Source organism: Centroberyx gerrardi, chromosome 1 (genome assembly GCF_048128805.1).
Source record: "Centroberyx gerrardi isolate f3 chromosome 1, fCenGer3.hap1.cur.20231027, whole genome shotgun sequence".
Classification (NCBI taxonomy): domain Eukaryota; kingdom Metazoa; phylum Chordata; class Actinopteri; order Beryciformes; family Berycidae; genus Centroberyx; species Centroberyx gerrardi.
In genome coordinates, this window is record NC_135997.1 from 16,448,978 (window position 1) to 16,683,529 (window position 234,552).

Here is a 234,552-nt window from a genome sequence, read left to right on the forward strand (position 1 = left end):
TTTGGATGAGACGGCAGAGAATGATTTTCTTTGGAAAAGGATCCACTTTTAAGATGGAAAAAAAGACCAAGCATACAAGCCTAAGTCATGATGAACTACTCTTTTAGCCAATTACTTTCTGTAAAGTGTTAATACTGATAGATTCCAACACTGGTTGGAATGAAATGACTCTTTAGCAAGAACCAAACAATTATGAAACGGGAAAATGACAAAAAAGGAAATAAATATCAAGCAAAGAACTTGTTCAATTTTATTCATTGTTGTGCTTTAGCCTGGGTAATTTCTTTCAAACACCAATTCAAATGCAAGTATATTTCAGAAGGGAGAGAGCATGGGGACATCCAACAAATGATCAATGACAAAAAAAAAAACTAACATCTTTTAATAACTCAAACAAAAATCATCACAATCAATGAATGATGCAAAATCAATGTCTTGAACAAAAGCAAACACGATTTCCTTTTGTGCGCATATCGGGGGCCTTGTTTAGAGCTTAGCACAGGTGTCGTCCCACTTCCCCTCAACAGTCAGTTTCCCTCGTCTGGGAGGAACTTCTGAGCCACAAAAGAGTAAATACAGAGGTCAGGTACATTCCCCTAACACTTTACAGACATTAGACTTACAGTTGCCGCCCGATTAGGGTTAGACTCGTACACTGAGTGGAGAAACATCACATATTGAACCTAAGGCAGCCCCCGCTTTCTGCTGAGTTGGGGGTAAAGGGGTGATGTGGCTCAAAACTACATTGATAAGCCACCTATACACAGGTGGAACCTTTAGACCAGTACAGAAAAAAAAAGGACAAATGAAGAATGGGGTGAGAAGGAAATGTACAAAGTAAACAAGGGCAGGTTTTTGCAATGGAATCTGTCTTGATTGGTTGCCATCTCTCCAGTGCAAGAACTCAAAGCTTGAAAACCAGCACAGCCCTCCGGGACCCAAACAAGTTGTCAGTCACCTAGATTTATTTTTTTCCTTTTTTTTTTTTTTCATTTTAGTCTAAATATTTGCAAAAATATGCATTTGCATGTCCATGTCTTTTAATCATCAATCAGTTATACTTTGTGCACAGAAGCTTATTTTTGTTATCACTTAAATTCTAAAGCGCATTAATATTTTTAGATAGTCGTTCTAATTCTAAACCCAGATACCATACAAGGTTCTCTCAAACAAGGAGGCTGTTAAGTTCCAATACAATGTAGCACCTCCTGTCTTTTTTCCTCTTTTTTGATGGCTCAAGTATTACCTAGATTTAAAAGCATCACAAAAGTGAGGAAATGGAGGAGGAGGAGGAGGAGGTGGCGGCAGAGAAGAGAATCTCGCCTTGGGAGTAGAGACTCATGATAATGCTGTGTAGTTTGCTGGTGCTGGGCCTTTTCAATGCACGAGGGCAAATTCAAAACAGGCTTTTTCACTGCTGCAAATTCATTAGGCCAACAGTTCTCCTTACTAAAAGGCAAAACACTGATATTTCTATGCCATTTCCTTAAAAAAAGGTAATCAAAACAAGAGAGAAATTACCCCAGCAGTCCAACTGCAGCCTGATATGGTAGATAGTTCTTCCTGCGTGTGAATCCACTGTTCCCTATCTGAGCCAAGCTGTGGGCTCAGTCAGAGGTGAGTCTCAGGTCCCGACCTGTAACCCCACCCCCACCCCTGTCTATTCAACAGTCCTTCCTTGCAGCATTAAAAACAAAAACAAAAACAAAAAAAAACAAAAACAAAAAACAGCAGTGGTGCACAGAGAAGAGAAAGCAGTCACAGGGAATTCTTTGTGAACGCAGCTTGTTTCTGTTCTTCCAAAAAAAGATACAAGGAAAAAGGTGTTGGAAAAGCTGGTTCTCTGGAAAGCGGGGACGAGGGGGAGGGAGAGGAAAATCTTGCAAGAGAAGAAGTTGGGCAGTGTTCCTGTTCATTAGTTTGGTGTGTGTGTCTGTGTCACGTGTAAATGTATATCTGCGACTGTATTGTCAATGAGTGCATTTTGAGCATGTATGTCTTCGTGTCTGTGTATGAATGTGAATATATTCGTGTATGTTTGTGTGTACGTCGGTTTGTGTGTGTGTGAGTGTGGTGTCTACAGCAGGTCGACGCGGCGGTAGTACAGCAGGTAGGCGGTGCGCTCTGCAGTCTGCTTAACCACCTGGTACTGGTTGATGACCCTCACTGTCTGGTCGTCGATGCGCAGCCAGCCGTTTAGACCGATGTGGAAGACATCCGTGGTGTAATGACCGCCTGTCGCGCTGTTCCCATGGTGATAGACAACTGGGGGAGTGACAAAATAAAGATTAGGAGGTTGTTGTTTTTTTTACCTGACTCACCCATGACTTCAAAGTTGGCCATTCCTAATACACGTGTCAGCAGCTTTTTACTCCAGGTAGTACTCACAGTCTAGTGCCCCACAATGCTGTGCAACAGCTAAAACAATGTGAGGGATCATTCAAAAGTCTAAACTAATGGAATATGAGCCAGGGAGAGAAAGGCAATTTTGATGGGAGGGGCGCGATTGCTAAAAAATCTGATGGTTTTATTGGTTGGAAATGTATATTTACGCCTACAAGTGTAACATGAGGTCACCATGAAAGATACTGTTTTCCAGGAAATAAAAGTAATGGGAGTTCATTTCTTGGGGACTTTAAGGACACTTGATCAGGGCGGATGCTTGCTGTGACGGGGGCTTGGACCTGGGCCTTCTAGTTGAATCACACTGCTACTGACTATGCCAAGCTGCTGCCCCTCAGGTTGCACAGTTTATCAGTTTTGCTGATTTATTAAGGCCGATTAGCACCTAAACACTGGTAATTGGTGGATGCGAGTGCCGATTACACTCTATTGTGTTTAATAATGTTCCATTCTGCTGCTCACAGGAGCTGCCTCTCTTGAAATACTTGCTTTGTCTTCTCCACATGGAAGTTTTAACAAGGCAATTATAGTTGAATCCCTCATTCTGTGTGTAAATCTTAGTAGGGATGAGGGATAGAAGTGATATCCATTAGTAACTCTAGCGTTTCAATTATAGTCAATCATGATTAGTACTCATTTTGGCATATTTTGCTTTAGTTAGCACACATTCTTCAACTGCTGTCCTATGCGCTCGGTGATGCTCATCTGTAAATTGTATGTATTAAAAAAAAAAAAAAAAAAAGAGGAAAAACAGAGGCTGATTAATTATAATTGGCTTTTTTCCCCTCTGGAATTAAGTATTTCTTGGAAAGCTGACAAAAATAGTGGGGTATTCCAAAAAAGCTTTTCTCATATTTATTGTGTTCTCAAAGTACTTCCTGATGTCAAATGAAGAACTGCTTCAAACCAGATGTATTCAGTTTCAATACGGATTGGACAGCCGTTCTAAACTGCTCTTGGCAGCATCATTATTTGGGTGGGTGAAATATTCAGATCATGATGAATTAATATCTGTCACAGCGACAATATGTTGAAAATAAGAAGCACAAAAATACATACAATCAGTTGCAGCACACTTATTGCTGTGACTGATGCAGAAAATATTATCACACCTGCAAAGAGCCTGTAAGTTCTTTGGCCTTTCACGACTTTGCTCCGCACTCCAGAGGACAAGAGATCTGTAAGGAAATCAAAATTAGGCAAATCCACTGATGACACTAAAGAGTTGTAGGGTATCACTCACATTATAGTTAAATGTAGAATGTGGTGAAGCACAGTGTTAGCCTGTTTTTTTAAGATGAATAGGCTGGAGAAAATTCCTCATCCTCACTCATGAAATTTATCCCATACTGAGGCTAGAGTTGTTACGATGGGAAGTGGAGCCTTGTGTACATGGTTCCTAAATGAAATAGGGCTGCAACGATTAGCTGACGTCATTGACTACATTGAATTTAGAATAATAGTTGTTTTAACATGGCTGCCGCGAGCCCTGACCCCGAGTATACACAGGAGAATTACAAAAGACTCTGACCCAGAGTGTCCAAAGTATGGGAATACTGCCAACAAAAACCCAATAATGGGATGCTTTGTTCCCTGTGCAAAGCTGCAGCAGCCCATTACAAACAGAACAAAAATCCCAGTAGCATTATTTGAAGCACATGATGGCGCAGTTGCATGGCAAGTATTATCCAAGCTAGGTTAGCCCAGTAATCAGACAGCGAACTGGCTTGCTCTATTACTTTATTACTTGCTTTATTACTATCCAAATTGCTGATACAACATTGAAAATGGATGTCATGCATTTCCCAGTCTGCCCTAGAAATCAGCTTTGTCCATCGCATGAATGCTACAGTGCCTGTACACTGAAATGTATATAGCTTCTGACAGCCATAATGCAGTACCTTATATGGGCTAAGATCAGGCAATATGCTGAAATATAGTTTGGTTATAATGACGTATTCCACTATTAAAATTCATGCTGACAAACTGAAATGTTCAATTGCAAAAGTTATTTTATTGCAAGTCATTCAGATCCATTAATTTATCAATTCATCAGTCAACAAAATAACCAATTGCATCAAAAATCTTTAGTTGCAGCCCTAAAGTGAAACTGGATGGATAGAGGTGTCCCTTTATATGTTACAGGCCTATTATCAACTTGGTGAAGGAAATTTAAAAAACTAGTGACGTTTAGGTGCAGAGGGAGGTAGACGTCAAGGATGACAAGAGTTCTCTCTCCATTTGTCTGTATGCTGCTGGTTACACACTTGTGGAGCAGGAGAGTGGAGTAGGACTTATGAAGTGTGAGGCAAGATGGAGAGCTAGCAAGTTACCATTAGAACAGAGATCGGAAATCACCTCTCTACTGTGGTGTTGTGACTGAAATACCACCTTTCTAAATGTAAACACTGTTCATAAACTTGATGTCAGAAGAGTGAGTTATAACAATGAAATGTGTGCACCAAGAGTAAGTAGGACAACTTAAAAGGACTGGTGTGTTTAGCAAGGTGGGGGTCCATACCTTTGCTGATTTCCAGGTCCACGGGGTAATCGATGTTCTTGATCAGTTTCTGGCAGCCTCCAGTCTTTTCAAAAACAAACCTCTTGAGATGGAGCACCAGCACAGGAGGCAGCTCTTCCAGAGTCACCCTCCGACTGATCTCGATCTAGAGGGGAGAAAAGGAGGACAAGAGAGACAGAAAGAGGTGCAGAGAGAGAACACACTGTAATAGAATAAAGACATAAATTTCCCGCTGTGGGACAATAAAGACCTGAATCTGAACATTGCGCTGGAAATACTTAGAAGAAATCAAAAGGACAACAAAAGTTCATTTCTAACCCTACACTAAAGCCCCATGAAAACGAAACTAAACAGCAGAGAGAACAGAACAAGAACAGAACAGGATGAGAGCACACCATTTATCAGAAATGCAAGAGCATGTTGAGAGCTTTGATCAATATCATGAATCACTTTGTGGGCTTTTAAAAGTGCCAGAGACCCAAACTTTACTCTCTCTGAAACAACAAAAAGTAACAACTGTAGACAAGAAAGATAGGTCCATTAGTAAAACGATGGCCAATGTACAGATGTAGAGCAGCTGTAACGCTTAACTAAAATGCAGCTTGAAAGTTCACTTTAGTCATACCTCCTGCTTGGTTTTAGAAGTGTAGCCCTGGACTGATTCCCGTGCCACCAAGGTTTCCAGAGCCTCCTGGACAGTGCGGATCTTCTCGGATTGGATGTCCAGCTGCAGGGTGAAGAAGGGCTGCAGGGTGGCCGACTCCTTAGAGTTTTGTTGGTACACCACCGATCTGACAAGGAAACAAAACACACAAAACACAAAGTTAGATATCCTGAAGAAATACTGGTTAGACATAAAGGACCATACCTTGTGATTCTCTATGATCTCACACTCAAGGAAGATTCATGGTGTTTACCGTTCATGTTGACCCTTAAAGGGGAACAGGATTCAGAATACACCCAGTGTGCAAAATATTAGGACTCACTTTATTATTGAGTTGTACCCCTTACTCACCCCTTCAAACCTTGGCCTAAGTGTTTCAATGTTTACAAAGTTTCTTTAATCTGTCTTTTCCTCATCAGCTGCATTTGCCTTTGCCATGTCTGAAGTAAATTTAAGGTGAGAGTTCGGACAACCTGGGTCAGATTGTGTTGGTGGGAGAAAACCTGATGATGTGATAACAACACGCAAGAAAGTACTGCAATGAAGGAAATGGCAGCAAATGGTAAAGGAAACATTGATCTTGCGACTGAGGTAACATTAACAAAAATCAAAGGAATAACTTTAGTTAATAGAGGCTCACTAGTATAGTAGCACTGTCAAGTAGTTAGTTACATCCAAAGAGAACTAATGCTTAATTTGAACAGTAATGGTGTTCACACAGCCGCACAGGGTGCCTGCAGCAGGACTGACTAACTGAGACAGCTGTGTAAGTAATCTATGTCCGGTAGCCTGCTTTGTTTTAGCATCTCTAAATCAATTTCTGATTCAGTGCATGCGCGTATTGGCCTGTTGATTGATAAAATACAACCTAATGCATTATGCAATAACAGAGCCCTATAGAGGTCAGTGTTGTCAGATAGGACAGCCATCGATCACTAACGTAAAACTTCCAATTACTAAAACATTTCTTCTTGACCATTGCCTAGCTTGCTGCCCAATTAAAGATATTCATCCTGCCATTGGCTAGTGTCTATCTGGGGGTTGTGTGAGAGTTTTTTGTTATTCATTTCTGTCAGAGCACACCAACTCTGCTTTGGTCGTTTGTGACAGACCTTTTGGTTTAAGAATTAACTTTTTGATTTGAAGATGGTATTAAACTCTTTGGCACTGACTAATGGCAAACCAAAGATGACCATTTTGCACCCTGGGGGGTTTTCTGAAGTTATGATACATTTTCTTGTACAGAACTCAAATGGTATAAAATAAAGCTCAACTGAATCTGAAAACTGAAACATTCTGTGGATCTACAATATCAAACTCTACCATTCCCCATCTATGAAGTAACTGATGGCATCCCCCTTTAAATTATACTCAGTGTGTGAATATAATTGATCCTTTAGTCCTTCAAGATTTAAGCAAAGGTTGACACTGGAATCACAAGTTGACAAGGCCTTTATTAATTATTCCAAGCATATCCTGATTGCAACATTTGATCCAGAAGGTTTGAAAGGAAAAAAATACCCAACATGCTGGCTGCTCCTGAGAGTGGAATGGTCACACTAAATGACTTCAAATTGGGGAAAATCATTTCTAAATTGTTGCAGTGATTCCCCAAGTCAAACCAATTACTCTGACTAGTGGCTGAAAACGTCCATGGACTATAGCCAAGCTCAGTGGGTGTACACTACACCACACTCTGTAAACGTACACCCCTGTACTCCATTGCCCTCTGGTTGCAACCGTTTCTAAGAAAATAATCCTCTGAGGTTCTGTGCAACCAGGACAGACCAGGAGCATGCCAGACCAGAACCTCATAGAGTACCGGTATGTTATTTAGGCAAGCTACACCCTCACAGGTTCTTAACTTTCAAACTTGTTTTGTGATTCTTTATTTGTGAATGTGTGCCCCCACGTCTTGCTGTCGAGGCTTCTGACCACAAGCGGCCCACAATGGCTGTTATTCTGAAGAGCTGCGGTGCTGGTTGGAGGCAGGCTAGAGGCGGCTGGTAGGCCCGTTTGTGATGGCACCATGAACAGAGGTTGAAAGCTTGGATGGAGAAGCTGTGCAGGCAGCCCAGGGGGCGCAGATTAAGACGACGCAACTGTCTTCCAGCTCTCGTGTATTACCGGTCAATGAAGCCACAGCCGATGAAAATAATTAAATACTCAGTGGCTGACTATCACTTTGGTTTTGGAGAAACAGGTCAGGTGTCAACAAGCCATGAGGATTTCTTCATATACTTGGGAGACATCAAACTAACTCGGCTTTTACTCTGAGAAACTCCTCACAATTACTGGTACTACGATCTGTCAGCTTACCTGATGTGCCCACCAAATATATCAGTGATAGGTGTGCGGACAAAGTCAGCTTGGCGAGTGATGGAGGTCTTGTTTCGGGGGCCAACTTGCTCCCACTCATCCTCGCTACCTTCTTCCTCCTTATCAGCAGCATCTTCCTCCACACCTGGCTGGGCCTCTGGGCCATTGGGTGTGGGAGCTTCTGTTTGATAAGCACAGGAGAAAATCACTTCAGAGGTCCAAACCAAAAGTACTACAAATTAGTAGACTAGAAAAAACTAGTTGTAAATTGACATGTGCGTTTGTATTAAAGCAACAATTCACCCCCAAATGAAAATTATGTCATTATCTACTCAGCGCCACATGCAATTTTGTAGATCAAACACACAGCGAGTTAACGACTGCTGTTCTGTCTCAGCTGTTTCCCAAACAACTGTTGAATGAACCTGGTTGTTTACAGTTCTAAAAAGGGCATAAAATGACTATAACATTTCTAAACAACTAGGCCAAAAGAGAGCTTACTGTGCTAGCACACGCTGCCCTCTACTACCTCTATTGGTTGGCCAGTTGTAAACAGAATCAGCCCATTTCCTTGTTTTGGTTGACATACCACACAAGAAGTTACCGTTTCTTCAACCTAGAATAATGCTACTTAATAGGGTAAATATAGCTTTTTTGCGCAGTGCAATCATTTGGCTACAAAACACCAGGGAATTTGCTGCACGAGTTGTTTAGATAAACGTGAAGGTTTAAACAACCAGACCCTGTTCACTTTAATTGTTTGGGAAAAGGCTGAGCTAGATCTGCTGTCACCAACTCACTTTGCACTTGATGGTCATAGGACATTAAATGAGGTTTCAACTGACATGGGAGTGAGTAGATAATGACAGAATTTTTCATTTTGGGGCGAACTGTTCCTTAAATCAAACACAAGGAAAACCAATGGTGTAGAGGAATGTGAATTCAGTTATATATTCATAATTATATTATCTGCTATGTGATATGACATATCGCACTGTTGGAAGTGGTGGAAATCAAAATGCTTACTCTCTTCCTGAGGCGAGATTATTTTTTTCAAAGCCAGCATCTCCTCATGCAATCCGTTGAGGGTGAAGCCAAGGTACTCCTCCGCATCCTCTTGTCGACCCTGAGAGCAGAGCACAGGGTCATCAGCACCAATTAAAACGTACCGCCATGCTCTCAAACACAACACTATTGACTCAGCATGTGCCTGCACACACACGCACATGCATACTCAGTCACACACCTGAGTAAGCATAGACAGGGAAGCATATTTCACAGGTGAGACAAGACGAGTTTAGACCTCATGAGAAACAGGGGGTTTAATTAATTTCAACCATAAAAATTAGAATCAGGATTGACTCAGCAGGTGCCGTGCATGGACTCCCTTCAGGTGTCTTGTCAAATTCTGTTCCAGACTATGCAAAATGTGGGATTTTGAAAAACATGTGAAGAACATTCCCTTCATTGACTGTCCGTTCCAGAACACCTATTCAAAGAGTGTGATGATAAGAAAAGCCTGTGCAACACGCCATTACTCAGCAGTTTGCAGAGATTCCTGAGGCAGCACAGCCTACCTTCTCAGAGAGACTTGACTTGATTAGAGTGAGGAGCCTATAAATGTAAGTCGGTTCAAAAGGTACACCGGGCCGAATGTCTTTCATGATCTTGTCACCAGCAGCTGTGGACACAGAAGACGAACCACATTAGTGACACTGACCAAAAATGCAACCAAAGTACTTTGGGGATGCGGTCTAACATCTTACCTTGCTGTTTGGCTTTAGATGGCACAGGCATGTTGTTGAACTCATTCACAAGCCGTACACTGTTAAGGACAGACAGAAAGGGTGATGTCACTGGGCAAAACACATTTTGAATAAATTGCATTTGGCACTGCATCTTGATATATTGTTTGATATCAACTTGCACAAACATTACTTACAAGTTGTCTATCATGGGTGTGGAGGTACATGGCCTCTGCATTTCATTATGCAGAGGAATGGACTTCATCAGGTGATACATGGGGGGGCACGCAATCAGGGCCTGCAGGGTCTGAGTGCTCAGAGTCAGGGAGGAAAATATTCATGTAGGAACAGCAGATCTACTATAATATTAAGCATAGCATAATGCCATCTTTGAATTTAACCATTTAAACTGTGGATCAACTTAAGGGAACGCTTAAGTTGCCAAGGTTGAAGGGTTAAGTAAAACAACTATCTGTATTCTAGTTCAATGCCATGCTTAATCTGATTCCAGTGCTTAAGTGACTAATATATTGAAACCCTTGTAATTTTGCTATCACAGTAGCCTTCCATCACTATTATAATGAGGATGTCTTTAGGAGATACCTTGACATTTTGAATTTTAGTTGGTTATTTTTCCTCTTAATGGACACAGGAAAAGGTTTCCATAAAATAGCGAGGCAACATGACTCATTGATACCATGCCTGCAGCTAGCCATGTCTTTTGGATTGAAAGAAGAATACCATTTTCCTGGCTTTCCAGGAATTATCCAGGCACCCGCCCCATCTCACTCCTTTGGCGAGTGTGTGGCAAAGAAAAGCAATCAACTAAAATTCGCAATGACAGTATTTCTTTAAGGCCCCTATCAGCTTACATGGGACTTGATACCATTTACCAATACACAGAATTTGATTCAACTATCCCTTGTGCTGTTTGGGGAAGCACCAATGTAAAAAACGAGTTATGCTACCTACATTATAACACCTAAACATGTAAACGTATAAACACAGTTTTGAAGGGTTAAAAATAAGCCATTGCAGACAAATAATTCAAAAACAAGAAGCTGAATAAAAGGATACAGCGTTGATATAGCACCAGTTTCCCTTGTTGATCAGTCCTCTTGGTTGCAAAGACACTGGTTTATGTATCAACTTCACATTCTCAATAAGTTCTGGGGATTCAAACAAATAGACAATCTTCTTTAACAGGTATCCCCATATAACTGCAACATACATTGGACACCTGAGGCAAGGGTATCATTTGTGAGTACATATACTTTCAGTCATCAACTCTATGTGGATGGTGAAAGTAGTACACTATTCCTGGATCACATGAAAATTGCATTTCATTTTAACAACAAAAATGTCCCTTCTTCCACTCCTGCCTCAAATGACAACGGCACAAGAGACTGGCTGAATCGAAGCAAGGATATGTTGTACCACGCCTAGGAAGGGAGGCTGTCACTTAAAACACAGCTCCCATGGTAACGTGGACATAAATTAACACAAGTGATGAAATAAAAATCAGCTTAACAAAAAGCATAACAGTGGTTTTCAAAAGATAATGTCATTGAATCTGCCGAAGTACGTAGGGCAGCTACAGCTGGGATTTTTGCAAGCCAAGACTAATCACTATGCATCTACATCAGCCAATACAAATCATCAGTAGGTATGTTTGGTGAAGCTATAGTGCAGAAATGGCTCAACTGGCTCACATAACTGCTTTGTGATTAAAGGATATTGTCACTTTGGAACTGGGTCTTTATTTTCCTAGTTTTTGCCACCATGACAATTGTGTTCAAAAGTTTGTCACTTACTTCACTGTAGAACTTTCCGTTCATCATTGTGCAGAGTAATTATTTAATTTAAGTTCCAGCAGTCCTGTTGGAGCTTACTTTGGCCCTTGAGTGTGGATTGGAGAGCAGTGGACCAACGTAAAGCTCAACAATGAAGTGAGTGATAAAAATTTTAACACAATCAAACGTCATGAAGGCAAAAAGTAAGAAAATAAGACCTAGATTGAAAATAACCGTTGTCATTTAAATAGATGAGATCTGGCACTGAGGTGGTAGAATTCCACATTCATCTCGTAGCATTTAGAATGAATTTACATATAAATGATTTCCATTTTTGCTTTGCAAAACCCCAATGAACTATCAGAATAGGCCAATCACTGGCAGACTGATCACTGAGCCATTTAGTGATCAGATATTGTGAATATCAGATATTTATCAATGGCTAATCAAGCTTTGGATCCCATGTTAGGCAGCTAACAAATGACCACATGGCTTTCTGTCTAACAAGTGTGCTAAAAAGTAAAATACGCTGTCAGGTGAAAACCTCATATCTCTAAATGTAAAGTTTCAGGAACTAAGAAAAAAAGTTGTTTTTAACTTGCTGACAATGCATATTGACTTTATCCAATGGGTTTTGAAAGGGTTTCATCAGCCCAAGAGGTCAGAATTTTCTCAGCCCACAGAGGATTATGTGATCCTTCAATTGAATTCAAAACATGAATATCACCAAAACTGGAGTTACAAGGTTTTCACATGACAAAGCGATATGTGAAGAGACTGTGTGCTGCAAGTACATATTTTAGAGTATAAGTAGCATCCTGTTAAACTTTTGTGCAAAGCACTCTGGTGAGAAAACATGCAACTGTCTAACAATTAGTATATGTGCAGAGACATGGGACTCCCTTTAAACTGTTCATAACTATGCACAATAATCAGGTTTATCTGAACAGACAAAAGTCAAATACTGCACACTGCTGTTAGGAGAGATGGAAAGTCCCAGTTGCTAGAGGCAAGACAACTTGAATGGCACAGCCACGATTTAAAGGATGTTTTATCAGAGCAAATTAAGACCACTAATTTATATGTTGTTTGTCGCTTGTGTCTGTGTGGAACACTTCAAATAAATTTAAATTAAATTCTTCTCTAATCACACCAAATTGTGCTTGCCAGTGTGTCCACTTCAACTGGTATTTCACAACATGAGGCCTAACTACAACATCTAAAGACTGGTAGTGTGGAAAGTGCAAGCTCAACAGGATAAGAGTAATTGTTAAGTTGTTTTAATACTCAACACTGTGTGGTGCTATAAAGAAGAGGGTGTGGGTGAGAGTGTGTGCGTGTGTACAACAAGGCAGAACACTAACTTTTTCATCCACGGGCCACAGTGGCTGATGGATTGAAAAATCCAGTGACTTTGGCCATTTTCCAAATTACCAACATTTACCAGCATTTGGCTGGTGGCTACAGTTATTTTCCCACCCTGGTGTGCATTCCTGTCCGACCTGGTCAAAGGGATGTTTCAAGAAATCCTTTTGGAAAATTCTGAGTTGGCTGAATTCATCTGGCTTCACTTAACTGACTGTTCAAGCTATGACTCTGTTGTTCTGGGTGGCAGCTTTTTTTCCAGGCTGGCTCTTTTTGTAAATATAGCAAATGCACCAGTTTCCCAAAGATATGTGTCACGCTACCATGTCCCCAGAAAATCATCCAGGCTATTCTGTTATTTCTCCTCCTTTTTCACAGAGTTATACATCTGCATGACAAATTTCTCTTCAAATTCTGGCTATGAAGGTAAAGTCCTGATTATTCATTTATGCAGAGTGAACTGTCATATGTCATGATACTGAACCCTGAAATAATTTATTAATCTAATGGTGAAACAACCTGTTGTGCCCACCTCTTCCATCAATGTCCTGATTACAACTTTAGAGAGCCTAAACCTTATAATATTTGAGCAATATTCAACAGCCATGATCTAACTTTGCTATAGGAACATCCCTTGGCTCATAAGGTGTGAGCCTAGCAAGGCTTTCCCCAGCCAACTGACACTGGTGTGAACGGTACAAATACGTTAGTGAGCTATGGTGGGTTATACAGATGTGACAAATGACTCAATATTGAACAGCAATTCTGTATGTGCTACCACCACCTAGTGTTCATTTGACATCTTGTAAATAAATGCAACATGCATAAAACGTTCCCTGGGGCAAGCCATTATTGAGCATTATTGAGCAAAATTAGCAGTTTATTGAAACTGCAACGATCATCATCAACCTCAAAATGCGATTTGGTCACATACCTCCTCTCTTTTACTCTTTTCAAACCTTGCACATTTTAAGTTTACTCTGGCATAGGTTGTATAGGGAGTAAGGAAAGTACAATTGTCTCAAGATTGCCACCAAGTGGATGGTGAATGAATTTAACAGCAATTCATTGATGGCTGCTTGCCTGGAAAACACTTCTTGAAATGTGCAAGGTGAGACAATAAAAAACAAGTAGGATGAACTATTTTTAAAATGATATTGTGAGCATCTTTACATACTACCTGCGAGTTTAGGGGCCATAGGATCCTCTGATACGTGGACAGGGCTGTCTTTGACCTCCCCAACTTTCTCAGGCTGCTCTGGCATAGCAGGGGAGGGAGCAACAACTTCCACAACATTCTTCACCTCCACAAAGGCCTGAGGGCCCCCAGGCAGAGGCTTGGAGTTGTGGAAGAGGCTAGCCCACGATTTGGGGAGGTTGGCAGTAGGTGCGGCTGGAAGGGCAGGCGAGTTCGCCTGCTCTGCCACCACCGGCTGGGCAGCAGAGTCTGGGGAGACCTGCTGAGCCTGTTCCCCAGTCTCACAGTCTTCTTTGTGTCCGTCTGCACTGACAGCAGCGTCAGGCTCTGCTAGCCCATTGGCCACCCCACTGTCCCCATCCTCCCTCCCCTCCAGTTCAGTAGTAGCAGTAGCAGTGGTGGCAGGGGGGCTGGCCACAGCAGCCGAAGGAGGAAGAGGGGATTTGGAGCAGGGGCTGTGTGCTCCGCTATCCAAAAGTTCAGGGCTCTGTGGAGCCAAATGATCTGGCTGCTGATCTGCAGTCCTGGGTCCCTCTGTCATCCCACTGCTTTGAGAGGAGGATGAAGAGGAGGAAGTTGCATTGTTACCATCTGATAAAGAGGCAGCTCCACTTGTTAAGTCCAAAGAAGAGTCATCAGGGCTAACACAAGTCCTCTGATTGACAGTGGATGTGGAGGCAAATTTGGCTGCTGCCACTGCAGCCGTTGATGTTGCCATGGAGACAGGGCCAGGGGTGGAAAGTTCAGCCCCTGACAATGCCTTGCCAACCACATCCTCAGCACTGTGGTGTGGGGCACTGAGTGCATGTCCATTCACCAGTGCTGTCACAGGCGTCCCATCTGCAACTGCTCCACCACTACTGCTGTTGTTGCCAGCTGACCCTTCCAGGTAGTTGTAGTATCCTGGCGGTCGCTTTTTCTTTTTCTTCCTCTCCCGCTGTCCTAGGCTGCCGGGGACACCGTCCATGTCCTGGCAGGCCTGGTGATTGTCCACGGCTGAGGCCTCCGAGTCAGGGCAGTCCAGTGAGTTGAAGTGGGTTCCATCAGGGACATCAGCTGCTGGAGGGGCTGTTTGCTGGGCCTTCTGGGCTGACTGGCAGCCCAGGATGAACTCTGGAGCCTGGGGGTTAAGGGTGCTGGACACCTTGTACAGGGGATCCTTCACCCCAACATGCTCGGAATCCATCACCTCGTCCACACCAAACTCAATGCGCTGATAGTCTTCTGCTGCAGATAACATCTCAATCAGTTAGAAGCAAAAAGATTATGTCCTCAAATATAGCTTGTGAATCATGGGCCTATATAACAAAAACCACTGTTGTGTTTTACACAAGATGTGCTGCTGAGTTTAGCATAAATCAACATTTCTCAACCAGTGAGCCATCACCCAAACGGGGTCGTGGGAGCATTCTGACAAGGTCAGCCATGCCCATAAAAAAAAATCCTGCTGGATTTTTTTTGGCGCCAACAACTACTGTTGTTGTGCCTATTCTTGACTAAACCACATTCTTCCTGGCCTTACGTGAATGCCAAGAATATTGCGAATGAATTCAAAAGTGGAATAGTTCAAAGGGGGCAATGTAGTCTTATTTAGGACTAAATTATATGACGATATGATTAAGATTTTCATTTCCTTAAGCAGTAACATCCAACAATCACATGGTCAGACTTACAATGATTTGACAAGCCTACAGGGTCCTGACTTTTCTCCAAAAAGAATAATTTGGTTATTGTCCTGATTTTTAATACAATGGGTCAACAAGGTCAAATTCTGATGTAAAACCAGTTGAAAATCACTGGTAGACATTATTCATAACAAATAATTATAGAAATGTCCTGGCCATTAGCATGAGATTTTGTAAACCATCATTGCTATCTGACAAAGAAATCAATGTAATGGGCAGGCATTTTTATCTGTATGTGTGTCTATGTACAGTGATTTGCGAAAGTATTCAGAGCCCTTGACTTTTTGCACATTTTAGTTATTCCAAAATGCATTTATTCAGGATTTTGTCTGAGCTCTATGCAAAGTACTCTACTCCATCAAGGTGAGAAGAAATTTGTAGAAATGTACATGAAAGTATAATATTTAAATAAATCTTTTACGCATAAGTATTCAACCCCTTTGCTTTGTTTGGGCTAATTGCAAATACAGAAGCTGCAGTTTCAATTCGTTTTTCCAGTCCAACTTTACATTGGAAGTCAATAGAGAAATTGGACAGGAAAAGCTCAGATTTCAAATTCTGTATTTTTTTGCAAATTCTGTAAGCTTTGTTAGCAAAAAAGACCAATTTTAAAAGTTTGAAAGGAAAACATTGTGAGATCTGAGTAACAGATGATAAAAAATGTTGAGCAAATCTTTGCTAGTGCGGCAATTCATCTCAAATGAATCAAAGGGGTTGAATACTTACGCAAACTCAATTTCTCCGTTATTTTAATTTTATATTTTCATATAAATTTCTTCAGTTTTGTTTTGTCTTTGATAGAACAGAGTGCATTTTGAAGTAACAAAAGTCAAAGGGTCTGAATTCTTTTACAAGGCACTGCACATTTTTTATAAATTAGCGTTTAACAAGGGACACAAACAGCTTCAACAATGTAAAGCAACAACAGTGTGCACTGACATCAAAATGTACTCCAACATTTAGTTACAATGTGTTGCATGGCAGCTTAAACAGGAAATTATTATGCAGTGAGAGGCGTCAAGTAGAGAAGTGAACAAAAAGGAAGACATTAGTAAGTGCAAATCAGATAAATCATCCAAGTGCCCTTCAACATGATACAGCTGACTGGTCACCCAAACTGCAAACCCTGAGGTACGGCAAGGCATGGTTAAGAGGGTAAGAAGACAGCACACCACGATTACTTCCTCTATTGGGATTAGAAGGTCCTCTGTTAGTGTTATCGAAATTGAAACTCATGACTGTAAAATGCATTCAGAGTTAAAACCTTAAAAATGGAAGGCTAAATAGGTACACAGATGTTAGCAAATCACAGTAAACCATCACTATGCCCTTGTAAGTCTAGTTAAGTGGGATTGTTAAATTCATACAAAAATTCTCAATTCAACTCGGAGCCCTGCTGTGGTGCAAATGCATTATATGCAAGAGAGGATAAGATACTTAACAGTATCTGAGCATGCAAAGCTCTACAGATTGTACCAACAGGCAAGAGAAAGAATATAGGGGCAAGGTTTAGAAAGCCACCAGTTTTTGAAACCTGGGTTTGAGTTTTACAGCAAAAGTACAACAGCTAGTCAAGCCACAGAGTGTCAGACCCCCCCAACTCACCGCAAACCTGCAGTCCCATAGACTCCATAATGTAAGGTACAGCAGGAGTGCAGTAACTTCCTAAATAATCAATACAAATCAAGGTAAGGATAAAGTGTCATGAGCAAGTGGGTACGATCTCAAAGGTGGCCGATATTACATTTTTTAAATTTGGTGGCTTGGAAATTAACGTATGATAAGGCTTGATGTATCCTTACAAATGATGAAAAAAAAAATCCCCATCTATTGGGATCTGTATTTCAGATTTAACAAAAAAAATATGGAAAGCATCTCCCTGCCAGGCATGTCAGGTAAGGTAAGCCTGAACTTAACTCTAACTCTTAAAGATCTGCTTTGAGAAACAACAACTGTGATATCATGTACGAGCAGCCGAGAGAGGGCAGGGTAGTTTGATGCTGATAATTTTTCATCTGACAAAAATAAATAATTTATCAATCTCGTGTACGTGCAATGGACTTACCAGAAGACTGACTGATGCAAGAGACTTTGTCATTGAACGGAGGAAGCTGTGAGGAGATGAAAGTCAAGATTAGAAATCACCAAAAAAAGAACATTAAAAAAAAAACTAATCTTTGAAACGATCTTCTCAAGGAGATCACGCTAGCAAAATCTGTATCTTCTTTTATTTTCCAGTTTTCTCTTTATTTTGACAGTTGGAAAGCAGAGAAGGAGACGGAGTAGGGAGACACAGTAGAGAAAGTTCTGGCAGGATTCAATCCCAGGCCAGCATGGCCACATGTGACATGTGAGGTGGCAGCCTCAACCACTCAACTATCTGGCTATAGTATTTTCTTTTAAATCACTTCTTAAATAAGGAAGTTATAGACTTGTTCGTGTGTATCAGTTACTGTGTTACGTTTCCCATTGGTGTATTTCTTCCCCCACGTTTCATTTCTTTGCTATGATTGCCATCTTTTATTTGTCATCATTCACTTTTAGTAATATTATTTATGGTTATTCAATATTTAGAATGCATTTACTTCTCCTGAAGGGTGGGAAATTAAGATCAGCTACCAGCCAAATGATTGATGGCCATGGTTTGTAAGTTTGCCGACTCCATTAGCCACTTTGGCAGGTAACCAAGCATCATTTAGAGGTCCTACTCTAAAAATCCAGAGGGGTGATGAAATAGTGAAAGTGATTTTTGACATTTGACATTAGGCAAGAGAATGGACTGTGAACTGTTAAAACAGATAAGCTATACAACTAAACACAAGGTGACATGGAAAAGACCAAATCACATGGCAAGAACATTGTATTAAAGTTGCCATTATGCAATAGCGTTGTCAGCGTAGAGTACTTGATTTTGATTCTATTGAATTCTATCTTTGGGGAACAAATATCCAGTGTTGGAACTTCGGCACCCAGCAACAATGGAGGCATGGAGATTTTGGCTCGTTTGGCAAGTAGCTGTCTGGCAATTGTCTGACAGTCTGTGGGACACCTGATTAACTATGCATACTGCCGACTAATCAGAGCATTCATTGGAACCTGGGTGTAGGTGACATCATCTACACCAGGAAGTAGATTGGAATTCTAAATCTATTTGATTCTGTTGGCAACCAGAGAGAGATTTTTTCAAAGAGTGTTAGTCAAATTTCCACAATGCTGACAGTTATAATGATTTGGATAACTTTACATTAACAGGTCTTTTGTTAAATTATACCATGAAATTGAGAAATGTAAATCTCATTGCAATGGACCTTTAAAGGTGCAACATGTAGCATTTTTAAACATCAATATATCATTGTCAAATTAATAGTGATACATAAATGGTATAAATTGGTATAAATGTAAACAAATAAGACCATGATCGATTGGGTGCCTCCATCTCATGCCAGTGGTATTGTTAGTGCTAGTGTTTCTCTCGTTTGTTTATAACTATACTAACGACTCAAAATTAATGTAGTGGTGATTCATTGATGTTAAAATGATACACACAGAATATTTAACATGCTTGTTTTCTCACATTTCAAAGAATTTTATATTTAACTTTCTAACCCAGCTCCTTACCTCAACATAACATCGTGGAGTCACAAAAAACTGATTGATCTCATCAGGGCTGAATTCCCCGAAGATGTACTGTGGGAAGAAATTAATATAGCCATTAGTCCAATAGAAAGACATGATCAAAGAATATTTCACAATGTGCAGTAGCACATGCCAAGTCGTTTGTTTTTCCTGATGTTGTAGTATAACTTAAAAAGTGGGAAGCTGATCCTAAATAGCCTGTGATGCCATGAAAAAAGGCCACTGTAAACAAAGTCACAAAACTTGAGATCCTCTTCTGATATAAAGGAAAGAAAATCAAATTGTACGGGCAGCCACGGACAACGCCTTCCACCTCATATTTGGAACTGATCTGGAGGACAGTGTCATCAAAACTCGCGGTCCACAGGCTCTTATGAGAGTCAGTCATCGTCTAGCCAAAACTGCAACGTTGGTTTGCATCAAAGTAAAGGACAACATGAAGAAGTGATGAGTCATTAGGCATAATGTCTCCCTACAGTCCACTTCTGAGCAAAGTAAGGCTTTATCTAGAATATGGTACAGTTTGAGGAAGGACTGGACCATGAAATTTTACTTCAATGTTGTGATTTTTTACATTAACGGAGTCTGTTTTTGAGTGGTTAACAAAGATATGAAAAATCTATATGATATGAAAGGAGCCTCATCAAAAAAGCCAAGTCAGGGACCTATACTGATGCTGCTGAAGTTTTATAAACTTGCAGCTTCATGTGCCTTCCTGACAGAATGAAACTAAGGATGCAGTCTGAGCCTCTAAGACTGTGTGGAGCCTCTAAGACTGTGTGGAGCCTCTAAGACTGTGTGGAGACCTTTTGGATGATGAGCTTGTGACCCTAAAATCACATGGATCCAAACAGGGATTATCCCTGCTAGCTAAACAAAGTTCCTCAACCTCTTACATCTGTTGTATATTTGTAGCAGAAATTGGTCAACAACGGCACTAGCAATCAATAACAGCATTGGTGACTGCTTGCTTGCCGTGCTGAACATTACTACATTTCTCCAAAGTAAAATGGGAGACCAAAAGTGGTCATTCTCTATCGTCGTGTCACCACATCAAATATAACCATGGTTAATAATGCAAAGCATTACAGAGGGTATTAACCTAAATGATGGCATGCAATCCACAGGACTCGTAGGCAAAACTTCCATTCAGGACCCTAGCAGTGGGACACTACTCTTGTCTGGCTCAGGTGCTTGCCTGGTATTGCTTTGTGAAGATAACCTGCTTTCCTCTGCTGGCTATAATTAACCTAATCCCAGTTACACTGTAATTGAAGAGCTCCAAGACTTGCTACCCATTGACAGCAAAAAGAGAAAAGTTCCTCTGAGCTCTCTCTAATTTAGGCTAAGCGTTGGCTTTTTAAGGAATACCATAGTCAATTGTGTCCATTTAAAAAACGTAACATCTATGCGACTACACAAGATGCATCTGAACAAATTATTGCCCTGCCTTATTTTTTTGCAAAAAAAAAAAAAAAAAACAATATATATTGGTGGTTTATAGTGGTAGTTGTCCACAGCAATTGAGAAAGGTGAAATGAACTCACTAGCCACACCGTTAATCCTCCCAGCGCATTAAACAGTGGAACGTGAAAGGGGAGGCACAGAGAAAAGAAAGTGCAGCTCAAGCATATGTAACTCTTTGCAAACGAGGCCCCACACGAGGGCCCACATTGCTGAAATGGCACTACAAGCGACAAACAGCCAGCTATAATCCAACGGCCTCAGGATGGCTAATACAATCACAACAGAAAGAATGTCCCTTTGCCTCTTTCTACAGGCATGCCACACGTACCACACTAAGCTTCCCTTGCTGTTCGTTTGGACTGAGGATTACAACAAATTAGCCATCTGTATGATTTCAACGCACTTTAGTGACGACACCACACTCACACTAGGACTATAGGGAGGGCCTACAATGATAGAGTGAGCAGGGCTGGAGCAATTTCAGAATGTGATACAATATATTTAAGGAGCTCAATTACCCATTACTGACTTTTAGTGATGGTATGTCACATCTCTCACACAAATGTAACTTTTCAAGTAAAACGGTGAGGAACAAGATGTTCCAATGAATGATTTTTATTAGTTAACGTCATTGACACTTTATCTTAAAAGATTTGACATACCGTCACTGATAACATCTATAGATTTTAAGCCAATGAACATATTAGTCAAATAAAAACAATTAAACAAACACTTGCTGCTAATAGCAGTGTCCCAATATATCTGTCAGGCATTAAAATGGGCCATATAGAAAAAAGGTCACAACTGTTATCACAGACAGGAGGCAAAATGTGAAAATAAAACTAAATCCTGTGAGAATTTCTTCAATTCAGCATACCAACAAAGTGTACACTGACCAAACTGTAACTGAGGATAGTTCCTAAGTGTCTTGTAATGTTAGATGGTTCGAGTTGAGAGCAAGAACATAATGAGAGAGTATGCAAAACATTCTGTGTCTGAAAAGCTCTACCCACAGGAGCTGCTTCACTGGAATTTCTAGTTGCACTGTTGCTGCCACCTGATGCATAGAGTAACAAACTGGTCACCTGCATCCCATACACACGTCAACACACAAAATGAAACACCTGAAAACTGATCCCTGCTAAAATGTGAGCCATGTACTCTATCCATAATAGGGGACACAGCTAGCGCTACTCTGCTTGTTCTCTCAAATTGGAATGCAAAGATTATTAATGGACAACTTGGCTGAGCATGAAAATGCTGCAGCACCACTACAAATAAGGTCAGACACATTTTCAATAAACCTTGGGAGCATGCCTGTGCCTGCATATTGGTCTGATGTGGTAATACAGTGACACAAATAAAAAACTACCATGAAACAATGAAGAGTATGACACTCGTAGTAAGGAGCCCTTGCAATTTATTCTGTTGAAAGACAGGTGACATTCCTCTATCAGATAACATTTATAGCCAAGGAATTCTCTCTGTGGCTATGCTGTTGCACCACGACTCAGGGACATGATTAACAGAGGGGCACAAAACTATACTATACTAATACTTTAGCCTCCAATGTAAAAAAAAAACAAGTCTCAAATATGACAAAATGAAAAAGTAGAGCAATTTGGGGCTAATAAACACTACTGGTTGCATACTCCCACAACTACCCATACAACAGCTTAACACCAAAGGAGAATCTCTTTAACCTCTTGGGAGTGGCTTAACAGTGGCTAGGGCTGGGTGGGAGAGAAAAAAATTGACGGAACAATACATTGCCTATTTATTTGTATTGAATTCAGAGTAGGGGTGGGCGGTATCATATCGTTTGTGATAGAATGGTCATTAAGATGCGAGCAAAATGGCATGTGTGATTGTCGAGTACATCCCATGATCATGTGCATGCACTTTGTGCTCATGTGGGTAAAAAACTAGCACAGCAACTCGTTACATGTCGCCACTTCATGCATGGCTAAAAACCTGGACAACACAAGATGAGAGATGCCACCGGCCAAATAGAGGACATGACAGCAACCTGTGCTTCTGTGGAGCCCGCCGAAGAAGAGTTAATTCCTTGAAGTGGATCTACTTCACTCGCTTGGACATGGTTTGGATTTGAACGAATTGATACTAAAGAGAGAAAGGCAGTTTGCTTTGCAAACTTTGCCTTAAGTCACTGCAGTTGCAGTGACTTAAGGCAAAAAGTAAGGCAGAAAGTTAAACAAATCTGTTTCACTATTATCGCATTTATCACCCCAGGAAGCACACAGATTATGAAAAGTTTCGCAAGTCATCTACCCCACAAAAGCAACAAATTGCCTGCACAAAAACTCACAAAAGTTTTCAAAATTAAGCTCAGTTAAATAAGCTTAGCTTAATATTTTATCCAGCTGTTATCTTAATGCAGTTTCATTTTAATATTCTGATGACTAGTATGCCATACATTTCATATACTGTTTTAGAAGATACCGGACTGTTGCAAATTTATTTACTAATACTTACTTTCTTAAATAGGTAGAAAAGGACAGAATCGAACAGAATCCAAAACATAACGAATGAAAAAGAGTCTGCACTGTTCCCGTGAATGTGTACATTGCGTAAATGTATTAACACTGGTCTGATGCTCGAAGCGCCCAAATTGTAGGTGCACTGGTCCTAAAAACTGTAAAATTTGGAAAGGGGAACCGTCATCAGTCATGTCAATATGCCAAACATGTACAAACTGCATTGCTAAAGAGAAACAGTGGTTGCAAGTTGAAGCTCACGGTCAGGGATAGACGGACTCTTAACAGGATAGTTGCTAACCACCACTGAATTACAGTCTAAAATTGACACCAGATTTTAATCAACACCTACGTGACTGTATGTCATGAGTTATTCTACCTTGTAATTGACTTTACATGGCAATGCAATGTGCACACACACCAAATGCAGGCATGTTCAGATGAAAGTGTACACAGGCAAATGTGTAGTTGTTCAATTATTTACACTTGATTTACATACAGCCTACCTGTTATGTGTTCTCAGAGATTTACAGAGATTACAACACATAAATTGACATGAATAGACCTATAAAAATGTATGCACTAGGGCTGCAGCTATCGATTATTTTAGTAATCGAGTATTCTACCAATTATCCCATCGATTAATCGAGTAATCGGATAAGAAATACTTTTGCTTTATTAAAGAGCAATAGTAAATATACAAAAGAGAAAAGCTGTCCGCACGAAGCTGTCCATACGACACTGATTTACTGAAAACGAGGTGAAATAATAATTATTATTGATATTTATTACTAGGCCTAAATATCATACAAGTTCATAAGACTGGCTAATGTACATTTATTTACTATGTTGAAGGGTTGCCCTATACCTGCTGACCCTACTCACTGCAATCAAACTAAACTGAATATACCTGCTGTATTGGACTGGTGCATTTTAGGCTCCAACTGCTACTTACACCACCTGATATTTTGCTTTCTGGGGTATTTTATGCATCACTGTGAGGGGAGTAGGTGTGTGTGTGTGTGTGTGTGTGTGTGTGTGTGTGTATGTGTGTGACTATCATAATAATAACATGAATGAAGCTCAGGCTTTCACAAATTGACTGCAGCATTTTATTTTCTGTGGTTATTTTCTTGAGCAAAACTTAGCTAACTTAGGGACATCATAACTAGCCACCATATTGATTTACGTTCTTAACTAGCCATTACATATAGCCATAATTAACGTGCATTCTTTACTAGCCTTCATCTCATCCCGTTTTAATATTAAGTGCTGACTCCGCCCACCCGGGCCAGTTTCGGCGTACGCCGGTAGCAATTACAAGTGGACCCTATCCTACAGTCCCTGCTCTCAGCGGAGGGAAGGAGCTACGCTGTGTGTGGGAAGCGCTGTGACCGTCAGACCTCTCTGGATAAGACAAGCAAGTAGAGAAAACCGGCATCAGCCGAACCAATTTATTGCCAAATGCTTTGGGATTCAACACATTAACATTGCTTCCCATGGTCAGAAAAAGTCGGCAGATTTGTCGCTAGTCGCTTTTGAGAAATAAAGGCGCCAGGGGGGTCTGAAAAGTCGCTAAGTCTAGCGACAAAGTCGCCAAGTTGGCAACACTGGATCCGAAACTTTGGACACTTTCTGTCGTTTTCTCTGGCCTGTCTCTTCTCTTCGCCCCTCGCTATTTTCTCTCTCTTTCTCCAGCGCGTTGTGCAACAGTAATAATCATCCGTGCGAATCACTGAGTGTGTATATAGTTATATGGATTAAACGAAGCTTCGATGCAAAGAATTTGCATCGATGATTTTTAGTAATCGAGTTACTCGAGTTTCTCGAGGAATCGTTTCAGCCCTAGTATGCACAGTAAGAATTATTTGTCATGTAATTGAAAGGTTTGATTTTGAAGTAGTAGCCTAAGTCTAGTGCAAGTTTTCCTTAGAGAATATGTGCATCAAGTAGTGTAGCAGGTACTATATATATGTACTATATATATATATATATATGTATACATAAAAAATATGCACAGAAATGTTTAATGTATTATGCAGCAGTTCTATCGCAGGAATGCATTATTCAGTTGTTACTACTGCAGAGTGTAGTAACTTTAGGGCCAAAAATGGTAAAATTCATTATTTACTCACATCAATCTACTTTAGTAAGACTTGCGGCACAACTGAAGTTGAATACTTCTGCACTACGTCCAGTTTTCATATGCTAGCTAAAGCTAGCAGGATCCACTAACAATCTGTCGGGTAAGAGACTGCTAACCGACATGGATAATACCATATTACTATGCTTTACTGTCTATCACTGACAAACTGCCTGTTATACAATGTCAGCACCATGAGCAATATCAAATTAGTAGTCAAACTACACAAGCGAACAGAACAGACAACTGTACTTCTGTTTATATTAACTAGCAAGCATTAGCCTACTGATTAACTGCCTACTGGGAACAAAACCTCACAGCTCCGCAGGACAAGCCACACCTACAGGTATCATGGGTCCTTGCCGGTATATGCACATTTCAAAATATTCAACTTGTTAAGCTTGTTCAACTTGTTTAACATGCGACAGACCAAATTCTTGGACTGGTTGCCAGCTGCGGCTGCGCCACCTACTGGCCCAGCCAAAAAGTAATATGGTCTGATGATTGTCTTTTACCCTTTTCCCTATATCCGGATAGGTTTAGGTTTGGAAAAAGTCAATGGATGCCTTCAACCCACTGTGTTTGTTGCCAACTGTTAGACATAGTGGTGGCTCTGTAATGCTGTGGCAGTCTTGTGGGAGTCATTAGGATCCGATGATTGCTCTACATGGTCGTATAACGGACCATTTTACAGCACCAGGTGCACAGTAAGGTACAAATGCTGTTCCCTCAATGTTCCCATATTCCAAGATGATAATGTCCCCACTGCTAAACAAATTCAAGAGTGGTTTCATGAACACGAGGATGAAGCTAAATGCCTTCCATGGCCTCTTCAATCACCAAATCTAAACATCACTGAACCTTTGTGGGAAGTTCTGAAGCGAAGAGGGTGACCGTCCCTCAAAAAACTGGACGCTTCCCTTCTTGAAGAATGGTCAAATATTGTTTGTGTTTTGTTTTGTTTTTAATACTGGCATCTGATTGGTCTATGGGCCCTGAGGTGGCCATTTTAAATGTCAGGGAATGTATTCATTGTTGTATGCAATCCTGTAACCCTGAAAAAGGCAATTGTAGCCTAAACACATTGGTATTAAATATTAAAGCTTTGTCTATTGTTCTCCAAGAGTAGTTGAATTCTTGTCACCCCATGTAATCTCTCGCAGGTGTCAGGTGTTCCTGTCTTCAGGGAAGCTCAGAAATTGGAATGGGGCAATGTCATTACTGGATGAGACCATCAGTATTGGTTTAAGCTATCTGCAAACAGTCTTATTCATACGATGATATAAAATGCATGTGGGATAAAAGCCAAAACAGAATTTTATACCCGTTTTAATCTTAGCTCTACATGCCCTATCATGCTAGTGCGATTCAGAATTCATGCGACACAATGGCCTGGGAAGTTCAACAGCACATGACCAAAGGGTAAAAATGGCCCTCCCAGCATGACAACCATAGAGAGAAGTTAACTGAGCTACGTCAGTGTGATCAGTAGTGGTTAATGTTTAGCCCTCTCAGAGATAATATGTAAGGTTTCACACTTGTACAGACCATTGTACGTTCACACCACTTTGAGGAAATGTCTGGGTGACAGTATGGAATATTTTTCAAACAGAAACCTTTAGCAGCAAGCTAATGAATTAAATGGTATGCTAAATGAAAACTCAGTGATGTATTACAATTAGCCAGACTCTGTGGCATAAAAATATTTGGCAGCTCTCAAATAAATAAGCAAGTTACTGAAAGAAAAGATGATCAGTGTTACAATACAATTTCAGAAGACAATAAATATTCTGTGATAACGGACTACAGACAGGCAATGGCTGTTGTGCTGAGCCCACAAGACCATCCAAAGCCAACACTTTCAGCTAATCAAGACTGAACTTCAGCTGTTTAGAAGTTACTCAATGTGATAGAGCTGTATTATGCCTACTTTCCATTGGTGTCATATGTTTTGCACATTTTCCATATGGTGGCAACCATTTTTTTTACGATTATTATGGCATTTCTGCTTATTTGGAGAGAGTTCAACAGAGAGACAGGAAAGATGGGAGAAAGAGGGATGGGACACGACAAGGGCCCCAGGCTGGATTCGAACCCAGGATGTTACGATTACATGGTATGTGCCTCTGCCAACTTAAACACATTTTATGGACACAGGTCTAATGTGTTCTTGCTTCTGCCTCAAGTAGAGTTCAATTAAAAAAGTTGTTTGGGAAAAGCCCTATTTGTTTAAAAAAAATAAAAACTAGCACAGCTATTACCCAAGCAACCTTGGGGAGTCATTGTTTTGTAAACCATGTAGTTCTGACCTCCAGCCACATGGAAAAATCCCACAGGCCACTCTTCACTTCAGAAAGGGGTCAGGATACACCTACGGGTTTTTAATTTTCCCATGTTTTTTTTTATACTTCTTGCTAGCTTTTCCCATTTAAATGCTAGCTGCTAGTATAGTAGAAGCAACAGCAGGAGTGTGTATGGCTCATACTGAGTGATGCATGACGTTCGCTCCTTCAGCACGATCAAACATTGGTGTCTTTACATGCAAAAGTTGGCATGGCAGAATTAAATTACATGCAACATTGCTTAATCTACACATAAGCCTATTGATCAATCAAAATCAAAATTAGAATTATGAGTTACTACATGTGATGATTATGTTAATTAACACATTTTACATCTATATCATTGTTTTTTCACATCATGATACTAAATATTCCAATATGCTAATTATATACACAATTCACACAAAGTAACCAAATTCATTGACACTAAGCTACATCACTGTGCCAGTTTGAACATTTTGTTAGCAAACTGCTGTTGGCAAACTGCAAGAACACAAGGCTTCACTGTTCTGACAGGAAAAATGTAATTCAGCCAACCATCCATGAATTCACATTGGGCTATTTAACTACCATAAATGCAAATAATGGAGCTGTGCTCCATTATTTGCATTGACTAGCTTTTAGCTAACAGTGTCATATCTTAATCAAAATTTCAGGAGAGAGTAATTCCCGTGGTGAATTTCATTTTCCCTGCCAGGAGAGTTACCCAAGTAACTAGAAACTAGAGCAGCATGTGATTGGAAAATTAGAATTTCACTGACATAATGGCCTGATTAGGTATAGGATCATTCACGTGACAAGTCACATATTCTTAGCTAAAGCATCATGTAGTCTTTTTTAACATGCAAGATTTTTACATGATACGCTCACAACCGTGTTTGAAAGAACTGAGGATTGGTTTTCCCCTTATTAGTCAACGTCCGACTTTGGACCGTAAACCAATGGAAACAGTCTCCAACTTCAGAGAGAAGGGAGAAGTGTAAAAACATGCAGAAGAGGACTTCCATGAGGTTTCCCTAGCTATGGTAGCTAGAGTAATTCTGGTTTTTGATTCGTCACCTAGCGTTTGAACCCGTTGCGAGCCAGTATCCTGCAGCATGTGACGAGGCCAGCGACATTTAGCTAGAGACTTATTTCAATTTAGAGTATTTTGTCTGGGTTTAAACGTGATCCAGCAACGTTACTTTAGTGAACAACTGGGAACTTCTGACCTGGCATGTAACGTTATGCCTGCATGGACCTCAAAATGGGCCTGCCCACATGATGGCCAACTTCCTTAGAAATAATACCCAACTTGCTAGCTAGCTAAGTTGCCCCAGTGGATATAGACATTGCACGGACACTCACCCAGCAGCGTGCAAGCTCGAAAACCGATTTCTGAATCGTCTCGACATCAAATAAATATTCCCTATCAACGAAGGCCCACACTGTCGCATTTTTATTTAGCTAACCAGCTAGCCGACTGTCTGCTAACTGTAGCCACACCACCTGTCCAATGCTGCTAGCTGGCTAAGTGCTAACATAACAGGATAAGATTAATACACCCCAGTTCACAACTGCTTAGAAGCTGTAGATTATTCAATTCAAAATATTTCACAAAACGGTTACAGTTTCCCCAAACTACCAAGACTGGAGCTCATTAGCACTTCGGCATAGCATTACCAGTTATGAAAATATGCACTTGGGCAAGGCCTGTCGCAGAACTGAGCAGGTGGGCCATGCACATACACGCAGCAGTGGTCTCACCAAACATTACTCAGGGTTAACAAACAAATGACACTTGTGGGATCTCACACCTAAGTGTCGCTGTCTTTAGATAAAGCACGAGTTCTAAGTATTTAGCTCAATGAAGCTGTCATTTCCAAATGAACTGCAGCAAATAGTACCGCTGGCTAATTTGAATGGAGGAACTTCGGGCCTGTTACCATGCTGGTGGTGTTTCAATGGGGAAATAGGCTTTTCGGTGCTTAGGGGAGCATTAGCAAGCACTTTTCAGTAACATTTTCAATGACACGACTAACGTGACGTTTGAGATTAAAAAACGCACACTTAACCAAAATGCAGCTGCAGTTCAGCACTATTTTTGGTCAAATTATTCTACAAATGAGGAGCAGTTGAGAGTCATATATAGATATACAGCGTGCAGAGTTGTTTTGCAGGCTAACGTTAGCCTGCTAGCTAGCTACCTGGTTGCTGTAAGAAGCCATGCTCCCGGTGAGATTTTCTCTCCTCCACTGACAAGATGAAAACTCTCCCGGGAAGGTGTTGTAGGTTTGTAATAACAATTACAAGAGATGTCCTACTTCGACATCATTGTCATTTTCCCATCAATGTCCTGACAATCGTGGTTTTAGATCCTTATAATGCATCAGCACATCATGCTGCTTCCCTTGCCGTCACCGCCATTTCTGTCTAGCATCTTCCTCGCTTGCTAGCCAGCGCGCGGTCGGTTGTAGTCAAGTAGTGGCAGCGTGAGCCCAAAGAATAACGACACCGATTTCCGGCAAAGGTTGTCTCTCGACTTCACAATAAAAGTCTTCACCCTTGACTTCAGATAAGCCGTGCTCAAATGTAGGATTCTGTGTCTCAGCATTGTTCCAGCCAGCACATTATCTGCATGGCTGTGAAAAACGTAAAGTGTCCTTGAAATTTGATATGGATTTCATTTGAGTAGCCTAATAGAAGAGGATTCAGATCATGTTTACTTAATGTCAGATATTAAATGATTACAGGAAAAAGGGTCCTATTGCTGCTGTCACTTACCATAAATGAAACTGGTTCCTTAAAGTTTCATACAGCTTCATACAAACGTTTCCTTAAAGTTTCATACTACATTCTGGACATAGTGAAAATTATATTTGTGTCTCATGTATTTTGCAATGTGATTGAAAGATGCCTAAATTGCTAAGCGATGCATATGATCCAGGAGGACATATGATTCAACCTGCCAGGCTTGACAGGCTATATTTTTCTTTTTGCCCTCTCTCCAACACCATCTCTCTCTCATTTTAAAAAGAAATGCACAAGCACACATTGCTGTTGGTCAACATATTGATATTAGCTATATGTCTTTCTTGATGGCTGTCTTCCTCTTATGTGGTATTTGATGGGTGCTTTTAAGTGTCTTACAGTACTGTGAGTGCATAGGCGTACGTTTACAGTATGTTTGGCACCAGTGGGAACTGAACCCCTAACAGTGGCAGCATTAGTGCCATGCTCTACCCATTGAGTCCTTTTTGAAATTGACTAAAATTGAACATATACAGATAATAGAGAAAACATAGAGACTGTCCTTCAGCCAGATAACTCAAGTTCAAACTTCATTGCAGCAAACACCAGCCTTACTGAAGACACTGAATCCTTTCCAGCTGACCTTGTGCTCTGATATCTATGGCGGGGGGACGGGAGAAAAAATCCAAGTCAATAAAGCTATCACACGTGCTGTGTTTTACAGCAACAATTTAAAGTAACATTTATTTTTGAAAGGCATATCTGAACCGGAAATCGCGTCGTGGACTATTGTAGTGAACTTCACGATTGAAGCGTGATCGTGTGCGTTTACGTCCGGGTTGGGGGATGAATCGCAAATTTGCCTTCTCAAAGTTGAGCCCAACTTGAACCAAAAATTCATGCACACTTTCGTGCATTTATTTTTTATTTCTAGTGAAATTGATGCCCTGTGTTATGTTTAGTTATTTCGATCAAACTGAAACTGACCATGAAACTATTTGACATGAATGAATGAAATTGACCTGTAAATCTTCGCCTGCACTGTTTTGTTCAGTTCAACAGTGCCATAAAAGTACGATGCGACGGTTCAGATCCACTACATTGTCCTCTCAATGACAAAAGTACAATAATTAAAAAATGACAGCATGAACTTCGCGATAGATATGCCTACAGATCATAAATGGCATCGCAACTAGTGGGCGTGGCACAGGACAGGTGAACGGTGGGAGGAGTTTCCAAGGAAATCCGAATCCAAACACAGGAAACTACAAAAGCGTTTTTTTTTTTACGAGGTGTAAAAGAAAACAACCTCATTCTGTTGTGTGCGGGATCCAAAGGTAGGCAATGATAATGTGATATATCTTTATATTCTGTAGGAGCCTTCAACCAGTTATAGGCTTATTTGAAAGTAGAGAATTATCTCAACTTGGAAATCGAAAAGAACAAAACTTAACTTAAGTGTGGAGGAGCCTCAGCCTAAGTCCTTTCACCCAGCTGTTATCTTCAATAAATCATTCTCCATCCTAAGTTACTGTCCACAGCTGGTCCTTGAGATGCAAACCAACTATACACTTTGGCTGTGAGTCTGCCATGGGATTCATGTCCATGATCTTTTGTTTTTTCTAGGCACTGGAAGATGCCAGAGAGGGGCGGACACCAGAGGACTGACAGGTACGCAGAGCACAGGAGCAGAGAGAGGGACACTCCAGACGACTACAGACAGGACAGAGACCGAGACCGAGACCAAGACAGGGAGCGGGGCAGGAGAGACCGGGAGGAGAGGGGCTCTGCTGCTGACAGGAGGGCCGAGCACAAAGATTTCTCCAGCAGACAGAGGGACATGACAACTCCCTCTCACAAGGACCCGCCTGATAACAGAGACCGCCACCATCAAGGGCCCTCGAGACTGTAAGAGACCATATACTTTCTATACAGAAGCCCCCCTCCACACACACACACACACACACACACTCGCTGTCAAGCACACATACAGTAGACCCTCAGTGACAGGGTTATATAAAATGAGACGTGTATATATATATATATATATATTTGCATCTCACAGCACAAATGCTCTTGTCTTCGTAGGTCCAGAGAGTCTTCAATGTATCCCTCTGAAGGAGAGTATTATGAGCAACAGCACAGACCGGCTCTTTACAACCTCAAATACATCTTAACAAGTAGAGGCAAGTAACCTTTATGTTCTGTTATGTTCTGCCACTCTTTGGGATGGGACAAGTTTCGATTATTTAAAGTTTCCAATATTTAGGTTTATGATGTTTTATTTACCTTTTTACATAGTTAAAACAATATTTTTTTTCCTCCGGTCCTGTTCATACGCATTGTAGACTTTGGGAATGCATAATGTGTGCAAGAATTGAGTGTCAAAATTCAGAGCATTCATTTCCAAGTTTCAATGATGAAATACATATATCACCAGAGAAATCCATTTTATTGCCACTCGTCTCCCAGCCAATCAATATCAGTCAAAAACTATGCATTATATCCAGTTGGAATATTATAATGATATCATAGGAGATCAAAAAATACCATAAACTAGGATAAAGTCACTATAAACTTGCTATTTAGCAGACCTACCACAGACACACTGTAAGTCCTTCATTAAATATTATTGTTATTTTTTGATGGGTATTTAAGTGCAAGGCTATTTGGATACATTCCTGACACAACAAAGATGTGGTGATGCTGTCTGTAAAAATTGCCAGGCAAAACCAAATGCAACCAACAGTGATGGAGTCCACAGCCATCGATGCCTCAAGTGCTCATAGATCTGTCAGTAATGTCATAGATATGCTGGCATGTTAACATCAGTAGTGTTCTCTTTCTTGCTATTGTTGCCTTCAAGTGCCGTGGGAAATATCAGAAGTATGAGCTAAGTGCACATGAACAACCCAACAAAGTAGTAGATACGACTAGGAAAGTGGTAATTTTCCATGATACCTGAGTGATGTTTAGGAGACGTTGAACATGAAAGCCATGTCAACAACTGATGGTGTGAAAAGTGATGTTTTAATATTATTTGGCAATTTGGCATTCTATGTGAATAATTAGTGTTGTTGTATGTTTCCATTGTCACACTTTGTTGAATTTTTAATCGTCACATTTTTTTTTTTTTCAAAATTAATGAAAACTGCCCGATGTGCATTTTCTCCTCTTCAGTCTGCTGCTGGAACATGAAGTAGCTCTGTGTTGTTTGATTTCTAAAACAAAATAACAGCCACCAAAAAAACGACCTTTATTACAAGGTCCACTTTGTTATTATAAAAGAACTTGAAGGCGAAACAAGTTGCACTTACGACTTCCAAACTGGGAAGAAGGTGCTTACTGGGGGCACTTGAAGGCAGCATCATTTTACCTGCTTCAAATAACAGTGCTAATGTTGCTAACCAACATCAAAGCATTATCGATAGCTTAGTCTTCCGTAGCCTGACCTTTTCCCACAGTTGATCCCCAGGCGGGAGGGAAACATTTTCAGTTTCGGTTCACCCAAGCCAATGAGCTGGTTTGAGAGGAAGAAATGTGACTTAAACTTTAATCCTGGTAGGTTTGAGATCCAACTTATTATCAGCAACAAGGATAACACCTAGTTAAGCAATCTGCTGCAAATGTGATGAGTCCCTTTGTAAGCCAATGAAAATGCTTCCTGTGTATCTCGTTGTAATCAAAGCTCATGCTTGTTGCTTTAGTTGTTAAAGGATAAGGCTGGTGTTTTTTAATGCACTGCTTACCGTCAACAAATCCTATGAAAATAACAAAATCAGCAATGATTTTGTTTTGCCAACAAGTCTCGTCCATGTAGCCGGTGCCCAATGAAGCCATGTCCCAGCAGCCATAGAACTCCATTGTATTAAAAAAATGATTAAAAACACGTCAGAGAGCCATGCCTTTGCTCTGGGCAACATATTTCATCATCACGATGCACTGGGCCAGCCGACTTTTTCCTCGAACAACCAGCTATAAACAACTTAATAAGCCGGCTGTAAACACTTTGCGATCTCAGGAAAGTAGTTCCGTAGCACCGAAAATAGTCCCTGGCGTAATGAAGAATTTGTTCCCATTTGAATTTGATTTGGTAATAACTACAACAGCCTGACTTTTCGTGGTAACAGTTAGCGATTTTTAAAATGGAAACTATGTCTTTGTGAGCTGTATTTCAAGGTTTTTAGCTTACAATTGGAGCCAATGACTTCCGGGTTGACGGCTAAAAACGGTACGTGGGAAGTCAGAAAGTAACGGGAGTAGAGCAAACGCATTGTTGATTTTGTTATTTTCATAGGATTTGTTGATGGTAAGCAATGCATTAAAAAACACCGGCCTTATCCTTTAACCTTCAGAGGGCACAGCCTCAAACTAGTGAACTGCCCCCCATGTATTATGGTGCATACATGTGATTGTGAGGGGATGAGTAGGATTTTTTTTGACCATTATGTTTCATTGCTTTGCACCATGCTTCATGATTTTTACAAATTCTGTAAAAACAATCAAAAAGATCAAAGGTCAAAAACCGTGTTGATCCTCTGTCCCAGGTCTCTGCCAGGTGATGGAGGTGTTTGTGAATCTGCTCATAGTCATCTGTGCAGGAGTGCCATATAGCAACTCTGGGGGCTACCGCGACCTCGCCAGCCTCGGAGGACTCTACCATTATTACTACGGTGGAGCGAACGCCTTTACTGGGGCTGACGCAGACCGGGTGAAGGAGCTGGACCGGCTGTTTCATCAGCTCAAGCGGCCTCCGTACGTCTTCACCATGGCCTGCGGCGGGGTTTTGATGGTCTACGCCTGCGCGATGCTCGCCCTGGGGGTTTTCAGGGTGCCTTACCGCTGGCCCCCCGTGCTGCTGGGCGAGGCCCTGCTGAACCTCCTGATCGGCCTGGGCTACGTCCCCGCGCTGGCCTTCTACTTCATCAAGCTGCGGGAAACCTACGACAACGCCGTCTGCAAGGAGAGAGAGCAGCTCTACAAGAGTAAAGGGCACCAGGGCTTCGAGTGCCAGTTCCACGGGGCGGACATCGCCGGAGGGCTCTTCGGCGTTCTGGGAGTCATCGTTTTCCTCTTCGGCGCAGTGTTGGCTGTCAGAGCGTTCAGGTCGGTGCGTGAGCTGAAGACACAAAGAGCAAGAGAGGACAACAATTTTTAAAAGGCCTTTTCTTCCCACCGCATTTGAACAATGTGGGATCGAGTTGAAATCCCTGTGCTGAACAAAAACCATGGACGTTTCTTGGTGTATTTTTATCATATTAGTTGTTACTGTACATCAACTCTGGTTAAATGTGATCTGTGAATCAATTTTTTATCCATTTTTCTTTTATAATTATGCTTTATTGATGTGTTAATTGATAACATACTTTTATGATCAATTTGTATTTCTTTTTTATTCTTACCACTTCTCCAGTTAACATACTGGTGTATGGTGTCTGTTACATTTGCTATAAATGTGTAGTCATAATAGTCATTTTTATCAGTTTTGTACAGTAATAAAGAAGTACCAAACACAGAGAATAAAAATAAAGAGAAATTTGCAAACAGCAAACAATAAGTGGGATACATGTTTCTTAGGCATCTAACGTGGTTCTCCATTTTATATTTGGTAAATATGAGATGGTAGTGTCCTCTTTGTTTGTAGTACCGGCAATGCATTTGTCCCAATTTCTATTAAACAGGTCATCCTTAACTCTCAGAGTAAAAGTTTTTCCATCACACTCCCAACTCCCAGACATGTCTGTCCATTCTGCGAGTCCAGGAGTCGGTTTTGTACCAGTTTCTGGTGATTGCTTTTTTGCATGCAACAAGAAATATCTTAACCCGGTATCAGTCACTTTTAAGCACAACATCCTCTGATATGTTACTCAGGTATAGTGCGGTGCAATCCTTGGTGATATCATAGTTCAAGATCTCTTTTAGAGGTGAGTAGATTGGATCCCAAACCACAATGATCTTTTCACAAGTCAAGAGAAGAAAAAAGGGAGGTTTTAAGACTGCTTTTAAAGAGGGCACAGTTGTGGCAGATCTCAGGTCATCAGGCAGTTTGTTCCAAAGAAAAGCACCATAGTGACTAAATGTCCCATCACCTGATTTAGATTTTATTCTAGGTACAGTTAGGAGACACATGCCTGATGATCTGAGGAGTCTGATTGGTTTATCGCCAGTGAGCGGGTCAGAAATGTATTTAGGAGCTAAACTATTTAGAGCATTGTAAACAAGCAATAATACTTTGAAATCAATTCTTGATTTCAGTACAGGGAGTTATGTTTAATTTTCCTAGTCCTTGAGTCACACTGGGACAAGAAGCTTCAAAGTTTGGAAATGTCTTTTAAATGGTAAAAAGCTGTCTTAGTAATATTAGTGATGCGATGCTGAAAGTTAAGATCTACATCCATAATAACACCCAGGTTTCTGACATGTTCACAAGTCCAAAACATATGAGAATGACAAGCATCCATGTCTCCACAGTAGGTTTTTCCAACCTAATTCTCCCCACTTGCTTGAGTCAGTAGACGTGTGCTGTCTGAGTGGCACAGGAGCATTCCTTCAAATTTCATTCCTTCCTTGTAGCCTGCTTACTTAACCGAAGTGTTTTATATCTGACTCTTGGCCTTTTACCAGCCCAGAAAACCCAGGATATAAATTGCTTTTGAGGGATTATTGCGGGAATGGATTGAAATAGATGACAATGGCCTTGGCAGAACATTCATTTTGATCACTTCTATCCCTGAACCAAAACCAAAATCCAGGGTAAACTACTTCCTCAGCTTTTCAATATAGTTATTAATAAGCTTGTAGTTAGTTGTTTCCTACAATTCAGGAAGGTTTTTTGGTTTTGGTTATGTAATCAGTTTGGCATAGGCCTTCCACTTAGCGCTACATTTTTCTTTTATTTCTTGAATGGAGAGCAAAAGATAGGATCTTTGTCCGTTCAATTTGTATCCTGACTAATGGCCAAAGTTTTCTAGGAGTGCCTTTAGATTAGGAAAGGAGGTGTCTGGTTCCTGCAGTAAGGTGATTACATCATCCACAAACAGTCCCACAAAGTGCTCCTTATTTCCTATTTTTACCCCCTTCAGATCTCGACTGTCAGGGTAAAGCTGTCTGTCAAACTGACTATTAATCTTAATCCTAGCAGTCGGATCTTGATATGTAGCTCTAATACGCCGAATTGACTCTTTCCTGAATCCAAATCTCTCCCAGCACTTGATACAGAAATGTTAAATTAACACTATGAAATGCCTTTTCTACTCTGAACCTGCTCTATGATATGTAAAGTTCTCCTTATGTTGTCTTGGGCGTGGCGTTCGTTCCCTCATAAACCCTCTCTGATCTGCACTAATCAGGTCGGGCATAACAGGTTCAAATGTTTATGAAGTGATTGAGGTATACAGTTTATAATCTACATTTAAAGCTGATACAGGCCTAAAGGATCTGCAGTATTCCTTATCTTTAACTCCTTTAGGGATAAACAATATGATGACTTCTCTTCATGATGGAGGTATCAGTCCTTTTTAAAGAGTCTGACTGAAAGAAGCCAAGAGTAAAGGACAAGTTCCTCCTTAAAGGTCTTATACCATTCAGACGGGAAGCCATCGCTGCCTTGAGTTTTGTTAGATTTTCATCTGTTTATTGCTTATTCTAACTCCTCTGCTGTTTTACTTGAGGTATGGGTGTCATTCTGTTCCTCACCAGTAGATGGCAGATCTAATGTGTTCAGGAATTTTCTCATCATGTCCAGCAGCTGGGGGTTGGGTTGAACACATTTCTATAATAGTGCTCAAACACCCTCTCCGTTTTCTTCTGCTTCATATAGCAGCTGGTTAGCTTGAGGGTCTCTGATCTTACGTATTGTATTTGCAGCTTGTTGTTTCCCTAAATGTCTGGCTTGGAGTTTTGTTGCCTCAGGCCCCGATTCATAATATGCTTCAAATACCTCATCTTTTTTCAGTTTCACTCTGGAGAATATCATCTATCTTTTTTCCTATCTCTTTTATTTGTTGCAATATCCTCGTGTCTTTAGTGCTCTTATGTTGCCGTTCCAAATCCCTTAGTAACCAGAACTCATACATTTCCTGTCTAGCCTTCTTTTGACTTGCCGCCCTTGATATTAGTTTCCCATGTAGAACCATTTTAACCCTATCCCAGAGGATCAATCTGGATCAATCTGGCCATTATCAGTTCTCATCTCCCTCTTGATGCCCATCTCAACTTAGACTATCCAAAATGTCAAATGTGCATGGAGTACAGAAAGTGTCTGGTTTAATTATGGGTTAAAATATCTTCATTATATGTATCAACATGGAAATTGAAAAACATTTACACCTAGAGAGTATCCCCTGCATGTTTGTTACTAAATCTGTTCAAATCACCAGATAGGCAAATGTACTTGCAGGAAAATTAACTCAAATTCAATAAATGACATATATTTCTGGACATTTTCTTGATTAGAGTATTACTATTGTGCTGTAGGCTAAGTGAGTTGGAGAAATTTCCCATGGAGAAAATACTCCCATAAAATAAGTCTGGATTTTGTGCCTTTTGGGCCTGAGAATAATATTCTTGAAATGACAAAATAGATTGATGACAATATACAGTATCTTACAACATACTGAAGAAAAAAAGTCTTTTAAATGACATTTATTGGCATGAGGTCATCATCAAATGAAGGGTGTGCAAAATGGACACTGGACAATAAAAACAGTTTTTTTCACAGTATAAAGTTTTATTGCTACTTGGCTTAAAGTTAATTAAAAAACAGCTTTTTCTGCTCAAAACTAATCATAGCAGCATTTCAAATAAAATAATGACCATCTCTCAACTCTCAAAGTTCAAGGGAGTACAATTCTGGCTGACAAACAGCAAAAGTGCTCATTGTTAGTCCTATTCCTAAATAATAAAACTTCTCTAATTATTAAACATTAAACAAAATTTTAGCAGTATTCTGCATGCTAGAATAAAAACTTAAAAATATTAGATATGCTCCATTTTGTACAAAGAAATCACATTTTGTATGTACTCTATGTATTTTATATTGATTTATATAGGGCATGCTTTCAACATTAAATACAGTTATAATTAGTACCTTAAATTAAAGTACCATAATGAGTGACAGTTTACTGTAGAATCCCTATCACTTTAAATTCTGTAGTGGAGAGGGAAATATAAATTTGCATGAAACAATGAAGTACAAAAATAAACATCAGCTTCTTGGCATTGAGAAAAAATATTCAAGCATTTCTAGAAAATAATGTACAGAAAGGAACTGTGAGATTAAACAATGGCTACTTTGGTCACATGTTAAACAACTGGAGCATCCCCTATCAGCTTCTTTCACCATATCCTCGCAGAATTATAGTCAGTCCGTTACACACACAAGAGCATGCATACATACTGTACGTGTGCATTTTAGCTTAATTTTACACACACACAAACACACTCACACACATTTTGCAACACACTTGTACAGGCAGCATGTTAACCTGTGCAAAGGAGATCATTTACAGTTAATAAATGAATTAGCAACTTGAAAAACATTGACACTGTAGCCTACTCAAATACACATACCGTCTATTTTGGTGCACCCAGGAGATTATGAGCAATACTGGACCCCCTCCACTAAAGAATTAAAGGGAATACTGTTAGCCAATGCATTGTACTTCACTGTACCTGTGCTCCCTCTTGCTGTATCTACACATACAGTAGGCATATGTACACGCACACTGATTCCTGTACTGATGAGTGGATTATTCAAATATACGTCATGTGGAAACTGTCTATAGGTCTGGATAGTGGGTAAACATTTGGTTTCATACAACAAGGAGAGAGACACAGACAATGAATGTACACTTGAATAAAAAGAAGAACAAAAAAAACAGAAAGAGACTTGGCTAAGGATGTGTAGATGCAATGTTCTGACCTACATAATGCTTTTTTGGCTGCACATGAGCATGGGTGCATCTGAAGAGCACTGAATGTTGCACTGCAGTGTTACGCAACTCTGACTTGGCAAACTAGGACCAAACTAGTAAGACTACCTAGCTAGGGAACTGAAAATGTGCCAAAGGACTGGACAAACCCGCAAAACAATAACAGAGCAATGCACTTCATGTTTATACACGTACACACACACACACACACACGCACACATACATACCATAGTTAATATTCATTTTCATAGATCTTGAGAAATAGGACTCTTGTAGTTTTAGGTTATGGAAAATGAAGCTCTGAAATACATATGTACAGATGACACTTTGCATATTTGTATGAGGGAATTCACAAGTTCCGTTGTGAACACTACCAGTTTATAATAAACCCTATGGAAAAAGTCCATTTCTCTTTTCCTAAGTTGCTAAAGAGAAACCCCTCTCAGTTTTCCCAGGTTCGCAACTTATAAATGCCGTATGAAAATGTCAGATGTGTACCAATATTCGCCACGATTCGCCTCTGTCCAACAGCTTTTCTAGTGCCTACTGTAGAAGGTGCAGAGCATGGCATGCCCACACCTGCAGTGCCTCGTATGTATCATCATGCAGGATGTCTGACAGAGTCGGTGGCTTCTGATAGCAAAGTTATGTCCAGTCAGAGCCACAGGAGGCTTTCATCTGACCACCAGCTGTCTATCATCTCAGACTCAACACAACAGTCTGATCCTTACAGCGACTGAGAACCAATTATCAGCCTTATCCAAAAAAAAAGGTGTTTTTGTTTAGTGCTGGACACACTGTATAAGAATTAGATTTTCTTTCAGATTTTTTTTTTTTAGATTTCAGAAAAAAATAATCCTTAAATTTCCTTAAAATCATTCACTGGATTTTTGAACAAGCAGAGTTAGGATAATGCCAGTGTTTTGATGTGGATCATAGTTTTTTTTGTGCCTTGATAGAAATGATCATCTCAGACCACTGTTTTCATCAAATGTCATTGTTATGGTATGTTGATGTATTTTCAGATATACCAGAAGGTTATTGCAGGGATCAATTGGCACAAAATGGCTACCAAATAAAGTAAATTATTAATGGAAAGACATGCACAATACTTTCAGATATTACTTAATTCCAGCCAGGAGGGGGCCCCATAATATCCAAAAGAAGTATTTGAACACTAAATGTTTGAAAATATTGTATTTTCAATAACTGAAGGGACTCTGCATTAGTGATAACATATATATATAGCAATGTTGGCAGATAGCTTTTGCCCCGGTAGAGTAAGAAAGCATATTACGCTGTTTGTGGCGCTGATGTTGAAGTTTCAATGTAGTATGTGGAGGAGGGAGGGAAAAACCCCAGACAGCCCCCAAATCACACCACTAAACTTAAGATGAAGCTGAAGCAAAAAAAAAAAAAAAAAATGCGATGATAAAAAATGAGAAATGCCTGTCATATTAAAAAAAAACACACCAAAGTGCGAACATAGCAAATTAACTGTCATGATGTCACTTTACATCATCATCATTTCTATTGGCTATGTTCTCTTACATAAGAGATGATATGTTGGGCTGAGGGAGGCCACAATAATCCCAGCCCACTTTATAGGAGTCCACGTCGATAAATATCTCATACATAAAACTCAAATATATATAACTCTGAATATAATCGTTTTCTATGTACAAAGTGCTTTTAACAGTGTTTAATCCTTTCAAGAGACTAAGATTTGTGAATAATGAGAAAATAGTTAGACTCATAAATCAATTAAGGCTTCACAACTGACATATTTACCACTCATTCCTGTGGAGCAAAGTAAGGGTAGAAGGGTTGCTTTAATAATCCACTGCACCCCCCCCCTGCTCTGCCCTCCTTCTCTTCACCTCTCACGCCAACAGAGTCACAAACAGAAAATGAGTGGGATGAAACAAGGGGCTCCTCCTCACAAAAATACTGAGTAGTGTTGCTTTAAGGCTAAAAGGGAACATCGAAAGGTCCAGCTATGCAACAACTGTGGAATGCTAAAATCACACCACCGCCGATTAGCAGTGGCAACCAAAAATATACATCTAATGTAGTAATCACTGACAAGAGTAATTACCCAACTTTGGCCTTGTTACAACCATGGTAGCCCTAGCAGACCTGCTTTCTCTTTTGGCACAAGGTGGGGTGTTAAGGAATGGGCGAACTGAGGTTTCTAGAGCTGCACAATATCCATGTGATAATTCAATTAATAACGTAGTTGCTTAAAATCGTAGCTATTCAACCTGCATTCAACTGTGTCAAATACGACCGGTAAACCACATGTCAAGAGGACACAAACTGAGAATGAATGATATCAACTCTTGTCTTCTTCTTTGTGCTGTAAGTAAAGCACTGTATGTTACTGTATGGAGAAAAAATGCACTACATACTCCCACAGCAAGGGACATAGTCTGAAATGTTCTTATTACAGAATCTCATAGTACTGCATTGATCATAACTTATTTATATATTAATTCAAAGGGTTGGGTGCCACAGAAGCATTGCCCTCTAACAGTACAAAACTGTCATGATGTGTGTGTGTGTGTGTGTGTGAGAAAGAGAAAACTATGTCAAACAATAGCAAGACATAGCTTGGCCCTGTGTCCCAAATATTCTGCCAGCTATTGTCCATTAACAATATCACATCCACCTGTGGAACTGATTGGTTCTGCCCCACAAGTTTCATAACGCCACACCTACAAAGACCAGATCTCATTGCATGCAAGACAATGGGTTTCTATCCGGTTTACAAAGGGCCAGAAATTACACAATCTGAACTTGCTCTGGATCTGTAGGTAGTGCATTAGGGAGTCAAACTGGGGAAAAAAAGACTCACTGAGATGTATAAATGTCTTCTACTGTAGTTCACCACAGTATGTCCCACAAACCATAACTGAATCTGCCTGCAGAAGTATCCATGGATGGGCACAGATACAAATTTCAATGTGTAGCAGCCTCAAAAGTAAAAAAAACCCATTTGCGCTTACTAGAATGTGCCATCTTGGTACCAGTGGAGATATTTCGTAACATACACACACATACTGTATCTATCTTACATCTCAACAGTATACCCACCAATACCCTAATTTTGGACTCTGATAGATTGTTTTGTTCAAATGACTCCATAGAATTAAATGATTTCCAAACATCCTGGGATCTTCAGGCTATTCTCCACTGACCATAAAACCTCCTGAATTAAAATGAAACTTTTTATCTATGCAATTTGCAAGGAGATCATTCCACCATGCATTGTCACAGATTACAGTGTTATAAGGATTTTTAAATTCTACAACACGTCAGCTCTGTACAGTTGAGTGAATGTCTTTTTGATATTATTTTTGACAACTACTCAAAATGCATTGCCCCCTCTAGCAGTACTTTTCAATCTTGATGTCAGCAACTCAAGCACACTGTGTCAGTTGCCTGCTAGTTGCGAATCTGTTCTATATTTTATAGAATAAATTTATCCTATACAGAGGATTCTAGACATATTGTGTGGGAATGTTCAGAAAATCCAACCATAACTTTTCTGGTGATGTAAATGCAGTTATTTTTGTCTTCGGCTCTTCTAATCTTATGTGCCTTATTAGCAAGCGTACTGTTTGATTTCCTTTTTTTTAACCACAGGAAGAGCAAGAGAGAAGTAGCTGTGCCAGTGGTCGTCTCTTGGAGACACTGTCCCTCCTCCAAATTTAACTAACAAGCTCACATCCGCAAACACAGCGAGGGAGCTCTAGGCCGAGTCATCTGCAGTAGGCACTTTTTCAAGTTTCAGTCATATAGGGCTTCTTTCCAGGACCTGAGAGACCGTGGAGCCCCTGGAGAGGAGACTTTACACAATATGAATGACCTTACTGAACAGGATCTCATGGTACACACCCTCTAGATTGCTTGACTTTCCAAGTAAAGGGAAATGTTGCTGACATGTTCTGCAATGTTTAAACACACAAGGTATTCCATTTCAGATCAGGGGCTTGTTTTGGCCTGTGATAGCCAGCCTCTCTTTTCACAACCTCATCTCATGAGTCGTGATGTTGGTGGCTCTCTCATCTCAGACACTCAGACAGATGCAGACAAACACTTGGTTTAGTACCTCACACAGTGGCCATCGCTTAGTAGCCATCAAGGTCCCACATGTCTGTCTTGTCTTCATGAAAGATCTGAATGGCAACTGGAACTGGAATATCCCACATGTATGAGAAGAGTCTCCTCTACTTCCCTGGTATGGCGTTGGTCACAGGATTGCCGCCGCGTGGCGCTGTGCTGTGCCCCCTCCCCCTTCTAGAGGGCGGTATCATAGACCTCCTGCTGTAGCATGGGTGCAGGGTTTGAAGCCTGGACCAGGGTGGGGGTAAGGTCCCGCTGATGCAGCATGGCGGCAGGGGGGTGTGGATGATCCCACACTGGGTCTCTGATGGAAGGGGGTGTGGATGGTACTGGGGGGCCTGGGACCAGGGGGCTCTGGCCTCTCAGCTGCTCCCGGACATCCTGCTCCAGACTGGGGGGCACAATCAGCTGGTCCTCGGGGTCCTGCTGGGCCGGGGCAGTGAAGTAGCCCGACTTCTTTTTAGGAGCCTCCAGGGCCACCTCGATGAGATTATGGCTGTCCTCGGGGGCGACCACAGAGCCATTGGAGAGCTTCTTCCCAAACAGGCTGGAGGTGGAAGGCGACTTCTTCAGGTCAGAAATCTCTCTCCCACAAACAGCCAGCAGGCAGCCGTTTGTTGCCGACACCACCACGCTGTTCTGCCTGCGCATTTTTCCATTTGGATAATCAGAGCCTCGCTTGTCATGGTCCAGGTCTTTGGGGCTCTCAGGCGCCCCCGACCGTAGCTGGAACGCACAGCAGTGAATGTCCACCTCCACTTCTAGCTTACTGCCGTTGGAGATCACACCCTCGAGGGGAGCTTCGTCGTCACTGTCCAGCCCATTGTCAGATTGGTTACTGGAGAATGTGGCGCAGGAGGGCTGCCGCTGGAACAACATCGGATGGGGCCCTACCCCAGCTGAGCCTGGCACCATGATCCCACACAGTGTAGTAGCGGGGTGCAGGCTGCAGCGTCTCTCTGGGCGGGAGGCGGGGCCCGAGGACGGGTGCTCATCGGAGGCGGTGGACCCGGCCTCGCTGCCCACCTCTGAGGCCGACGTCTCACTGTTGAACTCGGAGACAATACCGCTGCTGGAGGAAAGGGTGGCTGGGTCACTGGGGCCTGGGGTCACCGTCACAGGCAAAGGGGCCGGAGGGGGACCCCGGGGTTCGGTAGTGGAGACCGGTGGCTCACAGGTACAGCTGTCCTCAGTGATATGCAGGGACACCACCACAGCCCCGATGTTGTCCTTGCAGCCGTAGCTCTGGGCCAGAGAGCACAGCCTCTTAGCAGCGGCGCGTGGATCCCGCACAGCCTGAACAGTGCGCACGGCCTCCTGGTAGGAGACCCTTTCAAACAGCGCTCGGTTCCCCAGGATCAAGAACTCATCCTGGGAGCAGAGGGGTTCGGTGTGCACCCAGGGCTTGGGCAGCACCCAGGGAGACAGATAAGAGCAGCCCAGCAGGCGAGAGCAGCATGTCACTCCACTCACCTTGTTATCCTGTAAAACAGAAAACACGGCTCACATGGGGTTCAGCCTGGCTCTTAGAATAGTAGATGAGTTTATCATCTCACAATAAATATACCTCTGAATATAAAGCTGTGCATTAATACTAGATCAAAACTTGCTTTAGATAATGACTTGGGTGTAAACACATGAACACGACATGCATGAGTTGTACATTACCTCAGTAATAATGGCTTTACTGACTTTAACTCTCTCCATCTCCTCAGTGCAGTTCTCTAAGCTGAAAACCTTAGAGAGAGCTATAGGCTGGCCGTCCCGGCACAGCACCGCCTGGCAGCTGCCCACGTTGGCCACAGTCAGGCTGAAGTTGCCTCCTGGCTCTGAAGGCTCATGGTGGATATAACACAGCAGGGCAGAGGCACCCAGCTTCTGGCCAGCCATACCCAGTTTCCTGTACCATTAAAAACAAAGAATGAATCTGCCGACAAAGTCTTCAATTCACTGGTTGTAGCTTACATATCAAAACAGCAGCAATTATCAGTTTGTTATTTGCATGCACAAATTTTTTTTTTAGAAAGACTGACTTTGAGAACCAAAAAAAGGGAAATCCGCACTCTCAAAAAAATATCTTGATTGATTTATTTTACATGTTTGCATGTACTGAAAAGACAACAATTTGCCTGTAGATTTCATCAGGTCATTGACAGGTCAATGACCTGATGAAGCCTACAGGCAAAACATTGTCTTTTTAGTTTGCCAAGCTACATCGAGATATCGGATTTCCCTTTTTTTGGTTCTTGAATTAAGCCTGTTTGAAATCGACGCACCACAGAAGCCTTATTTTCTGTCCATTTTCTTACCCTGCATATGGACTTTCTTAGTCATTTAAAGACCGACTTTGCAAACAAAAAAAGACTACCAGTCCTACCTGTGTGAGGTGAGGAAGGTGTTGCACATGTACACACTGTCCACCGTGGAGTGCTGTAGTTCCTCTGACAGCACATCTCCCATGGTGCACTGCAGCAGCCGAGGCACTTCCTCGTTGCGGTCTCCATCGAAGATGCCGTAACATGCCCCCGCACCGTCTCCAAAGCGGTCTACTGCCAGCACAGACACACACAACCTGCCCCCGAAAATAGATACGCATTAACATACAGATGACCCAACCCCTCACATACAGAGGTAAAGCTCATACATACTGCAACACGTGAAGCTGGAGCCCCAAGCTTACTGAAGCAGCATGGGGTCAGAGCTGATACAAGACACCGCTGTGTGGGCCGCTGTGGTGGCCATGACCCCGGAGGGGCAGCCAGGCTTACCGGCCTCTCAACAATGATGCACTAAACACTATTTTACAGCCATTAGATCCACCAGAAGTATTAGGTTCCACTGCCTCGGCTACTCTTAAAAAAAAAAGTTCGACAGACTGCCCTGATGCCGGTCCTAGGTGTCCGCCGATGATTCAGACATTGACTCAGTGGCAGACACCTGCTTTGAGCTTGTGCAGCAATGGCACATCAAACAAGTTACTACTGTTATATTGCAAAAGTTCAGGAAAATTAGGTTCTTTGTGCTCACACAGAAAGAAACATGCAGACACACAAAGCGTTGCTCACTTGTTCCTTTGGCCACTCATTTCAGAGTAACCATGGTTCCATGGAGTCGAGGCGCTCAGCGAGTCTCCTGCTGTCATGGCTGATTTCTGGTCTAACTTCAGGGTGGTGATGTGGCTAAAAATAAAAAGAACCACGGTAGAAGGGACTGCATGATTAAATACTGCTGAACATATTCCAAAATCATTGTGTTCAATGTTTTACCTGCATATGGCACTTTCAGATGTTGTCAGATGTTCTTTCTTAACTAGTTCACTTGTGAATTTCTGCGTTTACCACTAAGAAGTTGTACAAATGACTGACCAAGTTGATAATGGTAAACTTGCGCTAATTTGACAATACCCAGCATGAGTTGTGACATCTGGCTGACCTGAACTTACAGCCTAAAAAGATAGAATAGAATACTATGCTATTTGCTGGTGTTACTTTGGTATTTACCTGTAGGTCTCTGAAATTTTGTTTGTGACTCACCTGAAGAGGTTGAGGGTTTTGTGCTCCAGCATCAGGCTGCTGTTGCCTGTCAGGTCCAGCTCATGCAGGGTGGCAGGCAGGGAGTCAGGCAGCAGGATCTCAGTCAGCTCGTTACAGCTCAGGTCTACGAGCTACAAACACACACAGGTTGAATAGACTCATACACACACTGGTTAGGTGACACAAAGAAAAGTAAGAAAAGAAAAGCAGAGTGAGTCTGACCTTGATCTCAGGCAGGTTGAGGATCTCTGGGAAGACACTGATGTGGTTGGAGTGTGCTATGAGGGTGTGCAGCCTCTTACAGCTGGACACAGTGGAGGGGATCGTCTTTAGCTTGTTGCCGCTTAGATTTAGCTCCTCCAGCAGCTCCAGCTTACTCAGCTTACTAAAGACACACAAACACAGAACAGAACTCAAAGAGGGAAAAAAAAGACAACTCCAGCGAGCTTTAATTACAATTGTCATTGAATTGTGGGGAGTAGACGCAAGGAACTACAAGTAGCAACACAGAGGATGGTTCTTGTCCTTATTACCACTGCCATGTTACTCTAAAAATATGATATGGGTTGATTACAGTACACGTCTATGGCAACTAAATGATTACAGATTACCAACAAATATTCTTAGCATGCATGAGTAAAACAAAGGAGCAGCAGCCTTCTTCTATATATAATCTATATGTAATTCATCATGTAATTCTCAGTCTGTTTTTGTTATTTTATCTTTTGATAACCATAATCAATAACCAAAGAAAGAATTAGCAAGAAATGGCAAGATGAAAACTAGCTGTTCCTTGGCAATCATTTGCTAACACCAGATAGACGCAAGTAAATGCCCATAAAACAAAGCTGCCTGCGAGAAACCACAACTGTCACCAACTGCTAATTCTCATCAAAATTAAAATGTCAAGTTCAAGCTGCTAGATCAATATCCAGGCAAAGCAAGTCTGACATTAGGAAAATGTAAGCAAGTCAATTACGCCTCATGTGGATAGGTGAGTTTTAAAGCGATATTTTGAAAGGATTCATCAAATGACAAATGACAAACATGATAGATTACAAAGATGACAGATGAGGAAAAAACAACTACTTGCTCTGCAAAACTGGCTGCTATCCATCGAAACGCATTGCGTTGGCTCACTGATGTCAGAATGAATCCCTTACTCTGCCTCTGTCCTCTAAAATAAGACTGTGGAAAGAAAACTCACTGACTGACGTGGAAGCTACTGTACCGCACCTGGCAGGGAAGGAGAGGAGCTGGTTGTAGGCAATGTGCAGGACCCGCAGGTTCTGGTGTCCGACCAACAGAGCGCCGCAGTTCTCATTCAGGTTGTTCCTCGTTAGGTAGAGCTCCTGGAGTGTGCTGAGGCTCTCCTCTGATTGGCTGCTGGGAGGAATACTCTCCAGGGCGTTGGCTGACACGTTTAGGTATTTTAAGCTATGAGGGAGGACAAACAAAAGAGATGCATTATTTTAAAAATGTGTATAATTTGATTTAAGGTAAACTTTATCTGGATTTAGACAGTGATATAGATTTTTTGGCTCTGTATGTACCTTTATTTGTTTGGAGTGTTTCAATGACACAAGGACTATGACTAAGTGCAGACTGTGGGGATTAATTTGAGGGTATTTTCAGCCATATCGAATGAGCAGCCTGAAAAGTACGACCCTTCATGCACATGACAGAATGCCAAAAGTATTTAAGGTTATATTCAAGGGACTGAGCGTTGGTCAGGAGGCGGAGAGAGCCAGGAGCGGTCCAGCTGGTCAGCATGGTGCAACTGCACATAATTAACCTGTGTGTTTATATCTGTGTGTCTGAGCTGGTGCGGGGAGGGAAGCCTGAGGACTGAATCAGAGAAAACTTCAAAACATAGACTGTTCATTTATCCCTGCAAGGGCAGCATTGATTTATATAGACTGTTGAACTTAACCCTAAGAGGAGGGACAGTAACTCCAGCACCAGCGGTACGTAATTTGTGCTATTAAAGAGTAACTAAACCTCAAACCCAAATCTGTGTAAAGCCTGACATCTAATAGTAAAAAGCATGCTACTGAAATTCTGATTCTGATCTTTGGTGCCAGGTGATGTCACGTTCGAGTACAACAGGTGGTGACATCACCTGGCACCAAAGACCAGTCACCCCTGTCATTCTTGGGTGTAAATTCTTTCCCTTGTAAAACTATACATTTCCCAAATAAAGGAATATTGTTCAGCTCTTGGAAAACACAATAGGAAACCCATCAGACACTAAGCAGTCAATGCCATTACATCTCAGAATTAGACCGCAAAGTACATTAGAGTGCTTGAACTGCTAATGGGTGTTAAGTGATTTAGCACACAGGAAACAGGAGAGCAAATGAGGCTCAGGTTACAGTCTGGAAAGGTCCAATGATCCACACCTCGGCCCTTACATACACTACAGACGTTATCCCAGAACAATAAGCCTCGGTGAGCCCAACTCCGCCTGGGTACCGCTGATCACACTCTGAACTGCAATTGTGTCGGGAAAGGACTGTGGGTTCAAGTTTCAAAGAGGTACAGTATGTCAGATTTTACTGCTAACGGACTGAAGTAATAGCATAAGCAGTCCTAAGGATTGGGTGGAAAAGGAAAGAGAGGCAGAGAGAGGAAAGGGGAGTGAGAGAGAAACTCACTTTAAGGCCTTGTAGAAGAGGCTCTCAGGGAGCTCGCCTAGCTTGTTGTGCTGGAGGTCGAGGGCTTCCAGAGGGACGTGGTCAAGTAGGTCAGGCACTCTCTGCAAACGATTGTTCCCCGCCAGCAGCTTTCTCAAACTCAAGCTGTTGAGTAGTCTGTCAGAGGCCGAAAGAGAAGTTAGAGAGCCAGATGAGCAGAAGAAAACAACAGAAAGAGGCCAACAAAAAGATCGAAGAAACAAAGAGCATCATCTCCCCCTGTGGACTTGACTACGTGTGAAACTGGGGGAAATCTTGAGGCGTGGCAGCCCATGCTAACTAATCCATCCATGTCCTTTTCAACTTGGCTGCCTAAACACACCAACACACAGCGGCTTTTTTATTTGTCTCCTGAAATCATCACAGAAGTCATGAGTGGGTACAATGGAGAGAGGAATATTATCTCATTTGCAGAAGCTTTGTGAGGTCTCATTCAAATGCAAATGCTTGTGTTGAGGGATGGCAGTGAATGATGGTTACTTTGAGCCAAGCGCTGTAGGATGGCCACGCTTTTTAGTTTCAACCCGATGACTAACACAGAGACACTGTTTTCCACAAAAAGACAGATAGCAACTGTAAAACCCATCATCATCAGGCTATTAACATACCATTAGACATCTTTGTGACATCTGTATCTGACCATACTTCCCATGGTTCCGCTGCCATAATTAAATCTGCAGACGGATATTATGAAAAACATGTTTGGCAATAGAGTGGCCAGTTAAACGGCATCTATTATTATACCTCATCTGCTAATTCTGGACAGGACAGCCAGCTGTTAATTAAATGTGGCCGATCAAATTATCAAATTATGTGAGATAAAAGAGTTTGAACGGAGGCGGTCCAGTTTTGGCCACATGACAGGGAACAGGGCCACTAACCTGGAAGGTAGCTCAGACAGGAGGTTGTGTGTGACATCCAGCACCTCAATCTTTCTGCTATCACACACCCAGTCTGGAAGGTACTCCAAAAGGTTCCTGTCTCAACACACACAAACACACACACATACACACACAAGGTGAGCAGAGTCAGCATTATGCTTCTAATTGTATAGGTGAATAAATAGTTTTGATAGAGGGACACAGAACTACCTAAATAGTAATCAGTAAACTCAAGGGTTGTTCAAGTTTGTTCACAAATGATCTATGATCTTTTCTACACTGCCTATCAATTAGTATGGCTTAGAAAACATATTGTTTAACCCCTAATATAGCATTTCATTTCTCGTGTGTAATTAGGCCTACAGCCATAGCATGTATAACAAACATGAAGTAGCGTAAAATGTTAAGTATAGGCCGAAAGTTTGTAGGGTTCACTTAATTAAAAGGAGACTCCTTTCAAATCCTCAAATCTCTTACTACTGCAGCCTGCAAGGCAGATAAGTAAAATTAGCATATAGGCCTCTGCAATCTAATATTCATAGAAAGGAGGCTTGAGGGGCGCTGTATGTAATAAGCATTTGTTTGACATCTTTGCCTGGCACACATTGTATTGTGCAAAACCAGGTTAATGAAGAGTAAGACAAAGCTGGTATTTTTAGACCACAGTGCCTCCGTTCAAAACTCTGTAAACACAGAGACTGTGGCTGCTTCTTCCACCCAGCCAGAACTCACTGTGATAGGTCCATGTGTGTCAGCTGGTTGGGGACTGGGTAGATGTTGACCGTGGTCAGGCCTGTGGACAGATAAAAGCAGCAATCAGCTGCCAAACATCTGGGCCACTCATGTGTGCGTTTATGAAGCGAACGTAACACTAGAGAGAAGGGCCCGAACATATAGACGTCCAGGCAGGCAGAGAGGCAGTAACAGCTGTGTTTCACTCACGGTTGCTGCCGGCATGGAGCATGCGCAGTGTGAAGCCACTGAGTGTGAGGGTCCCCAGCTGGTTGCGCTGGCAGTGCAGGGTCTCCAGGTTGCAGACGGAGCTCAGGTCTAGAGAGGCCAGGCAGTTGTCCCTCAGATCCAGCTGGGTCACCTGGCTAACTGCCTCCAGACTCTCACTTTTCACCCAGCGCAGCCCATTCAGCCTGCATGGGTGAACGGGCAGGACAGGGAGAGGAAATGCAACATTACATGTCATGTCAGTGTAGAGAAGACGAGAAAGCCATGAATTAAGCATTAAGAGAGAACTATAGCAGAAATTTATTTGAGAACCGTGATACCAGACAAAACACTGAGACACTGTAAAATAGACAAAATAGACTCTGTACATGCGACCTCTGTGATGTCACGGTCGCCAATATTGGACAAAATAAAGTAATGTGGTATTTGTGGTTGCAAAACTAGCTGCCTTACTTTCCAAAATATTTCATCCATCTTTGGATATTTTTATACATTCATTCAAACCTTTAATCCTCAGGGACACACTGAGAGAAAGACTATTATTTGCAATGGTGCAGAGGTAACAATAGATAGAACACAAAAATCAAAGAAAAAAAATGACAATAAATAAATAAATGAAAATGAAGTGAAACTATTAGTCAAAACATTATGAACAATTTCAGTTCACAATGAGAGATCATCAGCAAACACTACTGGGAGATCACCACAACTATTAGGACTAATGTTCAGCTTTTTGAATACAGAAATAAACTGCAGTTAACTTCTACAGAAACACTCTTGAGTTCTTGCCTGTTGGGTAAGGTGCAGCACTGTACGAGCCTTTCACTGGCAGATGAGATCCAGGCTCTCCCCGTCCCTCCTACCCCTCTAAAAAAAAAAAAACGCCTCTTCTTTTATGAGGCCAGCCAGCCCGCTAATCCACCACAGGTGCACCCAGCCCCTATAAATACAGTCCACCACTGCCAGCCAATAACTCGTCTCTCAAGGTGAGGCTGAGTGGGGGGAGGAGAGGGATGGAGGGAGAGACCGCATTAATAACGGCTGAGCTTCACAGTGACGGGGCATAGAGTAGGAATAGTTTTTGTTTCATGGGATCCATCTTTCTGTCAATGCCTGAATCAGAGCTGGACGGAGAAATGAAAACAGCGTTTAATGGGAAGATGACTCGGCAAGGCAGCGCCGGCGGGGAGTAGGGATGTTTTCGATCCCCGCTCTCTGTCTCCACCTGCCCTCCTATTCACCGGGTGATTTACTGTCACGGGGGTGGGGGGGGGCTCTCTCATTACATAACTATTGTGTATTGATCCTGCATTATGCACATAGTGACTGATGGGTGTATTAACTGAGAGCAGAGGAAGGGAAAGGGGAGAGAGAGATAGAAAAGGAGGAGACAGACAGAGTGTAAGTGAAAGAGAGCGTCGAGTCTGGCTGAGAGCTGTTTGCTCTCCGACTGGCCTCTTACCGGAGGTCGATGTTTTTCAGGTGGCTCATTCTGGCCAGAGCACACAACTCCAGACTCTCCACCCTGTTGCCAGCCATGGCCAGCTTGTCCACCGCGCTCAGTCTCTCCAGCACAGCAGGGATGAGAGGGAAGTTGTTGAAGGAGAGCCCCAGGCTGTTGAGCTGGGACAGGCCACCCAGTTCTTCAGGCAGGGAGCTGAAGTGGTTTCCGTCCAAAGAGAGGGTCTGCAGGCTGGAGGACAGAGACAGAGAACAATGCTTTTGCCGTCTTTTACTTTGCAGTAAGACCAAGACCGCTCAGATTTCAATCGCAGGTTAAAATATCTGCTTGTGTCCATCTGAAGTCACATTCATTCATCGTATATTGAGCTCCATCCTGCATTAAGTACGCACACAGCATGAAAACTGGCCTGGTTTAGCTGCCTGATTTAATCTGGTTGCATAACAAAACATTTGAACTTTATGCATTTCACCGACTCAATCCAGATTTTCCGAGAACATTAATTATGGATGCATTACATTACGTTATGATATACAGACAGATTTTTGAAGGGTAGGACATGACAAAGAAAAAGAATCTCTTTGCATCCTTCACATCACTGTAACTCAATACAGGTCCAGGTTGCTGCCATATTTAGAACCAGTAGAAATGTAAGCAAATCATTTTCAGTTTAAAATACATACATTTTCAATTCAATAAATCAAAACATAAACAAAGCCAGTTGAAAAATAACTTTCTTCCTCCCACCCTGCCCCCTCTTCCCTCACTTGAGGCTAATGTGCTCAGTACACACAACTGACTGAGCAGTACAATCAGGGTGCAATTACAGTTTGTGACGTTCAAGTTCAGTAGGAGACTTTTTCATACTCTGCAGTGATTGTGTGTACTTCTATGCACTCAGTTCACTCTCCTTTTGCATCCCATCCCACCACCTGTACAGTCCAGTGGGGGCGTTTCCACTCCAAGACTAAATCATTGTACCTAATCACTCCCCACCAGATGGTTGCCCATACCATTACAGAGCCACCACCATGTTTAATAGTTGGCAACAGACATTGTGGGCTTAAGGTTCGATCCTTTGACTTTTTCTAAATGTCTGGATGTAGGAAAAAGGGGTGAAAGACGACTCATCGGATCATATTACTGTTTTCCACTCAAGGGTCCAGGTTTTGTGGTCCTCACAGCAGGTTATGCATCTTTGTGCAATAGCCTTGGATACAAGTTGTTTCTGACATAAATAGCAGCTTTGTGAAGCTCATGACGTACAGGGTGCTGATTCAGTTCTGTGGTAAATTTTGAAGCTGTAGTTTTGTGGTGTTTAGCACCTATCCTGTGAAGTGTCCATCTTCCTGTTGGTGAGCTTTGACTTCCTCTTTGGCGATTCAGTTTGTCTATGTTTGGCATATGCTGTCAGATTTTCAACACTGTTCCCTTTGCCATATTAAATAAGTTTGCAGTTTTTGTGCCCGATGCACCTGAAATTCGGGGAACAAGTATATGGCCTCTTTGTAACTCTGTTAGTTGCCTTATGTTGCTTTGAAAACTCACAATTGTCAGATGTCTTTTAAAGCTGACACATACTGCTACTGGGCAATCAGCTTCATAGGATTCACCTGTGTGGCTTCCTTTGTAATTGTGATTTCATGTGCTGTTGTTGTTATTTTGTCTTCCCCCTGTAGTTCATACTCAAAAGATAGAATTTTGTGTGTACTGTATGTGCATGCATTTATATCTTTGTGTGTGTGTGTGTGTGTGTGTGTGTGTGTGTGTGTGTGTGTGTATCTGTCACACCTCTGAAGGTTGCCTATCTGTACAGGGACAGTGTGGAGACCATTACAGGAGAGGTTGAGCTCCGTCAGGGTGAGGATCTCACACACAGACTCAGGGAAAACACCCAGGCGGTTGTGAGACAGGTTCAGGCTCTTCAGCTGGGAAAATCTGAGGAGAGAGAGAAGAGTGAGTCAGACCTACGGTAGAACAAGGATGGAGATTTAAAAAAAAATCTAAAGTTGTCTTGTTCTGTTTTGTTTAGCATGTTTATTCGGTTTAATGGCTGACATTTCTTCTGGATTAAAGACAAGTCATGAGAATCGCTTTGTCGCAGCAGCAAGTGAGCACCAACAAAGTCTGATGGACCCGGACGTGTCTCCATACTATGTTTGACTATAATCTAGCATTGTGCTAGTGCCGGAGAAAAAGTTAAATTTAGTCACACAAAAAAATCCAGAGAGGGTCTGTATTTCTTCAACCAAATAAAAATCAAAAGGTGGTGGTATAAACTACGGGGGCACTTGAGCTAGTGTTTGTTTGCTGTTGGCTAACAGAGGATGGCAAGCAGGTTGAGATGTGGAGAAAGAACAGTGGAATAAAAACAGCAAAACCAACTAGAGGTGACTGTCCGCCAGCTTCAGAGCAGAAGTAGAATTCCTCTGTGGAACATCCAGCGAGACAGACGAGCACCAGCATAATAGCTGACCTGGTACTGTGGTCCAAATTCTCAGTGGACCGTCGACTTTACTTTGCAGAGCTGTTCCACGGGAGAATGCAGTGGACCAGGGATATAAATAAAGAAGAGATACGCCACACTAGCAGCTGAGGCTGAACAGCAAGGCTTGAAAGCCAGGGTGAACGCTGTGGAAATTAGGTACCGTAGATTCACACAGCAGCATCATTCACCGCAAGTTTACTCTGGGAGTTTTTGTGCTCAGGTCTTGCACCATGTTATAAAGACAGTTTCCAAAGCAGCTGAAAAAAGCAGCCTGTGGTTCTGGCAGAAGAGAAAGGGCAGCGTTACTATTAAAATGTAGCCTATAAGTGACATAGGTGCCTTAATATTATCAGTTGATGGTATTGCTAGATAGCAAGAATTAGTAGGGATGGGACGATATATCGAATTTCAACATATCGCAATAGAAACGTGACAACATGTATTGTGGGGCATAAAAATGAATCGTGATATTAGTTACATTTTATCCTGCTGTAGTAATCAAAAATGAGACGGCTTGCCCATAACAATTTAACATGGTCTCCATCGATATTATATTATTTGCACTTTGTAACAACATTTTTAAACTGTTGTTTACATTCTAGCAAGCCAATCCTATTTCTAGAAAGATTTGTGGCTCACAAACTAACATAATTCTACACAGTCAGACTTTGTTGTCATTGAACTTTTATTTATTCCATCATATTGTGGTTGTTTCGAATTTTGAACCCCATATCACCTATCGAATCATATCGTGAGATAAGCATATCGTCCCATCATACACTGTCTACTTGACGAAGTTAATTTTAAACACTGCAGTTAAGTCTGTTTATTCGCTCATAAAATGTGTCTAAAGGTCTCAGCTGGCTGTTTCAAATGGAAATACATCCTCAGCATTTATTCTACTGTGTGTGTGTGTGTGTGTGTGTGTGTGTGTGTGTGTGTGTGCGCACATCTGTGAAACATTTCCAGGAGACCGAGTTGTGATGAATGAAGTGATGCAGGGCGAAGCGAAGGGGAAGAGAGCATGGCATCACAGAGGGGGAGGGGGAGGGGGGAGGGTGCTGTGCTGCTCCACAGTTAGATCATTCACATCATCCACTCCACCTTCCTCTTGTTCCCCCAGGTGCTGCCAGGAGTGGAGGTGGCTGCCATGAGTCACAAGTTACCCATGTAAGAGCACAGACCACATCCCTCTATCCTCGCATCCTGATTCTGATTATACAAACGAGATGAAGGGAGTGACAACACTGGAGGGAGAGAAAGATATAGGAGGAGAGAAAGATATAGGAGGAGAGACTGAGGTGGAGGACAATGAGAAAGCAAGAGAGAGCATGTGCAGGATAGATGCAAGTGTAAATCTTCTCAGCTAGAAGCAGAGTAGGTGCTTATATAATGTATTTTGCCAAAACCAGTGTTTCTCATCTCTCTCTCTCTCTCACACACTCACACACACACACACACACAAACCAACCTGTAATGCTGGACGCAAACAAAAAGAAGTAACATAGAGGCTTGTAGATGATTAACATTTAATAGCGTTTTATCTCCTGAGAAATCCAGCTTGTTCAAATAAGCTGTATTTGCAGTGCAGGGGTGGACATGGAGCTAAATGCTGCTTCACAGAAGACGACGCGCTGGTGGAGCCACTCTGTTTCTATGCATCTGGCAGAGATGAGACGGGCTCGCTGAGCGATAAGCAGGAGATGCAGCACATCACATGCCGCTCTTATGTAATAAACATCACAATAATCATATCACAGTGGAGCATGGGGCGAGCTGTGTGGCTGGGAAGTTGGCGATTAGGATTGGGGAAGGCTGGTGTGAAGAAATCTTTCCTTCAGCATCTAGGTTCAGGACTGCAGTTTCTTTGGGCGGCAGCACAGCAGAAAATCAGTGTTTCCTGACCTGCTGAAACGTTGGAACAGCAATAATAAGTGCTCAAGCACTTTTCAGGCGCTTGGGGGATATGCATTATTGGAGTGGCATAGAACAACAGTAAATATTAACATGTTTGCACGTCCAATCTCAAAGTCATCAAGTGTCTCATTGGGGCTAATCCTGTGCGTACATCCTCACAGACACACAGACAATCAATTCCAATTCAATTCCAATTCAACTGAAGAATTGGAATTTGAAAAAACCTACAGGAAACAGATTTGGAATTGAACTGGAATTTCAGGAAGTTTAATTTAATGTGTTTTTTTTTGTTGTTGTTTTTTTTACCACATATCTGCGATTACATGTAGTATTATATATTATCAATACTGAATATCAACAACTACAATGAAAATTAGCTGAGAATTTATCCTGCATAACATGTCATTGTAATACATATATTATGATTAAATGTATTTGATTCGTTGAACTGTCTTTTCATGTTTGATTTATAATGTTAAGCAAGTCAAGACAACCTCTCTTAGAAGTGGAATTTCATGGAATTTAATGGAATTCAATTCTGTTCTCTGTCATTCCAATTCAATTCCAATTCTGTTTCCTTAGAGCTGGGTGCCATTCCAATTCCAATCCCAACTACAGGAATTTAATTGGAATTTACCATGCATTCTCAATTCAATTAATGTGATACTGTATTGATCTCCACAGGGAGGTCAGAGAGCAGGTCAGCTACAGAACATCACCTCCAGAGTTGGTAGGAATTCACTGTCTTGCTGAAATATCTTTCAGCAGGTCTGATGCTTGCCAACACAGAGGAATGAACCGGGTCGAGTGGCCTCCCTACTCACTATATCACCCTACTAGCAAGTGCTGGGGTGAAACACTGCAGGATGAGGATGTGTGTTTACCTGGGCAGGTTGAGCAGGCCTCCAGGCCCCTGTAAGCTCATGAAGTTGTGTCGCAGGTTGAGGTGTGTGATGTCCTGGCTGTAAAACAGATATTCAGGAACCGCTTCCAGACTGTAGCAGGACAGGTCCACCAGGCTGACCGTCTGGGACACCACCTTTACACACACACACACACACACACACACACACATGCACATGCAGCCATGTATGCACACACACACATTAAGAAAAATAACATGACAAGTTACTTAAGAGTGAACAATCATCAACTTGTTTTTTCCAGTTTCCCACATTTCTCACTCAACTGATATACATCAACTTAACGTAGTTGATAGTAAACATCTCATACATTTTCAGTTTGTATTCATTCATGATTTTAACCTCAAATAATTCTATGTCAGTCTTTTTGTAGTGTTTCTGTAGCAATAAAAACACCTAAGTGTTTACCCTACCTATAGACTCAGGAAAACACACAGGCCCACAATGGGACTAATATGAATCTGTATGTGTGTGTGTGTGTGTGTGTGTGTGTGTGTGATTACATGTGTGTAGGTGATTGTGTGTCTGTGTGTGTAGTAACACATGGTAGTTTTCCAGGCGAGGTTTCATCATAGTTCAGATCTCTCTGTCCTGTCACGACTCTCAAATCTGATATACTGTTCCACAGCCGTGTCTCACGTGTCTCCATGTTTCCTCGTGTACAAAATGCAGCTCAACAGCCTTTCCTTCACCTCAGATAAGATATTTTCTAGGCCAGCCATCAGTGCAGGCTACCTAGTATTGCTCATCCAGACTGAGGACAGTCTCTTCTATTAACCACAGGACCACACACTGTGCAGAAATCCAGAAAATGGGACGGCTGCTCAGCAGAGCATGACATCACGTCACTGCTTTTAGAGATGACAAAGACAAAACCGCTCATCTCCCACAGAACTACTCATCTGCCACCCACTTTAAAAAAAATGCCACTCCTCTTTAAATATGGTAATCAAGTGATGCGAGGGTGGGTTAGACAGACACAGAACGACAGAGGAGAATTAAAGAGAGGCAGAAAGAGAATCAAACAGAAATAGGACATAGGCAGTCTTGCTGTTTCAGTTTATTTGCACAGTGATTAAACATAGAAGCACAGTGATAAAACACAGCGGATACACAAAGACTACAAGGATAGAAAACGCTGAAAGAGGAGAAAAAATTATGTATTTGTGTAGGAGAGAAATATAGCAACCAAGGGGCTTATAAAAACATATAGCCTCTCATTTAAAAAAACAAAATCAAGATGACAAGCAAAGAAACAATTTAATAGGATACTAGAGGCTAAATGACAACAGATCACAATATGGTAGAAAATGGTAGAATAACAAGAAGCTGCATACTGACAAGGGAAATAAAATTAATTAAAACAGCCATGATGCAGAAATGAAACATGTGGTAATGACGTGGGAACATGTGTGTGTGTGTGTGTGTGTCTTTGTGTGTGTGTGTGTGTGTGTGTGTGTCTTTGTGTGTGTGTGTATAGTGGTGAGTGAGTGAGTGTGTTCCTGCATGGATGTATGCATGCTCAAGGAGAGAAAAGGGGGAAGAGAGAATTCCAGTTTCAACTCCAGGTCACTGGCTTTCAATGTCTGTGTGTGTGTGTGTGTGTGTGTGTGTGTGTGTGTGTGTGTGTGCCCACGCATGCGTATATGTCTAAGTATTTCTGTGCAGGAGAGAGGTAGCATGTGGGGCACACAGTATTAACATGGGCTCCCGCTGTTTTGTGTGTAAGGGCAATCCAATAAGCATACTTTCCATGCCATGGCATGCAGCCATGTTGGAGAGGAGTAACACCTGATAAAGTCAGTGGGAGTTCAGTGTTTCTGACCAGTTGGAGCCTGATCCTCAAAGACTGACCTTGTGTTGTGTGAGCAACACGATCAACAAGGCAGCGGAGGCACATCGCTGCCGCTGTGCGGACGGTCAACAAGCTTGTCGGACGAGAAATGTTGGCCACAGCTGAACGTATCAGATTTCCGTGCTTCCTTGTTTGCCTACTGATGCGATTTCATTTCATGAACAATAGTTCTGCTGGGCAAGTGAAAACTGGAGAATAGAGAATTGCAGCCATTCAAAGCTTCCCAGTGCTCTACATTTTTATTTTGAAAGACAGCGATGCTTGGAGAACGGTTTCTTTCGTTGTTGGGGTTGATGGTAAGCTCTGAAGTCATTTTAGTTTAGTTTTTTTAGTTTTATTTATTTTTGATTAATGCAACCTAATTAGCACTTGCTAGCTAGCTATGTCAATGCATCAAAACAATGTAGCCTTGTGAAAAACAATAGGAGTGAAAAACTTTGTAGCTGCAGCCCACAACATAGATGCAATCAGAGCCTCTTGCACCGCCCACAGCCAGTCAGGATGGAGCGTCCCATCAAACAAGCTGCTGCCAAGTGAACACAGGGCAAGTTGTCATGAGGCGGCTAAAGCCACTCTTCATTCAGTAGCAATATTAAAGCCTCCGGAAAGTTGCCTTCATATAGTCATATTACGTATCTATCAAAATATGAAAACAAATAACATGAACTATTATAAAACACAGCTCAAACACAGCTCGTCTGGCTGATCAAACTATTTTCTCAGGAATTTCTGGGTGCAGTCAGGTCAGCCTTGATTGGCATCTCCAGTCCTCCCTGACCTGCCGCTATGTCACAAAAACAATCTCCCGTTGCCACTAACAACAAGACCACAGAGATGGCACCATGCTTCAGCCTTATCTTTATGAACCTGCAGATTCACTGAGGGAGAGCTCCCCGTTCTGGTCAGGTGGTTAGCGAATGGTGAGTTTATTTATTGATAGAATTACATTTGCAAAAACACCTGATTTGTAGTCAAAGCTATGTTTATAATACTGTTCCAACACTGTAACTATTAATAAATAACAGTAAATTATTACTGGTAGGAGATTGATGACGTCATTATACTGTATCTCTGCCTAATTTATAGCCGGTGTCAGGAAAAGAGAGAAACGTGTAGACTGATAGATTTCAAAATTCACTTGAAAATTCACTTGAAAGACTTGAAATTGAATTCTCCTAATAGATGCTTTTTATATGTATATATATATATATATTTACAAGTCAGTCATGGAGCTACCTTTCCATTTTTAAGAGAAAAACTTTTCTGCTGCAGCGGCTGTTGCCCAGCAAACACTACAGAACTAGCCAAGGGTTTTTCTTCAATAATCTATTAAAATGTACTTATTATTTGTAATACATATTAACCATTGCTTATTATATAAAACATTTAACATAAACATAAACTAGTCAACATTAGGTGTGTACAGTTGGCATACTAATGCAACTGCACTGCACAGGTGCTTGAAAATAGAAAACACCATCAATCACCAACAGTTTGACTGAGGTCGGCTTCTTAAGAATAATACTTTTAGGTGTATATGCAATAACTTTTTGCTTGTTTTTCAGTTTTTTCCAGAGTGGTTAAAGAAGTTGCAGAAAAATGTATATTTAAAACACATGTATTTATTCTGGGGACCTAATGAATGTATTCCACACATTCTGATTTGTTATAAATACACATTCTGATATGCTACTCTAGCAGTATAATGTATCTCTATACTACAAAATTCATTTGCACCTTGCAAGCTCATTTGCAAGCACAAATGCACTTGCTGGCTCGCTCACTCTCACACATAGAAACACACACACACACACACACACACACACACACACCCACATACACAGACACACTCACACGATTTGTGCAGTGTAGCATAAACACTGGCCCAAATCCACCAAAAACCTTCATCAGTCATCATCTCCAGTCTCCATAGAAACCTCTCGTCTAAGTCTCTGCCTAAATACAGTGTGCTAACAGGCTACTCTAACCCAGTAATCCATGCCACCATGGTAGAGAGAGATCCTGGACTTAGCATGAATCTGCAACTAATTGGATTTTCATTTTTTTCCTGTTGGCTTTTTCTTCTGTGGCTAATTGTGCGCTGGCTCTGCCTCAGCGGAGGCTCTCATAGAGGCTGTTAGGGCCCAGGAAGGAGCTGGGACACAATGGCCATTAATTAGGATATTAGAGACAAAGCAAGCTGAGCAGAGCAGAAACAATGAGTTTTGGAAGAATGGCTGTGAGGACCTGGCAGGATTCTCTGAAAGACACACAGTATACAACACACATCTAAAATGAGTTTGGGTCATTTAGCATCCTCTCATCCACAGTGACTTATATAACTAAGCCTCTCTGGATGAGAGCTTCTGTAAAAAAGACTCAATAGAAGTCTAATGGATGCAAAAAAAACACAAGGTAAACTATGTGAATCATACCCAAGTACACTGTTCAATCAATGCCAGACACCGCTGAGAGTCTCTGTCTCTGTGGAGCCAATCAGAGGCACTCAGAGAGGTGGCCTCTGATTGGAGGACTCAACAGGCAGACAATGCAGCAGGCAACTGTCCTCTAAGCATCCAATCTCTGATTTCAGTACAAGCCCAGAGGGACTAACTAGGAACAAGCAAAATACTGCTGAGAGAAAAGACGGGAGCAAACATGCCTACAGCTTCCATTATATCCAGTATATCCAATATATACAGTATATACAGTATATATGCGCATGCAAAGCATACTGTGTACTGCACACACACCAACACACAGACTCTCTCTCTCTCTTGCTTACTTTTGATGCCTGCCGATGCCATCGCTGGTAGTCTGCCAATGTGTCAAAGTTGACAAAGTATGTCTGGGCCTGTGATCCGGCTGAGCTGAACATCAGACAGTGCTGCCTTCTCTTCACCTCCTCCACCTCAACACAAAGACAACACACAGACGGGGTGAGGAGTGACAACAGGAGAGAAAATGCAATTGGAACATAGACGTTTATCACATTATCACATTACTGTGACGACAATGCATAAAGGAATATTCCACCCTCATACTCTTACACTGTTATATATATATCAATCTGTGTTGTAATTTACTTTTTTGTTATTTCCCAGAATGCTTTTCGACAACCCCCAGAGGACATGCCTGAACTTGTTCCATTCAGCTGTGGGTTAAAAGAGTAGGTGGGGAGAGCAACAGCGATATTGATAGCATAGTAACAGAAAGAGAGCAAGTTTTCCTGGTGGAGAAAAAACAAGACTCACGCCCCTTACTCAAAATGCAAAATGTCTTGTGGCGGCATTGCATTATGGTCTATTGAGGCTGCTGTCAGTGGATAAATTGGTATCTCTTCCTCTTCTACGATGGATTTCTCCCTGTATGCAAAATGATGAGTCTAGAAACAAGCCCTTGCACCAAAGCCTGATGTTTAACGCTGATGTTTTAGATCATTTTTTTTTTTTCTGGTATTAAACTTCATTGTAGCTGCGCAGGAAATATCTGGACATGACGCCACGTTGTCTACGTTTGACCAGTTATCCGCAGGAATAAGAAAAACACCACAAAAAACAACAAAATGGACCGAGAAATACAAGATACTGTACATCGCCAAAAGCTGTTTTTTACAGTGTTAAAGTGTTTTAGGGTGGATTTTTCCTTTGAGTGCACATATAGTAGTGTGTACATGGTTGAGAACCGCTGATCTAACGGCTTAAAGGCTATTTAGGATGCATATTCTTTGTACACAGTCACAGTCTGCATGTGCATTATGTATGTGTCGTAGTGCTTCGTCTTCGCAACCGATAGTGCTGCACTCAACTCTCTCCAGCAGCCCCATCCCAGCTGTGTTGTTGTATCTACACTCAGCCGGGAGTCTGGGCTCTTCCCCGGGGAGAGCGTAGGTTTGGAAAGTTAACGTCCCTCCAGCTTCCCTGACCCCAAACTCTGAGCTCTCACCTTCCCCCCCACCAGGGGCAGGATGTGCATCTTCCCCGTCAGGCTGTCTTTGACGGAAGCCACGATCAGACAGGTGCCACAGAGGATGACCTGCCGCTCGGCCCACTTGTGCAGCTGCGTCTTGCCCTTCCTGACGCTGAACACGCCTTTCAGCAGGGTCCGCTCCTGCTGGTCTGCATTCACTGGACGCTCTGGAGGATAAAGGCCCACACAGAGGTTAGGGTGGATCTACGGACACAGATCTCGTGCACAAGTGACCCCCCACCCGCCTGATAAACACAACTAATTAAAAGCAAATGTTCTTTAGCCAGACACAGGAAGGGCAGGAGAAGCTTACAGAAAATGAAGTCACACAGATACTCGCAGGTCAGTATGATATCACCTACGCATTAGTCAGTTCCGAAGCATAGTCTTTCCTGGAACTGTCCTTACATCAGCACTCAGGATGGAGACTGCCCTATTATCTCATATGCATCTGGCTAGATCTCACTGCACAATAATATCTTTGATTTGACATTGAGGGGGGGAAAAAAGTTTCTAACCCCATTAAAATCCATTAAGTTAAAGCAACCACGTCTCAATGGATTCTAAAAAATTAAGGGTTTAAGTTCTCTTCCTTCATAGCCTTAGGGTCTGATCCCAGATCTGTGAAATCAACATGTCAGTCAACATGTCAAAGCTAAGTTGATAAGAAACTAAAAAACAGGTGAGCTCAATTGTCAAGGTGTCCTGTGACTGTCTGTCTTTCTCTGCCTCTCTCTCTCTCTCCCTCTGCTGCTGTCCTAACCTAGAAGCATCAGTCATATTGATGAATGAGTCAGGCTTTTGTCACATTAAACTCTACTCTTTCAATCTAATTATGTAGCTGCAGGCTAGCGTTGCAGGCAGCCTTAGTTGGACAGTGCTGAAGGACACAGCAGACAGCAGGCCTGCAGTCTCTGCCAGGCTTCAAGTACACTCAGGTTAATGGCAGGTCAAACAAGCACAGAGGACACACGACCTCAGCCTCTTGTCCTTTGTTGTTACATTTTCTTCAAACCAACTTATGCTGCCTCCCACTCTGAGGCTCTCATTGGCCTGGCAGACAACAATCTGTTCTCTCTCTCTTTCTCCCTCCCTCTCTCTCTCTCTCCCTCTCTCTCTTTCTCTCTCTCTCTATCCACCTTCCCTTTCACTTCACAAGGGCATCAAAATGAAATGAAAGCCTGCTCGACTTTTCTCTGCCAGGAAAACTAATAATGAACAAGCCCAATGCTTCTGACAGCAAATTGGCTGGCTGGCAGATCAATAGCAGTGCCTGATCCTTGGGCTTCCCCTCACTCAGAGGGAAAAAATAGAGACACAAAACCCCACAGGGTCACTGACAGTCAGCATGAGCCAATCTGCAGAGGGGAAAACAACTGGACGGAAGGGGAGACAGATAATATGTGTGAGTGCCCAAAGTCTGTTATTGTCCCATCCTGCGTATCATTGTGAGCAGAAGGGGACTGAACTATAACAGAAACTTAAAGCCCTGCAAGGAATCACACAAACCCCCATTGAGTGATGTGGAACGATTCAGTAGATAATGTGGTTAATACATTAATAGATAAACATAGGTCAATTTACTGATAGGGATGCACCGATATGTTTTTTTGAGGCCGATATTTTCTTACCAATATCGCCCAATACCAATACCATGCATGTTTGTAAGAATCTTAGTACAAATGCAGGTGCAAAACAGGTTAAGCTTTTCAGACATGTCTATTTTAAGATAATTAAGTGGTTTTTAAACAAAACACCATGTTAGTTTTATTCTGTTGCTAATTTGACAGTTATATTGAGTGACACACTCTTAGAAAAAAAGGTCACAAAAATGCCAATTCCATAATCGTCCAAATAACTGGCAGTAAAAATAATATCAGACTGATACAGATATTGCTTTTTAAACCTGATATTGGCCGATACTTATATATCGGCGCATGCATCCCTACTAATAACTGATATTGAAACCTTTTGTTAGATCTTTAAGTAAACTGTGGAAGAGGATTAGGGCCACATGTGAAAAATGTATTCTGAGATTAATCTCAGAATTCTGAGAATAAATTCACAATTCAGAATTTCTGACATTATTGTCAGAATTCTGAGATTAATCTCAGAACTTATATAATTTTTTCACATGTGGCCCTAATCCTCTTCTGTAGTAAGCAGTAGTAGTGGTAGTAGTAGTTTATTGTCAGCAACATCACAGGTTTACAAAAGACAGCTGTCAGTTGAAACACTATTACTGTGCTGTAACACCAAAAGAATAAAATCGAATAAAAGAAACATTCATCAAAACAAGTAATTAAGCAAAACACTCACCCACTACAATGCACAATGCATCAATAAACCCTTCACCACTCACCCACTCACTATGAATTGACACAGGTTGACAGGATGCTCTCGCCGGCTCCATAGCACAGCAGCAGAAATAAGCACATTCCCCACCGATCTAATATACATATATACAGTATATATTCTGAACATCAGTTTCAGAAAGTAACAAAGAATCCTTAAACACTTCTGAAACCAACCAGAGGCAGTTTGGCTGAAAAATGCTGACACCTTACATGTTGTCAGGAGTACTATCTTCTTTCCACTGGCTCTAATCTGCCCTTCCCTTCTGAAAATCACACTTCTCATTTCAACTATTTTCCTCCAGCTTTAAACATGACACTGGTCATCTAACAGAGACTGATATGAGACTGAACATCAAGCCTTTGTTTTCGTTGACATTGTGCACTCAACGTACATTATGAAGCCCAAAGCTTGAACACACAGCAGCCCTCCACTTTGGGCCAAAGTGTACACTAATGACTGTACAGCTACAACACTAAAGGCTCACACTGAGCATAGCACTTCAAAACCTGACAGTCCGTAAAATCACTTTTTATCATTTTCAGGTTTGACAGGCAATAAAACAAAGCTCAAGGACACATTAGTTCATCATTGTCTACGGGGTCTACTGAGTTTGACCCTAAAAAGCAATTAAAATCAAATATACATTGAAGTCTTTGTATATCAACGTGCATGTCAACAATCGTTTGTAAATTGGACATCGCCCTAAATGGCTACCTCCAGCTCTGAGGATGGATGGCTGTCCTGGCAAACTGAAATAATGGCACTAAGAGAGGGGAAGCGCTGTGCACTCACTACCCAGCACAGCATGGGCTCTTGCCTTTGGCACTTGCAAAGGCATTCACTGACTCCAACGAGACGATGCTAATTTGCTGGTTTTCATTCATTTTTTTAAAGCAGTGATAGTGTACACATGCAATACCATAGAAAACATATTCTGTGGCCGCATCATTGGTTCTTAGTATAAGCAAGTCAATAACAACCAGCTCATCTCTCAGCAACAATCAGTATGATGAGTAAACTGATACTTCAATGGAATTAATTGTCTGCTGCAACTGTGGGTGAGAACAACTGAATAGGCATACAAGAAATGCACATTCTGGGTGCGTGCGTACATGCACCCACCCACACACACACACACACACACACACACACACTCACACACAAAACAATGAGAGCAGTCACACAGACACAACCACTTCCTCCTCCTCTCTATCAATACAAACACCCCACTGAAAATTACTGGCCCATTCACACACTATGAAACAAGTCCCAGCCCATAAAGCGCCAACTTCTCTAAAACAAACACACGTGCTCTCCCTCAAGGTCAGCGGGGCTATTAGTTGCCAGGGAAACAGGACTTTCTCAAAATCAAAGTCCAATCCAAGCTGGTAAACCTCCATACTGTCTCCAACAAGCATTAGCTGCTCAGCGGAAAGCCGACCAAACGGATCCCATCCCCACACCGCGGATGACGAATAATGTTGACCATTCCCATCGGCCACAGACTGAGTTTAGTGACATGGCAGTGGATGTTGCGTAACACTGTTCTCTGTTGCAGGATGTTTTCATCCTAGCTATGGGAGTCCTAGGGAGCAGAGCCATGCATGCCTGCAGTAAAGTAATCATCAACCTGGGTCAAGCTTCCTCCTTGGAGAGGCTTGCCAAACCACAGGGACAGTGTGTGACAAGTGACAGATCACAGAGTCTCCTGTGCAGCCTCTTATCTCTCCTCATCCCTTCATCTCAAGTGTGGCTGCGGCCTTCTCTCGACAGCAGCCTCGGTGACAGCACTGACATCTCACTTCACATGACATGCCAGCTGAGCAAGGAGGCCGTGGCGGGTCAAGTTCTGTTCCCTTATCCAAAAAAAAAAAAAGAGTAGGAAAAGGAAAAGATTTGGACTGAGAGACAGAAGGAGGGATGGAAAGGACAGAGGAGAGAGGGGTAACAGAGAGGAAAGAGGAATTGAGCAGGGTAGAGAAGGTGTGAGAGCTGGGTCAGATTACCCATATATGGCATCGGGCGAGTGCCAATTTGTCTTGTTGGGGGGCATCACAGCATTCAAACCACAATTATACCTTTAAAAGTTTTGTCATATTTTCTTTATATATTACTCTCTGGCGGGAATGCATACACGGCCAAAATTAACCTTTGATACTAAAAAAGAATATAAAGAGAAAGAATTGTGGTTGGTGTGTAGGTGCCCCCCCCCCCCCGCCCCCCCCCGCAGTCAGGCTTTTCTTAACCCTGCCTGTTACTAACTGTAAGGGTGAGAGATGTTTTTCACAACTTAAAAGAGTGAAGAACAAACTGGTCGAGTTGATGCTTGTGGAAAGGTTTTCTCTTTGAACTGGATGCGCGGTTTGTGATGCTTATAACAACCATAATTTCTAATAGCCTACGCATTGCAAATACATTCAGGGATGGACTGGCCATCGGGACTACCAGGAGAATTCCCAGTGGGGCGGGCCGCTCTATCTACTCTATAAACAGAGTGAGAGGGTGTCATGGGGCCAGAACGCACTGGAACGGCAATCCGGGAGTGAATCTGACGACGGAATGTGCGTTCCGGTTCTGAAAAAATAAATACGGAGCAGTATCGGTTGTTATACACGTTTTGGTGGCTTAAACAACCGGTTTGGTTAGTTTTTACACCAAGTGAGGTCACCCTAGGGCACCACACTGTGTTAATCCGGGCCTGTGTGAGAGAGGAGGTGATTGGGCAATGTAAAGTAAGAAAGGAAGTGAAAAGAGGAAATACAGATGGGTGGAGGGCAAGAAAGATTGGTAAGACTGAAGCAATCAAAATTGCTCCTCAAAGAGAAATTGTCACTGCTTGCAAGAGACCATTACAAAGACACCCAGAAAAAAGGTTGCATCATGTCTATCACTACAACTACAAAAACTGACAATAATGAAAAAATTATAAACGTGGCTGGTCACGCGTAATCCTGAACAGCTGCTGATTCTCTAGATGATAGCCTACACAAACATGAAAAGTATGTTGAAAAATCACCTCGGCCATGTGCCATCACTTTTCAAAGCTGTGTGACAAAGTGGAAAAACAAGTATCCAGAAACTGCTCTTACTTCCACTAAAATATCTGCTCTCTAGCACACCTTTCAAGCATCAACAAGCTGTCAATAGAAAATACTCTGGAATAATATTATATTATACTTTGGATCCCTTTTAATAATTCATCGTTGTAGGAAGGACAAGAAAAATCAAAACACAGGAACGGTTATTATTCTGGCTGAGTTTCTACTTATTCTTATGATGAGGAGACAGTCATTGTATTTACTTGAGCTAACTGTCATCTCTTTTGAGTTATGGTTTACCGTATAGTTCCTGCTCTTGGTCTGGAGGGTGCTTACACCGTTTTGAGGCTGTTTTTCATCAGAGACTGGTTGATCTCAAGGCGTTTGTCGAGCGTTTAGTTGGACACAATGCTCCTAGTATCCCAGGGCTTGTTTGGCTTGCTCAAGATTGCATGGATTGCGTTAGCATGCAGTAGGGGGTCAGTGGAGGCGGAAACACAGTCTGATTTGACTCAGAACAGCAGGCCCTTTTTGGCAGCAACTTCAAAATCCAACCCACCACCCAGATGCCTCCTCTCGGTGGTCTCTGTTTACTTCTATTAAAAAAAAATCCTCTTTAAACTTTTGTTTCGTGCGTGGAATTCAATTCAGACACCCGATGAGGCAGGATCTGCACTGCTGGAGAACACAGAGGGAAGATGAGTAAATACGTACGGCACAGCTGAGAACTGTCATTGAATAAAGATGCCGTTAAAACATTAAAATGGTGACTATCTCCGTGCCTTTCTAAGACAGTGAGCCATCTGACTTGATCACTGGGCAAGAGTCAAGAATGAAAGGACAATCATCAGATTTCAAAAGAGACAGAGGAAATCCTGAGGAGAGATAACCGAGTCACATCATAAGACCAGCATTAAGAGGAGCAGGTAGAAAACCACTGAGAGTCCTTCTTTGGGGGTTTCTGTTGCTCCGGGCAATTCTATGGCTACTTGGATCTAAACATCTCTTCCCCTTTCTCTGAAATCTCAGTCTGACTCCTTCTCCTCTTTTATCACTGTCAACCAGTTCTTTCTCCCCGTGATCCAGAAAATGAACGAGAGCAGCCATTTACTTGATTATTTACTCTGATCTTACCCTCTCTCGGCCACGATTATTATGAATAACTCGGTGATAAACCAGTGGGCCTCAGCCATTCAGACTCCTATTTGGTCTGGCTTCAGGGTGCATGTCACCACAGCTTATGGCACCCGCGCTGTTTATTTAGTTTTCATTTTCCCCCGGTAAGTCGGCTCCTGCCGGATCAATAACTTATTAGGTGACTAAACCCGGCTCCCACATGATTTATTTCCCTCTGCTCTGAGAATGAGAGTGGGCCTGAGGTGAACCGTGTGCAGCGGCTTCAGGTCCTGAAGCTCAGAGGCAGAGATCACCCAGGCGGAGGTGGACCGGGGCCAGAGCTTCCAGCGGGTCTCGTCTGTGCTGCAGCTGCATGGGCCAACCCAGAGAACCACTGGCCCTCCGCTCCCTGGAGTTGTTTTCACTAGGAGCGCTCTTTATTAAGTCAGCGTTTATGCATGTTTACTCCCTTCTCCCTGTTTGTTTTCATCTCATCTGTGCACCCCGGCAGGTGGGAGTGTGTGTGGGCAGTAGGGCTATGTGGTTACAGGGTGGAGGAGGTGGGAGATTAGTTTCCTGAACAAATAAAGAGTATGGTGTAGTTTAATAAATCACCTCATGCTTTGCCTTCTGACCCGAATCGAAAATAAGGTAATGAAGCTATGTGGTTAGGGATGAAATTCCCAGGTACTGTACACACACCAACACACAGGCTCTTATGCACACATGTAGGAATGCGTGCCCACACACACACAAATGCACACGCACACAAATGCGCATGGCAAAACACGCGGCTCAAAGTAAAGTGCACACCCGTCTATTCATATGTAGACTCACAAAGCCTACTAAATGCAGAATTCACACAGCGCACCGCAACAGGGTTTCTGTAATGGCTGTATTCTTTACTGATGGGCCACAGATCCCCTCATCTGCTGAGTCAGGTCGTTACCCCTGACAACGGCTGTTAGACATGCAGGCACCTGGGAGAAGGATCTCAGAACAAGGCTGTTGTTGTGCATTTCAACAATACATCACAGCCCACCTACATCACCACTGTGGGTGGGAATAAAAAAACCAGGGTTACCTCGCGTCAGCCAGAAGATGTACTAGTGGAGTTGTATGACTGGAGAGTTCCTGAATACCAAAGCTGGGAAGGCAGGTGAAAACCCTGAGGAAATTCAGCAAAGCCGACAAGACGACAACCTGCAAAATGTAGTCCCAGACAGTTATTTGTTACTTCCTCCTCGGCTCAACGGGCCGTCCAACTGGCCAAATCCAGTCGTCCTCTTGGCCTTACTGGGGTGTCCAGAGTGCCAGGGTACCAGTGTTGCCTGGTCCCTGGGCCTGTTTTCCCACGAGTTGATAAAAGGAGAGGGGAAGTCTCCCGGGGGCCTGGCTAGCCTGTGGCCAATGTGGCCTGACTACTGACAGTAGCCGAGCCACCGCCAGCTCCCAACTGGCACTTCTGCTTCCACTGGACACACTAGGACTGGGAATAAGACGCAGTGAGCTTGAGATCTGGCAGCTAAACAAACAGACACCAGCGCCATTAGCGAGCAGACATAAAGAAAGAGAAACGAGTTATGTTCTGCCCGAGCAGGCTAGCTAATAGACAATTTTAAAACAGAGCTGCTGAGACTTATGTTCAGCTTGCATTAGAATACTGTGTGGCAGGCAGCACTATAGAATGACACATCCTCTGAGTAACATCAGCTTCTATCGAACAGACCTCAGTTAGTTTGCAAGTACACTGCATGTAGGGAGGGGTTGTTTTGCTTTATATGGGAGGGATGACATTTAGATAAGACGCTGTGGTTTGCTCAGTCTTCCTCTTTCTCTAACCTGGCAGCATGGGTGCCACCCTCACCCTGCGAGTTACACCGACGCAGCAGGAGCACCAGTCACTTTATTACCGAACATCATTTTCCATGTACTCCTCACAGCAAATCCTGTAATTGCTGCTACTGTAAGAGTATCCTACAAACACACAGACTCACAAGGGGAAAGCTAGAGATGTCTGTGTGTTTATATAATCTGCATTCAGACCAGTCACACCACAGAGACACACACACACACACACACAGGGAGACAAATTTGCCCAGAGAGTCAGGGTGTGAAACGAACCACATGGTCACATCCATTCTGCTTGTGCTTCCATATATCACACTGACGCGGGACAGTTAGTCACTCCACGCCTGCGGTCATGAGAGCACGCTGACAGCAGCAGGTGAACGGCAGACAGCCCGCAGGAAGAGGCAGGAGGGCCGCAGGATGAGGGATGGTGGGTCCCTCGTCATGTGGCCATGATGTGTGTGTGTTTGTGTTGAGTCCCGGGCTACAGGTAACGAAGGTTACACCGTGCTGGAGACGGCTTCAGAGGGAAATCGCTCTCAGGCAGCCGCAAACTGCAGCTGCCCTCAGTCGTCCCTCAGGAAAATGATTCTTATCACTCATCTGACACAGGCTCACCTCTCAGTGCAGAACATTGTAATGAAGAGAATCACCGGCCAGTTCACAGCTCCATCACGTCTGGCTCAGTGAGGTCGCACCTTACTGTGCTGACAACGGCACACAGACATCATGAAAGGAGGCCCAAAGCCCCAGAATAACATTCACTTTATTTTGCAAAATATATTTACTTGTATCAAGAATTTGTTGTGGTGAGATGGTGTCAAATAGTGCTGAAATGATTAGTCGGTCGACAGAAAATTAATTGATAATAATTTTGATAATTGATTAATTTAAAAAATACCAAACATTTGCTGGTTACAGCTTCACAAATGGTAAGATTTGCATACTAAGAATTTGCATGCTAAGAATTTAATATCATTATAAAATGAATACTTTGGGGGTTTTGTGGCTGCTGGTCAGACTAAGTAAGCAATTTTAAGACAGTTACCAGGCTCTGGTAACTTGTGATGGGCATTTGACCTTTTATAGACTAGATGATTAATCGGAAGAAAAAAAAATCAATAGATTAATCAGCAATGAGAATAATTGTTAGTTGCAGCCCTAGTGTCAGATGCAACACTTATAAGCACCTAACGTGAAATGAAAGAAAAAGAATCGTACAATTCAGAAAAAAATACAATCTATCAAACATTTACAGTTCAGATTTTGTGGGCGTCCTGGCTCCAGTATTGGGTGGTAGTGTGTTAGTAACTAGTTACAGTGTTATCATTACTTCTTCCAGTAAAGAGTAGTGTAACAAATTACTGTTTCAATTTCAGTTATCCCTTTAATTACATGAATATACAGTATTACAGTTACCAATGAAAAAAATGTCAGTTTTGTTATCACCCTCTTAAATATAATATCATTACTGATGTTGAATTATCCAAAAACTATCACCCACTCCCCATTCCCCAATTTGTTTTTCATCATAACTAGTTGTTGTTCTCTCAGCTGATGCAACTACGTATGTTAGATGAGCAACGGCAGAAAATGTTACTTTCTCTGGGGGAAAGTTTTTCCACTATTTTAATTTTATCAAGCAAATGAATGACAAGAACAGCCCAGCCACAGTGAGGCTTGACAGAGCCGGACGCTGGCACAACTTTTTGCCGGGTGTTTTGAGACCAGACCAGATCTATTTCTCCATACAATGTCGACATTTTGTGATAGATGTAATGCACTTGTCAGAGTTTCTGTCCCCATAAAATTGCAGCACTTTACTGTTAATTCTTTTATGTTGAAATATATAAAATATGAAACCTATTGAAATGTTTTTAGAGAGCAGGAGACATTATCTTTATTGAATTAATTAATTCAGTTCATTTAAACTGCCAGTGCCATCCATTTACTTGTCAGATAAAAAATTATAATTCTTAGTCATGGCAGGAAAGACTCATGGTGTTCCCAGTCTTATCATCCTGCATTTCATGAATGGTATTTTCATGGTGGGATGTGGGAGTTAAATCCATCATTAAGAAAGTTCATTACAAGGCAAATTCATAACAACTTTTGGACTAATTGTACTTTATTCCAGATGACCATCAAGCACAATGGTTCAATGATCAGATTTACCAAATATTTTGCATATCAAAATGTCTACCTATAGCTTCAGTAATCAGTTCAATGTTTTGAGTGCCGCTATGGGAGGATTAAATGCACACTCATCTTCCAATCATTCCTGAACAGCCCCCACTTTTCCTCTATATTTGGCTACAGCAATAACAATCCCATATTTTTCTCAGTAGGAACAGTGAGCCAGATTGTGCCACTGCCTTAATGTGTATTTTATTGGGATGCGTGTTGGTAAGTGGTAGACATGACTGCTTCTCACATTCCACCAAATCATAGAGATTAATAATTGTCAGTGTTGTAAGTATTTCAGTAAAATAGGATAATGGTTTTGATTGGACATGCAGGTGATGTGCAAAAAGCTCACTGCCTTCACATAATATTCTCACACTGACTTCACATGTCTGGCACAGTCAGAAAGCGCATGGACAGCTGCTTAATCTGCAGCAGCTGATTTGTGTGCAGAAATTGGCCTGTTGGTTGAAGGAATAACATGGAGGAGAGAATGAGTCTGTACTTAAAAGCACATTTTAATAACTCTTCTCCTACATGCCATATGCAGGGGGGACTTGATTGTAGTCGTTGGGATTAGGCTATAACTTCTTAAACAAATAAAAGCTTGGAAAATTGAATTTGAGATTAGGCTATAACTTTTTCAACAATTAATAAATTTAGCTTGGAAAAAGCAAATAGGCATGAGTAAACAGGCGGTGGCAGTTGAAAAGCAGTTGTCCCAAATGCTTGTCTGTAAGACAGCAGTCTGCTGGCAAGTTGGAAAAATTGCCTTGGAGACCAACTGAGGTGAACAGGTGGGCAGCAACACTATGTGGATGCCCTGATCATTCACACAGAATCACACAGGAGAGGCAGTTGGGATATGCAGATTTTTTAAGAGAGGATGCAATGACCAGTTTTGGGGGCTAACAAAAGTAATGTGATGAGTAGTGTAACAAGTTACTGTCCCAAAGAGTAATAAGTAATAACAATAATAAGTATCGAGGCTCGATAGCTGTATGCAGATGTACTGGCTCCATTGTATGTAAAGAGGTTAAGAGGAAAACAGTATTTGTAAAAGAAAAAAAACCCACAAAGTTCGGCAAAGTGCAAAAAGCTGCTCTGCAATTTTTGCCAGACACATCCACAGAGACTGTCAGAGGAGGTGTGTATCACCGATCGAACAAAGGCAAAAGAGCAAGAAGTCTAGGATGCCTGGCTCCTGTACAAACACATAAAAATGTACCGAGTAGCAGGCAAAGCCTAACAAAATTAACAGCAGTGTAGCAGAACCGACTGCTGGCAGCAAAACCAGAAAGAAAGAGCAAAGACTTTTCCTACAGCAGGAGTCAAGCTTGTTTCATTAAAACAAGAGTTTAAACAACACAACAAGCAGGAAAGCAGAGAGCTGAACACACTCTCACACACACACACACACACACACACACACACACACACCAGATCAAACGAGGCTGTGACAAAACCGTTTTGGACCGTTCCACCTGCAGCAGCGAGAGCCACAGCTTATTCTTGTGGCTTCAGGTCCATTTCCAAAGCCCATTGAGCAGGAGCAGATGGTGCAGATAGGTGATGATGGCCGCCGCGGGTCGGTACTCACCACTGTAGAAGCGGATCATACAGCTGAGGTCTGAGTTGGCCGCCTCTCGCTGCACCCGCACAGGGTCTTTGTAGCCCATAGCCGTCAGGTAGTCGTACACCATTTGGAGAGGACGCTCAGAGGGGTCCAGCCTCCTGCAAGACAAAGGGACAGGGAGGGGAGGAGGTGTGAAAACGCTCTCAACTAAATATTAACAAGATCAATTTCTGCCACTCTCGCTTGACCACATATAAGGGGAAACACACGCAGAGGCACTCACACAAACCCTTTCCAAAACAAGTATCCAGGGTACATAGTTCAACAACCACAGTGGCCATTTGCAAACCTGCATACCATCACACACATTTCCACAACTACAGAATTCTTTACACCTATCACTTCCGGTGTCCTAATGAGGCCAGACTGCCAGCAAGCTGTTTTTCCCTAATCAGCAGGGTGGGAAAAGTAAAGGTTTTACTCTCAGGCTTAATATGGAAAGGTTAATCTTTCACAGCGCTACAAAGCCAGTCTGTCAGTCAAGCAGAGGAAGTTCCTATCTCTCCGCCTGTGCAAAGTCCAGAGTTCAAAGTTAGAGGATGATGAGAAGCACATCATTAACCTCTAGGGCAAATTTCAACAGCTGACTTTATACATCAACACCTCTATGAAGGTAAGTGGGTGAAAAGTGTGAAACTGGGTATCTACAATTTCTTGCCTTTTTGACCTGTGGGCTGGTTTCGCGGACTAAAGACAAAATTCAATGGAGATATCCATTGAAAAAGTCCTTAGTCTAGGACTAGGCTTAATCCCTGTCCACGAAACCAGCCCTAAAAGTGACAAAATATATGTATAGAAGAGGCATCAAACATCATACAAATTCAGGTCTTGCTGCAAAAATCAAAATGTAATGTATGATATTTCTGGACAACTTTTGCTTAAGAAAACTTTCTAAGGGGTATTAAGCAAGTTTTGATCATTTTTTCCAGCCTAACAATTAAGTCAACTACAGTTGTTGTCTTTACTATATATATAGTATAGTTGAGCAAGTACAAGCTTTTTCAGCACTAAGAAACAATGTAATATCCATTTTCAGACTCTCAGTATTCAATATATGAATGGATAAGGCTTCTAAAATGCATATAAGCCCCTAAAAACCCTAAATCTGTAATAGCCACAATACTGCCTTTGTACCCTCCAGGATCTCCCAGATCCCTGGCCAAGTCTTTCCATGCAGTTCCTATGGTTTCAAGTTAATTCTATCTCTATTACAAGCATAATAAACTAGGTACATTTCTTAATCACCCTCCATGAGTACCATGCTTACTTTGGCAATAAAATCCATATAAATGTGTTTAAATTTATAATCTAATCCATTCTTTCTCAACCTGTGGCATTTGACTTAATCTGAGGGAATCATCTCACTCCACTGGTAATCAGTTTAAGGGTTCTTCCTGCTGACATCAAACAGGAGGTATGCCGATCCTGAAGCCTGGTACCCCCGTCTGACATACGCAGCCTTTGATCTAAATGCTCACCCTCATGCTACAGTAGGGCAGTAAGCATGAGAGCAAACACAACTCACAAGATGAAGACATCCACTTCCAAACGTATCTACCAGAAATAGTCAAAGTAAAGGAACAGTATTATATGACATGTATTAAGACTCTACTCTGTGATGTTGGCACTGTAATGGTGTGGGAAGCTTTTTGTTGGTAGGGTGCCGGCCCATTCTAATCACTACTAATAATGATTTTGAGTGATCATCTGGTGCCCTCCATTTTTATGATTGAAAATGCATTCTCAGATGATAGTTCTGAATCTCATATAAATGCATAACTGGAATCATGGCTGGTTTTTCAGGAGACCCTGGCATGTAACTAACAACCATTAGGTGACCACTCAGAGCGTGTTGATAAAGGTATTGTTATCCTGGAAAACACCACTCTCATTCTGTAAAAAAAAAAACACATTTTGCAATAAAGGTGATTGCTCTGAGTTGATGCTATTAACGATTAGAATAGTTTTTGATAATCCTACTGCAATCCCAAAAATGGGATCCAGACTGGGCAAATGGGCTCTGACAATAGGTAAGGAGTGCAAGGATATTTTCTGAGTGACACACTATACAAGGCCTCAGTTTTCCAGTTATTTCCTTTATGTCAATAGGGCTCCAACGTCATTTTTGTTTCGCATCTCAGTGTTATGTTTATTTTATTATCTAATTGCATTAACTTAATAAAGTCAACACTGACCCTCCTTAGGCTGAGCCAATCCGTCAGTGACAGGTTCTTAATCAGATCTCTGGTCACATTTAGCTGATAATTAGCAACATAGCAGCTACCGTGCCATCCCCATGTCCATCCCCATGCCCAAGCCAAAGGCCACCTTCCCTCTGTCAGCATGAAATCGGCAGGATCGTATCAGTTGACCTCAGACAGCCAGAGCCTCAGCACCTCACCGCAAGACTCAGATTCCAGCAGGCGGGCTAGAGTATGAAGGTATGAAGGCCTGTCGACCATTCACACTGACGCTTACACTTTAAGAGCATATATAGGCCTCATTTATTCACAAATCCCCTCCCCTCCTGGCAATGCAGCAAGAAGCTGTTAAATCTCTGTCAAATGACACCCAGAAGCTCCATCCTTCCTCAGGGTGGAAGGTACATTATGCAGCAAACTATGGAAATGTGTCTCTCGGTGGTGTGGACTTACCCAACAGCCAATGTAAAAGAGATGTGTATTATAAAACTGACTCATGCTCCAATGCACAAGTACACAAACGACAGGATAAGTGAGTTTTAAATTTCATCAGCCGGGGCTTTATTTTGCCTTTCATTAGTTGGCAGAGATGTCATGCGTCAGAGATTATAGATCATGTAGCAAGGTTTCAGTTTCCTATCACAGAGACCAAATGCAGAGAGGATTTCAGGTTCAGATAAAAGAGTGGGGAGAGGCAGAAGAAGAAAATGAGGGGAAAAAAAAAAGCAGCCAAAACACAAGCAAAAGAAGCAGAAGGGGAAGGGGAAGGAGAAGAAGAGAAGGAGGAGGAGAGAAAAAACCCACTGAAAATAAACAAAATAAACTTAATTTGCACAGCAGCAGAACATTCCCAACTGTATAAACTGATTAATTAGTTGTTATCCTTGTGCCGTGGTAGAAGGTAGCTCCTGGGTAAATCAATACATCAGCTAATGTATTGAGCTAATGTAAAGAACATCCTGGAGCAAAGCATATAATTTACAATCTAAATCATGGTAGTTGTGGAGAGATCTAGTTTTCTACTCGCTATAACAACAGCATCCATTTAGTGCTTGATGCCGTGCAAAAGTAGAAGAACTACTAACTCACTAACTAGCCTGATGACAAGGCTGGGCCAAAAGGAGAATGAGTCTGCATAGTCAGACTACAGCTGTGACTGGTAACATCTGTTACTGTGTTACTTCACAGCCACATATTCAAACGTGAAAAGGCAATGAGAGGGAGTTGTGGTCCATAATACATTCAAACTAAATCTGAAAGCTTGCCTTGTATTTACTGTACATGTTCTCATGGACTCAAGGAAGCACAGTGTTACACAGTGTAGCACAATGTGTGAGAGACGCCTCACAGATCAGTGACGCCTGAGAGAGGAAGCTAGCTATTACTAATCATTAAAATAAAGATTCTGTCACTGTTTCCTCTGTTGAAACTCAAATTGCTTTAACAAATCATGGTTGAGAGGGAGAGACGTCTTCCCCACTGTGAGCAGCTAAACACGGCCGATGGAAACACCACAGCGGGATTTCAAAATCTCAGCAATTAAAGATAAAAATGTCAGTCTGAAAGCTGTAGCGGCAGGTTAAAGCTTTGAACTCAAAGTAAATGCGAGATAATATTGTCTAAAATGTCCTCCACCGCCTCCATTCCCTCCATTCTCCCTTTTCTTAAAAAGGGAGTTTATTCGTCTGACTGAAATTGCAATGTTCACAAAGCAGGAACGGCAGAACAGAGACTTCTAGTTTCTTCCTGTTAGCGACAAAATATTACAAGCTATACAAAGGAATTCATAAAAAAAACAGCTTGCATCTCCTCCATCATGTCCCTTTGCACTAGTCCTTTTTCAGTGCTTGTTTCACTGCCGTCAACACCTTTGAGTGTTCAGATGCTCTTTCCTACCTGCAGCCATTAGCAATCATAATCAGAACACATTTTATTCAAACAGCACTTACCTAAAAAGAGTTTACAATGTGATTTACAGAAAGGAAAGGAAGGTTTCACACATTAAAAAAGGATTCTAGCTCATGTAGTTTCCATGAATGTGCTGCACTTATTTAATGCATTTATGTTAACCATGACCTGGGTTTACTGTATATGCTGCTTGTAGAATTCCCCTTTGAGGTTCCTAGTATAAACAGGACTAATAGTTTGCGTTATTTGGTAAGACCCTGTTTTTAGATGTTAAAAATGTTTATTAAATTTAAATCCACCTGGTCATACTGGCCAGCAGGCAGCAATACGAATGCTGTAATTTTAGGACTATAGACTAAAGCAAGTCTTGCCTGAAGTCCAAAACAACCTATCCATAGGCTTACTAACAAACCTGTCATTTATTACCTCTCTGAATGCCTACAGCTCACAATGAAGTCAGTTCACATGCTGTTAGAAGCCCACAGTCTACAGCCCACTTCCAGTCATGTTTCTAACAAAATAACTGCAATAAGTCCATGACATGGTTTTATAGCAATTAATCTATTACCTTAGACCTACACAATCCAATCTAAAAGCACCTAATGGTATTTTTTGCTGGTGCCCCACACGTCTTATGAGATTTCATGCATTTTGCTCTGTCTCAATATGCCTTGCATCCATGAAAGAAACTGGCGAGACAATAATGCCCACATTTAAGATACAGATCAGATTGTTGCAGCATTGTTCCTCCTAAATATGAGATTCAATAATTGGTCAGAGTCTCCTTTCCAGCACCTTGGCATAGTTTTTCCCACGGAAAATGAGCAGTGTGATTCCTCAATAATGGGAACACACCCTCCAGTCACCTTTTTTTTAAAAATGGGGACCACAACCGCTGTCTGCCAATCCAAAGGCGCTGTTCCCGAAATCAATGCAACATTGAAAAGACATGTCAACAGTGTCCACTGTGTTGAACAGCCCAACAATGTCCAGAGCCTTCTGCTTCTGTCTTGTCCATCTCGGCGCTTTCCACTGAAGAGCTTTTCAACTACCCACAACTACAGAGGAACAATGCAGATTCCTTCCTGGTTGTGGAACAGCGATCCAGCTTTTTAGCCTCTTGCAGATAATCAAAGGGTCATGGCAATTCCCGGCTATTCCTGTCTACATGTGTTTTGTGGATCTGGAAAAGGCTTACGACCGTGTTCCTATGTGAGGTGCTGTGGGAGTATGTGGTGCCAGGGTCGCTACTGCAAGCCATTTGGTCCCTAGAGCTGTGTTTGCATTCTTGGCATCAAGTCAAGCTCGTTCAAGGTGGGCATCAGACTCCGACGAGGGTGCGTCTTGTCCCTCCTCCTGTTTGTGATATTCATGGACAGGATATCAGAGCACAGCCAAGGTCTGGAAGTGTCCAGTTTGGTGGCATCTCTGCTGTTTGAGGATGTTGTCATTCTGGCTTCATTGGACTGATCTCCAATGTGTAATGGAGCTTTTTGCAGCTGAGTGTGACGTGTTCAGGATGAGGATCAGCACATCCAAGTCTGATGCCATGGTTCTCTCCCAGAAATTGTCCCATCAAGGTGAGGGGTGAGCAACTGCCCCAGTTGGAGGAGTTCAGGTATCTTGTGGTCCGATTCACAAGTGAGGGTAAGAAGGATTGTGAGATAGACCGCCAGTTAGGTGCGTCAGCTACAGTAATGCAGGCATTGTATCAGACCATGGTGGTGAAGAGAGCTGAGCCACAAAGCAAAGCTCGCGATTTACTGGTCGATCTTTGTTCTGCCCCTCACCTATGGCCACAAGCTCTGGGGAGGGACCAAAAGAATGAGATCACGGACACAAGCGGCCGATGTGAGGTTCCTCCGCAGGCTGGCCGGCCTCACTGTTTGTGATGGTGTGCGGACTTCAGCAATCCGTGAGGACCTCGATGTCAAGCCGCTGCTCCTCCACATTGAGAGGAGCCATTTGAGCTCCCCCCCCCCCCCCCCCCCCCGGGAGCCTCCCTCTGGATATGTACCGGGTATGACTGACTGGGAGGAGGCCCTGGGCAGACACGGTGGAAGGATTATATCTCCCAGCTGGCCTGGGAGTGCTTGGGATCCCCCAGGAAGAGCTGGAGGAAGCTGTTCAAATTGCAGACTCATTTCAAGTCCCAAAGGTGTTCTACCATTCTTATACCATTGTACACACCTACAGTATGCCTACTGTAGAACCTACACACATTGCTAATAGATTTTGACAGAAATTCAATTAAATTCAATTTATCTGGCAAACTAAAATCTAGACAGCTGGACAAAGAATTCCTAGCACAAAAACTGGTTGGGCATACAGTTTGTGATAGTGGTGGGTATGAGCCAGTACTTTAGATGAGTGTTACCTGAGTAGGTCTCCATGCAGCTGAACATAGAGTCCCTGTCCGTCCCTCTGGGCACACAGCTCCTCCACTGTGGTACTGGTGGAGCAGAGCACCAGCTGCAGGTCTGCCTGAGGGGTGGAGGAGGCCTGGGGGCCAGAGGCAGGCGGCTGGGGGTCTACTGTCCCCCCATACAGACACACACAGCCCCGCTGGGTATCCCCCTTGAGCCAGTCCCGCTCCCGTGATCCAAACCGGGTCTTTCGTGTCACACAGCCCCGACTCCCATTTCGCTTCATGTTACGCTGCAAACACAAAAACACAGACATTCTAACAAAGAGGCTAACATCAGATATACAGATCAGGTGTTGTGGGCTTAATTGAACAAAACCTCTGTGATGGGAGGTTCCCATTTGATAATCCCAATAACATACTTGCCCTCACCAAATGTGGTGATTTCGTGAGTTTTGGAGCTGTCTGATGTATGTTTTCCAATACCCCGGAGGCCTATGGCAGTATTCAATCAACTCAAAATATAGGTATTGGAATATAAAATATTTCAATGCTATCAAAGCAACAATGACATAAGGCCAAACATGTCAAAAACACTATAACTGTCCCCAGGTCCCATCCATAATGAGTATAACTCCAACTGTTTATGTTAATGTGGGAAGAAGACATAATTTCCTTGTCAAATTGATTGACTGAGCTCTTGATACAGGACTAAGTGGGTATGACAGCTACTGTAAACATGTCTTTTAAATGTATTTTGTTTTCTTTACGTTTGTGTTGTTTGTAAACCATGAGGCAAAACTGATTTGTATTTTGAGATATGGTGGGATTTGAAAGGTTATTATTCTCCATCTTCGAGTTCTGCCTTTAATGACTCTATGTACTCATAATTGATACGTGAAAGGTGTCCCAGATTCGGCCTTTAAAATAGGGGGCCTCGCCCAAAATCCCAGGTTTGTCTTCAGACTCTGGAGAGGTTAGGGACAAATATCTACATAGGACAAGAATGCCCAGCAATGTGGAACAGGAGGCCATTACAGAGACAGGCGGACAGGCATAAGGTCATTATCCTCCCATGATGCCATCTTTTGGCCCAAGGTGATCTCGTACCAAGTACAGTTATGAGCCTCTTTGAGTTTGATGTTTTTCAAGTTACGGCTAGCAGGGAAGTCCAATAACAATGTACTGAGGTAAATAGAAAGCTCCACATTGGCCAAGCACCAGGGGTGGACCAGATCAAGTCCTGAAATGCTTAAGCATCTGAATGTCTTTAGGGTGTCATCATTGACACGTCTCTTTTATATCATGTGAATTTTGGGAACAGTGCCTTTGGAGTGGCAGACAGGATTGGTGGTCCACATCTTTAAAGGGGACCAGAGGACGTGTTCCAACTATTGAGGGCTCAAGATTCAAGAGGAACAATGCGAATTTCGTCCTGGTTGTGGAACAGTGGACCAGCTTTTTACCCTCTCACAGATAATCAAGGGGTCATAGGAGTTTGCTAATCCTGTCTACGTGTGTTTTGTGGATTTGGAAAAAGTCTATGACCATGTTTCCTGGTATCCTGTGGGAGGTGCTGCTGAGTATGCTTTGCCAAAGTAGCTTTCAGTCCTTTTACACTTGGAGTGAGAGCTCTGTTAGCATTCTAGGAATTAAGTCAAGCTCATTCAAGGTGGCGCTGGACTCCAACAAGTGTGTGCCTTGTCCCCACATCTATTCATGATATTCATGGACAGAATATCAAGACACAGGATAATCAAGGCAGTCTGGAGTGTCTAGTTAGGTGACATCATCTATGTTGTTTGCAAATGATGTCTTTTTGGCCTAATTGGACTGTGATTGCCGATATGCCTTTGAGTAGCTTACTGCTGAGTGTGACGCGATCAGGATCAGGGTCCGCACCTCCAAACGAGCCCAAGGTTCTGACTTGGAAAAAAGTGGCCTGTCACTTTTAGGTGGGGAGTGAGCTGCAGTAATGTCGGTCTTATATTGAACTGTGGTGGTAGAGAGAGCTGAGCCACAAAGCAAAGCTCTTGATTTACTGATCAATCTTACACACACACACACACACACACACACACACACACACACACAAAGATGTAAAATGCAATCAAACACAATTGCACAGCACTTTCACCCAAACGCGTTTTCCAGAATGCACCCACAACCCTGATTTACTTTGACAGCCACTATAAGAATGACACAAGCTCAGGCAAATCAACTGACTGGCTGAACACTTCTATTTGGAGGTGATCCAATGTCATACACACTCAGCCAATTATCAATATGAAAGACTTGATGTGAAAGCAAAACATCCCTCAAAGTCCCTCAGTCCAGTCTAATTTCTGAGTGTTAAACAGTTTTTTCCCCAATACTTCTAGCAAAATGTTGCTATTTTTTGTTACATCTATTAAACATAGGCCATAACCAGTATTGTTTTATTGTCTTGTATTTTTACAACACAAAATCTAATACATTTTCTGCCGTTACCCATGAATTTGAATCTGAAATGAGTTCTCCATGACCCATATTTCCCATATTTCAAAATGTTGATGGTCTCAGGTGAATTTCATATCCATCAGCTTCTCACACACAATATTTAGCTCTATCTTAACTCCTAACCCTTTCCCTTGTACAGACTCATGTCTGCTCAGGTCTGCCAAGGTTAAGACTGTGTTGTATGCAGTGTCTGTCTGCTCTGCATTAACATATTTTGGGTCAAGCAACAAGGCAGCAGTATGGACAGGCTGCCTGCTAGGTCATAATTAGTTCAAAGCAGCCTTTTCTTCCGCTGTCAGAAAGGATGGCATCGTGGCCATGCTGAAGTATTCCTCTGAAAAGCCTCATCACAGTAAATTCCCAGCTGGCTCAATTGCAGCTCATTACCTACCATTAAAAAGAAATCAAGACACAATACTTGATTTCACACATGAAATCCATTTTGTTTGAAATCTCTTGAGTCCATTCAAATCTAAAAAACAAATGCATTAAATACGTTCATTGCCTCTTTCAAATATTATGTTTATACTTCATCAATTACCAATGTAATATTACAACTTTTTCAAAATTGCATTCAGTGATTGAGTAGCCCAGTAGTTGTACTGGGCAGCTCTCGGGTGTGACTGGGTCTCTCTGTGTGAATGTGAAGCAGGGCAGAGCTGCATGTGTGTTCAGCCAACCCTAATCCTGCATGAATAAAAGGTAAACAAAGAATCTCAAATTTTTCTCTACCTCATAACTAAATAAAGTCGAACTAGCAGAAGTGCGTTAGAGAGATTTGTCATATAGTTTGGGGGATTGTTTGTCAATGAATGTTGGCTCACTCTTTCAGTGAGCCAACATGCAGCTTCCTTACAGTATACACTGTCAGATGATATTTAATAATGGTGAGAAACCGTTTGTTCTTGTTTCTTGTTTCTTGTTTTTCAGCAAATCAGCAAAGTCAATCTTATTTTTGCATAGATAAATAGAGAGGGGAAGTGTTTGGCTGTAATTGACCCCCTCCACCCCCCAAGGTGCATTTTCTGATAGACTCTCAACCCAACCATTCATTTTCAGTCAGTGGTGCACCTTAACATCTATTCTGTGTTGATGTCAACAGGTACACAAAACTGGTACAAGCAGTAACCTTTGCCACTTAGCTGTTCACATTGATTGAGCTAGAGGTAATTTGTTTCACTGCCAACATCAGTTACAGATAGTCAGCACAAATATATTATGGGTTAATCTAATCTCAAAACATAATCATTACCCTATAGCACCTGGTGATGCCATGTACTCATGAGTAATCAGGAATGATGACCTATTTTATTCTGAGATGGTGATATGTATTCATAGGGAATATAATCCTGTAATGCCTATACATTCATGAAATGACACATTCTAGACTGTGTGTGTGTGTGTGTGTGCGTGCGTGAGTGTGTGTGTGTGTTGGTGCCCTATGGCCCTGTGAGCAGCTATCTCAGGGAGTGTATGTCATTACACATCATGTGTCTAGCCCTAAAATGTCATCTAGACAAACAGCAGCAGGCCTACATTTGAAACGCTGGAGCAGCCCAGTGTTTTGGCCTGGCTGTACTTGGCTCTGGTACATTTTTCACTGAATGACAATCACCCAGAGATCAATCATCAACCAGAGAACATCACTCTCCAGGCATCACGCGTCACACAATATTACAAGACTGCGGTTTAATTCTCATGCACTTTGCCCTGTTTGAATCACCGACTGCGATATAAGAAAAAAAAGAAAACCTTGAAATGTTGACCTGCCTTTAGCACGCGTATCCCCGTTGCAGCCCGGGCTCCTGGACCATTGCGGTTGCCGCGATCTGCAGTCTGGTTCAACCCCGCTTGGTGGACCACCGTGTCCGGCTGCGTGTCTATGCAAGCCCCGTTATCTTCGACATCACCTCCTTTTTTGAAGCCCGCTTGGGTTTTGGTCACCACGACCGCTGCATTATCCTCGTCCTCCATCGCCATGTATGTTGCCTATTTGTAGCGACAGAAACCAAGAAGCGGCGTCCTGATACACGACTGGCAAATTCCCGCGGAGAGGGAGAAAATCATCCTGTTTCGGTGCAGCGACGCCATAACGAGACTGAATCTGACTGCTGTCAGATAGGCCTACTGGAGAGCTGATCAATAAACATTAAAGGGGCGGACTCAGGATACTTATTATTCACCGGCCACTGCCCACTTCAGAGGGGACGGGCGTATTAAATAAATCACGAGGCAATTCTTTTACTTTTTACATACAATTCTTGACGAAGAATCACGATAATGTTCTTACAGAGACCTTTGTAATTTATGGTATTTTTTTTGTTTTATCTCCCATGGTATCACTATAAAATTTCTGTAATAGTCCTATAGGGACTTAAGAGTTTTACTGTGATATTTGATATATATATACTGTATATATATATATATATATATATAGAATCCTTCTAAAATGTGTTATAGGATGACTATAGTTAGTTTCTTTAGTGAATCTACAATAAACTAGTCAGTGACGTATTTTTCAGTTTTGGCTTATGGCATAATGACTAAGGCTAAAATGCAAACTGTCACCTTTTCATGAGCAGCCCCGCCCTCCCCCCTCCTCCACACATACACACAGACACGCGCACACGAACACATTTGGTTAGTTTAGAGTCATCTTCTGTAAATATGAGTGCCATGTAATAACAAAGTCTTAATGTGCGATGACTTGTATGAGTCTCCGTACCGCTCAAGTTTAATCAGCCTCTTCGCATGTTGATGTGTTTCTATGAGAATTCAGCTTTAGACTACTTTTGGATCTAATGGACTCAGACAGCGGGGAATAAATGTCTGACTAAATGGGTACACAGGTAGCCTCAACAGGAGTCCAAGGTAGAATACCAGCCCAAATCATGTTTGACAACTCATGGTTGTTTCTCCATGTTAATTTTCCTATTGATCCCTATGGGAGAAACGAATACTGAGGAAGCTCTGTACCAGGACCGTGATGGATTTTCTTACTTAGGCTATTCGAGCTCCTGTACATCCTAATAAGCACAGTATGCCCACTAATACTGAATTAGGCTACTATAGAGGGTTGATTGGCACTGGGGCCTTTAATGCTCAAAATGTATGCACTCATGACACTGGAAGTATTGGATAAAAGCACTCATACGGCATAGGCTATATTATGTCATTTATTTTTCAAATCACTCAACTCTTCATTAAGAAGCTGTAATATGATACTAAAATGAACCACCAAATGATACTGATCATTTGGTGGTTGCATAATTAAAAAGTAAATGATTGATAATTGTGTTTTTATGTGCATGCATGATCCAAGAGACACACAAGATAATAACAAATGGTTAATAAATGATGAAAGTGGATCCCTACAGCACAAATTAGCTGCTCACACTGAGCAGATTTTAACACCCCACCCCACCCAAAGCAAGCAAACAAATTACCATAGTTCTACTAGATTTTTATTTGACTTTTTTTATTATTCTCTTGATCATTTTCTCCAACCCAAAGACAAGAATACACAGCATAAATTGAAAATATCCCATTTAATAGTTTACAGCCTCTCATCTTTAATCATCATTTCATATTTTCAGTCCAACATTCACACTCACCTTGAAGACATGGGACTCTGATTCAGTTCAACATGTCAAGCTTGACTGGAAAAAGTCAACCTCATACCTCCACCCTCCCCCAACAAATCAGATATCAGGCTATCATATTGTTTTACAGTCAGGATAGACCTGGGGGTTACATACAGATTTTATTTCCAAGGTACAATGGATGCATTTTTTTGATTCAACAGGGAAAGTGAAGATGGCGGCAATTCAGATGCTCTTCCAAGCCCTTTACACACTGAATTCACCTGACCAAATACAGAATTAAAAACAAAACAAAAACAAAACAAAAAAACTCAATTATCCAATTAATTCAAATGACTGATGTGCATCTTTATCACCTCCTTAAAAAAAACAAAAACAGTATTTTGTGCACCGAACAACTTCCAATTGTACATGTTAGTACTGACCCATCAAGGTGGTGTGACGGATTTGTAATTTGAACTTTTCTTGCATTTCAAAAAGAGGATTAGGTCAAGAGTAGAAATGACATTATTTACATTGGTTCTCACATGCAGCTCAGAAGCTGAAAGTTGAAATTGCAGCCAAAAATCATGTCCTACCGAGTAAAAGTAAGACATATCACACGCTTACCATCCCACTCTCACAAGCATCTATACACACGCTCTCACACACACACACGCTCACACAAATATCACTTCAAAAGCTGATCACACCGCTGATGGGTAACTGTTTCCATTTCTTTTCTTCTTTTTAAGTTACAGTGTCCAAACCACTTATGTTGGGTTCATTTTCATTTGTACATTTAAAACTGTATGGGTTACTGTATTATTAAAAGAACTGATCAAATGTGATTAACAAGGATACATACTGGTGGAATAAGACAGTACAAACAACACCAACAAAAACATTCAAGACAAGGTGTGTGAAACTTCCTTTCCCATCCTGTCAGCCTTCCATTTTGAACAGCTCCCCCTTGTGGATATTAGCTTGTAGCACAGGAAACATGCAGGTTCATCCCAGGTTTTATTTCAAGGACAGGTAAAGCAGCACTGCAACAACTAAAAACCAAAAAACGGTCCTCTCAAAAACAAATTTAGACCTATCCACGTCTTCCTCACACATATCCTGTGTGACTGCCATGTGAGATTTAAGGAGAATATGTTAGCGAGGCTTCTGATCAGTTTGACAGCGTGATGATGATGATGTCTGTCAATTAAAGCCCATTGAGTCCCACCTTTCACATGAGAGCAGCGTACAAAGAGAAGACCACCGGAACCAAACGATGAGAAAGCTGAAAGGTGTGTCACACATAGACAACATGCATTATGGCAATGGATAGCATGAGCAATAAGGGGGAGCAGGTAATGAAAAGAAGCCAGAAGAGTGCCTTGTATTGGTCAAACCCAAGAAAGGACACGACTGCTCCGTTAATCGTATCGTATCGTATATCGTATAACTCTTATCCTGATACCATCCTATTCCAACTTAAACCTACTGAGCATTGTTGAAAAAAAGAAGAATCACAAGGTTAAAAACTCCCTCAGTGCACTCAGGCACTGGCAGTGGCCTTGTCTTGATGAGATCCAATACATTTTGAAAAGGTGTGACGCCTTTAGGAAGGTGCTGCATGACAGACAAAAAGGTGATCAGGCAACCATGAGCGCAGACACACATGTACACACGAATGACCTGCAGATACAGGATTGAAAGAGGCCAATGAGAAGGATTCACTCCTAAAACGCAGTATGTACTGCAGGTAGGGGCATCTATCCACGAATCAATTTGTAGGTTGGATAGCATTAATTAGATCTAATTAGTTGAGAGTGCAGAGCGATAAACTGCACATAATGTAAGGCCAGAGGGAAGAGTTACATCTTGGCAAGAAGCCTGCTCCTCTTTAAGGAGAACATGGACACATGATGAGGCCTTTCTGAAGGGCAGGGGAGCGGACGAGGTGCCACTTCTGCCACTGCGCAGCACTGTGCTCAGGTTTCTCAGTAGTACAGTACATCATTCAGACAACATCGGTTCAGACAAACTCAAACCTTAATTCAACATCCAGAAGAACCCAATAAGTAGCCTACCAACTCACCAACTATCGGTAAAAGAAGTAAAAGATGACACATCCAATCATGAAGAGCATGAAGAGAATAGTAAATCAAATGCAGCTCATTTGCATCCTTTCAAGATTCTTTTTTTTGTTTTTTACATATATGTATACAATTATAATCCCTAGCTAATCTTTGTAAGTCTTCACGTGGGTTTTTATTTAATTTGATCAGCTTTTGTTTGTTTTACAATTATATACAATGTACAGGCAGCAGATCATATATCTTTTACAATGAATGAGTGATGATACAGGGAAGTCTTTTTGCAGACTATGATGTTGACTAGACCTATTCAGACAATATACATTGTGAATAATTGGAATTTTTAGAAAATGGTATCTAAAAAAAGGATGAAAGATAGTACAAGAGACAAAATTGTAAAAGCCCTCAATATGTACAGAAAAAAGCCAATATAGCATTTGTCAACAACAGAAAAAGTTAAACTTAACGAAATAATTTTCTCCATATACACATACCATAGCTCAAAAATATTTCCAAAGCTAATAGTCTCTCTGATTTGGTCACAAAAGTTAGATAGTGAAGCATAGTGAATATAAGTATACAGCCTGATTGAACATCTGAAGATCTGAACACACAGCATCGTAGAGCTGCTAAGCTTGTTAAGTAATGAGATGTAGAAACTACGGTTTGTGTCTTTCATACAGATGCTCCCCTTGATTGCAATTCATGACTAAACAAAGCTGTTAATTTACTGTGCCGTTGAAAGTTAACAGAAAGAGAAAACATTGTGAGGTATTAAGGTTACTGTCCCCGACAGCTTGGTCGGAATTCTGATTTGGAGAAGACGAGAGCCAAGAAATCGTTACCAACAGTCACAGAGCGACCCATCCCAGTACCTCACCCAGCCATCCCAACTCAACAGTTAGATGTTTCTTTCACAAAAACAAACATTCTTAAAATGACATTTCACTTCAGTAGAACATTTATACTTTTTTTTAAAACACAATTTAGACTTTGATACCAGTTTATGAACAGGTTACATCTGACATTAGCTGCCCTGATAATCTTTAGTCAGCACTTTTTGAGCGTTGTTTCTGACTCACTGATAACTCCAAACAGGCATTTTTTCATGAAAGGTTTGCCACAGAATATAGAAAAACAAAAAAACAAAACCAGGATACATTTCTGTAGTTTGTGTTTTTGTCAAAAAGAAGAACAGGTGAGTGACATTGCTATGGACATCCAGGGAAGTCAATATTGGCGGTCGACTAGTTATTAAATGATAACATGATTTATATACTAAAAAGTAAAAATTTTCAAATGAAGTGATATATCGTTTCAAATCCATCTGGACCATCTCCCTTAGATTTTATTTTCCCCAGGATATCAACCCTAAAACGCGATCAACACACAATCAGACTCTTACAAACACAGCTCATACAGAACTGAATAGTTTAGGGGCTTTTATCTAGCTAAGTCAGAAAGGCACATCACTTTGATATCAGGCATAAATAATTAAGTCAAATAACTGCAGAAAAAACATACTATCACAAAAATAGTGCCAACAAGATGACCGTCTCCATTAAAGAAGAGAGCCACAAAGGAGAAGACTCGAGAGAAAAAAAAAAAAAAAGCATTCAGTGCATGTAACTACATTCATAACAAACTTCATTTACATGTATGTGCATGGTGACTAAGTTCAACCAGGTTAAATAAAACTGAATTTCGTCTAAATTGCAAGCTAGGCTGTGTGGACACAGATGCAGGAAAACTTCAACACAGATCTCCAAGCATGAATGCAATCAATTAGTCTATCGATAGATTTCCCTATGAAACTACAAATATATTTCAGGCCTGGATTATATCCCTCAAGTTGAATCAATATCCTCACACTATGCCAAGCAATTAACCACTGAATTTGTTGAACAGATATAAAACAGATGCTACAAATAGGATAATTTTAGGAGAGCTGTGTGGGAAAATTTGAGCACATCCTCTGAAAGTTAGCCACGGGTGATGGAACTAGGCAACATGAATCTGTTTATTTTCCTATCGTGATGACAAAACAAAATGGAGACTGCTTCCTATAGAAGCATAGGATACCGCGACCTACTGCTAGAACCAGGAAAGCTCCTCCAAGCTTCAGTCAAGTATGAATGTGATCCTAACGATGCTCAAACATGCTTCAGAGCAAACTGATGCAATTCAAAACGAATACAACTGTCTGACAAGTTAAATCACTCACAAGATGGAGGGTCGAAAACGGTTTATCCCCGAAGTGACTGCACTAGATCTTTCAAAGCTTTTTTTTCTGCTGCCATCATAGGATTAAAGGCTCAGGCCTTTGGATGATAAATCTGAATACAAAGCCAATCATATACGTTATTAGAGCCAAATACTGAAATATGCATAAATAATTGGCGCTTGGATTGAATTGTTGGCTACACAAGCTGATTTTAAAAGTATCCACCTTAAATTATTGATAGATTAAAATATGAATCAAAAGAAAACTATAAATTACCCAAGTGCTCATACAGTGGCCAACAGTTCTTCTCTACAGTGACTTAAGAGAGGTGGGGTGTACCACAGTGGATGCGTGGTGTGCACATGTGCTTTTGTGGGTGGTGGTAGTGCTGGAGGGGGAGGAAGGAGGGGGTGAAAATAGTACTACAAAGCAAAGAAATCACAGACCAGAAATCAAAAAAAGAAAAATGAAAAAAAAAAGAGAAGGTTAGTTGATGGATATGTTATCAAATTTTTTCTGGTGATGTCAATAGGGTCTTCATATCATCTGGTTTTTTTTTCTCCTGTGTTAGATGCTCTGCTGCTTCCCATGCAACTCAAGGGCAGCGGTCTGCAGTGATGTCACAGGGGGATCCGTTGGAAGAAAGGAGGGAGGTGAAAGGAGAATCTTTTTCATAGTTCCCTTGGCAGGGCTTTTAAGAGCGACGGCGGCAGCCCGTCACTGCCAGGACTGAGGGGGGAAGTTATTAACCTCAGCCAGGTCTTGCACAGGTGAGCCTTTGTGGGTGTACGTCAGCTTGATCCTCATTCGTAGCTGTTGCTGAAATATCGTGAGGATGATCAGGTTTATAACAAAGGAAATTCCCCACAAATCACTCCTGTCAGCTCAAGACAAGCTGTGTGCGCTACAAGGTAAATTGCTTTGAAAAATAAATTGACGAGCAGAGTCAATTTGTCAAGCAAAAGCTTACCTTCTGTGGGTTGAGGACTCTGATGACCTGCGTGACAGTTCCCTGGTTGAGTGCTGGGACAACATTACTGCTAGGGGAGAGGAGCTGCAGCTGGAATGTCTGACAGATAGAGAGAGAGAGAGAGGACATTACATTCGATGAAAATTTAATGGTACCCATGGGGAAATTGGGTCATTGCAGCAGCAAAGAATAGGATGTAAATAATAGAACTACTATTGAAGATAATACAATTCATATTTACAAAGAACAAACACGTTTAATAAAAAGATAAAGCATCTTCCTCATGCTAATACAGAACTCCTATTGGCTTCAAAGAGTCATCGCCAAGTTCACTATGAGAATAAACTTTATTTGTATAGCCTTTAACACAGCTTTCCAAAAACAGTGTTTATATGCTCTACAGGGCATAACAACAGAACAATCAAGTAAAAAGAAAACGACAAAAAAAAGACATTACTCTTCTATCACTACTGCATCAGTAATAGTAGATTTACATCAAGGTTAGCAGATGTTTGCAGTTACAGATCAACAATTTAAAGCATGTATGCAGGGTGCGCAAAATATGCATCACTGGCATTCTACATTATTAGATTTAGCCTACAGAGCAGGTGTGCAAGTGTGCACTGGTAGCCGTTCACATAATCAGACATACAGATGGTAGAGATTCAAACTCTTGGCAACTCAATATTCATTTAATTTATAAAACCTGCCAACTAGCACTGAACACCATTCTGCTCTTGAATGTTTTATAGTTGCACACTTAAAAAATGAATGCCAGATTGTGCCTCCTTACCTTTGGTACTGCAGCCTGAAAAACAAAGTCTGTCATATCTGCCTCAGTGGTGTTGGAGGCATGGATGGTGATGACTGCTATGTTTGGATTGGGGTTGGCTCTCTCAAATGTGAACTCTATTTTCAGACCATTCTTGTTGTATGCCGTCATAGGAGGGATACCTATGCACAGATTTCAGAGGGGGAGAACAACACAATATTTAGAGATATAATAAAACACTTCCTAAGCCTCCACCACATTTCATTTAGTAATCCAACAAAACACAACATAACGACCACTAAAGCGCTTTGATGCAGAAGGACAATCCCAAAAACTACATTTGGGAGTGGATGGTCAAGGGAATTGCAGAGCAACTGAAAGAGGCTGTGGAGCGCCACAAAGACCGGGGCTCGACTCTCACCTGCAGCTGCAATGTCATTAAACAGGGGCTGTGAGGAGAGGCCATCCAGGAGGAAAGAGGGCTGGGAAGTGGGCACAGAGGGAGCAGGAGCAGGGGCTGGACCACCTGGGGCGGGGAGAACAACACAGCGGGGTTCAACAGGACAAGGAAACACCCATATAAAACAATTGCCAACTGCCATTATGACTTCTGCTAAGACAGACAAGTTGGTTTGTGATTTGTGACCAACCTATAAGAGTAGGTGTAATTAAAAGCAAAAAAATATTATATAATATATATTTTTCTTTTTTCTTAAAAACACCCTGTCTTCAGACAATTTACATTAGTTTGATGCTACTTATTATCATCAAGTATAATATGAATTTATGTCATTAAGATGAATGCAAGCCCAAAAAACAATTCTGCAAATAAAAAGGTGGTTAAAATGAGTTACCCTTCACTACATCCCTGATCGTCAGCAATAGAGAAAATGAGTTCAGAAAGATGTTACCTGTGAAGAGGGGAAAGATTCAGGGAGAGAGAGAGAGAGGTAAAAACCGAGCCTCCTACCAGTTAGTGACAGGTCGCCCAGCAGATCGAGCAGCTCTCCTCCAGCTGAGGCAGGCTTGGTGGGCAGCGTGGTCTGGATCACTGGCACCACGTCATTACCACCCAGCAGGTCTAACAAATCATTAGCCTGGAGGACAAAGACAAAACATGTCAAAACACACGCAATATCTATATGTACCACTTTAAAATAATAAAGCCACAAAAATCCAAGAATTCTTCATCATCAATAAAATTTTATTTAGCTGCTTTCAAGTCAAATTTTATGGTTATACGTGGGAACACTCTGAAACCTGAGCTTCAGCACACATGTAATTTCTTGCCAGCAGGGGTCCTAATTTGGCAAGTATATGGAATGCATTTTCACCATAAAAATATGAATTGGATCTTATGAAAAAAAAATAATTCTATTGTTAACTGCTCATCTGGTTACTCATCTGGCTCACGGATTGTATGATTGTATGTGCATTTATTTCCTCAAAAGGAAGTGTGTAGAATTGCCCTCACCTGGTTGGCTGGCTGGGTGACAGGGGGTGGATGTTTTGTGTCCAGAACAGAGGGCTCCGTCTCCCCATTTGTCTGTACAATCTCTGTGGGGCCATTAGTGGCGGTTTTCTCCATAATGGGCATTCGCTCTAGGAGAGCGGGCCTACACAGGGGAAAATGCAAGGGGTAAAGAGAGAGACAGACAAAGAAGGATCAAACTGATGCATTAGAGTAGCGCCCCTTTCCTTTACAATCTACTTATTGATACAATGTGGCTGTGATGGCTGTGATAGGAATCTCTTTCACCTCATGTGGTCATATTTCTTGAAAAGCGCGTTGTACTCCACAGCTCTCTGCTGCAGCTCCACATCGATGCTACTGCCATATATCGAAACCACCTTCTTGATTCGGCTGCAAAAGAGTTAAATGTTACAGGTTAGCTGAGGGAAAATGTTTAATGGGTTATGCCAACTGAAATGTATCACTTTGGCTCTCAAAAGTCCATTTGTGCACACTGATAAAATTCTAAAGAATAAGATAGGTGTAAAAGCCCATTACTTACTTAACACTGCTGAAGCGAGTAGACAGCTTCATGATGGCAGTAAGGGAATAGCCCCGGGTAACAGGCGTGGACAGATTGGACACCAGGAGGCCTTCCAGCACATCCAGGACTTCATCCTCAGTCACCTTTAGCAACAGAGGAAAACAAAAATACATCAACCTCCGATGACCTGGTGTTTCTTACAGGTTTCTTGATGTGCTGTTAGTCCTGGGCAGGCGAGGGATGCAAAGTCTGAACTAGAGTCCTTAATGTTATTATTGTTGGAGGCTGGAAAATCTGTTGGTAGTGGGCCTGTCTGATATTTTGGTAGGCTACAACAATAAGTAAATGTATGTGAACCACTGGTGTGTGTGTGTGTGTGTGTGTTTTTGTGGTGCTTGGCTGGGATTCCTCCAGCTGTACCTGGATGGGCTCCTCCTCCTCACACTGTCCAGATACCAGCAAGTCTCCATACTCTCCTATACACCAGGACGACACCTGTACTAGAGGTTGCTACAGAACACAGAGAAACACAAGTCCACCTCTGATGTATTCTTCAGCTAGATAGAAACACAAACAATGCATGGCATAATCAAATCTATGACTGCATATGCTTCCAAGGTGGAGATATCTGAACCAAATCAGAACTGCTCTGACCTGTGAGATGTCATCCAGCAGGGCTTTGTAAAGTCTCTGTACTGTGTAGGCATGCATCTCCACACTGTTGGTAATGAGCTGGATGAGGTTGGGAACAGAATCGTCTCGCACGTAGCTCCCTGCCTGTAAGGATGAGTAGAAATTTCAGTGAGACAGCGCAGAGGAAGATTTATCCTTAAATATTTATGAGCAGGTTTGCAGTAAAACTAACGCAGAGTCGGCTGAGGAAGGTTGTTGCCAGAGTTGATGAGATCATCACTCGTGGCACTCAAGCTAATACCTCTGCTATTATTATGAGCACTGGGAACCAAAGCCAACCAACAATCAAAGAAATTAAAGACACTGGAGTGCAGCCGTAGCAGGATACATACTGTCGTCAGGACTCTCATAATGGTGTCTATATGCCATCTTTTCGAAGGGGCGTACCTGTAATACGGAGGACACATTGATTAGTCACTGTATAAAACTGAAGAAGAAACTTGAAAAAGTAATCTAAACTCTATATTGTCAGGGGACAAGTGTAAGGTAAATGCCGTCAGAAAATAAATGATATCAACACAGTCTGTCAGACGATGGATCACTCATTTTATCATCATACAGCATTTCAATATGTTAGCTATCAAGAAGTAACAGAAACAAACCTTTACCTTAATGTAATGTCAGAGTAAGTTGTACACTGTATTCTACAAAATAGGTAGACTCTAATCTGTCTTCACAGACATAACGGACATTCAGTCTGTGTACATGTTAACTAATTCATGAATGTTTAAACAGCGACTGTTGCTTCTAACAAGTTCAATCAATCTTCACATTTCCCCTCAGAATACTAAGAAGAGAAAACGGAAAGTTGAAAACCTCTTTCACAACGACCTTGCATACAACAAAGTCGCACTGAATGCGTTATCAGACCAGTACAATGCAGCTCAGCACAGCTTTAATGTGTAGTGCACGCAGTGTAAAAGTGTCGCACTTCTCTGCAGCTAGGAAGACTCCTGATGCACAGTCTGCTTTGAATTCCGGGTCACAGGAGTCCAGGAAGTAGAGCAGTTCCTTCATCATGCCTCTAATGTTGTTGCCATTCACCAGGGCGAAGCTCAGCTCCATTGCACGCCTACACAGCAATGAAAAGGAGACAAGGGTCAGAAACAAAAAGGCTGACTAGAGAGAAGGGAAAAATACAGTATTAATGTAGCGTAGTCTCTGTGCAAGGGAACTCTAGGTCATCGTCTGTGGCTCACCTCTTGATGGACACATCCAGGTCTTTTAAACAATCCACAATGGTGCTCCGATGCCTCTGCACTGCGTTGTGGTCTGTCTGTACCGTCTTTAGTAGAGATGTCAATGCCACGTATCTGCAATGGCGAGTTTACAAAATGAAAGTCATGAAATAAGAATTAAGGTTTTATCTTCTAGGCTCTGAGGCGATTCAGAAGTGTGCAAGGTCAAATAAGTGAATAACTTACCTTATATTTTTGTCATTGTTAAGAAGGAAGCGACCTAGTATGTTAATGGCCAACACCTATAAGAGAAAGGCATTTACAAAAAGCAGGAAAAATAAAAAACATAACAAAACATGTCAAAACATGTTTCATGTTTCAACAAAGTTTTCCTAAAAATGAAATGAACTCACCCTCAGTCCGCTCTCTGATTTGATGTCCATTATGGTCAGTACGGTCTCGTACAGGATTGCATTGCCTACATTTTTACTCGTCTCTGTGTTGGTTGCAACCTACAAGTATAAATACAACACATCTGTCAGAATAACAGTCAATCTGAGAGGCTTTGGGCGAAAGAAACTTCAACGTTTAATTCTAACCTGTGCAAGAATGTCATTCATTGCTTCACTCGAGTCGTCATCACTCCTGCCTAAAATTCGCAGTAGTCTCAATATCCGCACCTGGAAAAAAATGTCAAGAAGTGTCAGTCTACATGACAAATGTAATGTAATGTGATACTTTATTGATCCCCATAGGGGATTTCTCATTTCTTTTGCCCTCCTCCCTGCTTGCTGACTCAGGGGTTTAATCCTGGGTCCTCTAGTTGAATTGTGATCTCTCTAACAACTTGGCCACCTTGTTGCAGAAATCATTTACAGTAGAGGGCACTTACACTCAAGTGACAGGAAGATTTACCTGCAGGAAGGGGTCGCTTATGCCTGACACGTCATGCTCAGGAGAGTATCCAGACATGATTAGGTTCTTCAGGATTCTCACCAACTGTGGAACCAGCTACAAAAAGACCAACAACAGGAGAGAAAAGGAGAGGCGTCAAAACACTTTATCTGGATCTCACAAATTTCCTAGTTTTCTTTTTCAACATTTACTTTACATTATCCTTTATTTTACCTTTCAGGCAAGTCATTAGTTACATTGACAGCCAGGCAAATTTATCTCAAGGGTAAGGGGATGGAGATTAACAATTTGTTATTGTGGTCTACAGTTGGTAAAATTTGTAGAACAGATGGTTAAATTGTAAAATAAATGTTTGAGATTATGTAATGAAAACCTTGATTGTATGACAACATTGGGTTAGAACATTTGGCTTTGACAAAAAAAGAATTTGTTTATAATAATAGTACATCTGTAATTATTTAGAGAACCAGGACTGTACAAGAGTTGGGTGAACTTGGTTACGTACCATGGATGTAATATTTAGACCAGAGCTTCATTTATTGGCAACAAAAAATGAATACAACTGCCATGCTTTTTTAATCAAGATGTGAGATTACTTCTGACTACACTACAAGGATCTCTAAATGCCTTCCTAAAACAGGTTATCAAAATGTAACCTTAAAAAAAGAAAAAGAAAAATGCAAACCGTTCCACCCCTAAGTCTTAACATGACATCCTAGTGCTAGGTTTGCCAAACTCTTGTGAATCTTTCAACTCTTGCTCGGGACATAAATCCACAAATATGTATAAACATATGACAGTAATTGACATAGCACATGGGCTATCCTCTGACAGTGACAGATACAGTATAAATTATCTGTGCCTGGTGACAACACCTGGGGTGATCAATTGAAAACACACCCACCCACAGTGCTTTCAATAAACGGTGATCAAATGAGTTGCACATTAGGCTAATAATGACACTTTGACAATAGTGAGAAATGTATCTGACAAATGAACCAAAATTTTTTTTTAAATCATATTAAAAGAACACTGACATAGTAATGATCACTGTACAAGTCAAAGAAATTAAAAGTAAAAAAAAAAGAAACACAAGAAATGACATTACTCAACACAAAATTTGATTACGTCTAAGGTGACTGTGTGGAGTGATTACTATTTACAGCATGCACCAGCTATGGAATCAGAATGTACTCTTACCTTCTCATTCTAACACAATGCAGGAATTGTAACAAAGACAAATGACAGAAAAAATATGAGGTAGATGTTAGGGAGGGGAAACTGGAAATCATTCACTTTCAGAGAGCTCAAAATAATGTTTCGATCGTGAGCATGAGGGGTGGGGCTTCTGGCACAGTTTTGTTACAGCTAGGGAAGGAGAGGTACAGTAGAAGTTGAAATACAGGGAAAAAAGACAGCGGAAGCAGATAAAGACTGAGACATAGTTTGAATGTAGAGCAAACCTGTAGAGCAATCCAAGCCTCAAAAAGTAAAACATGTTTATCTAGCCTAGGAAATGTGTACGCAAAGGGAGAATGAAATGTGACGTGAGCTTAAGACAAATGCATAAGTAATTCCTTAGGTCCTTTCAGTAAGTAGTATCATCTATATCCGTACCTTTCTGAAGTGGGACAGCATGTCAGGACTTCTTTCACACATCTCAGTGAGGAGGACAACCGATGTGTGGAGAACACCTGGGGGCAGAGACAGGGTAAAGGGTAAGTGATATGAATTAATACATTTACAAAACTTGCTCTAGTTTCCTTTCCATGTCACCACATCTAAAATGACAAAAATGCTTATAAGGAAAGCTCTGTACACACAGACTGACAGACAAGTCTGTCAATCTTGCTATTCAAATGTGACTTACTTTAAAAGACATTTAACAATACACAGGATTTTATTTTACAATCCTTTGTGCTATAATCCAGGGTGAGCATTTATGCTGAAGCCCAAATCAGATGTCAAAAGAATGATGTACTAGCATACAAATGGTTACCGCAGAGGACATCAGGCAATGCCATCATAAATCATAAGTGTGGGTATGTCACTGGGGTCATCATGTGGGAACCTCCCATCACAGTGTTTTCACTGAATTTGGCCCACAACACCTCAACAGTGCATTCCAGTGTCCTGGAACAGCCTCCCTCCACATCCGCTCTAAGCAGACTCAACACTGCTGTACCACTGCTACCTGTCCTCTACATGTCCAATACATCTGCTTTACCAGAAATAGAGAAGTGCCAGTGTGTGTATGACAGAGGGGTGAAGGGTCGGGGTGAGGGCTGGGTTGGGTTGAATGATACGGACTCTGGTTAGGGTAAGGTGTAAAAGGTAGGGTAGGGATGTAGACCATGGTTAGGGCATGGGGATGTAATCAGATTATGCTGACAAACCACTAAAGCAACATACAAATAAAATCTACCAGCAAACATACTAACAACAAACAAGGGAACACAACAACATACCAACAATCTAGCAAAACCGATATACTACCTCGCCAATGTATCAGAACACTAGCAAGCCACTATACCAGCAAAAATACTACTAACAAATTATATCCAAATACATATAGGCTTGGAATAACCTTAAGAAGACTAGTGGGACTGCCATCCATGTGCTCCAAAGGCCTGTGTTTGAATGCCGCTCATGCCATAGTCACAGTTGTATCTTCCCACTTCTCCTTAATAAAATACCGAAAGAGGGAGTAACCTGGTGGCTCAGTGGTCTAAGGCGCGTACCATAAAAATGCAACTTCCTGGGTTTGAATCCGGCCCAGGACCTTTGTCGCATGCAATCCCCCTCTCTCCCCCACTGTATCCTGTCTCTATCTACTCTGAACTGTATAACAAACGCAAACATAACAAAAACATAATCTTTAAAATACTGAAAGAGGTTGAAATTCCCATTCGTTCTTAATTTTTAGACTCAAGTTAAGGTGGCCAGAAGCCTGACGAGCAAAACACAACCTTGCGAATGAGGCAAGACCGCATTGGTTCAAACGATGCTTTTCCAGTAATTTCTATGTGGAAACTTTGTTACAGAGGTCCAGAAAGAGACACTGTTACAGCCGGAATGGAGCAAATTAACAGATGCACAGAAAGCCAAGATCGATGGCACCATACTACAGATACCAAACCAGAGATAGGTGCATATGCACAACAGCAACCTCAAGTGGCTAGCAGGGGCTATTGCTTAGCCCGTCCCCAAGGCAGATCACTAGTATTTGCAGAATGTCCCCAGAAATTTTGCATAGGCCTGCTTCATGTACTAGTTTACGAGCTCTTTGCTACAGTCTTTGAAACTATTTCTATTGTTGCTAATGGATTCTCCAGAGAGCCTTCCCAGACAGACATTTTTGAGTGATGTGGGCAAATAGCTTTTGAGAAATACTTTTAAAAAACTATACCCAATTCCCTGTATTTGGAGTGCTGTCTTACTCCATGGGGTTATGAAAAGCCATTCATTGTGGAGCAGTCCTGGGGAACATATCATCAAATTCTACATTTTAATGTTTATTTTACTTCATAAATCTAAACTTTGGAAGTAATAAGACATCAACAGTGCTTTGTGATTTACAAATTGGTAGTGCTTCTACTACTCCCACTCAATAGCAAGCTTCCCAACCCTCCATGGTTTGAAAACCTCAACAGGGATCATTTACCTTGTTAAACTGTACTGAGGCAGATAGTATAGACATCTGTTCATATGTTTTATGAAAAGGAAGAAACTGAACTTGACATATATAAAAATTACAAAGGCACTGAAGGTAATTATTCTACTTGCCATGTAAGAGAACTTGTTTGCAACTTTGTGAGTAGGCTGGGTGTTCCCGCAACAGTGAGTCTATATTATACAGGATTAAGGGTACACATGCAAATTTGTAAACACATGCATGAATCCAAGACACCCTAATTTCTGGTTGGACATTTTGCATGTGAAATTCCTGGTGGCGGTGGGTCCATGTTTGTATACCTTGTGGCCATGTCACGCCTCTGTCACCTTGACAACTGTCATAGTTTTATTTCTAGATTTCTAAATGACCAATGCTGCAAAGACAGGACACTGATGATCTATGAAAACAGCCAACAATTACATGCATGTTCAAGGAGCAACTGTTGCACCCAGACTAGTTTTAAAACTGATGCAAGTTAGGGCTGAACAATTAATCGAAATTTTATCGAAATCGCAATATGGCTTACTGCAATTTTCAAATCGCAGGAGGTGCAATATTTGTTAAAGGCGAAATGTGTCAAAATACCATTTTAAATTAAATATTATCGTGCTGCAGAGATGTCCTGGCCTACACATCATATTCTACAGACTTAAGAAAACATCTTTGTTTGGTACAGATCCCCGCAAAAATCACACCATAATCATTTAATACATTTTTCAATGAAAATGAGAATAATGATGTAAAAATTATCATTCCCTCTAATATCGCAAATCATATCGCAATTGCAATATCAGTCAAAATAATCGCAATTAGATATTTTTTCAAAATCGTTCAGCCCTAATGCAAGTCCAAGTGTCCTATCTGAAGCAATGTCACTATTCATTTTGACAGAAGCACAGGTTATTTCCGCACTGTCAAAAAAAAGCTTTGCCTGTGACATATCTACCCTTTTTGGGGGACACAGAAGCCCCAGAGCTTATGACAGACTCATTAATTCCACTATCCTCCGTAAAGGACACTACAAAAAGGACATGAGCCGCCCAGCTGTTCTGTGCAAAGCGCAGTGAGAGGCAGGAGCTAGAGTGAAGTCTGCATTTGTGTAGGACAAGGACACAGTCGCCACAAGCCAACAACTCCATCCTGACAGACCCTTTAGACTCACCATGGTTCTTCTCGCTCAGCAGGTTTTTTGTGGCTGGAAGGAACATTTCCATGAGCTCTGGAACCTTCCTGATGACATGAACTGCACACAACGCCGCCTGTCAACAAACATTTAGATATAATACAAACAACCAAGTCTGCCCTTACAGGATAATTCCGGTTATTTTCAACCTGGGCTTTATTTTCCTAGTTTTTGCCACCATGACGAGTGAAACAAACTTGTCAAAGAATGCTTTCAAGCTGAAGCAACGAACGCCTGTTGTTCCACTTCTTCTGATGTGAAATTTTAATTTTAACTCTTGTTGTGAAGCACTTTGTAACCTTGTTTTGAAAAGTGCTAATACAAATAAAGTTGATTTTTATTATATTTATTATTATGACCTGAACACAGCAGAACACCGGCAGCCAGCAAAGTAAACAAGGAAGAGTGCAAGCAACGCTAAAAAAAAGTATCAAATAGACTATTATGACTGAAACATCATGATAATTGTTCAGTCGCAGCTATTTAAACACATATTTAACTGCAGTGTGAGCATTATTGTGTTTAAATTATGCGTTTTAATTGCTTTTTGGGTTCAACTGTTGGAGAGTGTGTTTGTCTTGTGTGTGTGTGTGTGTGTGTACTGGAGAGCAGTGCTCCTGGCGATCTAGGGTATGCAACCTCTACAGTGAAGTAAGTGATGAAATTCTGAACACAATCAATCGTCATGATGGCAAAAACTACAACGATAAGGCCCTGGGTGAAAATAACCAGAATTATCCTTTAAAGCAATATTTCATTTTGGAAGAGCAAGTGTAGTTTTTCAGCACACATAACTACATATTAGTTTATGAGTAGAGATGTCAATCACTTGCTCCCATTTTCTATACCGTCTAAAAATCACTTTTCTAACACACATGAATTAGAGCAATGTGAACCCATATTATTTTTTGTGTGCGTGGTTGCAGGATTCCTGTGCAGTCTTGTGTAGCTCAATGAGTATAGCATGGCACTAACACTGCCAAGATTAGGAGACTGAATCCCACTAGACCTTGAAAGGAAAAATGTGATAAATAAGTAGATGTGTGAAGCCAACTTGGTGATATTCATGTGCTCTTGCACGTCAACTTAAAAAAAAGGTAAAAATGTCCATCACATATTGATATATGAGTGATCAAAGAGTATGTAGACATGGTAAGAGTGAGGCTTACTTTTTTCCTCAGGTAGGAGTTGGATGTTTTGAGCAGCTTCTCTACCTCTCCGGCCAGGTCACGACACATTTCTGAGGAACCCATGCAGCCCAAAGTGCACAAGGCAAGGCCCTGGACGTATTGTGTGCTGTGATTCAGATCGCTAGGGTAGGAAAGGAGAGATGAATGAGCCAGGGAGATAGACTAGTAGACATAAAGAAAGGTTTTGAACAGAGTAATACAACGGGACAGAAAGAGGAAGTGGGGAAAAAGGATAACGGAGGAGGAAGCATATGGTAGGGAGCAGGCAGGAAAGAAATCTACTGTGAAAGAGAGCAAGAGGTTGTGATAAAGATCCAATAGTAGGTATGGGAGGTTTTGGGGTTGTGTCCAAATCGCCATCACTTCATACTGGGAAGCATAGGTCATGAATGTCATCTTTCATCAGGAACAAAATACTGTGTCTATGCAGTCCGTTCCTACTATACGACAACTCTGATTTTCACTCACAGCAGAATGTGAAATATATTCACTGAGGCTCTTGCCTCCACTTACTTCTTGATGCAATTTGTCATTAGTAGGTGGACGTCCTGCCTCTCGTCCAACAGCAGCATAGCTCCCAAGTAACCTATCCGCTTGTCAGTGAACTTCTGGGACGCAATCAACTTCAGGCACTCCAGCTGGAAAACAAGCCATCAGTTCACAAAACTGCCTTCTTGGGCATGAGATTTGTAAGAACCAATGCCAGCAAAACTAGCCAGGACACACACAGACGTTAGCGGAAAACTAAAAAATCTCTTCTATGTATTTACCCCTCCCGATTCCCCAACCACCACCACCAAACGTACCTGCCCAAAGTGTGCTGGGTAGCCCAACATGTGCATATAAAGCAGCTTCGCCACATTTCTACAGCGGTATGTATTGTCTTCCTCTCTGAAGGACGAGCGTATGGCAGCACACTCTTTCTGGATCATCTCACGCTCCTCTGCCTGGGTCCGGGCTGTCCGGATGGTCCGGATCAGCTCCCGCAGTCTGATCGGAGCTGGCATTCTCTGGAAAGCATAAAGAAAGGAAACAGGTTGGCACCTATGACCTGCATTTTTCTAACAAAACTCTTAGACAAAGTCACATTGGAATCTGTATGTGAAATTATGTTATATGAGAGCAAAAAGTAAGACAAAAAATTAGTGTGTATACAACAACATAGGTCAACCTGGAGGAACTGTAGCTAAATTACAAAAGAAAATGTTCACAAAAAAAACAGAGGACATTAGCATGAATACAGGAACAATGCCTGAGGAAGTCCTGAGCCTGCCTGCTTTGGCTAAATTCATCAAAACACTGAAAGCACAAACATTTGGTAGGAGATCTTAAAACACCATTACCCAACGATATGATGAATATTAGGCTTAAGGAGGTGGTTAGGTTTGCTGCTGCAAATATGTGAATCTGTTCCATTTAGAGTTGCAGTTTTTAAGAGTATTAAACGTGCAGCGGGAGAGGAGAATGGCAGGTGAAATTCCATTCCCTTACAGAGAAGCTTCTAAGGAGAGCACTAAGGCTTCAAACCGGTGGAGGACGATTAAATATTAATGAGAAGCGCATGCATGGTTGTGAGATTATATTCTCTCGTATTTACATTTACCCAGACAAAAGAAATAATCATGTAAGTTCACCATTTCCAAAACACAGATAAACCCCAACAGTTCACACACACCACTCTTGCTTCTTTGGAACAGGCGAGATAGGCAAGACAGTAGCATGAATCAAAGTACGTGCGTCACAAATGGCTAATCTGCGCGCTCTCACTTTTGCTTCAATTGTTGTGCAGCATTTGATGCAAAAGTGGTTTGCAGACCTGTGACTTCAAGACACTGCAAGGAGAGAGGTTGTTCTTCCACCAACATACACCACAGTGCATTTTTGAATGGAGATTAGCGTAGCATACAAGAGAGAACTGCATGCATCAGGGCAAGAAAGCTGAGATGTTACTAAAATACGACTACTTGCTGAATCACCCGTACACCAAATTTGTCAGTGGCTCCTAGTGATATGTAAATGGTCTTAAATAATGTTCTACAAAGTATATATCGTTTGCTGATAAATAAGGCAGCACTGAATTGCCAAACATTTTAGTGGAGTGTGGCAAGACGTTCTCTCCAAGCGAACGGAACAGTAGCCTGCCAACTTTTAACAACTGAATCCAATGTGAATATCTATGATAACTACTTAAAGATGATACAACATACCTCACTGGGAGGAGGATAAGGAGGATAACTCGACAAAATTGAGATTTGTATGATGAAAACTCTAAGTTTTTAGATTGCCAGGAACAAACAAGAAAAAGTTGCTCTCAACGGCTCTTCTGATTGGTGACGCAATCACCACCATCACCACCCCTGCCCCTCCGCTATCTCCTTGCAGTATCTTCAAGTCACAGGCCTACAAATAATAATTTATGTTAATTTAATCAAATGTATTACAAGTTTGCAACTTCTATTCCTTTTATTCAAATATTTACATGCACATTTGTACATTTTCTGTGAATGAAAATGTAGGAAATCGGTGTGTGAACATTTTTGTGAATGTAAATTCCAACATGCAAGTTCTCACGTGTTTTGCTATAATAATTTCACACATTTTTACCCAATCCAACATCACACTTTCAATTCTAAGAACAAACGGGGTAAGATATTACTGGTTGCTTCCCTACTCAGAAAGAGGTGCTTTATGGCTCCCATCTCATGGAAGCCTTTTATCTGGTAGCATGCAGCACATAATTAAGCTGCTACAGCAAGAGGGACTATGGTAATTACTCGCTGAGCAAAACCATTTTCTACATCTAACTACCCCAGAGCTGAAGGCTGTTGGTACAGAGAAAAGAGAATGCACTTGGACAGAGCAGAGACCCTACATTTACTGTCATGTCCGAGAAATGCAACGCATAACAAATCCTAGGATGTGACCAACTGGTGATTAGCATTTCTCTGGACCAAAACATTCTCTAAAGAAATAATATAAAATTGAATAATAGAAGACTACATTGTCATGTGCGTCTACAAAAACTTAGCCACATACATAGCCTGTCTCTTGGATTGCCCAACCATCAACTTTTCTTTTACACCTTATTAGCTTGGCTACTGCAAGCTTTATTGAACATCAAAAAGAAAAAATATAACTCTCATTAAAGATATGAAGACTTTGAAAAATTGACAGCCTAATTAGATCAATGGAAAGCTTTCTAACAGAAACAAACCAGGAAATATCACAAATTTTGCCAACACTGGATATACTGGATATACCTAGTGCCCCAGAGTCCACGAAAAACTCTTCTTTCTAGGCTGTATACTGTGAAAGTTGCTTTACTTTATCTTCTGCTGAATGGGGAAAGAGGAAAGCACCTTGTCTTATCATTAACTAGAGCTGACTATAGCAATTGAAATTCTTTGAGAAATGCCAGTTAGAGTTAGTCTAACCCTGGTCTACAGAGGGGAACAAGGATCCAGGAGTGAAGGGAATGAGGACAGCCCTTGTTGCATAAGCCGCTGATTTGTAGATAATCTAAGAATTCACAGTGATCAAAGTGGAATGGGGGGTCAGGCAGGGCCACATTCTAAAAAAGCCAGGGAGCTCCTGCCTTTCTAACCACATTCAAATTACCTGAGCTGAATGGAGCTGGTGTTAGGCCTATAAATCGTGACTCCCTGTCTCTTGCTGTGCTCATAATCAAATGTGTACACATCAAATATGGTAAATCCAGCCTCTGCTGAGAGCTGAGTAAAAACTGATTAAATTACAGTTCCACATTCTTACTGTGGTAATACACAGGTGCATTACAGTTCCACATTCTTACAGTTGTAATACACAGGTGCATTCTTCTACAACCAAACTTTTTTTTATCATTATCACCCATAACTACTTCTTATTACTATATCATCACCGCCAAAGTCTACAGCAAGCAGGACTGTGTTTTTGGTTCAGGGAACAAAACTAAAATGGAGGGGTTGAGTACATGGTACGTGGATTAGAAAGACCATAGGTGGGGGGGAGGCTTGAGCTTGTTCAATGGTTGGGCAGCAACAGCCTAGGGATCATTCACCAAGGTCAGCTTTACTCGGCCTTACTCTGCAAAGACAAAAAGAGAACTGTTCTGCTGTATAGCCATGTTACAGATTTCAAGTCCTCCATATTTCTCAGAACCTTCAACAGCTGGACGAACACCGTGGGTCAGTTGGTCGAACCAGATGAATGCATCTGTCATCAGACATAATTAGGCTGGCACCATAACACTCACTGATGATTACTCTAGTCGGGGGCCATGCAAAACCATTTCCTGCCCACATAAGCTATTTTCTCACTTACAAAATTACCATGAGATAAATTACAAAACACTATTGGAGACACTTTATGCTAGATCCTGCAATATCATTAGTGCATTTCCTGTAAGGGAGAGTATTTTGTTCATAACAACCTTGTTCTCTCATGAGGTTTGGGGAGCCAGCCTAGATTGGCTTGCAGATCCTGACAACCAGGAACGAGCACAAAAACATGCCACACCTCCCTTTTACCACAGGGAGCAGTCTAGTTGTAGAGTCACAGCCATTATATTGGAAGCATCAAGAGATAAAACACAGTCTAAAAATGGTTTTACATAAGATTAATGAATACCATTGTCTAATGGGAATTCCAAGCGTAGATGTTAATACATCAACTGCTACCTTCTTTGTTGGGAAAGTGCTGCACGGCCATATAGATAAAAACATCATCAGGCTGCAAGAGGAAAAAATATACACAGCCATCACTGGGGAGAGGCATTTCCCCCACTCAATTTGCCAGGCTACTGTACACTTGCTACTTGTTTTGCAGTCAATGCTCAGCTACGCACTCAGTGAGAGACATTTTAATTGAAAAATTATTACAGCAGGCCACTCTATGCCTTCTATGTCACCAACTCCTCCAAGTGCTCAGCTCTGAAAAGCTACAAACAACAGACACATGAAATACACAACAAGAAAGAGTACACATACAATCACGTCATATAATCAGTCACCTGTTACAGCTCACACTTGCACATGTATTTACATTTATTTACACTGACTCTCCTACATGCGCAGTCAAATGCTTAGTCCAGCACATAAGTACAGGACAGATAGAAAAAAAATATTTGATAGGTAAAACATTATGAATTAAATTTAAGTGAAAATACAGTTGTAGTATGCATAAAGCTTGTTAGGAAAATAAGACAGTAGAGACAGGGATAACAGCAGTGAGAAATTTCTGAGCCAACTCACAATAATTAGACAAACACCTAATTAATAGCTGAGCCTATAGAGGCTTAGCAGTTGCATTAGAAGTCTCCTAGCAACCATGGATGATGTCATCATGGAGGTCCAGTGGACAACTGGCTACCTGAGAATAATGCCTAAATATATAACAACCAGGCAAAAAAAAACAACAACTCTAGACCCTTTTGTCCTATAGTCTACTCCAAAGCACTACAAACTCTAGCTTGAGGAGAGTTAGTGCAGTTAACCTAAACAAACAGTTGGCTTTTGGCTTTCTTAGTTAGGTAACTAGCCAGCAGGCGAATTTAGGAAAGCAACTAAGGTTACTGTTAACATGCAACTCCTTGCCACTTCTAATGCTAGCTTCTACTAGATACTTTAGCTAGTGTGCAAATCAAGATGTGTTACCAACAAGAAAGACAGTGATGGTTAGCTACCCCGATACTATGATTAGCTAGCAAACAAGCTGACATTATCTAAACACAAAACTGATCAGATGCATTAGTGGGAACATGATAAGATCCCAGTCAAAAAGCAATCAGGAGTTCACAGCTATTGCTGCCCAAGAGCAGAGGACCTGCACTGTAGCTGACAGAGGATGTGTTAGGCCTACATCATCTGAAAGCGCTCTACATGACTCTGGTCTGTTCACTGTGATGGTCTTTTAGCTATAATATGCCAATGTGCATTAAAGGTCACTCCCATTTCACTGTTCTTTTTGTAAAAGATTTAGGCTGGTCTTAATGAACACTGAATGCTACAAGGAAAATAGACCATCAAACAAGATTCTACCTGTAATATGTTACTCTTATAATGTTAAGATAGTTCAGTCTAGATTTGAGAACATTGAAAATAAAATAATACTGGAGTTTATTTATGTCCTTGAGACAAATCCTGGAGCTGCTCAATTTACAGTGAATGGGAGAGTGACTTTGTGGACACAATGACAGTACCTGGGGTGATTTATGGGTTATATTTTCTGATTAATAGCTGCTACCATTACTGTGAAATAAAATTCATCCTAGTGCAACACCTCAAATAAGCATTCTGAGAAGCCACAAAGTCAGTCTCCAAACCCATGGGACCAGCTAAAGGTTATTTGTTTTGGTAAGGTCACAGTTGTCTGGTTTCTAGCTTCTGAGCAGTTTTCTTTTCACGTTAACACACTGTATTACTTAAAGTCAAAAGAATAACATGTGGATTTGGTTTAAGAGTGGTTGTCCCTTCAACTTAGGCAAAGATCTATCATAAAACGGTATCATTTACAATACAAACCGCGATAATTACACAAAATTTTCCGAGTTTAAATTTTGGCATGACAGTTCTTGGAATATGTAATAATATATAATATTCCATAACAGTTACTTCAACTTATAGCAATTGAAAGAGGATCCCAAAAAAAAGCTGTATATCATTCAGTCAAGCTAGATACCTACAATAGCCGGAGCACCTAAGTCCCAACGTGACGTTCATTTTCCCACTTCCTACTAGCTAGCTGGCCTCCTCAATCCCCCAAATTAAGATAGCTATGACAATGTATCTTCCTCGGCTGGCGTTAGACCAGCAGTTAAAAGGGACGTGGCGTAATGTTACCATTTGGTCAAGACGTTAGCAAGGTAACACGGACCAACACTAGCTTAATGAACTACCGAGCAAGTGAAACGAATCCAGGTCGTTAACGTACTGAGCTAGCTATCGTTAGCTTCCTGGCAAGCCCAGAGTTATCAATTTAAGTTACAACTGACACGTAGGTAACAATTCATGACTCTGCAAATGTTATTAACCAATGAAAATGATACATAACATCTGCTAACAACGAAGTAACGTATGATAATGATAAACGTGAAAAGGCAAAATCTAAATGAGCTGACATTACAAGTAGCATAACCTTAGCTGACGTTAGTTCATTAACGTTTGCATTACTAGCAGCATTACACAACGCTGTCGAACCAAGACAAGAGAGGCCATTTCAGGCTGGGCATGACACCTGAACTTGATCGCCGATTGATCATGACATGATGCAGTTGAGGCCTCCTTGAAGCATTAGGATTATCAAGCTAGCAAGTTGACTCTAACGTTAGCTAGCTCGCCATTCGTTTGTAACTCAATAACCTAAATACTGACAGAGCTAATAGGCTAATGACAATTACGTTAGCTAGCTAAAGAGCAACAAACATGCGTTTAACACTATGTGCTGTCATGATAATTATGTCTCAGTGGACCTTAATTTCAATCCAACTCTTGTATCACACTAACCACACACTGCACAGAACACAAATGGCTATCGTTAGTTAGCTTCACATCTTTAGCCCAGCAGGTAGCTAGCTCGGCTAGCTGTAAGGCTATGCTAAGCATGTAAGCTAACTTAGCTGCTGACAGACACAACCCCGGTACACTGAGGGCTGCGACTTCCTATGCAGCGCCACAGGCAGAGTTGTCAACGTAGTTACAGACAAAGTACTGATGATTACTCACACGTTATGCTATTTTCATATATTTTCGCCGAGATAATATTCTTAGATTATACTTACTAGCCGTAATGATACCAGAAAATAACTGGAATCTTCTCTATTAGCAATGGAGGGAGGAACAGACTAGACATTCAAAATGGTGGCTACTCCAGCCTCAGCACATCTACCGCAGGCGGAGGGTTACACTGACATATCCCAGAGGTTTGTGAAAGAAGCGCGGACTCGCTGTCGCCGGAACTTCACTATACCGTTACAGTAGCTTGTACTCAGAGGACTTCTTCGCTATCTCTGCCTGAGACCTCCACTTGATATGCTATATTTCATTGGACAACATGGGTAATAGTGGAATTATGTTTTATTGATGAATAGAGGTCTAGTCGACTGTATTGTTAATCCCGGTTATGATTTACTTCACTGCCAGCTAGCTAACCAGCTAGTTCTTTTCCATCGTTGTTCAATGGCATTGCACCGACTATAAAGGGCTATGCTAGTTAACATTAGCTAGCTAACGTCATCTGATCAGTTGATTGACACTGAATTATAGCTCGCAACGTGACTTTCAGTTTGATCGTTAATAGTGCATGTCATCTGTCACTTCCTATACAAGCGCCGTCGATTTCATCGACACGACGAGATAATTGTGTTGAGATGGCATATTTTCCCTTAACGCTGCGGATGAATACAAATTTTCCTGTTAACGTCGTGCTGCGGTCCGTACACCTCACTCGTGGCAGTCAGTGATGACGACTACACGTAATGTTATGACATTAGTTCAGTGGTTTGGGGCGCCACCTAGTGGAGCTACCTTGCTCTCCGAGCGTGGTGATGGTGTGATGTGAAGACTTTGTTCGAGCCCGCTGCCAAAGTGTGCGCACAGCCTCAGTGTGTTAAAGCCTTGCTGTGCAAGCTCACTACACTGACTCAGTAATGTGGAATATGACACGGGGGTAGGGGGCGGTCACAGGCGGTAAGTAACGTGCACACCTTCAGTCATGCTCTGTACTTAAAAGTACAATTTCAAGAGCTCAATCAAAATGTAGCATTCTTTATCTGAGAATTTCAGTTTTAAGTGAACACTGAACTTAATTCGTTCTACTTGATGTCAAAGAAAGTATCCCAGATTGAATGCAATGCATTTATCTAACACCTGTAATTACTTCTTACTTTGAATAATAGATAATTAGTTTACTTAATATTATTCAAAGTAACTTATTGGTGTTACCTAAAGCAAAGCCGAGGCAAATATCTTACTTTCTGATGCAATGCATTTCCTAACACATGCAATTGCTAGTTACTTTGAGGAAAGAAAACATTTTTAAGCAAAACGAGTCAGAAAAAAAAAACTATCAGTTTACAGAAATGGTGCACTTTAGGTGGCAGTCAGCGCCAACGGCGAAATGATTTCGATTTTTGGTCAATGTGAGACTCAGTCGAGTCCCATAACCTATGAATCAACGTTTCCACTTCTATAACAGGGCTGTGGTAAAAGTAAATTCCTTTTACCCGGGTGCCATACAGTATTTTTTTGATTTCTGATTCTTCAAAATAGGTTGACTAGCCGTCCCCATTTGACACAAAAAAGTGCATCCCTAATATTAGTCAGGTTTATTATTGATTAGTATATTATATTATTATATTATATATGATTATTTGCATCTTTTAACTGCTTGACCACAAGACAAGTCAAGTTGACATAATTGGAGAGCCTACATGGCTAATACAGTGGTGCATTCAGGTTGTATGGAAAAGATGGTAGATAGGAGCTTCCAACTTGAGAATATCATTCGCCTCAGCTTTCAGGTGGTGAGTGCTACTTGAAAACTCTGGGTTTGGCTGGGCACCCCGATTTCTGTGATTTACTGAATTCTGAAGCTCACCTGCAAGGAAATATCTGCAGTCAAGTGTAAGGAATGATATTAATTCATTTTCTTTACCCGCTTACTCCTATTCAGGGTCATGGGGGGGGCTGGAGCGTTTCCCAGCATGCATTGGGCAAAGAGACACCCTGGGCTGGTCGCCAGTCCATCACAGGACTAATTCAGATAGACAGACACTCACATTCCTACCCATGGGCAAAAGAGTCTCCAATCCACCTGACTTGCATGTCTTTGGACTGTAGGAGGAAAGCGAGCATAACTTAAAAATACAGTGGCAGGACTAGCCACGTTATGTGTTGTTCTCTGATGTATGGAGAGAACGTCACGCCAAACTCCATCTGTTAATATACATGTGGCATTTCTTATCGGCAAATCTTACATATCTTGCACAGCCTCGCTCAAGACCTTTCCTGAATTGTACATCGCAAAATCATCAGTATTCATTTAAATCTGAGAATGTAAAAATGCCAGTGTTTATATAAGTCCACACCCATCAAAGTTAATATAACGCTTTTAGATCGTCTTGAGCAGCCGCCCAGAGCCATATCCGCTCTGTGAGTGAACAAACAACACTCCCATCAACACTCATCAGCTCCACATAATTTCCACTGAAAAATCAACACTTACTAACACTGGAAAATTTGCTGTGGTAAATTTAGAATACAAATGATCCACTAAGCAGCTTGTATTTAATGAAATTTCAGCTAGCCCCATTCAGATGATTCTGGATTCAGAGACGGTTTTGCGTGATGTTCTATAAGGTTTGCATGTTGCTAATAAATAAGAGCATATTACATGACCAACATCTTGCATGGAGTTTTGTGTGGCCTTCTCTCCATACAAGAAAGAACTGTGTGTATTGAGGCTATGGGGAGGACACAACTACTTGCTGTATTTTTTGTGTGCGGGTGACATTGCGGTGTTTGGTTTGCAGCAAAACACACTCAAATGTAGTACATCTGTGTTAAATAAGTGTGGAAAATGATTAGAATTATTAGCATTCATTGTGTTTACCCACTTCATTCCTATATCCAGAATAGGAATAGTGCAGAAAGCAGGGAAACACCTTGTGCATCACAGGCCTAACAGATTTAGTGTCCAATCCGCCTGACTTGCATGACTTTGGTATGTGGGAGGAAACCCATGCAAACACAGGGAGAGCATGCATCCACACAGAGAGGGCTGGGACTGGGAACTGAACTGAGGTCCTTCTTGTTGTGAGCTGACACTGCTAACTGCTGAATGATTTATCACGAGCCGGCGTCTCTAGAAAACTTCAGTCAAGGCATTTGGCTTTGAATGCACGAACACTTCATACTGCAAAATATGTGTTTCACTTCGGGATACATTTAGAGATATGTTTGACAATATACACCGATCGGCCAAGCAATGTATTTTCACACCTACATTATAATCATACAAAATATATTTTGTACACTGGAAATATATTTTCTTCCCATGCATGGTTGACGGCATATCTGCAAAAAATATATTCCGCCCACTCAAAATATATTTTGAATTTCTATCTTGGTCAATTTTGTATGTTTTCAAACATCTCTAAAGATATTCTGAAGCACAGGGTGAAATGTATTGTTTTGTAGTACGGGGTTCCTTTGCACCGTCAAATCTTTCCCACGCGACGTGAACGCAGCATAAACTCCCAGCGTTTCTGCATATCCCACAATCCGTTGCGGCGTGCTTTTACGTGAGAGATCAGCTGAGCTCGTGCAGCGCTGCAGTGCTCTGGCGACAGCGACACGGGATCGGAGCGGCTCGGGGCTGCTCGGTGCGTCTGCTCGGGCTTGGACAGCAGCCTATCATTATTATCCGTATCATTTTAAACCCGCCGACCGACTGGAAGGACTGATTTTATTTATTTTTTACGGGTGCAAGAATGTGACTCTTTCATATATGTGTACATATATCTTTTTTTTTACCTCAGTGAATGGTCCCGACTGGCACCAGTGTTTATTTATTGCTGCTTGAGTAGACGATTTGTTCATCTTTTTTTATTTTTTTTTTTTTATTTTGTTCATCATCTATTCTTATCGTTGCTTCACTCGCGGTAAGAGTGGAGTCTCTCTGCGGAATACACCTGGACCGGCCACGGGGTAATCGTCCGGGGATAGGAGGAGATTCGAGTTTTTTAACCGGGAGTGGGCAATAATATGTCCAGGCGAAAACAGACCAACCCCTTCAAAGTTAATTGTAGGTATCTCAGGTATTGTCTAATGCTATTTCACGAGTTCCTGTCTGATTGATTCATGTCATGCCCGTTATCGGTGAAGTAGTTCGGTGTGATTATTGTTCCTGTATTGGCCTGCAGAAAGAGAATTTCAGTTGCCGTCGTTGATACCCGCGGTAGCTTTTAATAGACTGTATCAAACCAGCCAATAGGGTGCCTAATGACATCACACACTCACTTGTCAAATTATTTTATATCAGCAGATGCCATTTAACAGTCATAGATGTTTTTGTTTTTTTTGCCTTGTGTTAATATTTTGTAGGAAAATGAAACATAAGTGCATTGTAAAACGTTTTCTTTCTTCTTGGCTGCTGATGGATGTGACTTTCATTCTGCTTTCTGGTTTGTGTGAGGATTCAAGATGTTAGTGGCTGAAGCTTTGTGTGCAAACTTGCAGTGGCACGCTGAGTCCTAATAATTTCACATTCTGATACGAATTGTGATTTATGTCATTATTTCGGTCTCCCATGTCGATTTACAAGAAGCCGTGTGACATTTATTTCCTCCAGTAAGCCAATACGTGCCAGATAAAGACAGCAGCCAGTGGTTAACGATGCTTCTGGTTTCTGGGGGATTTTTTTTATTAGAATCTCATGCATGTACATTAGTTTAACAGAACCTCTTCCTGGCGTTGTGAAGAAATGGGTCTCTTTGTGATAAACCATACATTGTACGACCGTGATCAAAAGAGACTAGGTGTTTCAACTTTTGCACTTTGTGGATGTGGGGGGCATCCGTTTGATTTGTCCAGGCATCTCAGATTCAGACTGCACATGTACAGCAGCATGATTGGAAAGCAATATAGGACACATGTCAGCAACAGCTAGGTATTACAAATCATAGTATTTTATTGCAATAGTCATGTGGTGTCCCAAGCAAATACACTCCAGTCTGATAATGTACCTGATCAAATCTTAGCTGAGCAATGAATAAAAAAAATATATTACAAATAACAGAAGCTCTAACGGCGCTATCAAAAAGGGCTTCGTAACAACTAGGTAAAGCCCTGGCCTTTCAAAATATGCACTATTTTCCTGTAATTGAAAATGGCCTTCATGTTTGAAGTTGATATTGATGCCTTTCTCCCCTATTTTAGAATGAGCCATCTATTTCTTGCTGCATTAGGCCTAGGCATACAGCTATTCTCATGTTGATTAACTTCTGACAAAATTAGTGTTTTGTTGTAGTTGAGCGGCACATTTACCTCCAGCATCCTTGTTGGTATGGATGGATATGTAGTTGGTATTCCCATGCATTGGCTATTGACCTTCTGCCCTTTAATCACCTCATGGTGGACAGCATGCCGACTTCTTAGGAGCTTCAGTCCACAAAAGGGGATTTCACAGTTTAATCTACTGAAGTTATGTATGCTGCAGCCCTCCGTTCTAAACATAGTTTGTTTAAACTTGCGTTGAAATACATGTAGCACCTGCGGTCGCAGTAATCCCTATGAACTAACAAGATCATTTTGCTGCTCTGTAGCAGTATCAGTGTACACGGAGTAGAAGACCCTCAGGAGGCCTACACTGTAATGTTGGCATACATTATTGTGCTTCAGGCAGTGACAAACACCACACATTTCATTCTTGGCTAGATTGACAAACTCACTGCAGTGTGAGTTCAGCCATTGTGTTTTGTACATTGGCTTTCCTCCGCTTCGTCTTGATTGTTTTACCTGTCTGTCTTTTCTTATGAGGTATGAAATGCATGCACAGAGCCGGCCCCAAGAGACAGACAGGCCAGACAGACAGACTGACAGACCAGACAGGCAGGGAGACAGTCTGACAGGCAGGCGGGCTGACACTCACACACACACACACACACACACACACACGCAGAGTTCCAGACAATAATACAACAGTGCTGGTTCTTTCTGTTCATGTCTGAGGCTTTCTTTGCTGTCTGTTTCTAACTGACTAGCTACTTGTGTTTGCATTCCTCCTTGAGTTTGCTGTACAACAACCCTCCAAGAAAAACAGAATTACACAGTCTGAGTTCATTAGAATTGGAGGTGGAGGGTGGTTTCTAGAGAAAAGTGGATGCATCCCTGGGGATGACAGTAAATAGACATGACATGTTTGTTTGACAGTGTAAGCATACTGTATGTATTGCTGTTGTTGAGTGAAAACATTCTACCTAATCTTGCGATGTTTTCCTTTTTTTTACTTGTACACTTTTTGACTTTAAAGTTTTAATCCTGAAAAAGAAAGACTTTGGAGATAAAATGGTTTATCATACAACGGTAGCATGCAGGACATTTCAAGTTTTGGGATCAGCGTTATATAAAGGCACACAGAAACTACACGTTTTCTTAATGTGACTTGCATTTCATCTAATGTGAAAAGTACAGTGCACATAATTTTACAGATTTAATCACACATCTTTTTTTTTTTCTGTCGAGCATCGGAACTCATTTTTCAGAGCGCTCGAAATAAGATTCACACTATTTGCCCAAAGTGTTGCTGCAGCAGCTCAGTCAAATTTCAGCTCAAAGACTTCCTGATGACACAATTGCCACGTGCTTTCAGGGTGATAGTGTGCTCTTGGTCAGAATGAAAAACACAGTAGAAGTAGGTAAATGTAATATCTTATTTTCTGTGGATTCGTCAATAATGGGAGTTGGGTTGATTTCAGATGCTTTACTAACCAGAGAAAGTCATTCTGAATTTTAAAAACAAAAAAAAAGGGTTGATCACTTCAGCTTCTTCCCTGGAATATGAGGCCATCAATTAGGCAAAGTGAGAAATGATCTGATGTCTGGTCCACCATCCCCATCCTCCCGAACACCATAGTGCCTGCATATGGATGGAAGACAGGGGCCCCAGCACTTCCTGGAGATTCAGACAGTGTTGTGTGTGTGTGTGTGTCTGTCGGTCTGTGTGTGTATTTTGGAGGGGATGGCGGGTGAAAAGGAGGAGGGGGGGGGGTGGGATTTGAATTCAACAGGACCCCCATTGCTTGGTGTTTGAGTAGAGTTTTGGCATTCTCTCTTTTGTCTGTTTTGTTTTGCGCACCCCCCCTCCCCTCCATCTCCTCCCCCTTCTCCTCTCTCCCTCTCCCTCTTCTGTGTCTGTTGGCTGATGAGTTTGTCTCTTTGTCTGGATTCAGTCAGACACTGCGTCACCTCCTGCCTACAGACACACAGACTCAGAGATAACATCACAGTGGCAGAGACTGGGGAGGGGGGGGGGGAGGGAGGGAGCGAGGAGAGACAGATGTACAGACAGAGCCTAGCGGTGGGGGATGGGTATCTCTCACACATCAATCATTGGCTATGTGCCGTGAAGCCAGCTTTTTGTAGTAGTTCATAGTTCAACACTCCGACCCACTCTACCAATGCTAATGAATGCCTAGATTTCTATGGGAAAAGTGCCCAAACTGAGTTCACATACCAACTTCTCGCAAAGCAGTAAATAGAAGAATGACGGCCACACTTGGTGTGTGTTTGACTGGGGGAAAAGAGCTGCTCAAGATTATAGCTCTCTTTCCGTCTGACACAGAGGGAGAGGGAGAGAGAGTGTGTATATTACCTCAGGATTGTAAGGGGGGCTGTAATTACTTCTGTCAGTCTCAGGTAACTGAAGTCAGGATCTCTCTCCCATCTCTGATCTGTGTTAATGGAGAGAGAGCACAGGAGAGAAGAAAATTGGATTTTAAGCTATCATTAATTTTAGCTATCAGAGGAGGGATGCTCTGTGTGGAGGATGCCTAAGGAGCGTTAAACTATTGCCTCTGCTGAAGCGGTGTTATTAATTATATTCAATTTTGCGGGACCAATGCTAGGAATAAGAATGAATGGGTTTTATCTGGTCTTGCAACCAACAGGGCGACTGTGAAGCGGAGAGGGACGCAACACAAGGGGTTAAATGAGCCACATATGGGCTGCCATGGTATGAGGCTTTATCCTCCCCCTCAGAGCTGATGGTATAGATATAGAAGCCGTCAGAGCTACATACAAGCAGGGAGGACAGAGGGCGAGCCAGGCTGTTCAGTGTGTGGGTGGTACTGAGAGAGAGAGAGAAACACACTGACTAGCAAGGAAGCTAGCTAGTGGAAAAGAGTGCAGGCTGCTTCCCCCTGGGACTGCAGCATGGCTGTCGAACAGTGCTAGCATGTACGTGTGAGAGTATACGTGTATGAAAAAGTGGGGGTTGGGATGCAAATGAAGATAATGTGTGTGCACATATGTCAGTAGGCTTCCCTCGCCGTTTGCTCATGTGGCATTATATCACCGTGTTGGATGGCTCACATGAAAGAAACCTTGTCTGTGAAGAAGGTCCGTGGATCTCGAGGTCCGGGCCTCGAGGGAATCCCAAAGCTCCTCAGAAAAAATTTAAATTGTTTATTTTCTCAATAATTTACTAGTTGGCACTAATTTTTTTTGTGGGGGAAATGGGTGTTCTGATAATAGGTTTCCCTCTCATCACCATTATACGTTCATCACCGATACCATTCTGTGCCCGAATTGGCATGTGGCAACATTTTCTGAGATGCGAACTCTGGACAAATGTGCATTTTCTCAATAAATTTTTAAGGGTTCTTTGCCATGGAATAAAATGAGAACCCCCGGATATAGGTGGATGCACCAGTGTTGAAAAATTCATACCTTCTTGTGGTATGCTATGACAGTCGATGCCGTTTCTATGTTGCTATGGAGATAAAGCACTCATATGCTGTATGCAATGTATGAGTGAAAAGGTGGTGGCTTCTATCTACATAAGTTTTAAAACTGGACAGGCTTAATACTTAATTGATCTGTCAAACGATACAGACATTGAGCTCCAGCTTAAATCTCATTGTTTAACTTTTTTCCGGCGCATCTTATTGTGCAATGAATTCCTGGATAGGCTTCTTTATGTCCCGCCTACATGGTGTGCGGGGCATTATGTCATCATGGTGGCGTCTGTGTGTCTGTCTGTCTGTCGGTGTGTAGACGCATTCTTGTTGTGTCCCGCCACCATGGTACATGGTATGCAGGACATTATGTTGTCATGGTGGCGTCTGTCTGTCTGTCTGTCTGTCTGTCTTTCTGTCTTTCTGTCGACACATTCTTGTAAACACAACAACTCAAGAACAATACATGATAGAAACTTCATACCTTCACCACAGGTTCCCACTACAGAGCAGATGATCTGATTAGATTTTAGAGCACCTTGCTGTTTGCATATTAATAAGGAAAAACAGATTTTCTTGAAACTACTGTAACTCCTTAATGAGTTCATATTAATACTGCTCATGTGTTATTTGAAGACAAGTATGTTGACATAGAAATATTTGCTATTAATGCATTAATTAGCTTAATTAATGACCTCTGTAGCATAACTGATTAGGTTATGTTATATCATGGTGATTATGGTCAAGTGCCTCTTGTTTAGATAACATCTGGCAATGCCTTTTGTGCGTCATGTGTCCCCAATTCTAACCCCTCCTTCTGATTTGGTACAAAGACAATTCATTTCTCCAAATTTCAAAACTTTCTGGATCGAGTGATTTGTTTACCTGTTGCTGCTGCATGATCATTTTGGAGTTATGGAAGTGATCGCTACGTCCCACAATTTGGCTCATTATTTCGTTCGCTTTCATGTTGCTCCAAATAGTGTGCATTCTCTGTTCTCTCTGTCCTCCACCTCTTTTCCTGCCTGTGGTATATGAAATGGATGTTTTTTAACATTATTTGTCCCACTGGATTAGATTAATTGAATCTTGTAATAAATCAATTATGAAATGGAATTCTCTTCACAACCCTGAAATTATGAAAGACTCAGAATCAGTTACCATGATGACTCATTTTCAGAGGCGCTCAAGTACTTGACTCTATTCGTGTCTTTACTGCATGACAGTATCCTCTTCAAACATTTGTGGGGTATTTTAACCATGGCCTCTCCAGGTTTATGGCTTAATGTCTAATAATCTTTGTTTTTATTTCATGATCACGTTCTGTGTACCATTTCCAGTTCAGTACCCTAAACTCATATATTACCATTATGTTTCATCGGTAGACCTGACTTGCGGTTATTGTCATTTTTCGTGTTACATCTACAACCACTGTTCACTTTTTTCCCTCCAATCTTAACAGCCCACAGCGCTCTCTGGGAATACCTGAGAATCTCACTGACTGTTGCTGTCTTTCTGCCTCCAGGGCCATTCCACACTTCAGGCATCGCAGGCCTTCAGCACACTATTAACATGGATGGCAGGGACGAATTCACCGAGGACAGCGAATGCCACAGCAACAACTCCCAGGAATTCCACGGGCAGGATAGCATCTCAGGTACAGGAAGGAGGGATGGGGCAGGGAAGGACTGGATTCCACAGGACATCCTTGGACTGAGGGGTGTTGGTGAGAGTAAGCCCTGCTCTGTGTTCTGTTGTCTGTCTGTATTGATAGGGCTGTGTTTGCCTCCATAGAAGACAGCGATAGTGACCTCGACAACCACGGTGAAGACTCCTCCTCCAACACCTCCGCTGACGACCACATGACCACCAAGAGAACGCAGTGCCGCCTACAAGGAGCGGGAGTCAAGGAGGTGAGAGGGATGGTCCCACATCACACAGTAAAGTGGGGTGGAGCAGTATAACTGGTGAAATTAAATGGATATTGGCTGTTTCAACTTACTGACACGTTTCACTGAAAATAAGTCCACAAGCAATGGGCTGCTTGTTAGCTCTGGTGCCTAGTAGGTTAAGCTAATTAGCAGTAGACTTCTCCATTAGCTTGCATACCCCTAAAGGCTGTATCCATATTCCAAGGCTCTGTGCCCTCTCCTTTACTTTATTCCTGGTGAGTCAGCATAATTGGAGTTATTAGATCTTGTTTTCCTACCTTCAGAACAAGCCATTTTCTGCAATTCACTTTTGTACAGTATGAAAATCAACTCCCACAGACTTGAAAATTGCCCAAGTTAGATAATCCATCACAGTAAACATGAAGCCTTAATTTGGTTTTGTCAGAGTTTGTTTTATTGTTATTTCATTGTGCCTGAGTTGAGTGTGCACATTACGCTGCACTCTGCTTACTGTCAATCACCTGACACCCACAGAAAGAAATGGAATTAATTGGGAATAATCCCAAAAAACATGCTCCTGTACAAACTTTATTGTCACATCCGTGTTTTTCTATTAGAGGCGTCTTTGTTATCCAGGACAACACTTAACCAAATAGCAGCCCTTAGCTATACTGTACATATCAAAGGTCCTGGGCATATTTGTAAGGTGATAGTCCTGAGATTGGGCAGCCAGTAAAATATTCGCAAACTTCGAAAAAATCACTTAAAGTCGCGGCAGATCTGTTTCTTCACTTTGTCTTAGGGGTCTCACTGAAGCCAAAGTGGGCAGAAGTATTCCTTCAACCAATACAGTATAAGGCAGAGTTGAAATTAAGTGTTTTACTGGACATTGTCTTGTGTGTAGTTCTCTAGCATGTGGTAGCCAGTCTGAAGCAGTTCAGACAGTTGCATCAAAAGATTGGAAAACGTTAATTCCAGTGCACACTGAGTAAAGCGGACTACTCTGGATGGGAACAGGAACAGGACACACTCAATGTCAGCTTGAAATCTTGGCAGAGACTTTCCTTCTCATCAAAATACCCACAATACACACAAACTGGATTTCAACTCATTTTTTCACGGAGGCATGCATCTAACATTTATACAATCACTTTTTTTTTTCCAGATAGTGGAATTTTAAACATGAGCTTAATAAAATTTCTAACTTGTTAAACCCATGATTGTTTTCCCGCTTTGAGATGTTATAACACATCAATCTAGTTTCATAGTGGAAATCCTAAAATTTTGGTTTTCGTTTACCAGCAAAAAACATCTTGCAGAATTGTGTAGAACCTCTCAGCAGTACTGTAGGGTGTAACAAACCGAGACTTCTGTAAACCAATCCACCCGCACTCGGTAAACAAAAGTAGGAAGGGAAAAACACAAGCAGTTCAATTTTAATGGGCTTCAGTGGAACACCTCAGTCAGATACCAGCCAATATGTTTTGTGCTCAGACCTTCTGTTTGAAAATGTTATGTTTTTCAGCTTGTGTGTGAATCACATCTGTGACATTATGTCACTGTTAATGAGTCACCAGGGCCTGTGGGGATCTTGCTACTTCACGCACTCAGCCCATCACCATACAGCACTCAGAAACGCCTCAACGGGAAGCATGAGAAGAGAGTAGGGACTCCCCCAAGCCCCAACAATTAGACAAGAAACAAAGAATTGGTTATCGAACACAACTCTTTATCCATGTACCATTTGACTTTATAATACATTCTCCTGTTTTGCTCCAATTAGGTTCATAAATAAAAGTTGTTGGGATCAGAATAATGAATAAGCATCTTCTATAAATAAATGCAGTCACTCAAAAAGTTTTCATCCACTTTGACTTGTGGCACATTTTGTTGTGCAAAAAAATAACTTCAAAATGAATTTGTGCTCTGTTCTGTCAAAGTGAAAAGGAAATTCCAGAAATGCATGTGAAGGTTTAAAATTAAAAATTAAATGTATTGTGAGGGAAATTCTTCTACTTGTAAGAGAGTTGCTAAGTCTCAGAAGAATATTTCAATGTAGATGTGATGAATCGATTCTTTATTCATGCAGCATGGGAGAAGTACATAACAACAAGGTTGGTAGTTCTCTGAAAGGGATTATCAGAGTTGCAGTTTTTATACAGTGAAACAAGTCTAAGGGCATGCGTAGGTGTTGCAAGATAACCTTTCTCATCAGCATAGGATCTTTATAATAATGTCTCTTCTTCTGACATTAGAGCTTCCTCTTTCCATTTGGGAGTTAGCACACTATGTAAATCTGAGATAGATTGTTGATTTGCATCCCAGATGGACAGACACACTGTCCATCCAGACGTCTTCTCTCATTAATTTCCCATGGCTCTAACACACAGATACATTTCACAGCATATAACAAGTTTAGCAATCACACGTCTCTAAACTATTCGTCCTTCATCATGACAATAGGTCATAAGGCACGTTTACTTCAAAATGTTACAATCATAATGAAATGCAGTATTTTTCCCACAGTATCTAATTTGGGATTTGGGAGAAAGGGAGTTCCCGAAATCCCGAAACAACCTGCAAAAACCTTTACCATTCCTCAGATTTCTTATTTCGTGATTGAATTGAGTACTTTGCATGTATTTCTAGTGTAGAGGTAAATAAATAAATGAAACCATTTTGCAAGACTAGAACGTGTGAAGGGGTCGAGAACTTTTTGAGCACCTCTTTGAGTTTTGCCGTCCACATATACGGTAGCTTCTTCTGTGGGATGTTGTGTTGCCCCTGAAATCCATTTTGATGATGCTTGGTGTTCCTCAGGAGAGCGAGGAGGGGGGAGACCAAGGCAACTTTGTTTGTCCTCTCTGCACACTGGATTTCAGCAGCCCGGAGAAGCTCATCTCTCATGTCTACCAGGTGAGAACAGCATTGCCTAGCCTGTACTTATCAAGCACAGAACCATGAAAACAAAGCCTCTTTACCTCCGGTCAGTCAGTAAGTGTCTGATAAGCTTGTGGTGGGTCATCACCTTTAAAGCCCCTAAGTAGCTGTCAGAGTTGGTACACAAATGAATTGCAGATGGGAGAGAGAAGATGATCCAACCAAGTACTTACTTTGTCATATAACAGCATCTTGAAAATGGGGTTAAATGTTTGGCAGTGTTTTGTAACTAATTAAAATGGTCACTATAAACCTATCTAAGATATGTTTTTTTAAAATATCTACTTTTTTTTTTTTACTTGTATGCCATTTTTAGGGTTCTGCACAAAATATTTTCAACCTTGATGTTTTTTATGGAGGACCAAGATTCTTAATAAAATGGAATTGCTAATGCTAAATGCTTGCTAATGCTAAATTGCTAATGCTAAACTAATGCTCCCCAATTTTGCTTTTTGCTATTTTATTGTGGCCTTATTATTTCAAGCACAGCAGTAAATAATGAAGCAATTGTCTTTTAGTGACTCCATTTTCATTTCAATTAGTCTTTTATTCCTCCATATTTTTCTCAATTTCTCATAAAATGCTAACAAACATTGCATGCTTGAGGCATAAAAGTTTGCAACATGATACAGGATGTCACACAGGATGTGATTTAAATTTTTGAATAATTAAATGTTATATTGAATCAGCAATTTTACTAATAATAAAAAACAAATTTTTCAATATTTCAGTGTATTCCAAATCAGTCTGAAGTTATAATTTATTATTGACAATACTATAGTCACAATTTAAAATACATTGTATTAGTGCATTAATAGTACACAGCTATATTTCCACTGTCATTCTGTTCTCCTTTTCATTTTCACTTCGGTGACCCATTGTAAGATTAGTAAGGTACACCAGTGGAGAAAAATTGGTAAGAAAAGCAATCCACTCTCTCCCTAAATCTCTGCTACTGGTGGCACCAGAATGGTTGCATTTTATTGTGGATCCCAATTTCTCCCAGCTCTGTGATTACTCTCAGGCTTTAAGAACCATCTATCACAAAATAGAAGATGGCGATGATCTTGTAACGTTGGTGGTGTACTCTGAACATTTTTTTTCCCTGTTTCTTCCTCTCACCCTGTGTTGCTGCCTTGAACAGCACACGTCTATGATGAGCAACACCAAGAGCTATGTGTGCCCAGTGTGTGGGCGAGCCCTGAGTTCGCCTGGCTCCCTTGGACGGCATCTTCTCATCCACTCTGAGGACCGCCTCTCCAACTGCGCTGTCTGTGGCGCACACTTCACAGACACCAACAACTTTAACAGGTTCGCGCCTCATTTCCACTGCCGCTTTAGTCTAAGGTCATTAATGCATGCTGCTTCCTTTTTTTAATACATAAAAGGGATGTATCGCTGTTTCCTCACCAGACACATGTCACATTGTGGCTCTTAAATTTCTGCACTTCACTTCACTGCACTTCAAGTTAAAAACTTAAGTCAACTACTTGCATCCAGTTTTTGGGTAGATGAAAGACAAATACAAAACATTTTCCCCATAATGTGACAACTGTGATGGGAAGAAAAACTACAGACTAAAATGTAAAATGCTGAGGTATCTCTTGAGCTCTATCTGCACTGGTGCAGATATAGGCGGTATAATGGCACTAAGATAGCCAGCTTTTGCTTGCATCTACGGTTTCCCAAATTAAGTTAGAGATTCCAAGGTTTCCTATGCTGTCAAATATGTCTTGCAAACTAACAGGACAAAAGGAAAATCTGGGTAGACTTGGAGAACTGTTGTCATGACACCAACATATACTGGCTATAATGGCCTATATCAACGCAAAAAAAACCCAGAAATTTCAGAACATATACATAGGTGTGATTATTCAGGATGTTTTCCAGGATTTCATTATTTCTGACATGTAATTCCCTTTAATTTCCAATGCAAGATCACAGTTTCCCTGTCTTCCTGCGTTTTGTGTTCCTCATCACATTCCTGATTTGTTAATAAAACTTCAATAAAAGCATAAACAGCAGGTCACCATCCTTCTGGTTTAGACAATACTTCATAAATAGACAAATCTCTAAGCAGCCAGGAGTTAAAAATAGATATGCCACCTTATCCTTTAAAAACCATTGAGGTTATATGACTCCCAGTGAATAAAAATTGATATACAATGACATGCATTCCATAAATATACTTAAAATAGTACAATAAGATAGGATGGAAGGATGGAAAGAAAGAACACCAGAATGACAGATTTAATGAAAACAAACATGGTGCTTTAAACATACTACCATTATGTTTCAAATTTAAAGATGGCTAGCAAGGTTGGAACAGATGGTGAAAGGCAAGATAAAGCAAGAAGCCAGATGGATATGTTTTTGAAAGAAAAGAAAAGCAGAGCCAGGTGCTAATATAGTTTCAGAATCAGGTGCTAGTGTAAGTTCAGCAAAACAGCCAAAGACATTGAAATTGAATGTCATTATTATTGAATGTAACTTTTAAATAATATTTTCAAATTTGGTTTTCCCAATTCAAATTCAGTTTTCTTAATTCAGATTCAGTTTACTAAGGCAAGGGACTTTTTGTCTTCCAGAGATATTATAAGGTGGAGAGGAGATCCACCATTCCATATACTTTCACTGCTGGATTATGAACGCACCCTGGCATAGCAAGGTGTATTATCAATCTTATTCTCCCCACTTGGTGAAAGAGTTGCAAAACTTGTCATTTGCTTTAGGTTAGTGAACATCATGTCAACTTTATAAATTAAGCAAAATTGACTTTTGTATAGAAATGTGTTGTATCCCTTACAGAAGTGATTATGAATGCAACATATTTCAGCAACATTCTACACTACCATGCTAATTATCCAAATATGATGATGCTGCAAACAACTATAGGCCTGCCAGGCTGCAATACACTGCTTTTAAACAATACTAGCTGTCTTCCAGATAGCAAACTGATGTATTGTAGCCTGCTATGCAGCCCAGTACTGGTAGCTGACATGAATTGTAACTCTCACCGAGTAGGGAGAATAAGACTTGATCATTGGCTGAGGAGATGAGCAAGGCACAGTGCCATATGGCTTGTGGTTGGCTAAGTGAAGAGTGTTATCCCACTGCAGGAGGTGACAGCCTGTCAGTCAACACTCAGGGAATAAAAGTCTTTTGTGTCCAGATGTGTCTCAGAAAGCTGAATCAGACAACTGAAAACTGATTTTTGAATTGGGAAAACCCGAAATTATAGCTAAAAATTAAATTCAATAATGACGTTGAATTTCAAACCACTGCATTAAATTTCAAATTGCGCCTTACATGTTACATTTTTGAATTTGCTCAACCAGAGTTCTATCAGTGAAGGAGAATGAGCAGTCCACACGATAAGCACACAGTCAGGTTTACAAAGGAGCAAAGGTTGTATCAGGGGTCTTAGCTGCGACACTAACCTCAGGCGGGCCACGTCTGCTTCTAAGAAACCCCCAAGACCTAAATGAGGGGATCTGATACTTTTAACAAGCCAGTTAATCCTGTATCTTATCTATCATATCTCTCTGTCGCTTTACACAGGGAGAAGCTTAAAGAGGCTCTCGACACAAGTATGGAGGTTGAGGATGGAAGGGACTCGTGTTCCATGTCCCTTTCCAGCAGCCCCATGTCCAATCCTGGCCCTGGCCCTCGCTCCTGCCAAGGACCAGGCCCCAGCCCGTGTCAAGGCCCTCGCCCGTGCCAAGGACCAGGCCCCATCTCTAGCCAGTGTCACGGTCCCAGACCGTGTCACGGCCAAGGCCCGGGATCCGGACCGTGCTCAGGCCCAGGACCGTGTTCAGGCTCTGACCAAGGACCCTCGTTCCCCTCGCTGCCAGACAGTCTCCTCTCTGGCGGCCCGTCACTCGCGTCTATCCCTGATGCTCTCAATTCCTCCTCCGCAGGCCTGCCTCCTATCCCAGACATCCTCAGCCCCATGCCGGTGTATCCTGCTGGGGTGCTGCTGGTATGTAACAGCTGTGTGGCCTACCAGCAACTAGTGGACGCCCAGTCGCCCATGCGAAAATGGGCTCTGCGTAGGAAGAACGAGCCCCTGGAGGCTCGCATGCAGCGTCTGGAGCGCGAGCGCACGGCAAAGAAGACCAAGCGGGCGTGCGAGACGGAAGAGGAGCGGGGAATGAGGAGGCTGCGGGACCGCGAGGCCAAGCGCATGCAAAGGATGCAAGAGACGGAGGAGCAGCGGGCGCGCAGGCTGCAGAGAGACAGGGAGGCCATGCGTCTGAAGAGGGCCAACGAGACGCCCGAGAAGAGGCAGGCCAGGCTGATCCGCGAGAGGGAGGCCAAGAGGATCAAGCGGCGGCTGGAGAAGATTGACCCTTCTCTGAGGACACAGATAGAGCACGACCCGGCCGCTATGGCCGCCCTCACCGCAGACATGAGTCTCTTTCAGTTCCCCTGCCCCATGCCTGTCCCTTCCATTGATAACGGTCTATTCATGAAGCTGCCGTAATAGGAGCAGACCATTAGGGGCAACCTACCTGACTTCTGGCAGCGTCAATAACCTCTGCACTCCGCCATCAGGTTGCCATGGTCACAGTGAACCATTCCCAGCTGGTTTAACTCCCAGCTTTTTCTGTGTCTAACAACTCCACACACAAACTGCTTTGTTAAGTACAACAACAACAAAAAAAACTACTTTAATTTATTACAGTCTAGAAGACCTTCAGAACAGGGTTCAGAATGTTTCATATTGTATGGATGATGATATAAAAGCATGTTGTAAAGAGATTTATCTGTTCGTCAGTGGGCTAGCAGATTTAACACAGCTCATTACGGTAGGAGCAGTTACACACTTCCTTCGAGGAGGATATCTTTTGCACATGGGCCTTCAGTGATGGGAGCGGGGACTTTGTAGCCACAGCCCCCTCCTCTCTGGCCCACTCCGCCAGCCCAGTGATTCGGGTTTACCGGTAGCTACACCTCTCTTCAAGCTGCCAACATGGGTCCCTGGGAAGTTCATAGTCACTCCAACAACTACCTCACTTGGGGCCGTGGTCGCGCCCTCTGTCCTGTGGCTTACTGCGTTCCAACTGCAAGCTTCCAAAGCTCTGTATGTACTGTACACCACTACAGAAGATGCGGGTTGTTTTCCATGATTTGTGTTTGCATTGATCACTCAGGCACTTCAATACGACAAAAACATTCACAGGAGCATCTGATGTACAAACACCGATATCACAGGTATCTGCCAGGTTTGATTCAAACATTTTCCTTATCAGTTACATTCTGAATTTTTTGTCCTATTGAACAAGCCCTGTGTTGAGCGACATTCCCCCTCATCTCGTTATTTGTACAACTTCATGCATATTGCCTCTTACATTCTTTTTGCCAATATTTGAACCTCTGATTTCCTTTTCTCTCATTGTTACACTCCATAAGCTTTGCCAATGTCATTTTGTTGTACGTGTTTTCTGTTGCAGAGCATTTCTTTGGCTCATGAAAACCCAGTCTGTGCTGCTGTTACTGTACTGTACAATACATTAGTTACCTCTTATATTTTTTGGGCTCATCACATTGAGGAATATTGTATTAGAAAATGTTCCATTAAGTGGTCGCAATCAAACAGTTCCGACTGTTATTTGATCTAGACGCCAGAATTTGTCATATTACTTGAATTCTGCCCACAAAGAAGCATATGTGTTCCTCTTTTTAAATAAATTGGAAGATCTTAAAACTGTATTATTATAACGCAGAGGATCGTACACAGGTAATGCATCCCCTTGTTCATGCAATCTGTGTAGCATTCAAATGCTTTTTAATCAGTTCCACTGAGACTGCAGTACCTCCAAAATTTAAACTGTACCACTTAAATTATGCATAGTCTTTAGGATTCAGTGGTGTATTATCTCACTCAGCAGAATTGGGGAAATATGTTAAATGATTTATGACAGGGAAAACTAGTTTTAGATGCACGTCCCTGCTTTACAATCTTTTTTTTTTTCCCCTGATCCCTGGTGCTGCTGAGCACGATCATGACACCATCAGCCCCTGCTGGGAGAGACATTTTCTTAATCTATATTCATTGACCTCATTCCAACACATATTTATGCAATATGATGTGAATATATTTTTCTTGTGAAAATGTTTTGATTATTTGGTTAAATGGTATAACATTGTTTAAATTAGAGGCCATGTTCAGAATTGGCTTTGTTTTTTTCCTTGTGTAATTTCCTGCCTGTAAGGTTACCTCCAATATTTCATAACTTCACTTCTCCAGATGCAAATATTTACAGTGTCAAATGACCAGTTTCTGAAATATTCCTCCACGAATATTGTAGACAGGAACTAAGACTGGTTCTGTTTGAGTCACTCCTAGACAGAAGCCAATTTACCTGGCTATTTGCTATAGCAAATTTAACAAAAGACACTATGTAGGATCTTTTTTTTGTCCTCAAAGGCTTGTCTAGGAGTGCTTCAAACCTCTATGCAACAGGGGTAGATTTATTCCAAGGGAAATTAAGACACTTTTCACTGAAACTATGCAGAATGCGATTTTAATTTAAATGGACTTCAATGTATAGAGTTTAGCTTCTCAGGCAATTTAACTCAGTGAGAGGGCTCAGACCCTAGATACAGCACCCTGGTCCATAAAAATCATTTATAGATCTCTTATCATATGATATTGTAGTAAGTAACAAGGTTTTAGGGAGTTATGTGGGTGTTCTAGAGACACTTTTGTCTTCAAAGATGCTATGTTTCGTGGATCTCTACCTAGTTCAGCACATGAAAGCAACAGGGTCTCACTGCTATCCTACTCATGACACGCCAAGGGCAGATCAGTGGTCAAGACAAAGGCGTCAGGTATTATTTATTTCTATCTTGGGTTCATCAACTACTTCTCTCAGACTATGAATACTGGGTATTCTCAGATGTTGCTTTTTGATTCGGTGCTGAAATTGCTGTGATCACCCTTGTCCTACAGTGGAATAATGCTACAGAAAGGTCTATGTTCTGACAAACTATTGCAAAGGAAGTACTATTAACTCTGAAGTTCTGTTAGTCTTTATGAGCAGTACTTTCAGTATGAATTAGATAAGCACTGCATGTCGTGAAACTGCATTTGTCCTAGAATGGTTCAATATGAGCTTGTGTTCTACTGTTAGTTTATGCCTGCCTGTTTTTACTCAGTTTAATCAAAAGAAAATAATCTTTTCATACGTTGTTTAAACTTTGGCCTTCTATTACGCCTATCAGGATTTTCTCTCAATGTCCATGTTTACAAAAGAAATCTTTCTGAAAAAAGGCCAAAATGAATGAGGTAAACTGATAATGAGAACATTTATGCTAGCTCTGTTATCGATGCATTCTGACTGGATGGCACTTTGGGGGCGGCCATCCTCTGTTACTGGATTAACAGATGTACAGATCATGATGAAACCTGGAATAGAATGTGGAAATAAACATTGACTTTACTATAGTGCGAGTATCCATTTTCTCTTCCCCTTCTCCCTCAAGCATCAGTCAACAAATAGACTACTCTGTCTTTTTTTTAATGGACACTGTAAGCTGCAAAGGGATCTCTATCCTTAGCAGACAGTGTCACACACATCTGTAATACCCAAACAGTGTCTGGTCCTATCCAAAACTAACATGATAATAACAGGAGACTAGGCAGACACATCACATGAAGTGGTAGAAGTAAAGCACAGAAGACTCGCATGTGCCAGAGACGATTAATTTGTCAGAGGCTGAATGTGAAGCACCTCACTGCAGATATACTCTATATATATCCACTGTGGATGTGTATTCATCTGTTATAGTCACGATTCCTCTTGTGTAAAAGATAATACCTCAGCCTCAAACTGGGTGGACTATGCATACTGTCTTTTACATCTATGCCTTCAGGGAGAAGGGGCTATTGTAAAACCCCCTCGAAACTAAACTTTCCTCTAAATGCACTTAAGAAACACACAGCACATGAGTAGGATAATAGTTTATATTTATATATATATATTATATTGTGTTTACTTAACAAACATGATAAATGCAATGTCTCCAAGTTAGCTGTAACAATAAAAATACAATATCTTTGTGTCCTTAAGTACATAGAATTAAAACAGCAAAACAAAAAACAAAACCGCCCTAAGTAGTTCACGGAGAGGTACAAATATACAGTACAAATCTATTTTATTCAAAAAAGGGTACAAATAAAAATGCAACAAAATAGAGATATTAATGCTTTGTTAAGTTCAGGTAGGTGTAGGGTATTCTAAGGGAGCACTTTGGGTAGACAACTCTAAGGCTTCTGATAAAGAATCAATACATAATGGTACGGCCATACAATATTAAAACTCACTATACAAAGTTCATACAACCTGGATTATACTTGAGGATTGAATGTTACATATACATCATTGCATATATTTTGCAGATTTAGGCATAAAAAAAGATGCTGTTTGTTTTTTGTGATTTTTTTTCTTAACTAGTTACACGTCACATAAAAAGCAGTGTCACCTAGTGCCAAAAAGTACAATGTCAAATCTGAAAATACACAATGACTTCTTTAAAACTTTAAACCGTTCTCATTCTCCTGATTTAATTCGGCATCAGCAATACCAAAACCGTCCTGAATTCACCTTTGCAATTCAATATTGGACCAAACAACAGGGAGTAGTTTACACAGGGAATATAAAGCCCATTTCCAGAGTCACAAAACAAATGAACAAATCATTACATTACCACCAATAAAAAGCTATCTCTGATTCGAGTAGCCTACCTCTTTCTCCCTATGCCTAAATAGAACCGCGTCTGTTGTACAAGACGCCAAACAACCCCTCACTTCTAGGGAGGAAAAAGTACTCATTCTGTCCATTGACAAATAAAAAAAAATAAAAATAAAGGGGGGGTTAGGGATTGCCCTCCATTGCAAACGCTCTTGACATCCTCTTGTTAAAAGTGCAGAAAAGAGCTTGCATTCACTTTACTTTCAGACTAGAGAAAAACGGAAATTACATGTTAAGCATAGGCCTAAAGAGTGTATTCAAAATTTTAACTGAATAGATCATGCAGAGAAAACAAAAACAAAAACAAAAAACAACCGTTTTGTGATTACATGGTTGAACTGTCTGGGGCCCAGAGACTGTAACCCTTTCAGACAGAGAAACACTACATCTACTGATGAATTTCTGCTTACAAGCTTTAACAAGTGTAAAGTGTCAAGGGAGGGCATTTCTGATTTGTTCCTGTACAGACTGAAAAAGCAACCCCAAGTCTATTAGAAGCATTATTCCATCAACACATTGTACAAAGCAGATCTTAAGGCATTATCGACAAGCATCGTAATAGCTAACTATACAAAAAATACTAAATCTATCTACAGAAACAAACACAATTTGTGATTTTTCCATGATTTTGTGTGCTTTACATTTTGAAACTCTTCAATTTACCAACAATTAATTTTAAAACACTGTAAAGGAGGGCATTTAGTGCAATTACTTACAACAAAAGACTATCAGTGATGTGAATAAAGCGAGTTCACTGGACATCTTGGTAGAAGTAGAGCTTTCCTGCTAAAGACAGCATACCTTGCTCAAAGCAGAGGGCAAAAAAGGCTCATTGTAGCACAGGATGGTCTTGCTGTGAGAATTAACAGGAGGTAAAGTCACAGGTGGCACTGCTTGCACCATTTAAATCCTATCAAAGGCGTCTCAACCTAAAATACAGTGTTGGAGTGGCTTGGCAATTGTGCCAATATCGACGCTGAACACACATGAAAATCTGAGTGACACTAATCTCATGTGATTTGGCTCCAACTATGTGGCAACATCAGATGTAGATAAGAGTGTACTGATCTGTGACTGAACAGTACGCTATATTTAGAAAGTTGGTGACAAATGAGGGACTGCTGGGCAAAAAATAGAAACAAAGTAGCAAAAACAAAACACTGGTTCATATTCCTATGAGAAGGTAATTTAAAGCAAAAGTACTAACCAGAAATCAGTGTACAATGACTGCATCAGCCAACTTGCATACGATACAAACCTGCCCTACCGTTTCGTAGGTATACTAGAATACTTCAGAGTTTACTGCATAGTACATGCCAAGACTACATGAAATGGTTTCAGGTATTTTGTGTAACTATATTGCTTACAGCATGGGAAAAAAAAAAAAAAAAAACCTCAAAATGTGGTCATTACTGATAAACAAAATGTGCTGAGCTGTTTATGGCAAGGTGTACTCATCGCTGTAGGAGTTTCTGAATGGCCTTCGACTAGGAAAACCATTTCAAAGCATTTTAAAGTTGCTCATGACGACAGTACCAGAGGATGTGAGTCTGCTCGGCCCAGCTCAGGTTTATCCTTTCAGACGTTTCTCTGACTGACAAGAGGGTCAGGTTGTACGCTCGGTGAACCGCGAGGCCTTAGGGGCTCCGCTCTGCAGAAATGTTTTACAGGCAGCCAGGGTTGGAGTTGGAGGAAGGGACGGGCGTGTGTGAACTACATTTGACGCTGTTGTTTATGTAGAGCGTCGGACGTGGGACCCCGGCCCGTCAGAAGACCGCGGACGTCACCACGTCGTTTCTTACATACACAACAACGTCTGGGCTGGCGGACAAGCTAGCTCAGAAGTCTACAAGTACAGACACATTACTCAGACACAGAATCGACAAACGTGTAAATAACAAATCCTAGGATTCGCGTCTGAGCACATCCAATGACACAAGTGATATTAAAACAAATGCATGTCACAGACGATTCAGAGGTGATCGAATACTTAGCCAGAGGTAAGGTTAAAAGGTCTATGACAGTAATATATTCTTTTAAAAAATTACAGGAGGAAAAGAAAACTGGAACTGTGTGATTTACACTTTTTGATGGGAATGTCTATGTGTGGAATGCCATCTCATTATAAACATCTGAATGATTTTGCGTCTGGTCTAATTGCACTTAAATCTTAATTTCACCCTTTTGGATTTTCTCAGTGACGATGCTAAAATCTGTCAGGAGGAAACTGCAGCATTCATCTTGGCTAATTTGTAAACAGAGTTAAATATGCAAGTCAGTTTTTCTCTCACCAAAAAACACCAAGAATACTTCAAACATATTCCCTTCATTAAAAAAAATCTACCATCTGTGATTCCCATTACAAGGTCAGTGTGAAATCGATGAGTGAAGTTTTCTATGTGCAACACAAGACAATCTTAAGATCCACTGGATAAAGTATATCCTAGTACAAAATAAAAGGACCCTACAGTATACATTAAAACAAAAGACAAAACAGAAGTTAAATTGATAATGTTCACAACTTAATTAGAGTCAAGCCTCTCTCGGAGATGCACTTGAATAAATCCATATTAGGAAAATAAAATACCATCAGTGAGATGGAGAACCAAACAAAAGAGAGGCAGTTCAATCTATAATGAAATACATGGTTTCTTGAGAAATTTGCCAAAGGCATGCTTTGACTGTGTTGAACTGTTGAAGTAACAATAAAAATGAATACCAAAATAGTGCATCACCTTTTAAAAAGCAGAAAAAGTTTCAGGTCAGGGTTAAAAGAATATTAGATATACCTATAATATACCTCAGATGTATAGAGATATAAAACAGCACACAGAGAGATTCCTGGGGGAATGCAGTCCAGCCATGTGCTCTAAAAAGAACTATTGCTTTAACTTGGTAACTGAGCAAAGATTGACTCAAGTTGAGGGCGAGGAGAACACCATGTCGCTGACACACACACGGTTTCTGACCCACAGATCTTTCCAAGGCAACCGACCAGAAGGACTTTCCGTTCTGGTGTCCAGGGGTTTAGGCTAATGTGGTCCGCAGCCAGTGAGGTGGGAGGGTTTGTCTCTCAGCTTCATTCCCACAGGTGACTTTGGTGATGACCAGCCAGTGCCTCCTCCATTAACGCTGTTAAAAATGACATTAAAAGTCACCAGTCTGGTCGGGAAAGCTTTGAGGTATAGTGAGGAGGAGGAAGGGTGCTGCTCAGGAAGTGAAATGATTCTCTAAGGAAAACGTTAAACTCTAAGTGGTGGATATTCTCACTGATGATACTGGAATGCAAGATATCTCTCTTAGAAAACAAAGTAAGTAGACATGAACCCAACCTGTGGCATTTACACACACACACACACACGTGTTAGTGCCCTCAGGGGTAAGCCAGAGGGCATGATGGTGTGCAATGAAAGCAGACATTTTTTTGGAGTGGCAATTGATTGCTGAACAAACAGACAGATTGATTGATCATTATGTTGATTGTAAGACGAGTGGGACATCCCACACTTGGCCTGAGAGAGGATCCCATTCTCTGCAGACTGGCCTCCTGGGAAGGAAGGAGGGAGGGGAGAGAGTAGCTCTGCTGACAGTAAAGGTTTTAGACTCCTGCTGGAGAAGCATAACGTAACATACATTGACAGTTAGCGTCAACAGCGTCAACATCATTACAGGAGCTGCTGATGTCAGCAACTCCACTCTTTTTGGGTGAATGCTTTAGAAGGGAACAGGATCATAGGAATGGGGAGGATAAGAGATCATTGGTTGTGATCTTGTCAATACATCAGAACCTGCAGAAGTAGGAGCTTCACTGTGCTACAAACACATTCTTCTTAGTCCATGGTCTTCCAATGAGACGGTTTGGTCAAAAAGGAAGCAAGAGTGTTCTGAATGCGATAACCTCTGAGCATGATATGAGGGCGTGGCAGCAAAGGAAGGAGGGAGGCAGGGAGGAAGAGAAATGCAGTGGACTATGGTAGGCGATTCATCAGCTACATACTTTCAATTCAGCGCTCCCTCTCCCTGTCAGATCTCAGCTGGCTGGGAGAGCACAGGCTTTATTCCCTTGGCTGACTGACATCCAAACCAAACTAGAACCACTCACCAGATAGCTTTGATAAAAACAAAGATCTTGTATTCTTATAAGGTGTGCAAAATCTCAAACATTCTGAGGCTACATTCTCACTCTTTTTTCCTTTTTCTCTCCTTCTCACACTCATTCTTACTTTTGGCAGTCTCTTCTATAGTTGCTACCAAAGTTGATGCTACTTCCCTGCGTTAGAGCGCCCCTCGATGGACAGTTTGACCTCCTGGGGGATGAACGAGGGCCTTGAGGGGCCGGAGGTGCTTATCTGAGGACGTGGCCCTTCGTCTCCCTTCATGGCATATCTTTGGAGGCCAGGTGATGACCAGCGCCTCTGAGAAGCACCCAGCACAGGCTGCACCACTCCCATCGCTGCCCCTGGACAAGCAGAGCCCTCTGTGTGCAAATGGTAACTGCTCTGGCTCCTAGTATGCTCTGCTGAGGTCCTATTTGGTCTGGTGGGCAACTCGGTGTGCCCGACAAACCCCAACTGTATGGCCTCCTCCTTGTCACCCCCCTCTTTCTCTCTTTCCCTCGGTCTTTCTCTGTGAATGCGTTCTATCCTGAAATGAGACTGAGGCCTTGGTTGCTGAGGGGCAGGTGGCCCCATAGGCTGGTGACCCAGCCCGGATGTAGAGTTGGCTTTACTGGAAGTCCTGGACAGGTTCAGCTGCTGCTGCTGTTGTTGTTGTGGATGATGGTGCTGTGGTTGTTTCTGCTGCTGTGGCTGGAGTTGCTGCTGTAAGGTGATGGACACACACACGTCTCCCACCTGCAGGTGATGGCAGCCCAAGCCGTAGAGCTGGGCTGTGCGCTCAGGGCTGCAGGATGACCAGCCCTGGCCAAATACAAAAAAGGGATGCTCTGGGGGCACATCGATGGTCACCTTGCTCTGCTGCTCACCCACAGTGAAGTGAAGTGCTACAAGGCCTGGTCTCTGCTGACTGGCACGGATGTCAACCACCATGCTGGAGTCAATCTTGAGCCCTCCGCTCACCTCAGCGCTCCGCACAAAGTCCTGAGTCTGCAGGTCCTCAACACGCTTCAGTTCCCCTGTAGCCAGCTGGATAATGGCCCCCTTCATGAAGTGCGATGGGTTGCAGGGAGAAGGGGCAGGAGCCAGGCTCGGAGCTAAGGCCTGAGCCAGATCTGCTGTAGCTGGGACAACAGGCTGCTGAGGGAGCTGATGCTGCTGCTGCTGCTGCTGCGCTGTGGTCAGCTCCACCACAGCTCTATCAGGCAGGCACACTCTGGCAGGAGGATCAGAGCCTTTAAAGTTGGAGATAGGGGAGGCCATGGTGGTAGAGGATGAGGCATCATTGGCCTGGCATGGGTAGTGTTGCGGTGGTGGCTGGGGATGATGCTGGGGGTGATACTCCAGAGGAATAAGAACCGGTTGCCCATTGGCTAGCATGACAGCATGACCTGGCTGCCCCGTTTGCTGCTGGAGAGTGGTCACTCTGGGGTCACTGTAACCCATAGGCTGGGCCGCGTACGCAGTCCGGCCAGAAATTACCCCTGTTGTCTCGCCATGGACTTCTCTGGCTCTCTGGGAACCTTGAGAGAGGTTCAAGGGAGCAAAGGACACCTCTTTACGACCACCCTGGACAGAGGAGGCCAACCGACCAACCACCTGCTGGACCTAGAGGTGGATTAAAAAAATTTAAAAAAAGTATTATTGGGAATTTTGCTGAAAAACACAGAACTGACATTGGCTTGCACCACAAAGTTCAAACAAGGCATCCCAATGTGCTTCCACAGCAGCCTGAACCACTGTATGCAAGTGTGGTATGAAATATCTGGCTGGCTCAGTGACTGCCTACATTTCCACAGTCTAAGCTATCAGTAAAGCCCCAAACTGACACATGACATCATCTTGATGTTTAACATGCATTACAATTCCTTCTGTCAAATTTTCCTACAGACTTCTGTGGGGAAATATTCCAAGATGATCAAAACGAAAAGGACACCATTTATAACATGAAGAAAAAGGTGGGATTCAAACTGTTTTGGGCTTGCCTGATAACTTGAGTTGTGGACATTTTGGAAGCCATCACATAAGCCAAATGTAAACCAGACAGATATTGTCTGTCTGGTTTACATTTGGCTTATGTGATGGCATGTTATTGCCACTTGCCTGGTTTTGTAGTTGACAAGGTAATAATGCCCTTTTCCACAGTTTCCTTAATTTAAAACATACTCTTATGATAACATGGTAGTGTGCATCTAGCAGTGCCCTTTAGTTTTCAATGAGGAATGCTAACAATATCAACAAGTCACTCTTTGGTTAATTGTAGTGCTACAACAATTTACCACTAACCCTGTCCTTACTATGAAAAATGTCTCCAAATGTCAAGGTAATTACAAATGAAAATTTTCCTAACCAGCGCAAACCACCAGTAAAAAAAAAACAAATGGTTTGAAATTACTTCAGCTAAACTGTTCAAATTGGAATCATCTACTTCCCTCCCTGCCCACCATCCCAAAAGAAAACAGTGGGTTTTACTGAGCATCTCTGTGCAACCACAAATCAAACAGTTTCGACACAAAGTATGGCTGTGACTGATTGCCCAATGATCTACATACCCACAGCACAACAATAAAGGAAGGAAGTGGACCGTAACATGAAAATTTGCCACTGAGTCATGGAAATAACTGCTGTGAAAAAGGGTAAAATTAAGACCCACACAGAGATAAATGACATATCTAGGCTACTAAAATTTCTACTAAAATTACTGAATATAAAAATACCACGGCAAAAGGTAAGGTCAAATCATCATGAATACTAGGATATAAGAACTGGAAAAAAAGAGTCATATAAGCAGGCCATCTCTAGAGCCAGCAGGGTGTCTTACCTCCAGGTCACTGTCCGGGGTGCTGCGCTGGCCAGGTGAGCTCCTCTCCTCCAGCCTGCGGCTCTGCAGGCTCCTCTCCTGGGTGTGCTCCAGTGCTACAGAACTGGATGCTGCCTGCAGCAGCCGTGCATTTCTGGCAGTGTAGACCGAATCTGGTAGCATCTCCCTGGCCCCCTGCTCCTTATCCCCTCCATTCATCTCCGGTTCGTTCTCCTGATGGACACTGTGGGGGTCCCTGGGGGCGGCCCTGGTGCCCTGAGGGTGGTAGAAGACTGGCATCCCTCGAGGGCTGAGCTCCGCTGCAGGCAGGACCCCCACTGTGCCAAGGTGCTGCTGGGCAGCCTGCTCTGAAGGCAGCATCAGTGGGACACCACTGGATGCTGCAACTTTGGCAAAGGTATGAGCAGCCACCTGGGCCTGGGGAGGAGGGGAGACAACACCCTCCTGTATGACAGATGGGTAGGGAACAAGGTGGGAGACAGTGTGGGGCTGAGGGATGGTGCCTGAGGGAGAGATTAACGAGCTGGGGACGAAGCCAGGGGGTACAGCATAAGGTACTGCAGCGTAAGGGGAACTAACAAACTGCAGAGAGGAATGAGGGATCTGGGCATACCCTAGAGGAGGATAGGGAATACCTGGATGCTGCAGGAGAGGGGAGTGTACAGTGTAGGCTGGAGAGATGTGGCTCAACACTGGGTGGAGACTGGTAGGTGAGTAGGTGACAGACGGGAGAGCCACTTTATACAGCATGCTGTATTGGTCGACGGGCACCGCTGGTATGCCATCTGAACCCTCCACTCCATAATGAAGCCCAGGCTGAGCTCGCAGCCACTCTGCAGATGGGGCCCCTCCCTGAGTGTCACTGTTGGCCCCAGAGCTCTGGGTGGAAGCCACTTCATCTCCTCCAACACCACCGCCACCCACGCCTCCACTGCTGCCACCTCCCCCTCCACCAACCACACCTCCCCCTGTCCCTCCAGCTCCACTACTGTTACTAACTGGGAGGTCCCTCTTCTTGGGAGGCAGGCACTCCTGGTTGCGCTCCTGAGCTGGCTTCATTGCAATCCTCTGAGTGACCGAGTAGCTTTACTGTACTACACAGGAACTGAAACTTGCAAGCCAGTCAGCCAGCACAGGAACCAGTTCTGAAATCACCTGGCTGACCTCGTCCACCAATTCACCTGGAAAAACAAAGAGAGGATTTATAAGCGCAATTCAAATCCTTGCCCAGGTTGTACACTGCCTCATCTCATCACTGCCATGATGACTGTGACATGGTCTAACTGGATGAAAACAAGCAAATGATACACATAAGGTTAGTTATTAGGCTAGTGGATAGATCAGGTTTAGAGCTACACATGGGACGCACTAATGCACCATTAGACTGCACAAACATTCCTTGACTTCACCTGGTTTTATAGTCTGAGACATTAGGTGATTTGCTCACCATGGATACACATTCTGCTGCTGGCCACACCGAGAGGACACAGAACCAGAGGGAGAGGAAATGACAGAAAGAGGATGGGGGAGGGAGAGAGAGACAGCAATTCAGTTGAAACTTTTAGCTTTTAGTCTAAATGCTTTCAGATGATTCAGAACTGGGGATTCATTTCTCCTTTCATTTCTCTTTATCACAGTTCCCCCCCCCCCCCCCCCACAGTTTTTTTAGTCCAACTACTCAGTTGATGTATTAGAGAGCCAGGAGTAATGTAAGTGTAAAGGTTTTTTTCTTGACACTCCTTGTGAGTTACACACCATATTATGCACACAGCACGCTTCATAAGCCCACAACTTTTTAAAATAATAAAATTCACATTCCTGCCAAATGCATGCCCTCTTTTCCACGTGCAATGAAGGTGACATGGTGTTAGTAATTTTTTTGAGCATGCCTTTAATTTTTTCCTATAAATACATTAGGTGGTAGACCTATCCCTTCTAATTTGACAGTGCAAAAACATTTTGCTACAATCTAACTCGACTTGATCTTCATACACATTCAGAGTATTCGTTTTACTATAAAAGTCTAGCTAATCACCACAGAGGGAAACGAGATCTGAACGTGAAACAAATCATGCACTATCATCGAAATAAAAAATCGAAAGAATGATGTGCAGTAACGTTAAAATAGAAAACGGTTGCGTTGGAAAGTTAGTCACAAGTTAGAAATCTTGCAAGCGTCATTCAAACTGTTAACGTTACAATTCAAATCAAATAACGATGTGGTTACCGTTAGCTAGGTAACTTGGCTAAAGTTAGCTACTTGGTGTTAACGTTACCCAAAACACAGAGAAGTGACAGCATGACACTTTGTAGACTAAGCCAACACTAAACGTAGCTAGTGTGTTCACATGTTAATGTTATGTGAGGCCAGTTAGCTCTGTAATTTATCACTGGACACCATCCCAGCGGAGTCATGCTAGCTAGCTACGTTAGCTAAAACAACCACTACTAGCTAGATGAACTGACTCTCCACTCCTCCTCGAGTAATATCAGCCATCTAAAATGGCAATGCATGGAATGCTTAGACGTCTCTAATTTTTCTCATTTTATAAACGTACCTCCAAATGTCATCTCGAATATGCTTTGCCCTATAAAAAAAGTTGATGCTGAGGAAAATTGGAGAAATCAAGGCTCAGGAGTCGAGCCCATTTCGGAGGCCAGCAGACGAATACGTAGAGGCGCTCACGAATGACGTCACTTAGTTTGTTCAATTTCCTGATTTTTTTTTTCATCCACGAACGTTTTGTACAAAAGATTAAAAGCTGCTACTCTTGACATCGCATTTTATGTACACCCAACTCTGTTACGTGCATAACACACATCCTTCCTTTTCAATAGAACCTGCCAGGTCCGTTTGAAATTAAAGGCAAAAAGAAAAGAGTCATTGCTTATTGAAGACAGTAGACTGTAAAGTATGCGTCTTGTCCAGCCTAGTATTGTAGGATAAAAATTGTAAACCAAAACAAATACACAAAATGGATTTTCGAGATTGTTTAAACGCCTCAAATGCACAATATGAAATTTTAAACAGTAGGGGGAGCTGGTGAATTTATCTCACCGCACTGACCTAAACATATTCAATAAAGTGAATTCAATATAATCGTCCTATGACAAATTCAAGAGTGGTTTCAAGAACACCAGGATGAAGTAAAATGCCTCCCATGGCCTCCTCAACCACCAGCTCTAAACATAACTGAATCCCTCAGAAAACCTCCAGACCTGGAGGTTTTCCTTCTTGAAGGTCTGATATCCCACTACACACAGTTCAGGACTTGTGTGACAGCATTCAAAGGAGGAGTGAAGCTGTTCTGAAGGGAAAGTGTGGCCTTACTCCTTATTAGCTACTTCAGATTAATATATTATGCGTTTCTTTTATTTTGTCCACCCCCTGTAGGGATAGTAACCTTCCCAAACATATCTTACCACTTGGACACTGCTGTGAATTCAGAACAATATACTTCAGCCTATCAGTTAACAAATACTTACCTCTACACCAGTGTAAAACACTAGAGATGTGTCTGGTGTTACAACTCAGCTGTGCATCTTCATGGCAATATTAGAGTGTAATAACAGACCTGTTCTGCTTAACCTGGCACATTACTATGGAGGACTTGCACACACATGCAGATGGTGATTCAGATCTCATGCTTATGCAGCAGTTGGCTTAATATTGTACATACAGTAAGTTAGCCTAAACCTTTGCAGGGTCCCCTGATATCAAAATAAGGTTCCCTAAAATCATGATCGTAATATGAGTGTTACTTTACAACTAAAAACTACTTGCAATGGATACTGGACTGCACAAAAAGCCCCTGAGAAAACCTTACAACGTATATGCACAGCTGTCATTGACAATGTCAGATGTTAATTTCCCCTTAAGGAATTACTTATGCAACCATAAAGCCAGAGTGAAAAAAAGAGTAAAGAGTAAAAACAGATGCACGGTTTTTACATTTTAAATTGAGGGGGCACCTGCCAGAAAAGGCCCGGACCCACTGGGCTTAAAGGAGAGAGTAGCAGGGAAGATGCAAACAACTTTTTAATTTTAAGCCAACAACTGCATAAATTTGAGTGCATTAATCAGTGTCAGTCTACGTATGTGTGATAGTTGCATATCAATATTCATGTAGAATCAGAATCACTTATATTGCTGAGTGTATCTGTACATAGACATTGGCATGCAGGAAAACAAGGGCACCCTCGTCTGTCCTGAGGGTGCCCAAGTGCCCCTCCTCACTCCACAGGACCGCCAGGCGAATCAGCACCAAATCATATTTTTTGAGCTGTAAACATGGTTATTTGGCACCTCAATCAGTGACGTCAAGGCAGGCGTTTCACCTTTGGCAGCTTCAATTGCTTTGCAATCAGAAAATTGTAACCGCCCCCAAGTAGAGATGGGTGATCTGTTATCAGAGACACCCCTTCTTATGCGCTCTCACTTCCAACCCACTTTTTCCTCATCTTTCAAAATTGTGTACTACTAGCAGACTGGCTGAAAACATTGTGTTTACGTCCTCTTTAATGGCATCTATTAGGCGATGAAACAGGACTATGAATACACTGAATACACTTGCCATTGTTCCACTGAACGAACTCTGAGTCTACAAGGTCATCCTCCCATACATGGTCAAAGGCTCAGGATTGTAGCCTAGAGACACTTTTTAAAGATTTTTTTTTGTTTTATTAGATTGTATACATGGAGAGTGACTGGAAATATGGGGGAGAGGACGGATGATGTGAAACAAAGTTGTGAATTGGATTCTTGTCCAAGGCATTGCAAGGACACATACCTCGAGCCCACTGAGCCTTCAGGTTTTTTGCACACAAATGTTGACTAGAAGGCCTCCTCTAGTGATATCATCGTCCCAATAATATTTCCAAACTTGTCAAACAAACAATGTGTGAATTCTGTTAAAAGTCGCAATGAAACCGCATTTTGAGAGCAAAAAAAGCAAAACAGTCATTTTTCATTTTTTAGTGTGACTTTAAGGGTGGATTTGTTTTCAACGGCTGGTTTCCCAGTAAAAGAAAACCCAAGAACGCAACTTCATTTGAAAGGAGAAATGTAATGAATGGTTATTGATATAGATCTGAGCCTTACTTCTGTTAGGACAGCTTCAGTGCTGTAACTCTGAATATAACTAGGATTACAGAATTAAAAAAAAAAAGTTAACAGATTTCACATACAGTTAACAAAGAAGACCCCAGGAAGGCAGAGAGGATGTACTTTATCGCTGTTAGAAACCATTTGAATAATTGAATAAATACATCTGCTGTTGATCAATATCAAACTGTGCCATAGTGGAAGCACAGTCATCATACAATTACAGCAGAGTGCAACATTGTGAATTAGTGGTAAACACGGCATATAAATATATCTCCATAAAATAAAAACTAAAATCAAGGATAAAAGTTATTCAGTACCGTTATTAAAAAATAAGTAAATTGAAGAAATTCAAGCATAAATTTATATTTGCCAAAACAATGTTAGAGAACCACCTTGAGACAGATTAACCAATATTTTCTGAATTATGTTGAGTAAAATGTACAAAAATAACAGGTGGAGGAGCAGGTTCTGCACTCACGTCACACACATCTCTACTTCTGTCACTGTAAAAAACACCTGAACTAGTTGTGGCCAACTAATCACCGGGTTTTCTGAATATCGGAAATTACTCAATCCAACATCCAAGGATCAATGGGTCTGTGTATTGATAAGACAGGTATCCAGCCTGTCCAGTGGTCCTATATTTGAACATGACAATAAAGGGCTTTAATAACAAATGTTAAATTACCAAAACCTTCTTCAAGAAGTTGACACATGAGACAGTGCCAGTTCCCTGCCAATTTAAAAGCGGTACTGGATGATTGATGACCATTTCCTTCTGTCTGTCCCTTTGCTTTCAATTATTCACTCATTTGGCTTCTGTTCATCTGAATAGATTCTCTGCAGTACCTTACCAGAAGGCCTCTATAAAAGTTTAATGAAACCATTTCAAAACAAAAAGAGACAAGGAAATATCTACCACAGATTGAAGTCCTCACAGCTCCATTTTTCCCTCAAAGTATCACCTGCATTACAATACTAAAAATATAGGTCCTTACCTCTACTTCAAAAATAGATTAAATCTAAGAAGAATAGAATCTAAGACCCTGAAATCAGACTATTTGCTAGCTACAGAGCGAAACCCTGGCACAACCCTGAACAGATGGGTAAATTGAGCAAATAGCATTAAGTTTGTGCAAAAAACCAAACACCACCATTACATTCAATCAAGCCAGGTTCAAAACTTTTACATGGGATGTCTTTACCACGTAGTAGAATGCTTATCAGTGCTATTTTCTATTCCTCTTTCAAACAATGAAACAAGATGACATATTCCATCTTCAATTTTCCTCATCAAAAACAAAATAAAAAAAAATGTAAGTGCATCATTGTTGTTGCAATGAAAACTTGCATTTTCAAATGTCAATCATCACGAGTCAGATGAAATTTAAAATTCCATTACAATAGGGAAGTCCTGACCAATGAACATTCAGAAAAGAAAGCAGACGGTTAGTCGGTTCTGCTTTTGACTGACCGACCGACCGACCGACCATCCATAGAGCCCCTGCTGTCGCGGGGCTAAAGAGTTACGCTAGAAATTTTTATAGATCACAAACCTCTTCACTGCAATATATGAAGAGGTGCTTGTGATATGAAGCAATTCTGAAAAGTGTTTTCAATAGTTGCATAACTTCTTCTCTTCTTTTGGTGTGCATAGCACCTGCCATGTTTGCTGTGTTAACATATCTCTGTTGCTGCTTTGTCTCATTGGATTCCCAACTGACGACCAATCTCCTGACACTGTGGTGTTTCTGCTCATGGTATAATCAAAAGGGGCTTTCTTGTAGGTCAGTGAAGATTTCACTGCATCACTACTGGTCTCTGAGCCATGCTGTCAGACAGAGACACTTCCCTAGAAGTTAGTGATCCGCTTCCACCACCTAACTTTTTGTGTGGGTAGTACAACAAGCTCAGCAAAAAGTGCAATTAATTTAGCTAAATCTTGAGAAAGACCTTATGTGAAGTAGAAAAGAAAAGAGAAACAGCTATTATGATTAGGTATGATGTAAGACGATCTTGCACAGTAAGAGGCTACTACTTCCCTAAATCCATTTTGAATCACAATCACTCATATCTCCCAACATGGATGGGAGACCAGCAGTGATGCAGTAAGAAAAACTCACTGGCCAATAAGGAGGATGTGCTTCAATAAATCAGAACTCCTCAACTGTAATGGACTATTATGATTCAACCTGACAACTGACACTGAGTTTGCCATGCAACATTAATGGTGGCAATTCTAGCTTATGAATAATTAAAATGAGAAGAGCCAAAAATCTCAATTTTCCATTCATCTTAGGGAAAAATTATTTAAAAATTGAAACATGACATTCAAATTCCAACATGCTATTTTAGAAAGAGGTAATAGAAAATAGGACTGTTAAGTGTTACACAGACCTGTAGTGGACTCAGAAAAGTGAGCCCTATAACCACACATCCTCAGAGAGTGTCATTAGCTAGAGTCTCAGTAGAGAGCCAGATCCTCGCTCCATTCAGAAATTTGCTGATGGGAGTGCCATGGACACTGCGGCGGCACAGGTTTCCCACGGGGGAGAAAGGAAAGGAGGAGCTAAGGCAGTCTGGAGTTGTGGGAGGTTCATGTGGGGAAGTAGCCTTAAAATACATCCTCGTCTGGTCTGAGGGGGGCCCCCTGGGGCTGGAGAGAGGGGTGCTGGCTGGAGTGGGCCCCTTATACTGCCGGAGCTGGCTCTGCAGCATCTCGATTTCATCGACCAGCTGGGAGAGCTTGTGGTAGGCTGTGACGGGGCCTCCTTTGGTGATGCAGGCTTCAGGGACCCAGCGTAAAAAGTAGAGCCGCCAGAGGGCCAGGTGGGAGGGCATGAGCAGGGGAATGAGGAGACCCTGCTGGTCGGCAGGTCGAGAGAACCAGTCCCTGAAGAAGCGCTCCGATGGGCTCTCCACCACCTCTCTGAGCTGGGCGAAATCAGGCTTCAGCTGTGCCACCAGAGAGCTGCGGCGGGTCAAGGTATCATTATCATCCTTCAGTCCATTCCGCAGAGCCGAGGGCATTCCCCGCAGTGTCGAACTGTAGGTTTTATGCTGGAGGGAAGACGCGGAGAGTTAGGTGATTTGCAATTGACAGCCATGACAAACTACCTCTGTGACAGGCTGAGCAGCTTTCTTTCACTGCACTTGTGACTACAACTGATCTTACTTTAGATTCAAATTATTTGATAGCCATATAAATTATGCTGGCTTTTGTCAGGTTCTCTTTACAGCTTTATTTGCATTTCAAAGGTTAGCTCCACATCAAATAAAAAAAATACACTGCAGCATCAATCTGTAATGGCAGTGTATCACCTCCTATTGAAACACTTCCACCCCATTACTGGATAAGTTTACCTTTACATTCATTAAACTAAACTTTTGGATTTCCAATTCAGCAATTGATTCAAGAACTGACTGTTTAACAGCTAAACGTCAGTTTCACATGTGTGAGATGTTGAGGCTGTACATTTATTCTTGTCCATGGGTGTCATTTTTTCAACATTGAAGTAAAACCAACCTGTATTTTGAGTTATGTTATGAAACGTTGTTGATCGCTTCCAAGTAGCTATGTAAATATACCTAAAATGTATATGGCCAAACAAAATCTAAAATTGGGGCTTTTTTTTTGCAATGACTTCCAAAAATGTAGCCCATAAACATCTCTGGACTTTTGAAATGTTGTCAGATTCTCTTCCCAATCATTTTGCATTTCAGTGCATCTCTGGGGATTTGGCTGTGACTATGCTTGGCTTGATGTTAAACTTGGTTAAACAAGTATCTGGGTCATCAAACCAGTTTTAAATCATCATGCTCCTGAAAGAGAGCTCCAAGTTTGGAAAAAACAAACTACTAACAGACTTCCTTCTACTGAATTTCAGTTCAACAGGGCAATTAGAAGGGAGAAAAAAAAAATAATGTGGCACTTTATTGATCCCCAAAGGTATAATCTCTTCACTTTTCTCCCTCCAAGGACGTCAGAGCAGAGGGTCGGCTGGAGAGCAGCACCTCTGGAGCTGGTAGGGACTCAGAGACTCACTCAAGCATACTTCAGCAGGTGGCTGCTTGCCGACAGGGGGGCTTGAACAGGATCTTCCAGTTGAAGGACAGTCTCTCTGACCACTAACACCCTTGTCATGCTAATGAAGTCCTTCATAGCAATGTTGAAGCTCTGTAGCAAGAGCATGATGACCCAAAGCTGGTTTTGATAAGCCAGAACCTTGTTTTCTTGTTCTCATTTACCCCAGCTATGTAGTCTGTAGTCCCTCAGGGAAATATAGTGCCAAATGTAACCACAGTTGAATCCTCATAGAGATACAATGAAATACAAAAGACTGGAGAGAGGAACCTGAGAGTAAGATACAGTGTCTAGTGATGGTTGAGTTGCAGACTTTTAGTAGTCTTTGCACATTATGAATTTTGGCTACATATGAAAAATTGCCCTTTTATTGAATGGACTTTAAATCTGTCCAAATGCCCAGGAGATGGGGGATCATGAACAAGGAGGGCTGTAGCTCTTGAGCCATTCATTCAGCATGGTGGAAAATACCTTGAAATTAAAGCTGATAGTCTACACTCTAATTTCAAAGTGATTGTGACATTTCCAAAGTAATAATAGTAGGGAGCACAAACATTTACATACTTGTGGAGATCAGTGCCTGGCAAATGCTGGCTACAATTAAAAAGCCTTCTTTTTCATAGCGCAATTATGTATATTATATTAGACATATATTTACCTTTGTGCGTCTGAATGTTTTTACTGCTCCGTTCTGAACGCAGGTGGCTCCCTTGCCAACATACATGGGGTTGTTAAAGAGGGTTTGGTCTTTGATGGAGAACTGTTGTGACCAGTCCCAAACAGGGGGGAAATGCAGGACCTTCTCCTCTCCTAGACGGATACTCTTACTCTTGGCAAAGTCCTGTGGAGTTAAGACAAGGTTATTGATACTCAGTGTGCCTGTACACAGTACAAATAATGAATACTTCCTGACTCAAAACTTTTCAGCTTTTCTTTATTTATTTATTTGTAAAACTCTGTAATTAAAACATCCACTTTGGCATTATGGATTATTGTGTGTAGATCAATGAGAACAAAACTTGTGTATGCATTTTTGTTTGTTTTTGCTCCATTTTATTCTCATCTAGTCGTAATTTAGTTCTCCTTTAACTGTGATTAAATGTGTTTTGGTATTATGTGTCTTTATCATTTGGTGTACAGGACTATCAAAAAACAGTGTACTGTTCTTAATGGGATTTCCTTGTATAAATATATAAATGGAATTGAACTGAATAAATATGCTGTAACATGTATGTGTGTCCCTCACCGTTAAGTGCTCGGCATGCTGTCGGGGACAATTGAAGAGGAAGGTACTAAAGACCGGGATCCACATGCTATCACTCAGTACGGTCAGATAGGTCTCTGTGAACTCAAATGCTGCTGGGTACTGATTCATCATCTGCCACACGCAATCCAGGAAAAGCATGAACAGTGGAGACTGAGAGACAAAGGACAAAAACAATCATGAGTGTATTAGCAATATCCATTAGAGCCATTCCTCAAGCACAGGGTTGTTTTCAATCATGCTGCACTGTCATCAGCAGGCATACCTCCTCTTTGTCATTCTTCTTTAAGTGGTTGCATCTGTCCAAGAAGCGATGGCCAGCCATCACCCACTCCTTCTGCACCAAGCTCTGAAAGCCAATGAGGCTGCGATAGTGAGGGTCCAACATGAGCTGCACCAGCGAGGACACCACACAGTTCAGGTCTCTGTCTTCCTCCTCTTTATTGGTGCAGAATGAGAGATACCAGAATGAGAGACACCAGACGTGCATTCAGCAAGTTGTTTGCAAGGAAAGCAGTCAGTTCAGCGGTCAGTTTGATTGCAACAGGAAGCTACACATTTTTTTTTATACAAGTTGGGTTCACCATGTGCCACATCCTCCCAGCCTCCCCAGTTTGCTAAGACATTCAGCTACAATAAAAAAAAATAAACAAACAACATTTGGCTATGCTAGCAAAAGTTGGTTTATATTCATGATGATCTCAGGACACACAAGGTCATAATGAATTCCCAACCACTAGGATGAAAACATACATATATTGTTCCATCATCATTTAACTTCCCAAATTCTGGATGTTTCCCTTTTATCCATATTTTGATATGAAATACAAACTAGAAGAAAACAATATGACTTAAGCTCACTTTCCCAATATTTACTGTACTTCTGACTGAGTGATACAATGGTGCGTTTGCATGTTATGTTGCTCTACGACATCCGGGTTTGAAACCTTGAGCCGTGACTGATACACAGACAGACAAATAAGTGAGACAGAAATAGAGAAATTTACCTTGGAGTATGACTGAAGCATTCTTTCCATCCAGTAGATACACTATCTCAGCAGAACGCTTCAGGAAGGACCTTGAGTCACAAACAGGACACAAGTACTTGTCAACCAACCTTGAATAACAACACTCATACTTTGTGAGGTGTACTGGTATAACACACCAGAGTCTTGTAACACGTGAACAGAGAATCATAGGTAGAGCATAAGTATTTATTTTACTCCTGGTGTCACTGGTGGGCATATTTGATTTATGTTATACTCGGGGTAGACAGAAAACATTGCATAGTATATTTTTTAGGGAAAATTTTAAATCAAAATTTCAGAGACATGGATGGCTGGGAAAGATTCTGTAGAACTGAGGGAAAAAACATTGCACAATTCTACCAATATGTACCATTTTACCAAAAAAGAATATAGTAGTAATATAGTAAATACATAGCATGGACTATCATCCATCATATCCCACCTCACCAAAAAGAGCAAATACAAGTGTTAATGCAGCTATGGTATATTCAAGATGGCAGAATAATAGAGTCACTTAAACTTCATGCAGGCCGGCAACACTGGCAGCTCAGACGGAGCCAACAAACTGCGCCAGAACATTTACATACCTGACATACTCCAGCCATTGCGAGTTCTCAATGGATGACAGCCACTTCTCCTCAGACTCCTCAAAAGGATCTGCACACAAAGTCAAAAGAGTCAAAAACTGAAAAATGACTTATGTAAAACTCACCAAGGCTTGTCCAGAAATCCTTTCAGTTTAAAAATAACATTTATCCATTAGCTTAGTAAGTCAGTGTTATTGATAACAAGTAAAATGAGGCTCACCTATGACACAGATCTGCCTGATTTTTACAAAGGCACTCTGGATTTCCTGGATGTTAGGCAGGTTCTTGTCCAGATCTGACCTGAGGACTTCACTGCGCTGTGGGTGGCTTTTAGTGATGGCAGTGCAGATTCTACCACAACACAAAGGGGAATAGTCATGATGGGATTAGAGATATACTCAAACAGTTAGGCCAACGTCTCATCAGTACGTCATATGTGTATTGAGAACATCACCATCAACAGTTTAAGTACTAAAAAATAGGGCTTTAACAAGAATTACCCACTCCCAGGAATATGAGGTGCAAGAATGGGTGGGGCATATTACTGGGGTCTGACATGTGTTTCTACATATAATCAGTGGTTTACTGTGATAACCACCATTTTTTCATGCTCCTTTAAAAAGCAGAGTTACAGGCTTGCCAATTTAGAGTTTTAGAGTATTCCCTGTCCAAGTAAAACTGGACAACTAAATTTCACTTGAAAGTGCACCCTATGTTTCACATATAGTCATGGGATCAATTTTGCATTCAAACATTGCTCAACACCATATCCGCAATCTAAATAAGACGTCTAATGCAAAATGTTGAATAAATGTTTGCCAGTGACTCAATTTAAGCCAATATTAAACTAAAGGTTGTATATACTTTTGCATGCTGGATTTTTATTTTATTTTCATTTTACACCAACAAATACATTTCCCAAATAATTGCACTCTATTTTATTGTAATTATTTTGTAGTATAACAATATATACTCCAAGTTAAAGTGTTCACAAACTTTGGAGCATGGCTGCATGATGTCTAGCACAGACTCCCACACTATATGCAAGGTCCAGTACGTCCTTGTATCATGTTTGTCTGTTAATATTATGGAACTGTGGGAAGATCAATTTGTCTGCACAGTTCACCAAATCCTCAAGCAGTTACTGAACCTGGTAAAATAAAGGTATTTTTTTTGACTATCCACTGATGACAGTCTCCTTTCTTCCTTACTTCCCCCCACTGCTGCAGCTGAACATCTGCTACCGCTATGGAATCTCAGTGTTGAAAGAGTAAGAATAGAAACACAGATATCTAATAAATATTTTGAACATGTATAAAGTAGGGGGGCTTACACTACCTCTGGTCAACCCTCCTCTGCTGTAATGGATCACTGATGCTGGCCATGCGGACAAGGGCACTCCCATTGGGGTGATTCCAGCACCACAACTAGAAGGAAGCACGTGCATAAATCAGACAAGGATCGGTGAACGCATTTCAGCCCTCTAAAGCAAATAAATAAACAGACTCTACTATAATCACTTAAGTCTAATCATTAATAACTGAAAGGGATAAACAAAGCAGTGAAAAGGGGTTTTCCTGAACAAAGCATGACAAATAGCACAATAACAGAGCTCATGTACTCACAGGGATGCGCTTATCAGTGAAGAAATATGAGTACTGCTTTAGATCCTGATCTGCCAGGGAAACCGGGACCACAAAGTACTCTGGAAGGCTGAAGAGGTGGGAGGTAGATTAGAACTGAAAAAATATTTCACTCGACATATCCTTTTACTCACACCTCATACATTTCTTACAGTCCCAACACACATTCTTTGTCTTATCGTCCTAGCTTTAATGTTCCAACAGGTTTTCATTCCATACTTTGGCTGCAGTTGTAATACTGTGCAACAATTACACAGGCGACACTTTCCTCGTGCATAATCATAAACACTCAAACAGGTACATCTTTTTTACAGGATTGTATGTTGCTCCATGTTGGTGAATGTGACAGTGTTGGGCTAATATTGATGAAGACTTAAAGTTAAAGTTAAAGATCAATTGCTCGTTTGCATGGCATTAGTTTGCAGCATCTGTCCCAAATAGCCAAGTTGTACTGGTGAATATCTCTGGCAGTGAGTTTATTTGTTTGGGTCAGGGAAAACTGCAGACTATACCCCCGGTGCTCCTGCAGCCCCATGTGATGTGTACTGTTTAGTGCAAGCTACTATTATGCAACTTTAAGCCTTTTCTCAAATTCCAAATAAAACAATGTGGAATCCAAACTCTGGCACTTGCTGCACTTGGATAAATGGGACATATTGTCCCATATAGACTTGCATGTTACACCAAGAAATTTACCAGCTTCTTCTTAAAAAGCAATCATGAAGTGAGCAAAAGATCTTATGATAAAATAAGCTCTCCTGCCATATACACCTAATAAGGATAAAGATTGAAATTTTTATGCACAACAACAGCAGCAACTGATTTTCTCACAAACATATGATCAATAAAGAGTTGATACCTTGGTGAGATGGCATAACCCTCATTTATGGAGCACACCCTCCACTCTGCAGCACCCGTTCTCTTGATCTCTCGATCCCACTCAGATGGGCGGTCGAAAAGGGGGGTCTGCAATCCTCCTCCAGGGACTGTACCGTTGATTTGCTCCCCTGGGGATGCAGATATACATACACACTTTCAAATATTTCATGGGTATGTTTCATGCCAAAACATGAAGCATGGACTGTGAAAGTGGAATTGACAATTCTGACGTTTCGTTTACTATAAGCATCAACGCCTTTTAGAACCAAGAAAGGATGCACGGCATGCCAAGTGTGTACCTGAGGATCCATTGTATTGCCTCCCCAGATACTCAAAGCCAAACAGCAGTTGAGGATCAGCGGGATGGCAGTAGTGGGCAATAGCAAGGCAAACCTGGAATAAAAAAGGTGAAAAGTATTTTCAGACAGGAGGAAACTGTACATACCAATGAGAAATAGGATACACAATACAGTGGAAGTATGATTGTCTGGTGGAAACCTTGAAACATCAAAAAAAATTACTCATCATCACAACTATTATATGATTGTTGCCCAGTAAACACTTTGACTGAGTTCAGGTTCACTCTCAGCAAGGCCTGAAATGCACTATGAGGCAAGTTCCTTAATCATACAAAAACAAGAACAAGTGAAACATAGAAAAGCAAATGTTCACAGACAGTCTATTGCTCTTGGGTTTCAGGACTGAATCTTTCTGTGGCAGGACTACAGAGTCACACAATACAGTCCATTCAGTGGCAAAGCTGTGAATAACACAAGGGGACACAAAAAGTGTTCATAACAGTGTGTGTGTGTAAGACACTGCTGCTCCCAACTCTGTAATTTCCTAAGGCAAAATAAGCTATTATAGGCTGGCTCCATTCCATATGTCACAAAGAAAAACAAGAACTGAGCCCTGTTTTAGGTTCAAACACCATGTAATTACATACATGGTGTCCCCATATAGACACACCAGGAGCGAGGCAGGGCAGCCAAATCTCCCGTTTAACTATTTCTATACATAATCGAAACTCCATACGTTGCTGTAAGCAGAGCGCAGAACTTAAGGTGTTGACCACTGCACTTTAGTTATAAATTACTCAAAGGAGACTGGTTACCAGCCCATGAGATGAGATCAAGGCAGTGCCACACTGTAATGTTGATGTTAGCCAAATATATATAGCAAAATACTACCGGTATGTGTTAAGGAGCTCCAAGACCTCTAAAACCTACACACAAATTGCTCCCAGATGAAATGGGAGGGGATCAGAGGTGCGACTGTATACACACTTTAGGGGCAAACCATAAAGGAGATACACAGCTGCTTAACTGTCATAGGTCATGTAGTGGGACTGCAGGGGTAAGAGCTCCTCGAGAACTTTCCGCACATAATTCACAGATATAAATTTACTTCCAGCACTTCCAAACCTCCAGCTTCTACAATGTTTGTAACAGAACCTGGAGTGCAATAGCATCTGTGCTTCCAGAGTGGAGCAGCCAGAGTGTGAGAGGGCTGAATGTTTTTTTTGTTCCTGCTAGCTGTGTTTTGTATCCAGCAGTCACGTGTTCCCAAGAGTTGGCAGGTTCTGTCCAAGGTGACAACTTGCTGGTTTGCCTTTTTTGTCTTTCTGCCAGCATACAGACCATAACACTTTCCACAATTAGCTCAACAGGCCTGCAGGGCTTGGTGAGTCTACTCAAAGCCTAATGCTAGTTACCACAACAGCTAGGCCTATTACAAAGCTGACTGATGTAACCAGGGAAGCCATTCATTCCTTACTAAAAAAGGGAAAACACAAATAGTGGTGAAAACAAATCATCAATACATCCTAATCTATGATGACTAACGGCCATTTTTCACAGGCCTACTGGAACTTTGAGCTGAGCTTTACTTTGAAGAATGAAACATCTGTGCCTCTAATCTGTCCGAGTCAGACTCCCATTGCCAGGCAGCATAAGATCAAAATTACCAATTACTGTTTTATAGAGTTGTGAAAATGTTTCCTTGTATTTCTCTTGTATTTTTTTTTTTTTTTTTAAACAAAAAATACTTAAAACTGATGCCAATATTATGCAGATGCAAAACAGGCAACTATTATATAATATTGGTGTGGTTAAATATCTGTTGGGCCCCAGTTCCTCTACTATTTATTAATAGCAAAGAGGAAGAATACCCCTTGTATCTCCACAAGCATGGGATGAAAGATGAGCGGGAGTTGTTGTAAAAAGCAACTTCTCATTTCATTCTCATTTTCTTCCCCCTTGAGCTAAACTCCCATTGGCTGTTACCAGGATCACTATCAGATCTCAATCTCGGTAAGTCTTTTGATCACTTCATACTATGCAAGCCAAGCCAGGCCGGACAAAATCAATCACTTTTGAAAAAATCTTGTTGGCCTCCAACTGGTCCTAAGTCAACGGGAGGGCCAAAGTCTCCAGTCTTGAGCCGGTTCACACTACAGTAGGGTTGTTCGATATCCAAAAATGACACATTATCACATTACCTAATGAAACATTTCCGATGGCCAATGACAGCTGATGTCATCAGCTGTTTTCTTCCCAAATATTTGTTGTTGATTTAGATAAGCAGTGCTATTTTATTTGAGTCATTGTTTTTACTATTTTTACTCCTTCATCCCATGACCCACCTGGGCCCAACGCTGGTGAGGAGTTTGAAAAGCACTAAGCTGACGTTTGTAAAAGAGGCTGTTATACATTTACTGGGTTTAAAGGAAGCATTAAGATTTCTGTTTATACTCTTTATGAAATCAAACAAATTATAGTGATTTTGGTCTGGGTTAACTTCAGGACCGCTCACCTTTTTGGCGCTCTCAGGCCCAGCTTCATCAAAGCAGAACCTTACGATGCGAAAGTCTTTGCAGTACAGGATGAGCTCAGTGGGGTTGAATTTCAGCTTCTGGTTTGACCCCAGCACTTTCTTCTTCCCCTTTGTATCATTCACTGAGAGGAACAAACACAGAACATGAGTGGAAAGCTCCAAATAATGAACAAGTATTACACGTAATGTCAGCTATGGACACAAACAAATTTTGTACACGAACAAAAAATTATTAATAAAAATAAGGTAATGTTGGGAAATCAAATATATGCTCTTCAATTCAAACTACTAAGAATGCATCAGAAGAGTATTTGTTTGAGAGTTATGCTAAAATTACTCATAGCACTTTACTTGAAGCGAATTGTGTGGCACCTCAACTTCAACAGGAGAACGAAAAAAGCACAAGTTACATTGCAACATACAGTGTTTAAGTGTGAACAGTTTCTGGTATTTAAATTACAAATTACTTTCCCCATTTAAAGTTTGCATCTTATTCAACTGTTGGTCTGGGAATGCACCACCACCTTTGACAGTTTTTTCTTGACTGTGTGAATTCAGTGTTTTTAAGTGTTAAACAACAAATTGCACCCAATTTTAACAAAAATGTCTTAAAAGTTGCATGTTAACTAAGTCACTGGAGAGCCACACGTCTCTTACCAACTCTTTTAAGCAATTTATCTTGCAATCTTTCATCTTGAATAGCCTACACAAAGTAGGCTAATTGATAATTTGCTCACATGCAAACATCACTAAAAAAAAGTATATCACTAAAAACTTCTCTATGATGCTTCTTAAAAAAAAAAAAGGAAATTCTTCAAACATGGCTAAACTTGCCATTTCTACCAGACAAAATGTGCAATGAAATAAGACAACGTTGCGATCAGGGGAGAAGAGCAGCACATCAGAGTCTAACCTCATCCCTTAGTCTCACTGTTGACGTTCCTACACATGTGCACACTGGACAAATCCCATAATGATTATGTTGTCTCTAATAGCCAAGTTCAGAGAGGTCAAACATCCATTAATAAAGGGTTTTTCCAAACCAGCGCTATTACAAAGGGCATTTGAATGGAACACAGACTGGGGAAAACAAAGCCTCATGCTCCATCAGTTTAACACAACAAACCCTCGGTCTGAGCGGTCGCCCTTGCCGTGTCAGCAAAGGACAGCAATGAGATATATAAACAAGGCTAATCCCAGCCAGGCCGCCCTGCCACCACCCACCGCCTGAGCTGTGACATCAGTTGTGGACACATTAACAGATCACTGACCAGGGAGGAGCAACCGACCAGACCAGACAGTCACTCATACTGTCCAAAGTTAATGAGGTGTTGTCTGGGCCTGTCTACTTTTGATTATCATTGCAGATCAATCAGGTAAAAAGACTTGGCTGAGATGCTAGAAATGATTACTGATTATGTTCTTTAGATTTGTCAGCCAGCTGGAAAACAAAAACAAGCTAGCGCATAGACTGCATAACAACTTAGAATTCAATAACTCTAAATAGGACGGAGCGATAATTCAATGTTATCGTTTAGCGTCTTACATGTCGTGATGATTTGGTGATTTTGGGATATCGTGACAGACAATTCTGAAGTCTAAATTGATAACAAGCCAATGTTTTGTTTTGTTTGACATCACGCCTAACATTACCATTCGGTTCAGTGAGATGGACCATCAATTTGATATTTAGCATGTGATTTTGCATATGTGAGCCATATCAAGATATACATTGATATGGAAAAGAAATCTTTATTATTACAGCCATGTATAGCCATTTAATCCTGCCCTAACTCTAACATATGTACTTACAAGCTGGGAAGCAATTCAAGCTCTTCGACTGGGTTCTTACCTCTGACACAGTTGTGGGAAATGTGAATGGTAGGTCAATTATTTCACACTGGCTAGAATGCAACTGATTTACATATCTACAACTTCTTGGACGGGGTGCAACGGTACTTGTCAATAAACAGACTCGCTAGTGATTTGAAAAGCTATAATAGCTAAATCCATTGCAGGTTGTCTTATTACTTTTGTAACTGCAAATACACATGAAGCAAAACCCCACAATTAAAAAAAGTTGTTCAGTTTCACTGTGTTGGGAAATCCCAACACACAGAGCCGTACATAATTTCCTCATGCCATGTTGTGCCGCTTCCCCTTCGCCTCATCAATAATAACTCTATTCCGTTTCCTCCTTGTTACTCGTCTCTCAAATCTTTTTGGTTTTCTCTCACTTTTTTCTCTTTCTTTCTCACTCATCTACTCAGAGTTGAGCAGCTTGTCAAAGCTGGCGCTGCACGATTCAAAACCTTTCAACAAACCTCTTCTTACAACAATACATATGTTTCAAATTCTCATAACTGTGTTCTGTCATTGCTCTGTGTCCAACTCCGCTGCAATGGATTTTGGTCATTGTAGTTCGATGTCACATTACAACACAGCCAACTAGTGTGAGGAGATGGCAATTGCATTATAAAGTACTTATTAACGCATGCTCTCCTTGAGTTTTACGAACTATTCCACACAAACTTATTAGGAACCTGTAAGATTAGTTCTGGAAAAAAGGCGAGAAAGACATGCAGTATACTTGAAGGTTACTTTCCATATTGGGCCAGACTGCTGTATGCATTTTCAGTATGTTTGCCACTAAGAAGGTAAAAATGTTGGCACCAGATCTACCTGTCACTACTTGCACCAAACAGGTCAGGGGGATGTCATGCTCTCCAAGCAGAAGGTGGGAAATCTGGAACCTCTGTGGAGACGGAAAACAAAAAAAAAATCAAAATGTTTGACTTACTGTAGGTCATTCTATTGACCCACTAAATGACCCACTAAAACATGAAATGGTGGTCTAAAATATGGGTAGTGTACTGCTTTGACTCCATCGGACTGAGGAACTATGATTATCAAGTTGCATTTAATATCATATTTGTTGTATGAGATCATATTTTCTCACGTCTTCGTTTTTGAAAATAAATAAAATTTAAAACAAGCAAAATCACTGACATGTGATGCAGTAAAGTAGTGGAGTTTTCCTTCCTCCTTGCCAGATGCACCACAGATATACACATGGCTGTTAAAATATAAGCTTTACATCCAAGCTCTTCAGCAGTACTCTAGTGGGAATTGATTACACAAGTCAAAACACAAGTCTAAAATTTGAGTCACAACGCTGTCAGGATCTGTATGAGGAAGTTCAAAAATTTGGTTTTGACACTGTGATAAGGACGTCCAACCAATGACACTGTGACAGTTATGACAGATATGCATTCACCTGAATTGGCATTACCTGAATGGCTAAAGACACAAAACACCACTGTCTGACACTCGTACAATAGCTATTAAAACTTTGCTATAGCTTGCACACATACCTGTTTAGGTAGAGTATCATGAGAGATGAAGGAGACCTTAAAGTTGGTGCATATCAGCTTCCCCCAAAGGTCATCTTGGCTGCTGTCAGCGCCGATGCATTTCCTCACAAAGTTCACCTCATTAACTACAATCTCCCCTGGTGAAAAGAAACAGGAAGGATTAACAAAAAAATATATGAGTCTAAAAACAATCCATCAGTACAGTTTCAAGAGAAGCATATAGAAAGTCAAAGATCAGAAAAATAAGGTAAAGGAAATGAAGTCCAGCTGGCCACAGATTTGATTTTCTGAATGTACTGGACTTCCTCCATTTAGTTTGAAGGCATCCTGTCACCATGATAGAAAGTGATTTGTGCATTCCTCTTTTCAACTCCACAGACTTGTTTAAGATGTGCACCAAAGCTTCAGTAGGCAGCCACGGTCACATGTTTGCAACTTTTTAAACTGATATCAGAGATGAAAGGCCCAAACACAGGTTTGAAACTCTGGTGCCACCGCAGGACACTAGATAGAAAAGACCATTCACAGTTTATCATGGTAATCTTCAATACCGCACAGAATTTTAATTTAAAAAAAAAAAAGTGTTCTGGTGATATGCTATATCTCGGTGTGTGCATGGGACTCAGAAACTTCAACCCTGAAACAAACTGCCACTGAAAAGTCAAATGATGCCTTTTCCATGCTAACAATTGTACTTTGAGTGTGCACTAAAGCCAGAGTGATTACCATAAAATTAATTCAAATAAGGAAATCCCATTAGCACCAAATGATTGACAATGTTTAGATGTAGCTTAATGATCAATTAGCTCATGTTGCCAAGGACAATTCCAGACACTAAGCAGAGTTGTAGCTAACAGATCTATGCAATGCTTTCCAATAAAACTTAAATCTAGGATTTGTCTACTAATGAAAGTTAGATGAGATGAGAATGCTGTTCTGGGTGAACTTTAACTGTAATTTTAAACTCACAAGTTTTACACTGACATCAAAACCCCTTATCATTAAAGACAGGCGCAAATAGTCCTACAGTGTTTTATCTTTCTGGTATGAACCTTGATTGAGTTTTATTGATGTTCCCATTTCCTTTCAGAGGACAGGGAAGTAGGTGACAGTAATATGTCAGAAGCTTTCTGAATAATGTTGGTAAACATTACTATGGTTCACAAGCTTGCACAAGCTGTAAAAGATAATCATCTTCATCTGTCAATACCAGGCATGCAACTAAACAGCAGGCGAAAGTGACTAAATCGAATTTGAATGCTATACTGTAATGGTAGTATGGTTGTGAGAAGTGCTGTTGGAGAGCCACAAGCTGACCAATTAAGAACAGCTGCTGCTGCTTTGCTAAAGGTTACTGTTGGGCAGGAAGGAGCCAAAAGAAATGCCAACAGGATCCTCACATGTTGAAAGTTTCTGTGATGGTTAATTGGTTAGTTTAGCTCAGCCACATTTAAGTCACACTATAGTGTTCAATATACTTCAGCTTTTAGCCGACACTATAGCTTTTCATACACTGTAGTTTTTATGGAGTAACATGACCCTTGGTCCATGGATCACAAAACGATTAATGCATGGACAAGAATGTTGCTGTTTAATATATTTCCCCAGAGCCTTTTTAAAGATGGGAACTGGGGCAGCCAGGGTGGAGTCCAACAGAAAGTCACATCAAAGCACTGCTTCAGAGCAGAGAAGTAGAGAGCATGAAGTGTAGAAGTTAGGAGACAAGGAGGCTGATCATGAAACATGTTTTCTTGTCCTGTTCAGAAATCAGGATTGGAAAGGAGCACACCCCCCAATTGTGGTGAATGCTGGCTGAAGATGGCTGGCAAGTTCATTTTACCAGGCATTTTAGTAGGCAGCCAATCAAAATTTGAACATCTTAAAATTTCTGTGGCGAGTGAATGAAAATTTACGCTTCCTGCCCAAACCATCCTAGCAGAACTTAATTTCCCATCATGCACTTGACAAATCCATCTCTTCCTCTCCTTGACTTCCGATGTAAAACTATAAAACAAGCAATCTTTTGTTTGCATTATAATGGTTGCGGTGAGGTATAAAACACACCATCTCAATAGTAATAGTCTACCCTCACCTATCGACCTACTGTTAGCAACCTGGATGATAGATTAAGTTCTGGGTCGTCCCAGTACGTATCAACAGAGAACTTCCAGGATGGCTGCCAAAGCTGCATTCTACAATACACAAATTTGTGACCTTCTGTACCGTACCTACAGTATTTTTATGAAAAGACAGCGGAAAATCACACATCGTTTATCTGATTATGATGCACGGCATGTATAATTTAACAAGCACAGATCCTATACAGATCAACGGTGCGTGTTCAATGCTATACATTGAAGCACTGCGACACGGTTAAAATACCTAATTCCACTAACTTTACTTAAATACCACAAGGTAACGTTAAAGGCACCTACTGTTAAAGTATGTAGGGCAGCGAAGACGAGTTACTGTCTGCAAATCCCCGTTACTGACTGTGGAATGTTATGTTTCACTTTTGTTTTCACACTGGGAGACTCTGTGGATTGAGTTCAATGCTGCTGGTCTGCTGTCTGTACATCTACAAATTACAGACATGACATGATGCGACATCAGGCGCATTAGAGATCGTTTTAGATCCATTTCTATACAGACCAACTTGATTTTGTGCCTCTGTATGGGAAACACTGCATCGCACAGTCAAAAACGCCCTCTGGAGGCCATCTGACGAAGCGCATCATCTCACCAAGCGTTACCTGACTGAATGACTGACTCACTGACTGACTGACTGACTGACCTGAATTTGCCTTGTGATGCCCTCAGCTGCGCCGTGGGAAAAAGGACAGAGCAGTGTATTGTGTCATTTGATTATATGAAGATGTACTTCTTGGCGTCAATGGGTAGCTGCTCTAGCATAGCTAGCAGCCCCATAACAGATGTGGATTTTAGCAAGACTTCTAATTTACCTCCCCATTTGCCATGGAGGCAAATCAACAGCAAAAATATGTAGACCTGGGTCTAAAAAAAATACTCTATTACTTCCCTAAAGTAGGCTGCAAACAAAGGTATCTTTTGAGAGCGAGTCCAGACAAACCTTAAACAAATGTGATCAGTCCTGTCACCTGACAGACCACAACTACACTTTGCTTCCACATTTCCCTTACTTTCAAAGGAGGACACCTGTGTTTATTTACTCCAAATAGCACACATCATCACACTATGGAAAGGGTGTGTGCAGCCACTCCCAGGAGGCTCCCAAGTCACACAACTGTTCAGACTTTGCTTTAGACCAAAAGCAGACCTAAACAAGTAAACCAAAGGAAAGCTGTCCCATTCCAATTAGTGTACCATCGGTACACCTAAACCGGTAATAACTAATAATTCCATATTTCCATCCTTTGTCTGATTAATGGGGCTTCAAAGCAGTTCTCTTGCTTAAAAGGTGGCTGCCCACGAGTGAGAGGTGATGACAGCATGAGGACAGAGAGGAACTGTGAGAGAGAGAACTGAGAGAGAGCTTAGCCCTAAGCTTTTCCTCATGCAAATATCGCTGCCAGGGCCATGTTTCCAAATCCTCATGAGAGGGTCCACTCGCACTGTGAGAAAACAACAGAGAAAACAACAGGGAAAACAACAGCAGAAAGACCGCACATGCCGTCCTAACCAAGCCACAGTTCAAATGTGAGCAACAGAGCTGACTGCGCTGGGCTCGATAAGTAGATATTTTGGTCGGACAAGTTAATGTTGTCTCCAGCTGTCCGACTGGACAAGTGAAATAAATAGGTTTGAATATTATAACCGGCGTATTTATTGGAATATGACTGCCGTCTTTATGAATGAGAGTGAATGTCATTGTGAATGTCATTATGTACGGTTCAAATTTTTTAATTAAATCATATTCAACCAGTTTCTCAAATGAGGTTATTATGTAAACAGTCATGCAGAACCAAACCCAGATTGACCTTACAGAATGATTATGGAATTATCTCTCTCTTTCGGCCCTAAAAAATACAAATTCTAATTGTTCTAGAATTTTGATATTTTGCATTCCCAGTACTACTAGGGTGCAGGGCTTGTTGAGCTCTAAAGATAGATTTCACTTCATAACAGTTATGTCATAACAGGGATGTCAAAACTTTGATGCTCAATATCTCAGAACTGCACTCTATCCAGATAGAACCACATACATCCAAGATCACAAACTGTATCAGTGTTATGTAGAGCATCACCCATGACGCTCTACCTACACTGACAGATAATTATAGCCTGAATGAAGAGGGGGAAAAAATAATTTTAGTGTAGGGTGCTCGAGTTGATCAGAAATGATGAAAGACTGAGTCAGGAAAGAGACTGAAGAGCACTTGCACAGGGAGACAGGCTACACACACTCAGTAAGGAAGAGAGCAATAAGGATCTTCAGAAATTAAAAGTGGAAGTAGGGACAGATGGAGAGAAGAGGGCACAGACACTCTCAAGGGCTGGGGCAAAATTCTATAATAAGGAACTTCCCCAAAAATGCTAGGGTGTCGGCCTTATCCTTTAAGCTACTTTTCAAACACTAGTTTCTGTTGACTTTTGAGAATGTTACGACCTACATCCATTACATTAGCAACATCTTCAAAGTCATATTCCTAATCCAAAACAAAAGGGTAGCGAGAATATTATATAGTATATATATATATATATATATATATATATATATATATATATATATATATATATATATATATATATATGAGTATATTTCCTCATTCTTGACTCAACTGACAGAGTTCTGGACGCTCTTGAACTCTGTGCATCAAAATGGAGTTGTACATAAAAGACAAGAAATTATTACTGAGCAGGCTCAATTTAGGGCGGCTAGGGAAGGGTAAGGATTGGGAAATAAGAGCAGATGTGGGCCAAAAAATTATGGCCCACCACAATTAGTCATCACCAGCCTAAGAACTGGGGTAACTTGCATTAAGTTAGTTTGAGACCGACTGACCAAAGCTTTCTTCTGAAATGCTCTAGTTAGACCAGTCTGATGTAAAATTGTCAGTTGCATAAAAATTAGGATGACGTATTTGAGTCAGAATAGGGCACCACCATCCTTTCCCATGCTAAACCTATAGACTTTGTGATCAATTTTAGTGAAGAGTGTTGTTACCTAGGTAACGGCTTGAGTCAAACAGGAAATGTAACACCAAGTGTTGCAAGCAGAACACAGGGAAGTAGCGTGCTTCACTTAGTTTATGAGCTTCATGCTGCAGTCTTTCAGCCTGTGATGATTGTGGTTGATAAGGGATTCTACAGAGCCCTCCCACATATCAAAAAACGTTTATGTGATTTGGACCAATTTCTTTTAAGAAAACTTCACTTGCTGTGTTTTTCGTACCGTCTTACCCGACTGTGTTGCAAACAGCCATTAATTCAGATGGAACCAATTTTCAATTGGACATTTTCAGATTTGTTTAATTTAATAAATCTAAAAAATATGAGTAACAAGAAACAAGAAATGCTTTGTGTTGTTATTATGAAGTAAATTACAGATTACAGGCCTTTTAACCAAAGCACACGTCTGCTTATTCAATAGCCTGTCATAAATTGAAAACCATCCCACCCACCATGATCTGAAAATTACCATAAAAACCAATTAGCTTGTTAAAGTGTACTGAGGCAGACAGCATTCATGTCTGGTGACATGTTTTTATTTAAATGGAGAGAATTGAGCATGACACATCCAAATGCGTCATGCTCAATTCAGAGGAACTTAAACTAGGCTGGTTCTCCACAACTCAGTGATGTGTGTTAGCTGTGTCAGCATTTTTGTAATTCATTTTTGTAAGAAATATTTAGAGACACATACATTATGTTTCTTGGGGCCTGGGTGGATACAATTACCATTTGTCATTAATTTAGTTTGCAACATCTAATTTCTCATGCAAACAAGCCAGGCACTTAAAGATCTAACTAGCTAGTTAAAATTTCCCAATTGCCCTCTCTAAATCAAAATTTTGTATCAGACCAAACCACGTGAGCTGAGTGTACTGCCCTATCCCTATTCTTTGGAGTAATGCAGGAAATAAACTCACCTGGAAGTAACTTAGCCTCCAACTTTTTAATAGGTGGCTGGATATTTTTCTTCACATCAGTCTAGAGAGAGAGAACACAAGCAACAATGGGGTTTAGTTAAATACTAGCTCATCAGAAAGTTAATCAACAACAGTATGATAAGTCAGAGGGTGGCAGCACTAGAATTTTGTAAATCCTTGCTAGGATTAGGAACCAAGAAGGAATTCCAAATTGATTCCAGACTGATTCTGCTTATCAATTCCCAAGATTCAAGAGTGGTTGTCATACAGCTATGTTGAACACCATAAGAGCTGTCTTGGTTTGTTGCATAAACAGTTACATCACGCAGCAAGTGATGATGACTTAGCCAAGTGCAATACTGCTCTGTTTACAAAGCTAGATGGAACCAAAGACGGGAACAATGTTGACCACAGACCAACTGACAAGCACTTCAAAGTTTGGCTTCGCTTTTCAAGGGCAGAAAATAACACATAATAACTTAACGCAATTCCTGTATAAAAGTGATTTCGTTTATGGGAGTCAGCACTTCAAAGCCTTTGATTCTGCATGGTGTGATGTGGCAGAATGTTATGTTTTGACACATAGTCAACCAGTCCCAATAGTATTACACAAATGTCACTCATTCTCTAGTAAACGCCATCAGGAACATTTACATGCCTTTGCTATTGCTTGCAGGTAAATAAATGATAAGTAAACATGAATATATTCCATCTGTGCATGTTTTTCTTAGATAGGCAAGAAGCTGGATCTTCCCAGGGTCCCACCCCACATCCCCTCTGAAAGTATGCACTCCATTCATTTTAGCTGGAATGGAGGAATGTCACTGAGCAGTGACAGGGTTTGGCACATAACTTGTCCACAGCTCAGTCCCCTTTTGTTCAGTTAGGCAAAGTGCATTATTGATATCCCATACTGATGTGTAATCAGTGCAATATTTGTTGTGGATCCTAGCTTGGTAGCTTTTATCGAAATACAAAACATTAGAAATGGTATAGGCCAAACAATTCGTATAATTTTATTCAATGTATTTGGACCATACCCACTTCTGTTAAGTGATTACTGAGACGATAGCAGGCGTAAATATAATCTAACATATGCTGATTTTAAAGATATTAAAGTACATTTATAGAAACATTATAGATTGTATAAAATGTATGTCGAAAATAAACAGAATCAGAATGGTTAAAATACAAAACAATTTCCAACCCTAATCTTTACAATTTCAATTTTTCTTCTCGCAGCACCGCAATCGCTAGCTAGTACTCTGGTCGCACGACAGCTTAATAAATGAATTCAAGAAATTAGGAAACACTGTATCGTGACTATCTAAAGTGAAAAGTATACTTTGTTTATATTAGTTATTAGCAAATACATACCTGGACAGGTGGAAGATAAGACTTGAAGGTTGGTTTCAAGGGTTTCACAGAAAACATCGTAAATGTTCGTCCTATGAAAGATACTTCTAAACAGACGCCTGGCAAGCGCTGGTTGCTGCCAGTGGAAAAAAAACCAAGTAAAAGAAGACTCCAACAAAGTTTATGTTACCACTTAGCTGGGTAAAACAAAGACGTCCGTGTGTAAAATATTCATCAGGGCAGGCTGGATGAGCTGGATGACTCCTGCATCTCGATCAGCACACAAGTAGCAGGTTACGCTAGCTGGCAAAAAAAGTTGTCACAAGTTAACGTTAAGACGTCGGTGCTGGCAAATGTGGTGGCTAGCTAGCTAGCATAAAGTCATTAGTTTAACTTTATAAACGCCACCGTCACGCTGAGATAAACCGATACCCAATTAGCTTGCTAGTTTATCGATACGCCTCTTCTCGTAGGCCTACATTTCCACCTGTTACTGCAGCAGCTGACGATAGTGACTTCCTCAGACTCCGATTAATTCAGCCAAATACACAGTACCTGATGCTGCTGAGGACTTAACGGCCATGTTTATATCGTTGGGAGGGAAGATGTAAGGTCTATAGATTGTATAAGGTTAAGAAAACGACGACATTAGCATTCATGTTTCCTCAACCAACGTGCGACACAGCACTCGGACCCAAATATCTTTGCATTAGCAATCGAAATGCATTTATCTAAACACTAAAGCTTTAAAAAAAAAACACACGGTGCGACATGTGTGGACCACATTTACGCTTTATTATAGCCTACTCGTCCCATTTCAGCCAACTGTGTTGTTTATATCCGCAAAACTTTACTTTACCTTGTAATCCTCAACCTAGGGAAGTCGAGACAGCCCGAGGAGGAGGAGGAGGAGGAGGAGGAGGAGGGGCTCAAACAGCTCAAAGCTCTTCAACTTGTAAAGTTGTCACATGACCAGATGAGAGCCCTCGGAATCTTGTTTAGGTCAGAAAAGTCAAGACCAGTGTTTATTAGGCTGGCAATAAAGTGCAGTCATATAAGAATATTCATTTAAACTAGAAAATGTTACCCTTACAAACAATTGTTAAGAAAATGTGAAAATATTAATGTCGACGAAGATGGTCCATGTACCTAGTAGCAAGTCATTTTTTGCTAAACGGGGAATTGGGGAAATATCAACTCTTCTACTTCTCAGTAGGATCTGGATATAGAGAGTCACATAGTACTGTGGCTCCACCTGGTGTGGTCCTTTATAACCTGGCAGAGCATGGCTCAAGTACTAGGGGTTCAATTCCCAATGCAACCATGCTGGAAATTAATGCACTCATGGTACTGGAATGTGCTTTGGATTAATCCACCAAATAGCATATGGTGATGTAGTGGAAGTTGAGGCAGATGGTATACTGATAAGGGGGAGTGGATGCACTTTGACCCACCATGCAATTTACTATAAGGATAATTGCTTACTGGTGTGTGTATGCCTATATAATAAACTTTCTATATAACACCTATCTAAAGGCAGAGTTTAGAGGAAGACATAAAACAACAAAAGTAAAATATAGCCTAAAAGGATGAGATAAAACAGGAAACACAATAGGTTAAAAGAAAAAAAAAGATAAATGTGTGAAAAGAAATGAGATAAAAAAAACAACACAAGGTTAGAAGTGTGTAAGATCGAAAACAATTACCTAAAAGCAAGTCTATAAAAGTGTATTTTAAGAACTGATTTAAAAGATGACATTCAATTATAAGTTCCTCAGGCAGGCTGTTCCACAGTTTAGGGGCTTTGATGGCAAAAGCACAATCACCGCTACTCTTGAGTCTAGACTGAGGCACAGTCAGAAGGCCCGGCTGCACTCCAGCTCAAAGGAAAGTAATAGGTCTGCAATGCGGATAGGGCCCAGACCTGCTTTAAACATGATCAGTAAAATCTTAAAATCAACCCTATATCTAAGTGGTTACCAGTGGAGATGCTAAAATGGGGGATACATGGTTTCTTTGTTCGGTACCAGTTAAATGGAAATATCTCCTGCATGTGATGCTCTATCTGTCCACTGGATGTCGTTCCCACAAAGTTCCTTAAAGACTTTTGACACTGTAGCTCATAGTATGTTATCTATTATAAATAGCCTACCTCTCTGGCCACTGGTAGGTTCCTCTCTAGTTTTAGGCATTCATTTTCAACCATGGTTTTGAACCATCATTTTCAATTTTTACCTCAGCAGCACCCAAGGTCCCTCAGGGCTCAATTCTAGGCCCCATCTCTTTCCCTCTGCCTGCTCTCACTTGGCAACATCATTTGTAGACATAATGTCTTTTTCCATTGCTATGCAGACAATGCCCATTTATACTTCCTGATAGAACCTGGTGCCCCAAACTTAATAACTGCTTAACAGACATCAAGTGTTGGACATCTCAAAACTTTTTACAACTCAACAATAGCAAATCTGAAATATTCTTATTTGTCCTTCCTAGCTGCAGAAATCTTGTTCTTGAGGATCTTGGTAGTCTATCCTCTAACATGAAGCCAGTGGTCAGAAACCTACAAGTGATTTCTGACAGTGACTTGACATTTGAAGAACAGGTAACTACTCCAACTTCTTCTATTCCTGCCTATAAGTCACTGTCATGTCTCCAGCTGTCTTTAAGAACAATAGAGTGATCGGTTTAAAATGGCTCATTACGGCAGAATTTTTTAGACAAATTGGATAGTTTCAAGTCAGGACGGGAGATCTGGAGTCTGGAGTGTTCTATTGTTTTGGTAAAGAAAACCAAGAACTCCTCACACTTGTCTGTGTAGGGTTCAATAGGGGGAGGGATTAACAGCGGAGTATTTTACCTTGATCTTTCATAATATCATAGGATTTGTAGCTTGTTTTTTCTTCCAAATGTGTTTCATTTTTTCTACACTCTCTTTTTTGGGGCCCTGTGGCATCATTAACCCATGGAGATGGATTAACTGTGTTAACTGACCTGTTTTTCAGGGGTGCAGTAGCATCGAAGGCTGAGAAGCATAAGTCTTTTAAGTCGTTAACCAGATTGTTTGTGTGTGCAGAAAGAGCCATATGTCTGTTTTGACTCATTGGGCAAAGGCTAATGAAAATTGAATGAAAATGAAATGAAAAAATAGACCTAACAACCTGTCTTACCACACATTTGCTCAGATGTATAGTTTATCATGTTTATCATGTGAATCAGTGACCTTGAATCAGAAGGGTCTAGGCTTTGGCAGACACGTGGGATGTTGCTCTCACTGCAAAATACAAGCTTTTTCCACAGATACAATTTTACATTTCCATTTTTAGCATTTATCAATACACAGAAGCTCAATGGTGGATTCCAGCAGAGTCCAGCAGAGGGAGCTATTCTCCCAAATATGTCCTCCACACACACACACACACACACACACACACACATACACACACTATGTAGATATGCATACAGTAGGCAGCCTGTTAGACAGGTTACACCCAGAGAGTCTCCCCACCGCCTCAGCCTCACCCAGACTGGAGACTGGTCGTCAGTATGGAGACCAGTGCCACCCATGCACTTCAAAAGAGATTACCCCGCAATAAAGAAACTCTGTACTGCATTTTTATTTGTCTGAGTGGGGAGTGGGGCTAGACAGTGATAGAACAAATAAGCAAACAGCCTATGTGAAAACACATAGGCTGTTTAGTTATATAAATAAGTTATATCAGAGACTTAAAACGATGTATGAGATTTCTTATCCAACTTGGACTTGGACCTTGAGAAACAGCTCATTAAGTGGGCTACCTTTTTTTTTTAATCACAATATTGTTACAGAGACCATGTTTATTTGTTTTTATATTTCTGTTTTTCAAAGTGTTGTGTAGGCTACATTGGGCAGATGTGAAAGCCCTCTTCTCTTCCTCCAGAGTTTATAAGGCGTGCAGTCATGAACACCTCTCAGAATAGTCCATGGAGCCAGCTCAGCGCTCATTGTGTTCAAAAAGGAGCTGGGAAGTTTCTTGGCAGAGGTGGCCACAGTCAAGTAGCTCAAAACACATGGCTGAAAAAAGAGAAAAACGAAAACAAACAAAAAAAACTCAAACATAAGCAGATTGTGCCTTTGTGCAACTTCTGAATCACTGGTGTTACTTCAAAAGACATTTTATTTTCCTTTTGAACATGTGACTTATTAACTAGCAAGCTTGTGGAGAGACACATGGGAGGAAAGACAGACACTGACCTGCATCATAGGTCATGAACTGGATTTAAACATATGTACTTTAGCCAGTGAGCCACGGGTACTGATAGATTTATCTACCACAGACAGAGTGAAAGCTGCAGTTGATCCTGTTTTTTGGCTATATAACCCAACAAGGAGGCTGACCATCTGTATGGCCTGTTGGTCACTGCTGAACTGATGCTCCTTAACTGCTTACAAATTCACCCACACTAACCATTCACAAAGAAAAAAAAAAGAAATGAGTGCTCTTTAATTTAAACAAACAAACCAAATACATTGGACACTGATAACACACAGGTTTCATTTAAAAATAGCACATACAGAGAAATGTTCAATAGGCTACGTGTTAATAAATGTTGATACAATAATAACAATGGCTCTTCAGAAATAGGAGTTCAGAAAATTCGGATCAGTTCAGAAATAAGAGAAAAAAGTACGAAGTTTAAGTAAAAAGAACAAAAATGATTTAAGGAAAACAGTTCTGGTGTTTTAACACGATACTGTACTTTGGCATAAAGTGTTAGGATGGAGAGTAAGTGAAGAAAAATGTATAACTACAAGAGAGAGCTCAAATTTAAGACGGGAAGGATGTTATGAAGCGTCACTAAATACTTCTGTACACTGCGAGCTCCAGTTTGTTGTTCGGAAGAAGTGCAGGTGCGCATGCCCAGTTGTCTCACTCCAAGGAAAAGTCACTAATGAATATTTAAGCGTATTCCGCGTTTAGCGCCGCTGATTGGACCATCCGGGTTAAGTTTCCTGTCTGATGTTTTAGGGCCGATTTTTGAGGCTTTCTCCGTGAAACACATCAACTTCAGTGTTTGAACAACACTGCTCGCCTCCTGTCACCGCAGTATATAGACCTACTGCCAGTCCGGCCGGCTGCAGAATGGACGGAGGACGCCGCTGAGGAGGAGCATCCATGCTTTCCGGAGATTATCAGGAATATTTTATGTAGATTTGGATTTGCTCCTGTTTTTGGCTTTAGGTTAAACAACTAGACTTTCTGATACAGTGGTAACAGAGCCTCGCACAGTTATTGGATCGCACGGAATACGAATAAGGGGATACTGCAACTGTTCAAGTAAAGGCAGAGGATGGTGAGTGATATTTAGACTGCTTTGTATAAGATATTACCGAATTATTATGGCACTTTTTACTTTAGAAAGTAAATATCAGCCTCCCGCATCTTTATATTTAACACAGTGCCTCTATTATTTGCCTCTACAGCACAGTGGCTATAAAATAATTAGGTCACATGGGGTAATTAAAATATTAAAAAGTCTAAATATTCTAGCAAAAGCATTATGTCAGTCCTGTTTTGAGTTTTGGCTCCTCAGTTTTTTTCCCCTCAAGTTTCTGTGAGTCTACTGATAGATTGCTTTATTCATGTCTTGCTATGGATAAGTTTGAAAAACATATTTTATGGATAATATTTGTTGGCATCACTTTACTTACTGGAGATGACAATTTTTCTATTAGTAATCCCACAATTAGTAAGCATGACCTCACTCTCCCTCTCTCTCTCTCTCTCTCTCTCTCTCTCCTTCTCTCTCTCCTCTCTCTCTCCCTCTCTCTCTCATTCTCTCTCTCCCTCCACTCTTGACAGTCCTATTCATGGACTTTTTATAGGCTGGAGTGAAAGTAATTAGAAAACATTGACCCAGAGCTGTTGAATGTTACTTGCCTTTAAATCCTACAGAGATAATGAATGGCTTCCAGATAGATATTTTGTCACTAACAACATTAGTCGGATGAATGAGGTCCAGCCCTTTTTTTTTTCTTTTTTGAGGGAAAACCGGTTAGTCATAGAAGAAGAGGCAGGGAGCGTGTGTGAGGTGGAGTGTGTGTGTGTGTGTGTGTGTGTGTGTGTGTGTGTGTGTACGGCTCGTTCTTCACATGTGCTTGTACATTACATGGATACAGGTTTTTCCTGGTTACTGAATGCCATCCCTGCAGCACCTAGAGACACACCTAGAGCAGGTTACTGATCTCAGGAGTTGGTGTGGCCTCCTTTGTATTTTGGCAACAATTCCTGAAGCCGCTGTCCTTTGTGGCAGAATTCCCACTGTGGCTTTGGACTGAGAATGGACAGTTGAATCCAGCATAGGAGGAATTAGAGCTTGTTCCTCATTCCTCTTATCTTTGATATCGTGGCTCGTTCTGTGTTATTGGAGACATCATATTTGGATAAAAGTGTTCTAATTTCTCCTCAAGAACACCCCTAGTGCAAAATCTGAATGTTTTTGCAGTTTATATGAAAGATAACAAAGGATACATATGACTGTCCTTAAAGATATGAGGCTCCTGAATGAGTCCATGTCTGTTCCCTGTATAATTTTGACATCTTCCAAGCCTGTATTTCTCATAAACACAAACACTGTCTATTTAAAACAGCTGGGCCTGAAACCTGTTATGCAGTCTCACTTCTGGCTTCTCATTAAACACTGTATTGAACCTGTAGATCTTGTTGGCCACAGGAGATCCCAAGGAATAAAGTTTTACAAAATGCTTGACTTTCCAGTGCTGTTAGCCTGTTGGTTTGTCAGATCACTTAACAGGTCAATCTTTTTATTCTTCACCCACTTCAAACAGTAAGATTAACTTGCTCTTTGAACTTGCATTGGTGTAATTGCAATCTCACTTGCACAGTGTAGAGTAGTGGAACTCCGGATCTGTTGAAGTTGGAGATCTTATTATTTTGACTGCAGCTTTCCTTGGTATTTTCCCTGACATGGTTGCCTAATTTTAGAGTGAATGACCAGGAGCGGTTTTCTTCTTGTGAGGTAACTTCAGTGACAGCAGAAACTAGTCCAAATTCTCCAGCGATGATAGATTTACTGAATATGATAGTGTTCAGGGAGAAAATGAAACGTCTCGACTCGAAAGAAAGGGAAAGACGTTTCAAGAGTGACTTCTAAGACTTAGTCCAAAAAAACAAAAAAAAACCTCAGAACCTAGGCTTGCCGTCTGTCTTTCTCTCACCTCTTTTTGGATTAAATGATGTCAAGGAGAGAGAAATGGCAGCGTAGCAGTACATGGTTCGTCCTTCTCAAAGACGTTTTAGGCCCAGGAGAGAGCTCCATTAATAACCTAGAGAGAAAAATAGTCAGACTGTCATTCTAGCTGTCTGGAATAGCAGACAGCAGCATCGCTCATTGGTTCCTTCTCTGCCAGATGCTGAATAGTAAGTCAGCATGACAGCAGATGGTTTGCATTAGTTTCTCCTACAGGGAGGTGCATACTCAGTAACCCCCCCCCCCCCCTTATTTCAAAGCTGGTGCTCCATTTTCAGACCCATCACTGCTGTAGAGATTTGCTCAGGAATTCAAGCCCCACTCTCTAAAAACAGGATGAACACCCATTCTGTGGACCTGGGGAACTCGTTAAGCTTGTCACTGTGGTTCAGTAAACTCACACACTTCTCTTTATCAGTTCCATACGTCGTAGTCTTTGTTACAAAGCTGCAACGACATTTTCTCTACTTCGCTGTTTGTGATGATGAACTTCATGAGTGTTGACTTATTCTGCTGTTGCACTTATTATAAATCGTTTTGGATAAGAGCATCATATAAATTGCACATTGTAAATTTGAGGTGTTTTATAAACTATCATGGAGTTTGTGAGCTCTGACTTTATATAAATCCGAACATATGTGGCAAATCTAACTCTGGATTTATTGTTTGTTAGTTTACACAAATCACAGCTGAAAATAATGAATGAAACATCAAATTGCAAGTATTGCTTTATTTTTGTTTTTACTGGAAATGTAACATTTCCAATAGTTTTATTATTAAGTCTTTGAATTTATTGCAAACAGATGTGCTGCCATATTTTCCCCATTTCATTTTTAGTTGTACATGAGCAGATCCAGTAGTGTCCAATGTTCATTACATTACCAAGAAACTAGTTTTCTAGCTTTGTGTGCCTTTCTCTGAATCTGTGAGGAGATGAGCACCACATTCTATATTGTTTACTTCATCAAGATCTTCATGGCCAAAACATCTTGTTTTTAACATAAAAGTGAAAAAAGTTCTTTAATGGAAAGAGTGAGGCATCTGTCTTCTACTGTGGATATTTGAACATATTATAGTTGAACAACTGCTCCTGTTGTTAAAACACAGTGTTTGCTTCACATAATCCTTCTGCACCTAATCATGATGGCTAAGCATTTTTTCCACCTAAACCAAAGGCTCCTTGGGCTTTACCACTTAGAGCAAAAAGCATTATTTCATTTTCATCTTTCACCAGTGAGCTGTCCTGTGATAAGATCAAGGCCTCTGATATTCTTCAGACTCTGAAACATGATATTGGAATCTGGATAACGGAAGTGGTGAGGTGAGGAGCAGCCAGCTGTTTTTCCCCTCAGTGACTTTATCTGTGTTGGTTTGCTGTGTCTGCAAGTTCACTGTCAGTATAAGCAGTGAGTCCTGCTCCTCTGGCCAAAGCTCTAGCTCCACATTTTGGTTCTGTTTGTGTGCCTCAGCCTCGCTCCTTCACCACAATCAACAAGACAATCAACCAGCGAAGCCTCGTAGCACCCTCTACCCTACTTTACTCCCTACTCAGCTGTATTTCCGCAGTCTCAGCAACTGTTTCCAATTTTCACAGTGAATGATGGGGAGCGCGCGGCCAGCTCAGTTGATCACCAAAGGTCATCCATGAGGCAACTGAACAGACTTTTAGAGCGTTGTGTGATGTGTTTTCTCCTAGATTACATGGACGTGTTCCTGTCTGGCCAATAATTACACAGCTGTAATGGTTTATAGAGGTGTCGTATGTGTGTAGAGCAAATTTAATCGCACGCCTTTTCCAGAAATATCAGCTCGAAATGTTATGACGGTTTTCATTACAATGGCTTAAGAGCATTTGTAGTTCACTTTTTCCACAGCGTCTTTTAATTCTAAATGGAAAACAGCAGCCTCATTCAACACAACTGTATCTGTGTGTTTGTGTCTGGCTGTTTATCACCCAGCCGAGGAACTGTACTGGGCTTTCAGGCTTTCTGTTTGCTCACCATTACGTAGGCAAACATGCCATGAATACTGTTAGTCCTGAAGACCGCATTCCAGTAGATGGTATTTTCTGATAGGAATAGTTGAATTATTTTTGGCATGCCATTGTCCGTGTGGAACGTTATTGCCTCTAACTACTTCAAAAGCTTCAGAGTTAGGGTTGAAGCCAGTTGTCTTTAGCTACTGCTCTCTTACTTCCAACAGATAAAGGTAAAGCATAAAGTACTTTATTGTATTTGCTATCATTTGTGTCAACATAATCCTATAAACAGTCATAATGTAATGACTTTTCATGCTTGCTTTGCCTGTTCTTGGATCATGAGACAAACAATGTCCTGTCCAAACCACCTATTTGCATGTATGACTTCCCCCACCGTGGATGGATGGAGTCAGACTGCCGCAGCTGTGTTCTGGTTATCTGCCCGGCTGGTTTCCCATCGTCACATGTCAGGTAGTTGTGGGCCTCTGAGTCAGAGGCCGGCCGCTCACTCTGTCCAGTGGAAACCTGATGTGGCCTTATCTCGTGAGTCACGGCAGCTGTGCCCGAGGTTACTATTGTTTTCACCCTGCTTCCTGTCTCAGAGGAACTCTACTGGCACAGAGAGTTAAAATGTCTCTTATATGATGATAAATCAGTGTGATTGTATGACAGTATTAGTGGAGCTCACGAGAAGTGTGATTATCATATTGAGTTTTTGTTCTGTGGGAAAATGACTCAAGGTGGGATGACATCCTTGATTTTGTTTTTTTGTTTTTTCCTTTAAATGAGTTTTTGAAGAGTTAAAACAAATTAAATAAAAAATTGAACCTGTATTTATCCAAGCAAAGTTGACTGTGCATGCTTGCTGTATTCTGCTTCACATTCAAACAGTTTCACACATTTATGCACCTGGGAGCCGCTCAGTACATCCAGTCTTCTACTGTTGGCCACTAATCGGCTCCACTGGAGCATTTGGTGGTTAAAAGCCTTCACCAATAAGGACTCCACCAATCATAACTAAGCTTTTTAAATTCATAGCTCAATTGTTAGAAGTTAATATGTCATATAGTCTGCATTGGCAACACAACATTGATTCCTGTCCCTCTTATTTTAGCAGACCTTATCAGAAAGCCCTAACATACATTTTTTTTTATGTCAAGCAATTAAAGCGATTGAGGCAGGTGTAAAAAATAGAAACAGCTCAGTTGGGTTCATTTTTATTACTTGAGGAAGGTAGTAATTGAGGAGCTACTAACTGCTGCTGTAACTTGAGGACTTTACAGATATTTTTACTTGGGAAATGTGTCCAAAGGATTGGTCTTACAAGTGAACATCTCTTGTGATTCATGAATGTATAGGCTGTATTTTTGTAATTTAATTCAGTGTGTATGATATCCACAAAAGATCAAGTCATACATCTGTGTTTTTGGCTCATAGTTTGGCAATGTGGGAGAAACCCAGAGAACTTTAGGCAGAGACCGACAGGGGACAAGAACTGGGTCGATGGTTTTTTTAAAGGCTTGTCAGCTGCTCTGTTCCTCTAGACAGACATGAGCTGAATGACTGGAAACAAAGACAAAATTAGGTGTTTTAAATTAGTTGTCTTTTTGGGAACATGGCCATAGAGCAATATATCCAGACAAATCAGATGATTAGCTCTGTCACTGACTGCTTGAACAGATGGGTCCCACGGCCACATTAGGGTGAGTCAGTGCTTTCTCATCGCAGAATCATGCAGTGACTGTCGTGTCTAAATAGTATCTGCTTGAATTTGAGGCTATTTTCACCCATAAACACTTTTTGTCCAGGGTTTTGTACATGCTCATCATGCTCACTGAATCTGATACTCTGAGAATACTAACTCGCCTCCAAAAAGTGGTCAGGGTTACCTTTTGGTCTCATATTGTTTCTATTGTAAACAGCACACTGGACACTGTGGGCTCTGTGCATTGCATTTAAAATGTGCTCTTGCCTATTCTCAAACAGCCAACACTCGGCCCATCCATTGCCATGCTCAGTAACTGTAGACCTGTTTCTGAGCTCCTATTCTATCTCAAGTATTAGAGAAAGTTGTTTATAGACACTATAAACACAGCTGGGACAGTCACATGTAGTTTAACTTTTGAAAAATAATTCAGGCAATTGGTTTATAACATATTATGGCAATCCCTGAAAAAGTAAACATTTTCTGGTCACGCTTTTTTGAAAAGCATCCTGGGCAGAGAAGTCACTTTATTACTTTAATGTTATTATGTAATCCACTCTTACAGTTACTAAACTGTTGGCTCCTCTATGTGGATTGCTCTCTATGAATAAAGTAGCAGTAACTCCCCAAAACAAATATTGACTGATATAATCAGCTTTGGGTTTGGTTGCCTCTGTTGGATAGCTGATATTATTGATAGAGGTGGATACTTGTGTCACAATAAAATGAAAAATGACTTTTTGTTCTTGGCCCTTTGGCATGTCCACTTTGCACTATTGAACGCTCCAACTGGGCAACATGCACCATGCCCTTTACAGGACATGAAAAAAACTCAGCCATATTCACAGAGGGTCTGATTGGAAGGGCTGACTGTGATCACTGCCAAGGAATCTGCAAACTGGCCTTTCCCAAAGAGACCAAGGCATAATCACAGGAAGTTTTCTTCAAATTTTATTCTGAATCAAGAACAGCAGGATGGATTTAGTTTTGCAAAACATGTTTGACACTGCAGCAAACAAATTTAGATTTATGGGAAGTTTATTATACCTAAATTAACAGCATCACAAAAATGTCATGACCAATCTCCAATAACAGTTACTGTATGTTGGCCAGCTAATTTATCTGTTAGTAATGCAGTATGTAGTTAGTGAGTATTTGCAGGGTTCTAATTTCAATTGAGAATAAGAAGTACTCCCTCTAACTGTGGGGTGGCCTTTTGCTGTGCTTTTCTTACCAGCATGGAGTCGGGCTTAGGGATGAACCCTCTGGATTGGAATCCAGCCTTTCCAACCCCGGCCTCAGAGCTCACTGTGGTTCATAAGTGATATGAAGCCAGGGAAGCAAAACGAGCCAAAGGCAAGCTTAGACCCACCCTTTTATTTTAAGGCACCACCTATAATTTCTTAGATGTCCTATGTCAAAGTGGCAGACCTCTCTTGCCTTCTTTTTTAGGTGCTTGGGAGGAACACCTCAATAAGAGCCGGGCTCTGTGTGTTTGTTCATTTGTGCGTTTGTGTGTAACGCTTTTGGCAATGCACACTGCTTAGGGGGATTACGGTATGTGCTGTTTGGGCTGTGCAGAGCCCCAAGAGACCTGTGTAATGGAAATACAGTGTGCGCTTGTACACCAGGCAGTACGGTAAAGGTCAAACAGCATCAACCAACTGGAGGCTGGAGCGCTGTACATCCACATACCAGGAAGTAGCTCAGTGATTTTCTAACTGTAGTGGCTAAGTCAATCGCATTTGTTCAGCGATTCTCTTAGTTACAACACTGTGCTACCACAGCACTTTGGTGTTAACAGATGCAGTTTTTAAAGTCAGCGTAGTTTCACTCACTCTAATCATGCATACCCTGCACCCCACCCCGCCACCTGAGCACCTATAAACCGCTAGTGCATTTGTTACACTTCTAAATATGCAGTCACAGGTTCTGAGGGTTTCAGGTAAAGTGAGTGGGAAGAACTCACAACAATACTGTCATCAACAGTTCTTCATTATAAAAAGTTCTCAGTGTAATCAATTTCTTTTGGTGCCATGTGAAATAAAAATTTGTTTAAATCACAAACCTCAATAATCTTTGTAGCACCTCCAAAAAATGTTCTTGAAGGGACTTGAAAATTCCAGGCTCTGGAGAACCAGTATTGTTTACAAATACCATACCACTTTTTTTTTTTACAGTGTAGAAAATATGCATTCTGCCCTTGGCTTAAAGCATAGGTCTGCACGTCTGACCTGCAGTGACCTTTCCCACAATAACTTGAGGCATTCCTGACCCGTGTTGCCCTTGCAGTCTGCAGCAACACTGTGCTCAAGACCCATACTGTTTTGGTACACACAGTAAAACAATTCCTATAGCATTGGTGTGTGTTTTTCAGAGCCATCCCTCACTGTATTCCTTTCAGCAGCTGTTCGGACTGACTGGGACTGGGAGGTCCGTTTTTCATGTATCTCTTTTAATGGGGCAATTAGAGCAGACCATAAGCCATGACTGCTGCTGGGCTAAAACCTCTCTGATTCAGCTGGAAGTTGTCTTGGAGGACGAAGCTTTTGACTTTTGCAATTGACTTCTCTCCTGGCAGTTGGCTCATAAAAACAGCAGCTACTGTAGCCTCTTACTGTTACAACCAGGGGAATCTCAGTCCCTGATATGAAATGCTGAAGGCTTTTCATGTCAAACGAGCCAAACAGTACTGGTTTAGTCTGTGGATATTCTTCTTGTTTTACTTCAGAGTATCTTGCATGCCTATTCAATTAGAGCTGCTAATAACAGCTCTACTTGATAGCTATTATACTCTTCTCGCGTCTTCATAAATACAAGAATGGACTATCTCCTTATTGAATCCAAATAGATTTTTGTTAGGCTGCAGTTATAGTTTTCTATTTCACCCTGCTGATGAATCGCTCTCATTACTCAAAGGCCTCTGCAGTTAGCGTTTCAACTAGGGCTGAAACGATTCCTCGAGAAACTCGAGTAACTCGATTACTAAAAATCATCGATGCAAATTCTTTGCATCGAAGCTTCGTTTAATCCATATAACTATATACACACTCAGTGTTTCGCACGGATGATTATTACTGTTGCACAACGCGCTGGAGAAAGAGAGAGAAAATAGCGAGGGGCGAAGAGAAGAGACAGGCCAGAGAAAACGACAGAAAGTGTCCAAAGTTTCGGATCCAGTGTTGCCAACTTGGCGACTTTGTCGCTAGACTTAGCGACTTTTCAGACCCCCCTGGCGACTTTATTTCTCAAAAGCAACTAGCGACAAATCTGCCGACTTTTTCTGACCATGGGAAGCAATGTTAATGTGTTGAATCCCAAAGCATTTGGCAATAAATTGGTTCGGCTGATGCCGGTTTTCTCTACTTGCTTGTCTAATCCAGAGAGGTCTGACGGTCACAGCGCTTCCCACACACAGTGTAGCTCCTTCCCTCCGCTGAGAGCAGGGACTGTAGGATAGGGTCCACTTGTAATTGCTACCGGCGTACGCCGAAACTGGCCGGGTGGGCGGAGTCAGCACTTAATATTAAAACGGGATGAGATGAAGGCTAGTAAAGAATGCACGTTAATTATGGCTATATGTAATGGCTAGTTAAGAACGTAAATCAATATGGTGGCTAGTTATGATGCCCCTAAGTTAGCTAAGTTTTGCTCAAGAAAATAACCACAGAAAATAAAATGCTGCAGTCAATTTGTGAAAGCCTGAGCTTCATTCATGTTATTATTATGATAGTCACACACACACACACACACACACACACACACACCTACTCCCCTCACAGTGATGCATAAAATACCCCAGAAAGCAAAATATCAGGTGGTGTAAGTAGCAATTGGAGCCTAAAATGCACCAGTCCAATACAGCAGGTATATTCAGTTTAGTTTGATTGCAGTGAGTAGGGTCAGCAGGTGTAGGGCAACCCTTCAACATAGTAAATAAATGTACATTAGCCAGTCTTATGAACTTGTATGATATTTAGGCCTAGTAATAAATATCAATAATAATAATTATTTCACCTCGTTTTCAGTAAATCACAGTGTCGTATGGACAGCTTCGTGCGGACAGCTTTTCTCTTTTGTATATTTACTATTGCTCTTTAATAAAGCAAAAGTATTTCTTATCCGATTAATCGATGGAATAATCGGTAGAATACTCGATTACTAAAATAATCGATAGCTGCAGCCCTAGTTTCAACCCTTCACTACTTGATGAAGTATGTAAAACCAAAATGTCAGAGAAACTGAATGAATTCATAGCAGCTAATGAGAAGGAGGATGTCCCTGACTCCGCTTTAGGACAGACAATCAAAGATGTGGGGACACATTTTATCTTACTGATCCTCTTGGAAGAGAAAAATGAACTGGTGGTTGACAGATTTTTAAGAGCAGCATCAATAGCTCTTTCTTCACTGACTTGTGCACCACTAAATGCCATGTATTTTCTTGACTTCTTTTATTTGCCAAAACTCAGTGATGACGCCAGAGAGGCGTTTGATTCTGCTTACCTTCCAAGAAGTTATGGATGCAATAAAATGATTCCTGAGTAGCAGGAAAGGCAGTTTGCCCTAATGGGTTGGTGCCATTCTACAAGACAAATTATTGCCTTTTTACTGCACAGGATGATCATGCACTCTGTTAAGACTATTCCTCCCTCTTTCTACAAGGCCAATATTTGTGTTGCGCTAAATTAAAAGGCAAGGATGAAACTGAACCTTCAATTTTTAGAGTGGTTGAAGAAACTTTCATTTGTTTCTTTATAAGAACAAAGTATTTGCGTCTCATTCAGTTGCTGCTGGTTAGGATCTCATTGATTGAAACTTAAGACTGCAGCTCTGTTGTGGCACAGGGAAGCATGGCTGTGAATGAACAGCCACTGAAACGGTTTGTTTACATTCAGCCACTACTGAGGCTGCTTTTAAAATGAAAATACTATGTGACATGTTCCATGTTCCTGGGTTTTCATGGGAGTTCCACCCTAAACCACATCGTCTTTGATATTATATTTTATAAGCAGCCCTCTTTCTGTTGTCCTCCATTTTAGAGACTGATTAAATTTGAGATGTTTAAATGCAACAGCTCTCAAGTTTCCACAGTGTTGCTATATATGGGAAAAGGAAAGCGCTGCCACTGTAAAGCAGAAATTTCATGCAGTTCAGTGTGAGATGTGTTAAAAGTCCTATCTCGGTTTACACTTGGTCATTATGTCCTTTCTCTCTCGGCCCAGCCCTGCCCCGCAGGCTCAACACTACCTCACTATAACCACAGTACAGCAAATCAGTCAATGCTTACGTTACTAAATCATAGAAAAGTAACACCTCTCTTCATTATTCTTACAACCCTTGTATGTATGTCAACACAAGCAGCCCAGGTCCATAACAACGTAAGAAATCTAGACAGGTAACACAGGATAAGGAGGCCTGTTGGTCTGCATTATTTATGCCGGTGTCCCAATTACAAGCAAGTGTCCATTCAAGTTATGAAGTGCAAAGAAGACACAATCCTCTCAGTTTCCATTCCTTACTATCCTCCATGTGCAGGTGTTTATGATTCTGAGGAAAAAGGTGGAAGACTATGGTCAGTGTAACTCATGTTTCCATGCCCAGGATTGAGTGGTAACAAGCACTGTTTCCACTGGCTCTGGCTCTCTGTCTTTGCATCAGTGGAGAGTTATTGTTGCCTGGATTGGAAACCCAGACAGGTCAGAGCAGTTTTGACTGACAAGATAATCATTCGTCCAAGTCTGGTGAGTTGTCTTGGGCTTGGCATGCATCCCTAGCACTGCAGTGGTTGTAGCTGTCTTGCTGCCCTGCTGTGTGTGGCAGCCACTCAGTCAGCAGGTCATGGTCTAGGGTTTAAAGGGGAATGCCACCCATTTTAGGAATTCACATATGTTATTTCTGTGCCACAGGACGGTTCAGTCAATGTTTGTGAACTTGCACCACTCTTTCCTAAAGCTAGAAACCAGAGCGAGAACCCTTGAAGTTGTGATGCTACTGGGATGTAAAATCAAAAACAATGAATTGGGCAGTGACTTTGTGGAGCCATAAGATGCGTTGTCACACCAAAAGTTTATATTCTTGCATTGCTAACAGGTATGAACCAGAATTTAAACCTCATTTGGGTGCAAGAACTCACACAAAAAGTGCCAGATTTTTCATCCCAGTGACATCACAAATTCAAAGGGTTAGTTCTCCAGTTTCTAGCTTTAGGAAAGAGTGGTGCACATTCACAAGTATTGACTGAACTGTTCTGGGGCCCAGGAATAACATGTGAATTCTTAAAATGGGTAGTATTCTCCTTTAATCAAGGTCCAGCCTCACTGTTTCCAGCATCACCTTAGAGGAAGAGGCTGGTGTGTGTGTGTGTGTGTGTAAGGCACAGTGTGACCTTAATGAATATCCCATTCCTCAGAAGTTCAGACCTCAGACACACGGTGGGTCATTATTATTCCTCTGACACCGCAGGCCCACTCTGCTTCTGGGACACTATACTCTCTCTCTCATCATTGTTTGTTATCGTCTTGTCCCGCCTTGGAGAGGCTATCTCAGTCTGCGCTCTTCTCTCTGTCTTGCTCGACTGTACTCTTCAGTGAGTGAGTTTTGACAAAGTGCAGACACAATGGTTAATCCGCTCATGCAACAGAGACCAGGTGGAAATACTGTTTAGTAAAACCTCCCTAAGCTTTGTTTAGTTTGCATCTAAATCTCTTGGATCCCAATGGGAGGAAAATCAATCCAAATCAACTCACACATTATTGGAGTAAATATGAAATTCCCTGGCTGCTTTGCCACAGTTCTGGCGTGGAAAGCCTTGGTACCAATTATAACCCTGTTGGTAGTTCAAAAGTATTTCTTTTTGTGTTTCTTACCCACTATGAGACCCGTTTCATAATTTAGAAAATATATGTAAAATGTAAGACATCTATGAAATCCCTCTAGGTACAGGTTACCACAATAAAAACACAGGAATTTCATAAGATATAAGATAGAGAAGGAACTCTGGAAAATGAGCTTAACCTTCATTATGGCCGGAATTATCCTTTAATTTCTCACACATGTTCACTATTGATAATCAACTGCCCCATTCCTCAGGTTTCTCAGTTTTCCATCAATCCTCGTTCATCAAATTAGATTACTTTGGGTTTTGTCCCTTGGCTCTATAACCCAGGGGCCTTTTCATCATTCATAGTCAGTGGCCAATACTAATAATGATGGGTAGACTTGAAAATGGCCGCCACCTCTGCATCAATCCCCTGGCCCAGTTATTCAGTGCTCTAGCTCTTGATGCACCACCTTCACAGTAGGGCTGCACAATATTGGAAAAAACTGACATTGCAATATTTTTTTTTTCTGCGATATATATTGCGATATGAAAAAATACAGGAATTTTCACCAAATTACTTGAATAGCTCTATCAAGCCTTGCCCCTTTAAGAAGGTGACCTTGTGGGTAACCTGCGCGGGTGACGTAGTAGGAAGTGAGTGTGTTTTTGTTTTTAGCTGCAGCCAGAGTGAGTTGCAGGATGCTAAGTGAGTAAAGTTACCATAGTTAGCGGGAAAAGAGCTTAGAACATCACCGAGAGGCCGTGCATTATGTTCGCTGCTGTACCGAAATAAAGTGCCAGTTCTCCACTGCAGAGTTGGTCCGGACTCTTAGTAAAAAGCTTGTTACCAGCTACGAGCCAGGCTAAGCTAAAATAGGCTAGCACAACACCAGAGGCTTCCCAACTACGGTTCGGAGCCGCGAAAGTTGGAAAGGTAACATACGATACTCTTATAACAAACCCTTAAGTCGGAGTAAATTATGTTATATCAGACAGACTTCTCTTGTAGATTAGTCATGGAAAATGAGAACCGTGCGAGTTTTCCTTTTGTATCAAGCAGCAAAAAAGTTGTAGCATGACGTGTTTGAGAATTTGCCTTACTTGACATTGCACGTCCTGCGATGTGACTATTGCGCATGCGCACATCGCGATGACGATGCTGAATCGATATATCGTGCAGCCCTACTTCACAGCCAACTGAGCATTATCATTTATTTTACCACAAATTGTTCATCAACTTTTCAGAACGGAGAGGGGTAGAGGTGCATCTTGGGATTTGAAGATCTTGATTGAAACTGAGATGTTCTCTAATTTGGCAGAAACAATATACAGTATATATAGAGAGAGATTATATATAAATCTGAACATACTATGAAGCAACATGGCACGTCTTCAGGATCTAAAGTCCTAGTAGTTGTGAGGAGACAGTAGCAGAAGCAGACAGTACCAGAAGCAGAGTAATGGACGACCTGTGTGTCGGGTCAGATCTTACTTCAGCTTGTGGAGAAGGGCGAGTTTTTTTCCCAATCAACACAACTGTGACAATTCTTACTAAGTGAATGTGTATCTTCTCGAAGCTTTTCTACAATCTTTGAAAATCACCTTTATTCAGGGAGGAAAGTTTTTTTTTTAAAAGCAGATTAAGGGCTGAGTTTGGAAATCAGGTCAAGTAAACTGCTACATGGCGGCACATCTAATCTAACATCAAAGCACTTATCAAACACAGAGGGGGGAAAACTATAGCATGAGAATTTATTTTCTGCCGCAGTCTGTTCTAGGCCAAATCCCAAGTAATATCCACTGACATGCCAGAGTAGCATTGCTTGGGGTGTTTCCATGTAGTCCTGTTCAGCACATGACCTAAAAGTCTGCCTGCTCTTAAGCTAGATTCTCTCCAAGAGGGAAGTCTCTGCTTAATCATCAGAACCAAGAAGCTTGGACTAACATATCCTGCAGTTTGGACATTCACTTCATTACAAATCGCTTTCCTAATCTGATGATGACAACCAGGAGGCTTTGCTTGGTCCTATGCAAAACCACAACATCCAGGCTAGCGTGTGGCACAAACAGGGAAGCGGGAGAGCAGCGGCGTGCCGCATATGAGCCCTCAATTCCACTATTGTTTTGATATCAAGGCCACTAGTCTGTTTACGACTGCCACGCGTACTCATTTCTAAACATGTTTTTCCTTATTCTAATTGGTTTTATGGATTGCAAATAGTATGGGTTCTTAAGACTTTGGTACTAAGTTATTAATGACTTTAGTTGCTTCTCATTTTGGAGGGAGAGGAATTTGTTCTTGTGGCTTTAATCCAGCTTTGCCACAGAGGACAGAGCAGAAATGCAGCGGTGGCTAACACATGGTGGGCTGTGTGTCAAATCCAGGGGTGGAAAAGGAGAACGGCATAGAAAAAGAGAAATGAGGGGAAAAGTGCCGCTTATGATACTGAATCAAACCCAGCCATTTCCTGTGTCCTGAGCCAGCTCTGCTCAGCACTCTCCATATATGGTAATGGTATTTGCATGAAAGGAAAGCCTGGGCTTATGGATCACGGGCTGGTGTTGAAATTCCTTTGTATTAACTTCTGGGAAAAGGTCTGGTCCTGTAGTTTGGTGAAGTCGTGGTGAACCTATTACCCTTTTTTTCTCAGAGGGAAATCTAATCAAAACAAAACAGCATGGGCCTAATGCTGTCTTCTTTTGATGATTTTCACATCCATACTTCCAGTAGTCACTTTAGTTTCATACTTGTCAAAACATGATATTTATTTAGGTCAAACTGCTTCTTAGCACAATGCTTTAGTCATGTCAGATGCTCAGTTACTAAGGTCTGTGTGCAGTGTTGCTAAGCTGTGCTCAGAGGGAAGTCTGCTGGTTCCATGGTGATGGTGTTGTTATAGCCACTATAGACTCCAGCCCTCGCAGCTGTCCCCAGGTGGGAGTGTGTGTGTGTGTGTGTGTGTGTGTGTGTGTGTGTGTGTGTGTGTACTTTGAGACCTTCAGCATAGATCTAACTCATACTTTCTTCGATTGGAGCCAAAGGGATTACTTATCATGAAGCCTAAAAAATGCAGCTCAATGTTAGACAATACATCTCAGTCATTTACAGGATATATCTGTAGACAAAAATAGCACATAACATCAGTATTAAAAGGGAAATCTGCTGCTATCCGGTATTTCATTTTGTATGGATGAATGCATACGTCAATATGAATTCTTGAATAAGATCACAGTGACATAGTATACAGTATATTGGCTGTGTTAGAATTGCAATTTTTAGACGAAGTTTTCAAAATGAAATGACATCAGTATGGATGTTTGGGGCAGCCAGTATTGATGGTTGAACTGTTTAACTCATACAAGACAGGCAAACTTTTAGAGGCATTCATCATCAGCCAGATATATACATTTATATAAACATAATTTCATTAAGATGCCACAAACAGCTACTGTTAGTACAAATCATGACTGTAGATACTGTTAGCTTTTCAGAGTAAAAGCTAACAGTCTGGATTGAAACTCACACATGGAGCAGTTGCAATCTAATGGTTAGAGAAAAAAGCTTTTCACTAGAACGATGCTCGTTCAGATCCTTGGACTGAAAGGGAAAACCTGGGCAGCGGAAGTGAACAAGAAACTCCTCCTTCCCTCCACCACTACATATCAGTATACCCTTGAGTACAACAACACTTACCCCTCCACTGCTCCAGCAGAGGAGTGTGGCTGTGTTGGGCAGCTCCCAGGCGTCAGTGTGTGTGTGTGTGTGTGTGTGTGTGTGTGTGTGTGTGTGTAACCCTCCCTCCCTGTGCAGCTACTCCCTTAGTCGGCTGTTGCTGTATGTTCTTCCTTATCTTGCCTTATTAAACAAAGCTTAAATCAAAACAGATGAAACAACTCTCCGAATATTTGACATTGACCTCCTACACGTCCAGCTTATTACCTCTCCCCTCTTGAATCTGTACACTATCATTCCAAACATAGCAGGGAGAGGATAAATATAGCATGCTCAATTGTTTTCACTTGGTGGTTGGCCCAGCACTTACTTCACTTCTGTTTTTAGAGTTAAGGTTTTCATCCATCAAAGTGCTACTTTTAATAAGTAGGTGGTGGTGCCATGGGGAAAGGATATACTGGTAATTGCCTAAATAAAGAAAACATCTGTGTTTATGAGCGATATAAAGAATAGTGAAAACAGAGTTCTGGTTGTTTCTGTAAGGATAATGTGGGGGAGTGGGCTCTTCCACAATGAGAACAGGGAAGGGGGATTAGATGATGATTAGAATAGTATGAAAACAATGTAACCCATATGACGCCCACATATGTAACATCATGTAACATCATCACCTCAGTCACCAGATCTCAACCCAGGTGAATAATAGTGGGAGACTTTGCAGTGCAGCCTAAGATAGTGCTTTCAACAGTGGTGGAAAAATATTCAAATCCTTTACTTTCGTAAAAGTAGCAATACCTTAATGGAGAAATACTTCATTAAAAGTATAAGTCCTGCATTCAAAGTTGTAAGTAAAAGTATAGAGGTATTAGCAGCAAAAAGTACTTAAGTATCAAAAGTAAAACTACTCATTCTGAAGAACGGTCTGTGTCAGAGTGTTAAATTATTGATGCATTTTAATGTATTTTAATGTTGTAGGTCCAACTGCCTCCATATACTGTTGGGGAGTTTAAACTCTAACAATATTTAGGAGCTTATCGTATGTTTTGCGTGCAAAACTTATTCTGCAATAACTAGTAAAGTAGTAGTAAAGTAACTGTAACTACAGCAGTCAGATAAATGTAGTGGAGTAAAAAGTACAATATTTCCCTCTGAAATGTAGTGGCGTAAAAGTATAAAGTCTCACAAAATGGAAATACTCAAGTAAAGTTCCAGTACGTCATAATTTCCCTTAAGTACAGTGCTTGAGTAAATGTACTTAGTTACTTAGCACCTTTCAACTACAATCAACAAAACGCTAAAAGATGAAATCTCGCATAGAAGAATGGTATTGGATCCCTCAAGTAGAATTTCAGGCGTTGACATAATCTATGTCAAAGCATGTGGTAGGCAGATGCCCTATCAAGACACAATCAATATTTTACTTAATGTGTATTTCAGGGAAGGTTAGGGTATAGGAATAGAGAGTTTTGTAAAGTCTTGGTTTTTGCTTTATCAAGAAAATTTGGGGGAAAACAGGTGCTGCTCCCAACGGTCTATCTGTACTTTATCTAAAAAAGAGAGTCTGCACACTGTAGCTCCCTTTTGCTGCTTTATGGGCACCACAAACGAGCCCGCTGCTCTTCTTCAGTGTGCTCGAAGCGTCACTTACTTTGTGGTGCCAATAAAGCAGCAAAAGGGAGCTACAGTGTGCGGACTCTCTTTTTTAGATATGGTAATACTTCCGGATCCAGCACCTGCCTCGAATGGTTCCAGGATGTGCGCGACCAATCTATGTCGTCTATCACTTTACCCTATTATCACCCCTTTTCTTTATTTGTTTGTGCATCTGCCTATGAAGGTGTGTGTGTGTGTGTGTGTTTGTGTGTGAGATTGCCTGCACGTGTTTTTTGGTAACTGTTTTAAACTGTCATTTTGATTCTTAAAGTCCTATCAAATGTTCTCATCCCCTCTTCTTGATTCATTGTATGTTTCGATGTGTGTATGATGTCCCAGAGAATGACATCACCTGCAATGCACCCTGTTCACATTGCCAAGGGAGGAAGAAAGCATCTCTTTCACACCTAAAAAGCTGTAGAACATGATAATGGGTGTGATCTGGAAAATTAATCAAGCAATAATTTGCTGCTTCCCTCCTGAGGGGAAAATACCCACAGAATTAGTCTGAAAGGCTGTTAACATTCCTTAGCATCTCCCATGCTATGACCGAGTCTATAAAGTGGTTTGAATTTTGCTGGTGTAAAAAAATATAGTCACCCATGAGAATATTAAGAGTTCATTGGCCTACCTCCTTCACTTGGTAATTCAAAGTTAATTACTAAATGTTGCCATGACTTTCCACTGGTTAATCTTGGGCTATGGTTTCACTTTACGCTGCTGAGGTATCACCATGGTTTTGTCCTTTGCTGCTTTGGTTACATTTACTGACTTATTCATAACAGCAACTGTATTTCTTGGTTTTTTTAATAACATTTTTTCTTCTTTTCTTTTCACTGTTTGTAGAGTGATTGTTACCTCTGCACTTTTCAAGGTTATGCTAGCCAGTGGAATTTGACAATATTTGGATATATTGTATATTATAATCAGCAAGACTTCTCCAATCTCAGCTTCAAAAGCCATAAGCCAAACCATAGGGAAGTTAATATATTAACATCCATAGGAAAATAGAGTAATATTAAAAATACGAAATTCTAGTCATAACAATTTTCCATGCCTCTGTTAAATTCTCACTTTCTCATCAACCTACAACAAAAACAATTTTGCTTTGAATTTCGAGAAACCTGCTGATTTAAGAATGAGAAATAACTTTATAGATTTTCATAGATAATGGTTTGTTCCTAAGATAAGTTAGGGAACCCTTCTGCCAGATATTGGGCCGTATAAGTATTTCCTTTAATGGTGCTGTTTGGGTTGCCTTTCTCCTCTTTCCTGATCCGCCACTTCCCGACAAAAGAGTCAGGAAGCGAAGAGTTAAATTGTGTGTTGACTAATGTTCTGGATCCTCTCTGTGGCTTTGATTGGTTCTCCATCCAGGAGAAAGAGACTCACTCCTCGCAGCACATTGTGACCCTCTTCCACAGTAGCCAGACGACATTGACTCATAGCACATGATGAATGACCTCAGCTTTCTGGAGACTCACTCTGCTAAAACAAAACAGGAATGTAGGGGGAAACCAAGACGGTAGGATGTGGATAAAAGTCAATTCAAAGCATCTTTGACACTTAGGCGCACATAAAGCACTTCTGGGAATCTAACCTTGCACTTTTTTAGAGTAAGGTAAACATAGCTCATCCTGCTGCTGCGATCGGAAAATGTGCCAACATGAACTTTTGCCTGTGTGAAAATAACCATTTTCTCCTTGCCTTTCATTTTGTCTGATTATCTCAACAGTAAAAATAACAATTAAATCACCCTGTCTCAGTCATTCAGCGTGCTTAAAAATGCTACAATTCATCCTCTTCATATGACATTGTAACTGTGCTGTTTACCTTGAGTCTGGATTGGTCAGCGCCGTCCTATTGTGTCTTTCTAAGCGAACTAACAATTGCATGTTGTGTGTTGTTGTTGCAGGGGAGCCGGGGCCACTACCGGTACCACTGGCAGAGCCACAATGTCAAACACAGCGGAGTGGACGACATGGTGCTGCTCACCAAGATCAACGAGGACGCCATCGTGGACAACCTCAAGAGGAGATACATGGATGACTACATCTTTGTATCCTTTCTTCACGATCGCAGCTCACACCCTGGCGAGGAATTGCTGAGTCCCGTCACACCCATGTTATTCCCAGAATAGCTGAATGGTCATTCACAGTGTCGTAGTAGCTGTGAGTAATAGGCCAATGTTTGAAGGTAGCGCCCCTCCCACCAGTCCCGGCCGTGTGCAGGGGGCAGAGGGCCTCTGGGTGCCCCGGTCTGCACCCCAGACTCCTGTTCCCCTCCCTGCTCCCTCATGCATGGAATGAATACTAATCAGATTAACTCTGGTTTGATCTCTTTATGGTGCAATATGTGAAAGAGATGGTGTAAGGAACAGCAGACGCCATAATGGAGAAATCTAGTATGCAGTACAGTCTGTTTGAATTGGAACATTGCTCCCGTCATTGTTTTGATCGGGGGTGGGGATTTAAAACGTGCTGAGAGCTATCATTCCCATTCATCTCACAAATGGGAGGTTTAGATGTTAAAATTTGCAGTTGTGGCTACACACACACACACACACACACACACACACACACAAGATGTTCATGATGTGAAATGACTGCATCTCTGAATAACCCCTTTGAAAAGCAATGGTGAGAGTTCTCAAAGGAGCTCATTATATGAACTTCGTCTGTGTTCTGGCAGCATTCAGGATTATGTAGTTCGGCGAATTCAGCTGGCAGTTTTAGACCCGAGAACTCTGAGTCAGTCCTTTTGATTGGGGTCAATATATAGCAATAACTCTGAAGTCTCCCAGCCAGAAGTGCACTGGGCTGCGGGTCACTGTAGGCCACCCACAATACCAGCTTTATTTGCCATGGGCAGCTTTCTGGCTGCAGGGCATAAAACCTCACAGTGTTACACGGCTGAATTATATTCTCTGTGATGTGTAAACACTGGATATTTATGAGGCTCAGGCCTGATCACCACACACTGCTGCACATTGCCTTGCCGTTATGGTAGCCTAGACTTATGTCATTTTTTTCCCATCTAGTCCAATAATATCTATGTAAAAAAATCATATAGAAGCTGTGAAACTCTTTTGCCCTTAAAGAAGAAATGTTTTATGGGGGTTCCCTCGATAATGTTGACTGTACAGCAGGACTACCAAGAAGTGGTGATTTTCCCTTTGTGGTGTTTTGATTTATTTGTATTCCTTCTATGATCTTTAATATATAACCTCATCAGACATACATTGGCCCTGTGCTCATCTCCGTCAACCCTTTCAAGCAGATGCCATACTTTGGGGAGAAAGAAGTTGAGATGTATCAGGGCGCGGTGAGTACAAACCCCTCTTGCCTGAGAGGACGCATGACATATTTCTTATAAACGCATTTTAAATGGCTTCTGTTTTCTGTCAAATTCAAAAAACTGTCACTTCATAGCAGCTTTTATGTGCTATTAAAGGGCCTGGGGGTTTAAGATGATAAGTCTCAAGGACAAAGGCTTTGAAAGGAGCTGGGCTAGATGTAGTGCGAATACTTTCCAACGGGCTGGCACAGATGTTGCCGTCAGAAACTTGCCTCAGCCGTTGAGCAGGCTTGGCAGTACCTTCACAGAACAGCCTGTTCAAGTCTGTGTTCTCTTGACTGGTCTTGGCCAGCCTGCTGAGAGCGTCTCCTTGGTTTGAAGCTCCACAACCTCACAGTCCTTTATAAAAGCTGTTTGACTGTTGTTTTTAATCCCTAATTAAATCAAACCATCCTCAAATCATTTTCATTGTCAGATACCACATATATGCTAAAGAAATACACTACCAGTCAAAAGTTGGACACACCTGATTGAATGGACTATGTTTTTCATAATCTTAAAGCCATTTTGATCTAAAGGCCTATGCTTAAATGCTTGAAATTTGTTTCTTAGGCAAATATAAACAGTGAAGTTGATGCCTATGCATGAATTTCTTTCCAAAGCCTTTGCCTTTCCATTAAGGCAAAGGGCAGCTACTTTAAATAATGCAAAATATAAGATAGTTTTGATTTGTTTAACACTTTTTTTGGTCACTGCATAATTGCATTTGTGTTATTTCATAGTTTTGATGTCTTTACTAAAGACAAATGTGATGTGTCTGAACTTTTGCCTGGTAGTGTAGATGCACTCATTTGAAAAGTGCAGTTCCATTGTGACTTGGTTGTCTCCTTTCTTTTCTTATCACCTGCCAGGCTCAGTATGAGAATCCTCCACACATCTATGCGCTGGCAGATAACATGTACAGAAATATGATGATCGACCGCGAGAACCAGTGCGTCATCATCAGGTAAGGCGTCAAGTCTGCAATCCCACCCGCTCCGTCTCTTATTCTTATTCACCTTTTTCACTGATCATGTCCTAATCTGTGAGCGCACGACCAACCAGAATAACAGCTCCAGTGTGTAAAATGATTAAATGTACAGTACAGGAGAGAGCGAGACACGGACGGGAGATGGTAATCTGTGTAATGTGATCCGTGTGGTGTTATGACATCGCTGAAATGCTGCTGAGCCATTGCAGCTAATGGTAATGGATGGGGAGGGAACAAGAACACAGACCGAACCGGTTCCACCACATCATGAGGTACAGCTGACCGACAGAGAGGGACATGCTTCTGTGTTTTTTTTTCCCCCATCATATCTAGCAGACGTTGCTTATTTTAGAGCTTTCCATGAAATGCAAATTTAAAAAAGAATGCATTCAAATCCAAATATGACTAACAATGCACAGTTAGCAGCTGGAGGTGGACTGTGTTAACTCCCTCCAGGATGTGTGGCGGAAAAAACGAACCGTAGCAACTATTTTTCAGGAGCTTCCTGGTTTAGAAAAAACAAAACAGGATGAACACCTGCTGGAATCACAGAATCTCTCTCTCTCTCTCTCTCTCTCTCTGGATTTAGGGAAAATCTGGGTAAAATTATTAAAAGATGTATTCTCCTCTTCTCTTCCAGACTTCTAGGGTCTAGGAAAAAGTGTTCATCCAGGTTTTTTTTTCAGGAGCTTGTAGTTGGCGAAATGATTTTCAAGGGAGAAAGCTGCTGAGGGAAAAGTGTGGTGTCATGGTCGGGGCTTTATCCTATGGGCCAGTCACCTGAGCAGGGTGGTCGCTGTAGTGCTTACCTCATGACGAATGGCCCCTGCTTCAGCACTTTCCCCCGTTGTTTGGACAGCGAGCAGTTGCTAGTTCAGTTTCCCACATAAAGGCATTGAAGTGGATTTGTGATCAACCAGATCAGCAAACAAAGGCATGGAAGTGGTTTTGTGATGAACCAGATCTCGGCAAACAAAGGCCTCACCATGAATTTGCTGGCCAGGCAGTGTGGTCAGCATCGCCCTATGTTAGCCCTTTTTCCTATCTATTAAGGAAATGTGTGAATGAAGGGTAATTCAACATGACATGAGTCATTTGACTGTTCTTTCTGTGGACTTCCCCTGCTCCTCTACATTTTTACGCCTTTGTGAGGGGAAATGTGTATCTGTTTACCAATATGCAGGGTCTGATGTAACTATTCTCTGTGCTATTTAGAGTGATTGGTAACATATAGAAGCCTGGCTTTGATGTTAGAAGAAAAGGGGGGGTGGCTGAGAGCAGGTTATCAAGTGGGCACCTCCCATCACAGATGTTTCATTCAATTTGGCCCATGACATGTTCAGAAGGCTTGTGGAAAAGAAGGGGTTATTTACAGTCTACCAGTTTGAAGAAAAGTTTTATATATATCTTTTTTTTTTATATATATATTTTGAATTGTTCCCCCATCGTCTTTGGGCCAGTGCCACTCTGAGAATGGCTCGTTACAAGCCAGAAAAATCATATCTTGGCAATTTTAATAGTTTACACAATGAAAAGAGTTATAGGTTATGATGCAATTGTAAATAGGCTACTTTTGCACTTAATTTACTCAATTTTCTGCCACTATTTCTCTATCATTTTAGAGGCTTTGGCAGTGTTGCATTTCATAGTTAAGCTATGGTTTCAGATAAGACATGTTTCTCTTAGTCTTCAATGATTAACTCTTGCTCAGCTGCAGTAAAAAAGGTGCTCTCCTTTGCACCATGGTGCCGTGCCAACCTTGATCATGGTTTCAACTCTCTACTCATGTTGTCTTTATTTGAAATTAGAAGCACGCGGTAATCCAAGATAACTGCATCCTTGTGACAAATCAATCTGCCACCTGCATTTGAGGAACGGAGATAACTGGATGTGGATTAGCAAAATGAGTTGAAACAGCTGACATCATATTAGCTTGGATTAATAAAATGACGCACGAGGAACAGGGCACTGTACTCATCTACGCTATCCTGACATACTTAAGCTTACATCTCACCCACTAATTTCCAACCTCACCATGAATCTCAACAATAAATGGCTAATGGGATGACTGATTCTGCTGGTTTGAAACGGCCCACTCAGCCGTTCAGAAATTGCCCCGTACAAACAGTCAGAGGCTAAAGTGACGGCCGACTACTGCTGGCTCAACGCAGCTTGCTCAGCAGTTCAGAAACCGAGTTGTATCAGCAAACAGTCAGCTGAAATATATAAAACAATAATACCAGGAGCTGAGGACAGCATTTGAATTCCCACTTCTGCTGCCACAGCTATGGCATCATATGTTTAATAAAGTCCTATTTTAGCCATGAGATAGATTTCCATACTTGGGACCCCAACTGGCATCCTTTCTTTTCAGCTAGAACCACTAGCTGCTCCTTTCCGCTGCTTCATAATAGTACTGATGTAGGATAGGTGAACCGGTCTCAGATCAGCACTCCATAAGCATCCAAAAAAATCTGGCTTAGTCTATCAAGATTTTTACAACTTTATCAACCCATCAGGATACAAAATCCTGGTCTATTTTATGACAGTCGTCACAAACTGCCTATCTGGATCCATTTGACAGTTTCATTGTTTTATCGATCATTTTGACACTGAACAAATATTTCCCATCCCATATTTCTATCTGCTTCTATTTGATCTGTGAATTGGGCCTTAAAACAGATGAATGCAGGCTCTCATAGCTCTATTGTAAAAAAAAAAAAATTTGATTTATGAAGACGTTGTGAAAGCAACATTCTGGCAAAACTGTCATCATCATGAAAGCAACCTTAAATACATACTTGAACATACAGTACATGCACTTTTAAATAGTTCTGTGGGAACACAGTGTGCCTCATTAGATAAAAAACTGCCAAAACTGGAAGTTGGTGTTGAATATGCATCTCACTCATAGTTGATGTCAGTAATGATTTATGGAAGTTAATACTTCAACCGTGCTGTACTTCACATTGCATGGTTCAGCTTCTTTCCATGTTTGGTTAATAAATCTCTGCGGAAGTTAACAATGCCTTTAGCATGAGTGCTGCAACAATGGGCCTCGCCCCTCCGGGGGCTCAGAATGGGATGTGATTGAAACTCCGGCCGCAGCTTGTGCTGAAAATAGCCCTTCAGACAATAACTTGAGTGCCAAGGGTTCGCCACTGTTTTCAGATGGAGCTCAGGAGGTTCTTCTCACACTGAAAGTCAAAGACCGGGGTACTTGGTGCACTGGATTACCCGGCATGTCAATGGCTCCCAGCTGGATGAGACTTATCGAGTTGCTTGTGTTACAAGTGTGTAATGAGGTAGACCTGGCAGTGCAGAGGAGCTGGGGCAGTAAGCATATAGGGGGAGGGGGTGTGAGCATATAGAGACCGTTGTGTAATAGAGTGGCTCCCATGACTTCCTCTGGCAGCCTCTAACAGTCTGCAGCTGTGTTTCTCAGAGAGACATTACCAACCTGACTCTACTTTAAGGCATGGAATAAAAACAGACTCCACTGTTATCCACTGCCAAACCACATATGTCAAAATAAGTATGACCCTGGCAAAGTGAAAGGCAAGGAGGAAAAAAGGCAAGTGTAGGCTGAGGGAAGAGAGAAGAGGAGGGGGGAGGGAGGGGAGGTAGGGAGGGGGGGCGTGGGTAAATGTGACAAAACAGCATTAATGTTGTTACTACTGTAGCCTTCATCCTCACACATAAATTTAACTTGTTTTTGAGTTGCTTATAGAGGCCAAACAGACATTTGAGTTCACATAGGAAGTGGAGTCAGCACACACAAAGGCAGGAGCTGGGCTTTCACCTGTCTATTCAGTGAGGTTGAAAAGACTTATTGATTCCAGGTCATCCTTGCTTTGGGGAGAAGGGTTGTGCACATGCGCACAAAGGCACGCACACACACACACACACACACACACACAAACTCACACAAAGAAAGAGAAGCCTAACTTCTGTATCAAAGCGGAAACAAGAGTAAATTGCAAATACTATTAAATGTCTAAAGTGGTGGATTTGTCTCTTCCAACAGTACGAATAGGAAAGATTTTTATGCCTTGGTTTAAAGCCCTATAGTAGGATTTTTGAGCATTTGAAATACACTTAAGTCCTTGATTGGTGGGACATGGGAAAGTAACCTCTTGACAACGCTCACAGCCTGACTCAAAATACACATCCTGTTTACTTCAGTGTTTACAAACAAAATACATGTAAACAAACCATCTGCAGCTTCAAAATGACACTCAGTAGCCTGATTATTTGTGCCCTTGTGGTCTTTTGATGCATAATAACAGCGCTAAATAGAGAGAATGGTGCAACAAACAAGAAACTTTCAGTCAGTGGCGGTCATCCTGGAAAATACCGACAGTTGATGAGAAAGATAGAAAGAAGAAAATAAAAAAAGGTGTGTAAGGTAACTGGCGCGCCACATAGATCTAAATAACAGTTCGGTGTCTCAGAAAACACAACTCATCCGACCGTGACACAGATTGGCTACAGTAGAACACAACCACCCAGCACTAGATGTACCTGATAAAGTAGCTACTGAGTCTATATTCAGATGTCACATGCTATGGCTCATTGCATTAGGTGTGTTTCAATATTTTTTTTCAATGCAATGAAACAGACTTTATTTATGCCAGTAGTTGCCCAGATTGCACCTGTGAGCGAACATGCCCTTAAAACTCTCTGCGCCTGTTTGTTTTGTAGTGGAGAGAGCGGTGCAGGGAAGACTGTGGCAGCCAAATACATCATGAGCTACATCTCCAGAGTGTCAGGAGGAGGAACCAAAGTAAAGGTGAGACGGAACTGTTGTGAAGCATTTGAGACTTTTGAGATGATCAATTATATTGCTTATATAATAACCTTGTAGATAGGTCTGGGCACTAATTCATTATATTGTTTATTGTCTATCAATAGAATCATATCATGAAGAAATAATAATATTGTGTTTATTGTGATACACAATTCTGGTGTCTGGATTATAATTAAAAGCAAATGCGAATTAAAATCTCAACAAATTAGGGAATATTATTTGAAAATGAGAGTTTTGTCATACTCTATATATCATATACCATATAGTTCAATGCAATGAACAGCAATCGATTATTTAACGTGATTTATCATCTAGATATCATTCTATTTCAACATCAAAATAATTTCTTAGTTATCGTGATATTAATTTTGTCCATATCACCCAGCCCCACTTCTAGAATCATTCACAGATTAATTGTTGTGCATAACGTAGGTCCAGACCTGTATAAAATCAGACAGAGATTTGAAACAACCTGTTGCTGCTATAGTCCTGCACCCATTCTCTCCTCCAAACCCAATCCATCTCTTATGATCCCCCCAAAACCCCATTATCAGTCCACCAGCAGCCTCTTACTCACCCAACCCCCACTAGCCATCTGGCAGCCCCCCAAACCAGCAGATGTCCCGTCCCTAAGCCTCCCCTTTCCACTGTCTGCAAAGGTCTGAGTTTGATGAGGAAATGCCTGCACCGTGATGGCACTGGGATATTTAGTTATTGTATTTAATCCAGTCAGAGCTTTTTCCACTAAGGGAACATCATAAATCATCTTCTGGCTTAATAGTAGGGCTGATCGTCTAAGTAGTTAGACAAAGTCCCATGGAATATATGGCATTATTACTGTTTTCAGTGTTCACGTTGCACGTTGTATGTGTGCTTCTAAAGTTATCAAAATTTCTCTTGGTGTTTTTATTGTTTGATTAAACAAAGGCGGCCATTACATTAGAAGAAAACAAGAGAAAGTGTCACAATCTAGCTCCATAGAAAATATTCTTTATTTGATGACATTTCGGCCCTGCGGCTGTTCAAGAGCGAGATACTGTTATATTAGAAACACATTTAGCTCTGTCACATCCCTCTGGTGTCTCCATGTCTCATTCATACGGTTCCTTTGGCTTCTACGTTCACTGTGTGGTATGTGTGAATTTTATGTTCCAGAGTACACACTCTCTTATGTAGTGTGTGTATGGCTCTATATGTGTGCTTGTGTGTGTTTGCACATATGTATGTACATGAATAGTTCTGGATACATTTATAGTGTGACCCCCTGCCAGTAATGAATCCTGTCTATCTATCCATCTGTCTGATCATTTGCATCCTCACTGAGGAAAGTCATATCCCCAGTTAATATTTAACAATAGTTATCAATAATTAATAAATAAATCAAAGTTATGGAAGCCAATACAAAAGATTATAGTGTTGAAAGTATTTCTATATGGACTGCCTATGAATAGTGCTAGTACTAAATTAGTGCTTAATAGTACTAAATTATAAAATAAGGATGTAAGCTAGTAACTACATAAATAACTATATAATAACTTGAACTACAGTAGTTATTTTTTCCTTTGATACAGGACAAAGGTTCAGGAATGCAAAAGATTCCCAGAAATACTACCACTGCACTTCTGTGTACAATAAGAAGAGGGAATCGCTCCGTCTGTGTCAACGCACTGATTTAAAACTCATGTGTTTCTGACATGCAGATGGCTCATGGGAAAGATAATGTCCTCCAGACTTTGTGTGTGTGTGTGTGTGTGTGTGTGTGTGTGTGTGTGTGTGTGTTTGTGTGTGTTTGTGTGTGTGCGCACACATGCCTGTCTGTGAGTGGAAACTTCCAGAGTCGTGCACAAAGACCTGTCAGCGGGGGGTGTGAAGTGTGAAGTGTCTCTACCTGCGTTCGTTCTGCCTCTGCTTTACTTGTTGCTCACTGTATTGCAGCTAACGGCTCACTGTCTGTCCCCTCACAGCACGTCAAAGACATCATCCTGCAGTCCAACCCCTTGCTCGAGGCCTTCGGCAATGCCAAGACCGTGAGGAACAACAACTCCAGCAGATTTGTAAGGCTTTCATTTCTGTATTGCTGTTTTATCATTCGGTAATTGGGGTGGCTAGCGTTGTGTTACTGGCGCTGATTTTTGCCCTGGTTTGATTTAAAACTGTCTTGGAGTTCTTGTTAACCAAAGAAAACACATGGTTGTCCATTTCAAATAGTGTAAAAAAGGCACAAGTAAAAAAAAGAATGGAGTTACAGCTGTGGTTAGAAAATCTTTCTCTAAGGACCCACATTTTCAGCATAAAACTGATTTTGCAGGCTATCTACAGTATAAACCGACTTGCATCGCAGGGACTTTGGAAGACTCCACGGCATTATAATGCAGCCAGTAGCTTCAGATAAAATTAGAAATGCCTACTCACAGTACAACTGTGTTACTCAGAGAGAAATATATGGGTGCCAGTTACTCTGGAACAATTTGGGGACACTGTGAGCCACCTCTGGGTCCCAACCCAGACTTTGAAAAACAATGATTTACAGTTGGGGCTTTCTTCTGTCCTCTCTTGCCTCTGGCTGCAACCCTCATGTGTGTCCTGGTTAACCAGAGCTGCGCTGTAAGGACACAGTGCACAGAGCGAGCGGGCAGCACACACATCCAGAACCACCGAGGCACAGACTCTGCTGCTTACAAAGGAAGTTGGTTAGCATGGACATAGAATTAAGGGCAAGCGCATTTGAGAAAATTTATTCTGTCAGAACTTTTTGCAGCAGAGCATAACGGTTAAGTATAATATTCAGGTTAACTTACAAAGCCGTATTGTCTCCGTTGTTGGGATATTTTTAGATCTAGTTTTGGGGAACTAAATCAGGTTTGGCACTAATGGCCTGGGAACGCGAAGTTTTGAGGTAGTCTTTGGATAAATAGTGTCTCTGTTCACTTTGGGGCTTCAGCCCTCAGCTTGACTGGGACTGGAATAGATATTACATTACAGACTTGTCTGGAGAGGAGAGAGAGACAGAGAACAGGGTCAGATTTATATAAATATATATATATATATATACACAACACACACACACACACACACAGCATCCCTAGCACAGCCCATGCCAGTGTTTCAATGCTTATAGCTCTGTGTTTAAGCTTTGTTGTGGCCCACTCCAATACTGAAGAACCACGCTCTCATCCATCAAGGGAAAATACTTTGAGATCTGGTTCAGCTCTGGTGGAGAACCGGACGGAGGGAAAATCTCCAACTTCCTCCTGGAGAAGTCACGCGTCGTCATGCGAAATCCCGGAGAGAGGAGCTTCCATATATTCTACCAGGTGAGGCTTTGCTGGTGGCGTAAACACGGGTGTGTTCACTTCATTTGTTGAATTATTCATGTGCTTTTTTCAGAAGTGAGGGACAACAATTGGCTTAGAGGGGCTGTGAGGGAATTTCAGGACACGTTGGATAACAAGTGCCATTTGGCCGCTGAAAAGAGGGTCAAGCTGTTTTCATCGTGTATGGCTTGAGGTCCCTGGAACAGATAGGAGGACTCCGTCTTCCCATAGCACAGTTTTCTTCACATGCAAAGCCGAGTATGGAATATAAATTTAACATCAAAGTGGGTCAAAGCGGATGGGGATTTCATGGGGAGAGAGTGTGAGTCCACCATTGCGGAGGCCTTGTGCGGAGGCATGTCTATAAATGCTGTAATTATCCTAACTCGTGCTCTACAGGAGTCTAATAACCTTTCCTTTCCACAGCTGATAGAAGGAGCCAGCGGAGAGCAGAAGAGCAGCCTGGGCATCACCAGCCTGGATTACTACACTTACCTCAACCAGTCCGGTTCCTACAAGGTGGACGACATCAACGACAAGAGCGACTTTCAGGAGACAATGGTGTGTTGGCCTCGGAGTCGGTTTCCTTCTGTCATAGCTATCACTTACCTGACATCCCCAGTGGTGCTCTGTGTGTCTATATGTGTGTGTGTGTGTCCATCACTCTACTCTCATACCAATGTTCTCCTCACAATGTGGCTTATGGCCTTTTCTTTAAATTCCTTTGTCCCTTTACCAATCGCCTTGTGTTTTCTTTTCCGACGCTCTCCACCTGTTTTTGTTTACCAGCGAAAACCGCAAGAGGAGTAATTAGAGGACGTAAGCTAGGTACCGCAGGAGTAAGTAAATCCACATTGCAGCCCCGGTTTAACATGATCTCCTCTCTTTGCCTTTTCCCCAGCATGCCATGGATGTGATCGGCATCTCGGGGGAGGACCGCACCCTCGTGCTTCAGATCGTGGCCGGAGTCCTGCACCTCGGAAATATCAATTTCAGGGAGGCGGGGAACTACGCTGCCGTGGAGAGCGAAGAGTGTAAGTGCGCTCGGATGCTCCCGGATGCACCGTGTGGCTGCGTAACAGGAGTAAAACGCCAATACAGACTGCGTGGGGTCAAGAAGGACGAATGGCGCTGATGTTCAGGTTGAGATGGGGGTGCAGTTCGTCTCTCGCTCCTTTTGCCCCTATGAAAGTTCCTCCTCTCTCCAGTGTCCCGAGCTGCCCTTCAGAGGCTGGTTTTGGACTATATTTCTCTCTCCTTAAAGTTTTATTGTGTTAATACGGGGCTGCAGCCAAGTGTCTGGAGTAATCCGGGCCATGCTGGATTACACCAAATAAAACACATTATTATTGAAGGTCTGGACATATTACATCACGGACTAAAATTACTTGGAAAAATGCAGCTCTTCCCGTCCGTCCCCTTCCCTCTCGCCTTCTCCTCCCTCTCTCTCCCCCCTTTCACTTTATTCTTCTCTCCTTTTGCTCGGTTCCTTCCTCCTTCCTTGTCATGCTGCGCGGCTCCTGACTCTGCCCCTCTCCCGCCCCATCCAGCCTGTATGATGTAGATGAGAAATGCGGTTGCCGGGGTACAAAGCCTCGTTCTGTTCTGTGCAGACGTCACAGCAGCGCTCCGTAATCTCTGCCTTTCCTGTTCCCTCCAGCCTCGCTTCCTGTCTGCTTACTCTGCAGTGTGTTACACAAATCCAGACCCTTGTCTCCCCCATTCGAAGCTACACCAACCAAATCTACGTAAACATCGGCCCGCGCTCAGCAAAACAAATCAATGCCTCATCTCTCGTTGAAAGAGATGTTGAGACTACTTCGTTATACATCTAGGTCAGACAGTTTTCGGCTGGCTAGGACATTATTTTGGGTTAAAAGGAACTTGAGTCAGTCAGTGATTTTTGCCCAAATAAGTATTTGAGGATTTTCCACTTTTCTATGGGAAAATTAGTTTAGCTTTGTCTCTGTGTGTGGTCAACATTAGATTTTTAAACTTGGCTTAAAAAAAGTTTCTTCTGATGTAAATATCTCTTTCAAATAAAACATAATATTTCCAATTATAAAATCATTATGTACATAAAGTCTCAAACATGAAGTCTAGGATTTTTTAACAACCAATTGTAAAGGGGATATAACTCTAAATAATCCATAGAGATGTTAAGATCTCAATGGGAAAATCTCTCCATCCATTTTCGCCATAGATTTGTTCTTCTTTTTCAAAATGATGGCAACAGTGTTGTGCCTTATTTAAGTATTATTAGTAGTAATTGACAGTCCATAGCGTCCAATCCATACCTTTCCTGGCTGCATGTAACACAAAGGATGGCTTTGCCCTGTGATTTAAGCCGACGTATGCTCAGTCACACCCTAACGTCCCAAACGGGGAGCTACTGCAGTGGTCTGATGCATTCCCAGACACAGTGAGACTGCAGGCCTGAGAGCCATTTCCTTCTAGGGGAAGTGAGTCACTGTAATAAGGCAGGGAGGGGCTCTCAGGGGACAATATCAATGCCAGGTTAGGGCTAATGATCCAAGGCATGCTCGCTCTCTTTCAGGAGCTAGCCCGATACACAGGCTATTTTACATTTAACTGTAATTCAAAACTTATCTGCTCTGTTTTCTTTCCAGAAGATGTTTTGTTTCAGCGGTGTGGGCAGAATGGCCTCAAACCGCCACAAATTCATGCGCTGAGATTATCAATAGAAGCTTTTCTGATTTGTGAAACTTTCCTACCCATCAATATGAGCACAAAATCCAGCGTGGAACATGTTTTTAAATGCACAAAAACACACACTTGGCCCACATTTGGCCCCCAGAGATATGCAAAGGTTGCATGCAGGCCTCCATTTAAATAAATGGAGGCCTGCATGTTGATTTGCATGTTGATTTTTAGAGAAATGTGCAGTCTGTTTGCTGTTTGGGAGCACAGCCCAGTGCTAGTGTGCTGCTTTACTCCTCATTTCTCCCTAGTGGCACAACTAAAAGTAACTTGGCATCTCATAACAGTATGAGCTGAGTGAAAGAGAACTGCAGCAGCATTGTTTGTGTTGCAGCAATAAAACATTAGGCGTGCTTATTTAGCCTAATTCATTATTTGTCAGAACTGATTGTAGGCTATATAAAATATTGCCAAAAAGACTGAAGTGACAGGCATCACCAATATATAAGATTAATTCACCCAGGATTATAACGGTCATCCTACTATAACATGCAGTTATGCCACTTCTCCATCTGAGCATACACACTTTAAGACAAAATATGAGGTTGATCTTACCAGTGCAGTCAAGGAAAAAAATGATGAGTACAGATTTTTGCAGTAAAACATTTGGGTTTTATGCTTGTTTGATAAATATGGGTCAGTATTATTGCCAATTACAGCATCTCTTTATTGATTTTTTTTTTCTTTATTTGCTCTTTTTGTTTCTGTCTTTTTACAGTTCTCGCCTTCCCTGCGTTTCTGCTTGGAATCGACCAGAAGCGTCTGAAGGAGAAACTGACAAGCCGTAAGATGGACAGCAAGTGGGGAAGTGCGTTGGAATCTATTGACGTGACGCTGAACGTGGAGCAGGCGTGTTACACGCGTGACGCGCTCTCCAAGGCCCTGCATGCACGTGTGTTTGACTACCTAGTAGAGGTAAGGTTGGATGTTTGTACAGGATTCAATTTGTGCAACTGTAATGTTGTTAATACAGTACAGCTATAATAAACCTATAATGTTGTTATAGGTAACAAACCTTATAATAATCTGTAATAAACCCATAATTTTGGTAACACAGTACCTTTGATTTCAGTCCATCAACAAAGCCATGGTGAAGGATCATCAGGAACTGAATGTTGGAGTGTTGGATATTTATGGATTTGAAATTTTCCAAGTAAGTGGTAGTGGCCATTTCACAAGTGGACACATGGCTACTGGATTTTTACTCTGCATCCACATGCATAAATTAGATTAATGATCATTAACTTTGAGCATTTAAACAGATTAAACACTAAGGATCAGACTGATTTGTAAAGTATGTGGATTAAGTCCCATCTCCTGATTGAGACAGCAGACTTTAACGTACCTTTATAATCTGATTATGTGTTTGTGTAGTTCTCTTAATAAGAAGTTTTAGGGTTGTTGATAGGATTGGGCTTGTTAAGAGAACTAAATGGAAGAGCTTTTGTTTTATGCTGACTTGCAAATTTAAATCATAATGTAACAAGAGCTCTGATTCCTCATATCGCATACAGATTGTTACTGAAAAAATGATACCCAACCCGCTCGGCTAGGCAAGGTCTGTCCTTCAGGTTGTAGGTTTATTGTTTGTGTACACAGAGTTAGAGTAAGCCATCTGTGTCCAGAGGTCACAAGACAGGAAGATGCAGGCTGCCGTCACACAAGACTCGGGCCCCTGGTCTATTGTAAGCGCTGTAAATTGTACAGCATGCAGTTCTTCCTTCAGTACCGGGCAGACCGGTGCATGGCCTCCTCTCCAAACAAAGCCCATTGAGCCTAAAGGATATCCGCGGTCTCTGAAGACATGTGTGACACAGCTCCCAGAGTCTGTATGACATTTATTTAATCTAACGTGTTGTCTCTTTATCAGAAAAATGGATTTGAACAGTTCTGCATCAACTTTGTGAATGAGAAACTCCAGCAGATATTTATCGAGCTGACGCTAAAGGCAGAGCAGGTAACGTTTCTCGTCACACTTCTGTTTCTGCAGCTGCGCATTTTGTATTTCCACTCTCGTTAGTTGTACTGTATCCTGACCCGGCGCTCTCCTCGTGTGTCTTCTTGCAGGAGGAGTATGTGCAGGAGGGCATCAAGTGGACTCCTATTGAATACTTCAACAACAAGATCGTCTGTGATCTCATCGAGAGCAAATTGGTAAATACTAGCTTATTAATATTCTACAAGTGTACACATTCACAATGAAATAGGTTAACATGAACCGGTATCAGGCTGTTATGATCTATAATTTGGTATATTCACTGTCTACATGAACCAAATTGGGCCTAACCCTCTGTAAATTGAATTACACAGTGGCTTGCCAAGTTCCTGCACTCTTCCCATGACCAGCAGCTTAACATCCTCAAACGTGCCGACATGCCTCTTAATTTGATTTATCTGCCCCACTGAGAAGTCTAATCCATGAAATCCACAACAAGGGCTTTAAAACAAGCCTCCATCTGAGAGGAGCAGGGGATCTGTATCAGTGCCTGACACTTCAGCTTTTTACGCCAGGCCCATTTGGTTAATCCAGTGGCAAGTTTACATGCGCCTTTTCAACAGAGACTTGTGTTCTCTGAGTGAGCCGCACATGCAGGGAGACACTGCTGCCACTGTGCCACTCGGCACTCTGAGGGACACTGGTCAACTTTGGGTATAATGGAGCCAAATAGGGCAGCGTGCGGCTGTGTGTGTGACATCACTCTGCATGTGGGTGTGTGATGTTTTGAGAGAGGCAGTGTTAAGTAATTTTGAAGCTGCTCAATTAAAATTGTAGTTTTCACGTCTCCCTTAGATGTTTTATTAATGCTTTATTATGCAGATATATAGTTTTAGATATAGTTTAATGCATACAATTTCTTCCAGTAGTTGAGGTCAACCTTATTTCACTGTAACAATTTAATTTTTCACTCTACTTAGCCAATGTGACTTTGTTAACCATCAACCTCTGACATTATATGACCCCTGGAGTGTACAATCACATCTGGCTTTTGGGCTTTTTTCTGACTCTCTTTATCAATAACTGCAAGTCCAAAAAGTGTCATGAGAACAAAATTCAGAGCATAAATATTCAGGTTAATTTGCTTGAGTTGCTATATGTGTCAGAAAAATGATTTCCAGGCTTCCAAAAGGAAAATAGAAGTTGGTGAGTGAGTGGATTACTGATTATATGGGGCAGCGCGTTGGTGGTTGGTGGTTGAGTAACTTAGTAACTTTGTGGATGCAAGTACTGAAAACTAAATGTGAAATATTGCTTTGAGACTAATCTGTTCCCTTGTGATCCCAGAATCCCCCTGGCATCATGAGCATCCTGGACGATGTGTGTGCCACCATGCACGCAGTGGGCGAGGGAGCCGACCAGACCATGCTGCAGAAGCTCCGAGTCCAGATCAACACCCACGAACACTTCAACAGCTGGAACCAAGGCTTCATCATCCACCACTACGCCGGCAAGGTCAGTCTGGCCGCACTCATTTAAAGGACCACCCCGGCTTTTTGGCAGTTCGACCCATTGGTGACAACAAATCATCTCTGTGTCTCAGGCAGATAGCTCTGTCCAGTGCACATGCTAACACTGTAGCATACAGTATGTTAAGTAATTGTAGGCAACTAGCATTATCCAAAGTATGAAGATAGACCTTTAAGTAATACAAAATTGGTGTTGGTTTTTATTCTGTCGCCTGCAGATTCATAGTGAAGTCTGTTACGAATCAACAGGGCAAAAACTTTAGCTGTCTGGCTAACTTCACTCACTTACTGTATAAACTAAACAAGTTACACTCAAAGTCTCAGGAGAAGAGAGGCCTTCTGCCACTGAAAGTAGTTCCAAAGAGTGCGTTCTTTTATGTCTTTTCTACTAATCCCCTAAACAAGCCTGACAGGTTTAAAGACATGTCATTAAAATTAACTAACCATCCATTTTCACCTACGATTACTTAACTTACTGCATGTTAAAGCATTAACATGCGCACCAGATAGAGCTATCTACCGGACTCACAGAGATGATTTTGGTGCCAGTCCCCTCGTTGCATATTTGGTAAGGTGACCAATGGGCCACCCACTGGGTTTCTTTTAATACATTAGGCCATTGAATTGCAGAGTGCTTACTGGTCAGATTCTTTGTCCTCTGCCATGCGGGTTTCTATTTTGTTGTTGGCCTGTTTTCGCTGCTGATTCAGAGCGGGCCAGTTTTAAAATGAGAGCAAACTCCACCTGGCCAGTACAGCACTGGCCAACTGGGACTCCTTAAATGAGTGCGTCCTCGATTCCTGTCATGCATCCTGTCTCTCTTCTTTGTCTGGTTATCACTGCAGTCCCTCTTCCTCTCTTTCCCTATACACTGTAACAATGTCAAAATTTTTCTAATATAGTTCATCAAACTCCATTTTCATGTCCATTTTCACTCCTGTCCTTCTCACGGTCTGGTGCGGGGTTGTCCCGTGTCGTTCTCCAGATGTGCGGTGGCCTCAGCCTGGCACACATGCCGCAGGCCTAATGAGCCGTGCCATAAAGACTCGAGAGGCTCCCAAGTCCGGGCTTGGAACATTCCTCCAATCTCAGACTATAGGAGAAATAACACCGTTTAATTTATACACTTTATAACAACTGCTGGTTTTATGGAAGCCAACCCTGGTTGGTGTAAAGCTTGGATCTGCAACCCTTCATTTTCTTTTCCCATAAAATTCATGGTATTATTTTCATCACAATATCACAGTTTTTATTTTCTCACAGCTGTCATCTTTCATGTTGCTGGGGCTAGACTTTTAAAATAGCTCAACCTCACCCTCTCTGATCATTATTAACCCTTAGTGATCTTTCTGTGGGTCTCTCCTCCAGGTGTCCTACGATGCCGAGGGTTTCTGCGAGAGGAACCGGGACGTTCTCTTTACTGACCTCATTGAGTTGATGCAGAGCAGTGAAATGTAAGTAACTCCTATTGGCACATTGCGGCGACATGTGGTGAGGACTCTCTTTAGCGCTCACTTAAAGGGAATCTTCTGTTATGATGCATATGGATACAATTGAGCACATGTGAATGAGAGTTTCAGACATCCCAGTGCAGCTGGAGGCTGGCAGGACATAACAGAAGTGTGCAGGGCCGGGTTACGTCTCGCCCCCTGCCCCCGACGCACGTCTGGCTCCTGTCCAGATATGTGGCTTTTGGGGTTCTGCTCGGTCACGACTCGCGAGTGCCGTCTCCCCGCGGTGCCGCATTGTGGAGTCTGGTCCCCCCCCCCCCGTCTTATGGTTTCTTGGGCTTGCTTTGTGTCAAAGTGGCCATCTGTGCAAACAGCCCGCATTGTCTGTGTATCCCCCGCAGGCCGCAGCCACCGCTGGCCCCTTTGTGAGCAGGTTTTGTGAGGCGTGAAAGAGGGTCATGTCAAAATCCCATTCAGACACGTGCTCTAAAATACATGCACACACCACAACACATGCACACAAACACATGTACACACACACATACGCACACGCACGCGCACACATACGCATACAAAGACTTTGGCATACTCACTCATAAAGGAAGCATGGGGAGGAAGGAAGGAGACTCATTCCTCAGAGCAGCAGGTCTAAATAGAGAAGAAAGGAGTGACCAGTATTGTCAGCTGGACAGTATTAGCAGACTTCTGGTACATTTGCACACACTACCCGCTGATCCTTTCTTTTCTGTCCATAGCTTTGATTAAAAAGTTTAAAACCAAACAAACAAATACCGATGTGAGAGAAAGGCGGCAGATAAAGGGGGTGGAAAAAATAACAAACACCACATGAAAAAGGGCTTTGAAATGCTTTGAAAACTTCTAAATAGCTAAATCATAATTACAAAGGCATCTACACAGGCGAGCCATATTAAGATGAACCTTAAGATGAACGCCAATTAGCAGTATGTGTCAGCTTTAAAAGAGGCCTGACAATCATCACTTTTACATGTGAGTTTTCAAAGCAACATGAGACAAACTGACGGTTCAAAGAGTCCAAATAGTCAGCGCCTGAATTACAGATGCATCGGTCACAAAAGCTGAAAGATAATTATGGCAAGGGGAACAGTCTTGAAAGTCATGACAACATGCCACACACGGACAAACGGCATCAGCAAAGAGGAACAGTGGTTGCAAGTCGAAGCTCACCAACAGGGACAGACGGACACTTAACAGGATAGTTACTAAACACCACAAAACTACGGCCTCAGAGCTGAATCAACACTTCTGTGACACAGACTCAACAAAAGCTTTACTTTGTGAGCTTCACAAAGCTTCTATTTATGTCAGCACTGCCAATCATAAACTGCTTGTATCTCAAAGAACTGGAGGCTTTCCTCCTTGAAGAACGGTCCAGTATCCCACTACACACAGGAGAACAGCAGAATGTCATTACTTGTCCCGAAGGACCACAGTCTTCTCAGAGAATCAATAAGCTGCTTACTTTGCTGCAACTGTTATCAATATTTATATCCTAAAATAAGATAGAACATCATCTTAGTATACTGTCAACAGTATATTTAGAGATGATAAGTTTGTCTTTGTCATTTCGTAATGGTCAGTCCCATTACCCTCTGCTGCTCATAGGAACCCACTCACTCATTCAAATATCCTGTTGACAGATATCTTCTTCAATCCAACTCAGACAAAATCAATGCAAACTGAGCAGTGTCCATTTAGCAAAAATCAATAGATCCTGTAGTTCATTGCTCTGAAAAGACTTTTCCGTAGCACAAGACCATGCTACTTAAAAAGCATGTGAGACTTAAGTTGTAGGTCTCAAAGAAGCATACGCACGTCCATATTATTAGATGAATACAAAAAAGGAATACTTTTTCAGACTTTAAGTTATAATGAGCATCGTCCTGGTGGCTCAGTCCATTTACTCACAACATCATGGCTTCACGTTGAGCATTGACCTTTGTCACATATCATATCATATCCCATGTCTCCTGTCCCTCACCACTCTATACTATCTAATAACACAGAAGTACCACAAAAACATTTCAAAAAAAGTTACTCAGATACAGACATTAATGGTTAGTTACAATAACAGAAATGAACTGAAGTGAGAATCAGCCGTACTTTCCTATAACTGTTGTTGTGATAAACTGAGTGTCTGTGTTCTGTTGAGAGAAACCTGTTGAAAGGTTATGGAAAGCTCACAAGTACCTGCTACATTCTGCGCAGCACCAAGAAGTCATGGTGGAGGGATGATGTTGTGATGGATGAAACGCCTACCTGTAGATGAAAAATAATAGGATTGAGAAAACCGCATTCCCAAGTATTACTTTACATTGCAAAAGAATGTCAAAATTTCAAGGATGTGAACCAGGCATGTTGTCAAATAATATAGTACATTTTTATTTGCAGCAATGGCCTTGGGGAGATGAGTTTGCAGGGAGAAGGAGGGTTTTTACAAATACAGCACACACACACACACACACACACACACACACACACACGTGCACACACACACACACACACACACACACACACACACACACACACACACACCTCTCGTTTACTCCCCCCACCCAGATTTTCCCAGCTGGTCCAGGAATTGAAACCAGCGACCTTTGTGCAATGTCCTTGGTTCTTTAATCATTAAGTGGTCGCTGCTTTTTTTGTTTGTGGCTGCCAGGGAAACTAAGTGAAAAACAGTTTCTGGTCTACAACTCTGGCCCCCCTTCACTGGCCCTTAACTGCAGTGGTGTTTTGCTTCTAGTCTCTCTATTTCAGTCCTGACTCCAAACTCTCCTCACCTTTCTCCTCTAACAGCGCTTTCATCAGAGCACTGTTTCCAGAAAACCTCAACGCTGAAAAGAAGGGTCGACCTACAACTGCAGGCAGCAAAATAAAGGTGCGTTCGACCATGTGTGTGTATGTACATCTATCAGCCAACTCGCCTGTCCGCTGTCCTCTCCCTGTCAGGTGCACTGTGGGAAGCTGTGTATGAAAAGGTCATTGAGGTGTGTGTTGTTAGTCTGTGTTATCGTAGTAATGACAGTGCTAATGAGGGATGAGCTGCCTGACCTCTCTCTCTGACACAAAACAGTACAGTATCTCCAGCACAAAGATAATGTGTGTGTGTGTGTGTGTTCATTATTCAGTCTGATTAGAGTAGTAGTAACAACATCATCATCATCCTCTTTCTCTCTTCGCTCTTCTTCCACCTTTCAGAAACAAGCCAACGACTTGGTGAGCACACTGATGAAATGTACGCCACACTACATTCGCTGCATCAAACCCAACGAAACCAAGAAGCCCAAAGACTGGGAAGAGAGTCGGTAAGTGACTCACTCTGTTTTTGTACGAGTCGCTATGTTCCCTGTCAGGCTCACAGTCATACTTGCATACTTTTAAAGCACTATCTATCTATCTATCTATCTATCTATCTATCTATCTATTCTTACAAAAAGGTAAGCATGAGATTGATATTGTGAAAGATCTTGGTTTAGTACTGGGACATAACTTTCATTACCCTATGAAACATATTACTGTAAGTTTTCAACTGATATTCCTCCACCTGTTTTGTCTTTTTGGTCTCTTTTGTATGTCTCTCTTGGTGTTAAGACCAAGTTATGGAGGATGTGTTTTAGACATTCTCACTCTCTCTCCCTCTGTTTCCCTTTCCCTCTCTTTTCTTCCCTGGTCACAGGGCTTGGGCACTACATGTACTGATGCAGGGTGCCGTTGTATTGTTCAGAGCCTAATGACCTTCCTGTTGTGAGTCGGGCTCAGGTTGGCTCGTTTAATTAGCACCGGAACCCCTGTTTTCACAGGAAGCCTGGGTGCATTAAGTAATGCCTGAGGTCTTTTGTTTGAGGAAAAGTTAGAGAAACACGGCTCTTTTGCATACAATGACCTGGAACAGCCCCCTTCTTCCGGTGGAGTGGGAGCTCCATGTGCAGTTTGCACTGTAAAAGACACTTGAAAGAGTTAATGTTTTTCATTTCTATAATGCAATACAAACTAGTTCATAAATCAAATTAAAATATGAATGCTTATGCTGCAACCATTCAGACACTTTAAGCAGTTCTCTTCACACGATGTCCCCCTAAAGACAAAGACATTGTCTCTCTGTTTCTCTTTTCTGTCCTTAGAGTAAAGCATCAAGTGGAATACCTGGGCCTGAAGGAAAACATCAGGGTACGGCGTGCTGGCTACGCCTACCGCAGGATCTTCAGGAAGTTCCTCAACAGGTAACATTACATCTGAAGCGCAGTGAGGGCAGACTGAGTTTGAACTGTAATTTGCTTCAAAGTAACAGCGGCAGCACTTGTTGTTCCACGGTCCGAGCCAGGAGGGCCGGATGCAGCGTGCCTCTGTGTCCCGTCTCTCTCAGGCAGCCAGGTAGCGTTCACTTAGCGAATGTTAGTGTTGGCAGAACCGATGGGACAGGCTGTGTGTTGGGCCTGCTGAGGAGAGACACTGACTGCTAAAGCACACAGCAGGCTGGGCTCAGCTGCTACTGTTGTTGGTTTTACAGTAGTATGCAATACCAAAGTGTGTGAGAAACATTTACAGAAGCAAGTTTTGATATTGTGTTGATATTGTGTTCTGTCCTAATCTACCTCAGGTCTCAATCTCTATCTTGCGTGTTATTTAATCTCCATTTGTCCTTTCCTTATTTCCAGTTATCCTCCCAAAAGGTCCTAACATATTTGTCCAAAAGTTCATTGATTTCACCACAATAATATCTCTGCTAATCTTTCTGCAGGTATGCTATCCTGACCAAAGAGTCCTGGCCGACATGGCGAGGAGACGAGAAACAAGGTGTCCTGCACCTCTTACGCTCTGTCAACATGGACCATGATCAGTATCAGCTTGGACGCACCAAGATCTTCATTAAAGCCCCCGAGTCGGTAAGTCCCGCCACTGCCCTGCCTTCACACTGTCACATCTTCTGTGCTTTGCCTAGGATTTGCCCCTTTTTAATACCATGCCACTGTATGAAAGGTTTCCAGGAAAATGTATCAAAAGTTTGCCACCTCACTTACAGTCCAACTTTTTCATATAATATGCTTGTACAGGCCTAGAATTCAAATCCACATGTCAAAATGGCTGCCGGCCTGCAAAAGCCTATTTGTCAGGGGAAAAGCTTAACTCACGATTTTCACACTAAGCACCATAAAAGGCCCTAGTGTCCCAAATCATGCTCATATCCCTATTCTAGGGGAGGAGATTACACCCGACCCTTGCACCACGTCAGCACTGAGTCAACACTGGAACTAAAACACAAGTACAAGTTGTGGTTGCAGAGTTGGGGGACATCGTAAGGGGTTGTCTTTTTCCACCAGAACTACAGTTTTTCATGGCTCCTATGAAAGCTGCACTTGTGAGAGGCCTGTGAGCTCACTTATTAACATTTGTACACATCGTGCACATCCAGGGCATACACACACACACACACACACACACACACACACACACACAGATGTATGTTTAGAGGCTAAAACACAGACATCTTAGTCTTGATTCAGGCCTTGCGGCTCGTCCTGAATGCCTTCACTTATTCATTGCGGCGATGCACTGCCAAGAGCCCCATCCCCCACACTGCCACACTAAGTCCAAGTCATTGAGGTGTGCTTATGAAACGCAAATATCACATAGGGCAGACCGCTGAAACGAGCTGCCAGGCTTCTCAAAACAAGCCCCTCTGTCTGATAAGACACTGACACCAACTAATTAGTTCATGACTGAGGCGTTTTTCTCTGCATGCAATTAGATAAGCTAGTGTGACGCCAAGCCAGATGTTAGCGAAGAGCCTCTCTCCCAAAGTGGTGATGGATGGACTGGTGGCTTACTGTCCCATTGTGAGAGATAGAGCTGCGTAGAGGCAGACTGAAGACTGATGATCCATTAACATCCTCCAGTCGACTTCTCATGTACTCATCATTAATCCAAACACAGATTGAATATAAATTCTGTAAACGCATCGTAAAAAATTATGAGAATGACCCTCGGAGCTGTGCTCTATGTTGCACCTGTCAAAGTCTTGAAGTTAAAACACTGAGAGGTCCAGAACTTTTTTGAGCCCACAGTGGCTTTGCTTTTTCTCCCTTGAGCTAAATTTGTCACAGAGCAATATTAGTCAAAACACCACCTGCTCATTGGACTGGCATTTGTTGCCTGGGAAGCGTATTCACCCGTCCAATATGAAGTATTGATGCCTTAGTGATTACTGTGGTGTAACTTACCAGATAGATGCCTATCTGCCTAGCTAGAGGCCCATGTGAACTGGTGCATTATTTCTGCGTATCATTTTTCCCCACAGCTTTTGATATGCAAAAGAAACTCCCAAAATGCTGCGACACGAGCACAGAGTACGTCGTTGGTGCCACTGTTTGTAACAGCCAGGAGCATTGGAATCACCTATTAATATGAATTTAAGTGCTATAGTCATTATAAAATCATAAAATGAAATGTTTTTTGGGGAACAAGTGAGTCAGAATGTATTGTGTGGATAAAGTTTTGATAGGCTCTGCCCTGTCCTGTCACAGTGAGTCCTGTGGCAGCGCCGTGTCGCCTGTCGATGCCAGGCTGCCTGAGCACTGCAGAGTGGGCAGGATGTTTAGTCTGGGAGGGAGAGGGCAGAGAGAGGGCTTGCGTGTCTAGAGGCCCATCAGGAAATGACAGAGACCGGTGAAAAGTGGGTGGTCTGCTGGCATAGACTCAGGTCTGGGTGTAGGACTGTTGAAATCTCCTGACCCATAGTTTTGACTAAAGACACCGTGAATCAAAAACTTCCTTTTTTTTTTTTTACGTTGCCAAGCATTGTGATGATACAGAACAATACGGAGGAATGTGTTGATAAGTACAGTACTGAACAAAAAAATAAACATTTTTACACTACTCCAGTAAACCTAATACAAAGTTCTGTCATTTTGTTTATTACAGATATTCCTACTCTTCCTCTCGTCCTTATTTTTGTTCTATGAATTGAAATTAGAAATGGAATTGGAATTTTAAATTTTATGGGTTTTTTTCGAGGAGGGAACAAAATCGATAAAACAGTAAAATTTAACAAGACAGTATACAACAGAAGATAAAAAAGCAATAATGCTGCTAAGTTGGCTAAAGCACAAACCATGTAATTAATAATCAAACTAAGATGATATAAAAGCTTGTAATTTAAAGATGGGGATCATCTATTTTTTGCAGAACACCTAAGTTGATAAAAACATGACTGAACCAACTTTTTAGTATCAAAAGACAAAAAGGGGGTTTCAGCACTGCTGTGCCCATACTGCACCTGTCTGGGATAAACAAACTGGAGCTGCTCAGGACGGTAAACACTGAAACAATAGGAAGTTTGTTACTTTGTTACTAATACTGCAGAACTTCTACCAAAAAATGGGGACTTTGTTGTTGTGTCAATGTAATTTATTTATTTCACATTATTTAAAAACAGTCATATATATTAGGGGATAGAGAGGGAACTACCTTTGACCTCATTTATATGTGAACGGCCATTCTCATGCTGAACTGCCAAAAATATCAGAAGATCATCAGTGAAATTGACAGCAAAGAATTGGGTTTGTGCATTCAGCTGTATTGAGTGTTCAGTATGTATGTGCAATCATCCCTGTCATTCTATTAAGGTGTGTCTGTGTTTGGGTTTGTACGCTGAGGTATGCCTGCCTATTGTGTCGCGCCGTGTTTTGTTGCTCAGCCTGTGTCTGTCTCCACAGCTCTTTCTACTGGAAGAGACAAGGGAACGCAAGTTTGACGGCTACGCCAGGGCCATCCAGAAAGCCTGGAGGAAATATGTGGCCCGCAAGAAGTATGTCCAAATGAGGGAGGAAGGTGAGTGTGACAACATTTGACAGCCTTTCTTTCTGTCTGTCTTGTCTGTCTCTCCCTCTCTTGTCTTTCCCCATCTCTCACTTTCTGTGTCTCTCTTCTTTCCCCAGCTTCTGACCTGCTGTTGAACCGTAAGGAGAGACGGCGACACAGCCTCAACAGAAACTTTGTGGGCGACTACCTGGGAATGGACGACAGGCCCGAGCTCCGGCAGTTTCTGGGCAAGAGAGAAAAGATAGACTTTGCAAACAAGGTCACAAAATACGACCGCCGCTTCAAGGTTAGCAGCCCGCTTCTTTGGCTCATCAACTGACAAAACATTTATTTAGATGCTCTGCACTATGAAACAGAGATTTACCGCGCACAACGTTGCTTTTTGCTGTATTTAGGGAATCAAGAGGGACTTGATCCTGACGCCAAAGTGCATGTACCTGATTGGGAGAGAAAAGGTGAAGCAGGGACCAGAGAAAGGACAGGTGACCGAGGTGCTGAAGAGGCGGATCGAGGTGGAGAAGATCTTGGCCGTGTCTCTCAGGTAAAGACTAGTCATAATAGGGGCTAATAGGGGCCAAGCAGTCAGTATAGTCAAGTATTCTTGAGAAGTGGGACAAAAGGGGTTGTAATCCTCCAAAACAAAAAAAAATACATAATTTATAAAACTTACACACATTTGTTCATAGCTACTAATCTATATTTTGGTGCAATGTCCTCACTTTGTGTTACATTTCCACACTGTTTTTCAGAGCATTACTTGGTTTGTGACAACACTGTCAGACATATTAAAAAAATAATGATGCATATTAAAAAACACAATGCTATTTATTCTGCTCCAAATAGGTTAAAAGAATATTATTCTTCCATACTGCTCCTAAATACATACATACGGTATACTGTATGTACACTGATTTTTGTTCAGTTGTTGCTTATTTGAATAACTCCCTTTTCAAATGTAGCTTTGTCACTTAAATCAAAGCAAGAACATATCTGAACATGAAAAAAAGAAGAAAGCAATTGTTTTAACTACATCTCTTTAAAATCAATATAAAGTCCATCTGACAATTGGTGACGATAGGCAAATGAAAAATCATGATAAAGATATGTATTGAAATATTGTGATTGTAAAAATGTCAGTAACAGTGTAATATAATTAAATGAAAGCCTGCAGCACCACCTAAAGGTCATGTGCCTTGTTAATCCCAAGCACCATAATCTTTCTGCAACTAACCACGGACCTACTGCACCTCTACACTCGTCACCTCTGCAAAATTCACTCTAACCCCACTGGATACAGTGAAACCTGCCCATGCCTTTCTCTCAAGGCTGGTGTGCAGTCACACACTCTTCATTGGGATCCAGAGTTTTCCAGAAGCATCATTCCAGGGTCCGGAGGACTATACAGAAAAATCACCACATTACACCCATCCTGACTCCACATCTTGCCCAGGATGGAATTTAAAACCCCTCTCTTGCCTTTTCATTGCATCCACAGGACACCAGAATTTTGCACATATAAAGATAAAATCTATGTTTACGCATATAGATGGGCACATTCCTGCTGGTCCATCATGAGGTATTATAACCAGTGCGTGATGAGTTGTTTCAGAGCAAAACAATATACCATTACAAAGGCCACCATATATGCAACAGAGGCAGATTGTTAGGCGGGGGCCCACCATGTAAAACTGTAGACTTTTGCAGAAAGGCGAGCAGCTACTTCAAAGCCACAATCTGGATTTCCACTCACATGAGTTCCCATGTTCCTGTAAATGTCACACAAGGGATATCACCAACATATGGAGTATATTAAAACCACCTCTTGTACCTCTTGTATATGTCTGTCCCTTTGTGTATGCAGGTCTTATTGAGAGCAATTTGGTCTACATCTCTAAAATGTTGCACTAAAGTAACATACAGTCAAAACATTCCCTTGAAGGAATGGTGACTAGTTCACTATAAAGAATGAAAGCAATAAAAGGAGTATTTCACAAACTGCGTGACTTGTGGGGGCTTTGTTGTTGATGGGAACACTGTCGAACTGTTTTTTAGAGGTACAAATCACAGAGCTATTGGTACAGGCATGTGGCGTTTGAGTCAGTGTGAGAGGGGGGTTGTGGGTAATATGAACCAGGTGGTGCAGCGAGGGAAAGCGGCGGTTGTAAAAAGCTCATCAGAGAAAACTGCACTTCATTGGGAGGAACAAAGTATCCCTGTGTGGGTTACAGGCACAAGCTGTCTTCCCTCTTTAGATGCACGCTGCTTTGCGTCGCTCTCTCTCTTTGTATGCAAAAGCCGATGCAGACTCTCCATCTGAACTTCCATCAAAGCAGAACAGTTAAGGTGCCGGGTGTCTTTGTGAAATCAACAAAACAAACGGATGGTAATTGCATCCGCCTATACTTACCTTACTACGATGCTCTCACGGATGTAACTTCTGTGAATATATCCCCAGTCAGATTTATTTCCCATCTGATGCCAGGATGAATTTTAGATTTTGTATTCTAGATGAGCTTCTCCCTGACTGTTGTGTCCCCCTTGCAGCACGATGCAGGACGATCTCATGATCCTGCATGAGCAGGAGTATGACAGCCTGCTGGAGTGTGCCTTTAAGACCGAGTTCATCAGCTTACTGGCCCGCAGGTTCGAGGAGAAGACCCAGAGGAAGCTACCACTCAAGTTTAGTAACACGTAAGTAAATGCACACAAAATATTTCCTGAACCAAATTACATGAACGCAACCATTGTATCCATCAATAGCAGTCAGAAACACTATATTTCCGCTCAATAACCAAATTCTCCCTTAGGGATCATTTCAATTTCATATGTTATTATACTGGGGATGACTTCTTTATTTTAATGTTTTCTTCATTCACAACTTAAAATTGTATCTGACACTAAGTAGTTACATCTGATAACAACAGGGTTCCCAGCACTACCCTAATTATTATTTAAAAGCTTGCAAAACTGCTGCTGGATTCCAAAAGAAACAATGGCCAGAGCTAAAGTCAGACTGATGCGTATTTAATATTGACCCATAAAATGACTTGGTAACACTTTAGATTAGGGAACACATATTAACTATTAACTATGGGTCTTCCCTCAATAGTTTGATAATTTTCCCTCAATAATATGTGATACTAGCACCTCATGAGCCCCATACTGAGCAAAGCATACTAAGAGCCCAATTATGTTCAACAACTTCCTTACTAACTGCTATAAACACTAATTAGGAGGCTATTTAGGGAAAACTCATAGTTAATGGGCTATACTTGTAGAATACAATAGTGCAGAATAAGGTGCTAATAAGTGGTTTGTAATGACTAATAATAAACCAATACACTACTAATATGCATGTTAATAGTCAGTATGTTCCCTAATCTAAAGTGTTAAAGTGACTTTTGTTGTGAATTAATCAGCATTTCAAAAACCCTAGCCAAACAAAATAAGGCAATGAAGTCACTATGATCACCACTTTAATGAGGATGAAGAACATTAGGCATGAACAGTATACAACAGTGATGCGGTATCTGGGGTCAAATACACCAGTATGTAAGCCGGAGCTCTGTGCTGTCCCTCAGACTGGAGCTGAAGCTGAAGAAGGAGAACTGGGGCTTCCTGAGTGCGGGCGGCTCCAGGCAGGTGATGTTCGCCCAGGGCCAGGGAGACATGGCTGTGCTGAAGCCCTCCAGCAAAACCCTGCAGGTCACCATCGGCCCTGGACTTCCAAAGAACACACGTGAGTACCAACAGACCCGAAGAACATGAACTACCTTCACATTCACACACATCTGCTAAAAATAACAGCTCTTGGGTATGATCACTGTATCTTCTCCTGTTTTCGTCTCGTTTGGTGTGTGAATCTGAGTGGTTTTGCTGATTGTATTTTGTGTTTACATGTTGGGAATCTGATCCTCAGGCCCCACCAGGAAGAGCTTCAGTCAGGGCCGCTCCAACGTGTCCAGAACCCACCAGAACATCCCGTCCCGGGCGGCGCCGGGTCCCCCAGGTGCCTGTGCAGTGTTTTTTGCCTCCATCTCACAGGATCTGAATGTCATGTTTTGCCTTTGACAGCTGATGGAAAACACCTGCTTTGACATCAGATTGAAATTCAGCAATAGCAATTTTCTGCCTTATGTGATTTAGTGTTGATTTGCTCTTTAAACACAACATAACCCGTCCATATCTTCTTTTTTTTCCAGTTGCTCACCAGAACGGCGGACTGAAAAACATCAACCACATAGCCAATCAGAGGAACTCCTCGCAGCACGGAGGCCATCCCAACCCGAGGCCTCCGTCGTCCGGCAACTCGACCCGCCCCTTCCTGCCCAGCAACGTCAACCAGCTGAAGGAGCGAGGCAGCAACAGGCCGCAGCCCAACCTGGACTGTCTGCGGGTCCCAGAGCAGGGAGCTGCAGGGTGAGGAACAGGCACATACACACTGCAGGCTCTCACAAAGAAACTGGTGACTTTTTACAATTAAAGTTTACAATTTAGCCATTTAGCAGACGCTCTTATCCAGAGCGACTTACAATAAAGTGCAACAGTAAAATAAGTGAACATTCCTCAAGCACCAGTAGGGTAAGTAGCCAGATAGTTTAGAGTGGTATGAAAGCAAAAAGTGATATAACATGAATCAAGAAAAGTAAAGTACGAACATCCTCCCTATCCTGACTTATTACCCACAGATGAACAGTTTTTGGAATATATATATGTAGTAGCTCATATATGCATCTGCCAGGAGATATATTTTAGTTTGCCATTTACAAATATTGTATATTTTTCAACAAACAGTGTGTGGTTATATAATATGGCTGCTGGGGAATATATGAGGATCTGTTTGTCTAGAGTGTCTCACTTCACATGCAGTACCACAAACATTTCTTTGCAAACACACACACACACACACACACACATACACACGTGTCTATAATTTGGCATAATTTGGATAATTTATTCTTTTGTAGTAATGGAGACAGACGGACAGCTTCAAATGGAGGAATGTGAGTTTGGGTGTTTGCAGTGTTTTGGGTGGTGGTTCAGGTTTAGGAAAGCTCTCAGTAGCAGGATGTGTAGATGCTTCTCCTCTTGGCTTGTACTTTTAGTTTTCTAACCGCTAAAGGTGAAATCAGAAGAAGGCTTAGCCCATTGGGCAATTGGTTTCAATTCAACAAAGGGGGTGATAAAGGGGATGTTTTCTTTCATTTTACTGTTACCAAAGGGGATGTCTTTCATTTTTTTGGAATGAGTAAAGAGAATCCTTGACGTCCACTTCTTCCTCCGGCTAATGTTTCGTCAGTGATCCTCTTTACTAATGAAATGAAAAATTAAAAGGAAAGCACACATTCAAGCACACACACAGGAACAAATTTAAAAGGTTAATACTCAACGTCCCCAAATTGCCCCCTGGCTAAGCCTATCTTCTGATTGGAGGACACAATATTCCTTATTCCTTCCTATAATAAGGAAAACATCAAAGCCCTGTAAGATGTTAGCAGTCATGGGAAAATTGTCTTTTGGATCATGAATCTTACTTAAAAGTTCAAAGTCACTAACTATTCCACTGTCTGCTAACTCCTGGGTCCCAAACTGGGGTGATGTCAGTTGTGGCAAAAATACAGATAACCTTGAGCTGTTTGAATTCGTTTATCCTCAGGTGTTGTGTATCGGTTCACTCTGTGTGAAATTTGACATTTTTATTTGAATACATTTGAAAAAACAAAATCTTGCAATGTTTTGTCCACATTGCATTTGAACTGTACAACAGGGTTTTTCAAGAACAAGTATGGAGCACTACAAGGCCCTGACTGATTTCATTGTGATCTGAAAGGCAGCACTGATTCTGGACTCTGCTCTCAGAGGCTTTATGAAGTGTGCAGACTTGGACTGTTTTGTCTCAGTTAATTTGTGCAGGCAGAGCTACTGTATAGCATGCAGTAGATCACCATCTTGTGGTTGAATTGTGAACAGCTGTACTGAACTGGGAAGCATCATGCACTCAACACTACCATAAACATGTATTCATTATGTGCTCATATATCTGTCTGCCACATGTTTATCCAGTGTGACTTATGGTCACAGTCAGGTGAAAACCTTGTATCTCCAAACATGTCAACTTTTCAGAAACTAAGAAAAACAGCCATGTCTTTAACTTGATGACAATGCATTCTTGACATTATCCAGTGAGTTTTGTAAGGCTTTCATAAGGCCAAGAGGTCGGAGAATTTTCTCAACCCAGAGTGGATCATGTAATCCTTCAACTGAAGTGAAAACATGAAAATCACCAAAATTGGAGTTATGAGGTTTTCACAGCATGATAGTAGCCTACTCTGCGCACATACATATTCTGTATGTACTCCATGAAACCATAATATTACACAAACTCACCGGGATACAGCTTCTGCTCTAACTTCACGGCCGTCGCTACACAGTGAACTGAATCTTTTCTTCAGCACCACACTACAGAAAGTTCCTCATACAGACCCTGACAGTCCTGTGGTTTCCCTCTGTGCCTTGTCCCGTCTCAGAGCCCACAGGCCGTCAGCCAGCAGGCCCCCGCCAGGAGGAGGGCGACCCAAACCCGCACCCAAACCCAAACCCCAGGTGCCCCAGTGCAAAGCCCTGTATGCCTACGACGCCCAGGACACAGATGAGCTCAGCTTCAATGCTGACGACGTTATTGACATCATTAAGGAGGGTGAGCATGTGACCAGAAACAAATAGTGCTAAGTAACCCAAATCAAAGTTGGGATTTATTTATCATGCTTATCATGATAACAGTGGTGATTCTAGGAATTTTTGGGGGCAGTGGTTGGCCATAAGCATAAGCAAGGACCATATATACAGTATATGCAATATAGTTTGATTGTTTTTAATCAGTTGTGTGTACTCAAGATTCAGCAAATAAGTTTGAATATGCTCAGAAACAAATTATTAAACAAATTATTACCTGCAGGACAAAGTTTCTATTACTGCAAGGACTCATTTGACTTGTATTGTCCAGTGATTATTTAGGTGAAAACAGACTCTGGACTGGAGTAAATATAAAAATATATGAAGAAACATAATATCGACACCTGTCACACTCCTTAGCATTTCTCTCTGTCAAAAAAGGCGCCTTGGTCACTTCAAACAATGTAATCTTACATTTCAGGCAATTTCAATGTGTCAATCAGAGTTAAACAGCCAATGATGTACAAGAAAAGTTAGAATGGTACCAAGGGTGGCCAATCACCCTGGCCACCCCTTTGGCTCCGCCCCTACATGATGACAGCATATTCTAATTGAGTAAAATGTGTGATCACACTTGTCCTGTGTCAAGATATTATATGGGATCATCTCAGTATGAACTGTGGACCCTAATCAGTCCTCTCTGTTGACCAGATGCATCCGGATGGTGGACAGGAAGACTTCGTGGAAAGCAGGGACTTTTCCCCAACAACTACGTCAGCAAGATCTAGGAGCTGCCAGTTGATTTGTGCAGCACATGCATCTCTACTGACTCTCTCAAAGGAGGGGATGGAGCTGACAGTCAGCGAAAGAGAGAGAGAGAGAGAGAGACAACCAGTGTGAGATTTCTTACGGAGAGAAACTCACCATTTTCTCCACTACCGCATTGTAGTGACTGAATGTAACTTTGGGTTACAGCAGACCAGAAGAACGTCAGGCTTGAAAATGAGGCTGTGCTTTGAAGACAAGAAGACTGTTTGACTCCAGGGGCTGTTCTCCTCCACAGTCCCTCCGAGTACTGAACAAAAACTATTTATTGTATTTATAGCTTTCTACGTTCTCCTTACCGTCATTTTCACCTTGCTGAGGTTTTGAGCTAAACTATTTTGAAGCATTGAAATTAAGTATGCGTAATCTGTGGGACCAGGCTGTGATTTTATCTTCATCGTGTCATTTTAGATGAAAGTTTGATTGCTGAATCAAAGGCGGTTTGTCCAGAAGTCGCTGTCTCATTGCTGGAAATTGAATTGAATATATTTATTGTGACACCAAACAAAAACTAATTACAGGGAATGAACATTCAGTCATTCATTACACTGTGATTTTATAATCTAGTGACGCTTTCAATTTGAAAAAATATAGTGTAATGGAATGGTTTTAATCACTAAAACGATAAATAAATTGGTTCTGTTCTACAAATGCAATCGCAGAAGACAGGAAGACAGTAAACCGGTGAATCATGGGAATGCCCCCTTCATATTTTCCATGTTTTTATGTCAGACCAGTATATCTTAGGCCAGAGTAAAGGCCATGTATACTGTATCCTGAGCATGTTGTCTGTGGTTTATTAGCACTTTATCGGTATAGGTACTACCTTGGACACACAGACATCGTCACTTGTTCACGCCACAGCCAATAAATCAAGTTTATGAAGGACAGATTGCCAAACTAGCAATAAGCCTAGTTACTGAGGAGAATAATGTGTTTACATGAAATTATAATACAGGCATTTTAGATCTGATTATGTATATCTGTTGATATGTAGGAGTACGTCTGTTGTTGGTTAAAATTTAAATTAATTTTTTTTAGTGTATTTTCTCTGAAGGATCTTAGTATTCTACTTTTCCTCTGCTTTTGATACTCGTAGGGCTGTCTTTTTGTTTTAAGCTCAGTCACAGATGAATAATACTGGTTATCACAGACTGGGGTGAGAGGATTTTTGTTTTATCAAGCGCAAACTTGTTTCAGGTGAAAGAAAAGAATATCTTTGTTGACATTTTTCCATGGCACTACAAAGAATTTCCTTTTGCTTTTGCTCTACCTTTTCTATACATCTATTGCACTGCTTTTGCATTACTTACACATTCCTTAGTATTTTGTTTTTTAATCAAATAACCACATTATGCTCTAGTCATTAAAACTGCTGGGACTTCTGTCATAGATCTTCAGCATCATCAAAGATAGTTTGATCCTGGATGAGTGAAGACATCCTTGTGCAATATAAAAAAAAATAGCGGATAAGAGTCTTTTAATAAAGCATGTAATATTGTATATTGCTTGTGTTTTGATTTTTTTTATAAGAGGACCCATTAAATTACTTGATCAATCCATCTTTACGTGTTTATTATCACATTTGCCCTCGCCACTGTTTCAAAAGATGTCTTTTCTGCAGCTGTAATCCAACAACTCAATAATTGGGGCAAAAATAGTGACTGAATACATTTATTTATCTAGCTTCAAGTAAATTATTTTAGTGAGTTGATATTGACATTTTATGACCAATATACAGGCTCTGATGTAACAATTCCTTGAATTATTCATCTTGAATGAGCACCTATGGAGAAAGCTGGCTAGGCGGATAGAGGAAAATGAGGTTAATGGGACGGCTGAGTGTGCCGGCTTGAAACGAGCCAGGCTCTGCATACAAGCTAGGTTTCTATATAGATCCTCATCCAAATAGCATAACAATAGGATAGTAACGTTAGATCCTCTGTAAATGTCAAGGCTCTTATGTTTGATGGAGGTGGACTTCCATATTTTGGGCCACATCTGGTTCCCTTTCTCTCTTTTCTTACCTTAATGGTCTGTTGTAAAATCATTAATCCCCCCAAGTAAACTGGCATATCACACAGCATGTAGTTCAAAATCCACAGAATCCAAATTCCACTGAGCACTCCATGGTTTTCCTCTCTGTTCAGCTTCTGCTGTGAGTTCAGTACAACTCAGCTTCTTCTTTTCTCATGCCTCATTTATTACGCCTTCCCATGGCACAGTGAGCTGTACAGAGTAAACACCCTGCTGTGTATTGAACCACAATACCAGTTCAGGTGCAGACTGTCTCTGTCATGTGTCGGCCTACTGTGTGTTTGCTCACACTCTCCCCTATCTGCCCAGACTCTACTCAAGTCTTTCCAGTTTAGTTCACCTTCACACACAAAGACACTCTGTAAAGCATAGATTTTTTTTTCTCCTCGCCGGCACAGAATTGATTACTGCGTGTTTACGATCAATTGCTGCTGCCAGAAACCTGAACACTTGGTTATGCAAGTGTATCGACCGTGGAAAAGGCTAATTTTGCACCCTGACAGGATGTTTAGGTGTTGCTGTTGTCTGAACACAGAAGACAAAGCTTCTTCACCTGATCAGGTTAAGATTTTAGGAAGATAGCAGCACATCACAGGCTGCTTGTTGTGGATCTAATGCAGATCTCTCCATGTTGCACGCTTTCAGTAAAACCTGTTCCTCTCTACATGTATTTGGCTGCTTTTGCACAATCCAGGATGTATATGCTGTACTGAGTTTGTTGTTTTGTTCCCTACTGTACTGGCCTGCTTGTGCCAAACCCTCCATGACTCTGTTGGACTAGACCTACAACACTTTGTCTAGATGCCAGTTGTACTTGCTCAGCTGTTTCTTTAGGGCTCCATTTCCACCCTGTGGCTGCAGTAGGCGCTACGCTTCTTAGTGATTTGTCTTTTGACTTTGTTACCCTAAACTTCAGTCTTACTTTTTACTTATTTCTCCATCAGGCTAACTCGCAAAAACCCTGAACATACATCCCTCCTAACCTCTCTACCTTCATCATGGGTTTCTCTTCAGCCATCATTGGTTACATCAGCCTGAACTGGAGACACCACAACTTTTAATTTACCTGGGAAAACTGACCTCAGTATACACTCTACCTGGGAAAACTGACCTCAGTATACACTCTACCTGGGAAAACTGACCTCAGTATACACTCTACATCTCTAATCCAATCCTACCTTAACTCTTCAATCTGCTTTTTGTCTGTAATGTTTGTGTTTTTGGAATGCATAAACGTAGATTTTTTGTTTTTGCAGTTTCCCTTTAAGATAACAGTGATTCTTGATCTGCATGGCTTTACTTTCATCCTGGCAGAAGTTCTCACTAATTTAAAGGGGGAAAACATTTTTAGACTTAAATTTGGGGTAGGAATGGCTTTCCATACTCGCTGGACAATAAGAAACTGGATTTGAAGCAATTAATGATGATTGGAGGACAATAAAGATGACAACTATTGGACTTCAATTATTTTGATCAAGGGAACTGGAATAAGAAATTGAATACGGAAGGTAAACGGACCCTAAAAGTTAAGAAGCACAGAGGCATAGCCTACTTCAGTGATGTGAGCTACTGTAGATATTCAAGGCTGGGAAACAGGCACAGAGTGTGTAGTGCCTGTAGCTATTATTGCATTGTAGTCATTGTAGTTCTAGAAATTAGGAAAGAAAATCTTATATATACATATAATATACTCCTCAATAATAACATGTATATGGGAATGTTTCATTTTCAGAACATATCTGGTCTTAGGTCAATTTTTACACCTCACTCAAATGTGCAAATTCCTCAACATCGACAACTGATGTGCGGCATAAATGCCATTTTACTCTGAGAGCCATAAAATATATAGTGACCTATGGCGTTCATAATTTTGTTGAATTACTAACTCAAAAGAAACTACTTTCA

The 234,552-nt window shown here is 41.5% G+C and overlaps 8 protein-coding genes across 16 annotated transcripts; 3 read left to right on the forward strand and 5 right to left on the reverse strand.

Annotated features, from left to right (window-relative positions):
- Positions 1 to 233: 233 nt before the first annotated feature.
- On the reverse strand, positions 234 to 30,226 carry usp10 (ubiquitin specific peptidase 10). Of its 5 annotated transcripts, none has more exons than XM_071905338.2 (15): positions 29,966 to 30,226; positions 19,312 to 19,380; positions 17,759 to 17,804; positions 17,299 to 17,358; positions 13,988 to 15,232; positions 10,730 to 10,821; positions 9,850 to 9,959; positions 9,674 to 9,732; positions 9,485 to 9,588; positions 8,934 to 9,033; positions 7,908 to 8,088; positions 5,550 to 5,715; positions 4,925 to 5,069; positions 3,516 to 3,581; positions 234 to 2,265 (listed from the first exon to the last, which is right to left on the reverse strand). In XM_071905338.2, exons 1-15 carry the CDS (start codon positions 29,984 to 29,986, stop codon positions 2,078 to 2,080), a joined length of 2,652 nt encoding a protein of 883 aa, XP_071761439.1. In that variant the 5' UTR covers positions 29,987 to 30,226; the 3' UTR covers positions 234 to 2,077. The 5 variants fall into 5 exon arrangements, with proteins under 5 accessions (XP_071761439.1, XP_071761438.1, XP_071761437.1 ...); XM_071905337.2 differs by having other exon boundaries at positions 13,991 to 15,235; XM_071905336.2 differs by having other exon boundaries at positions 13,988 to 15,235.
- Positions 30,227 to 31,725: 1,499 nt separating this feature from the next.
- marveld3 (MARVEL domain containing 3) lies at positions 31,726 to 36,192 on the forward strand. Its single transcript, XM_071905346.2, has 4 exons — positions 31,726 to 31,846; positions 32,136 to 32,417; positions 32,598 to 32,695; positions 35,057 to 36,192. Exons 2-4 carry the CDS (start codon positions 32,146 to 32,148, stop codon positions 35,665 to 35,667), a joined length of 981 nt encoding a protein of 326 aa, XP_071761447.1. The 5' UTR covers positions 31,726 to 31,846; positions 32,136 to 32,145; the 3' UTR covers positions 35,668 to 36,192.
- An 8,192-nt stretch (positions 36,193 to 44,384) lies between these two features.
- Positions 44,385 to 84,203, reverse strand: phlpp2 (PH domain and leucine rich repeat protein phosphatase 2). Its single transcript, XM_071905345.2, has 18 exons — positions 83,923 to 84,203; positions 77,401 to 77,534; positions 65,230 to 65,420; positions 64,070 to 64,195; positions 59,391 to 59,545; positions 55,893 to 56,039; positions 54,102 to 54,332; positions 52,622 to 52,824; positions 52,412 to 52,472; positions 51,680 to 51,775; positions 50,760 to 50,915; positions 49,339 to 49,539; positions 48,325 to 48,487; positions 48,103 to 48,233; positions 47,635 to 47,748; positions 46,947 to 47,141; positions 46,238 to 46,469; positions 44,385 to 46,051 (listed from the first exon to the last, which is right to left on the reverse strand). Exons 1-18 carry the CDS (start codon positions 84,195 to 84,197, stop codon positions 44,744 to 44,746), a joined length of 4,119 nt encoding a protein of 1,372 aa, XP_071761446.1. The 5' UTR covers positions 84,198 to 84,203; the 3' UTR covers positions 44,385 to 44,743.
- Positions 84,204 to 89,855: 5,652 nt separating this feature from the next.
- On the reverse strand, positions 89,856 to 114,739 carry ap1g1 (adaptor related protein complex 1 subunit gamma 1). Of its 3 annotated transcripts, none has more exons than XM_071905331.2 (23): positions 114,653 to 114,739; positions 107,685 to 107,888; positions 107,392 to 107,516; positions 106,858 to 106,999; positions 105,668 to 105,764; positions 102,447 to 102,523; positions 100,830 to 100,925; positions 100,514 to 100,594; positions 100,328 to 100,426; positions 100,161 to 100,216; positions 99,936 to 100,049; positions 99,668 to 99,808; positions 99,069 to 99,123; positions 98,698 to 98,820; positions 98,464 to 98,553; positions 98,062 to 98,186; positions 97,806 to 97,910; positions 97,521 to 97,662; positions 97,017 to 97,143; positions 96,468 to 96,572; positions 96,068 to 96,228; positions 95,275 to 95,373; positions 89,856 to 95,117 (listed from the first exon to the last, which is right to left on the reverse strand). In XM_071905331.2, exons 2-23 carry the CDS (start codon positions 107,883 to 107,885, stop codon positions 95,022 to 95,024), a joined length of 2,457 nt encoding a protein of 818 aa, XP_071761432.1. In that variant the 5' UTR covers positions 107,886 to 107,888; positions 114,653 to 114,739; the 3' UTR covers positions 89,856 to 95,021. The 3 variants fall into 3 exon arrangements, with proteins under 3 accessions (XP_071761432.1, XP_071761430.1, XP_071761431.1); XM_071905329.2 differs by having other exon boundaries at positions 89,856 to 95,123; XM_071905330.2 differs by having other exon boundaries at positions 89,856 to 95,123; positions 114,597 to 114,691.
- Positions 114,740 to 114,849: 110 nt separating this feature from the next.
- Positions 114,850 to 135,601, forward strand: znf821 (zinc finger protein 821). Of its 3 annotated transcripts, none has more exons than XM_071905335.2 (6): positions 114,850 to 114,928; positions 124,854 to 124,985; positions 125,123 to 125,241; positions 128,041 to 128,136; positions 129,305 to 129,471; positions 131,722 to 135,601. In XM_071905335.2, exons 1-6 carry the CDS (start codon positions 114,925 to 114,927, stop codon positions 132,647 to 132,649), a joined length of 1,446 nt encoding a protein of 481 aa, XP_071761436.1. In that variant the 5' UTR covers positions 114,850 to 114,924; the 3' UTR covers positions 132,650 to 135,601. The 3 variants fall into 3 exon arrangements, with proteins under 3 accessions (XP_071761436.1, XP_071761434.1, XP_071761435.1); XM_071905333.2 differs by lacking the exon at positions 114,850 to 114,928 and adding an exon at positions 118,244 to 118,677; XM_071905334.2 differs by lacking the exon at positions 114,850 to 114,928 and adding an exon at positions 118,244 to 118,677 and having other exon boundaries at positions 125,126 to 125,241.
- Positions 135,602 to 136,000: 399 nt separating this feature from the next.
- atxn1l (ataxin 1-like) lies at positions 136,001 to 145,001 on the reverse strand. Its single transcript, XM_071905342.2, has 2 exons — positions 143,859 to 145,001; positions 136,001 to 142,645 (listed from the first exon to the last, which is right to left on the reverse strand). The coding sequence occupies exons 1-2, from the start codon at positions 144,915 to 144,917 to the stop codon at positions 141,185 to 141,187; spliced, it is 2,520 nt and encodes an 839-aa protein (XP_071761443.2). The 5' UTR covers positions 144,918 to 145,001; the 3' UTR covers positions 136,001 to 141,184.
- A 6,178-nt stretch (positions 145,002 to 151,179) lies between these two features.
- On the reverse strand, positions 151,180 to 172,744 carry mtmr10 (myotubularin related protein 10). Its single transcript, XM_078284068.1, has 16 exons — positions 172,108 to 172,744; positions 170,731 to 170,791; positions 164,660 to 164,796; positions 163,968 to 164,040; positions 161,265 to 161,407; positions 158,750 to 158,843; positions 158,431 to 158,578; positions 157,554 to 157,641; positions 157,267 to 157,355; positions 156,149 to 156,279; positions 155,929 to 155,998; positions 155,321 to 155,391; positions 154,579 to 154,751; positions 154,296 to 154,466; positions 153,708 to 153,890; positions 151,180 to 152,025 (listed from the first exon to the last, which is right to left on the reverse strand). The coding sequence occupies exons 1-16, from the start codon at positions 172,162 to 172,164 to the stop codon at positions 151,405 to 151,407; spliced, it is 2,310 nt and encodes a 769-aa protein (XP_078140194.1). The 5' UTR covers positions 172,165 to 172,744; the 3' UTR covers positions 151,180 to 151,404.
- A 4,402-nt stretch (positions 172,745 to 177,146) lies between these two features.
- myo1ea (myosin IEa) lies at positions 177,147 to 232,113 on the forward strand. The gene is made up of 29 exons (XM_071903649.2): positions 177,147 to 177,417; positions 197,081 to 197,224; positions 198,400 to 198,489; positions 199,374 to 199,468; positions 204,197 to 204,284; positions 206,267 to 206,356; positions 207,485 to 207,616; positions 208,043 to 208,177; positions 208,518 to 208,650; positions 211,056 to 211,252; positions 211,410 to 211,490; positions 212,208 to 212,294; positions 212,405 to 212,491; positions 213,621 to 213,788; positions 215,171 to 215,256; positions 218,092 to 218,173; positions 218,494 to 218,600; positions 219,417 to 219,515; positions 220,034 to 220,178; positions 223,008 to 223,122; positions 223,230 to 223,399; positions 223,509 to 223,654; positions 225,658 to 225,804; positions 226,695 to 226,852; positions 227,033 to 227,122; positions 227,316 to 227,532; positions 228,081 to 228,116; positions 229,641 to 229,810; positions 230,497 to 232,113. Exons 1-29 carry the CDS (start codon positions 177,415 to 177,417, stop codon positions 230,571 to 230,573), a joined length of 3,375 nt encoding a protein of 1,124 aa, XP_071759750.1. The 5' UTR covers positions 177,147 to 177,414; the 3' UTR covers positions 230,574 to 232,113.
- The last annotated feature ends 2,439 nt before the right edge of the window (positions 232,114 to 234,552 follow it).

Coding starts and splice junctions, on each gene's coding strand:
- znf821 (XM_071905333.2), top strand. CDS start 118,638: ATGTCCAGGCGAAAACAGACCAACCCCTTCAAAGTTAATT. Junction 118,678..124,853: donor CAACCCCTTCAAAGTTAATT/GTAGGTATCTCA, acceptor TTCTGCCTCCAG/GGCCATTCCACACTTCAGGC. Junction 124,986..125,122: donor CGGGCAGGATAGCATCTCAG/GTACAGGAAGGA, acceptor TTGCCTCCATAG/AAGACAGCGATAGTGACCTC.
- marveld3 (XM_071905346.2), top strand. CDS start 32,146: ATGCCAGAGAGGGGCGGACACCAGAGGACTGACAGGTACGCAGAGCAC. Junction 32,418..32,597: donor CATCAAGGGCCCTCGAGACT/GTAAGAGACCAT, acceptor TTGTCTTCGTAG/GTCCAGAGAGTCTTCAATGT. Junction 32,696..35,056: donor ATACATCTTAACAAGTAGAG/GCAAGTAACCTT, acceptor CCTCTGTCCCAG/GTCTCTGCCAGGTGATGGAG.
- myo1ea (XM_071903649.2), top strand. Junction 199,469..204,196: donor AACCAGTGCGTCATCATCAG/GTAAGGCGTCAA, acceptor TTTGTTTTGTAG/TGGAGAGAGCGGTGCAGGGA. Junction 208,178..208,517: donor GCGACTTTCAGGAGACAATG/GTGTGTTGGCCT, acceptor CCTTTTCCCCAG/CATGCCATGGATGTGATCGG.
- ap1g1 (XM_071905329.2), bottom strand. CDS start 107,885: ATGCCAGCTCCGATCAGACTGCGGGAGCTGATCCGGACCATCCGGACA. Junction 105,765..106,857: donor ACTCCTACCTGAGGAAAAAA/GTAAGCCTCACT, acceptor GTTTGTTGACAG/GCGGCGTTGTGTGCAGTTCA. Junction 100,217..100,327: donor AATCAGAGAGCGGACTGAGG/GTGAGTTCATTT, acceptor TTTCTCTTATAG/GTGTTGGCCATTAACATACT.
- phlpp2 (XM_071905345.2), bottom strand. CDS start 84,197: ATGAAGCGAAATGGGAGTCGGGGCTGTGTGACACGAAAGACCCGGTTT. Junction 52,473..52,621: donor GCTCCATGCCGGCAGCAACC/GTGAGTGAAACA, acceptor ATCTGTCCACAG/GCCTGACCACGGTCAACATC. Junction 49,540..50,759: donor CTCTTCTACAAGGCCTTAAA/GTGAGTTTCTCT, acceptor CCTCCCTCATAG/CTTAAAATACCTAAACGTGT.
- usp10 (XM_071905336.2), bottom strand. CDS start 29,986: ATGGCTTCTTACAGCAACCAG. Junction 15,236..17,298: donor TATGGGACTGCAGGTTTGCG/GTGAGTTGGGGG, acceptor TGTTATCTGCAG/CAGAAGACTATCAGCGCATT. Junction 9,034..9,484: donor AGTCAAGTCTCTCTGAGAAG/GTAGGCTGTGCT, acceptor CTCTGCTCTCAG/GGTCGACAAGAGGATGCGGA.
- mtmr10 (XM_078284068.1), bottom strand. CDS start 172,164: ATGTTTTCTGTGAAACCCTTGAAACCAACCTTCAAGTCTTATCTTCCA. Junction 158,844..161,264: donor GGCCTGAGAGCGCCAAAAAG/GTGAGCGGTCCT, acceptor TTTTTATTCCAG/GTTTGCCTTGCTATTGCCCA. Junction 157,356..157,553: donor TCACTGATAAGCGCATCCCT/GTGAGTACATGA, acceptor GCTTCCTTCTAG/TTGTGGTGCTGGAATCACCC.
- atxn1l (XM_071905342.2), bottom strand. CDS start 144,917: ATGAAGCCAGCTCAGGAGCGCAACCAGGAGTGCCTGCCTCCCAAGAAG. Junction 142,646..143,858: donor CCCCGGACAGTGACCTGGAG/GTAAGACACCCT, acceptor ATCCACCTCTAG/GTCCAGCAGGTGGTTGGTCG.